Source organism: Petaurus breviceps, unplaced genomic scaffold, assembly GCF_028583685.1.
Source record: "Petaurus breviceps papuanus isolate PSGF00001 unplaced genomic scaffold, PetGlider_PUasm1.0 90842, whole genome shotgun sequence".
In the NCBI taxonomy this organism is placed as follows: domain Eukaryota; kingdom Metazoa; phylum Chordata; class Mammalia; order Diprotodontia; family Petauridae; genus Petaurus; species Petaurus breviceps.
Window position 1 is genome coordinate 5,937,310 of NW_027187358.1, and position 208,703 is coordinate 6,146,012.

The window sequence follows — 208,703 nt, forward strand, 5'->3', positions numbered from 1 at the left end:
AGAGAGAGAGAGAGAGAGAGAGAGAGAGAGAGAGAGATGGACTGGCAGGCTTTGGAAACTGCAAACATTTTGAGGAAGCTAATTGTTCAACATGTTCCTGATTTCTAGCTTGCCTCCCTAAAGACTTCAGGGAATAAGGGAAGAGCCTTGCTCTGAGAGTTGATGGTGAACACACAGACAAACTGTAGATGGTTCCAGTCTGAAAACTACTTTGTGAAGAAGTAGGCTATTGGTTGGCACACAGCAAGAAACGGGTGCATTCAAAAGACTTGTCAGCCAAAGCCTGTCCCTTGGTCTGTTTTTTTTTCTTCCTGGATTGTTTAAGTGAGAAAGCAAAAACTAAACCCCCAATGCAGAGAAGCCTCCTTGGTGCCACCCATCAGCATTGTTTTTGTCACATCTATTCTTATTCCTTTTAGGTGAAGGAGATTGGAAATGTCCATGTCTTGGTGAACTTCAGAAGGTTGGGAGAGTGAACCATGAGGAAATTTAGGAGCAAAATCTATGTTAGAGGGGGCGGCTAGGTAGTGCAGTGAATAGAGCACTGGCCCTGGAGTCAAGAGAACCTGAGTTCAAATCTGGCCTCAGACACTTAACACTTACTAGCCATGTGACCTTGGGCAAGTCACTTAATCCCAAGGTCTGCCCTGTCTTCCCCTTCCAAAAAGCAAAAAAAATCTATGCTAGGTTTTGTAGCTAATCAGTAGAGGATCAAATCCCGACCTTGCCCAAGGATAAGTTCCCCCAAGTCTTCCTCAAAATAACTTCTAAATAAATAAATATATTCCTCTAAATAACTTCTAAAATGTTCCAGGCCACCTATCTCTGTTTCTCTTTTTGTTCCTCTCTGTCTTTATCTCTGTATTTATTTATCTCTGTCTCTCTCCAGTACAGCATTCTCTCTCTCTGTCTCTCCTCTCCTCTCCTCTCCTCTCCTCTTCTCTCTTCTCCTCTTCTCTCTCTCCCCTCTCTTTGTCTCTCTCTCTCCAACCCCTCCATGTCTGGAGTTGATTTGGTCATGGAGAAAGCCTGAAACTGCCACATATCTCTCAAAGGAAGGATATCTCTTCTCTGAAGATCTTATACCAGCTCGACTCTTCATGTAGGAAAGAAGTCTTAGATCAGTATTGTCTCTGCCAATCCAGGGTCATGACAAAGGGGAGGGGATAGTTCAGACTTAGTTGGAAATTTGGGTTACCCATATGAACAGATGTAGAGAAGAGAAAGCAGAAACAACAGAACAATATAAACAGTAACCAAAATAATGCAAAGGAAAACACTACTAAAAGACATTAAAATTCAGTTTAATATAAGAACACTTAATGAACTTTGTAGAGAGGTGGTATATTATGGGTGCAGAATGATGATGTACACAGTCCTTCATAGTTAATGGACTGATTTGTTTTATTTAATTATTTTTTTATAATGAAGTGAAGGTCCTGTGGTGAGGGTATTAGTGTAAAATGCATGTTGTTGTTTTTGAAGCATCAATATGTATTCTTTTAAGTAAATAATAATAGGTAGCATTTATATAGTTCTACAGGGTTTGAAAAGTTCTTTACATGTATTATCTCAGTTGAAACTCACAACAATCCTGTAAGGTAGGTGCTATTATTATCTCCAGGAAGAAAACTGAGGCTGAGAAAGTAAAGAAATAAAGGAGACTAGTAATTCAGAATAATGAAAGTTGCAGAAGGAAGATGAGTGCCAAAGGATCCTTAGATTTGGCTAAAAAAAAAAAAAGAATTTGGTTCTTCTTGTAAACAGGCAGCATGACATAATAGAGAGTTGGGTTTGGTGCCAGGAAGGACTGGATTCAAATCTCACCTCTGATAATAGCTGTGCCTGTAACCCTGGACAAGTCGCTGAATGCGACTAGATAGTGCCCTAGGCAAGTCTCTAAGATTGCAAATAGTAGAAAAGGTCCTGACTTGCATTGGTAGAGTGCTCCTCAGGTCCAATTTCTTTTCTTATAAATAATTAATTTTATTAGTTAAATATCATCAACAAGATCTACAACTGAGAGCTAGGCCTAGCGTTAGGAAGACCTGAATTCAAATCCAGTCTCAGACACCTACTAGTGTGTGACCTTGGGAAAGTCACTTAACCTCTGTTTGCCTTAATCCACTGGAGAAAGAAGTGGCAAACCACTCCAGCTTCTTTGCCAAGAAAATCCGATGGACAGTATGGTCCAGACATGAAAAGTCAGACATGACTGAACAATAATAACAAAAAAATCTACAACAGTATATACTAATCATACCTCTAAATTTAAACAATTATGTGACTTATTAAAAGTTTGAACAATCATTAATGAATATAAAAGGAGAATTCTGTCAGTTCAAAGGACTACCAAATGAATCAGGTTAAGTGAAGTTGTTTGAATATTTGGTTTCTGATGTCATGGAAAAAGGTTAGAAAAAAGAATTCACAGTTTTCAGTAGCAAGGCCTGAAATTATGTGAGATCAGCTATGGAACAAGTTTTAGATGTCTTTTGGGATCAAGAAAATGGAATTTCTGGTATCAAAATAATGACTCATTATTCTTAGTGAAATGAAGAAAAACAACAGTACTTCAAATTCCAATGAAGTACCTAAGAAAGTATATATACACAGTCTATTTTACATGGTCTTTTATCATATTTCTTGAATATTTTCAGACTATTAAAAATATGCACCAAGTCTGGTGAATTCAAGTGAATTATGAACACTTAGACTGAACAATAATATAGTTCTTTAGAAAAGATATACAGTGACTGAGAAAGACTCACCAGTTTATAGAATCACAAGTATTTGTAATCCATCATTGCCTCCAGCAATGGGACAAAGAAATTAGAGCAAGAATTGAGCTCTTCAATTTTGTTTGGCTTTCCACATATATATTCCACCGTCCCTTCACTATTTGTCTAACTTTTTTTTTTTTGTAAGTAGGAGAGAACTGGAATTTGCAGGACTTTGAGAAAGGAAGACCTCGATTCAAACCCTCCCTCTCATCCTTTACTAGGTGTTTGACTATGGATAAATCACTTAATCTCTCTGTGAGCCTCAGTTTAAAAAACGAGAAAATGATACTCCACAGGATTATCACATCCACACAAGGCTCAAATGCACGTAAAATGCTTTGTATTTGTTTTTATAAAGAACACAAATTACTCTTTTTTCCCAATTTTTAAAACATATTTATTTAAAGTTTTGAGTTCCAAATTCTATTGCTTCTTTCTTCCCTGTCCTATCCCTGAGATGGTAAGCAATCATATACATGTTATACATATGCAATCATGTAAAACATTTATATATGTTATTTTGTACAAGAAGAGTCTACTAAAAGAAAAAATGAAAGAAAAAAGTGAAAAATAGCATCTTTCAGTCTGTATTCAATCAATATCAGTTCTTTCTCTGAAGGCAGATCATATGCTTCATCATTAGTCTTTTGGAATTGTCTTATATCATGATTTTGCTGAGAATAGCTAAGTCATTCACCACTCTTCATTGAACAATATTGCTGCAACTATGTGCAACATTCTCCTGGTTCTGTTCACTTCACTGTGCATCAGTTCATGTAAGTCTTTCCAAGTTTTTTTGAAATCATCATACTTATCATCTCTTATACCACAACAATATTCCATTACAATAATAAACCATAGCTTGATCCCAAACGACATCTAAAAGCTCACTTGTTCTATAGCTGATCTCATATAGTACGATAATATTCCATGACAATCATATACCCCAGGTTTATCCATTCTCCAATTGATGGGCATCCCTTTGATTTTGCAATTCTTAGCCACCACAAAAAGAGCTGCTATAAATATTTTTTGTACAAATTGATCCTTTCCCTTTTTTTTGGATGTCTTTGGGAAATAGACCTAGCAATGGTATTGCTGGATCAATGGGTATGCAATTTTATAGCCCTTTGGGAATAGTTCCAAATTGTTTTCCAGAAGGGTTGGATCATTTTACAACTCCACCAACAGTGTATCAATGTCCTAGTTTTCCCACATTCCCTACAACATGCAACATTTTCCTTTTTTATCATACTAGCCACTCTGATAGGTGTGACTTGGTACCTCAAAGTTGTTTTAATTTTCATATCTCTGATTGATAGTGATTTTAGAGCATTTTTTTCATATGACTACAGATAACTTTGATTTCTTTATCTGACAACTGCCTGTTCATATCCTTTAACCACTTATGAACTGGGGAATGATTTGTAGTTTTATAAATTTGATTAAATTCTCTATAAATTTGAGAAGTAATACCTTTATCAAAGATATTTGCTGTGAAACATTTTCCTCTTTTTTTGCTTTCCTTATAATTTTGATTGCATAACACAAATTATTCTAAATTCATTATTTTGTTTTCTTTCAGTAATATAGACAATAAATAAAGACAGATATTTAAGTAGAGAGAAAAAATTTGTAAACAGCATTAACACACTCTACATTTAATTAATGAGAAGAAGTTAGCTCTCTGAGGGCAGGGATTGTTTAGTTTTGTTTTTGTATACCCAGTGTATAGCACAGTTCCTTCCCATATGACATCTCCTAGTTCTGGATATTTTCACTAGCTGCCTTCTTCCTACTGTGCCTAGAATTCTCTCCCTCCTTATCTCTACTTCCATAGTTTCCTTCAGGTCCCAGCTAAAATCCCACCTTATACAAGAAGCCTTTCTTGGGGTCTTCCTTTTGTTAATGACCTCATTTTCATATTTATTTATCCATCCATCCATCCATCCATCCATCCATCCATCCATCCATCCATCCACCTATCTATCTGTCTGTCTGTCTGTCTATCTTGTTCAGAGTTGTTTGTATATTATCTCCCCCATTAGAATGTGAGCTTCTTGAGAGCAAGGACTATCTTTTACCTTTCTTTGTACCACCAGTGCTTAGCACAATGCCTGGCACACAGTAGGAGATTAATAAATGTTTATTGACTGACACACTAGATGCTTAATAGATGTGTTGAACTTAATGGAATCAATTGATATCTATTAATTAACAAATACTTATTAATTGGCTCCAATGTACCCAATACCATCCTGGATCCTTTGGGGGGATATAGCAATAGTGACTGCCTCTAAGAGTTTGTAAATTTGGGAAAGCATTTAGGGAAATAAATGTGCAAGCCGTCTAACCTTACACAGTTTTCTGTCAGCTACCCTATTATCTACTTTGTATGTTCTCTCTAACTGCACCTCATTCTCTCAATACTGCACCTTTATTACTTGCATCTCTATAGATGCCCCATATTTATTTTTTATTTTGTATATGCACACCTACCATAGGAATATATATATGTATATATATAAAAGTTAGTTCCCTCAAAAGAAGATCCTTAAATGTAGAGATTATTTTGTTTTTTGTCTCCATATCCCTAGAGCCTAGCACAGTGCCTGGCATATACAGTAGTAGGTGATTAATAGGTACTTGTTTAATTGATTTTTCTTTAAATGATTCATAAAAGCTCTTAATATACATTAAATAAAATACAGTCGGGTAATAGTTCACTTAGCTCCCTTGTCCCTCTATTCCTTTCCAGTGGTGTCAAACTCTAATAGAAAGGGATCCCTGCTGCCCCATGTTGACTTAGACAACCACAAATTAACATTATCTATATTGTATTGTATTTTTACTTATTTTGTTCAACATTTCCCAGATGCATTTTAATGGGGGTGGGAGAGGTTGACCTCTGTAGGCCACCTGTTGGGAGCTTGACACCTCTGCTCTAAACTTTGAAGCTAAGACCACTTAACTCAGAGGTTCAGAATTGAACCCAAACAACAGTGACCAACATTGCCCTTAGGCATTGAAGGGACTCTAAGTTAGTAGTTTATTGACTCAAAGTCAAACCAACCTTGCTTCTGGCCTTATTCTAAACATATTGTCCCAGTTCCAGTGAACCAGAGCTCTTTTCTCTTGTGATCAAGCTCTTAACTAGTCATCTCTCTCTTCCTTTCTCTCAATCCCTGTAAGGACCTCAGTAGCCTCCCTGTTGTGTTTCAGTCATGTCCAACCCTTTCTGACCCCATTTGGGGTTTTCTTGGCAAAGAAACAGGCATGGTTTGCCATTTCCTTTTCCAGCTCATTTTACAGAAGAAGAAACTGAGGCAAACAGGGTTAAGTGACTTAACCAGGGTCACTAGTAAGTTATCTGAGGGCAGATTTGAACTCAGGTCTTCCTGACTCTAAATTCAGTATTCTATCCACTGTGTCACCTAGCTACCCTCCCCTGCTTAAAGAAAATCATGTCCCTTGGACCCTTTGTCAAATTGGCTTCCCTTCTTCATTAGAAGTGTGACTCATCAATAAAGTCGACTTGTTTAATTGCTTTGTTGTATATGCCACCTTTCCTTGTACTGAAGTATTACTATCCCGAGACTTATCTCTCCCTTTCCTCCTACCCCCTCATCCACTCTAACTTTTGCCCCAGTTTTCATATTCATTCCATCCTGACACTGCTCTGGTTTAGCACTTCATTCCTTGTTACAGAGACTGTTACAACAGGCTGCTAATTAATCTGGAAGCCTTCATTCTCTTTTCAGCTCTAATTCATCCTATACATAGAAACCAAATTAAATTTCCTGGTATATCTTCGATCATTTCATTCTTTTAAATAAACACACACACACACACACCACACACATGGAAAAAAAAACCCAAACTCAACAACCAACTACACACAAGACCACTTTCACCAGTTCTTTGTTGCTTACTTCATTTACTCATTCATTTATTCAACAAATATTTATTGAGCATTTGTTATATAATATATAATTCTTTATTTTTTCAAATGCTTTATTAACTTCTGATTTACATCATTAATTTCCACCAGATTTTGAGTTACAAAATTTCTCCCCGTTTTTCCCCTGCCTACCACCCCAAAATAACAATCCCATGGGATATCCCCTCCTCCAATCTGCTCTCTCCCATACCCCCTTCAACTTTTCCAGTAGGGCATGGTGGATCTCTATGCCCCTGTGCCTGTACATCTTATTTCCCAATTACATGTAAAATAGTATTAATAATATGTATATATATACATACATATATATATATAATTTTAAACATTTGTTTTAAAACTTTGAATTCTAGATTCATTCCCTTCCTCCCTTGTCACCCACCCTTACTGGGAAGATAAGCAGTTCAGTATGGGTTGTACATGTGTAGCTAATGCAAAACATTAACATAGTAGATATATTGTAAAAGACTGACTATATTTCCCTCTCTCCTATCCCATCACCCACTTGTTCTATTCTCTACTTTGATCCTGGTCCTTTTCAAAAGTAGATGCTTCCAACTTCCCCCCCACCACAGCCTGCCCTCTCTTCCATCATTCCCCCTCTTATCCCCTTCCTCCCTACTCTCCTGTAGGGTGAGATACCCTATTTAGTGTGTATGTCATTCCCTCCCTAAGCCAAATTAAATGAGAATAAGGTTGACCCATTCCCTTTTTCCTTCCTATTCTTCCCCTCCATTGTAACCATTTTCCCTTGCCTCTTGTATATGAGATAGTTTACCCCATTCTGTCTCTCTCCATCTCCTCTCATTATATTCCTCTCTCACCTCTTAATTTCACCTTTTAAGTATTATCCCTTCCTATTAAATTAGTCCTGACCCCTCTATCTATGTATACCTGTAAACATGTATACACACATTCACATACGTATTCATACACCCGTATACCCTCTGATATAGACATATATATATACACACACATATATATTTCTATTCCCTTCAACTATTTTCATACTGAGAAAAGTTTTATCAGTTAAAATTATCATTTTCCCATGTATTAATGTTAATAGTTCAACTTTGATAAGAGGCTTATGATTTCTTTTCCCTGTTTACCTTCTCAAGCTTCTCTTGCTTCTTGTATCTGAATGTCAAATTTTCTATTCAACTCTGGTTTTTTCATCAAGAATTCTTGAAAGTCCCCTATTCCTCTGAATGACCATATTTTCCCCTAAAACATGATACTCAGTTTTGCTGGGTAGGTGATTCTTGATTTTAATCCCAGCTCCTCTGCCCTCCAGAACATCATATTCCAAGCCCTTCTATCCCTCAGTGTAGAAGCTGCCAGATCCTGTATTATCCTGATTGTGTTTCCACAATATTAAAAATGTTTCTTCCTGGCTGCTCATAATATTCTCTCCTTAATCTGGGAATTCCGCAATCTGGCTATATTATTCCTAGGAGTTTTCTTTTTGGGATCTTTTTCAGGAGGTGATCAGTGGATTCTTTCAACCTCTATTTTGCCTTCTGGTTCTAAAACTTCAGGGCAATTTTCCTTGAGAATTTCTTGGAGGATAATTTCTAGGTTCTTTCTTTGGTCATGGCTTTCAGGTAGTCCAAAAAATTTTAAATTATCTCTCCTGGATCTATTTTCTAGGTCAGTGGTTTTTCCCATGAGATATTTTACATTGCCTTCTATTCTTTCATTTGTTTGGATCTGTTTAACAGCATCTTGATTTCTCATAAAGTCACTAGCTTCCATTTGCTCCATTCTAAATCTGAAGGAATGATTCTCCTCATTGAGCTTTTGAGATTCTTTCTCCATCTGGCAAATTTGGCTTTTTAAGGCATTCCTCTCCTTATGGCCTTTTTGAGCCTCTTTTGACAACTGAGTCTATTTTTTAAGGTGTAATTTTCCTCAGTCAGGCTGTTGACTCTCATTTCATAATTTTCTTGCATTGTTCTCATTTCTCATCCCAATTTTTCCTCCTCTTCTCTTATCTCCTTCTTAAGGTCCTCTATGGCCTGTAAACCAGCTCATATTTTCCTTTGAAGCTTTTGGTGCAGGAGTTCTGACTTCACTGTCTTCCTCCTGTTCCATGCTTTGCTCCTTTTTGTCCCCAAAATAGGAGTCTAATGTTGGGTTCTTCTGTTTGTTTTGCTTCCTTTGCCTGTGCTTTTTGCCACAGTAGGACTCTGCTACCAGACAGGGGAGCTTTCGTCCCAAACGCTGGGGTTTTCTCAGCTGTGGGAGGTATTAGTTGGGTGCCCTCTCTGAAGCCTCCACACATTCTGGCAAGCTGGTCACACACCCTAGGACCTCCACCCTAGACTGCAATCCAGATCCAAGCAGGTTAAAGCAAGAATGATTACCACTCAGACTGATTGCTTGGTCCCCCTACAGTCTGTGGGCCAGGAGCTGAAGCTGCAACATGGCCCCAGCTGAGCCAAGGCATCTCAGAGGCTTTTTGCCCTGTGGGCAAAAACTCACTCATTCTCAACTACTTGTCACAAAGTCCACACTGCCCTGACCTCTCACTTTGTCCTTTGCATCTATGTGTTGATAAATCTGGAAACGGCCACAGCTGCTGCTGATCTGGAGTCCCTCCAGCCGGCAGCTGGTCAGGACTGTTCAGGGGCTAAAACCTCTGGCTCACAGGGCATGGGCTTGTCTCCCAGAGCGCTGGGCTGGCCAATTCCTGCCGGCCTGCTGGGCTGTCCTCAGTGGGAAGTGAGCTTCTCTGTGTCATTTTGTGGGTTCTGTAGCTCCAAAGTTTGTTCAGAGTACCCTTTTACATGGATTGGGGAAGGTGGAAGCTGGAGCCCCACAGAGGTCATGTTTCTACCCCTCCATCTTGATCCCACCCCTGTAATATATAATTCTATGAAGTTCTTTATAAGATTCTCTAAAATATATCAATATATACACTGTGTCTGTCAAGCACCTAAGAACATTAGAAAAAATTAAATTGAGGATGTCTTAAAATATAGGAAATGAAAGATTGGTTTTCAATAGAAAACTCCTTTCTGATCAACTGCATATATGTAGTCACATCATTGACTAGTTCAAGAAAAAGTCACAGTAAATACTAGATATCAAAAAAGGATAAAATTATTTTTAAAGATAGTGTAGTTATAGGAGCTTCAGTCCAACCTGTATAAACAAGATTTTGACTGAAAAAATAGGAAATAGTTGAAAGGAAAGCCATTCAACATTTCCATTGCCTAGAAATGTTGAACGGATACAAAATCATCACTAAAAAAAGAATGTCAAAAGATCTATCAAATCATGTCAGTCAGTAGATACTTGATCTCTTTATCAATCAGAGGGATGTGAAGCCAAGAATAGCATCTATTTAGAGTGTAAGCTCTTTTGCCAAACATTACTGTGGAAGGGACAGAAGAACAATATTTCCTCAAAAAACAGCAAAAAGATGTTGAAGAAACAGGCCTACAAAGAACCTGCTGAGATCCATCCAAACCAGTTCCACCCAAAATCCTTTGTAGAGGCAACCAGAAGAACAAAACAATCAACCAACAACAACAACAATGAAAAATGAAATTATCTGTTGGTGTTCCTATAGTGATGTTGTCTCTGGAAATGATAATGAACTACCCATAAACACAGGATCTATATAGCCCTAGTCTCTCTCCTGAGCTCCAGTCCCACATCACCAAATGTCTACTGGACATTTTAAATTAGATGCCCTTGGGACATCTCAAACTTAACATAGCCAAAACTAAATTCATTATCTTTTCCCCATAATCCACCCTTCTAAATGGAGTAGGGGCTAATACTGGTTCAGACCCTTATTGCCTCTTACCTGGTCTCTTGTAACAGCCTCCCAAATTGTCTTCTTATCTCAAGTCTCTCCTCACTTCAATTCATCCTTCACACAACTGCTTAAACAATTTTCCTAAAACAGGATTTTGACAATGATAACCCACTACTCAATAAACTCCAGGGGCTTTTGCTCTAGGATTATATATGTAACCTCTGTCCCAAAGCCCATTGGTATGGAACTCTCTCCTCAATAAGGTAGAGATGAAGGCATGAAGGGTGGGGTGGAGTTGGGAAGATTGGGACAGTTCCAGCATTCTTCTGTCTTTTTCAGGAGTCTTGAGTCCCTTAGCACACTTTTGGCTTCCATCTTCAAGAAGGAAGGAGGAAGAAGCCAATCCCACCTCAGGCTGCTAAAGGAAAAGACTTTGAGAAGACAGAAGAGGAGCTAACAGTCTTCATTATGTCTCTGTTCTTAGTTTGCTACAGTAGAGATTTTGCAGAGTTTCCCCCAGGTGAGATCTAGAACTCTCTCTCTCTCCCTTGGTTAGGCTGTGTTGCTCCCAATTGGAGAGTTCCTTCATTCTGTGTTATCTGGTATATATTTTCTATGTATGTCCTCTTTGATTTCTGTTTCGCCACCATTTCAGATAAATGGGTTTTCTTTGATAATTGCTCATTTGAAGTTCTAATATTTGGTGGGAAAGAGGTCAACCTTCTGATCTAAAGCTGGGGGTCCTGCTTTCCCCCAATAATGGCACAGTGATCAGAAGTTATATCCAAATCAATCATATCCCCTAGACTAATCATTTTTCAGGAGCCAGGCAGATAAAATTCTAGCCAAGTATCCCTTCTCTCTGAGAAAAGCAGAGTGGTCACTGGCCTCAACTTCCTGCTTCCTCTACTGGCAGGAGTTAAAATTTCCCTTAGAGAAGGACGGGGGAAAAGAGGCTAGAGATGTCTACTCTGCCTCCCTTCAAACTCATGCTACATATTGGGGGATTGTCCTTCTCTGCACATGGGGACACTCCTTAAAAATGTAAACTCTTTTAACATTTAAAGTTCTTCAGAACCTAACCCCAAACTACCTTTTCAGTCTTATTATACATTACTCAATCCCCTTCTGTCAAATTCTCCTTATTGCTATACCTCACACTAGTTGCTAAGTGTCCCATCTCCATGCCTTGGTGCTGTCTTTTCCTGGTTTCTAGAATGCACTTATTTTCACTGATGCCTCTGGGAATCTCTGGTTTCCTTCAAGTCTCAGCTCACATGCTACTTTCAGCGTGAGGCCTTTCTTGGTTCCCAGCTTCTGGTTAACTCTGTGGTTAACATGTATCTCTTTTGTCTGAGAAATACCTATATGTGTCTATGATGTATCACCCATTGGATTGCAAGCTTCCTGAGGGCAAAGATTCTTTTGCTTTTATCTTTGTATCCTCTAAAATGAGTATAGTGCTGGAAACATAAAGCCAGGGATAAAATAGGACCTATGATTCCTTTCTATATCGGAAGTTCCTGGATGAAGAAATGCCTTTTACCAATGCAGGTCAGGATCTTTTCTGCAACTTAACATTTTTAGAGGCTTGCATAGATGGATGGATGGATAGCTAGCTACATAGATAGATAGATAGATGATTGATAGGTAGATGGGTAAATGGGTGGATAGATAGATGAATGGATAGATAAAATATCTATTTCCAATCACTATGCTAAGTGCTAGAGATATACTTCAAGCAAACAAGATAGTCCTTATCTTCAAGAAGTTTATATTCTAATTGAGGAAGACAACATATGAAGTGTAGCCAGAAGAGGCACAAGGAGGCAATACAGAGACATTTTGGCATTGTATGGAGATGGATAATGAACCTTGGGAACTAAGCTAGAGGTTAAGTGACTTGCCTAGGAGTCACCTATCTGATATGTATCAATAGAGGGATTTGAGCTTGGGTCTCCCTCAGACCAGCTCTATGCTCTACTACTATTAATGTGAGGCATAGAAGATCCTTTGGCAGCTAGGTGGTATAATAGATGTAGTTCTGGTCCTAGAGTCAGGAAGACTCATTGTCCTGAGTTCAAATCTGGTCTCAGATACCTGCTAGCTGTGTGACCCTGGACAAGTCACTTCACTCTGTTTGCCTCAGTTTCCTCATCTGTGAAATAAGCTGGAGAAGGAAATGGCAAACTACTCCTATATCTTTGCCAAGAAAACCCCAACTGGGGTCATGAAGGGTTGGACACAACTGAGCAACAAATAAAAGACCCTTAATAAATGCTGGTTTTTTAATCTTTTGATTGATACCCACTACATTTGTATTCTATCATACCAGGCTATCTGTGTACTCATCCTCATGCTCATCTCCTTTCTACTCTCAACCTGGGGCCCTGAGCTCTCCATGCCACTTTGCACACCCACACATACTTTCTAGCTCCCCTTCATGTGTTATCTTCCCCAAAAGAATGTCAACTCCTTGACATTAGGGATCACCTTGCTTACTTGTGTTTGTACTCTTCCCCTTCCCTGGCATAGAAGTGCATAAGCATTTAATATACCTATATATACCTATCTATCTATCTATCTATCTATCTATCTATCTATCTATCTATCTATCTATATCTATCTATCTCTCCCTCCATCTCTTTCTCTCTTGTTTTTTTTTCTATTTCTCTCTTGTTTCTCTCTCTCTCTCTCTCTGAGTGTCAATAGCACTTTTAAAAGATGGAATTAGGAAGAAAGCTCAGGGCGGAGCCAAGATGGCGGAGTAGAAGCAAGACCTTCCCGCGGCTCTGGCTTCCACCCCCCCTCCCCAATCCATGTAAAAAGGGGACTCTAAACAAACTTTGGAGCTGCAGAACCCACAAAATGACACAGAGAAGTTAACCTCCCGCTGAGGACAGCCCGGCAGGCCGGCAGGAATCGGCCAGCGCAGCGCTCTGGGAGCCGAGCCCAGCCCCACACCGAGGCTTTAGCCCCAGGGCGGGCCTTACCAGCCGCCAGCCAGAGGGACTCCAGATCAGCAGCAGCTGTGGCCGTTTCCAGATTTATCAATACATAGATGCGAAAGACAAGGTGAGAGGCCTGTGCAGTCTGAACTTTGGGACCCAGGAAGTGGGAGTGGGTGGCTTTTACCCCCAGAGCGAGAAACCACTGAGACGCCAGCACAGCCTGCCAGCACCTCGTGGCGGCTTCAGCTCCTGGCCTGCAGAGGGTAGGGGAACCAAGCACCAGTCTGAGGGGTCATCGCTCTTGCTTTAACCTGCTTGGATCTGGATTGCAGTCTAGGGTGGAGGTCCTGGGGTGTGTGTCCAGCTTGCCAGAGCGTGTGGAGACCTCAGAGAGGGCACCCATCTAATACCTCCGGCAGCTGAGAAAACCCCAGCGTTTGGGACGAAAACTCCCCTGTCTGGTGGCAGAGTCCTACTGTGGCAAAAAGCCCAAAAGTCAAATCATTGAGTGGCAAAATGAGCAGGTAAAGGAAACAAAGCAGACAGAAGATTCCAACATTACACTCCTATTTTGGGGATAAGAAGGAGCAAGGCATGGAACAGGAGGCAAACAGTGAAGTCAGAACTCCTGCACCAAAAGCTTCAAAGGAAAATACAAGCTGGTTACAGGCCATAGAGAACCTTAAGAAGCAGATAAGAGAAGTGGAGGAAAAATTGGGAAGAGAAATGAGAACAATGCAAGAAAATTATAAAATGAGAGTCAACAGCCTGACTGAAGAAAAGAATACCTTAAAAAACAGACTGACTCAAATGGCAAAGGAGGCTCAAAAAGGCAATGAGGAGAAGAATGCCTTAAAAAGTCGAATTTGCCAGATGGAAAAAGAATCTCAAAAGCTCACTGAGGAGAATCATTGCTTCAGAATTAGATTGGAGCAAATAGAAGCTAATGACTTTATGAGAAATCAAGATGCTGTTAAACAGATCCAAACAAATGAAAGAATAGAAGGCAATGTGAAATATCTCATGGGAAAAACCACTGACCTGGAAAATAGATCCAGGAGAGATAATTTAAAAATTATTGTACTGCCTGAGAGCCATGAACAAAGTAAGAGCCTGGAAAGCATCCTCCAGGAAGTTCTCCAAGAAAACTGCCCTGATGTTTTAGAACCAGAGGGCAAAATAGAGGTTGAAAGAATCCACCGATCACCTCCTGAAAAAGATCCCCAAAAGAAAACTCCTAGAAATATTATAGCCAGGTTCCAGAATTCCCAGATTAAGGAGAGAATATTACAAGCAGCCAGGAAGAAACAATTTGAATATTGTGGAAACACAATCAGGATAACCCAGGATCTGGCAGCTTCTACACTGAGGGATTGAAGGGCCTGGAATGTGATAATCCAGAGGTCAAGGGAGCTGGGATTAAAACCAAGAGTCACCTACCCAGCAAAACTGAGTATCATGTTTCAGGGGAAAATATGGTCATTCAGTGGAATACAGGACTTTCAAGCATTCTTGCTGAAAAAAACAGAGTTGAATAGAAAATTTGACATTCAGATACAAGAAGCAAGAGAAGCATGAGAAGAAGGTAAACAGGGAAAAGAAATCATAAGGAACTTATCAAAGTTGAACTATTTTTTTTTAAACAATCGGGGTTGAGTGGCTTGTTTGCGGTTGCATGGCCAGTTGTTGTTTCTGGGTGTGGGGCTGAGTGTCTGGGCCCGGATTTGATCTGGGTCATCCCGGCACTGGAGCGGGTGCTCTTGCTCGCTGAGCCACCTGGCCAAAGTTGAACTATTAACATTCCTACATGGAAAAACAATAATTGTAACCTATGAAACTTTTCTCAGTAGTTGAAGGGATTTTATATATATGTCTTTATATGAGGGTATGCGGGCATATGAATACATATATGAATGTGTGTATATATGTTTACAGGTATACATATATAGAGGGCACAGGACCAATTTAACAGGAAGGGATGATACTTAAAAGGTGAAATTAAGAGGTGAGAAGAATATAATGAGAGGAGATGGGGAGAGACAGAGTGGGGCAAACTATCTCATACAGAAGAGGCAAGGGAAAATGGTTACAATGGAGGGGAAGAATAGGAAGGCAAAAGGGAATAGGTCAACCTTATTCCTATTGAATCTGGCTTGAGAAGGGAGGGAAATACGCACTAAATAGGGGATCTCACCCTCCAGGAGAATAGGGGGGGAAGGGGATGTGAGGGGGGATGATGGAAGGGAGGGCAGGCTGGGGGGGAGGGAAGTTGGAAGCACCCACTTTTGAAAAGGGACAGGATCAAAGTAGAGAATAGAACAAGTGGGAGGTGGGATAGGAGGGAGGGGAAAAATAGTCAGTCTTTTACAATACATCTACTATGTTATTGTTTTGCATTAGCCACACATGTACAACCTATACTGAACTGCTTGTCCCCCCAGTGGGGGTGGGTGGCAGGGGGGGGGAAGGGAATGAATCTGGAATTGAAAGTTTTAAAATCAAATATTCAAATATATATATATATGTGAAAAAAATAAAAAAAAATAAAAGATGGAATTAGGGAGGTGGAGGCAAGATGGTAGAGTGACTGCAAGGATTCTCCTAAAGAAGACAGGGCTCTCTTTGCTAGTATGGAGGCAGGACTCTGTTGCTTTGCCCATACTCGGATCTGGGTCAAAGTCTTGGGTGGCAGTCCCGGGACAAAGAGGAGTACTAGCATGCTAGAGCTGCCAGCCCACAGTGAAACTGAGATCCTCATCACAGTTCCAGGGCAGAAAAGAGTGCTTGTGGCCACTCACAGGCCAGAGCACAGTCCAGGAGAGGAGTAAACATCTGTCTTTAGATTATACCACCTTGGAAGAACTGAAAACTTCTAGATCCCTAGATGTGTCTCCAAAAACAGCTCCAAAAACCCCTGTAGTTTGGGACAATGCACCTTCCATCCTGGAAGGAGAGCCCTACTCTAACAAAGAGTTAAAAGTCAAGTAATGGGCTGGAAAAATGAGCAAATGACTGAAAAAATTATAATCATAGGAAGTTATTTTAGTGACAAGGAAGATCAAAACACATTCAGAAGAAGATAACAAAGTCAAAACTCTAACATCCAAAGTCTCCAAGAAAAACATGAATTGGTCTTAGGCCATGGAAGAGTTCAAAAAGAATATTCAAAATCAAGCAAGAGGGGCGGCTAGGTGACGCAGTGAGTAAAAGTGCTGGCCCCAGAGATAGGAGGACCTGAGTTTGGATCTGGCCTTAGACACTTAACACAAAAAACCTAGCCATGTAACCTTGGACAAGTTACTTAACTCCAATTGTCCTCCAAAAGGCAAAAAAAAAAAAAAAATCAAGTAAGAGAAGTAGAGGAAAAATTGGGAAGAGAAATGAGAAGGATGTAAGGTAATCATGAAAAACAAGTCAATAGCTTGGTAAAGGAGACACCAAAAAATACTGAAGTAAATAACACCTTATAAAACACACTAGGCCAAATGGTAAAAGAGTCTAAAAAGCCAATGAGGAGAAGAATGCCTTAAAAAGCAGAATAGGTCAAATGGAAAAAAGAGGTACAAAAATTCACTGAAGAAAATAATTCCTTAAAAATTAGAATTGAGCAAATGGAAGTTAATGAATTTATGAGAAGTCAAGAAACAATAAAACAAAAGCAAAAGAATGAAAAAAACAGAAGACAATGTGAAATATCTCACTGAAAAAACAACTAACCTAAAAAACAGATCAAAGATAAATAATCTGAAAATTGTTGGACTACCTGAAAATCATGATCAAAAAAAGAGCCTAGAAATCATCTTTCAAGAAAGACAGACAAAAAGAAAGAGAGACAGAATGGGGCAAACTATCTCATATAGAAGAGGCAAAGGATAATGGTTATAATGGAAGGGAAGAACAGAAAGGCAAAAGGGAATGGGTCAACCTTATTCTCATTGAATTTGGCTTAGGGAGGGAATGACATACACACTAAATAGGGTATCTCACCCTACAGGAAAGTAGTGGGGAAGGGGATGAGAAGGGGTGCGATGGAAGGGAGGGCAGGCTGGGGGGGAGGGAAGTTGGAAGCATCTACTTTTGAAAAAGGACAGGATCAAAGTAGAGAATAGAACAAGTGGGAGGTGGGATAAGAAGGAGGGAAATATAGTCAGTCTTTTACAATATATCCACTATGGAAATGTTTTGCATAGCTACACATGTATAACCTATACTGAATTGCTTATCTTCCCTGTAAGGGTGGGTGACAAGGGAGGAAGGGAATGAATTTGGAATTCAAAGTTTTAAAATCAAATGTTTAAAATATATACATACTATTATTAATATTATTTTACATGTAACTGGGAAATAAGACATACAGGTATGGGGCATAGAGATCCACTGTTCCCTACTGGAAAGTTGGAGGGGATATGGTAAGGCAGATTGGAGGAGGGGATATCCAGTGGGATCTCTATTTTGAGGTCATGGGTAGGGGAAAAACAGGGAGAAAATTTGTAACTCAAAATCTTGCAGAAATGAATGTTGTAAACTAGAAGTTAATAAAGCATTTGATTAAAAAAAAGAAATAGAAAGAATCCACTGTTCACCTCTTGAAAGATATCCCAAAATGAAAACTCCCAGGAATATTATCATCAAATTGCAGAGCTCCCAGGTCAAGGAGAAACTATTGCAAGCAGCCATAAAGAAAAATTCAAGTATCCTGGAGCCACAGTTAGGATAACACAAGATTTAGTAGCTTCTATATTAAAGGATCAGAGGTCTTCGACTATGATATTTCAGAAGGCAAAGGAGTTAGGATTACAAGCAAGAATCGCTTACCCAGCAAAACTGGGTATAATACTTCAACGGAAAAATGGATATTCAAATGAGATAGAGGACTCAAGCATTCTTGATGAAATGACCAGAGCTGAATAGAAAATTTTACTTTCAAATACAAGACTCAAGAGAAGCATAAAAAGGTAAACAGGAAAGAGAAATCATAAGGGATTTAATAAGGTTAAACTATTTACATTCCTACATGGGAAGGTGAGACTAGAGAGAGAGAGAGAGAGAGAGAGAGCACACAGGTATAAGTTGAATATGAAGGGATGATATCTAAAAAAAAATAAAATTAAGAGGTAAGAGAGGAATGTACTGGGAGAAAGGGAAAGGGAGAGGTAGAATGGGATAAATTATCTGACATAAAAGAGGCAGGAAAAAGCCTTTACAATGGAGGGGAAGATGGGGGAGGTAAGGGAGAGTGAGTGAACCTAACTCTCATCAGAATTGACTCAAAGAGGAAATAACATACACACTCAATTGGGTATAGAAATCCATCCTACCCTACAGGAAAATAGAAGGGGAATAGGTTAAGACAATGGGGGGGGAGGGTGCAGATGGGGGAGGTAGTCAGAAACAATACACTTTTGAACAGTGACAGGGTGCAAGGAGAGAGAGAATAGAATAAACAGCACGGAATAAGATGGAGGGAAATAGAGCTAACAATAGTAAATGTGAAAAAAATTTTGAAGCAAGTTTCTTTGATAAAATCCCCATTTCTTAAACATATAGAGAATTGAGTCAAATTTATAAAAATAAGATCCATTCCCCAATTGATAGATGATTAAAAAGATAAGAACTGTTTTTAGATGAAGCAATCAAAGCTATCTATAGCCATATTAAAAAATTGTTCTAACTCACTATTGATTGGAGAAGTAAAATTGAAACAATTCTGAAGTACTACCTTATACCTATTAGATTGGCTAATAGGACAGAAAAGGAAAATGAGAAATCGGTGGAGAAGATGTGGGAAAAATGAGACATTAATGCATTGTTTGTGGCATCAATGAAGTAATTCAACAATCTGCAGAACAATTTGGAATTATGCCCAAAGGGCTATTAAACCATGCACACCTTTTGACCTAGCAATACAACTACTAGGTCTCTATCCCAAAAGAGATAAAAAAAAAAAAAACAGAAAGGAAAAGGACTATATGTACAAAAATATTCATAGCACCTTTTTGGGGGGGCAAAGAATTGGAAATTGAGGGGATGCCCATCAATTGGTAAATGACTGAACAAATTGTGGTATATGATTATGATTATGATGAAATAGTATTGTGCTAAAAGAAATGATGAGTAGGATGCTCTCAGAAAAACCTGGAAAGACTTATATGAGCTGATGTAAAGTGAAATACATTGTGTACAAAGTAAAGACAGTATTGTAAAATGATCAGCTGTGAATGACTTAGAATGACAATGATCCAAGACAACTCTGAAGGACTTATAATAAAAAATACTATCCATCCCCAGAGGAAGAACTGATAGTGTCTAAATATAGATTGAAGCATACTTTTTAAACTTTATTTTTCTTGAGGTGGTTTTTTTTGGGGGGTCTATGTTTTCTTTTACAATGTGACTATTATGGAAATGTTTTACATGACTATGTATGTATAACCTATATGGAATTGCTTGCCTTCTCATTGGGGGTGGGGAAGGGTGGGAAGGGAAAAGGGAGAGAATTTGGAATTCACAGTTTTAAAAACAATTGTTAAAAACTTTTTTTACATGTAACTTGGAAAAAATAAAATAATAAATAATTTTTTTAAAAGATGAAATTAGAAAATATACCTGGGGGGGGGGGGCAAGTAGGTGGTGTGCAGTGAACCGAGCACTGGTCCTGAAGTCAGAAGGACCTGAGTTCAAATCTGGCCTCAGACACTTAACATTTACTAGCTGTGTGACCTTAGGCAAGTCACTTACCCCAATTGCCCTGCCTTCCCCTCTTTAAAAAGACAAAAGAAAAAGAGAGAGAGAGAGAGAGAGAGAGAGAGAGAGAGAAAGGAAGGAAGGAAGGAAGGAAGGAAGGAAGAGACAAAGAAAACATGCCTGGAAGTGAACACAAACATAAAAAAGAAATCTGTGCTGGAGTCATCATAATTTTAAACATACTCATGAATCACTTTTCAAGATATCTCTGAAGGGGATAGATTTTAAAAGAATGGAAAAAATCACAGAAGTTGCTTTTATCAAGAAGAAAAAGAAGACATCTGTAACTGCTGACCCAAATACCTACTTTTTCTCTCTTTTTACAATCTTTGCACACAACTGAAAAGTGTCAGGATAGGATTCTATTATGTCTTATCATTTGTCAGTTTTTTTAAAAAGTATCTTCCTCAGTATAACAAAATATTGCTTTAAAGACTCTTTTCAAACAAGGTCACAGGTTTATAAGTTTAGAACTGGAAGAGATACTGGAAGCCTATTAGTCTGACTCCCTCATTTTATTGAACAGGAGCTTGAGGCTTCTTGCCATGCTACTCCTATGATCTTGAGGGACTTACTTGGGTTCAAACAAGTTGGAAGTGGTAAAGGCAATACTTGAATCCAGATTCTCTAATGCCAAATCCAACATTCTTTATACTCTACTATGTCAATGTCATCCAAACAAAATAATGCAAGAATCTGTGACAAATGTGACTATGGATCACATGGCATAGTCAAATGACATAGTCATGATTATGGACTTGATTTAATGACCTGTAACGTATTAACATCCAACAAGACATAAAAAAGGAAGACATTTGTTCATTTATGCTGTTGGCCAGTGTCACAGAGATGCTTTTTTCAGAGTCAAATAGAAGACATATACCTCATCAATGGCAAAGTTCCCCAAATGCTTCCATTCACAGATGACCTGGTAATAATTATATTGAATCCTCAAATCCTACAAAACCTCCTCAATAACCAAGGTTATTTGAAAAAAAATCTAACCATACACAGCAGAAAAAAAAAAAGGAACACAAAATAGCACATGGCAATGGTAGGCAGCAAAAGCTTGCCCAGGTGACCCAAGACAGAAAGTTCTTGGAGCCTGAACTCTTGCCTGCCGACTTTTGTCTTTCTATTTCCTTTTCTGAATACAGGTCACACATTACTGATTTTAAGAAAGGATGTTTCCAGTCCTGGGGTTGTCTCATGGATAATCTTGAATTCCTGAGCTTCTGAGTTCAAGAGTCAAGCACTAGCTGCCCAGAGGGAGAGATTTCCTTAACAACATTCTTCTCAGATGAGGAAAATAACCCGTAGCAGGATTGCCCTGCAAGTGAAAGACTAAAATCATGCCACGAGGGGTCAGGAGAGCTAGACCTTGCCAACCTCTCATGCTATTGCTATGAGTTGTTCAGATAGGGTAGGTCTGAGGCTAACAGGGAGTATTTTTTGTTCAGTGTAAAATGTTTTGTTTTGTTTTTATCTTTCAGGGAGATATAGTACAACTGCATACTTGAGTATTTTATATTTCCTGTATTTGTTTATGTCAATTAAGAAGCATTTTTAAGTGCCAGGCATTGTGCTAAGTCCTGAGGATATAATAAAGGGTAAAAAAAGACACACACAGAGTCCCTGCTCTCAAGGAGCTCGTGGTCTGATGGGGGAGACAAGATGCAAATAATTACGTGCAAACAAGATAAATATAGGATAAACTGGACATAATCAAGAGAAGGAAGACACTAGAATTAAGGGATATCAAGAAAGCCTTCTTGTAGAAGGTGGGATTTTGGTTGGGATTTGTGTTATTGTTGGTTTTTTGCTTTTTAAGGGGACCAGTGACATTGAGGGATGATGCCTTGACTTGTGAGTGAATTGGAGTTAAGTGAGGCAGAGTTGCACAAAGTTATCAGCTTTACTCACTTCCAGAGTCACGGAAACCCAATGGTAACACAAACATCAAGATGACCAGTGATGGCCCAGATGCAACAGATGACCTTCGTGTCTGATGTCTGACCAACCTCTAAGTGTTCTACAGTTTCTACCTCAGCTGCCATCATGACCATTGGAACTTGAAGTATACCAGGAGACAGAGATGAGTAGGGAGAGAATTCTAGGAATGAGGGACCGTCAATGAAAATGCCTAGAGGTGGGAGATGAATTGTCTTGTTTGAAGAACAGCAAGGAAGTCAAAGTCCCTGGAACAAAGAAATATGGGGAGAGATGAGGGCAGAAGAAGGTGTAAAAAGATTGGAAAGGTAGAAGAGGGCCAAATTATGAAGGACTTTAAAAGCCAAGATTTTTATATTTGATTCTGAAGGTAAGGGTCACTGGAATTTATTGAATGGAGGAGGGCAGGTGAGCTAACATGGTCCTGTGAACTCTTTATGTCTTATAAATTTTATGAAGTAAAAGAAAAAAAAGTTGCCCTGTTCCTGAAACCATATTGTACATTGAATTCCTTTGCAGGTGAAACATGAGCCATACCTACGCTTTATTCAGATATTTCCCTGGAGTTTTATTCCAATGTAGGGGCATTAATGATCTACCTATCTTGAAACTAATCCCTCTTGCATCAGGTTCTGAGGATAAAATCAGTCTGTTAGAGCCTAGAAGCCTTTGGGGTGGAGCTACTAGCCAGAGGTGATTATTATCCTCATTTTCCAGTTGAGGTTAAATGACTTGTCCAGGGCCATTCATCTAGTAAGTGTCAGAGGCAGGATTTGGAATCAAGTCTCTCTTGATTCTGATTCCACTGGGGAAATTGGAATTCTCCAAGAGTCTCTTCAATCAGTATTTTTCCAGTGACATTATATGACTATAAATTTGTTAACACTATGATGAAAAATCAAAATTTCAGATGATCCAAATAGCATAGTGATAGATTCACAGTGGGTGAAAATGGGCTGCAATATATTGCTGACAATGACTTGTGGGCAAAAAGGGGAATAAAAGACTTATGATTGGGTGTGGGGGGGGGAGCATTTCCTTTGAAAGAATAAATATTTATTCAGCACCTACTACATTCCAGGCAGTGTATTAGGTGATGGGGAAATAAATACTAAAGTGAAACAGTCTCTGCCTTTGAGGAGTTTCCTTTTTTTTTTCTTTTTTGGTGAGACAGAATTGAGTGACTTGCCCAGGGTCACACAGCTAAGTGTCAAGGGTCTGAGGCCAGATTTGAGCTCAGATCCTCCTGAGTCCAGGCCGGGTGCCCTATCCACTGTGCCACATAGCTGCCCTGGGAGTTTACTTTCTAATGGGGGAGACAACACACATAAAGACTGGTAGCCAAGGAAGGGAGTTTTTGTTAAAGAAAAAGGTGTAGCCTCAGGGCAATCAGTAGTAGTCTGTTTTTAGAAGCAATGGCAGTATTTCTTTGATTACTGCTTCCAGAGAAGGAATTAGAAAGTGAGGGTGGAGGTTGAGAGGAGGCAGGGGGTCTTACAGGCCATGCAGAAGGGCAGATAGCAAGATGTGCAGAGTAGATAAGTGTATGATCTGGAGCCAGACACAGATTGGAGACAGGGATAGTCTCTGGATTCTAGCCCTAACCATGCTGTTCCGCTTGAGATGAGTAAGTACAACAGTGGGGTAGATGATAGGATATCTGAGGTGGATGATGTTACAAGGGTTCACTGTGTGGAGAAGAGAATAATGTGACACGATTGAGCATAAAAAATTAATATTAAAACTTAAAAAAAGACACTATCAAGGAAATATATGTGGGAAAGGAAGATGGGCCAGTTATATATAAAGGGAGACAAAATATGGAAAGTTCCACATTAGTTCATATAATTCACCACAGGAACAAGAAGAAAGGTCTCTAGTACATTGGCAGTGGATTTTTTGTTTGTTTTGTGGGGGTTTTTTGCTCTTTGGAGGGGGGAAGGTAGGGCAATTGGGGTTAAGTGACTTGCCCAGGGTCATACAGCTAGTTTTGTATTAAGTATCTGAGGTCAAATTTGAACTCAGGTACTCCTGTCTCCAGGGCTGGTGCTCTATTCACTGTGCCACCTAGCCACCCCAGCAGTATTCTTTATGTATCAAAAGATGCAGAGGATGAGAATTTCACAGGGGATGACAGTCACAGAATTTGAGAGTTGGAAGGGATCTCAGCCATGATCTGGTCCAACTTTTGCACCAAAGTATAAATGGATTGCTGTCTATACCCATGGAGCAAGTAGCTACATTAGTGAGGTCCTAGATTAATGATATAGATTATAGAGTTTATATGTTATATTACATATAATATATATTATACATATTATTAAAGAAATGGATTAAAGTACTGAATGAAATCTATGCACAGGGCACTGTGCTAGAGCAGTGTGGTGGGAAAGTGTGTGTTGGACTAGGCATCAAAAAGACTTAATTTTTAATATGAGTTCCACTCATTACTAACTGTATGACTTTGGACAAGTCACTTAATCTCTGTGAAGCCTCATTTTCCTCATCCTAAAATGAAGGATTAGAATATCCAGTCTTTCAAGGTCCCTTCCACCTTAAATCTAGGCTCCTACAGGATACCTAAACTGCTGTTTCTTCTTGGGAAAAAATCTAGTTATTACCAAAGTTAATAATTCACCACAATAGTAGTTTCTCTTCCCCAGTGTTTTTATATCTAGTTTTACTTGGGGGGGGGGGGGAAACCCATCTGCTATCCTATGTTGGAGAGATACCCAGTGAGTATAATTCATCTGCAATCTATTAGCCATGATGACTTGGGCAGGATGTGATGTAGCTCCTGTAAGAGGGATTTATGGCAGTCAATGGACAGGAATTTCAGAGGATGAGAAGGTGTGGATGGGTTGGGATTTGCACCGATGGTGGAATGCCCACAGGAATGAATTCGGGCAGCCAGGATCCTGTCTTCTTTCATCATCGTTCTAATTAAAGAGGTTTTTTTTTTTAAGTAATATTAAACAGCTGACAGATTTTGGATCTGCTGCTGCAAAAACGTAAAATTCACTTTGTGTTAGGGCTGGCACAGCCAGACCTCATGCAACAGCCCCTTACACTGGACTTTAACAGTCAGAAAAAAAAATTTTTGGGTATTTTTCCCCCAGAAGTTAAGTAAACCGATCCTGGATCTTGAGGTGATAAATGACGTGCTTTAAAAGCTTTCCAACTCACTTAATCCACAGCCCTTTAGGGTTTACGTCTCCAAAATGGAAGCGGTTTTACTGTATGTACGTAAGGATTTTCTTTCGTGCTTGGTCGTTACTGACCTAGTAACTTGGTGTAAGTTACTTAAACTCTGTTTATTTAACTCCTGCCTGCTCTATAAAACCGGGCCAGGAGGGCTTGCTTGTTTGGTGAGGCAACTTGGAGACAGTATGGCATGTGCTGTGCATCAGCAGCTCCCACAAAAGGCAGGAAGAATTTAATGTGTGGGGGTTGCATGGATCTGGTTCAAAATTAGTGCTCATCTGGAAGAAATATGAACGCCCGATACCGGCTTGCTGGTCTTTTCCTAGTAGTAACAGTTTGCCTTTCCTTGGAGGCACTCATTTTTTCGCAATATTTTATCTTCTTCGGGCTTGCAGTGCGCAGTTGAAACAAAACAAACTCAGAAATCCCCCGCATAAGGGAAAACTCTGTTATTCCCATTTGCCAGCTGTGTAAACTGAGCGAAGTGGCTTGTCTGACCTAGTGGCTCGGGTCCGGTTTATCAATAGGATTGAAAGCCACTGTCCAGAATTGGGACCCAGGACTGCAGCAAAGAGAAGAGGAATCTTTGAAAGGGCTGGGAAATCCAGGCCACTAGAATGGGGGGCTTGGGACCATGGGTGGAATGGGGGAGGTGGGTAGGGTCGTCTTGGCCACGCCCCTCCAATGACGCAAAGGGACCTGCCCCACTCTCTCATTGGCCTCCACGGGCGTCGGTCAGAGTAGTGGCGGTGACCCGCCCCCGCCTGACTCTCCCGGTGGGTGGGTTGGAAGAGAAGGGGGCGCGGACAGCCCAGTGAGCCCGGGGACTAGCGGCAGCCGGGGACTCCTCCGAAACCGCTGCCGCTGCCGCTGCCTCTTCCTCCTCCGTCCCTGGAACAGCAGCACAGGTAGGTCGGTGGCAAAGTCCGAAACCCCCTAACTTCTCTGCGCCCCCTTGGGTCCCCAATCTGACCAGGAGAGTCCCCTCTCCAAGTTCGAGCGCCAGACAGTCCTCCTGGGAGACAGGCTGCAGCTCCACTATGGGCAGGGAAGGGGGGGTAGAGGGGAAAAGGAGCCCCCAGGAGGCCCTGGGCCAGGACATGAAACGGGACTCGGCCTCCGTTCCCGGTACCCCCATCCCCATCCTCTTCCCACGTTGTGCCTTTATTTCCCCGATGCCAACCGGCCCAAAGGGGCACTGATTCGTGCGAGCGCGTCTTGGTTCCCGGCCAAGGGGATTGGCTCCGGGACTGCGATCGCCTCTTTCCATGCTTTTCTTGGTTTGATGAATTAAAATAATTTGACCCCAGTCTCTCCCTTCTCCTCCCCTGCCTCCCAAGTGGGCACAAGGCGCTTTATGTAGCTGGTGGGTCTCCTGCCTACACTGACGCCCTATGACTTTTCCTTACTCCCCAATCTCATGTGGGTGTGTGCGGGGATGGGGAAGGGGGAGACTGGGTGAGGGGAGAGGGGCCTTTGGGGGACTGTCAGGTGACTGAAACTTTCCCGGAGGGAAGAGATAGGCAATTTATACTTTTCATAGCAAACGTGTGCATTTTAAAAGTTCGCCCTTGCTTGTAAAGTTAACCACGAAGAACCTAGCGCTTATGTCACTCTGTGTTTCTTGTTCCACCCACTGAGATTTCAGGGGTAAAAATGTTAAAACTTTAAGAAAACATTAACTGAAACTGCTACAAACTGTGTAATTTTAAGCTTACCAGTTCTCTCCCAATGCTGAACTGTCACATAAATGACAGTGCAAAATACTTTCCCCAGAAATACTATGAACTATTAAAATAACAGCATATTTTATAGATCACAAAAGAAATATCTCTATGTGTCTATATATATATACATATATAGACACAAATATCTAAAACAAAGTAGTAACCAAAGTATATTAAAAGAAAAATAAATGTAATAAGCTAGTCAATATTTTTGACTAGTCCCATCCTATTCCCCATCCACTTCAAATTAAAACTGTAATAGGTGGTAGACATAGGAAAGATTTCTTTAAACAAGACAGTCAAAACTGATATCTCTTCTATTTTAGGGGGAAAATAGAGAGTTTGCTGGCTACGTAGAGAGCAGAGCTACACAGACAGACTGCAAATTTAGATAGCCAGAGTGAGCTTCAGTAGATGAACTTTCTATTTTTCTTTCCCTTTTCCTTTTGGGGAATTTGGGAGAGAAACAGGAAGTAGAGTTTGAAAGGAAAAAAAAAATCATTCACTCCACAATTGTAAACAATTTATTTTGTGTCAGTAAATATTTCCAAAGGTCCCTGGGGATGTTTGGAAAATTTGAAGCTAAGTAGTATCAATCACTGGCACTCCACCATAAAGTTATTTTCAAATTTAAGATGTTTTGAAGTATTTATATAGCAAATGGTCACAGCAGTTAGAGTTGGGTAGTATAATAATGGAGGCCAAAAAGAAGAGTACTATCATTCAATCTTGACTCCTTATGATTACTTCTTAGAGTTATAATAGGGGCAGCTAGGTGACATGGTAGATAGAGTGCCAGACCTGGAGTCAGGAAGACTCATCTTTGTGAGTTCAAATCTGGCTTCAGATACTTACCAGCTGTATGACCCTGGGCAAGTCACTTCACCCTGTTCTGTCTCAGGTTCCTCATCTGTAAAATGAGCTGTAGTAGGGAATGGCAAATCACACCATTATCTCCGCCAAGAAAACCACAAATGGGGTCCTGAAGAGTAAGACGTGACTGAACAAAGCAAGAGTTGTAATGATCTCTACATCATAGGTATTCTATAACTAATCAACCAGTATCACATTAGGACAAATAATGGCGAAATCAGGTAACCAAGCTGCCATATTGCCTATGGTTACAATTGGATGGCTATCCACCCAATTTTCTAAGTGTTGAAATATTGGTAATATGCCACTCCTGTCCCCAGAGTGTCATAATCTAGCAAAGGCAGGCTTTTTTTTTCTTTCAGTTGGTGTGTGCCTGTGTTCCAATATGCACAGCCCCAGATTTGTTAAAAGTATCTGCCAAATGTTGTGTGCTTTAATTTAAATTGACCCTGAATGGAAAGAGAATGTGTCTCACTGTCTTCAAATAAGTGTTTTCCTTTTCCTCCTGACATAGTTACAGACTGTCTCATGCCTTCTTCCACAAAGTCTTTTTACCTTTCTCTGATTTCCTTTCAACCTCTGCTAAAATCCTACCACCTGCAAGAAGCATTGCCTGATTCCCTGTCATTGGCTCTAATTTATCCTGTTCATATCTTGTTTACCAATAGTTGTTTTTTGGGTTTTTTATTTTTATTTTTTTGCTTTTTTGGAGGGGTGAGGTAGGGCAATTGGGGTTAAGTGACTTGTCCAAAGTCACATGGCTAGTTTTTGTGTTAAGTGTCTGAGGCTGAATTTGAACTCAGGTCCTCTTGACTCCAGGGCCAGCGCTCTATTCACTGTTTCACCTAGCCTCCCCCAGTAGTTGCTTTTATTTTGCCTCTCCAGTTAGACTGGGAGTTCCTTGAGAGCAGGGATTGGAATTTTACTTTCTCTGTATCCCTAGCACTTAGCACAATGTTACTGATAAATTAATATATATTTGTTCACTTACTGATAGTCAGCAGAATCCAGCCATATGGTAATGTTTTATGTGCTTGAAATTTAGTTTGGTTTCTCATTTTATCCTATATTTCATTATTACTCATGAGTGGGAAATTTTTTTTTCTTATTTTCCTTGAATCCTAAAGTAATTTAAAATAAATTATTTGGAGATTTTCAAAATTGCTTATTTTTTATCAAGTTAAAATGAGCATATTAGCAAACATGTTTTTTGGGAAAAGCACTGAGGAGAGGAGATCAGTTATACACAAAGGCATTATTCAAAATAGTATGAGGAAGTGCTATGAGTGTTTAGGGGAAGATGAGATCACTTCTGACTGGGCAGATCAGAGGAAGATTCATGAAAGAGATGGCCTTTGAACTGGTCTTTGAAGGATGGGTAAGCTTTTCAACAGGAGGAGATAAAAATGAAGGAAAGGGTCTTTTGAGCTTAATGAAAGGTATGAGTAAAGGAGTAGAGGCAGGAAATCATGAGCCATGTTAGGGAATGGGCAGGTTTTCTAGTGGAGTAATACATTAATATAATGAGTTAAGGCTCAAAGACTAGACTGAGTCTAGTTAAAAGAGGGCCTTGAATGCTAGGCTGAAGATCATAGGGTCATATATTAGACATAGAAGGGAATTTAGATACCATCAAGTCCAACCCCTTCATTTTACAGATGAGGAAACCGAGGCAGAGTTTAAGTTACTTGCCCAATATCTGAGACAGGACTGAATTCCAGGTTTCCTAACTCCAAGCCTAACATTCTGTCTACCACCACATAGCTGGAGTTGTGACTATTCCATAAACAATGGGGAACTATTAAGATTCTTTGAGTAGGAGAGTAGTATGATCACAGCTGTTCAGGAGTATTAATTTTATCGTGGTATATAAGATAGATTACTTGAAGGAGGGGAGATGCTTGAAATGAGGAGATAGGAGGCCATTACACTTTTCTAAGCAAGAGGTAACAAGAATCTGCACTAAGGCGGTGGCAAGGGAATAGAAAATAGAAAGGAGGCTGGTGTGAGAAAAGTTGCCCAAGGAGAGTTTAGCAAATGATTAAACTATCAGGAGCAAGGCCTGGTGGGTTTAATGGACTGCTAAATATATGAGTCAGCGGTGTGATAGCTGAAAAAGCTGATGTGAACTGACCCTGAATTAAGAGACATAGAGTGCTCCTGATGAAAAAGAGGATAGTCACCGAAGAGTGATTAGAACAGAACAGGTAGAATGTCTTTGGCTCACTGTGCTCCTTGACACTTAGAAATGTCCTGGAGTGGAATGTGCTCCCTTGGGAGGGTACATCTTTGACCTCTCTGGAGGTGTTTGGGCAAAGGCTGGATGACTTCTTCCTAGGAATGTTGGAGAGGGGACTTGTCATGTACAGGTTCGACTACCTGGTCTCAGAGATGCCTCCTAACCATGAGATTCTGTGAAAAAATACTTGAAAGTTTCAGGTATGAGTGATTAGGAAAATGGCGGATGTTATTAACAGAAATAGAGACCGCAAGGAGGAGAAGCAGTCTTTTCTTGAGGAGGAAGAAAATTAATAGTGTCTTGAACATTCCCTAGAGGGTGAGCAAGGAGAGTCATCTAGAAATGAGGATATGGAGGTCACTAGAGAGGTCAGGGACAGAAATCTGGAAGTTTTCAAACCATAGATTATGGTTGGAGTTGTAGGAGTGAAGATGATCAAGGGAGAGAGTATATAGAGAAAAAAGAGACAAGGACTAAACTTTGGTGGAAACCCTTACATTTAGGAGTTGAGAGAAGAAGAGGGAACAAATAAAATAAAAGGAATAGAGCATCATAGATGATGACAAAGGTGGAAAAAAAATCACTTCAATTGCGTAAGTATTTATTTGTCAACTACTGTGTGCTGTGGTAAGCACTGGGGATATACAGACAAAAAGGAAGAGTCCCTACCCTCAAGGAGCTTATACTCTATGGAGCATAACACATTCACAGCTAAGTAAATCCATACAAAATAAGCTAAGTAAATTCGTGTGTGTGTGTGTGTGAGTGTGTGTGCATGCACACGTATACAAAACATACACAATTATTTCAGGTAAGGTAAGGAAAGAACTAACAACTGGTGAGATCAGGATAGGGCTCATTTGGAGGTAGGATGGGAGCTGAGCTTTGAATATAACTTGGCAGTCTAAGAAGTAAATGTGAAGAGGAAGAACATTCCAGGCAAGGTGGGCAGCCTGTGCAAAGAGGCCCGGAGGCAGCAGACAGAGAAGGAATTTTGTATATGAGGTACAACAATGGGCCAAGTTTGCTGTAATGTAGAGTTCAGAGTACATGAAGGGGAACAGTGGAAAGTAAGTCTAGAAAAATAGGTTGGGGCCAGATTATGAATAGATTTAAATGTTGAGGCAAAAAGAAGGCACTGACACATTTTGAGACCAGGAGTGACATGGTGAGACCTGGAGTGACATGGTGAGACCTGTGCTTTACCAATATACATTAAGCAGCTATGTGGAGGATGGATTGGATAGGGAAGAAAATGAAGGCAGGGAGTACACTTAGATAGCTATAGAAGTAGTCCAGGTTAGAATTGACAAGGGGCTGAACTAGGATGATGACCGTAAGTGGAGTGAAAGGACTGGAAAGATTCTCATTAAAATCAGTTAGTTGACAAGTGATCGGATATGTGAATTTAGGAAATGGGAAGAGTTTACATGACAGATTCCAAACCTGGTTGACTAGAAAGGTGCCCTCCACAGAAATAAAGAAGTTAGGGGTGGGTTTAGAGGCAAAGATAATCAGTTTTATTTTAGACATGCCAATTTTAAGATACTTATGGGACATCTAGGTAGAGATAACCCATAGACGGTGATTTGGGACTGAAGTTCAGGAGAGCTATGAAGGCTAGATGTATAGAATCAGGCAATATCTGTATAAGGAGGATCCTTAAACCCTTGGAAGTTAATGAGATCCTGGAGAGAGAATTAAAGAGAGAAAAGAAGAGAGCCTCAGATAGAGCCCTGTGTGCACCAGTGCTTAGTGGGCAGACTGGGAATGACAATCCCACAAAGGAGAAGCAGTCAGACAGATAAGAGGAGAACCATGAAGAGCATTGTTATCAAAACCCAAGAAGGAAAGAATGTACAGAAATGAAGTCAATAGGCATTTATTAAATGCTTTACTATGTGCCAGGAACTATATGAAGTATACAAATGAATGCAGGAATAGTTCCTGGCCTCAAGGAGCAAACATTCTAATGGAGGAAAAACACAACTATATACACACAAGATAGGTATAGATATGTGTGTGTGTGTGTGTGTGTATATATATATATATATATATATATATATATAGGTGTGTGTGTATGGAGAGAGAGAGAGAGAGAGAGAGAGAGAGAGAGAGAGAGAGAGAGAGAAAGAGAGAGAGAGAAATGTTAATGGAATATAAGATCTTCCCTACCCATTAATAGGACTCACAAGAAGCCCATTAAGGGAAGCTTGCTTAGGTGGGCTTGCTTGTAGGAAGGCTTTCACACCTTTTGTTAATTTCTAATAAGGCACTGAGTCATGAGGATTATGATGCCCTCTGGCTCTTAAAGGGGTATATATACTCTGAGGTTAGCATCTTGCTTCGGGGATTACTCATTGGAAGAGGGTTCTTGTGATTTGAGCAGATAAGACTCTGGGTAGCTGTTAAGGAGCCCCCCAACTTTGAAAAGCCCAAACGTTGGTACTTCTCTCTCTTGTAACTATCTATGTATTGCCTTGGTCAGACAATTGGATCTGTCTGTTGATCTGTGTTAATTTCTCAGACAGTTAGAAGCCTCTGTCTGTTGGTCTTTATTTCTTTGCTTGTATTTTCTGTTTGGATTTTCTCTGAAATTCAGAGTGCTGACTTTTCCCCTGAACTTATGAATGTAATTAATAAAATAATAATGATGATGATGACCCCTCGAACAGCTCTCTTTCCTAGTAACGTAGATCTAAGAACCTGTGCTGGCAGTCATCCTGGGTATACCAGTGGGTTTACCACAACAGGGGGAAGGAGGGAGGGAGGAAGGGAAGGAGAAAGAGAGAGAGAGAGAGAGAGAGAGAGAGAGAGAGAATATGAATATTAAAGGCAATCTCAGAGGGAAGGGACTGCATCAAGGGAGAACAGGTGAGGTTTCTTATAGAAAGTAGGATTTGAGTTAAGATTTGAAGGAAGCCAGAGAAGCCGAGAAGAAGTAGAGGTAAGTAGGGAAGTCATTCCAGGCATGGAGAGCAGTTAGTGAGGAAACCTACTGTCCTGAGAAGAATCTTTGTGTACTAGGAAGAGCTAGTAAGTCAGTGTTTGGGGATTATAAAATATATGAAAGGGAATAAAGCATAAGAAGACTGAAATAGGGAAGGATGTTAACAGCCAAACAGTGGATTTTATATTTTATCCTATAGGTAACTGGGAACCGTTTGGAGTTTACTAAGTGAGAGGGTGATGTGGACAGACATGAACTTTAAGAAGATCCCTCTAGAAGCAGAAGGAGGAAGGAAAGGAAGAAAGCATTTGTGAAGCACCTACTATGTGCTAAGCACTTTACAAATATTATTCAGCTGAATGGAGAATGAACTGGAGTGGGGAAAGTCTCACTGCCCAATGACCAACCAAGAGACTTACAATAGTCCAAGTGTGAGATAATAAGGGTCTGAATTAGGATGGTGTCAGTGTCATAAGAGAGAAAAGGATATATACAAGAGATGTCATGAAGGGAGAATGGACAGAGCTGGCAACAAATCGGACTTGGTGGTGGTGGGGCAGTGAGTGAGAATGAGGAACTGAGGGTATCACCTATATTATGAGCCCGGGAGACTGGGAAAATGGTAGTGGCCCCAACAGTAACAGGGAAGTTAGGAAGAGGGGAGGGTTTGGAGGAAAGATAATGAGCTCAGTTTTAGACATAATGAATTTAAGGTCTCTATAGGATGATGCATTACAGATGTCCTATACATAGTTGTAGATGCAAGACTAGAGGAGAAAAAGGTGGACATCGGGTCAAACACTGTAGAGAAGTTAAGAAGGAGGAGGACTGAGACATGGAGAGAGCAAGAAATCCTTTAGTGACATTGGAAAACAATCTAATTTCATTCTAGATTATGAAGAATTAAGAAGTGAGTGAGAGGTGAGGAAGTGGGGCCAACCAGTGTAGGCAGCTTATTCTAAGAATTTGGCTCATAAAGGGTGAGATGTAACATGATTGCCTGAGAGAATGACAGGGCCAAGAGAGTTTTGTTTATTTTATTTTTGGAGGGGTACAGGGAGCAGTAGAGAAGGAGCTAGTGGATAAAGTAAAACTGAAGATTAGACAGAGGGCATATAAAAGAGGCAGGCTCTAAGTATAGTTTGGGAAGGGTGGGATTATGAACTAAAGTTGCAGAGCTGGCCTTCGTGAGGAGCAGGGTCAACAATTCTTATGGGATCACAGCAAAGGAAAAGAGAATGGATTATCAAATGGAGGGGGGTGGTGCTAAATATGTTAGCAGTCTTCTGTCACCTTAATATATATAATCAATCAATAGCAAATATTTATGCAGACCAACTGCTAATGGGCAAGTAAACCTGACAGATCCCAGAATGATAGTGCCTCCCAGACCACCAGCCCTGCTACCAGACATCATCAAGGGGGCCACCTTTGTGTACATTCCACCTGTCAACTGCCTTATTCTTCCTTTCTCCTCTACCCTTCCTCAGTAACCAAAGAAGACCCAGACAAGAAACTTCTCATACCAAAGCCCTTGGCATTGTCAACTTGCATTTACTATAGAAATAAATGTAGTTTTATTAATGGAGATGACATTAAGAAAGATACATTAGGATCTTCTTTTTCTTTGTACCCTATAGACTCCTGGGTCTTTTCATCTGACTTGTAATTCAAAATTTCTGTATGTGCCATCTTTCACTACTAGCAAATAAGTTCCTTGAAAGCAGAGACTTACTTTAAAATATATAAATACACACATATATTTATATATACATATTCATATATATACATGTATACATATTCATATATACACATGTATTTACACATATCCATATATGTGTACTTAACTTATATTGTGTGCATAATATATAATAATAACTAGATATTTCAATGCAAGGTAATTTGGAAAGGAAGCCACTAGGTTTTGGAGAGATCAGAAATGACTTACAGGAAAAGGTGTTACTTAAGCTGCATATTGAAGGAAGAGAGGGATCTAAGTTTCTAAACTTATTTATCATCTCACCATATATCATATATCATAACTTATAGTAAGTGACTTGGGTAAGATAAAAAGTATTTCATTTTCATTACCCTTTTCTAAGATTCATGGTTAAAGGTTAACAACGGAATTCTCCAAGCTAGCAGGGGAAAACACCAGTATAGATGACCCCACTGAATAGATAAAGATGTGTAGAATTTATTAAAACTTCAATATAAACTAATTGTTTATTCTGATGTTGTAATAACTTACTTTTGCAATTGTGCAACCCAGTGCCACAATTATTGAACCACAGAAAAATTCCCCAATGTGAAAGAGACACTTCTTTTTGCCTAAAGGCTAGAAGTGTACTCTAATATTAAGCTGCTATGGAATGGCTGATTTAAGGCTTAAGTTTACCTGTTTTCCAAATTAATGAAGATATTTCATCAGTGCTATCCTACCCTGCATGCTTTGGAAATAATAAGAAACAAAGTAGTTGGCAGATGAAGTAATGGATAATTGACTATAGCTATGATATAATCTACACCTTAATTAATGAGAGTTGCTTCTGATATGGATAATGGATAATAACATGGAAAAAGATCTGTGTTATGGATAAGATCTGGAAAAATGACTGGGAAAAGAATAGATAATAGGAAGGAATGGGGACTAGGAAGAGAGAACAAAAGAGGACAATATCCAATTACATATGCCATCATAATCATGTTCCCTTTAATTATGATGAGATTTTAGATGTATTTTGGTGGGTCCATTGACAGATTCCTAATTTTTGTCTTCATGATTGTTGTAGAAGCTCACTTAATAATGGTGTAGTAGATAGAATTCTAAATGTTGAATTTGGAGACCAAGATTCCAATCCTGGCTCCCACACTTATGGTGTGACCATGGGAAAACCATGTATTCTATATAAATTTCAATTTCCTCAACTTTAAGATTTGGATTACAATTAGTTGTACTACTTGCCTCTCAGAATTGTTGAGAGGAAGGCATTTCATATACTTCAAAACACTATACAGATTTGGGTTATTGCTATTGTTAATGATAATACAATTATAACCTTTGAGAAATGGTTCTTTGTGATATATTATAAAAGAGCCTATTAACGTATGTATTATCAAATAAGCAGTTAACAGAAGCTTGTTTAATTAAATATTGCATGATTATGATATAATATTAACATAAGAACTGAGTTGTGCACAAATAACATGCCAGGAAATCAGATTGTTATTGTTGTTAATAGGTCTTTGAGTGAATAGATAATTAAAAGGAAAAATTAAAATAGAGATTAGTCAAGAGGATAAACTGAGATTCTTTTAATAATTTTGTTATTTTTTTTATTCTGAACTTAATTAACACCAATAAAATAAGATTCCATATTTGAAATAGAACAGAAAAGGGGTGGCCAGGTAGCACGGTGAGTAACAGCACCGGCCCCACTGTCGGGATGACCTGGGGATCAAATCCGGGCTCAGACACTTAGCACCCACCCAGAAACACCTGGCCACGTGACCTTGAGCAAGTTACTTAACCCCAATTGCTTAAAAAAAAAGAAATAGAACAGAAAAAAATATGCATGAAAATGTGAATTTCTGTCATATAGAGTTTGATTTTTGTTTTACACATGTAATAAATTCATCATGTGACATTCAAAACTGTTCAGTTTGTGTTTCCTTCTGGCCATCATTTTGTTCTCTTCTATGCTTTTTAAAAGAAATGTTTTAATGAGCCTTTCTTTTCTTTTTGATGACTCTATTACTAACTTTTAAACTCCTTTTCCCTTAAAAACCCCCAAACCAAAATTCTTGCAACAAATATGCATCTTCATAACTTGGCATCTTCCCACCTTTCTAGTCTTCTTACATCTTATTACCCCTCACATATTCTGCAATTCAGTCATGAATGTCATTCTTGCTGTTTCTCAAACCAAATGCTCCATCTCTCTACTCCGAACTTTCACTGGCCTAGATCTCTCTCCTTCCTTATTTCCACCTACTGGCTTCCTTCAAGTCTTAGCTAAAATCCCATCTTCTGCAAGAAGCCTTTCCTGATCCCTAATGTGCCGATGTCTTTCCTCCGTTGGCTGACTCCAGGTTACCCGATGTGTATTTTGTTTGTGTGCAGGGGTTTGCATATTATCTCTGTCATTAGACAGTGAGCTAGTTTCTTGTGAGCAGGCACTATTTTCGCCTCTCTTTGTATCCTCGGCATTTAGCACAGTGCCTGGCATATAGTAGGCACTTAAATGCTTGTCAGCTGATTGACTAGACAAATAAAACCAAAGCCCACATTGGCCATGTCTAATGCTAGACGTGTATCTTTCATTCTGCACTTTGAGTCCATCACCTTCCTGAGGGGACATGGGTAACATGGCATCATCAGTCCTCTGTAATCATGGCTAGTCATTGCATTGATCGAGGCTCTTAGGTCTTTCAAAGTGTTTTTTTTAACTATATTGTTGAAGTTGGAGAAATTGATCCTATATTGGTATTGGTTCTGTTCACTTTATTCTGCATCAGTTCATAGAAGACCTCCCAGGTTTTCCCAGCATTTCTTATCATAGACCATGGTTTGTTCAACCATTCACCAATTGATAGGTATCCCTTTAATTTCCAATTATTTACCACTCCTAAAAGAGCTACTATAAATGTTTTATATCTTTGAGACCTTTTCCCTTTTCTTTGATCTCTTTTGACTATAGGCCTTTTAGTTATATTGCCGGGTCAAAGGATATACACAGGTTAGTGACTTTGGAGGCATAATAACAAATGACTTTACAAGATGGCTGGACCAGTCCATAGCTCTCCTAACAGCACATTAGTGTGTCTGTTTTTCCATAGCCCCTACAACAATGGCCATTTTTCCTTAGTGTTATCTTTGCCAACGCATTAGGTCAAACTTCAGAGTGGTTTCAATTTGTGTCTCCCTAATTTATTAGTAATTTGGAGTATTTTTTATGCTTATAGATATCTTTCATTTCTCCCTTTTGAGAACTGTCTGTTCATAGACTTTGATTGTTTATCCTTTGGGTAATGGGTAAGCTTTGTTGAACAAGAGTATTGGGAGTATAAAAGTGGCAAAGAATGTTATGAGGGATAGGAGATAGAAATTTTTAGAAAAGATTATTTTCCCATTATTTCTTTTTTAAAGCATATATTATGTTATATTTCTAATTAAAATTATATCTTAGGGATCTAAAATATTTGTGCTTGTGATTTGGACTTCTTTAAGGGTCTAGGTTCTTCAAGGAATTATACTCTTCATATTTATGATTATCAATTTAAAGTTAGTACTGTGTAAGAATATAATTTACATTTACATAATAATAAAATCTCCTGTTTCTGTAGCATTATAAAGTTTACTAAATACTTTCTTAGCAACTGCACATTGAGGCAGGTAAGGCAAGGATAATTATCCCCAATTTGATAGAAGGGAAAATGTGTTGATAGCAACATATAGCTTCATAAAAACAAATTGAAAGTATGTAAGTAGACTCTAAGTTCTGTGAGAGCAGTGACTGACTTTTTTCTTTGAATTTCCAGCACCTAACACAGGGCTGTGTATACAGTAGGCACTTAATATTAAAAAGGATGAAAACAAAAAGCATCTTATTTATTTATTTGTCTTTTTGGAGGAAGGAAGACAGGGAAATTGGGGTTGTGACTTGTCCAAGGTCACACAGCAAGTAAGTGTTAAGTTTCTGAGGCTGAATTTGAACTCAAGTCCTCCTGACTCCAAGGCCAGTGCCACCTAACTGCCCCCAATAAAAAGCATTTTAAAGAATTATTTCTGACTCTTATGCCCTGTGCTCTGTCCACTGAGCCACCCAGCTGCCTCATCTTTAAGGACCTCAAAACCATTTGGTGAGATGCCAGTTGTTTAGTCTCAGACTGTCATCCCTATAGTGTACCTCCCAACATTTGAACTATATTGAGTAGAACAGTTAATTTTACAGTCTGGATTTTGGAAATGTTCATGATCCCAAGTTTAATATAGCTGGGCAAAGTCATGATAAGGTGTTAGTAATTGCACCAGTCATAAATATTTGAATATACTTGGAGGCTTAGGGCTTGTAAGCGTTAGGCTATGCCTAACTAAATGAAGAATATGGGCAAGAAAAAAATCTTAATTTAAACCTAAACCTTGACCCTCAGCACAAATACAGTCCTGCTTTGTGTTATTGTTGCCCACTGAAACTAGAACTGTCTCTCTGACTATAATACTAGAAGATCTTAGAGAAACTAGTTGAAGTCTAGGTGGCAAAAAAAGATAGGCTGATTTTTATAGATGGATGGCGAATAAAGACTAAGCTAAAATAATATCTAGCATCCAAGTGTGTTTCTTATGCTTTCCAAAGTGTTTTCAAATACATGGTCTGACTTGTTTGTGACAACCCTATGATATAACTAAGGTAGTTGGATGGCATAGTGGATAGAGTCCTGGGCCTGGAGTCAGGAAGACTCATCTTCCTTAGTTCAAATCTGGCCTCAGACACTTACTAGTTGTATGACCCTGGGCAAGTCACTTAACCCTGCTTGCCTCAATTTCCTCATCTATCAATGAACTGGGGAAGGAAATGGCAAACCACTCCAGTATGTTTGCCAAGAAAACCTCAAATGGGTCACAAAGAGCTAGATATGATTGAACAAGACCAGCATGATATAGATAAATAAAGCTTTCTTTCCATTTTGAAACGGTGAGGCTGGAACTCAGTGATGTTAAGTGATTTGGTTAAGATCACCAAAAGAGTGATGGAGCTAGGACTGAAACTGGAATCTCTTCCACTCATTTCTATTTGAACAGAATCGACCATAAAATATGTTTCAGCACTCAAAACCTTAATGTTTTAATTCATGAAATGACCCAGTACCTCATTCCATAATGACTAGAATGTGTGTATGTATATTGCATAAGTCCATCTATTAAGGTAATGCCTTTATTTATTGAATGTCAGTCGATTACCCATTACTTCTGTAATGACTAGGTACCGAAACAAATTTTCCCGAATCTTGAAAGGTGTTTACTGTCTGTCTGAATCCTTCTTCCTTTCTAGGATAAAGATGGCAGAACACTTGGAGCCAGAACGAACCGTAGATTGGAAGGAAAGGTGCATAGCCTTGGAATCCCAACTCATGAAATTTAGACTCCAGGCAAGCAAGATCAGAGAGCTTTTAGCAGAGAAGGTAAGTTTTTCCACCCCACCTTAAAGCATCTATTTAAATATAGAAATGAAGTGATTTGTCTTTTTAAATCCAAATGCAACTGATAAAAACACAAGTCTGACCATGTCCTTGTCCCTATTCATTAAAATCCAGTAACTCTTTGTTACTTTTTTTTGCTCTATTTGGCACTTAAAACTCTCTACAACCTTACTCCATCCTACCTTTCGAGCCTTATTACATGTCACTCTCCTTCGTATGTTGCACAATGAAGCCACACTGGCCTTCTTGTCTTTCCTCACACAAAGCTCTCTCTGGACCTCTTCACAAGCCGAGGCTCATGTATTGAATGTACTCCTTCACCTGTACCTCCTGCTTCCTGAATTATGACTCAGCTCAGCAGCCACCTTCTCTAGGAAGCTTTCTTGGTTCCTCTTAGATGCTATACATCCTCTTCCCAGACTTCCCATCACCCCATTACCACTTTTTGTAGCTATATATGTCCATGTTTTCCCTTGTTTCCTCCCTTAGAATCTAAGCTTTCTGAGGGCAGGAGCTAATTTGCTTTCTTTGGGGGAAAGGGGAATGCCTTTATTTATCCAGTGCCCAGTACACAACCTACCACATAGTAGGTACTTAGTAAATACTTGATTGATGAACTAATATTCTAATTATTTTATTATTAGTAGTAGTATTTTACATTAAAATTCTGATTATTCAGGTTAAGCTCTTTTAAATAATAAGAACAACTGATACCTGTCAGTTCTTTAAACAATATATGGCAAGGTTTAGAGTATTAAGATGAAAAACATGTCTTTGTAATTACAAGTAGAATATGTATGAATTGAAAGTAGGTAATGAATGATTAATGGATGACAAAATAGATACTTTGATTTTTCCAAGATGAATGTTTTTAGTTTGACAGATTTTAGATTGATTAAATATTTTGGAAAATAAGGTCAAAGTGGCTTTAGAATAAAGTATACTGACAGAGAAGCAGCTAGATGGTTCAGTGGATAGAGTGCTGGGTCTACAGTCAGGAAGACCTGAGTTCAAAATGTGGCCTCAGATACTTAATAACACTTAACCCTGTTTGCCTTAGTATTCTCATCTGTAAAATGAGCTGGAGAAGGAAATGGCAAACTACTCCATTATCTCTGCCAAGAAAACCCCAAATGGAGTTAGGAAGAGTCGGACCCAACTGAAATGACTGAACAAAGATACAAAATTGTAGGTTGATGAGGCAGCTAGTTGGTGCCCTGATTAGAGCACTGGGCTTGGAGTCAGGAAGACTCCTCTTCCTGAGTTCAAATGTGACCTCAGACACTTCTTAGCTGTGTGACCCTGGGCAAGTCCCTTAACCTTGTTTGCCTCAATTTCCTCACCTATAAAATGAGTTGGAACAGAAAATAACAAATCTCTCTAGTATCTTTGCCAAGAAAACCCCAAATCAGGTCACAAAGAGATGGACAAGGCTGAAAAACTCAATAACAGCAACACCTGACAGCAAATGCTTTTCATCTATTTTAGACTTGATGTTCAATGTTCAATTAGACTTGATGTTCAATCTGCCAGGGATATATGTGTGCATATGTTTGTGTTAACTCTGTAGTAATTATATTTATTACCAAAGTGACAGCAGGATGGCTCAGTGAATAGAGTGCTGAGTCTAGAGTCAGGAAGACCTGAGTTCAAGCTCTTACTAGCTACATGACACTGGGCAAGTCACTTAACTACTCTGCCTCAGTTTCCTCAACTGTAAAATGGGGACAACGTAGGTTTTCTATTAATGTTTATTCCCTTTCTTATTATTATTATCATGTTAACGAAAACCAGATTTAGTACAATGATTTTCTACAATGTTCATTTAGTACAATGAGACCCCTACCCAGGCATCACAATATTCATTTTACGGTAGGAATTTCCTGCAAAATCAATGTTTGAAATTCGTGGAACAATCATATTAAAACCTGACCTAATTACCTTATACTGATATGGAAAATTGGTCAGAAGAGATTATAGCCAATTTCTCAGTCTTTACTACTTAATATAATATTAGGAACTAACATTTCTATACATAGTGCTTTCAAGTTTGCAAAGAACCTTACAGTCATTATCAGATTTGATTCTCAAAACAACCTTGTGGTATTGTCATAATGACTATCATAACAAAGTTATAGACTGTTTCTTAATTGACATCAAGTCCCATTCCAGTTGCTGACCAAGAGCTTGTTTCTCTGTCATTAATTTGAACCCAAGACAGTGAGGATTTTGAGGCCTAATAAGATGGTACTCAGCTTAGATGTCAGAAGTGGCCTATAACTTTGTTTTCCATTTTGTTGCTGGAGGAACTAAAATTAAGTGACTTATCTTGAGGCAAATGGTAACCAGATGTTGGTGATATATTTTGGGGGGGTGGGGAGGGCAGTTGGGGTTAAGTGACTTGCCCAAGGTCACATGACTAGTTTTTGTGTTAAGTGTCTGAGGCTGAATTTGAACTCAGGTCCTCCTGACGCCAGGGCCAGTGCTCTATTCACTGCACCACCTGGCCGCCCCTGGTGATATATTTTTAAATGATAAATCTCCAGTTTCAGATTATTATTTTATAATTTACCTCTTTGTGATTAAAATAAGCATGTAATCCCTTTTTCTTTCTACCTTCTCCACCCTCCCAACCACTTCACAGCCCGTGCAGCCTGGATCCATGAAGCCAAAACTGTTGTCCTGCTGTTCAAATGGTCCTAGATGGTTCCTTGTTCCAATCATGTTCCATTTCCTATTCTCCTTGTGGAGATGTTATTTAAATAATTCCTTGAGGGCAGGCAGGAACTGCATAATTTTTCATTTTTGTTTACCTATGTGTGCAATGTCTTGTGTCTAGTGGATGTTTTGCAAATAAATATCTGTTGAATTGAAATTAATTGTAATTTGGAGCTTCCATAGATCTGTTACCTTAATGAAGGATGTGAATATTCCCTTCATTGATGAAGATCAGAACCCATTGGAGCCTGCCTCTCCTGGGTGGGAGGCTTGTTCATATCTTCCCACCATTCTGCCACAAGGAGGTGCTGGCAGTGAGAGAGGTGGTGGAAATAGAACTGACAGATTCTGAATCTGACTGATTCAACTAACTGAACATGGAGGGTGAGAGAGAGAGGGGGGAAGAGTGAAATGTCTTAAGCCCGGGTAATTAGATGGAGAGTAGTGCCATCAGTAGATGTAGGAAAGTTGGAAGGGGTAGTAGCGGGTCTGGTCGGGGAAGATAAATTCCATTTTCAACATGCTGAATTTGATGTTCTGGGAAAACATGCAGGTTGAGATGTCAAACAGGCAACTAGAGATGTAAGACCTGAGGTAGGGGCTGGAGGGAGAGATCTGAGACTTTCCTGTGTAGACATGATAACTGAACCCAAAGTAGATAATATATAAAGAGAAGTGACTGGGGATCGAGACCTTGGGAATCAGAAAGATCATGAAGAACCAGCAAAGACCAAGAAGCCATAGATAGATTTTTTTTTTCCTCCTAAGTAGACCTGTGATTCATCTGTGTGGAAGCTCAGAGGGAAGACCTTGTTCTCTCAGTGCAGATCAGCACTTTCTTTGTAACTTACAGTTTACATAGTTTCATGGGTTACTGAGAAGTGAAACATCTTGTTCACAATCACACAGCTAGTATCAAAGGTGGCACTTGAAACCAGATCTTACTGACTTGGAGACAAGGTCTCTATCCACTACACTGCATTAGAGGGAATACAAGACAAATATCATTCAAGTTTTATAGAAAATTGAGTTTAGGTGCTACTGGCTTGTCTGTGACTAAAGGAAAGTATACACTTTTTTTACCATAGTAACTAAAACTAGAAAGGCAACATAGCATAGTGGTTAGAGATCTTGCCTAGATATTGGGAAGGTCTGGTTTCAAATTCTACCTCTGAAATAAAATGACTATGCTATTTTAATTTCGGCATTTAAAATCTCAGTGGCCCAAGTAACTACATAAGACCACAGAGATGTTTTTGATCTGTATTGGTACAGGTGATTTTTTCATTTGGAATTCCCTACACTAATGAAATCACAAATTTAGGGGAAAAAAACCAGCACCCTAGAACTGCACAAATTAATTTTTACTACTAATCATTAAGTGATCAGATAGTTTGGTACTAAACTTTGCCCATGTAATGGGAGCAATGTAAAACAAATATTTCCATTTCTATGACCTTACTCTTTTGACAGATCTAAGAAACGGAATTATTCATGTGTTTTGCATATTGGAAACTAGATAATTTTGCCATGTTACTCATGGTTTCCTAGTGAATAATTATACTTCCAAAATGGGAATATGGCTTTACACAATATTTTCCATCAAACATACTCCATTCCAAGATCACATTTTTCTATAGTTCTCTTCTTTGCTTATTGACTCTTTGCTACCCACTCACTCACTCCCCCATCCATATTCCTTCTTCTCTCTAGCATATCCCTACTTTTCTATCTACCTACATTTTATCTACCTAACTCTGCTGTCCACCTGGTTTGTGTTTGCATATAATTGTGTCTGTGTGCAATAATAATATCACACATTTGGATAGTGCTCTATATTTTTTCAAGGAATGAGTGATCTCACTGCTTTTGAAAGTGTATGGTCCAAAGTCAGATATCGCATTCCCAAGGCCAGCCAGGTCCCGCCTAAAACTTTTGGTTTTGAGTTAGAATCATCTGGCCTAGGGCTTCTATACTGATTCTGTTCATGTGGAAGCAGTGCCTGGGAATCTGAACTGACTTCAGCTTATCCTCGGTCCTGAAGGTGGTTTGAGGAGCTGGGCTGGTTCTGGTCTTTCTAACCAGAATTCTGGAGGCCTCCCACCTTTATAGTAGCATTTATTTCCAGTTTGCTTCTTCTCCTCCTTTCCCATCTATGGTAATGCTACCTTGGACCCTAATCAGACAGAATTTCACTTTTGTCCTCTAGACAGAATCATATAGAATCTTATTATCATCCTTAGAAATCATGGGTACCATAGTTCCCCATCAGGCCCCATTTTTTTTTCAGCATTCTCCCCATTCTACTCCTTTTTTTTGTGACTAAGCATAACAATTATACACAGAAAGACAACTTGGAGTAATTATAAATCAATGCAAAAAGACATCTTTTTATCTTTAGCAGGAAATTTGAAATCTCTAGGTGCTGAATGAAAGATGATATTCATGTCTGCCCTGCATTTCTGGAGATTTCAGAGATGTAAAGAGCAGACTGCACAGCATTTAAAAATATATTTGTTGAGTGTATTTTTTGAGGAACCATCAGTATTACTAAGCATACTGAAACTTGTGAAGAAAGAAGCCTTGTTGAAGTCTTAAGCAGAAGCGACTTCTATAAGTGGGAGAGGTCTTTACAGGAATTTAAGGAATGGTGTTGGAAATGCCCCTCATATGCTAACTACAGGCTCACAGGGAAGCTGAGGCCTAAGTGGATGTTTTCCTGCTACGCTATGTATTAAGCTCAGCTAATTTTTTGAGCCAGAGGGGAAAGGACACATTTGTTTTTAAAAACTAAGGTGAAATGTTATTTCCTATGGGTTCAATTTCCAGTGAAAAAGCCAGGTTGAAGAATATGAAGAATTTTCCTTTTTTGGCACCATTGTAACTCACCTAACCTGCTGCTATAAATGTGGTTAGAACAGCATCGTTTTACTGTGCAGCAGAGAATGCCTTTATTTCTCTTGGGGTACACAGAATTATCCTACCCAAGGATCTTCTTCCAGCATATGTGATTTGCCAGAGGTTGAAATAAAGCTACACAGTAGGAATGAAGACTACCAAGAATGAATATTTTCCATGACTGGGCTATCTAGGATGATTCTGTATTCTGACCCAAAAGGAATTTGTCCTTAATTGGGGAAGCAATTTTGATGAATTGGAAGGACTAGTGGAGAGATTCTTAATGTTTTTATGTGTCTTGATGACAGTCATGGCAACAGTCTTCTGAAATCTATGGACCTCTTCTCAGAATAATGTTTTTAAATGCAAAAAATAAAATACACAGAACTGAAAAGTACATCAATCATATTGAAATATAATTGTATTTATATTTAAATTTTAATTTATTTCTTAAATTTTATTTATATTTACATTTAATTTAAATCTATTAATTTAAATAACATTTAAATTAATGAATTTAAATAATTAAAAACTTTTTTTAAAGGTTCACAGACCCCAGATTGAGAACCACTGTTTAGTGAAACCTCGTCTAAGTACAGCAGCAGAATTCACTGTGTAAATCTGTCACAGAAGTGACTTTTGCAGTTTACAGATGACTTTATCTGAGTTGGAATTAGTTACAATTGTGCCATGGGGTAAATTCATGTATGGGCTTTTGGGGCATGCAGTCCTGGCTCAGTGCATAGTTTTATCTTGGGCGAAGCTCACCCATTACCCGGAAAGTCAGACTCTTGCACTTGTGGTATTTAGGGAAAAGATGGTCCTGGGGAGGGGGACCACAGTGACAGACCTGGGGGTTATAGACCAGAGGAAGTTGTGGGAAGGTAGAGGAGGGAATACAGTGGTCATTGTGGGAGGAAGCAAATACAATGTTTATCCCATGTGTGAAAGGAGGATGTTTGTATTGAGTCATTTTATTTGTGTAAGATGCTTCTAGCTTGGTATATTACTTTTTCCTTTGCTCAGAGAGAATTTTTTAAAAATAGCAAAACCCTTCACTTTTTAGTCTAGTAAGATCTAAAGCAGTTTCTTCTAGTAATTCCCTAAAAGGATTGGTTGTGGAACCAATCCAAGTGTTACATTGTAGGGCAAACAATGAAGGTTAGAATTTACAGGAATGTTTCCTGTATTGCTTCCTTGAGGGCTTTGAAATGTTATTTTTCAATTTTGAAGGATAATGAAGGAAGTATTGTCTTTCATACTAACCTTGTTACTGAGACTAATTGTCAGAAATTATTATAAATTCAATAGCCTTCAACAAAAATAATAAAGAAAATGAGGAATAGACTTACATAAAATCCTTAGCATTCAAGCAAATAAATTAAAAACTAACAAACATGTATTTATTCTGTGCTGCTTTCTAAGTTCCATAGACTGAATTTTTTTACTTTAATAGATAATTTTCATTAAAAATAATGAAAGTTGTGACTTTCATTTAAAATAATAAAAGTTGCAGCAAATATGCATTGTTTTTGATGTTCTATGTTTTGCAAAAAATAAAATTGTTTTCTTTTGACAGAGATTTTCTTGGTTTTAAAGTAATATCTTGGAAAAAATATTATCCATTCCTTAAGATCATAGGATTTAGAACAGAAAGGAACTTTAGAAATAATTTAGTCCATTTCCCTTAATTTTACATGTAATTATCTGAGGCAGGATTTGAATTCAGGTCTTTCTGATTCCATATAAGGAAACTAAATCCCAAAGAAGTTAACACACAGTAAACATTAGAAACAGGATTTGAACTGATCTCCTCATTTCAAATCCATTTCATTATAATTTTAAAAACATGGTATCCCCATAGTCTATATCAAGTAATTTTTCAGTTTCCTCATCTGTAAAATGTTCTCTAAATTCTAATTCTAAGTCATTAATAGCCCAATTCTCTGATCTTAAGTAATAGTTCTATTTGTGATTCAAAGATTGGGTACCAGACCTCTTTAGAACTAATAGTTTGGAATCTAGATGACTATAGAAAGTTTGGACTTTGCAAGAGGGATTTTGGTAGGCAGAGAGAACAAAAGAGTTTGGAAAAATAGGCCCTTAGCTTAAGAAAGTTAAAGGTTTGTTGGGGGTACAATGAGTTGGTTAATCAGACCAGTGTCAGGAGCGATGAGTAGTAAATCCAGAAAATTAGACTGGGGCTTGTTTGTAGACCATATTAAGGGATTAAGACTATTTGATATATAATAGGCAGCCATTGAAAGTTTCACACAGCAATGGTAATAATTTGTTGTTGTTATTGAGTCTTTTTTTCAGATGCTTTATGACCCTATTTAGGATTTTCTTGGCAAAGATCCTGGAATGGTTTGTCATTTCCTTCTCCAGCTCATTTGACAGATGAGGAAACTGAGGCAAACAGGATTAAGTGACTTGTCTAGGGTCACACAAGTAGTGAGTATCTGAGGTCAGATTTGAATTCAGGAAGATAAGTCTTTCTAACTCCAAGACCAGCACTCTATCCACTGTACCACCTAACTGTAATAACAGCTATAATACCTGGTATTTATATAGTACTTTAAGATTTGCAAAGGTTAATACATGTGATCTCACTTGATAACAAAAAATATATATAATTTGGGAAGATTAGGAATATTAGTCTGGATATAGAGAGGGGTTGTATTGGAAGGGAAGACAGTATTAATGTGATAGAAAGCCAAGAGACATATTATCCAAGGAGGTCAAGGGAAGAAGAAAGGTCCCTTACGTGTCAGTGGGCATGCCCTGGGTTCACATGCTCTGGGCTTAAGTAGACTGGGCTTGTATGTAGGAGCAGCTCCCCAACATAACTCTTGGACTTGTTTTCCTCCTATCAATCCATCAATATAATTTATTAAGTACTTATTATGTGCCAGGCACTGTGTTAAGTGAGGAGGATACAAAAAGAGACAAAAGATGGTTCCTGCCCTCAAGGGGCTTACAATCAAATGGGGGAGACAACATGAAAACAAATCTATATATAAGCCAGAGGGGAAGCACTGGAATTAAGAGGGATTGGGGAAGGCTTCCTATAGAAGGTAGGATTTTAGTTAAGACTTAAAGGAAGCCAAGGAGGAGGAGGAGGAGATAGTAGTAAGAGCAGAGGAGGGAGAGTATTCCAAGCACAAGGGACAGACAGCCAGTAAAAATGTCCAGAGCCCAGAGTTTCTCTTGGGAGAAACCTCAGAATACAGCCTCCACATAGCTTGTGTATAGATCTTCACAGATGTGGGTAAAAAGGTTCTCAGATTCTGTGCAAATGTTTAAGGAAACACTGAATCTCAGGGACAGGACTGCCTTTATTTCTCCCCCTTCCTCTATGAAGAACACATAGAAAGAACTCAAAGGAGTGCATAGACAGTCAATAGAGTTTTCCCTCTCTAATGAATCCCACCTTTCCCCCAGGGCTCTACACAGTTCTCCAGACTCATATTACCACCCTATGGGAAGGGAAACAAATTCGGGGTTGCCAGAGAAATGTTCCTTTTCCCCTCTGCCTTGTACTGCCTGAAAAATATTAGTATGAAAATGGTCCTAGAGGGGCGAAGTCCAAACATTCTCTCCTCCATATCATGTCTTAGTCCCTTTCTGTTCTTCTAATTATAGGATCATGTGAATGCTGCTTTTCTCCTTAAGAGGTTATAGCTGCTCAAGAGGGAAAGGGAAGGGAATAAGCACGTCTACAGCACCTACTATGTGCCAGACACTGTGCTAAGTGCTTTTTTACAAATATTATTTCATTTGATCCTCACAACATCCCTGTTAGGTAGTTGCTATTATTATCCCCATTTTGAGAAAACTGAGGCAAAGAGAGGTTAAGTGACTTTTGTCCAGGTGTCTGAGGTCAGATTTTACTGAGTGTGCCACCAGCTGCCTATAAGAACTCTTCCTTCTCTCCCTCTATGGATAGATTCTGTGGTCCTTTTCTCTCTAAGATGCTAGAGCTATCTAGACATTCCCCCTTTTCAGAAGTATGAGTCGCAGAAACTTCAAACTTGGGGCTGTTATATAGGGAACCGCAAGGTTTGTGCTGTTCAGAAACTCCTTCTCTAAACTCTAAAAGATTGGAGTTCAGGAATGCTTCCTGTTTGCCTACTTGGTTGAGGGTATGTGCAACCACAACGAATGGTACAGTGCTAGGCCTAGAGTCAAGAAGACCTGAATTCAAATTTGACCTCAGATAGAATCTTCCCTAGTCTAGGAACAACAGAATCCTATATCACAGAACGACACTCCATATTATAATGCTCATAAGACACTTTTTGTTGCACCAAAAGACTGGGAACAAAATGAGTTTCCATCAACTGTGGTAAATGAATGGAGCAGGATATTGCATCATGAGAAACAACAAATCTGAGGAATTCAGAGAAGCATGGGAAAACTTGTATGAATGGATGCAGAGTCAAGAAAGCACAACCAAGAAAGGAATCTATTCAATGACTCCCCCCAAAAACATGACAGCTGATCTCAGAATGAATGAACTAACCAATGTTGGTCTCAAAAGAGAGGAAAAGAAATACATTTCTTTTTTCTTAGTTGAGAAGTGTAAGGCAATGAATATGTAACACCCCATATGCCACTGGATGCAGTAGTTGTGATGGTCTGTTTTGCATCATTGCTTTCTTTCGTTATAAAGGATAGAAAAGGGGTGGTATATTGGAAATGACTTTGTTATGGGGGAAAGACATCAATAAGAATTTTTTTAAAATAACACTGGTACCAGTCAGAAGATTTGTATTCCAGTCCTGACTCTGTTACTTCCTAGCTGTGTGATGACCTTGTTCATGTCGCCTCACCTTTGTCAGCCTCAGATTCTTCATCTGAAAGTCTTGAATTAATGATGTCCCCATTCTTTATTCTGTAACCTCTTGCTGCAGAAGGCACAAAGATAAATAAGACATAGCTTCTGCCCTCAGGGAATTTACAGCAGAATAAAACATATAGAGAGATGTAACACATTAAATATATTTAAATTTGAATATCATAAATAAGAATAAAATCCTATGAAATCAGGTGAAACTAGAGCTTGAGGTAAGCTAATTGATTTCACAGTATGTTTTAGCTACTGTCAGGATTGCTTTTGAAAAGACTTCTGGAGAAAAATAGTTTGTATAATTCAAACTCCCCAACACCTCTACTCCCTTCCTACCCTTTGGTATAGGCACAAAGGGTCTGCCTTTGCAAACTTCTGAAGCTTGAGTCCCAAAGTAGTTGCTGGGAATTGCCTTCTCTGATACACGTAGCTAATAACAATAGCTAACATGTACATGTTCCTTACTGTGTGCCAGGCACTGTACTTTATAATTATTATCTCACAACAACCTTGGGAAGCAGGTGCTATTATTATTATGCCCATTTTACAGATGAGGAAACTGAGGCAAGCAGAGGTTGAGTGACTTGCCTAGGGCCACTCAGCTAGCAAGTATCTGAGGCCGGATTTGAACACAAGTCTTCTTGACTCCAGACCCAATGCTCTATCCACTGCACCATCAGCTACCAAAATCTAGGTCCAAAAGTACGTCTGATTCAGTCAATACCAACATATTTTGACCTGTTTAATCTAGTGGTTCAAAGTGCTTCATTCAAGGGGTGGCTAGGTGGTGCAGTGAATAGAGCACCGGCCCTGGAGTCAGGAGTTCCTGAGTTCAAATTCAGCCTCAGACACTTAACATACACACAAAAAAAAACTAGCCGTGTGACCTTGGGCAAGTCACTTAACCCCAATTGCCTTCCAAAAAGCCAAAAAATAAAAGTACTTTATTCCCCAAACCTAGTTTACTACTTTCTTTGACTGATTCAGGGGAGGTGTCTAGGATTTATTTTGTTGTTCAGTTGTTATTCGGTCATGTCCTATCATCATGTCCCCATTTGGGGTTTACTTATCAAAGATCCTGGAGTGGTTTGCCATTTACTTCTCTAGCTCATTTTATAGATGAGGAAAATGAGGTTTGGTGAGCAAATAAGGTTAAGTGACTTGCCCAGGGTCACACAGCTACAAGTTTCTGAGGTCACATTTGAACTCAGATCTTCCTAAGTCCTGGTCCAGGGTGCTTTATCCACTATACCACCTACCTTCCCTAGGCCTTGTTAGTCCCTGGTTTATACCTTTGATAGATTGGTTCTGTAATTCAATCAATCGAAGAGGCATTCTCACCTGATCGATGAATCCAAGTATAGAGCATCTCTTTAGTTGTATTAATTGGGGTTTGGGGTCAGGGACACCCTTCTTATATGTGGGGGTTGGTCTGGATGTCCTCTACTTGCCCTTCTTGATCTAAATTTACGATTCTGTGATATAATAATAATAGTAATAGCATGTATGTAGCACTTTAATGTTCACAAAGCACTTTACATGTCATTTCATTTGATCCTCACTACAACTCACTCCCTTTTACAGATGAGGAAGTTTAGGTAAAGACGGAGTAAGTGACTTGCCCAGGATCACACTTGCCCAGTGTCTGTGTGAATCTTGTATCTTCTTCCAGCAACACTGATTACAGGGGCAATTTTTCATTTTTACCACTGTATCCCCAACCCAATGTCATAAATTTAGTAAGCACTCAATAAATGCTTATTGAAATGAATTGAATCTAGAAATACAATCCAAACTACTCTAATGGGAAGTTTCAAATCTCTAGGAAAGTAAGAGATACATCCCAATTATGAGTCAAATTACTAAAAAAAAATGAGAGGAGCAGAATTTATCATTTAAGTCACTTCTTTATATTATTATAGTAGAGAATATGACTAATCCTTGCCTGATAAGTTATGTTTTGTCAAAATCACATAACTAGTTGCTAACAGAACAGAGATTAGAACCCAGGACTCCCCAATGTCCAGCTCAATACTATTTCTACTACACATTAATCCATGTAGCAATGAGAACCATGCCAGGGTTATACTATACTTACAGTGGCATTATTAATTTCTATAATCATTATATATATAATATGGGTACATTATATATGTATAATTATATAATTCACTTGATTTACATGGTACTAATGAGGCCCAAGTGGAAGGTACAGATCTTGAAGAGCTAGTCAATTAATTAGCTTTATTCTCTCTGTTGTATGGCCACAGAATGACCTTTTAGCTCCAGGACTCTCAGCTCATCTTACATATTCATGTCATCATAAATCACTAGTTGAGAAAATGTGGATAGATTAGCATATTGTTTTACCCCCACTTTACACAATGCAAAACATTCTCCTTCCTGCCACAATTCATTCATTCATTCATTCATTCTCTCTCTCTTTTCTTTCCCTCTCTTCTCTCTCTTTTCTCTTTCCTCTTCCTCCCATTCATATTTCTCTCTTCTCTCCCCCTTCTGTCTCTCTATCTCTCTCAAAAACAGAGAGAGTATTCTATCAATATCAGATCAAAATCACTATCAAATCAGTAGATATTTATTAAGCATCTACTACGTTCCAGGTACTGTGCTATGCATAACTGTCAAAGTAGTCTTCCTAAAGTATAGATCTGACCATGTCACCCCTTACCCCCTCAATCAACTCCAGTGGCTTCTTATCACCTCTAGGAACAAACATCAAATGCTCTGCTTGCCTTCAGAGCCCTTTATAACCTGCCCTGCCTCCACCTTTCCAGTCTTCTTACACCTCACACTAACTCAGCCCCTACCCCTTCATACTCTTCTGACCTTACTGTTCCTCAATCAAGACAGTTCATCTCCCAACTCCAGGCATCTTCAATGGCTGTACCTCATGCCTGGAATTCTCTCCCTCCTGACTTTTGACCTCCTGACTTCCTTTAAGTCCCAGATAAAATCCCACCTTCAACACAAATCCTTTCTCAATCCCTTTAATTCTAGGTAGGGCCTTCCCTCTATTACTTCCAGTGCATCTTTTATACAGTTTGTCTGTACGTAGTTGTCTCTCTGTTGTTTCCCCCATTGGACTAGGGGTCTATTGAAAGTCAAAACAGTCTTTTATGTTTCTTTGTATCCTCAGCACTTAGTAGTGTTTATCGAATAATAGAGGACAAATATGAGACATGGGAAGTCAATATGCTGCAGTAGAAAGATTTCTGGGATTTGGAGCTGAAGGACCTCGGTTCAAATCCCAATTTAGGGACATTAGGTCATCTCTGAGGGCTTCACTTTCCTCATTTATGAAACAAAGAGGCTGACCTAGATAATGTCTATGGCCCCTTTCTACCCCAAGCCTAAAATTCTAAGGAAGAAAACACCTGGGTGGGGAAAACAAAGATTTGTGATTTAACCACCTAAGTAGATTCAGTGGATGGTTAAAATACAATATTCTGTGGCCTCGTGGTCTGCCTAAGTTGAATGTTAGAGTCTGTTTTCTTTTAGGAAGAAAGGCTAACCTGAAACACAGTACTAATTGCTTGTTACTTCTTTGAAAGATTTCTGTGGAACACTGACTTTGCCAAGACTATTTCAGACCAGCCAGCATCAGTTTTAGCAGCAGAAGTTTGAGGCATTAGAAATAAAAATCCTAACATGAAATGATGAAGGATTAGCCGCCATGTTCCAAATTCGGGACAGGAAACATTTCATTAGAGCATAATTTAAACCAAAAATGTCAATAGACAATCAAATAATTTGTTTTTTAAAAAAGAAGATTAAATCCAAATTAACAAAATGAAAAGTAAGAAGTTATCAATAAGAGAGAAAATTTTTTAAATTATCAGATATTATTGTACCAAATTATATTAAAATGATAGCTAGCATTTATGTAGCACTTTAAGGTTTGCAAAGCACCTTTAAAAATCTCTTTTTTCTCCTTCACAACAACCCTAGGTAATAGGTGCTATTATTATCTCCATTTTACAGATGAGAAAACTGAGGCTAAGAGATGTCAAATGATTTACCTAGGGTCACAGAGTTAGTAATTGTGTGAGATCAGATTTATATATGGCAACAAAAGCAAAAAATTGGATATGTACAAAAATATAAAATGCCAACATTAACAAAAGAGGAAATAACCTAATTAGAATTCAGAAAGAGAGATTTAATAAGCCATAGATAATCTCACATTGGAAAAATATCTGCCATGTCCATGGAGATTTACAAATTAATTCTATCAGGTATCTTATTTATCTATCTATCTATCTATCTATCTATCTATCTATCTATCTGTCTGTCTGTCTGTCTGTCTGTCTGTCTGTCTGTCTGTCTGGCTGGCTGGCTGGCTTTTCTCTCTCTCTCTCTCTCTCTCTCTCTCTCTCTCTCTCTCTCTCTCTCTCTCTCTCTCTCTCTCTCTCTCTCTCTCTCTTTCTCAATTGTTCTCAAAAATAGAGAAGGCATTCTATCAAACATCAAATCAAAATCAAGAGACATGTATTAAGCACCTACTATGTGTCCATAAGGGTTACCATATCCCCTTTAAAGTGACCCAGGAAACTTAGTGTTTGTTGAATTGAATTCTACCAAATACAAAAATGCATAAATCATCCAGACAGCAAATGGTGAGAGGGGATTCAGGAAGGGAAAGGTTTCAAACAATAATATTCAGATGATCTTTTCATTTAGGTATGTTTGATCACTGTAGTTCTTCAGAAGAATCACTTATTTTTGCATTCAAATATTATATTTACATTCAGTAATCAAGTGACTCTTTGTGACACTATAATTGTATATATACATACAATTATGAGGACTAAGAGCTTAAATGGAAGTTAAAGAGTCAATCATTGTACTTAGTAGTGTCAAAGAGCAGTGTATTAGTGAATATTTAACAACTGGCTCTCCAAAAGTAAAAATGAAAAAAGTATGACACACTTTTAACTTTAATCGTATTTATTTATTTATTTTTCAAATGCTTTACACACTTCTGATTTACATCATTCATTTCTGCCAGATTTTGAGTTACTAATTTTCTCCCCATTTTCCCCCTACCCACTACCCCAAAATAGCAGTCCCACAGGATATCCTCTCCTCCAATATGCTCTCTCCCATATTTTCTCCTATACCCGTTTTTGACTTTTCCAGTAGGGCATGGTGGATCTCTATGCCCCAGTACCTGTATAACTTATTTCCCAATTACATGTAAAATAGTAGTAATAATAGTGTGTATATATATACATATATATGTATATATATATGTTTAAACATTTGGTTTTAAAACTTTGAATTCCAGATTCATTCCCTGCCTCCCTTGTCACCCACCCTTACTGGGAAGATAAGCAGTTTAGTATAGGTTGTACATGTGTGGCTAATGCAAAACAATAACATAGTAAATATATTGTAAAGGACTGACTATATTTCCCTCCCTCCTATACCACCTCCCACTTGTTCTATTCTCTACTTTGATCCCGTCCCTTTTCAAAAGTGGGTGCTTCCAACTTCCCTCCCCCCACCCTGCCCTCCCTTCCATCATCGCCCCTCTCTCATCCCCTTTCCCCATACTCTCCTGTAGGGTGAGATACCCTATTTAGTGTGTATGTCATTCCCTCTCTAAGCCAAATTCAATGAAATTCAATGAGAATAAGGTTGACCCATTCCCTTTTGCCTTCTTATTCTTCCCCTCCATTGTAACCATTTTCCCTTGCCTCTTCTATATGAGATAGTTTACCCCATTCTGTCTCTCTCCATCTCCTCTCATTATATTCCTCTCTCACCTCTTAATTTCACCTTTTAAGTATCATCCCTTCCTGTTAAATTGGTCCTGTGCCCTCTATCTATGTATACCTGTAAACATATATACACACATTCACATATGTATTCATATGCCCATATACTCTCATATATGGACATATATATATATTTCTATTCCCTTCAACTACTGAGAAAAGTTTCATAAGTTACAATTATTGTTTTTCCAAGTAGGAATGTTAATAGTTCAACTTTGATAAGTTCCTTATGATTTCTTTTCCCTGTTTACCTTCTCATGCTTCTCTTGCTTCTTGTATCTGAATGTCAAATTTTCTGTTCAACTCTGGTTTTTTCAGCAAGAATGCTTGAAAGTCCTCTATTCCATTCCTGCCTGGGCTCGGCTTCCAGAGCACTGGGCTGGCCAATTCTTGCTGGCCTGCTGGGCTGTCCTCAGAGGGAGGTTAGCTTCTCTGTGTCATTTTGTGGGTTCTCGTAGCTCCAAAGTTTGTTGAGTCCCCTTTTTACATTGTTTGGGGAAGGTGGAAGCCGGAGCCTCTCAGAGGTCCTGCTTCTACTCCGCCATCTTGACTCTGCCTCTTTAATCTTTATTCTTAACGTTTTCTCCATTCTTTTATTAAGTCTTGAGAATCAACAGAACAATAATCATGTCCTAATTTGCAGTAAGGTATATAAATGCTGCCACTGAAAATTGAACAGTCAACTCTCTTCAGTTTGTATGAGCTGGTTCCAGCATACTCCTACTTCTGTCCCTTGTGCTTTGTGGCCTCCAAGCTGCTAACTTTGGACATCTGACTGCTCTGGGAAGCAGATAGAAGTTCAAGCATATCTCTTATTCTGATTTTGAGAGAGAGGACTATTTTCCTGAACTATAATTTTAGGAAAGCCCCAGCTATGATTCATCAACTCTCTGGCTCTCTCTTCCATAGCTTTGCCAACTGACTTGCTGCATCTTATTTACCTTTTCCTCCCCTCCCTGTTCAGTTCTGAAACCATGAACCATGATCAAACCAACTCTGTTCCAATTCCTGGATGGGGTGTGTCAATAGGCACTCCTATGACCCTAGTTACCATCCCCTGTAGCTTTCTAGAGCAAAGCTTTCTTTTCTAGTCACTATTCCTCTATGTGTGTTGTCTTGTTTATTAGAAAGTAAGTTCCTGAGGCAGCTAGGTGGCACAGTGAATAGAGCACCAGCCCTGAAGTCAGGAGGATCTAAGTTCAAATACAGCCTTAGACACTTAACACTTATTAGTCATATGACCTTGGGCAAGTCACTTAACCCCAAGTGCCCTGCCCTCCCCCGTCCAAAAAAAAAAGGCTAGAAAGTAAGCTCCTTCAGGGCAGGGGCTGGCTTGATTAGACATAAGTTTGCCTGAAAAAGATAGGGGGATGGAAGTCAAGATACTGGACTATAAAATCAACATATAAGCCTAATAAATGCTTTTTCATTCATTTATATGACTCAACAATATGATATGGTAGTAATAATAACATGTATATAGTGTTTACTATGGGTCAAGCACTGTACTGAGTGCATTGAAATTGTTATCTCATTTAATCCTCACAATAACCCTAGGAGTTATTATATATTATTATTATCCCCATTTTACAGATGAGTGAACTGAGACAGAGATTAAATCATTTGCCCAGGATCACATAGCTAGCAGGTGGTTGAGGCCAAATTTGAAATCAGATATTCCTGATTCTAGGCCTAGTGCTCTATTGACTATGCTATCCAGCTGCCTCATAATATTATCATTGTAATAACAGTAATAATAACTGTATTTACATAGCTTTAAGATCTGTGAAGCCCTTCACATGTATCTGATCCTCACAATAACCCTGGGAAGATGCTATTTTTACCCCAATTTTACAGATGATGAAGCTGAGATAGGGAGATTAGATGATTTGCCCAAGCTAAAAAATATCCTAGAAAGGATTTGAATCCAGTTCTTGCTGATTCCAAGTCCCACACCATCCCACCTTGCTTCCTGTTTCTAAATAAGCTATGTCATACTGAGAGGCAGAGTTTCCAGGACTAAGTTGGCTGTATTCCTATTCTACTTTGTTCTGGTAAGACCATATCTAGAGGGCCGTGTTCTGTGCTGGGCAACATATTTTAGGAACATTGATAAGCAGAGGGACAGGCAGAGGAAGGCAATCATAAAGCTGAATGGCCTTAACAACATGTCATATGAGCCCTAGAGGAAGTGGGAATGTTTAGGCTAGAGAGGAAAAGTGATTTTCTGGCATTTCAAGGGCTCTTATGTGGAAGAGGCAGGGCAGAACTAGGGGGAAGGGGTTGTCTTGAGAAGTAGTAATTCTCCCTTGGTGGAGGTCTCCAAGCAAAGGCTGGATGCTTCTGTGTTGACAGCTTCGTAATAGCAGATACATTGACTGATGGCCATGGAGAGGCCTCCCAACTCTTTGATACTATGAGGTGAGATGAGTTAGAAAGTAAAACATCTTCACAAAAGTACCTGGACCTTTTAATCAGGAGGCAATACCTGACACGAGAGTTATATGGTATAATTCACTTATATTTAGTATTAGTTGTCAGTCATCACAGTAAGTTTTTAAATGGCCTACTTTAAAAAAATAATTACATTGTAATTTTTCAATGATCAATTCTCTCTCCCACCTTCCTCATTCCATACTAGGGAAAAGAAAGAAATAAGGAAAAGAAGGAAGAAAGAAAAGAAAAGGAAGGAAGGAAATAACAATGGAACACAGGAAAAGAAGGAAGAGAGAAAAAAATCCTAGGCACAAATTTGCATAGTCAAGCAAAACAAATCCCTGTATTAAGATGTTCTCCTCCACATTCCCCCTCCCTTTTGGTGTTTGGAACTTTAAACAAAAATAATGACCTTTTATGTGGTTACTGCTAAATACCAAAAATGTGAATTTCCAATTAATTGTGAGTTAGAGCTTCATTATTCTTTTGCGTAACTCCAGACAATTTGGACATTTCTCAAGTGTATTCAGAAGCTCTTAAGTAAACTTTGTAGGCTAATATGAGAGGAATTCTTGTAATCATATCTCTTTTTTGCTGGAACAAAAAGTTTATATCAGAAAATATTACTTAAGGCTTCTATTCCTGGACCTTTAGGCCTATTCATTGTTGTGGGATTTGAGTTTAATTAGGTTTCTGTGAGAGAGAAAACATTTAGTATTGGGTCATTTCTCTGGCTTTACTTTGGGGACAATATTTCAGATGAACCATTTTGATTAGTAGCTGAACAAGCATTTCTCTTTTCTTCTCTAGATTTTATATGGTTATATTTTTTCTCTTTGTGACTATTTAACATTATACACATCAGCTTATTTGTTGGTAAGAGGACAATAACTTGCATATGCATAGAATCATAAGATCAAAAAGTTGGTTGAGGCCTTGGAAGTGGTCTTGGAGAACATGCCCTTCAATACAGGCCCCAAGGAAAAATCTTGCTCAAATAAACAAAACAGGTGATCAGGATGGCAAGGATACTGCCAATAGGATTGGGTATCCTTCAAATTCCATACCTAGCTCCTATGTAAGCCACGAGTTCTTTCTGTAAAGATACCCCTTGCCCACCAATAGTCATCCAAGTGCCTCTTGAAGATTTAAATAATAGGTAATTACTTAAAGCTTTCAGGGGCCAAGAATAATGAGGCAAATCCTTTTTTCATAAGACAACCTTTCAAATATTTGAGAAATAAAATATTTGATTCCTTGGTCAGCAAAATATTTCATAACTTACATGAACAAATAAATGAACCAGAAAACTTATGAAGTACTTTTTATATGCTTGCTCTGTCCTCAGTACTAGGAAAAGCAAAGCCATCCCCTGCCCTCAAGGAGCTTACTTTTTAATAATAAAGAAGACAACACACATAGGGGAGTAGTGACTAGAAAAGAAAATTTCGCTCTAAAAAGCTACAGTGGTGGTAACTAGGACCGTAGGAATTACTATTGACACACCCCATCCAGGAACTGCAACAGAGTTGGTTTGAGCATGGTTCATGGTTTTAGAACTGGATGGAAGGGGGAGAAATTAATTAAGAAATTCCTCTCCCTAATATCCTCAGCTGATGGTTTCAGTAGAAGTTAACCAGGTAACTGTAGTGCCTCCTCTGGGTTCAGTCCCCCAAATGGACACTTGTACTCCCAGGTTGGGTTCCCAAAGGACGGTTGACTACTATCACCGCCACATGGGTTTGAGAAGAATTCCCAGAGCTGAATCTTTTGAGGAAATAGAGCTTAAGAATCTATTCTTTCATCTACTACTGGACAGAATGGATTGGAGGAAAAGCTGTACTACTGGGCAGGGTGGTTTGGAGAGAAAAGATTTTACTTTCACCTTTCTTTGCCTTGCTGTCCACTGCCTGAGAAGTCGAAACTTCAAAGCTCAGCTTGGATGTGGGAAAATTTTGCAGGTCCCTGGTTGAGAGTTCTGTTTTGCTGAATGAACTCAACACTACCTCAGGAGCACAGAAGAACAGTGGTGGGTAGAACCCAGCCGAGGAGCTGTCTTTTCCAGTAGGAGAATAGAGCTTGAGAAAAGGAGTAACTATACCTATGTACAATCGTTGTTTAGACTGTTCCTGAATGGGACAATAAACGTCAAGACTCACGGCCCACTTGTGAGTTGCATTGTGAATATGTATTCCCTTCTCATGTAATGGTTTTATAATTTTATGCCCATTTTTCCTCATGGTCACTGTGAGCGTTGGTGGGAGAGTTTATCCTACATTTATTTCTGGAATATTATGTTTTAATTATTCTTGCACTGCCCTCTGTTTAGTAAATGGTTCTAATTAAGAGTTAATGGTGTCAACTTGACTGATTTGTTAAATGAGAAACATACTGATGGGGGCTCAGGAGCTACATTTGTGAAGAGAAGAAATATACTCCCCAAAGCTCTTCCTCATCAGGATTATCCAGTGTGAAATCAGGAAAGACTCAAGTTCAAGTCCTGCTTCTGTCACTAACTACGGTATGTGACCATGGGCAAATCATTTAGACTCTCTGAGCCTCAGTTTTCTCATTTGTAAAATGGGGATAATGCCTTATAGCACCCAGCTTGCAGGATTGTTGTTAGAATCATGTGAAAAAATGTATTTAAAGATTTGTGAGTCTTAAAAATGTTAGGCATTATTATTGCTAAATATTAATTTTAAAAATTTGTTCATAATAATTTAACTGTGTATTCATTTAAAACTTTTTGGAATACAGAAATAATCTTAAATAAATTTATTTTAGACCTTTTAACATATGATTAATCACATTACATACTTCTAAGTCAATTTATGACATGGTTGGAACTTAAGGAATTTTTTAGCCCATTTCTAGAAGAGGATTGGGAATTTAATGTTTGATTTCTCCTCCCTTGACCTATAGATGCAGCAGTTGGAGAGACAAGTTATTGATTCAAACCGTCAAGCAGAAAGAGCTTTTCAACAGGTACAGTTTAAATATTTTAAAATGTTTAATTACTACTACTATTAATAATTAAAATGTAAAAAATCATTCATATGAAATGATGAGGCTGATTCTCATCTCTCTTTTATACCCTGTGCATCTCTACTATTTGTAAAAATTTGATTCTATATTATAACAACATAAATTTAATAAGGGCAAAGGGATTTTAAATTTTTTTATTTTGAACTTAAACATAAAATAAAATGGGTGTTTGTATATACATAGTAGAATAGAAAAAGTGAGTTCTATAGGAAACTGGAAATCTTTCTTATGTATAGCTTGCTTTTCTTTTAAAGTATCTTTTTTTTTTTTTTTTTTTTTTGCTTTTTGGAGGAGGGAAGGCAGGGCAATTGAGGTTAAGTGACTTGCCCAAGGCCACACGGCTAGTTTTGTGTTAAGTGTCTGAGGTCATATTTGAACTCAGGTTCTCCTGACTCCAGGGCCAGTGCTCTATTCACTACACCACCTAGCTGCCGCAGTTTTCAATTCTTTATACAAAAAGAACTGCTATCCACATTTTTGTATCATTGGGTTGTTTAGAGAAATTTAAAAAAAAAAGACAAACCAGTAAATAGGAACTTTAATAGTTCTTGATACTTCTTTGTCCCAGAAAGATAAAATGTGAACTTAACTAAAGGATATAGTAAACAGATGGATCTTAAACTTTCTCTTACACATATTTTTATTTGTAAGACATTCAAGCAGAAGTGAGAAACCTAGAGAACCACATGTGACCCTGAGGCTGCAGATTCCCCACCCCTGGATTCTAGGATAGTGTCTCATGGGGGGAAAACAGAAACCTAAGAGAGTTTGGTGAGATTTCACTTTAGGAACTATAGCACCTCCCTCATGCTGCTAGAGGATGAAGCCTACCATACCAGAATAATTTCTACAAGGACAACATTATAAAGAAAAATAACTTTGAAAGGCATAGGAACTCCAAACAATGCTGTGACAAGCCACAGGGACTTAATTATTCTTACTAAGTAGGTCCTGTGCTCTTTCCACACTGATGAAAGAGTGAAAGTCAAGATGTAAATGTAACAAAAATTTTAAATGGCACAATCGTTTAAAATAATCATTTTATGTTTGTGTGTGTCTTAAAATTACAGAGAACACAGGGGTGGCTAGGTGGCAAAGTGAATAGAGCACCGGCCCTGAAGTCAGGAGGACTTGAGTTCAAATCCAGCCACAGACACTTAACACGTACTAGACATGTGACCTTGGGCAAGTCACTTAACCCTAATTGCCCTGCCTCCAAATCCCCCTCCAAAAAAAAAAAAAGCAAAAAAAAATTACAGAAAACATGATTGGTTCCATGGCACAGATATAAAAAGACACCTCCCTCACTTCTCTGCAGAGGCACCCAAGGATGTGGGGGTGAAACATTGTGTATAATGTCAGATATTTTCAATGTATGGACCAGTTCTGATGAATTTTTTCTTGTCTTGTCTTTTTTTTTTAAGTGTTTATAAGTTATGGAACTTTGGAAGGCAGGGGAGAGAGGTATAGGGGAATCTAGGCAATGTAAAAAAGCTATGAATAAAAATATATTAAACGTTTTTTGTGCCTTATACATTTAGATGTTCCAGGGAAAAAACTCCAGCTTTCCCATCCTAGTTATTATTCTGCTTTTGATTCCTGTTTTTCTCTGATTGTCTCTGTCCGTCTCTTCCCCATTCTTTCCCTGCTTCTTAATTCTTTTCTCACTTTTTACAACCCACACTAAAAGTCAAAAGACTTTTTTTAATCATGTTAATTTAAGAATTTTTTGTTCCATGTTTTTAATTTCAAATGTAGCTCACAATTGCTTCTTTCTCTAAAACATAAGAAGATTCAATTAAGTTATTTTTTTTTGCTTACCTACCTCAATTTTTTTTTCCTGTTCTTCAGCGGATTTTATTGAAAGGCATCCCTAACTTCACACCAAGGGAAACCAACTTCAATAGTTAAAAACGGCCTGCCACTCCTTCCCTTGAAAAGTTCATGCAGTGAGAACTTGTCAGCTAAAGCTTAACCTTTAGGTGTCAAATGTAAAGTTTTTCTCTGCAACCCAGCCTCAAATTCCTTGTGCTTCATTTCTGAGCAACAATTCCCTAGCACTGGTGGTTTCAAATACATAGCCCTAATGAAAACTTTTTTCTCAAAGCTATGTCAGAGATCGAAAAACTTCTTTGCAATAACTTCTCTTCAAACAACATTTGAATAAGCAAAGTTATGTACTAGCAGGGATTCTTTTCCTTCATTGCCCTAAATGGAATTTTAAAGCTAACAGGAAATACAAAGTATGAGCTGTTTCAGGTTATTGGCCTTTGCAGCACTGAATAAATGTTAATGATTTATAGTGACTGAACATTTTGCTGTATCTTTAACAGTGCCCGTGGGACTGGGGCCTATCTGTTACTCAAATTCATCTTGTCCTTTCTCAGTGACCCACATCTGAAATTTGAACAACTTTATTTATGTGAACAATGGAGGAATGTTTCAAGGCTTAAAACAGTGGACAGCTAAAACTGGTTTGGCCCCATTCTGGCTTTTTATGTTTTCCCCATGTTTATTAATAAGCACACTCTCTCCAAGTGCTCCATAGGCATAGAAGATCATATGTTTTGCCAGTGAGATTTTAATGATTCAAATTCAACAAACATTTATAAAGTTCTATACACAAATCTCTGCTCTGGGAGCTAAGGCAACTCCAGAAATGCATAAGAAGTGTCCTCCCCTAAAGGAATTTGTAATTAAGATAGCAACACAAATAAGAATGATAACAATAATGATATACACTTACATAGCATTTTAAAGTTTGCAAAGCAGTCAGTATATTTTTTTAAAGCTCCTACTAAATGCCAGATAGTGATACAAAGAAAGGCAGAAAGTTGGGCTTGTTCTCCAGGAGCTTAAGTTCCAATGGAAATACAAACCAAAGTGCCAAGGACTCCCACCCCCAGAGGGAACAGAGAAGGCTTCATGGAAGAGGTGGTCTTTGTACTAAATCTTCAGGGACTCAAAGGATTTCAGCAGATGCCAAACACTCCAGACACAGAGAATAATATGAGCAAAGTGAAAGATGTGTTCAAGAAACAGTGATAAGGTCAGTCTTTATCACCATGCAGGACTGCTGTTCACCAACGTTAACAGGAGGGTTAAGAGAAACACAGAGGATGTAATGAGAAACTTACACTGGAGTGACTGAAGCCCTGGGAGCACCTTAAGCTTCCTAAGGATAGAGCACATACCCTTTGATTGATCTGATACCAGGCAAGATTAATCCTAGGCAAACTATCAAGTGGGTGATGCTTTTTCATTATTATTTCAGGGCTACTCATCTCCCAGGTACACCTTGGCTGTCCTTATTGCTTTGGGCTTCCTCCTTCCTGTCAGCCACCTAGAACCTGTCTGGGGCTACTTCCCCCCCTCTCCTTTTTCTTTTTTCCCATTCAGTTTTTCTTTTTCCTTTTATCTCAGCTTCTCCTTTCCCTTCCTATAGTCACTGATGATACACAATAAGAGTTTTAAGAGCCCTGTGACCCAGAATACCATATTACTTTAGCATATTCTATCTCATATTTTATGGAAACCTGTTTTATATAACACTTGATTCTTTTATCCCCTAACTGAGAAGTATCCTGGTCTCCTCCTTGTATAAATCCTAGAGTAATTTGCACAAAAAAAAATAGTGATCAAAATGTGATTGGAATGGGTCATGAGCTTTCAGTAATTCTTAAATAGAAAATAATCTAGAGTTGAAAACTCGATTAAATGCAGTTTACATGTTGAGATAATTATAAGTCTTTATATTCATATTTTTTTGCTATTTGCACATAGGGTATGCCTTATCACCATTTGCTTGAAAAATATAGTGAATTTTTGATTATGCATGTTAATCCATAAGGAGAGTAGGGATAACCCTAACCCTAATTCTCTGTTTCCTTCATTAGTACAGCCTCCAGAGGGAAAATAGAACTATGATCATGGTAGACCTTGAAACCTGCTTAGAAAACTCTAGGAAAGGGAGTAGCAACAAGGTGTTCTAGGGTCAGCTAAACAGTGAAGGCCTATGTTGAGAGCTCAATGCCTGGCATGATAGACATTTAAACAGCTTGTTAATTGGTTGAATGAAAGGATAGATGCAACTGTTACCTGAGCTAGCTGTAGAAGAGTAGAAGGCAACAGGAGGCAAAGGGCTTATACTCCCTGCCCAAAGGGTCTTTCCTGACTGGGAAATGATTTAACTTACAATTTGGATTTTACTTTATACAAGTTCTGAATCATTTAGAAAACTATGCAATTCAGGCCCAGCAAAAATTAATCGAACTGAGTTTTCTTTGCTTGCTGTAATTCTGATAGCATATCCAAAAATGCTTCCCCCTCCCCCTGGCCAATTTCTCAGAATGCCCTGATATCCAGACTTTTTGGAACATGGAATGGTATGGAACTCTGTAAGAGGCAGGCCTGGTGATCTGTAACCCATGGCCTCTTCCTCTTCTTGAGAAAGTAAGAGCCATTCTTATAGAGGATTTTCTTTGCTCCAGGCAATGGTATGAAAGATTGTTTATGTCTCTGAAGGCTTTGGTCTGGCCTGAAAAATATGTGTGAAGAAGACTTCATTTGTAGCCTTGTCTGGAACAGAAACCACATACTTCATAACCAGCTTATCAAAAGTTGGGATTCCTAATTTATTCTTATCCCTAATAGATAGATACAGATACAGATACAGATATAGATATCTATCTATCCCTCTCAATAACAGCTTATATACATCTGGAGTGGTTATTTCTAAGGGCAAATCTTGCAGTGTCACAGACTGGGTAATTTTACATGGCAACCCGATTTCTTCATGTCAAGCATTAAATGTGATTCTATTCACTCTGTACCCATTTACTTCAGGTTTTTCTGCTACTGTTTATCCTTAAGGCTTTGAGCGAATTCCTCTTGCTTTACCACCATAGCTGGAGAATACCCTAGATGGGGCTGGCTTCGTCATCTTAGACCTTACTTTGGTTTTCATAGGCTAAGAGAAGATTGTGTTTCATCTCCCATTGTCTTAAGTCACACTGGCAGAAAGTAGCTAACTAAAAGTGGTTGACTTTAGTGCTGCTGAACTCACAACATGGGCATTGTGACATAGCACACAGAGCTTTGAATTTGGATTTAAAAGACCTGGTTTCAGATCATAGTTCTCCCATTTACTTTTGTGACATTTGTTAAATCACTTTCTCTCTCTACACCTGGGCTTTCTTATCTGGACAGTGAAAGGATTGGACAAAATGATATTCAACCCAGGATTAACAGTTGAAATCTTAAGAGTATCGATATTGGAATATGTTTTTCTCTTAGTTTCCTTTTCCTTCATTCTTTTATTATGAAAGTTATACAGCCTTATGGGTAGGCATTTCAATAGAACCTTTTTCTTTGGCTTGTGAGATGAATTCACATTTGCAGAGAGCCCATGGATGAAAGGTGGCATTCATGCTGTAAAACTAAAATAACCCAAGTTCCCTGTCTCGTGTAAGCCTCAGGAAGCCAATTGCCAAACATTTTTTGAACCTTGAGTAGGGACATCTTTCATTTTATTTTCCACAGGTAGTTTTTTATTGCTTTTTTTTGAGGTTCTTTGCTTTTACTCTCTACCATGCCTCTTCTTTCCCCAGGGTAGTTTATATTTTCTCTTCCCTCTACATTTCAGTCCCCTAAACTTCAAACATCATATTCCCATATCACTTTACAGATAAACATCTAAGGGCAACTCTTTCCTCTCTGTTTTAGTTTACTCTCCTATATTTGTCAGTTTCTTACTTGTATTCTTTTGAGATCATTTATAGTATTTGGAATCTTTCTCCATTTCCCCTTCCCAATTCCCAAGGCTTTGATTTTTCCCATTATTTGGTGTTAGAGGAAGATGAAGTTTATTATCTTAGAAATGCTGAAAAGGAAGTGAGAAACAAAAGGGATAGAAATTGTAACATTTTAATTTTAAAATTACTTGCAGAATGATTGTTCCCGCATGTAGCAAGTGCTTAATAAATACTTGTGGAATTCAATTGATGTCTTGGCTGTGTGAATCTGGGCACATTACTAAAGTTCTCAGTCCTTCAGGTAGCTCGCAAAGACTCTAAGTCATTGGTAGAGGGAGTTTTCTCACTGGGACTCATCTTCAGCCCATAAAAATCATAGGTTAGGAGAAGGACAGAGGGCACACATACATGACCACAAAACCACACAATATGAGTAGGCACAAATCATAAGCAAATAGATACATGGTCTTCCCAGGTATTCAATGTAATCAGATAGGACACTGGGGGAAAATCTAGATGGAATCTACAATCTTTGATACCTTCACTAAGGCCAAAACTATACTTTGATTTGGGCTTTATCTCCTTCCTTTTTACCTTATGTTTCTTTCATGTTTGACTTTTTAGCTTCTTTCCTTTTATTTCCTCTGTTTTGTTTGTATAATCTTCCTGCTGTTGAACAGATCTAGCCACTTATTTTATTAATTCAACTAATGAATTAACAATCTTGTCTTTCCCCCAAACTATTCATTGTTTAACTTTTTTCTATTTTCTATTTTTTATCCTTTAAAATGGTGAATAAATTAGGACAATGCTCAGAAAACATCATTTTTGTCTTTCCAGAATGTTTAGGGGAAAAAGTTATGTGTATTTTCGGTGCCACGGTAATCATGAGAATTCTGTAAGACAGAAGTCTACTTCAAGATATGCTCTTACATAGTGCAAAAATAATTTCATTTTGTAAAGATTTTAGTAGTAGGGTTAAGTATATAGAAGTTCACCAAGTTCTTTTTTGTTATGATTGTCCCTTTATGTATGACTGGAAAAGCACATGGGCCAGTCACGGAGAGACAGAGAGATCCCAAGAGCTTTACTGGCACCCTTTAAAATAGGGAAAGAACCAGAGGAAGGTCCTCCAGTCCTTTGAATGCATATTCTGTAGAAGATTTATGAAGGGATATGGATAAGAATTGTAGATGAGAAAGTATAGAATGATTGTGATCTATACCCACATGGAAGTCATGTATCTTTGAAGTACTTTTTGGGAACCATTAGGTGTTACAGTGGATAGAGTGTGGGACTTGGAATCAGGAAGACCTGAGTTCATATCCTACCACAGACATTTATTTATACATGTAGTTCTGGGCAAGTCACTTACCCTCTATGTATCTCAGTTTCTTTCATCTGTGAAATAGGAATAATAATATATAATAATAATATCTATCCCATAGGGATCTTTTGAGGATCCAATGAGTTATCTTAGGTAAAGTGCTTTGCAAACTTTAAAGTGCTAGAGAAATGATAGCCTTTATTACTATTTTTGTTATTATTAACCATTTGCATGTCAGAGCAAGATTAAAAGTGTAATGCAATAGGGACCTTTATTGTAATCATATGTATAATATATTAACATAATTATAATATATAATTATATTATATATTAATATAATGATCATATATATTATATATATATCATCTTATATACATATGGGTGTTAAGTCCAAGTAAAATCTTTCGTGTTTCACCTTAATTAGGTACAGGCTATGGAGGAGAAATTAAAAGCAGCTAATATTCAAACGAGTGAAGCTGAAACCAGATTATATAAAAAGTGTCAAGATCTGGAGACTCTGCTCCAGGAAAAGGATGATGTCATACAGAACTTGGAACTCCAACTTGAAGAACAGGTTAGCAATCAAAATTCTATCATCCAAATGTCTGGTATAGATGAATGAATTTCTTTATACACAGTCACCAAGAACGGGAAAGAAGAAACCTGTGTGCCTTTTTACATGCTGGTGAGAAAACTGGGATTAGAAATGATGGGTCTGATTTCAGCCAGTGAAAGTTTAGCAAATATGATTAAAAACAGCATTTTAAGGAAAATGGGATTTTCTTGTTCTTAAGTTTGGGGCAGCCTGAAGATAATACCAAACACACATTGAATGCAGAGAAACTTCATAAGTTTGAGGGTTTCTGATTGTGTTTTTTTTCTAAAAGAAGAAAAAAAATTTAAAGAAGAAAACATTTATTATTATAGACCTTTTTTATAGAAATGTTTGTTTCTGAAACAAACTTTTGTTTTGGATTTTCACTTCTAAATTATAGTACCAAAGTGCTACTTCATGGAAACATTTTGTAAAGAATGAGGGATTTGTATTCAGAGAACCTGGGTTCTCTGCCACTTGCTACCTGTGTGAGTCCCTTGGGTAAGTCCCTTCACTTTCTCTGGGCCACAGATTCCCCATAAGAAAAATGGTGGGGAGTGGGGAATTTGTGGGGGCTATTAGATGATTTCTTACAGCATGCCAAAGGATTTCGGGCAGCCTTTGAAGTATGTAGAGGAAGACATCCTCTACATTTTTCATTAAAGCCCAAAATCCTTTGGCATGCCTACTGTCCGCAGACTACAGGTTGTTCAGGCCTGTTATATAGCTATGGTCTTATGGCCCCATGTCCTTTGAGACCCCTTCCATCTTGAAATCTGTGATCCATTAAGAAATTGGAAAGGTAACAGAACATGTTCTTCATTACTTATGTTTGTAGTGAACATCTGTTATGTTGATATTGGTTTTGTTTGCTTGTGTTTGCATTTAAAGAAAATCACATTAAAGATTGATATCGTTTGGATGATAATTTTTTTCAGTTCACTGACTTTAAAATTTTATTACCTAAAAGAATAAAGTTGCTCCTTTTCTGTATTACTTTTTGAATATTTCTCAAAACTAGTCTTTCTTTAAGGAACTTCCAAAATGGTTTACTTTTCTTTCAAATGTGGTAGTTTCATTTCTGAATTTGTGGTGAGAGTAGTTCTTATTGTATCTAGAAATAGTTATGTATGTTTTTATTTCCGATTTGTTTCTTGACTACCTCTTCTCACTTTTTTGCCTTTCTTGGCAATATGGAGGCAGTAAAGGGATTAGTTTGAAAATAGACTTGACATTCAGTTTTTTTGTTTTGTTTTTAGCCTTTGTGGTGCTACAGATTCCCATTTTTCTTTTACCAGAAAACCCCAGACCTTGGCTCACTTCTGCTTCCTCTCCCCCTTATATGGGTTTCCTAAGCTTCCAAGCTTTGCCTGTAGGTGAGGACACAAGAATTTTCTTCTGCTCTGTGCCCTGAAAACAGCATACAATCCTCACTTGTGTTGTGAGAGTTTTACTACTAAGCACTTCAGGGAAACATGCTGTGGGTTAAAATAATAAACAAAGAAGAAAGTTTGCAGAAGTCTGAAAACCCATCCTACTCCCTTGTTCAAAAATGTGGGCTTTCGACCTTAGTATTTCTTAGTTCTCCCTCTCTTGAATCTTTTCTTCCAAGTCTCTCTCTCTCTGTCACACACACAAACACACACACACACACACACAGACACACACACACACACCTAGAGAAGGAGATAGAACAAGGGAAGAGGGGAGGCAGTGTGTGCTTACATATGTGTCCGTATGCCTCAGCTCTGTCTGGATGTGATGAGATGCTGCATCATTCTCTGGATGTCTAGCCTTTGGTCTTTAGTTTTAGTTCTAGATTGCTAGATGTTTCAGTTCTAGAACCTACTTACCCAGTTAAAGTCCCAGACTTGAAGTGAATGCTTTTTTTCTGGCTGTCCCCCCTAACATCCTGAGGGAACTCATTTCATCTTTGGGGAGAGCTCTAATTGTTAAAAAATAAAAAAGAGGATTTTTCCCCCCTAAATTAAAAATAAATCTGCCTTTCTGTAACTCCCACTCATTGCTCCTAGCTCTACTTTCCAGGTTAATCCCTTTTCCACATGACAAGTCTGCAAATACTTTTAATGCAGATATCATGACCCACCCCCCCTCCCCGTCTTTTCCAGAATAAAATTTCTTCAGTTGATGGCATGCTCTGTTGTCCCTTTAGCACACCAATTAATGTACTCTGGATTTTCCTGTTTATCAATGCTCTCCCCCAAAATGTGGCACCTAGAACCTAAATTTCCCACTGACTTTGGTGGGTTATCAGTTTAGCAGGTAGCAGTTACATTAATCATGCCCATAGATTTAGGAATGAAAGGGACCTCAGAGGCCATCTAATCAAACTTTCTCATTCTACAGATGAGGAATTTGAGGCCCAGGAAGGTCAGTGACTTGCTTCAGGGTCATATAGGTAGGTAGTATCAAAAGTGGGATCTGAACCCAAGCAAAAAAGAAAAATGAAGCTAAGACCTCAAGATAGTCTAGGAAGCACATAGTCTTCCATGTCAGTCATTTAGTCAATAAAGTGCCCACTATGTGCCAGGCTGCTTAGTGCTGGGGATATGAAAAAATGGAAAAAGGGAGTCTGTTCTGAGGGAGCTCACAGTCTATTGGAGGAGACAACATGAAAATAACTATGTACAAACAAGACATAGACAGGATAAATAGGAAATAATTAACAGAGGAAAGGTATCAGCATTAAGAGGGATCAAGAATGGCTTCCTTAAGGGGAGGCCAGGTGGCTCAGCGAGTAAGAGCACTGGCTCCAGTGTTGGGATGACCTGGAGATCGAATCCTGGACTCAGATACTTAGCACCACACCCAGAAATAACTGGCCGTGTAACCTTGAGCAAGTTACTTAACCCTGATTGCTTAAAAAAAAAAAAAAAGAATGGCTTCCTTGGGGCGGCTAGGTGGTAAACTGAGTAGAGCACTGGCCCTGGAGTCAGGAGGACCTGAGTTCAAATCCAGCCTCAGACACTTGACACACTTACTAGCCGTGTGACCTTGGGCAAGTCACTTAACCCCAATTGCCCTCCAAAAAGCAAAAAAAAAAAAAAAAAAGGCTTCCTAAGGAAGATAGGGTTTTAGCTGGGACTTGAAGGGAGCCAGAGAAGCCAGGAGGCAGAAATAAGGAGGGAGGGCATTTCATGGACTTGTAGCTGCCCATTGCTGCTGGGGAAAAGGAAATGAGAGAAATTCCCTTCTCTTCACCCCCCTCCCCCAAGCCCTCTGCTGTAAATAAAGGGGAGTGGCCTGTTTGTCCTCAGTTCCTCCTGACTCTATGATCAATCATCTTTGACGCCATCATCCATCACTTGTGACCAATTAGGAACTGCTGTGTCATTTCAACAAGGCCCTTTAGTAAAGGATCAGAACAGGTCCTACCTACATAAAGGAACCAGAGCCCATTCCCCATCCAGTGGGAGGTACCTCTATCCAGCAAATCAGGAAATTCCCCACATCACCCTCATTACATATATACGTACATACATATACACGTGTACATGAATATACATGTGTATATTCACATCTATCTTATCATATCTACATACCTATATATGTATATTATGTAGATCAATATGATATATTCATATATTCACACTTATACATATATCCATCTATCTATATCACACACATCTATATGAACATGTATATGTGTGATATAGAAAGGTATTTTTATATGTATATATGTAAATGTAGGTATGTATGTATATACATGCATACACAAGACAAAAGGAAATAGGTTAAAATGACTGATAAAAAACATTTTGCAAATCAATCTACCAGAAATTATTGTGAATGTATTATTAACATTCTCCATTCTCCAAAAAATATATAATTGCTCTATCACCAGTAAAGAGAGGATCAAAGTACACCGCTTATGATATGAATAAAAACTATTCACATTTTGTGGTTTATCATGCATTCTCCCATAACAATCCTGTGAAGGTAGGTACTACAAATATTATTCCCATTTTATAGATTAAGAAACTGAGACTCTGAGAGGTTGGATGACTCATCCAGAGTCTACCAGCTAAATAGTGACAGAATTGGAAATCCAAACCAAGGCTCCTCAGTCTAATTTTTTCTATTACTTCCTAGATTGGAACATTTGTGTTTTCATCTCATTGATGAATTGCTAATGTGATTTCAGAAACAAATCAGAATACAAGAAGCCAGGATAATAGAAGAGAAAGCAGCCAAGATTAAAGAATGGGTGACAGTCAAACTACAAGAGGTATTTAGCTTTCATTTTTGCTTCTTTTGAAGAGATAAGTCACAGAAAAAAATGGGATGATTCTGAATGAAATATAAAATTCTGGTCAGTTGGTGGTGCTGCTGTCTTTTGGTAAATTTGTGAAGGCAAGACTAAATTTCATTGGCTTCTCCTGAATTAAAAAATAATAATATCGAACGTATATATATGACAAGTTGTCATTAGAAATTTCAAAATCCTAATGAGTTAATTATAAATAAAATTTACAAGAATTATGGAACTTTTAAGTATATAATATGATATTGATGTTTTACACATCTAAATATCAGAAAATGTTTAGCTTATATGATAAATTAAGTGGTAAAAATCCTTTCAGTACTATTTGGAGTAATTTTAAAATGTCCATGTTCATAGAGGTACAGTCAAGTGGAGAGGAAGGGCAATTATCTGGATCATGGAGATAAATCTACTTGAGGGGGGAATAAATTAAATAAATTATCTGAGGCCATAATTTTCTAAGTTGACAGTCTGTGCTGATCAATTTCACCTGATAAATTGGTTGGCTTTCATTTTTTGCCTTTGCTTACTTTGATCTAGGCTAAGAGTAATGAGGCACCTATGTTATCTAAGTATGTAATCTACAAGTTCATTTTAGAAATGTTACCCGATTAGAACTGAATTACATTGTGTACTTTTAGCTGGAATTGGAAAATCAGAACCTTCGTTTGATCAACCAAAACCAAATTGAAGAAATAAGAACAATACAAGCAAAACTGCAAGGTACATGGCTTTTTTTTAAGTAAGGTAGTTGAGTTTGGGTGTATGTGGGTATAAAGAATTCTTGTTTTCATTCTTATGCACCTTTTAGACAAAATGAACACTGAATGAAATATAACCATCAAATATGAGAATAAACTTTTTGAAAAAAAATGAACCCAAGCTCTTGCATTGAACTGAATATTGCTTTTCAATGTAGTTGTTTAGAGAGTCTCTACCCATGCTCCAAAGATACCACCACTTGTTCAAAACACTTCTCGAGATTTTCTTTTGGAATTGCCTTCACACTAATTTGTGAGCCATGTAAGAAAATTGCTTTTATTCCTTTATAGCAGCACCTCAGTTTTGGATGGAAAATTATCCTGCTTGAGCACTTGCCTCATATACCAGACTTGCCTCTCAGTGACTTTTGGCTATTTCTTAAAATTAAATCCATCACTAAGGAGGGAGGAAGATTTACTACCATCAATCAATCCTACTACTACAATCAATTCAACAGAACCAGTATTTACTCATCTTCTCTTGGCCTCCATGACATTGCTCTCTCTTGGCTTTCCTTCTGCCTTTCTGACCATTCTTCAGGCTCTTTGCTTGTTTATCCTCCTCTTCTTCTTCCTCCTCCTCCTCCTTTTTTTCCTCTTCCTCCTCCTTTTTGTCCTTCTCTTCCTCTTCCTCCTCTCCTTTCCTTCCATCCAGTTAAAATGGGTATCTCTCAAGGTCTTATACGGAGCTCTCTTCTATCTCTTCTATACTCTCTCCCTTCCTAAATTGTTGTCTCCCATGGGTCTCTGGGGTGGGGAACCTGCTGCCTCAAAGCCGCATGTGGTCCTGAAACTAGGTCCTCAAGCATGGCCTGACAGAATCCAAAGGGCCACTCTTGAGGACCTAGAGGGTCATATGTGGCCTTGAGGCCACAGATTCCCCACCACTGGTCTAGAGATAGTTTCTGGCTAGAAGACTCCCACAACCCCATATCTACCTCTAATGTCTCTCCTCAACCCTAGTCCCATATTACTTAGAAAACCTCCACATGGATATCCCATAGGTATCTGTAGCAGCAAGCACCCCAAGCACGTCCTCAGGGTTTGCTGCCCATATAGGTTCTTGGATCTGCTTTGTTAAAGGAAAGCAACTCAAAATGGGTTAACAAGCTTACTTTAATCAGTCAGACATATATCGTTTACCTTGTTCAGGGGAAAAAGGTCAGCACCCCAAACTTCAAAATATACAGACAGAATTATCAAGACATTAAAGATCAAGTAGACAGCTTTCCAAACTGTCCAACCATTACATCCATACCCAGTCAACATCTGGGTTTCCACATCTGGGTTTTTTCAAAGCCGGGGGACTCTCAACAATGGCTTCCCAGAATTCAGATCAAATCACAGAACACTTCTCAAAGTGAGTCCCAAAACAAAGCTACACATCAGGGCTTATATAGCCTTCTCCTGGCTCAGAGAATGTAACAACCTTATTGACTCACTGGCCAATCAAGAAGTATCTACTGAAAAACAAGTCTCCCTCCCCAGGCTTCAGGTGCATTCTAGCCTAGGGGCAGGGAAGATCTTCCAAATTTGCATTCCCATTACAGTATCCCAAATTGAGTAAGTCTGAAACAAAGCTCATTATATTTCTACCAAAACTCCTCCTTCTTCTAAACCTACCCAGACTTGTTGGTGATAACATTATCCTTCTAGTAAACCAGATTTGCAATCTCGAAGTCATCCTGGAGCCTTCCCTTTCCCATATCCAGCCAGTTGTCAAGTCTTGACTATTCTGCTTCTATAACATCTAGCAACACCATGCCCTTATACAGGTAGTTTCCTCTACTTCCCTGCTTTTCAACTCCCTTTTATGTCATTCTCCCCCCACCCCCAACTAAAATATAAGCTTCTTGAGGCTGGCACTATCTTTTTGTTTGTATTTGTAACTCAAGCACTTAGCACAGTGATTGATACATAGCAAATGCTTTGTTGTTCAGTCGTTTTTAGTCATGTCCAACTCTTCATGATCTCTTTTGAGGTTTTCTTGGTAAAGGTATTGGAGTGTTTTGCTATTTCCTTCTCCAGCTCATTTTACAGATGAGGAAACTGAGGCAAATGGAGTTAAGTGACTTGCCCAGGGTCATACAGCTAGTAAGTGTCTGAGACCAGATTTGAACATGAATCTTCCTGACTCCAGACCTGGAACTCTGTCCACTTAGTTGACAGAATATTCCTGCATCTATTTTCTCCTCTCTCCAATCTATTCTTCACTCAGTTGAGTAGTTATTCATAAAACATAGGTTTGACCATCTCCCTCTGAAAATCCTCAGTGGATTTTTAATTAATTAATTTTTAATTAATCCATTGATTCTAAGATAAAAATTAGAATTTAGATAGTAACTAGCATTTATATAGTGCTTTAAGGTCTGAAAAGCATTTTATGTTATTTCATTTGATCCTCACAACAGATACAATTTTCATCCACATTTTATAGATGAGGAAACTGAGTTTGAGATGGTGGGAATAACTTGCCTAAGGCCACAATACAGCTAGAAAGTATCTGACATTCAATCCGAACTCCTATCTTCCTGACCTTAAGTCCAACTCTCTCTCTCTCTCTCTCTCTCTCTCTCTCTCTCTCTCTCTCTCTCTCTCTCTCTCTCTCTCTCTCTCTCTCTCTCTCTCCCCCTCTCTGTCTCTCTCTGTCTCTGTCTCTGTCTCTCCCTCTCTCTCCATAGATAGATAGAGATAGATAGAGCTATTCTATAGATATAGACATAGATATATGAAATCTTCAACCTGTCATCCCCCTCCTACCTGCTCTCTTTCCCCTTTCCACATAAAATTTCACTTTCACTTACCTTTGCCACCTTATTTCAGGTTATTCCTCTCTAGCTACTCTCTTCCAGTCATACTGATTTCCTAGCTTTTCCCCATACATAACATTCCAAGTCCTTCCTTTGTACCTTTTCTACTCATGTCTGCAATGTCTGGAATACACTCTTGCCTCATTTCTGCCTTGTGGAATCTTTAGCTTCGTTCAAAATCCTCCTCCTTTTAAATGATACCTTTCCTAATAAACCAAGTTATTAGCAGTTTCTTCCATGAGATGACCTTGTATTAATTAAGATATTTTTATTGTATACATGTTGTGTGTCTGTTCTATGTATAATAGAATGTAGATTCCTTGTGCCAGGATTATTTCATTTTTTCATTGTATTTTCAGTATCTAGCAAGATGCCTTGCCACCTAGTACTTAGTGAGCATTTGTTTAATGAACGAATGAATGAATGTGCTGAGCTAGATACCATATGGGATTCAAAGAATGAGAAGATATGGTGCCCTTTGCTGGGTACAAATTATGGATGACCTTGAATGCCAGATAGAGGAATTTATGCTTTATTCAGTGATTAATGAGTAGCCACTGAAGGTTTTTCAGTAAGGTATAATATAATTAGAGTTCCACTGTAAGAAGCTTAATCTGGCAACAGTGTGTAGGATGTATTGGAGGAAGGCAGAAACTGTAGATAAGGAGACCAATTAGAAGCTATTGCAATAGTTCAGGAAAGGTGGTTGCAGTGGAAATGGAGAAAAAAGAATGAATGTGGGGCTGAGGGAGAGACAGAAGTAAAAAATGACTCAGAATTTTCTAACTTTGGTGACTAAGATGATGCTGATTCCATTGATAGAAATAGGAAAGTCAGGAAGGACTAAGTAAAATGTTGAGTTTGGTTTCAGACATGATGAAATTAGGTGGAAAGCATTGCAAACAGGTTTTCAGCAATGCAGAACTGTGGACAGGGTATGTATAGGTAATTGAGCAAATCACTGATTTGGATATATGAGTTCTAGTATGATGAGCACATAGGAAGACATATACATACACATACATATACATACATGTACCCAGATATGTATGCATGTGTGTATATATTTTCCTCCTGCCCTTTTATGGGCTAGCTCCTCCCCACCCTCAGGGCAGGAGCTGACATTTTCTTTGTATTTGTTCCAGTACTTAGTACAGTGTCAAACCCATAATAAGTGCTTAATAAACACTCTGTTTATCTATTGGTCTTTATATTCTACCCACATGATGGAAAGCATTTGATCCAATGTTTGGCTTAAGATTCCAGGGTTAAATTTCAAGGGGTGAATATGCCATTTGCTATTACTTAAATGAACTAGATTTGATAGAGATGCTCTTAAATGCTGATTATTTCATTCTAAGATGTTTTACTTCCATTTCTGGTAGTTATCCACCAGGTAACATTGGTAGCTATTAAAAATTTAGACCCCGTTTGGTCTAAAGTACCCTTCCTTTACAAATATTAACTTATTTTGAGAACATTCACTAATTCAGTCCTTTTTTTCATTCTCAAGATGCAACTTCAGTGTAAAATGCAAGTATTACACAACCACACATCTTTTTCATTCTCATCACTTTTTTTAAAATTTTCTTTTTGACATCATTTTTACATATTACATTTATTTCTGAATATATGTGTTCCCCCTCTCACTTACCTAGCAAGCTATCCCCTATAATAGAGTGAAAAACAAATAAAAAATATTTGAGCAAAATCAATCAATACACTGACCATGTCTGATAGTATATGCAGTATTCTACTTAAAGTACCCTTCCTAAACGCAAGGAAGACAGGATAGAACTCCTGATCCAGTCAATATTGTGTTTTTTTAAAGCAAAAGCTATAGTCTTTGTTACAATACACACACATATATATGTATACGTGTGTTTGTGTGTGTAAGAACTATCTCTATGAAGGCATGTGGAACAATGGAAAGGGTCTTGGATTTCATGGCTCCAGCACTTACTACCTGTGTGACCTTGGCCAAGCTCCTTGATCATTCTTTGCCTCAGTTTCTACAACTGTAAAATGAGGAGTTGGGCTAGGTGACATAGAAGGCCCTTTCCAGCTCTAAATCTATGATTCTTTGATGATTTAAATAATCACAATTAAAATATCTACATGACTTGTGGTACCATCTTGACTACATTAAGTTATTACCAATGTATGTTTAAGTTAATCAGACTTCTGGGGGTTCTCCCAGAGCAAAGATATAAATTAATTGGAAACTTTTCTTATAAAGACCGATAGATAAATAGAGCATTTATTAATCACTTACTATGGGTCTGACACTGTGCTAAGTACTGGAAAACACATATAAAGAAAAAGACGGTTCCTACCCTCAAGGCGCTTCCATTCTAATGGGGGAAGATAGCCCATAAAAGGGAGCTACCTAGGGTAGGGGGAGAAGTATCCCTATGCGGACAAGGTGGAAAAGTAATTTAAATGCTTAACCAGCTATGGTGTGCTGTCTGCCTTTGCTGTTGAGTCAAGCTCATAATCCTAATCATGAGATCATAGATTTAGTGGGACCCCAGGGGCCAATGAGGTCATTCCTTTCATTTTAGAGATGAGGGTTGAAGCAAAGAGAAGGGGGGCGCAGTGACTTGTCCAGAATCACATAGCTAAATTCTTGATGCAGGATTTAAAGCCTGATGTTTCTAACTCCAAGTCCAACAGGAGAAAGCTTATCTTGTTCTCTGCCTCCCCTACTTTCTGTAGAGAGGCAGCTTAGAGCATGTCTTCATGGACAGAATAAACCAGGGTGGGTTTATCTGCCTTCTTCACAGGATTTAGAAGTACAAAACATGGTATCTACCTGTGCACTCTATATTTTCCCACAATACTCTGGTACTTCAAACATCTATTGGTTTCCTCCACTAATAGAGCTCATAATCTCACTTTGGCATATCAGTTTCTAAGAGTAAAAAAATAAACCATCATACAATTAACTTGCCTTCTTCTGTTGAGCTGGGCTTGGTTGGGCCTGCTAGAATTTGTACTTTATTGGCATAGATTTGAGAATCTGGATTTACCTCCATGCCACAATGAGGGGCATTGGATTAGGACTTTAGTCGAAGATTCTGCTTCCACTTTGAATCCGGGTCTCCCCAGGTTACCTTGGCAACCAAAATGTCAGTCACTCCCTTAGCCTGTGCTCTTCTACCCTCAGATGGTTACATCATTGAGTAAGCAGGTTTCACTTATGCTTTGGTTTAAGCTTATACTGGCAGGTTCTAAACTACTTTTATGTCAGGGATGACATTTTATAAAAGGGTCACATTCTTTACCTCTAAACTTTCAAAAAACATATTTTTGAACTTATGACAATTTTAAAATATAGCATTTTCTCATAGGCTATTTGATTCGTAGGTGGTCTTTGACATAAAGGAGTCTTCTGGGATAAGGAATGAAATTTTAACTTTTTTTCTTGCATGGGGAAGAGAGTTATCCAAATATTTGTATGCCTTGGACTCATGTGCAATCCATTAGAGGGACATATGGTAATTCTCAATTACTTTATTGCAGAAGTTCAAGGGAAGAAACTATCCACCACCTCCCCACCAAAGCCTTCAGAAGGCCAACGCCTAAGCAGTTTGACTTTTGGATGCTTTTTATCCAGAGCAAAGAGTCCTCAGCAAGTAATTAAATCAGATGAAGTAAGCAAGATATCATCTAAAGAACCTGAGTTCCCAGAAAGAAATCATGTAGAAGGTATTTACCACCTGGTGTTATTTATTTTTAAACTTATGCATGTATTTTTAATCTCTCACTGGCTTATCTTCTGTATGAAAGCTTTCTTTTGCAATACTGCCCATGGCAGTTCTCCTATGTGATTGGAGGTGATGTTTTCTTTAAAAGTCATGATTTACAAGCTTATGTAAAAAAGAATAACCAAGTTTAATTTAGAGTGACTATGTTTGTACCAAATTGGTAGTTATTGAAGAGTAGTTATATAAAAAAATCACAAATAAACAAGCTTATTTAAAGCATCTTGCCAAGTTGATCTTTCCTTTTCTAGAAATGGACATCCCAGAAACTTCCCTTGGTGCCCAAGTGCAAGAACACAACAAAGGTCAGAGGTCTTTGCAGCAAAACTCCTGTAGCTTGGAACAGAATGGGGCAATAAAGGCAAGTTACACTCTACAAGGTGGAGATGGCCTCAAAGACACATCAAAGAATTCCTGTGTCACAGTAAGTGACTGGAGTTCTGATGAGGAAGAACAAAGCAAAGAAAGGTCAAAATCCAGGTGTGACTCTACGTTTTCTAGTCATACTTCAGAGGAGAGTACCAGGTACAGCAGAATGGGAAGTGAAATGTATTTGACAGCATCTGATGACAGCAGTTCTTTATTTGAGGAAGAGAGTTTCGGCATTAAGAGAACAGAACACAAGAAGTTATATTCCTGGCAACAGGAAGCACAATGGAAGGCTCAGAACAGTACAGGTGGAAAAGGAAATTGTGAATCACGGAGTAAAAGAGGGAAAGATGGTTTTTCAGATGAACTGAACAAGAAATTTCAGTGCCAGAGACTGGACTATTCATCTTCATCTAGTGAAGCCAACACCCCAAGTCCTATTTTAACCCCAGCTTTAGCACCCAAAAATCCTAGCCTGTTGCCCGCAGAAGGACGTCAGCATTTGATGCCATTCCATCCTTCCTCAAATCTGCCCCCCACAAAGTTAAGGATTCCTAATGTTTTCAGTATAAGTGTTGCTTTGGCCAAAAGACACTTGAGTCAGCCCCAGTTAAGTTCTGATCGGATGTTTGGCAGAAACAGAAATGCTATAAGCATGATCCGACCCCTCAAACCTCAGGAAACAGACATTGATCTAGTGGATGGAGACAGCACAGAGATTGTAGAAAATATGGATGTTGGGTATGATGATGGAGTGTTTTCCTATGACTCCCTTGAAGCACCTTGTTCAGAAGATTCAGAAATATGTGATTCAGCTGCAAAGAAAGCAGCTGGAGGCAAACCTCCAACTCCTCCACTTCACCGGTTTCCTTCCTGGGTAATTACTACACTATGCATGTCTCCCCCACAGTGACCTTTCCTTCTCAGGTGTATTGTCAGTCTAGTTGTCAGCTTTAATTTTATTTATTTTTCTGTCTTTTCTTAAAACTTCATTTACTCTGGCATTTCTGGAACAATGTAGTAGGAAGTTAGAATATAATGCCTGGGTACCTGATGCTCTTTGGTAAGTTTTGAATGACAATACTATAGGTATTTTTTTTTAGAGAGCAACTGGGGTTAAGTGACTTGCCCAAGGTCACACAGCTAGTTTTTTGTGTTAAGTGTCTGAGGCCGGATTTGAACTCAGTCCTCCTGACTCCAGGGCCGGTGCTCTATTCATTGTGCCACCTAGCCACCCCAATACTATAGGTATTTAGATAAAATCTTTGATCTGTTTTTTTTTTTAGTTTTCAACATTCACTTTTATAAGATTTTGAGTTCAAAATTTTTTTCTCCTTCCCTTCATCTCTTTCCCACTCCCGAAATTGGCAAGTAATCTGATATAGGCTATTTGTGTACCATATGATCTATCTATGATAGATAACTCTATCATCTATTATACAATAGTTCTATAAAATATCTATTATCTTTTATAGATGATAAATTTATAGATTAATAATTTCATATGTATTATCCATCTATGAATATCTATGTCTGCTCATAGATATCTATCTCTAGGTTTCTGTCTATTTATAGATATCCATCATACATTAATAATCTAATCTATGTCTATAATATAGATGTATAATTTATATCTATTATAATGCCTATAATCACTATAGGTATTTCCCTCCACCAATACAGATTGTAAGCAGCACCCCCTCCATATCTTCTTATCTTGGAGATTCCTGTCAGTCAGTCAATAAATTTAATGAATATTAAATAAAGTGCCTCCTGTGTACTAGCCACTGTGCTAAGTGCTGGGGATGAAAATAGAGGCAAAAAATAATTCTGCTCTCAAGGGGATTGCTCATAGTCTACTGGGGGAGATGAGATGTAAACAACCATGTAAAAACTAGGTCCTGTATAGACAGGATAAATTATAAATAATCAACAGAGGGGAAGGGACTAGAATTCCTATGTCTTTCTCTAAATGAAAGTACTGTATGGTACTTACTGTGTTCCCAATGAGTAGACCTAGAGAATCTCTCTCCAAGGCATTGGAGGACCTTGTTGGTTGGGTTGTCCATCATTTGTTCTTGTTGTGCAATCAATTCACTTTCTTTTCCATTCATCCATATTCTTTATGGTGACTCTGATGTCCACTTTCATGGAGAAGTCATCATTGGTAACATGTTATCATATATTGTTGGTGCTGGTGCTCAGTAGTGGTCTGACTCTTCGTGACCCCATGTGGGGTTTTCTTGGCAAAGATACTGGAGTGGTTTGTCATAACCTTTCCCAGTTCATTTTATAAATGAGAAACTGGGGCAAACAGGATTAAGCTGCCCAGGGTCAAACAGCTTGTAAGTGTCTGAGGTCAGATTTGAACTCATGAGGATGAGTCTTCCTGATGCCAAGCCCAGTGTTCTATCTGTTGCACTACCCAACTGCCCTGTTGGTAATCTGTTCAGCCTATTTAAGCTTACCATGCACGTTTCCATTTTCCTTGGGCTCATTTGAAGTGATGGTTCTTCTGACATCATGGTATTCCATGATTTGTAGCCATATAGCTTTACTGGGAGAATATGGGTATTATAGAAGATGAGCTTAGAAGCAGTTTGGCATAGAGCTAGGATCTTTTTTGTGTCTTTGGGAATCTGGTGAAGCCTATGGACCCCTTCTCAGAATAATATTGGATTTTTTTATTCATAATTGAAAGAAATGCCAAATTTCAGCTTGTGAAAATAAAGATGTATTTTTTCTATCCGAGTTCATAGACTCTTCCCTGCCCTGATATTTATCCACAGACCAAATCCACAGTTAAGTCCCAGTCAAGAACCCTCTGACACAGAGGATAGTGAGCTAGTCTTGGAGTCGGGATAACCTGGGTTTAAGTCCCATCTCTGAGACATAGGGGCTAGGTGACTCTGACCAAGTCACACTCATTGCCTCTAGGCAACTCCATAAATTAAAAAATATTTGCTATTCTGTGCTGGCAGAAGGAATTTGCCTATATTGATAAAGGTTGGTTTTTGTAGTAGAGGGGATCATTTTGGATCATTTTTTAAAAAATGTTTTAAAAATATGATCCAATTCAATTACTCCTGACTACTCATTGGGAACACATTAAGTACCATGCAATACTTTCACTAAAATCAGTCCTATAAATGGTATATGAGCTTTGTTGGATTTTTAAGGAGGACTTTGTTAAATTTTTAGATAAAGTGGGGGTTTCATTCATCTTTAAGTTCTTTAAAAGAACATTATTTCCTTAGTATAAACACAACACATTCATAGAGAAATAGAAGGTCATCCACTCTTGTTTTGAATTGAGCCTTTAATTTCTTTCTTTCTTTCTTTTTTTGCTTTTTTTTTTGGAAGGGGAAGGGTAGGGCAATTGGGGTTAAGTGACTTGCCCAAGGTCACAGGCTAGTTTTTTGTATTAAGTGTCTGAGGTTAGATTTGAACTCAGGTCCTCCTGACTCCAGGGTAGATGCTCTATTCACTGCACCACCTAGCTTCCCTGAGCCTTTAATTTCAATGTATTTTGTGTCCAGACCACCATGAATCCACCCACAATATAGTATTAAATGCTGGATAGCACAAGGAAACATGTTTGAATATGACACTGATTCCAATTATCTATCTTCTGTGCAATGTTCCTCCATAGTTCTGTGTCTTTTAACTATAGATACTTTCCCAAGAAGTAAGATGAGACTAGAATTCATTGTGTTAAACTATTTTTTCTGCTCCTGTTTCCTTATTGCCTTTCATCTCGCTCTTCTTTCTTTGAGTCCACTTGACCCTGGAGAAGTAATCCTGCTTTTCAAGTGTCTCTTAGCAGTCTAAGTTTTGAAAATGGAATTTTCTATAAGAAAAGAAAAGCAAAATAAAACTACCAACTTACCTTCATACTAAGAGCATGGTTTAGAGCTTCCCCCCCCCCCTTTTTTTCCATAAGAGAAGGAAAGCAAAATAAAAATACCAACTTACCTTTAGACTAAGAGCATAAGGTTAGAACTGGGAGGAAACTTGGAACTCCTATCACTTTATAGGTTAGCAAACTGAGTCTCAGAGAGGCTAATGTGAGTTGTCTAAGGTCACACAGGTAATACGTGTTGCCAAGATTAAAACCCAGCTCTTCTGATGTCAAACTCAATACTCTTTCCCCTGTAACCTTTGCCTCACTCTTTCTAAACTTATTCTTCATTCTTAACACAACCCAAAGCACCTCCATGTTATTCCAGGTACCCACCTCGCTCTGGCCTCTGTACATTTTTTTGCAAATCTCAAATCAGATCTTTAGTTTGCCTCCCCCCACCACTTTTACTCAGATAGAATGAAGAATAATGAATCTCTTGGTATTTAAAGATCTTCACAATCTCACCCATTCCTACCTCTCTGGTCATCTTACACTTATTCACCTGTCTGCATTCTAAAGTTAAGCCTTGTGGACTGCCTTATGGTCCCTGACACCAACATTCCATCTTCTCTCTGCATCTTTACACTGGATGGGGCCTCCATGACTGAGATGCTCTTTCTCTGTGCCTCTGCCCCTTGGAATCCCAAGTTTCCTTTAAAAGTCAACTCATATTCCACCTTCTTCATGAAGCCTTTGTAGTCCCACCAGATGCTAGTGTCTTCCCATCCAAAGTTAGTTACTTTTTGTTTGCTTTGTATATGTCTGTATCTACATACATGCAGCCAGACATACAAATATATACACATATATATAGTATACCCCATTAGAATGGAAGCTTTAATGTCTTTGTACCCTCAGGACATATCACATTTAAGGAAGAGATTAAACACAATTTTCTCCCCATTCCCTACCAGTTATACTGCTTTGGGATGTTTGTGAACCTTGCGATGCTTTCTTTCCCTAGAAACTCATCATTGGACAATCACATTATCCTGAAAGATTGAATCTGCCTGGGTACTCATATCTCATCAAGTATACTCTACCCCTCTGATTGGAGATCATGAGCTCCTGGGCCTCTATTTAAGGAGGGGACTCAGTCTAGCCTTCTCCCCATTTGGACCTCTCCTTCATGGTCCTGAATTAGGTGCCTCCCCCACCTCTTTTCAGCTTTCTTTTGTGTATTGTCTTCCTCCATTAGATTGTAAGCTCCTTGAAGGCAAGGACTGTCTTTGGTTTTATTTGCATCCCCAGCCTATCTCTTGCCACAGTGCTTGGCACATAGTAGGCACAATAAATATGTGTTGACTGACATAGTAAATGCTTGTTAATTGACTGATTGAAATAGCCTCCTGATTATTCTTTGGCTCTAACTTTTCACTTCACATTATATCACTTCATTTTTCTTTTTATCTTATGAGGGTTGTAGAGATTCTAGGAAGATTAGTAACTATAAATGCCTTCTATAAGTTTTTCTGTCCCTTAAAATATTGGTCAGAAATCAGAAAATAGAATGCAATATTCATTAAATAACTGACAAATGAAAATGCTTTCATGTGTACCCCTCAAAGAGTGTATTTTATTTAGCATTGACAATAGTATTACAATAATATCATAGAACGATAAATTAAGAGGAGTTTGAGCATAAAAAGTGACTGGGTAACCTAATTGAAACTTCTGTCCTTAAACTAGGAAAGCAGGATTTATGCTGTGGCCAAATCAGGCATTCGAATGTCTGAAGTCTTCAGTACAGATAATATTAATAAAAGTAAGTGATTTGGTTTGTACACCTTGTGTGATTGGCTGGGGGATTGTGGGTTATCTAAGACAGAGCACTGCTCCTGGAATAAACAACAGAAGGGCTTAAACTTCCAGAAAATTATCTTGTATTATTGTCTTTTTTAAAGTACATGCTAAACTTCATCATTTCCAATTTAAAGCTGTATATTCCATATATATATTCTATATATAAAGCTTTGAATTCCAACACAAGATTCACTCTAATTAGTTGTCTTTCCTGCTGTAATTGTGAAGAAGATGGAGATTATATATGAGTTACAAAATAATTTAATTAGGAGGATTCAAATAGGTTGAGTGGCCATCTTGACTGTACCCAAAGAGTTGGCATTAATGGTTCCACATCCATTCAGAAGGGAGGCTTCAGTGGAGTACCTCTGTGCTGTTGAACATTTTTAATCAATGACTTGGATAAAGGTATAAATATCAAGAATATCAGATGTGCAGATGGCATAAAACTGGGAGGGTTGTTTACCATATTAGGTGACAAAAGTTTCAAAAGGATCTTGACAAGCCAGAACATTGGACTGAATCAAATAAGATGAAACTTAATGGGGATAAATGTAGAGTCCTGAGCGTGGGTTAAAAGAAAATCACAAGGACAGTTTGAGGAGGCATAGTCAGACATTATTGAAAAAAATCTGAGAATTATAATGAGCTACAAAGTTAAAACTAGTTAATAGTACAATATAGCAACCAAAAAAGTTAGCGTGATCTTTTGTTGTTTTTCAGTCATTTTCAGTCTTGTCCAACTTTTCATGACCCCGGTTGGGGTTTTCTTGGCAAAGGTACTGTAGTGGTTTGCCATTTCCTTCTCCAGCTCATTTTACAGATGAGGAAACTGAGGCAAACAGAGTTAAGTGACTTGTTCAGGGTCACATATCTAATAAGTGTATGAAGCCAGATTTGAACTCAGAGATGAGTCTTCCTGACTCCAGGTCCAGCACTCTCTCTATTGTGCCACCTAGCTGCCCCTGTAAGTTACAGACACACTTCTATAGGTATGACTTGCTCAGGGTCACAAAACCAGGATGTGTCTGATGAGGGACTTGAACCCAGGCCTTCCTAACTCAGAGGTCACTTCTCTACCCATCACAGTATACTGCTTTTCAGGTAGGTATTGCAGGTATGATTATTTGTACTTTACATAAGAAAAATTAAGCCCCAGAGAGGAGATTTGAGTCTTCCTGATTCCAGACCTGGCACTCTATCCACTGTGCCACCTAGCTACCCTAGGCTCATTAAAAAGGGCATAGTGTCCAGGGTTTAGGAAGGTTATAATTACCCGATACTCTTGGTCTGGTCTGACCGCATTTGTTTGGTATTGTGTTTGTGTTTTGGTATTGTGTTTGGTTTTAGTATTGTGTTTGTTTTTAGGTGTATAATTCTAGAACAGACATTGATAAGCTGAAAGCATGTAGAGGAGAGATACTAAGATGTTAAAGGACTTTGAATTCATGCCATATGAAGATCATCTGAAGGAACCAGGGATGCTTAGCTTGGAGAAGAGATGACATGAACAGACACTGTCTTCAAGTGTTTCAAGGCCTGCCTTGTAGAAAAGGATTCATCTTGGTCTGTTGGTTCCCAGAAAGTGGGAGTTGAATCTCAGTGGCTTAGAAGTTAAAAAGAGGCAAATTTAGGCACAATTTAAGGGGAAGTTTCCAGCAATTAAGGATGTCCAAAGTGGAACAGGCTAGGGTTCCAGTCTTCTGTAAGAGGGCCTCATGAAAAGTAGAGAGGAGTATCGCTCTCTTACTTTTACTCCGGCAGAGATCTAAAATAAGCTCCAGCTTGACTGGTAACTAAGAAAAAAGAAAAAAGAAAAACTTCAATTAACTTTTTATCTTTTAAAAAATTCTTTATTATAAGGAATGAATCTCTGGAAGCAGGAAGGGGTAAGGATATAGGTGATCTAAAACAAAAGATGTCAGTAAAAATCTATTTTAAAAAAGAAATGAAACAAGGAAGTTAAGGTTATAGAGGAAAGATTTAGAAGGAGAATTAATGGCTTAGAATAGAATGTGGTAAAAATTAATCCAAGATACAGACTTTCTGAAAATTAGAATGCACCAAATAAAAATTAATGGCTCCATGAAACAATTCAAGATATTGGAATAAATCAAAAGATGGAAAAAGAGAAGAAAATGTTTTATAATTACCTGAAAACCATGATCCCCTAAAAATTCTAGGTACTGTATTTTGATAGATCATAAATAAAAGCTACCCAGATTGATTAGAACCAGAGGGCAAAGTGAAAACAGAAAGAATACACCAATCACTTCCAGAAAGAAACCTCAAAATGACAACTCCCAGGAATGTTACAGCCAAAATCAAAAAATAAATTACCTAACAGAGGAGAAATAGAATAAAGGACTATTAAGCGTTCTTGTTGAAAGACCAGGGCTCAACAGAAGCTATGAAATATAAATACAGGGATCAAGAATAAATAAGAAAGGTAAATATATCTGAGTACTTGGAAGGTGCTGGATGGCAATGAAAGTGATTACAATCTAAGAGGAGAAGAAACAAGTATACCTTGAGAACCCTAATGTTTCAAGAGTCATAGAAGACGTTAAATGACAAACAGATGGACAGGCGGTGGTTTGGCTCTGTTTTTGTGGTCTTAATAAAAGAAAGAAAATAGAAAATGGGAATGTACAAAGGAAGAAAGGAGTAGGAAGGGGAAAGAACTATTTCACATAATTGGGCTGTGAAAGATCAAGAATACACAAACTTGGATCATGGGGTGGGGGGCAGAGGCATCATGAGAACCTCACTTTGAACTGAACCAGACAGAGAAGGGTTGAGTGCCCACAAATGCATGGTGTGGAAATGCAGTAAGCTTCACAGAGAAATAGAAAGGGACAGGAAGAGGAGAGTGTGATTTTAGAGGAAAGGTAAATAATTAAAGCAAACTCCAATATTCAAGAGTGGATTGTCATGGGGGAATTTAAAAGAAAGAGTAGGAACGTGTGACTGGGAAACTGAGTGAAGGGCAGGGGAAAGAATTTATTGTTGTTTGGTCATGTCTCTCTTCGTGACCCCATTTGGGTTTTTTTTTTTTGCAAAGATACTGGAGTGCTTTGCCATTTCCTTCTCCAGCTCATTTTACAGGTAAGGAAACCGACACAAACAGTGTTGAGTGACTTGCTCAGGGTCACATAGCTAGAAAGTTATCTGAGGCCAGATTTGAACTCAGGAAGAGGAATCTTCCTGATTCCAAACCCTGTACTCTATCCACTTTGCCACCTAGCTGCCCTGGGATGATAGTGGGGTGGGGTATGGGGGGTAGGGGAGAACTAGATCCCTGCAATTATAAATCACTAATATAATGCATGGGGCAGCTAAGTGGCACAATGGATAGAATTCTGGGCCTGGAATAAGGAAGACTCATCTTTCTGTGTGACCCTGGGCAAGTCATTTAACCCTGTTTCCCTTAGTTTCCTCATTTTTAAAATGAACCAGAAAATGGCAAACCACCACAGTGTCTTTGCCAAGAAAACCCCAAATGGAATCACAAAGATTTAGACACAACTGAAAATGACTGAACAACAAAATATAAAGTATACTTTCTCTTTGATCACCTTCTTTGTTAAGAGGGAGTCAATGTGATGGACAGAGAAGAAAAAGCATGAGATGAAAGTGGGAGTGGATGGACACACAATTAATCATAACCATGATTTCATTAAGGCAGAATGGATTACAAAGCAGAATTCAATGATCTATCCTTTACAAGAAACTTTTGAAACATAAATATTCACAGAGTTAAAATAAGGGGTTGGTACAAAATCTATTTTGCTTCAGGTGAAAAGTAGAAAGGGCTGTCTCAGGAGCTAGTAGAATCCTTTATATTAGACAGAGTGCTCTAACTGAATTTAGGAAGACCTGAGTTCAAATGTGACTTCAAATACTTCCTAGCCGTGTGACCCTGGGCAAGTCATTTAAACTCTGCCTTCATTTTCACATCTATAAAATGGAAATCAGAATAGCACCTAATACACAGGGTTATTGCCAGGATCAAATGGAATGATATTTGTAAAGCACTTTGTAAACCTCAAAGTACAATGTAAGGGCTAGATATTATTATTAATTATCATCATTGTTATTCTCATTGAGGCTGCATGACCATTTGTTGGATATTTCATAGAGAAGATTCTTTTCTAGATTGTGGAAGAATTTGGACTAGATGGATACTCAGGTCATTTCTAGCTCTGACATTCTGTGATTCTGTGAATTCTTTACCTGAAGAAGGTATTTCTCGTGTGGGATGTTCACATTGTGAATCTCTAGAAATAGGTAGTAGCAGATGACTTTTTGAGGACAAACCCCTTTTTTTTTTTAAGCAATTGGGGTAAAATAACTTGCTCAAGGTTACATGGCCAGTTATTTCTGGGTGTGGTGTGGTGCTAAGTATCTGAGCCCAGATTCGATCCCCAGGTCATCCCAACACTGGGGCCGGTGCTCTTACTCTCTGTGCTACCTGGCTGCCCCTAAACCCCTTCTTAATAGTAGGGAGAGTATCATCCTGGAAATTTCCTCTTGTCCCAATGGCCTCTTCTCCTTTTCCCATGTGTATGGTCTAGATTTTTCACCGAATGCTCACAGAAAAGGTGACTGATAGCAGAACTCCATGGAAGTAATGTAATCAGAAGGTGCTTGCATGAAGTGGTCATTCATATAGGAAAGATCAGCAAACAAACAAATATTTATTGATCACCTGTATACCTAGGGTTGTACCAAGTATTTACTGTCAGGAACATAGAAGAGTAAAACATGATCGCTATTACCCTCAAGTAATTTACAATCTAAATGGGAAAAATGATTAATATGGACCACCTCTCAATCCTTTAGCTGAGCCTATTGATATGAAAAACACTGAATAATACTCTAATGTACAGTTAAGCCTGAAAGTGTTTGCTACAGTTTGTAAGTGCTGTGGTTCATACTGTAAAAATCTTAGTGAAGAGCCACTTGCATTAATATCCTTTCCAAATTATTGTCACATTTAGAAGATATTCCACTACCCCATCCCACTGGCATTTCAATACATAATTATCATTCATTCTGTTCTTGATTTCAGATTCTTTGTTGATGCCTTCTTACTCTACATCAGGACTGTATACATCTCTGATTTACAAAGATATGACAACACCAGTGTATACAACTTTGAAAGGGGTAACTTTATCATCATTATTAAACAGATGATTGTGGTTGTGAAAATTCTGGACAATCTCCTTTTTTCAGGCTCTGGGTTCCAAACTTGATATTTTTCCTTGGTAGGACTTTGAAAAGCATATAAGAAGTTCACATTTGTGAATATAAGAGTAATGGAAAATGTCTGGAAAAGATATTGCCTACTACCAAGCCTGAATTGGTTTCTATTGTTCTCATGTAGATTTTTTCCCATTATTCATTGTTTAAAAGAACCCTATTAGTAATGATGTAGTAATTAAAGTTCTAATTTAGAAAGATCTTTATATCCATGCCAGGTTTGTTTTCCCCCCTAAATAACCTGAAATATGCTTGAAATTAAAATGATTTTGTTCAGATGTTGACAATACTCATATTTTTAAAGGCCTTTTATGTCTACAGAGTCCTCTATTAATTAGAATTGGGTGGGCTTTATAAAAATACAACTTAAAAGATTGCAAAATTAATGAGTTTTCCATGATTTGAATTTATAAAACATTATCTTGTATGTGTTTGCTTTCTGTGTTAAGTATATGTATATATGCACTCATATATAGTATATGTATGTGTATATATGTGTATATAGTATATATATATGTATATATATGCTTATGTATACTATAGAAAGATACCTAACTATGCAGATTCATATTTGTGAGATTGTTGTGCTACTTTTCTTTAGAAGGCAACCCAAATAAGCAACAGCCCATTCTTAGATGACTCATCAGGATCTGAGGAGGAAGACAGCTCCAGGTCCAGCTCGCGGACATCTGAGTCAGATTCTCGAAGCCGAAGCAGACCAGGGAGCCCTCGAGCCATGAAACGAGGTAAGGAGAAGCTCCCAAACAGAGGAGACACCTCAATTCTACATAAACACCAAATGATTTGCAAAACATATTGGGAATATAGTCTCCATAGTATGAGAGTTCTTTATCAATATGCCTGCTTTATAGCATCAACTCCAATGGTTCTGTGATCCCATCAGTTTAGGTATTCCCTCCAGTGCTAATATGACTCATCCATGCTCGATACCCTTATAGGAGTGATGTCCAACTTAACTAGAAACAGGGGACACTAAATGGTGTGTAAAGTTATCTGTGGGCTGCATGCTGACTTAGAAAACCACATATTAACATCATCTATGTTCTTTTGTATTTTTATTCTTTTGTAAAATATTTTCCAATTATATTGTAATCTGATTTGGGCCTGCACTCAGGGGTGTTTAGGTTATATTGCGACATGTTTGCTACCTCTTCTCTAGTATAATAGAAAAAAACCTTTCAGAGTCACGAGACTGGAATTATCATGATGATTAAACCAATTATATGACCTTCATTCAGAAAGTCATTGACCTTTCTATATCTGTTTATTCAGCTGTAGAACAGAAAAATGATAACTGCCCTACTTTCGTCATAGGGTTATTATAGTTGGAAAATAAGGTAACTGACCTCATGAAAAATGATTGCTCTTTTGACTTGATTGCTTGGCATTCGTTTTATCACTTGATTATTCTCTGATAATTTCCAGAGTATGATATACTACTTAAAGTCAGAAAAACATCTCCAAAGCTATTTTCATCCAATATTCTTTCTCTTAACAAAATGGCAGCCATTACAGGTTTGAAATGGATATGAATTCTGTAATTGTTAATGAATTTCAATGAAATGTGGTACATAGATAGATGTTACAGTGAAATGTTATTACATAGATGAGGATCTATAGGTCATAAAACCATCGAGATACATGAAAGCACTATTCAAAAGCTAGTTGTTATTTTAGCAATTGTGAATTTATATCAAAGAAGAAACAGTAACGGTGTGTATGATTGACATAGCAAGTTACAACATGACTTTGGAATGTTGGCAGACAATTGGTATCAGCTCCTGCTAAGATGATGGATAAGTATCCCAGGTTTTTATTTTAGTGCATAGGTCCAAAGTTAAGCCAACATGCAGCCCACAGATAACTTTATATACCATTTAGTGTCCCCTCTTTCTAGTTGAGTTGGACACCACTGCTAGAGGATATCAAGCATGGATGGGTTGTGGTAGCACTACAGGGAATACCCAAATATAAGCTTAAAAATATATAACATATTTCATCACAATGGGGAGAATTTTTTTTAAATTTAGTGATTCAGCACATGTGGCTTACTAGCTGGAAGTAGATTTTCCTAAAGGAAGTGAATCAGTGTGGAAGTGACTTTTTAAACTCCAAGTTATAAGAGGAGAAGAAAATAACACTGGATCATACTTTTAAATGACTTACTATTTTAAAAAAGCATCACATATTTAAAAAGTGAGTGGGCTGAAGTATATGGCAGGATAAGATCTCTAAGACATCCCATCAACAATAAAACCATGAACAGCTCTTTCCAGATATCAAAATAACTGGATAAAAATGTTTGCCTAGAGGGACTTTTTAATAATGAGAAGACACACTTTAACTTGTGTTGAGAACCTGAGCCAGATATGAAGTATTATGACAGGAAGAGTTATGAAGTGACATCACTTAAAGTGATAGGAAGTGATGTCACCGAAAGAGACAGCATGTTATAATGGGAAAGTGATAGATGTTGAGTCAGGAGAAATAAGGGTTTGAATGCTTTCTCTGACACTAACTCTGTGACCCTAAGCTAAGTACCTTCTCTCTGGGGCTTAGTTCTTATGTAAAGGGCAAATAATCATACCTATAGGGGGCAGAGAGGTGACCTCTGAGTTAGGAAGGTCTGGATTCGAGTCCCACCTCAGACACACCCTGGCTTTGTGACCCTGGGCAAGTATATATAGATGGTATATATAGATGTGACTATAACTTATAGGAGAAGCTAGGTGGCACAATGGATAGAGGGCTGGGCCTGGAGTCAGGAAGACTCATCTCTGTGAGTTCAAATCTGGCTTTATATAATTACTAGATATATGACTCTGGATAAGTCACTTAACCCTTTTTGCCTCACTTCTTCATCTGTAAACTGAAGTGGAGAAGGAAATGGCAAACCACCAAAGTATCTTTGCCAAGAAAATCCAAAATGGGGTCACAGAGTCAGATGTGACTGAAAATTATCGACCAACAAAATAACTTGGGAAACAAGTGCTAATCTTCATTCATACCTAATATGAAGAAGTCAAGCTTCAAAGAAACCCCTAAAACCCAGTTGTTTCAGTAGACAGGATGCCCACATGAATGGAGTCATGAATTTTGTAAAGCAGTGAGAAAAGAAAAATCTATGCTAAATGTAGACTTGAAGATATGTTATCCATGTAAAATAGACATACTTGTATACACCCCCAAATCTCTTTATTTCATGTCCTTCCTTGGCCTCCAAAGAAACTTCCCTGGCTAACACTACCAATTCCTTTCCTTTTTCTTCTGACCTGTGTTCTACACAGCCAAATCAAGTGTACATCTAAAGGTAAATCCATGGTGATTTAGGGGCTTAACCACTAACATCTCTTAGGGCTCTAGACGCTGGTATCTAAAGGGCCCTCAAGGCCATCTTGTTCAAAATGCTTATCGTATAGATGAGGAAACAGAACCCCAGGAAGAGGTGCCTTGCCCAAGACCAGACCAGTAGTGATTGTCTGAGGCACAGTTTGAACTTAGGTTCTCTGATTCCAAAGCCAGTGAGTGTTTTTTCCACTGTGCCATTGGCCATATGTTGAGATAGCTTGGTATATAACATGAATACACTTTTTTTTTTTAAAGGTGTGTCTTTATCCTCTGTAACTTCCGAAAGTGATTATGCTATTCCTCCTGATGCCTACTCAACGGATACAGAATATTCCGAACCAGAGCAGAAGCTTCCCAAAACTTGCTCCTCTTCCAGTGATAATGGGAAAAATGTAAGGACAGTAATATTTTTTCATATCAATAGTGTCCTTAGGAGGGTCCAACAGTTGACACATTTATGAAATTTTTCTTCTTCTTTTCAAAATTAGGAACCCCTGGAAAAATCTGGCTATTTGTTAAAAATGGGTGGTAAAGTAAAGACCTGGAAACGGAGGTGGTTTGTTCTTAAAGGTGGTGAATTACTTTATTACAAATCTCCGGTGAGTATGAGACACTAATTGTTTACTATGGTATCCTACAGACTATAACTCGAACTCCTGATTCCTTTTCATCCAGAGAACAGCAATAATGATAACAAAGCATTTTTTAAAATCATTGTATATTTGAAGGGAATAACAAATTGTACATAGTAGTTTTGCAGTTTCATGTACAAATCATCTTTTTTTATTGTGCTAGGTTATGAAAATGTTTGTTTTATTCTATAAATTAAAAATAATTTTTAAAATTGCATTGTGGATTATCACACTAAATTTGGTTTTCTTTCTTTTAAACAGAGTGATGTAATTAGAAAGCCCCAGGGCCATATTGAACTTAGTATGTCCAGTCATATCGTTAGAGGAGATAATAAACAAACAGTTCAGGTAATTGTCTTAAGTATTTTTCTGTCCTACATAACCAACTCTCAGTTATCCATGTGAAAGGAAAAGTAGGAACGTGAATTTATGTTCATTGTGCTCTCCTAGGAGAATATAAGTTCTCTGAGGACCTGGATTCAAATGTAGCCTCTGCTAGGACATTGGACCAGTCAGGAAGACCTAGATTCAAATCCAGTCTCTGATGTTGTTGTTTGTCCTTCATTCTCAAAGAGGTCTAGTGACATCAGGAGGGTGATGTCTTGACTTGCAAGTGAATTGAATTTAAGTGAGGCAGAGCTGTGCAAAGTTACCAGCCTCACTCTCCTCCAGAGTCATAGGAGTCTAGTGGCAAGACATAGGTCAAGACAACTGGGGATGGTCTGGATGCAGTGGGAGACCTTCCAGTCTGATATTTAGTAGTTATAAGACCCTGGGACAATCACTTAACCTTTCTAAACCCTAGTTTCTTCATTTGTAAAATTAGTAGGGTGGATTTGACATCCAAAACCCCTTTTAGCTCTAAATCTGTGATCCTCTGGTCATTTGATTTTGTCTTTGTTTCCCCAGCACCCAGCACAGAGCATTGAACTAGCAGGCATCTTCATAAATGTGTGTTGAATTGTTGTTTGAAGGAGTGATCCAATACAATCAGATTCCATACAATCAGAACAGCTTTGAAGTCCTGGAGTCCCAGATAAAAATCATAAAATGGACAGTTTAGCTTTTGATGGGCCCTACATCCCCATTCTTCACTTTTATTTTCTCCTCTGCCCTCATCTCCAATGTCCTCAGGCTCTCATGTAAATTAGATATCTGATTAATTCACATTAAGGTATTAGTGCTTTAATATGCTACCCATCCTTGGAATATTTATATTTGAAGAGAAAAAGTCTGGAAAAAGTAATTAATAACACAAAGGAATAAGTCTTTAGTGGTATAGTTTAGCAGTGTGATCAGGACAGGGGAGATGTTTTTATGTAGGATGACCCTGACAGATATCCCTTTCCTAGGATGGGATCATGCTACTAACCTTGTGATTTCATGAGTATAGAGAACTCTCATTGAGGAAACTCTCTTTACCAATATACATTGGCACCTTTTCTGCCATCTGAGAGTTGACAAGAGACATTGAGAGGATGAGTGATTTCCCTAGGGTCTCATGATTCAGAAGCAGGACTTGCTGCCTTGACTCCAAAGCTAGCTCTCTGTCTGCTGTTCCAGGGGTTCTTAACTTTTTTTGCCATGATCCCTTTGACAGTCTGGTAAAACCTATGGACCCCATTCTCAGAATATTTTAAAGTTAATAAAATAGATAGATTTAAAAGAAGACCAATTATATTGAAATAGAATCATCAAAAAACATTTTAAGTTCACAAATTATTCTATCAACAAGCATTTATTAAGAGCCTACTATGTGCAAGGTAAATCCCAAGTTAAGAACCCTTGCCCCATGCTATATTGCCTTCATAGACATGGCCCTCAGATATATACACTAAAACACCTGTGTCATGTTCAAGAACACAAGCCTTGCCAGAAGGAAGGTTTGGCACTAGAAAGATAGTCTTCTATAAGCATCTGAAGGAGGAAGTTTTAAATTCAGATACTTCTTTCTGAAATACCTATAATGTTTGCTCACTGTTGTTCTAAAAATAAGGCTGAGAAGGCAAGCATAATCTTCTTGATTGGCAAACAATAAAGGAGCAGTAGAAATTACCTACAAGAACATAAAAAGAACACAGCAACGGGGGAGGCTTGACCATGCTGAAAGAGCATGGTGGGTGGATGAAGTAATGAAGTGTGTGGGAAATCCTTATTGTGGATAAGCCAAGTGTGAAAAGTTGACAGTTGATTAATCTTGTTATATATTAGCTGCAACCATGTATAGGATGCAGAAACTTTCTCCCTATGTTTGAAAGTGTATTGTGCCCATAAAATTTTACTTGTTTTAGAGATTTACATTTCTGTAATTAGCGACCCTTTCTCCTACCTAAAGAGATATACATCAGGGAATTTGTTACTTCATTAAATTCTTTGGGAAGAAATGTCTTCTTTTTTTGTCTTTATTAATTTGCTTGTTTAGTTTTAGTTTACAAGATTCAGTTCCACAATCCTTTGAGTTTCAAATTTTCTGCCCCTCCTTCTCCTCTCCACTCCCCCTCCCCCCCACCATGGCTTTCACATTAGACATTAGTCAGGTTATAAAGAAGGATTGTTAACTGATGGAATGAACAATGGGAAAGAGGAAACAAAACCAAACAAGAAAAAGAAAGAGAGTAGGTAGTTTGCTTCAATCTGCATTCAAACTCTGTTCTTTCTAGTTCTTTCTCTGAAAATAGACATCTCTTTCCATCATGAGTCTTTTGGAGTTGTCTTATAACTTTGCATTGATGAGAAGAGTCCAGTCTATCAGAGTTGGTTGTCACATATACGTTGTGTCTGTAATTATGTACAAATTTTTCCTGGTTCTGCTCTTCTCACTCAGCATCGTTTATATAAGTGATATATAAGTTTATATAAGCATCTCACTCACCAGTTTATATAAGCCTCTCCAGGTAAATATGAAGTCAATCTGCTGCTCATTTCTTATAGCACAATAGTATTCCATTACATGCATATACCACAACTTGTTTAGCCATTCCCCAATTGATGGGCATCCCCTTAATTTTCAATTCTTTGCCACCACAAAAAGAGCTGCTATAAATATTTTTGTACATGTGGATCTTCCTCCCACTTCTATGATCTCTTTGGGATATAACCCTAGAAGTGGCATTGCTGGGTATGCAATTATTTATAGCCTTTTGGGCATAGTTCCAGATTGCTTTCCAGAATGGCTGAATCAGTTCACAACTCCACCAACAATGCATTAGTGTTCCAAGTTTTCCACATCCTCTCCAACAATTTGTCATTTTCCTGTTTTGTCATCTTATCCAATCTGACCGGTGAGATGTGGTACCTCAAAGTTGTTTTGATTTGCATTTCTCTAATCAATAGTGATTTAGAGCATTTTTTCACATGCTTATAGATATCTTTCATTTCTTCCTCTGAAAACTGCCTGTTCATATCCTTTGACCATTTATCAATTGGGGAATGGCTTATATTCTTATAAAATTGACTCAGTTCTCTGTATATTTTAGAAATGAGGCCTTTATCAGAGATACTGGTTGTAAAAATTCTTTCCCAATTTTCCACTTCCCTCTTAATCTTGGTTACAGTGGCTTTGTTTGTACAGAAACTTTTCGATTTAATGTAGTCAAAATTATCCATTTTGCATTTTATAATGCTCTCTAATTCTTGTTTGATCATAAAATCTTCCCTTCTCCATAAATCTGACAGGTAAACTATTCCTTGCTTTCCCAGATTACTTATAGTATCAGCCTTTATACCTAAACTGTGTACCCATTTAGACTTGATTTTGATATACAGTGTTAGATAAAGGTCTGTGCCCAGTTTCTACCATACCAAATTCCAGTTTTCCCAGCAGTTTTTGTCAAATTGTGAGTTCTTATCTCAGAAACTGGGGTCTTTGGGTTTATCAAACAGTAGATTATTATAGTCATTGACTGCTGAGTCTCTTGTACCCAATCTATTCCATTGATCCACTACTCTATTCCTCAGCCAGTACCAAGTGGTTTTGATGACTGCTGCTTTATAATACAGATTAAAATCTGGTATGGCTAGGCCACCTTCCCTAGCATTCCTTTTATTTATTTCCTTGTTATTCTGGACCTCTAATTCTTCCAAATGAATTTTGTTACTATTTTTTCTAGCTCTATAAATTAATTTTTGGTAGATTGATTTGGTTGATTGATTGGCACTAAATATGTAATGTAATTTAGGTAAAATTTTCATTTTTATTATATTAGCTCAACCCAGCCATGAGCAATTGATGTTTTTCCAATTAGTTAGATCTGACTTTGTGTGAAAAGTGTTTTGTAGTTGTGTTCATATAGGTCCTGGGTTGAAATGTCTTCTAATATTACTCCTGCTCCAAAATTTCAATCATATGAAGCCTAGAAACATCCCCAAGATTCCAGGTACTGATGTAATACAAGGACAAATTAGTGAATTCTATACCCAATGATTTTCTTTTACCATTGAAAGTGTCTGTTCTTAAAATTAAAATAACCTGGTTTTACATTGAACAAAAATTTAGTTATTGTAGTTTTCACCAGATGGTCACAATGTGGAAAGTAAGAATACATTGATAAGTCAATCAAAAAAACATTTATTAAGCACTTAGTAGGTGCTAAGCCCTTTCCTAGGTACTGGAGATACAAATACAAAGTTAGATCATTCCTGCTCTTGATGGGTTCACACTCTATTCCTCAGGAGGCAAAATGCTCACCCGGATGTAAATTACACCTATGATTGAATTGGTATAGAAAACCCGCTATACCAATGCAGGTTACTACCTTCTCCGCAATTTGTGGTCCTAGAGAGCTGTCAGGGGCTGAGAAGTCAAGTGATTTGCCCAGGATCAATTTATACTTGTGTCAGAGGCCAGTGCCCTATCCAGTGAAACACACTGATTTTCAAAATGTTCACAGATCATTGAATACAAATTCTATTTTTTAAAGCACACCATGATTAGGGATAGAGAGAGGGAGAATTGACACCTGGGCAAATCAGTAAAAGTCATTTTTGCATATGACTCGGCTTCAAAGGCAAGGCATAGAGAAGCATGTTTGCTTCCATGTTAAGTGGTTGTGTTTAAAGAATGGGCTTAGAAAGAAAGAAATCCTATAGTGTTTCTCAAGACTACTTTATTCTTCCATTCTAGTTGACTACTGAGAAACGCACCTACTACCTAACTGCAGATTCTCCCAATATATTAGAGGAATGGATTAAAGTCTTACAGAACGTCCTTCGAGTACAAGCTGCCAATCCTCTATTCCTCCAACCTGATGGAAAACCAACAGTCAAGGGGTTGCTTACCAAGGTAGGATCTTAGAACATTGAACTTCTTAGGAATGATCATTACACAAAAAAGTGTGCCATGCCTTCCCTCTGTTCTTGTCTCCACTTTATCCTATAAGTTGCTTGCTTGTCCATAGTTGTTTGAGCTGTTGTTGTGGTGGTTTGTCCTTTCTTTTTGAAGGACTTTTATGAACACATCAGATGAGAAATATGCTCAATTATTAATATAGAATTTGGTAAAGTATTTATATATAATATATAATAAATATATTATAAAATAATAGTAACCTTGGCAATGTGTAATAAATAATAAATATTATTTAGAGTATTCTCTTCCTTATGTTCACAAGAGGACTTTTTACTATTCTAGCAAAAAAAAAGTACTATGCATATTTTTAAAGGTTTGTGCTACAGGTATGTTTAAAGCAATGTTTGTGCTGCAGGTATTTTTAAAGCAATGTTTGGAATTAATATTAAATGTTTTGGAATATGTGCCTTAGTCAAACAGGGTAATCTTAGATTCCCTAGCTATACATTTAAAATTAGAGTAGGGAAGATGTACTTTGAGGTATCAGATCTCTGAAATTAATTTTCAGTTCTTTATAATATAATTACAGGTAAAGCATGGCTACTCTAAGAGAGTTTGGTGTACACTCATAGGAAAAACATTGTATTATTTTCGTAGTCAAGAAGATAAGGTATGTATGTATTCTTAACCAATAGACTAATTAGAGCCATTTTTAAAAATTATAACTAACATTTTTCTTTTACTATGTTATTAATAGTTTTATTAATGGTTTTATCTTTTAACTTTGAATTAAAGTTTTGTTTCAAACAATATAGATTTTCAAGTGTTACACAGAGATCTTGATTCTTTTTACCTTAAGAATGTCTAAAAATTCATCTTAGCCCAGAAGAAAGAGGCTTCTTGTACCACCTATCACCTTTCTGTGTTCTCCCCAGGGTCCAGCAACCTCTAAACCATGTTAAAGATCTGCTGAGAAACATAGTAATAATAATAGGTAGCATTTATATAGTGCTTACTATATGTCAGGCATGTGTTAAGTGCTTTACAATTATTCTCATCTGATCAACCCTGGGAAGAAGGTGCTATTATTATCCCCATTTTACAGATGAAGGTAGACAGAGTTGTATGGAGGGTCAGGGATGGGATTCTGATATGGTCTGATAGGATGGAGTCCGAAGGGTCTAATATGGTCTATTGAAAGGTATTAAAGGTATAAGAAATGGCAGATTACATGTTGGGAAAAGTTCCAGAACCCTTGCATGTCAGTATTACGGTCATAAGATAAAAGATCTCCAAGATGATACATGTATCCAGTTACCATTTATGCGCACTTTGTGTCACCTCTGGATCCAAAAATGATTTGGACCTAGTGGCCTTTTAAAAATCTGTGATGTAGTATCCTTAGAGGATACCCAGTCTGTGGCTGGGTAGTCCTTACTCTGTTCTATGACTCTGCAGTGGACCTCTAACTCTCATGGATCATGAGAAGAATCAGGCAATGAAGACTGTATGGTTTTATTAGCACATTGCTTTTGGAAAAAAAAATTTAAAGAGCATTCAGATTAAACAAGTATTTGTTGAATGTCTACTACATTCAAGGCAATGGATAAACAATGATGAAAATTTACTGATTATAGCCCCACTTATAGGTCAGAGAATTTGTAACCCAGTAGGGAGGATAAGGCATAGTAGAGTGAAAAGAGCATAAGGTCTGGCATCAGAAGACTTGGGTTTGAATTCTGCCTCTGATGCTTAAAAACCTGTATGACCTTGGGCAGCCTGCCTGATCTTTGGCCTCAGTTTCCTTATCTATAAAATGAGGAGTATGGACAAGATGACCTCTGAGGTCCTTTCCAGATCTAGATCTATGATCTGTGATCTTAAGACAAGTACACAAATAACTAACATAAGTTAGAAAATTATTAAATGGAGAGGTCATATCAAACAAAAAGGGAGGAGTCATTTCTAGGTGGGGGATTCAAAGAAAATTTTATGAATAAGGTGACACTTGTCTTAGGCACTGGAGGAAGAGAGTGATGGAATTCAATGTCAAGCATAGGAAGGGAAAAAGATGCACGAAACTAAGGTGAGAGTAGAAGATGAGACTGAGAAATAGTGAATAATCCACTTTAGCCAACACCAAGAGAAACACTATGGCATAAAAGAAAAAGATAGGTTAGGGTCAGATTGTAGAGATCCAGATAGTAGGGAATACTAAGGTGAGAAGTTTATATTTTATTTTGTAGGATACAGGTAGCTACAGGACATTTATGATTAGGGAATTCTGTGATCAGACCTTTACATTATAAAGATTATTTTGGCAGTGGCACAAAGGGTAGATTACAGAGAGGAATGATCAGAGGAAAGGAGAGTATTAATTATAATATTTAAATTTAATCATATAATTGTTACATAATTGTAATATAACAAAATAGATATAATATATAGAATATCTGATATCTAAAATAATAATTAATAGCTAATTACAACAAAAGGAGAGTATTATACAATAATTCAGACTAAACATGTTGAAGGCCTGAACTAGAGTGGTGAGAGTTAAAAGGAAAAGGTTGATGAAAAAGATATTTCAGAGACTGATATATTTACATATAAAGACTTATATGTAAAGATGGAAAGTCATGCCTTTATGATGGCGAACTAGTATTAAGGTACCGCATTTTATGTAATAAATATGTTCAATTGGATTATTATGATTATTATTCATTTTTTGTTTTTAGAACTGGCACAAAGACCTAACTCTGTCCTCATTAATGAATCTCCTCCATTTTCTTTCAAGAGCAGAGAGTTATGTATTGGCTAGCCAACTTGGGAAAATATGTAAAACATATTCCCAGGAAGTCAGAGTATTTTGTGTATGTGGATACATGTATGTATATGTGTGTGTGCAATGCACACATGTACATGTGTATACCCATAAATATGTGTATCATACACTTATATATGTTTGTTTGCAGATACACATGTCTATGTATACACTCATATTTGTGTATATGCGAATATATGAGATGATTCCCATCTCTGTAAACCCAGATCCAGGTTGTCTCTTGAGCACCAGTCCCCCATCATCAGCTTCCTCCTGGACATTTCAAACCGAATGTCCAGAGATGGTTCAAACTCAACATATCCAAAACAGACCCTGTTAGCTTTTTCCAAAACCCACTTCTCTAATGAACTTAGCTTTTTTGTCAAGGGCATCACATCCTTCCAGTCTTCCCAGATCATAACCTAAGCATTATCATAATCTGCTCCTATCTCCATCACCACAGAGCCAATCTATGTCTTATTTCTATTTCCACAGTCTAGTGAGTCAGACTATGTTTTTATTAATTTATTTTTTAATTTTATAGATGCCTTTTTCTGTGTCATTTCCTTCTTCCTCTCTCCACAAGCCCTCACTAATAAAGAAAAGCAGTTAAACAAAACCAACTAACAGTGACCATAACTGACACATATGCCACATTCTATAAGAGCCCCCATCCCCTCTCTGTAAGAAGACAGACTTGCCATTAAAATTAATAATTATTTGGTACTTTTTTAGTGTGATTTTTGTTTATATTATTTGTAGACACTGTTCTCTGGTTCTGATCATTTTGCTCAACATGTTCATACAAATCTTCTCCTATTCTTCCAAATTCCCTATATGCATCGTTACTTACAGTACAACAGTATTCATGGAAATATCAGTTTGCTCAACATTTCTCAATCAATAGATAATACATGTTCCCAGTTTTTTGCTACCACAAAGAATATTTCTATGGGTATGTTGGCATACATCAGGCCTTTCTTTCTCAGAATGATCATTTAGAAAATTCCTAGTATTAAGTTCTATTTCTTACTACCTATATAAAAATGAAATGGTTGCATAATGGGTAGAGTGTTGGGCCTGGAGTCAGGAAGACTAAGTTCATATCCAGCCTCTGTCACGAACTAGCTCTGTTACCCTGGGCAAGTTGCTTCCCCTTCTCTGCCTCAGTTTCGTCAACTGTAAATGGGGATCATAATAGCACCTACATCCCGATTGTGAGGATCAGATGAGATAACATTTGTAAAGCATTTAGCACAGTGCCTGGCACACAGTAGGTGTTTAATAAATGCTTGTTCCCCTCACCCTCTTCTGTTTCCCTTCTCCTTTAAGGAGCTCAAGAAATCCTCTACTTTGTTGAGGTCAGTGAACCCTGAGGGTTTGGTCTGAAATTTTCAAGCAGGAAAATAATTTAGAAAGTGACTTTCTCACCATTACTGATGTTTGCTTCAGTTTCCTTTGGGCCAGATCAAACTTTGGGAGGCTAAAGTTGAAGAAGTTGACAGATCTTGTGATTCTGATGAAGATTATGAGGCCAGTGGTCGCAGTCTATTATCTACACATTATACCATCGTCATCCATCCCAAAGAGCAAGGACCAAGCTACCTTCTGATTGGATCCAAGCATGAGAAGGTGACAAGGAAAATTTTTTTCTAGCAAATTGATTTAGACAGAGGCTTATTCACTATTATTAACAATTTTCCAAAGAATTCCCAGGTAAATAAGAAAAGGAACAGTTGTTTTTACTTATTTTCAGCTCATTTTTTTAAAGAAATATTTTCCCCCTACTTGGATATAGGCCCATGGCTTTTACTAGATCTGTCATTTTCCAGTCCTGTTGCCAAATGTTCCCAGAGGCTGAATTTAGAAGAGAAAGATGCTCAAAAGCCCTCACATTGAAACTATTCAGTGGCTATGAGATGTCACTTCTCTCACAAGGAAAGATTTCTAGAGAGAAAACTAAAGGTTTTTGTCACATCCCTGCTATGTTCAGTGACCTAGTAAAAGTTTTTGTCTAATATAATTGAAAATGAACTATTTTCATTTATTTCAGTCTCTTAGAGACAGCTTCCACCTACCATCTTGATGCACTCCATAATTTGGTCATGCTTTGCTAAGAAATTTCTATAGAAGATAAAGATGTCATCAGTCAGGATTTAGGCACATGGGCACAATCCAGACTCAGCCTAACTGAAACGACTCCATGATTTTGAAAATGCAAGAGTTTTCCAGCCCAAAGTCTTAATTTGTTCACATAAAATTAGATTTTTCTCCAATAATTGAAAAATTATTCTTATGATCTGTTTTTAAGGACACTTGGCTTTATCATCTAACGGTTGCAGCTGGAAGCACCAATGTAAATGTCGGATCTGAATTTGAGCAGCTGGTTTGCAAACTGCTTAATATAGAAGGGGAACCCAGTAAGTGTTTCTTCATTTGCTAACCAGGGTTCACCAATTACGGGAAGTAGAAATGTATTCCTCAAGAGTTATAGTCAACTTTTCATAATCTCTTTCTGTACCAGAGTTCTAATTATAGCATTAAGAAATTCAGCAAATATGTATGTGGATACATGGAAATGGAGATTTGTTAAATAAATATTTGCTCAGTGCTTACTATATATAAGATATTGTGTAGTGTGCTATTGGTGATAGTAAGATAAATGAGGCCTGGTCCCTGCCCTCAAGGAGGTTATAGTCTAGGAATAGATATAAAACGCGTACTTAAATAACTACAGTACGAAATAGACTGTGGTAATCATTTAAAAGAGGCACAAAATATTGCAAGATTTACAAGAAAAGAATGATTATTTATGGGAGGAAAAGGAAGGTCAGAGAAGGCATTTGAACTACAGCTGGAAGGACAGAGGTAGGATTTCAGCTGGTAAAGATAAATATACGGTACAGCAGAAGACCTTCCAGGTAATCCACAAATGCACAGAGGTAGTTTTCCAAATGTTTATCTGATGTCGACTTTATTAATTTAATATTTAATTTAATATGGGCAGCCAGGTGGTACTGGGTCTGGAGTCAGGAAGACTCATCTTCCTGAGTTCAAATCTGACCTCAGACACTTACTAGGCAAGTCACTTAATCCTGTCTGCCTCAATTTCTTCATCTGTAAAATGAGCCAGAGAAGGAAATCACTCCAGTATCTTTGCCAAGAAAATCCCAAATAGGGTCACGAAAAGTTTGACATGACTGAAATGACTGAACAAAAGTATATCTAAAGCCCTGTCCTAGGCACTTAGTTACTGAGACCAGCTGTAAAAAATTCAAAAAATTTATGTGTCCCTGAAATCTGATTAGTTTTATACCTTATACTTAGATCCATTTATCCCTACTTTACTAAAAAATACAAACAAACAAGCAAACAAAAAAAAACAGTCACTCTTTTCCTACCTCAAATTTTTCTTGATTTGTTCCACTTGATAGGGTAGGCATGGCTTGAATGAACCAAACCTCTTTGAAGGGTTGATTTAACCAAAAGTAAAATCAGTGAGTTCTTGTTTTATTTAAGTGCTTTATTCTGTGGTCAGCTTCTCAGATATGGAGACACCCTGCTCTGTGTCATAGCAAAGAAGGAATCAGTTCTCCTCTGACAACACTGCCTTCTGAAGCTCTGCAGACTGAAGCTATTAAGTTATTTAAGGTAAAATCCTACACCCCACCCAGGGGTGGGTGGGGTGGGAGATAAGGACAGTGAGTATTGTTCGAACAAACAAAACAAAAAAGTCTAAATCAGTAAAGAAATAGCATACCAGATATATGTTATTATCAATGAGACCTGGTTACTTATATATAAAAGCTCTGTCCTTTTCTGGATTTTATATAACTTGAGAGGCATGAAAACCACAAAAAATAAGTTCAAAGACATGACTTAACAATTGGAAAAAAAAAAAACCTTTGGGAAAATGTCCCTGGATAAAACTGAAGGGTGGCTTTAATGAGCCTTTAAGTATTTAAAATGCTCAGGGACAGACCATATTACTCTTCCCTGCTGAGGACAGAGCAAAAGAAATTACTTAAACTCCAGAATGAGGGATTTACATTAGCTATAAGGAAGAATTTTGTATCAGAGATATTAAACATTGCACTGGGTTACCAGAGGAGACCTTAGTTCCTAGACATATCTTAACACAATAAAGATATTTCTCTTTCCTATTCTCCCCTTACATTTCAAAAATGTCTATTATTTTCCCAACATAGTAATGGTTTTTTTTTTTCCCTATGATAGTCTAGTATAGCCCTGTCTGAAAACACATGATTGGAATAGAGCTCTCAAGAAACTTTCCATCTCAATTTAATTTACATTAGCACTTTCAGCTATTCATAAGTATACTGAGTGATTTACAAAATCATTGTCATGTTGTATTTTATGCTTTTAAATTATGAAAATAATATGATAGAAATATTTATACTGAAAGGACTTAAGATTGAAGTTACAGTGAGTTGAAATGAAAAGGTCTCAAACAAACTACTTAATCACTCCATTGCCTCCCCTTTTCCTTGGGCATAATGGTTATTTTGACAAAAAAAAAATTGCTATCAAGACCTAAGTCAAATTAATGTCATTACTGGAGAATGTCATTTATTTCATACTTCAAATAAAAAGTCCTTGCTTTTCTTCATATACAGACATGCCAACTCTTTATAAATGCTGCTGTTGACTCACCTGCCATCGATTACCACATATCATTGGCCCAGAGTGCTTTGCAGATCTGCCTTACACACCCTGAACTGCAGAATGAAATTTGTTGTCAACTCATTAAACAGACAAGACGAAGACAAATACAAAATCAATCTGGACCATTGCAGGTACCTCTGATTCTTTTAGTTTTGTGACATAAAAAAGTAATTAGAACCACAAAATAGCTTTCTTAATTAAGCAGCGTTGTTTTTTTTCCTTTTTTCTTTTTGAGGGGGGAAGGCAAGGCATTTGGGGTTAAGTGACTTGCCCAAGGTCACACAGCTAATAAGTATGTCAAGTGTCTGAGGCCAGATTTGAACTCAGGTCCTTCTGACTTCAGGGCTGGTGCTCTGTTCACTGTGCCATCTAGCTACCCTGAAGAAAGCAGGCTCCTTGAGGATAGGGATCTTTCTCTTCTTTTCTTTTCTCTTCTTTTCTTTTCTTTTCCTTTCTTTTCTTTTCTTTTCTTCTTTTCTTTTCTTTTCTCTTCTCTCCTCTCCTCTTCTCTTCTCTTCTTTTCTTTTTCAGAGAGGTAAGGCAGGGCAATTGGGGTCAAGACACTTGCCCAAGGTCACATCGCAAGTAAGTGTTAGGTGTCTGAGGCTGTATTTGAACTCAGGTCCTTCTGTCTCCAGGGCTGGTGCTCTATTCACTGTGTCACCTAGCTGCCCCTAGCATCATTGTTTTTAATACTATCCAATAAAATGCTAGGTATGATAAGCTGTTCATTTTTTTTATGATACTGAACAATATTTCCTTTTTCTCAGGCTTAATATTATATCTAAAACTCTAAAATCCTTCTGGACTCTCATTCCCTCTTTCAGTTTCTAGGACACTAATTTGTAAATACTCCCTTTTGTCTTCTATCACCAAAGTGACCAAATGGCAAATTGACTCATTCTGTCTAGAAGGACAGACAAGGTGAATGCAAAATCCTTATATACTTTTGAAAATTACTTAACTGCCATTTATGACACCCTCATAATGAAAACAATAACATGCATCAACGTAAGAAAGGACTGAAGTTCAAGTATATTATATAGAATAAATATTTATATTTATAAAGTCAAAAGACCTAGTTTCCAAGCCTTTCTGAACCTTGACCTCAGTTTCCTCCTTTATAAAGTAAAAGGGTCACATTATATAATCTCTAAGGTTTCTACCAATTCGAAGATCCAGTTATCTAAATAGGTACAGAGGAATATTTGACTCAGCCCTCACACTTAGCATCTCTATTTTAATCCAGTATTCAAAGGCTGTAATTTGCAGTTATATTAGATTTTTTTGCTGTTTGCTAAAAGGTTTTTTTTAAACCTGAGATTTCTGAGAATTCCTTCTTCTCAGAGAAGAATCCTACAACATATCATTTTTCATAGGAATTATTGATTCATTCTACAATGAACAGGAGAAAAAATCAACTCTTAATAGCAAAAGAAAATTTACAGTCCAAGATAATATTCTAAATTACTTTACCCATAATCAAAAAATATTATTAACCTTTTAAAAGACAAAAACAAAACCTAGAGGTCAACCTTCGATAAAACAGGTTGATTCCCTGTGAAAGATCTATGGCAGAATACGGAGAAAAAGCACAGTGAGTGAGAAGGCAAGAATGAATGCATTGTACTGTATACTCATGAAGGGGGCATCAGTGAGATCACAGATCCATTGGAGAGTTTTAACCCTAAAAATTAAACACCTCTCTTAACTTCCTTTTACTGATTCCACATAACTCCTCACATATAATTTATATTTTGCCAACCATGGTTGTCCTTTGAAAAAAAATTTTAATGAAACTTGCTATTAAATTTCTTTTAACTTCTAAGTAGTCTTTTTAATCTTATCTAAAGACATGTTGTACTCTATTTTTTAGGAATATTGGTTCCTTTCAGGAAATTTGTCAGAGCAAAGTGCAGTATGCTGATGGGCATATCACTCAACATATAGATCAACCTAAGTTTTAAAATGTAGCTAGGGACTGAATAGAGCATGCACAGGGAGCTGGCCTTCCTGCTTCCACCTGCCCATGTGTGATGACTCAATGCTGAAGGGGATTGGTGACCATTGAAATTTATTCTTATCTGAACTGTTCAAAGGAGAGAAGAACACACACACACACACACACACACACACACATACACACACACAAATCCGTTTTAACAGGGAAACAGGAAAGAAAGGAGAGAAGAAAGGTCCCCAAGTGGTCTGCCTACTGACCTCACTTGCTTCCTTTAAGTCCCAACTAAAATCCCATCTTTTGCTAGAAGCCTTCTTTAACCTCAATTAATTCTAGTGCCTTCTCTCTGTTAATTATTTTCTATTTACCTCATATATAGCTTGCTTTGTATCTATTTGTTGGGCCATAGTTGATCATCTTTCTGATAAGCTTTCATTTATAAGCTCCTTTAGGGCAAGGACTGTCTTTTGCTTCATTTTGTAATTGCCCAGCACTTATAGCACGATACTTGGCACATAGTAGGCTCTTAATAAATATTGATTGGTTGATTGAATTTGAGGAAGGGCCGATTCAAGGAGTGATTATTCCTAAGCAAAATAAGCTCTAGTGATGTACAAAAGTATTTATAGCATTCTTTTTTTTTCCAGTGATAAAGAACTGGAAATTGAGAAGGTGCTCCCAAATAAGGAATGGCTATATAACATATGATCTATAAATGTAATGGAATCCTATTGTGCTATAAGAAATAATGAAAGGGATGGTTTCAGAGAAACATGGGAAGAGTTGTATGAACTGATACAGAGTGAAATAAGCAGAATCAGGAGAACAATCTATACCAGGGGTGGGAAACCACATGTGGCCTCGAGACTGCAGGTTTCCTACCCCTGATATATACAATGACAACCATATTATAAACAACTTTGAAAGACTTGGGAACTGAGCAGTGTGATAACCAGCCTAGATTCCAGAGTTTATGATGAATCCTGCTGCCCATCTCCTGATAGAGTGGTCAAGGACTTAGAGTGCAGAATGAGACTTTGGGGAGGGGGGTAGAACCAGTGTAGAAATTTGTTTTGATTATCCATATGTAATATTAAAATCTATAGTCTTTCTTGCTTGGGAAGAATGCGAGGAAGAGAGAAGGTAGATTTTTGCTGATTGGAAAAAAAATTTTTTTTTAAATGAAGTGAGTGTCCATAGTTCTGCCTTCTGTTGACCTTCCAGGTAGCATCACATAACTCTGATATTTCCCATAAGGAGTGTGAAGGAAGAGGCCCTCTCCTCTCCTCCTCACTCTAAAAACTTCTCAGTAGTGAAAACATGGCAGCTAAAGTCTCATGCCCTGCCAAGGTGAACTTGGTCTTGGGTTTGGGGTTACCTTTTCTGTATTTGTTCTTTCATGATATTGGGGAAACAAATATTGATTCTCAGAGGAAGACCATATAGAACTGGGAAAAAATGTAAAATGCCTAATCCACAATCTTTCAAACCTCTTCATACTGGGTACCTTTAAATATCAGCATCCCAGTAGGGTATGACAATAGTTATACTTAATTGGTTCATGTTTGTTGTTGCTGCCCCTGGGTGTTTATGTTTCATGTTCAGCATTTCTTATGTGTGTAGGAAATAGACAACTATTCCTGATTCACACTGTACATCGACTACTTTCCTATTATCTCCTTTGGGGCAGACACGAACCCAAACCTAAACTTTAAGCAGATCATCCTTGTGGGTGCCTAGGATAGTGATAGAAAGATCCAAAGAGTGAAATAAAAGGATTTGATACAACTCATGGGGTTGATTCTTAAAATCCTCTAAACTTGAAGCAGATTGTAGGACTGCAGGTTAGACATTTTTCATTTCTCCTTGGTTCTGCACTGTCTTCCTCAAAGTTCATGTCTTCTGGCAAGCCAGGTCATGCATTGGGTGTACGGTATCATCCAGCTAGAGGTCATCTTTTCTTCCATAGTCCTGAAGTAGTTTGCCAGGGACTCCTTCCAAAGTTCATTCAGCACCAAACTGAAGAACCAGTATCTCCAAACCTCTCAAGCTGACAAAGTGACCTCTAAGCCTGGACACATCCATATCAGATCAATATTTGTCCACTTAAGATCAGGAAAGAAGAGGCGGCTAGGTGGCGCATTGAAAAGAGCACCAGCCCTGGAGTCAGGAGGATCTGAGTTCAAATCCGACCTCAGACACTTAACACAAAAAATAGCTGTGTGACCTTGGGCAAGTCACTTAACCCCAATTGTCCTCCAAAAAAGCAAAAAAAACCCCAAAAAACAAAAGATCAGGAAAGAAGAAACACAGAAGAGGTAGACCAGAACTTCTATTTTTAAAGATCCACTGAGTCATCTCCCTGACCTACTCAGCAGCTGATAAGGTCTGATTATCTCAAAGCAGGAATCCGCTTCAGGGCTGAGTCATGCACATGTGTGTGGCAGGGAGCAGAAAGGGCCCTTCTGTACATGCTCTATTCAATCTCATTACATAAAGATTCCTTTTATCCTATCAGATATGCATTACTGAGTTGAATGAACCCTAATCTGACCCAGTATATTGTTTCCTATGTTCTGATTTGTTATTAATGTTTTACAAACCTGAGCCTGAGCACATCAAGACCATCTTTCTCCAGTGATGATCTTTTTTTTTTTGGTCTAGGGTTGGCAGCTCTTGGCTCTCTGCGTTGGACTTTTTCTTCCCCAACATCCATTCCTTTGGCTCCTGAAGCTTCACCTGAAGAGGAACGCCGATTCAAAGTATGCATCGAGTCAATAAAATGGCGAGCCTTTAATGCCAGCCCTGAACTCTTAGTTTTGAACTCAAGGGTTACCCAAAATAAGATTATTCTCTCTCCCTCAAGATAGTCCTTGAAATTCTTGAAAAGTTAGCAGAAGTCTTCTTTTCTGTAGGTAGAATGTCCTTGTGCTGTAAATTAACTGACCCTGATGATACAGTTCCCAAAGTTTACTGGGAGGGGGGAGCTATTTTCTGGTTTTTTTCCTAATTTCCTTGGTACTGAGTTATTTTCTTATTAAAAAAAAGTCTTACAATTAAGAACACACTCAATCAACACATTAATGTCCAAGTAAAAGAACTTGAAAGTTTAGTTAAGGTGGTATTCTAGGCCTCAAATGAGAATGTAGACCTTATGTTGCTCATGATATTTGGAGAAAAAAACAACTTTCTTACAATTTGTTATTGAGGCTTTCAGTCATGTCCAACTCTTCATGGCCCACATTTAGGGTTCTCTTGGCAAAAAGACTGGAGTGGTTTGCTATTTCTTTCTCCAGCTCATTTGACAGATGAGGAAACTAGGGCAAAAAGGATGAAGTGACTTGCCCAGGGTCACATGGCTAGTAAGTGTTAAGTGTCTGAGGCCAGATTTGAACTCTGGATGATGAGTCTCCCTGACTTCAGGCCTGACACCCAGCTATCCAAAAGTGGAAGGACATGCCTGAAAAGGTCTAGGGATTATTATAATTGCTGTTTTAAATGGTTGATGATCTCCCTCCTTACTAACAATCTTCAGGCAAAGACTGGATGACCACTTATTGGGAATATTGTAGAGGAGGACTTTTTTTTATCATTCCCCCATTGGATTTGATGACTTTGAAAATCCCTTCCAACTCTGAGAATCTCTGATTTGTGGCAAATAATAATTTGACTTGGGGGAGCCCCAGCACAGGTAGGGATTACCCAGGAGGCCTTGGGATCCATGTCCACAATTCCCTACCCTGTATGGAGGGCATCAATGAATCTTTGGGCATAGATTGATAGATTAGATCTTAAATTTGACTTTGAGTTTGCATTCTTTTAAAAACGAGATAGTAAGATCAGTATCCAGAATCTAGCTTGACTTAGCATTTGGTTAATTAGAAGTCACAAAAACAGTAATCAATCACCTTTGCATAGTGTTTTAGTTTACAAACACATCCCCTCATGTGAAGGAGATTATTATTATTATTACTAATCTTGTTTTACAAATGGTGAAACTGAGGCCCTAAAAGAAGTGACTTTTTTTGATACAAAGTTAGTGGTAGAACTGACATTCAAGCCCAACTCTCTTGATTTCAGATTCAGTGCCTTTTCTATTATCCCACACTGCTGTTCTTCATGGTATTCTCCACTAAAATTGAATATTCCTAATATTATTGTGATTATTTACTTTTTATTTGTTTATATAATGGAATTTATGTAATTTCTTAAAATAGCTATTAAAGTCCGTTATCTCTAAAAGTAAAATAATAGAGATAAAGGAAGCAAGTTTGCTAAAGATTTTCCCACCCAAAACAACTATATACATGCACATATACTGTTTGGGGTGGGGATGGAGAGTGGTAATGATACTGAAATAGTGAGGTGGCTAGGTGGCACAGTGGATAGAATGCCAGTCCTACAGTCATCTTCCTGAGTTCAAATGTGGCCTCAGACACTTACTAGCAGTGTGACCCTGGACAAGTCATTTAACCCTGTTTGCTTTAGTTCCTCATCTATAAAATGATCTGGAGAAGGAAATGGCAAACAACTCCAGTTTCTTTGCCAAGAAAACCCCAAATGAGGTTAAGAGTGGGATATGACTGAAAATGACCAAACAACAAAATGATAGTGAGAAGGGACCTATATTTGAGAGCATTACATTACTTAAAATGTTAAAAAGAGAGAGTTTGGTGAATGCTATCTTAGTTTACTGGAATTTACATTATTCAAAATGAAAACATCCATAAAAAAGCATAGAAAGTTTTAAGATGGCTTAGATCTAAGGAAAGATTCCTCAATGTTTGATATACAAATTAAAGCCAATGTAATCTAGAGACTCTTGAGAGTGACCAACGTGCTTCTAGGGGGTTCCTGAGGTCAAAACTACTCTTATACTGGTACTAAAATGTTTTCATTTCTAATTAAATATCAATAAATATAACCCACACAAATAAAAGCTTTTTGGGAGATAATTTTTAAGAGTGTAAAGGGATCGTGAGACAAAAAAAAATTGAGAACCATTAGGTGATCTTACTTAAATTTGGCCTTAGACCATTTCCTTTTCTTAGATTGTTTTTCTTTTATTTTTTTTTCCTATACATGTTACAGGACAGAATTTGGGAAATATGCTATTTACTGTCAGCGATGTGTAGAGAGAACTCAACAAAATGGAGACAGAGAAGCAAGACCCTCAAGAATGGAGATTCTTTCAACCCTTCTTCGAAATCCTTACCATCATTCTTTGCCCTTTAGTATCCCAGTACATTTCATGAATGGAATATATCAGGTAGGTCAGTTCAGTATTTCCAACATCGTTCATGTACCATAATTGAGGCATCATGGAATAAGTATTCACAAAGGGCTGGAGGAAGTGAAGCAATTTAAATACATAAAAACTAATAGCTGGCAATGATGATGGTACAAAAGTAAATCTTTGCTCAAAACAGGAGATATAAAACAGACCCATCAAAAGTGACATGCATAAAAAGAGCAGAGGGCAGGATTAATTTTGTAATTAAATTTTCTTTTTTTGTTATGGATTTAAGAATCATCAGCAAATGCAAGCATTTCATTATACAAAGAAGAAAGAGAATTACAGGCATACCTCATTTTATTGCACTTTGCTTAATTGCTTGAAGGTTTGTGGCAACCCTGCATTGAGCAAGTCTATTGGTACCATTTTCCCAACAGCAGACTTTTATGGAGTCTGTTATTTGCTCTCCTTCCAATGGTTTTCTGTTGTTTATAACCATATATCATTACTAGAGATAAAGCATCAAATTCTAAAGTACTGAATAACTTATGGTTTCTCAGATATTAAACCTATTTTCCTCCAATGCTGAGAACAGTGCCTGTCACATAGTAAGCACTTTGTAAATATTCGTTGACTTACTCAGTTTGGGACCCAGATCAAAGTCCAATTAGCAATGAGTGTTTTTTATCCACTTTGTTTTTCCAGTGTGGCTTCTTAACATCTTTTCACTGTTTTTTGAGACATTCACTCATTTTTATATTATCTTTGTCTATATTATTTTGTAAATGAGCTATGTCTCTAACTGGATATTGCATTTGATTATCTCTCTACTTGAAAAGTACTCTGATATTCCTATAAATAGGCTTTTAAATAAGGATCAAATAAGGTGATATTTGCAAAACACTCAGCACAGTGCCTGAAACATAGCAGGTACTTAATAAATGTTGTTCCCTTTACTATCATGTCCAGCAACAACAATAATGTATAGCTAGTTTATTTTTATATTAATTTTAATTTTTTCCTGTATCTTAAATTAGGGCAAGTAGGTGGTACAGTGAATAGGGTACTTAGTCCTGGAATCAGGAAGACTCATCTCCCTCAATTCAAATCCAACCTCAGAGACATACAAGCTGTGTGACCCTGGGCAAGTCACTTAATCCTATTTGTCTTACTTCCTCATATGTAAAATGAGCTGGAAAAGGAATGGCAAACCACTCCAGTATCTTTACCAAGAAAATCCCAAATGGGTTTGGACATGAAGAGTTGGACACTTATTGAAATGACTCAAAATCAACAAAAACAAAAATCTTAAATTGCATGAATTGATTGTTATTTCTGTTCAGGTAGTTGGATTTGACACTTCTACCACAGTGGAAGAATTTTTGAATACCCTAAACCAAGAGACTGGAATGAGAAAGCCTGCCCAGTCTGGATTTGCACTCTTTACGGATGACCCCTCCGGAAAAGATTTAGAGCACTGTCTTCAAGGAAACATCAAGGTAAAGTCAAGGCATTAGGGAAGCAGATTCATTAAGCAATAAAAAAAATGTAATTTTTAACAATTTGAGAGCTTCCTTGAAAATCCTCAAGCTAAATTTTTTAAGTCACATAATTTCTATTTCCATACTTCAAGGATCCATGGATTTTTTTTTTCCACTCCCCTTTCACCAAGGCAAATTCGTATCTCTCTAGGTTTTAGTGAGCAGTTTTGAATAATAATACTAACAATAATAACTAAGATTTATGTAACACTTTAAAGATTGCAAAGTACTTTACAAATATTATTTAGATTTTATTTGGAACCGTTCATCATTTCATGGCTTTCTGGTAAAAAGAGCCTGTTTGAATTTAACTAGACTGGTCCTCAGATGACAAATTTGCAGTCTATTAACTGGGCCTATGTCTGAAACCTTTCTGTCTTAGTAGAACTTAGAGCTTTCGTTCAGCTGCTTAGAAAAACTCCTAAGTGAGAAAAAGGAAAACTTTACAGTAGAAATACATAGCTTTATATGTTAAAAGAAATTGTGCCACTTTGATCAAGTCGTGAAATATTTTGCTAACATGTATTAGGCAAATGACAATAAAGCAAACTGTATGTCAGTTTGTATTTTTCCTTTTTACATTATTCTTTTTTCATAAAATAAATTTTCTACTTATAGGTAGTAATATTTAAAATTTTAGAATATTGAGTCAGAAAGGATATTAGAGATAACCTAGCCTGACACACTTACCTTACAGATCAGGGAATGGAGGCCCAGAAGGATGCGACTTGTCCAAGTCACATAAGTCATTTATGGGAGAGCCTAGACTAGAATACAGGCCTCTTGATTCCCATGCTAGTGTCTCTCACTCTTGGCATGGGCCTTGGCTGTACTTGGGAGCAAGCATTCTACTGAAGATTAAAATGAGAATGCAATTCAGAAGTAGAAGGAAAGAAAATTGGACTCAAAGATACTGAAAAGACAATGCAATATGTGGAAAGAAGGTTAGGTTTGGAGTCAAATGACCTGGGTTCAAATCCTGGGTAACTAGGAAAATCACTGAACTTCTCTAGGCCTCAGTTTCTTTATCTGTAAAATGAGGGTACTGGACTAACTGACCCCAAAAGTTCCTTCCAAGTCTGTATCTTTTATCCTATTATCATACAAACTGTAGGTATAAGGAAAAAATGTCTAGTAATTTGACAAAAACACCTTAAGTTGCAATATACTTTATTAAGTTTCTTTTGAAAGCGTAAGCTCTACAGTATGTCCTTCAATAATTCAAGCAGTTTTCTTTTTTTTAGAATACAAAGATAGGCAGCAATGTAGCACAGTGGTAAGATTGCTGACCTTAGACTAGGTCTCACATCTGGCATGTCCTGGCTCTATGACCCTGGGCAGGTCCCCAGGCAGCACTAAAATCATAAGTCTCCAAGTGGGTGGCAGTCTGCATTGGGGGAGGGAGTTCCTTGTCGGGAGCTCCCTAAACAGATGAAATCACAGTTCTAATCCAAAAATAAAAAATAAAAAAATGAATTCAGTCCTGCACTGAATTCCTCCTTTGACCACTTGTCACAGCATGAAAGTGACATAGTCTCAAAGGTGGTACCAGGGTACTGTGAACGCTGCCTTTCCTCCCAAGTTCAGTGGAAAGTGCCAGACTTGGAGTCAGGAGTTTCTGAATTTGAATCCTGCCTCAGATACTGACTGGAGCTCGTCTGGCCTCAGACATTTTATCAGCTGTGTGACTCTGAGCAAGTCATGTCCCTTCTTGTCTGCCCAAGTTTCCTCATTTGTAAAATGGAGATAATAAATGAGTGACTTACCTCGCAGGGTTTATTGTGAGGATAAAAATGAGATAGTATTTGTAAAGCGCTTTGTAAACCTTAAAGCACTGTATAAATATTAGCTCTTATTGTTGTTATTGTTATTATTAATAATTTCTTCCAAGATGGAAGGGAGCTAGGTGGTACAGTAGAGAGAGTTTTGGACACCTATTAACTATGTGACCTTGGGCAAGTCGCTTTATTTCTATCAGATTCAGTCTCCTGGTGTGTAAAATGGGGACCGATAATACCATCTACATTCTAAGGTTTTTTTCAAGGATCAAATTAAATAACATATGTAAAGCACTTTGCAGGCCTCAAAATACTATATAAAATTAGCTATTATCATTATTATCATTAGCCGAATGAAAAAGATGTTTCTGTCCTCTGAGAATCAATCAAACTGGGTTAGGATTACATGGTAATGATTTTTTTGTGGCCACAGTAACTCTCAGATGGTCTACCACGTCCTTGAGTGACTGGCACTATCTTTGGTGGAGAGAATACTCACACCTATAAAATATATAGTTCATTATGTTTAGATCATCAGGAGTATTTGGTTGCCTTTCATATTTGTTTTTCCTTTCCTGAATCCCATCATGAACCTACAGATAATCCAATAACATTATTCCTTTTCTCCTAGACCCATCCTATTCTTTTCTGCCTTAGAACCTAGAAGGGCAAGTCTTGGCAATAAAACTTGGAACCAGGGTGCTAATATTTAGCCAATATAGTTTATTTATTTGGCTGAATGGAGTCAAGTAAACACTAGTTGCTTTGTTATCTACTCCTTCTATACCTTTTTAAAATGTCTACTAGTGGCCCTGTAAAAATGATTGTTTTCCTTCAGGCCTTTTCTTAGGGTTTTAAAGATCTTTTTATTCTTTTCTTTAGTTAGAGGATTTTAGAATATATTGTTTACATTTCAACACCTCTTTGGAAAATACCTTAATCTCAGTCTAAAGCTGAAGTTGAAAATGGTCCTTCTTTATAGTTATATATGAGGCAGCTACATGGTCCAGTGGATAGAAAACTGAGCCTGAGGCTTGAATTAAAAACTGGACTCAGTGAGGCCCAGGCAGGGCAAGTCTTCCTCAGTTTTCCCATCTATAAAACAAAAATAATAATAGTACCTACTTCCCAGGATTATTTTGAGGATAAAATGACTTAATATTAATAGAGTATTTTGAAAATCTTTACACACTCTATGTAAATGGTTATTATTAGTAGTAGTAGTATTTGATGATCTATGCACAAATAAATTCCAGGAATCTTTATATTACTAATTCCATGGAAGAGATCATGCATTAAGATTCTTTTTCTTTTTAAATAAAAATCAATGACCACAGCCCAAAGTTTGTGTGTGTGTGTGTGTGTGTGTGTGTGTGTGTGTGTGTGTGTGAAAGGGCAAGTGGATCAAAAATCAGCTTGTAATTAAAATCCTAAACTGAAAGCTTTAACATATCCATTTTCACAAGTTTAAATAAACTTCAGTACATTCGGCTTAGTCATTGTCACTGAAGATTTTCATTATAAACATACACTTTTCTTCTAAAAATTCTAATTTGGTAAAATGCCATAACTGCCAGCTCTACATTTTCCTTCTAGATCTGTGACATTATTTCTAAATGGGAACAGGCTTCCAAAGAACAGCAACCTGGGAAATGTGAAGGTACGAGAACCGTGCGCCTAACTTATAAAAACAGGTGTGTAATAATGACTAGAACTCCCAGACTATGAGTGTATGGTTGGTTGTGTTTATTGTATGAAGGCTGTTCTTCAAAGATTTCCACTGAATATCCTCTTTCCCTTTATTCATTCTTTTTCTTTTAATTAATATTTTCATTTTGCCCAATTACATGTTAAAAGTTTTTAACATGTTTTTATAAGTTTTGAGTTCCCAGAGTCTATCCTTCTCTCCTCTCCTCACTCCTGAAGTGGTAAGCAATCTGATATAGGTTATACATGTGCAATCATGTAAAACATTTCTATATTAGTCATTTTGTACAAGAAGACTTGAACAAAAAAAGGAAAGAAAGAAAGGAAGGGTGGGAAGAAGGAAGGAAGGAAGGAAGGAAGGAAGGAAAAAAGAAAGAGGAAAGGAAGAAGGAAGGAAAGTGAAAAATAATATGCTTTCATCTGTATTCAGACTACCTTTATGCATTATTTTTTTTTCTGCTTTTTGGAGGGCAGTTGAGGTTAAGTGACTTGCCCAGGGTCACATGGCTAGTAAGTGTTAAGTGTCTGAGGCCGGATTTGAACTCAGGTCCTCCTGACTTCAGGGCTGGTGCTCTATTCACTGCGCCACCTAGCCACCCCCCTCTATGCATTCTTTAAGCAAAAAACCCTCACCATAAATCTGTATTCCTTATTGTGGCCTCTTAAGAAAGTATAGAAGATGTGATATAATAGGTCTTGCCCAATGAGTCAAAGTTTATCCTCTAATTGATTTATTTAGGATATTCTAGGGCAGATCTCCATTTATAAAGAGACTGTGATTGGGAGAAGGAGGAAGAAAGGTTACATGGTATGGTTGTGAATAAGGCCCAGAACTTGAAGTCAGGCAGACCAGGTTTAAATCCGACCACAGACATGTACTAGCTGTCACTGAACCTTTCAGTGACTCAGTTTTCTTCTCTGTAAAATGAAGGGGGTTGAACTCAGTCTCTTAAGGTCTCTTAAAACTCTCCAGCCATGATCCTATAGCCTAACAAGATTAAGCATGCAGTGTGAGATCTTTGTTCTGACTTTGAAGGCATCTTCATACATAGTTCTGAGATGAAGATGAGGAAAGAGAGGGGGGAAAGTGATCAAAGGTCAGGGTCCTAAAGGAAGGGGCAAGATCAAGAAAACAAATGGAGAGGTTGATGTTAGCAAGGAAAAGTGCCACCTCTTTAGCAGAGATTAGAGCAAAGGAAGAGAGAAAACTTTAAAAAGTAAAGCTATTCAAAATTGGAATTATCAGTATTTATGAATCACCTTTTATTCTTCTAGGCATTGGGGTTTTTATAACCAAAAACAAAACAATGCTTATCTTTATGGTGCCTACATTCTCTCTCTCTCTTTTTTTTTTTAAGTAATTGGGGTTAAGTAACTTGCCCAAGGTTACATGGCCCCTCTTTTTGTGTGGGTGTTAAGTATCTGAGCCAGAACCAATCCTGGGTCCTCCCCACTCTGGGGCCGGTACTCTTGCTCACTGCGCCACCTAGCCCCCCGCCTACATTCTCTTGAAGGAAAAAAAATCATGTCAGTCAGTGAGGTTGAAGTCAAATAGATCCCTGGGGCTTGCATACTGACCCAGAAAACCACATACTACATGTTCTTTTTTATTTTGTTAAATATCTCCCAGTTATATTTTAATCTGATTTGGGATTCACTGGGAGTGTTGGATATGTTTGATGCTTCTGTTGTAAACATATAAATACATATAAATAAAATATATGCAAAGAATCTATAATTTACATGATGGGAAGGGTGTATGTATGTGGGAAAATACTTACAGCTGGTGGTCTGGAAAGACCTCATAGACAGTGAGTTAAAGACCTAATTAATAAAATAGTATTCCTTTAGGTGATGGCCAAGACAAATTGATAAGCATTTATCAAAGATCTATTATGTACCAGGAACTATGCTAAACACTGGGGAGATTATTCATATGTACACACATGTACACACACACACACACAGTAAATTAGAGATCATCTCAAAGGGAAGGCATTAGTGATGAGGAGGACCCAGAAAGGCTTCACGTAGGAGGTGGGACTTTAGCTGGTGCTTCAAGGAAGCAAGGGAAGGCAGCAGGTGGAGATGAGGAGTAAGAGAATTCCAGGCATGGGGGAACAATCTGTGAAAATGCATGGAATCAGGAGGTAGAATAGCCTTTGCTAAGAACTACAAAGGGGGACAATGGGACTGGAGAAAAGGGGGTAGAAGGTGAATAAGGTATAAGGAGACTGCAAAGGTAGGAAGGGAGGGAGTAAGTTATGAAGGACTTTAAAAGCCGTATTTGGTCCTAGAGGCACTGGAGTTAATTGAATAAGGGGGGGAGCAGCATGCATTATATGGTCAGATCTTCAATTTTAAGATCAGTCTGCTGAGTGGAGGATGGATGAATTGAAGGGAGAGACTTATGTCAGGAAGGCCAACCAAAAGGCCGTTGCAGTAGTCGGGAAGTGATGTGATTAGGGTCTACATTAGGGTGATGGTCATAGGGGAAAAGGGGGTGTATATGAGTGAGGTTTCATAGGTGAAAAACAGGACTTGACATGATTTGGATTTGGGGATGAGAGAAAGTGAGGAGTCAAGAATGGTACCTAGGTGACTGGGGGAAAGATGGCACCCTCAAAAGTAACTGGGAAATTAGGAAAAAGGGAAGGTTTCAGGGGAATAATAATGAGTTTGGTTTTAGATGGTACTTTTTCATTCTTTGGAGATAGAGATGCACTTGTTGCTTTTTCCTAAGATATTACTTTCTATGTACCTTGGGCACACCTCTACACATTGTAAGTTCACAGAAGACTGAATTTAAGGAGAGAAGGGACCTTAAAAGTTCACAAGATCTAGAGTTAGAAGGCACCACAGAGGCTATGTTATTGAACCCCTTCACTTTGCAGATGAGGAAACCGAGACCTAGGGAGGTCTTGACTTGCCCAGATCCTCTGACTCCAAATCCAGTCCTCTTTCTTTTGCCTCTCTTTGTTTTAGGCTGCCTTTAAATTTACCAGGTGAGGGTTTTGCATTGTTCATTTTATGCAGCTAGGATGAGATCTGCTCATCCATCCCTGTTGGGATGTCTTCCAGAAAAGGTTGGATGACCATTCATTGAGTATGTTGAGCAGAGGGTTGTTTTTAAGGTAAGGGCTGGACTAGATAACCTCCCAGGTCCATTCCAACTCTGAAATGCTGTGATTCTGACAGTCTGGGAGCCAAGCAGAGGGTTAGCCAGGACCAGGATTTGGCCTCACTCCAGGAATCTTGAAAGATCTTCCTCCTGCAAGTTTCTATTACTATTACTTCTGTTTTCTTTGATGAGAGGGGGATAACCTGGAAGACCTGGGCTCTTTTACAAGGGAGTTCCAGCCCCTTAGCTAGGTCACTTGCCACAGTGCCAGTCTTTTGACCTTTGATCCTGCTAGCTGACCTTCTCTTTCCAACACTCCTCCCCTCCCCACCAAGCTGGCATGCATGTGTGTATTTTTAAGTGGATGCATTTCAAGTAATTTCATTTATACTGGGGGGGGGGGAAGGGAGGGAGAGGGGATGAGATCATCTGGTTTTGTTTCAAGTCAAGTAGAATAACTTCCATGTATAGTAATGTAATGAGTGCTCTGTGCTGGGTCATGGGATGATGGCAGTTTAATCAAAGAAGACGGAAGACTTTTCTAAATGAGATGGCGCTGGAAATAGACTTGGACAAAAGGATGGGGGCCTGACATAGAGAAGGGTGATGTCTCATACCTTAGAGGATCCTGGGAAAAAACACAATGAAAATGCTGCCATGTTAAAAATCCCCAAGGGTCTTTAAACTTCATGTCTGACACCACGAATGGAAATTATAGCATTGATTTTTTTTAATAGAAAAGTTGACATGATTATATAAGCTACAACTGTGATAAAGTACAGTTTCCAACGGCAGTCTCACCTTGTTTACGAGGGTCCCCAACTCATGAGCCCAAGCTTCCATTGACACAAAACTAGGTACCTCCTGCACCATATGATGTAGCCAAATGCTTGAGTCTTTATCTGTCAAATTATTCCTGTTATTAGCCAAACTCACTCTTTATTGTACTGTTAGGAAATTTCATTTATTTACATTCAGTGAGTTAGAGAACTAATTAGTGGGTGTTGTAACCAGATATACCCTCATCTGTAACCATTTTGAAACTAGCCCTTAAATTCCATTCATATTCAAGTTGCCATTTGGTTTGGTTTCTCACTATGTATTTGAAAATTATAAAAGTCAAGGCATGTTTCTCACAAAACAAAACTGGAAAGAGGTCTGCCCTGAAGGGATCATTTCCCTCCCTTAAACAAAAGGATTATTTTCAATAATCCTTTGTTGTTTGTTTTTTTCCAGGGAGTGTAATTTTCATATGCTTTCAGTCTTTGGCTTTCAGTTAGGGCTCCTAGAATCGCGCCTTGAAAGATCATTTTATTTATTCCACCACCCTCACCCTCCATTTCAGGTAGAGTCATAATAAAACATTTCTATACAGATGAAACCCTGTCTTTGTTGCATTTGTAAAGAACTTTCTTAGTAAATAATTTCAGTATTTATCGCCTTCATTGCCAGAAGAATCTTCTTTAGACTTAGACTTAACCTTACTTTTTCATTGCTAAGGTTTAAGTCTACCTCATTCTTTTATATGGGGCAGCTAGCTAGCTAGTGGATAGGGCACCAGACCCTGGAGTAAGGACCCTGAATTCAAATCTGGTCTCATATGCTTAGCTGTGTGATCCCTAGGCAAGTCACTTAACCCTGTTTGATTCAGTTTACTCATCTGTAAAATGAGTTGGAGAAGGAAGTAGCAAGCTACTCCGGTATTTTTGCCAAGAAAACCCCAAATGAGGTCACAAGTTGGACACGAATGAACAACAAATTCTTTTATTTCTTGGCTGTTTCATAACTGGGGAATGTTTAACAAAATAAATAAAAATACAATGCAATATAGATAATGTTTATTTGTGGTTTTCTAAGTCAATATATAGCCCTCAGGCATCTATTTATACTTGAGTTTGCTGGTGGTCTAGAGCAAGGCTCAGCAAACTGACAGATGTCTGATTTTGTTCAATTTGGGAGCTAAGAATGGATTTTATATTTGCAAGTAAAGTTTTATTGTATTTAAAAAATGCAAATGTTAGTCCATGGATGGTACAAAAACAGGTACCAGAGCCATTTGGGCTGGGGGGGGGTGCAGTTATTTGCCAACCCTTGCACTGAAGTCTTCTCTTATTCTGTCCCTTGAGATCTGATTTGTAACAACTCCTGGCAGCCTGGTATAATGCAAAGAGCCCTGACATTGAGTCAGAGGACCCAGGTTCAAATCCTCCCTTATGTAACCTTAGACAAATCATTTAATCCTTTAGCATCCCGGTTTCCTTTCTCTCAGATGAGGGAGTTGGACGAGATCACCCCTGAAGTTTCTGTGACTTATGCTTTATCAGTCATCTTCGTACCTTTCTTTAACTCTCATCCATGTTCTCTTTTAGTTGTAGAGTGCAAGACTGAGCAGCAATAGTTGTCTGAGCAAGATTGGTAATACCAATAGCTAACACTTATATAATGCTTGCTGTGTGCCAGGAACTATGCTAAACACTCTCTGATTATTCTCGCTCTATCCTCAGAAAGACCCTGGGAAGTTGGTGCTATTATTATTACTATCATTTTATAGATGAGTAAACTAAGGCGGGCAGGCTAAGTGACTTGCCCAGGGTCATACAGCTAGTAAGTATCTGAGGTTGAACTCAGGTCTTCCTGACTCCAGGCCTGGCCAGCACTCTATCCGCTGAGCTACCAGATGCCTCATGATTTCCAAGCATTTCATTCCAATGTAGGTATCTCTGGATCCCTTTCCTTTTGCTGCTTTGTTTTTGTCTCCCTGTAATTTTCTTAATCATTATGAAAGAGGATCAATTATGACCAAGTCTGCCCAGAGGCATTATGGCATGTCTGCATTTGCTGACTTTTTTCCTCTTCCCTAGCTGGTTTAGCCTTTTAAAATTTTACTTTGTGTATTTTAAGCCACTTTTCTAATTTACTGAAGTCATTTTGCATTTGATTCTGGCTTCTAGAGTGCCAGTGAGCATTCCCCTCTTGCTTCGCTGTTATCCACAAATTTAATGAGCCTTCTCTTTAATGCACTCAAACACATAAAAGTCTTAGACACCAGCAGAGCCTGAGGCCGACTGAACACCACTGGTTATGTCTCTCTGAGTTGACATTGCTTCATCCCGCATCAGCCTCTGCATGTGAAGGACCCCCTAGCCATTTGTGCACACACCTAAGTCATGGGATCTAGACCACCGTTTCCTTGCCAGTATGTCAGGACACTTTGGCTCGTCTTGAATATGTCCTGGGTGTGTCAGAATCTGCTGAGTCTCCTTGGCTCAAGCAATAATTTACCTGCTACATTGTCAAGGCTCCTCATGCTGACTGTGACCAGCTACCAGCGTTTGTCCTACAGCCAGAAGCATAGAAATGCCGTTAGCAGACGATGTAGGACCATTAATAGAAGGTAGATCATTTAGGCAGAGACACAAATAGACCTTTGCTACTGCCTCATGAGTACCAGAAGTCCTACATCAGCAAGAACCAAAAGCCTTTGTCATTGAGGCTTCAGAGCCCCCAGAGACCTGGAAGCAAAGCGTGTCCCAAGGTGGGGTAACTTCTGATTGTGTCTTATTCTTCACCACCTTGGAAGGAAGATATGGACTTGGTGCCAAGTCTGTGTTCCATCCAGTTGCAGACACAATCACCTGATCTCTATCAACCCAAATACCCAATTTGATTTCCTTCCTGGCTCTACCCCTTTTATTTCTAGGATTTGGAGAGAAAACAAGCTATATACATTTTCATGTAAAGTAATGTAGTGAATTCTCCATACTGTACCATGTGGATGCCCAATAAGTATTAAATATTCCTCCATATGATAGTGGTGATTCAATCAAAGAAGCCTGAAGACTTTTCAGCTAAAATGATACTAAAAATAGACTTGAACTAAAGGAAGGGAGGCAAATATGGAGGACAGTATTCTGCAGCCACAAACCCTGGTGGGTTGAGCACTTCCACCATCCTATGGCTAGCATACATTCAGTTCATCCTGTAATCCATATAATTTAGAACTTCTGACTACCAGGTCAGAAAGCTCTTTGCCTTCTACTACTGCTGTTCACTCATCTATACCTGGCCCAGTTCTGCCATGCCTTCTCCTGCTGTGCCCTCCTCTTCCATTCTGCCCTCTGAAACCCATTCTGTTGTTAACAAGTGTCCCCCTTGTCTCAGACTTTTTTCTCACCCTCCTTCCATCTTCTTGTGTGGAAACTGACTCCGTCCAGAAGTCCCTGAATCTCTGACCCCCTTCTTTAGTAAAGAGTATACCTTCATTCATTTACTTTACACTGGGCCAGTGAGAAGGCATGATCCTTGCTCTTTACCGTCACTTTGGGAATCTTCCCTTTGATGCCCTCACTCAGCAACCTCTCTGCACCATCCTGTATAAATCCTTATTTAGATTTAATAAGATAGAAATAGAAAAAAATGCCAGTTTGCAGGTGGTTCTTTCTCCTTCCTCAAGAAATCTCCAGCTTGAAGCCTTGCTCTCCAATAGAGCCCATGGCCTCACATACAGGGGCTAAATCCCACCCAGCTAAAGCCCATCCATATACACATGGATATTCCCTCAGACACCCAGACCTTACCTTGATGGTGTAATATGTAGAGCATTGGACCTGGAATCAGGAAAACCTGAGTTAAAATCTGGCTCTGGGCAAGTGATAACTTCTATCTGCCTCAATTTCTTTAACCATAAAAACGGGAATAATAGCACCTATCTCCTAGGGTTGTTATGATGCTCAAATGAGATAGTATTTGTAAAGCTCTTGGCATAGTGCCTGGCATATAGTAGGTGCTTAATAAATGCATATTCCTTCCTCCCTCCAAACCCTCCCCCCATACAACTGGACTACTATACCTCTTCACACTACCCAAGCCACTCACAGATGGTCATACCCTGGAATTCAACTGCTACCGCCATGATTAAGAACGCTTAACTTCTCCTCTGATCAGAACCTCCTATCCATCTTTTCCTCTGCTTCATTCCCTACCATGCCCTCAAAGTACCATCTTGTATCTCCTCTCCATTTTAAATTATTATTTTTTTGCTTTTTGGAGGGCAATTAGGGTTAAGTGACTTGCCCAAGATCACATGGCTAGTTTTTGTTTAAGTGTCTGAGACCAGATTTGAACTCAGGCCCTCCTGACTCCAGGGCCAGTGCTCTATTCACTGCACCACCTAGCTGCCCCCTCCTCTCCATTTTATAGCCAAAGTAAAAACAATGGTTGTTTTTACTCACTGTTTCCTTCCACCTCACACTCACATCTCATTACCTTGTAAACTTACCACTTGACTAAAATGGTTTTCTCCAAGGTTAGTGAGACTCTCTTGCCTAATAAATCATGCAGCTTTTGACAATTTTTATACCCCGTTCACTTATGTAATTCTTGGATGTTGCTCTCTCTTTGCATTGTTCCTACTGGTCTTTACCATTCCTTGTCAGTCTCTTTTGCTGGATCCATTTCCCATAAGGATCTACAAAGATTTTGTTTTGATCTGCTCTCTCTCTCTCTCTCTCTCTCTCTCTCTCTCTCTCTCTCTCTCTCTTTCTCCCTTTCTCTCCCTCCTTATACATACATACATATGTGTGTGCATTCATACTGAATTTTAAATTTGTAAGGGACTTTGGTGCCTATCTTATCTAATCCATATCTGAGAAAGAATCTCTTCTAAAACACCCAACAAGTGGACATTCTAGCCTTTATGAGAAGACCTTTAATGAATGGGAACTGACCACTTCTCCAGTCAGTTTACTTTTTACTTTCTCCAATCATTGGGAAATTTCTCCTTACTTTATCAAATCTAAATTTGCCTCTTTCCACCTAGTTCTTCCCTCTGGGTCCCTCAAAAACCAAGATGATTCCCTCTTCTGTGTGATAATCCTTCAAATAACTTGAAGATGGAGATCATGTCCCTCTTAGGTTTTCTCTAGCCTGAGCATCCCTAATTCCTTCAACTTCTCCTCATCTAACATGATCTTGAGGTCTTTTTTTATTCTGGTTACCCTCCTCTACATACTCCGTAGCTTTTCAAAATCCTCCTTAAAATGTGGTGCCCATAACGGAATGCAATACTTAGGATGTGGTCTGACGAAAGCAAAGCCCCCATTGAGACCATATTTACACACACACATATACATCTATATGTAATGTACATGTTTGTGTATATATTGTTATCTTATTAGGTTCACCCCAATGTTGTAGATTGTCATGACCTTTTTGGATCCTGACTGTTATGTAGTGTATTAGCAATCCCTCCCATCTTTGTGTCATCTACAAATTGACAAGGAATCCATCCATGCCTTTATCCAAGTCATTAATAAAATTGCCAAATAGCACATGACCAAGAACAGATTCTTGGACACTCCAACAGAGACCTCCTTCTAAACTGGCATTGAACCAGTAATGATTAGATTTTGGGCCCTGCTATTCAACCAATTCCAAATCCTGCAAATGGTCATTTCGACTTCAATGCCCATCTCTGTGCATGTTATCCATAAGAGTAGCATGAACTCCTTCATCAAACTTTTGGCTAAACTCTAGATAAATGTTTAGATATATAGATAGAGATATAGTCAATGTCTCTTTGCCTCATTTTCCTAATCTATAAAATAGGGATAATAATAGCACCTAGTTTACAGGGTTGTTGTGAGACTCAAATATCAAGTATGGAAAGCACTTTCAAATATTAGAGCTCTGTATAGATTAGCTGTTATTGTTCACCAATGATAAGTTCATCTCAGTGACTAGAAATCTTCAAAGGTAATGTTTTTTCTATCTCACTTATTTTGGGTATCAATTTGCCTATTAGCCATTTCTGTTCTTTTCAGTTAAACATGCACATTATTCTTTAAAGAGAAAATAGCAGCAAAATCAGAATTGGGAAGCTCTGCTTTCTCCTTGTCGTCAATTCTTATGCCATTCACCCTAAGCAATGCCCCTTACACTTTCTTTGGTTCAATTCTTTTCCTTGGCATAGCTAAAAAAAGAAAAACCTCCAGAACATGATTTTTATTATTCTTAGCTTTCCAGTCACACAGTTGACTGAAAGGTACGGAGAATGCCATAAACCCTGCGCTGCTAGCTTGACAACTGCAAAAAATCATTTGATTCAGAAAAGCAAAATCCTACTATAAAGGTTCTCTTCTGACAAGATGTCTATCATGCATATGTCAAAGTCATATAATAAAAAAATAGCAACAAAGAACTTTCTTCATCAATCCTCCAATTTTTACTATCACCTGAGGAATAAAATGGAGAGATAGCTGCTTCCTAAACATGCTTACTACTTCATAGATGTGCTGTACATAGTAGAAATGGAAAAAAGGGATTCCTTTATAGATATTAAGGTCCTCCAGTTGCTTGCTGTTTGTATAATGTTGATTGTATCAGGCACTGGAGCATTACATCTTAAATCTATAGTCACTCAAAATTGAGTTCAGGCTAATGCACACATGAAAGACTGACTAGATTGAAGAATGCTTATTTTCTAGATTTTGATACGCAGTTAGATGACCAGATTATAGACCTGGACCATCAGTACCTTTACCCTGGACAAACCCTGCAGATGGAGAGTGAAGTGGACTTGTCATCAAATAGAAAAAGGAGGAGAACTAGCTGGATTGCATTTGAGAAATGGCACAGGGCTTTTTATGACCAGAAACTTTTCCCTGAAATGCTAGGCTATTAGTATTACTATCCTAGAAGTAACACGATGTACCTCCAAGTCACAGAAAGCCACAGTCTCTGAAGAACTAAGGTTGATAGTCATACAAATGGAAATGGAAGCCGATGGTGAACATGAGCAAGTTGTAATATATTACCAAGAAAAAAAATGTACAGGAAAAGCTACATAAAGGCTATCAACAGAGAGGCAAGAAAGAAAAAGGAGGTGGGCTACAAGAGTGAGGAATAATCAATGAACAAATAGCCTGGGCTCTCCATTGGTACTGAGAAAATGTCACGAGTTTTAGACACAGGCTAGGTGTCTATGAGTTAGGACAGTGGAAAAGTACAGACTGTCTATTATTGCATATGTTTCTAGTCTTTAGAACCAATTAGCCAAAGTGACTTCAGATTGGAATCCTAACACCTAAGCTATGACATCACACAATATATTTTAAAACTCACAATTATTATGCCCCAGGTATAAGTGTTCTCTCCTGACACATTTTTTCCAAAGCATTTTCAAACTTTCCTTTGCGTTTACACCATTCTAGCTTGTACCATATGTATTTGCCTACGTTTCTTAGACTTTCTTCCCTCTTAAACTGCAAGCTCCTTGAGAGCAGACTATTTTTTTTTAATCTTTATACTCTCAGTGCCTAGTAAGTGTTCAATAACTATTTGATGAATTGAATTAAATACAGGCTTTGGTCCAGTGTGGTCTTTCTTGTTAGCAGGCATTTTCTTTCTTTTTCAAAGTTATTATTTAATGCACGTCTTCCTCATTTTACAGGCTTTACTTCTCAGTGCAAGTCCGTGGGGAGAGTGAAAGAGAAAAGCTCCTATTAATGTATCAGACAAATGATCAGATAGTAAATGGACTCTTTCCTCTGAACAAGGAACTAGCAGTGGAAATGGCTGCTCTTTTAGCTCAGGTAACTTCTACGTTCAAGGGCCCCTTTGCAAAGATCAGATAATAATTGATATTCTGGATTAAGTATAGTAAAACAGTGTACCTTCAGCAGTTCTTGAACTTCATTTTGCCATGATTAACACCTTAAAAATTACAGGCCCAGTAATTACAGTTTGACTCCAAATTACTGACACTCTGTAGAGATGATACAGTATTCCATAAAGATAGTATTCCATAAAGAGAATCTAGGTTCTTAATTATCCTGAAATTAAGCCACGAGGCTTTGAATTTAATAAAGGAGCATGAGTGTAGAAGTGTGGGGCTGAGAATGCCAGGGTAACATATTTGGATTACATCCTATTCTTTAAACAATGTAATATGTATGAATCAGAGTTTAGGAGGATTAGAATATTTTCTCTTCCTAAGAAACCATTAAGTGGTTCGACACAGATAAATTAAGATTGTATTTTAAAGCATTTATCTAACTTTCAGTTTAGATGTGAGTTTTGTAATCATTTTATTAATCTTCACAACAATTTCCTAGAAATCTCCAATAATCAAAAGTTGTATCTTATAAATAAATATAATAATGTATAAAAATATAATAATAAATAAATGCACATTTTACAAGGAACAAAGAGCTGAGGCAAAAAGCAATGAATGTCACACAATGCATCCAGTGAGAGAAGATTTGAAGTCATATTCCTTTCACAGAATCACAGAATTTCAAGACAAGAAAGGGAACTTGACAGCCATCTTGTCCACCCTATACCTGAAACAGAACCCCAGACTATAATACACCCACCTGGTCATCCAGTCCTTGCCTGAAGACCTGTGGGGAGAGGCAACTCACTACCACTAGAACATGGCTTCTGAACCTCTTTGGTATCATGGACCCTTTGGTGGATCATCTGGTGAAGCCTATGGGCCCCATTTCAGAATCGTTTTCAAATAATCAAAGGAAATACCAAGTTTCAATGTGAAATTAGTGAAAATAAAAATGTAATTTTTCTTCCCATCCAAGTTTACAGTCTCCCTGAAAGCTATCCACAGGTAACCTTTGGGGTTCATGGACCCCAGGTTAAGAACCCCTGCTCTAAAGGTTCTAGAGGCAGTATGTTCTCTTTTTGGATATTTTTAATTGTCAGTAAAATTTTCCTGACATCAAGACCAAGTTTGTCTCTTTGTCGTACCCACCAATTACTCCCATTTATCCCCTCTGAGGTCAAATACAATCTGGTTAATCTTTCTTCCATGTAACCTTTCTGGTACCATACCACTACTCAGGCTAGGTATAAATGCAGGTAATACATACTACATGATTACAATGATAAATGTCCAAGTTGGTACTTTAGTGCTACTTAAAAGTTAGTATCACTTTTAAGAGAATTAAAATAGTTGGAACATAGAGTTTTTATTTTGGTGGCATTTTAAAAAGTAGAATTCAAACTATAATATTCAGTGAGGTGGTAAGGTGACCCACTGGGTGGAATTCTGAGCTTGGAATTAGGAAGACTGGCTCAGATCTAGCTTCAGAAACTGTGTGACCCTGGGCAAGCCACTTAACTTCTGTTTGCCTCAGTTTCCTCATATGTAAAATGGAGATAATTATAGCACCTACCTCTTAGGGTTATTGTGAAGATCAAATGAGATTATATTTGTAAAGTGCTTAGCAAACTGACTGACATATAGCAGGCACTTAGCAAATGTGTGCTTTGTTCTTCCTCATTTGTAAAAACAGGAGGTTGGACTCAATGACATCCAAGATCCCTTCCAGTTCTCAATCTATAACCCAATGATTCTACAACATCAATGAACATGCATTCTTTAAATTCTATAGTCACATGATCAAGACAAATAAATAGTATACTCTGTACATAACAACAGTAACTTTGTTCTCAATTTATTTTAAAAGTCAAAACTTTCTGTGACATCCCACAGTTTCTATTTCTTAATTTTCCAACTAGGTGGAGATTGGAGATTTTGAGAGACCTTTCTCAACTCCAGCAGAGCAAGTGACCTGTCAATACAAGGCAAACCAAACACTAAAACAAGTCATAGAGAAATTTTATCCTAAAAGGTATAAAGATGGCTGTTCTGAAGAACAATTAAGGTAAGAAAAAAACAAGTTCCTGAGTATTTTATGCCTAACGATGTATGTGTGCATCATCTGAAGTTTAGAGTAAGGGCTCTTAAGTTGGGACCCATGAGCTTTTTGATAACTCTATTTTGATATAATTGGCATCCTCTGTAATTCTATTTATTTTTTTTATGCATTTAAGAACATGATTCTGAGACAAGGTCCAGAAGTTTCACTCCACTGTTGCCAAAGGGGTCCAAGCCACAAAAAAGATTAAGAACCTCTGGTTTAAAGAATATATCCTCATAGGAAAGTCCAGAGAGATTTTATTGGTGGTGATTTTCATTTTCAAGACTAGTTTCTTATCCACATCAAGGCTATAGAAACACAAAAATGTACTGGTTTGTGTGAAAATGGAAATAAATCAATATAAGGCAAAGAGGATAAAAATGCTTATTACTAGTTAATTGATTCTGCTTTTCATGTGGTTTTAATTACTTCATATTCAAACTAAGCATGCCTACATATTAGAATCTTGGCTCAACCCCCTTCAAGATCTGAATTCACATGGTCTAGGTTCAAGAACTGAGTGTTATTTCCAAAATCACTTTCCATTCAGCTCAGATTACCCACACATAGAGTAACTTTCAGCAAAGTTCAGACTTCAACTCAAACTAATATCTAGGTTTCTGCAGAGACATCCCCACCCCCAGCCATTATATCCTCCAGCTGTGGGAGTAAAGCACATGATACCTTCAGCCTCAAAAGGCAGGTACTGCAAGTCTCTTCCATATTTGTAATGAGGTTTTTTTTTTCTTTTCCTCAATGGGGGTGTTGGTGGGAGGGAGAAAAAAATAGATTTTTGTTATTGAAAAACCAAAATTTGATTTAAAAAAGTGAAAAAACAAAACAAAGACAGCCCATTCCACCTTTGGGTAATTCTAATTTTAATAAAGATTTCCTATAAATTGAAAAAAAAAGAAATTCCTGGTGTCTTGCTGGGAAATTATCTTCTGAGACTCCTAAACTTGAGGCTGTTAGAGTATGACAACCCCTAAAATTGGTGCTGGCCAACCGGGAAGTATCCCTAATAACTATGTACCTTTTTCCCCCTAAAAAGTTCTATCAAATATCTTTTATTGTTTATATCACCTCAACTTCTGAATATATCCCTCCCTCCCTACCCAATGAGCTATCTGCTTGTAACAAGAAAAAGAGAAGGAAAAAAAAAAAGAAAGCAGTTTAGTAAAACTAACCAATGGATTGACTAAATCTGACTTGTATGTAGCATTATATACCCATAGTCTCCCACCTTTCCAATACAGGATAGTAGGTGCATTTTCTCATCTCTCTTTAGATAGTGCCTGGTCATTCTCATTACACAGCATTCCAAGTTTTGTCTGTGTGTTGTTTATTGTTTTCCTGCATCTATTTACTTCCCTTTTTATCAGTTCAAGTAAACCTTATACTACTTCTTTGAATTCCTTATTTCATCTTTTCCTTTTTATTTAGCATCATTTGTTTAGTAATTCCTCTGAAGGCCTTTTTTAAAAATGCAGATACTCCTAGAGCCCATTAGACTAATTTACCTTAATATATTGCCTTTCCTGCCTGGATGGTTGTAGGGGTAGCCTCAGAGCACGGGGCTATGTCTGAACCTCAGGAAGCAGGAACACTCAAAATGAGAAACAGAGAATTCAGGAGGGAAGAGCGTAGAAAAGGATTGTGGGAGTCGCTAAAGACAAATGTTGTTCTACTTTTTTATTGTGCCTAGGCTCAGCTGGGGAAAAGTTCTACATCACAGTCTTGGGGTTTGTAAATGTTCGTGGGAAACAAAATGCTGATTTGTACTCTAGATTACAGATTTTTCCTCTTTTTTTTTTTAAAGACAACTTTGTCAACGATTGTCAACTAGATGGATGGCCCTCCGTGGACACAGTGCTGCTGACTGTATGCGCATTTATCTGACTGTAGCCAGAAAGTGGTCATTCTTTGGTGCAAAGTTGTTTTTTGCAAAAGTAAGAAATTTGTGGGAAAGGGGTTTTTAGATTGCATCTTTGTGTATATACTACTCTTGCTGCAACCCAGTGAATCAAGGTAGGGTTACAAGTCATCAACAGTGTGCAGTAATCTAAACATATTTTATATTTAGCTTTAAAATGTATTTTAAAATAGGAATTGTTGCTTTTCTTTCAGAGGGCAATTGGGGTCACACAGCTAGCAAGTGTCAAGTGTCTAAGGTCAGATTTGAACTCAGGTCCTCCTGACTCCAGGGTCAGTGCTCTATTCACTGAACCACCTAGCCGCCCCTAAAATAGGAATTGTTGAATGCAGACATCAGAAGGGGCTACCTGTCTTTGATCCTAACTGATGTCATGATTGAAGCAGATCCAAATCAGTTTCCCAGTTGCTGTACCTCAAGCACAAGCCCAAACAGATGTTACCCCTGTTCTCACCCCCAGCCTCCCCCAGACTTCTCTACAGATTTTTCATTTTTATGCAAAAACAACTTATATAACAGATTCCCAAGGCTGTGCCTTCCTATTGTTACTTAAACTCGCCTCTTCTGCCTGCCTCGAGCATTCCAGTACTTGGTGCTGTGCAGCACCTGGTTTTGCAATTCCCTTGCTTTGATTAAAAGACCCTAGTTTTTGCTGTTTTGGCAGCCTTCTTCATTTCATTTTGAGAGAACATAATACCAGACTCTGGGAATTCTGAACAATGTAAACAAAATAATGAAAGGACACATTGAATGAAAGGGCTAGACAAAAATACCCAATTCCCTCTCTTTTTCTCAAACCCTATTTTATGCTGGTAGTATTCATGACAGCCTGAACTCTGTTTCCCTTTCTACAAAAACTACTTAGCTCACATCTTTCCAGGAGTAGAGTAGAAGGCAATATATGCTTAAATACCTTTCTTGGTGACTATATGTCAACAATGAGATGAGAAAGCCAGCCTTAGAAATGTGCTGAAAATAAGGGGCCATGTGGTACAGTAGAAGAGGTTTTAAGTCCCCATTATGCTCCTCACTCCCTGTCTTAAGTTGAACTGGTCATTTAATATTTGGGCCCCCCAGTAGGTCTCTTCCCATACTCTGCTTGCAGGTCTTAGTGATTAACATTTATGTAGTTCTGGGGGGGGGGGAAGTGCTGCAAAGCACTTTGATATACATTTTTAGTTGATTCTCATAAGAGCCCTGTGAGCAAACACTACAAATATTAGCCCCGTTTCATTGAAGGGAAAATTGAAGCTTAAAAGTGGTGATGATGATGATGATGAAGATGATGATGATGGTGATGATGATGATGATAATGATGGTGATGGTGATGATGATGATGGTGATGGTGATGATGGTGATGGTGATGGTGATGATGAGAATGATGATGGTGGTAATAATCTGCTGCTCTGCCTTGTTTCAGTTCCCAAGGAACAAGATGCCCCTCTCAAGTTAATCTCATCACCTCTAATCTCATCACCATGCAGCTAACTCAACTCTTGACAGACCCCACCTCCCTCAGTCTCCTCCCTATTCTGATTGGAAGGGTAGGGGTTAGCAGTACCAAACCCCCTCCAAACTCTTCCTTTATAGAGGGCAGAAACTGGCCTTTGAAGGCTTCACTCTACTTTTCATCTTCTGCTTTGCCTGGTTTCAACTCCATGAGAACAAAGTGTCCCCTGGAGGTCTTCCTGCCTCTTTTTGTGTGTGGTCCCCCTCATTAGATTGTAAGCTTCTTGATGTCAGAGACTGCCTTTCTTTTTCTTAGATGAATCCCTAGAGCTGAGCACACAGTAGGTCCTTAGTAAATATTTACCAGATTGATCATGATGATGATAGCTAAAATTTTTATGGTGCTTTAAGACATTTTATAAATATTATCTCATTTTATCCTCACAACAATCCTGAGAGGTGGATGCTGTTATCATTGTCCCCATTTTACAGATGAGAAAAACTGAGGCAGACAAAAGTCAAGTGTCTTCCTCCAGTCCGCACAGCTAGTAAGTGTCTAAGGCAGGATTGGAACTCTCATCTTCCTGACTCCAGGCTCTATCCACTGTACCATCCAGCTGCCTTAGGTGACTTGTCTTTGATAGCACAGCCAGTTTCAGAGAAAGGTTTTGTTAAACTCCATAGATGAAAAAAAATTACCAAGCAGCTTGTTACCATAAATTTTTTAAGGGGATGGGGACTGAACCTGTGATTTCATTGGTACTGAGGAAGGCCTAAGTGAGAAAACTCCCAACTCAGGTCAGCACATTCTCTGACACTCATAGAATTAATTTTCTAGAGCCCAGAGCAGTGAAATGACTTCTTGAGATCCCAGGCCATTAGTGACAGAGGCAGAAGGTAGAGATTCTCCTCATTTCCAGCCCAGCTCTCTGTCCACTGTGCCAAGGGATAACAGAGGTGGGAGTTTCATGTTCCATGAACCGCATCTAGTTATTCTTGTCCCCCATACCCTCAGTTAGCAAGGCTTCCTCATTCTTGTGAGTGCCAGCCTCCCCGGACTCCCAGATTTATACCTAATGAACATTATGAGAATCTGCTGGTTTTCTATACTTGTAGTTTTTGAAAGCTTTCAGTACATTTGACCTACACAGGATTTGTCCTAACTTCTCATGTTTATTTGGACACATTAAAAAAAAATCCTTCCAGGGTGGCTAGGTGGTGCAGTGTATAGATCATTAGCCCTGGAGTCAGGAGGATCTCAGTTCAAATCCAGCCTCAGACACTTAACACTTACTAGCCATGTGACCTTGGGCAAGTCACTTAACCCCAATTATTCTGCCTTCCCTCCTCCAAAAAGCAAAAAAAAAAATCCTTCCAAAATAAAATGAATGTTTAACAAATCATACTTTTTAAATTAATGTTAACCAAGTAGCTTAAATCCTAGCTAGAATTTTGGTACCTCACAAGTCTGAAAAAAATAAGTAAGTAATTACAGAATACTAAAAATTACTATATTTTTTAAAAATATCAAGTGTTATTTTTTTTCCTAATTGCGGGACAAAATTTGAGGAAATTCAGAATAGTTCTGACTAAATATCCAATTCAGTATTCTTTGATGTAATGACAAAATGTCAGATGTTTTCCACTGACAAATGTTCCTATCTTTTAATGTGACATTTATAATAAGCAGGGTTCTTTATCCCTCCTATTTCACAGCCAGTAACTCCATCAACATTGGGAAATACTTTCATATGGTTAGCTGTCCATGAAGATGGAATTAGCATCTTGGAATATAACTCCATGGTAAGAATAAGTCACAAAACTTTTTTGATGTTAGTAATGCTATATTTAGCATTTGAGTTGGCTACGTTCCATTGAGCTACAAGGCCTGTCATAAAAAGATAGGCTAAAAACAAAAGGAGAAAATTACAATCATGATTGTATTAGGATTCTTGAAATGGCAGTTTGCACAGTATATTACATTAGGAGGACATTTTCTGTGTATGAGACAAATTATATTGCAGTATCATTAAAATAGAAATTTTAATTGCATAGGTCAAAAAATTCAGTATCATTGAGTTTTCTCCAAAATGGTTCTTGTAATACCTCTAATTCTTCACTTTGCACATATGCAAATTATTATAATAGGGCTTTCCCACGATCAAAGAAAATGACATTAATAATTTGAAAGACTGTGTACCCCTCCAGATATATGAAATTTAAATTATTTTTCTTACCTTTTCTTTGCAAGCTAAATTAGCTAATATAATTTTATGATCAAGTGAACAAACATTGCTTTAATACAGATGTTGACTGGTATAATTAAAGGTTATCCCCTCTTAAGATCTTAATCTAAACCTGACTTTTATCTATATTTTAATATCTTTTTTTGTTTGTTTTTAAAAACTGAAAAGGAATGGAAATCATATTAGTGCATATCAAAAATCTAATGATTAATTTGCCAGAATCAGTGTTGGTTCTATATATACAGTAGTCTATGGTCATCAAGAACATCAAAAGAGGTAATACTTTTCTGTGCAATAATACAGTGATTCTCTCTTCAATTGCCCCTTCTGAGATGTGTTTTACAGGGAATTTAAATCTTCTGAATAGCTTCAGAGTCACGAATGACTATCTTGAGTGTAGATTACTAGACTCTACTAGACAGTTTCAAAGAATATTAAAGCTTAACTAAACATATTTGTTACAAAGGTTTTGTTTATTTTTTTCCCTAGGGGAGGTAGGTTGGGTAAGTGAAGGGGGAAAGAAAATAAATGCTTGTTAATTTTTAAAAAATAAAATATAAGGGGTGTGGCTAGGTGGCTCAGTGAATAGAGCATAGGCACTGGAGTCAGGAGGACCTGAGTTCAAATCCAGCCTCAGATACTTAACATAACTAGTCGTGTGACCTTGGGCAAGTCACTTAATCCCAATTGCCCTCCAAAAAGCAAAAAATAAAATTTAAATTAAAAAAATAAAATTAAATATAAAATAAAATTTTTAAAAATTTATGCCCACTGGCAAATAAATACAGAATCACAAAATACCGAACCACATTTTCTCATTATGTTTTTTTTTGTCTTAGCATCTTTGGGTATTGCAGAAATAAAGGCCATAATGGTAACATTCAGCAAATCACTGCTCCAGAGTAGTGTCATCTGCTATCCTGAAAATGTCCTTTGCCATCAAACATCTACTGTCCAAATAATATAAGTGACAAAGCAGAATACTAAAACAAGGCAGAGTAAGAGCTTAAATATTCCCTGTGTTCTGTAGATTGTTCTCTTTGTTTTTATCTTGTGAATTCAATCATGTGTGCATTTGTGAAATTATTTCAGAAACTAGCAAAGGCTCCAATGAAAACTTATAAATGGTTAAAAGGTATTGATCAATTTAGCCTTTATATTATCAGTTGGGTTGATTAATTTTACATACTTCTTTGCTGGTATAAAACATAACTTGGCTTTCTTCTGTTTTAAGAGGTTAATAGTGACATATATGTACAAAACCCTTATGACCTTTGGAGGTTATCAAGATGACTTTATGGTGGTTGTTAACAGTGCACATTCCAAGGACAAGCCAACAGATAAACTCCTTTTTACCATGGCAAAGCCTAAGGTAAGTGGGAAGACTTCTGCCAAGTTCAGCAGCCAAAAAAACCAGTTTTTTTAATTTGTTGTTATTGAAGTAAACATTGAATGAATGAATGAAAAACCATTTATTAAGTATTTACTATGTGCCAGGTACTGTGCTAAGTGTTGAGGATATAAATACCAAAAAGATGACACAGTCTGTACCCTCAGGGTGCTTGCAGTCTCATAGGGGGAGACAACACATAATAGCAATGGCCAGGGAGGTCTGTTTTGGTTAGGAAAAGCCACAGGGATGGTGATTGTAGTCAAAAGGTAATAATAGATTGACACATCTTTGTCAGGAATAGTAGTGTTTATCATGGGTGGAGGGAAAAGAGTATATTTGAAATCATGGCATGAAGATGGTCTAGGAGCACATTAGTGGATCTGCTTAGATGTTAGATATGGTTTGTCATTATTATTCAGTCATTTCAGTTATGTCTAACTCTCCGTGACCCCATTTTGGGTTTTTTTTGGCAGAGATACTGGAGTGGTTTACCATTTCCTTCTCTAGCTTATTTTACAGATGAAGAACTAAGGTAAAGAAGGTTAAGTTACTTGCCCAGGGTCACACAGCTAGTAAGTGTCTGAGACCAGATTTGAACTAATGAAGAGTCATCCTGATTCTAAGCCTGTTGCTCTATCTACTGAGCCATCTAGCTGGCCCCTGTTAGATATGGTAAACACTCACTAATCAGGAGCCCAGAGCCTCAGAGTAAGAATTGGAGTGCTAGAGGACAAGAATGTGGAGATGTGAAACTGGGTAGGGAGAAAATGATGCCTACTTTGAGTTTGGAATGATTAGTATTATAGGATAATATTGTAGGAAAATAAAAGTTGAAATACAACAAATCATATAATTGGGATGATTGCTTTTACTCTTCCCATGAACTTTCTGTGAAGTCTTAGGATAAGGATAAGAACTGGAAATTTTATTTAATTGATACAGTGAACTCCCAAGTGAAGAAACTCCCCATAGCAATGTAGGTCAGCATCTTCTCTGTGTCTTGGAAACTTAAGGAGTTCCCTAGACAAATGAGAAAAAAATCTTTGAAGTAAGTTTCTCTGATAAAGGTCTCATTTCTAAGATACATAGAGAATCAATTTAAAAACTTAAGAATAAAAGCGTGATTGAACAATGGTCAAAGGATATGAATAGACAGTTTTTAGAGGAAGAAATCTAAGCTATCAATAGCCATATGGGAAAATGCTCTGAAGTACTAATAATTAGAGAAATGTAAATTAAAACAACTCTAAAGTTCCACCACATTCCCACAAAATTGGTGAAATTTGCAAAAAAGGGAAATAACAAATGCTGGAGGGGCTATGAGAAAATAGATATATTAATGCATTGTTGATGGAACTGTGGATTGGTCAGGTCATTCTTGAAAGCAACGTGGAACTATGCCACAAAAAAAACTTGTAAACAGTACATGTATCTTTTGACCAATGAATATCACTGCTAAGTCTCTACCTCAAAGAGATCTAAGAAAGAGGACAAAGACACATACATACAGAAAATATTTATAGCAGCTCTTTTTGTTGTGGTAAAGATTTGGAAATTGAGGGAGTGCCCATCAATTGGAGAATTAACTGAACAAGTGATTATATATGAGTGTAATGGAATACTATTGTGCTATAAGAAATGATGAAGGGAATAGTTTCAGAGAATCCTGAGATGACTTCTATAAACCAATGCAAAGCAGTGAACAGAACCAGTACAACGATTTATACAATAACAACAATATTATAAAGACAAAATCTTTGAAAGACTTGGGGACGCTAATTAACGCAATGGCCAATCATAATTTTAGAGGACTCCTGATGAAACATGCTACCTACCTGATAGATATTAAGAATACAGAATGAGGAGAGGATTCTGGGAAGATGGCAGAGTAGGTCAGAAAATTCCAACCTTTCATGATTTTCTCCCACAAAAGAGTTAAAATAACACCTTAGGGTGAAAAGTGTGGATGGATATAAATAAGAACAGGGGCATAACCTGGGTCCTCCTGAGACAATTTGAAAAGATCAGAAGAAGAATCCCAGGATGAAGTTTTGTCCCTGTGAAGAGTAAACCACCTCCAGGTTAAGTTTTGTTTTAACAGCCACAAGCCTCTTAAACATGTGGCAAGCCCTGGGGTTAGTTGGTTAGAGAGGCTGCCTCAGGGCCAGCCACCAGAACTGTGAGGGGATAGTGAGAGGAGATGGGTGTCTGAGTCTGGGAAGATCAGGAAGATTGAGGGAATTTCTGCTGACAAGGAATACCAGACCCAGTTGTGCTGTGAAGAGCAGTGGGGTGAGAAGGAACCCAGCACACACACGGTGAGTGTAGAAGCAGTGGGGCAGAAAGCCCCTGGCTGTGGGTGCTTACAGGAGGTTGGAGGTTTGACTTTGGTTTTAGGCTAGAAGAAAGAATTGAAGATCTGGGGCAAGAGGCACCATTTCCCATAGCCCAGGGCTAGAGGTGATTACAAATAATTAAGCTATTACCACAAAAAAATGCACAGGCAAAGGAGAAAGAATCCAGCCATAGAAAACTATTATGGGGATAGAGATGACCGGAGTTCATCTTCAGAGGAGGATACTGAAGTAAAGAAATCCCCACGGAGTAATGTCAAATGGATACCTGCCCAAAAAGAATTCATAGAAGATCTTAAAAAAAGACTTCAAAAATCAAATGACAGAGATAGAAGAGAAACTAAAAAAGAAAATAATAATAATCCAAGAAAAACAAGAACAGTATGAAAGGAAAGTTAACCAATTAGAAAAGGAGATCCAGAATCTTAAGGAAGAAAAAATGATACCTTGAAAATTAGAGTTGGGCAAAGTGAAGCCAGTGAAATTATAAGAGATCAAGAAATGATTAAACAAAATATGAATAATGAAAAAATTGAAAAGAAAAGGAAACATAAGAAAAACAACAGATTTGGAGAATAGATCAAGAAGAGAAAATATAAAAGCAATTGGACTGACTGAAAGTTACAATAAAAAAAAAGAATCTTGATACAATAATACAAGAAATAATCAAAGAAAATTGTCCTGAAGCATTAGAACAAGGGGGAAAGTAGAAATGGGAAAAATCCATCAATTGCCACTTAAAAGAGATCCTATGAGGAAAACTCATAGGAATATCATAGTCGAATTCCAAAACCCCTAGTTCAAGGAAAAAATATTAAAAGCATCAAGAGTAAAACAATTTAAATATGATGATGCCACAATTAGAATCACACAAGACCTAGCATCAGAGACATTAAAGAACTGCAGGTCTTGGAACACAACATATCAAAAAGCAAAAGAACTAGGGCTCTGGCCAAAAATATCATACCCTGCAAAGTTAAATATTATCCTGAATGAAAAAGAAATGGACATTTGATAAACTCTCAGACTTTCAAGACTTTGTTAAAAAAAAAATCCTGAACTTAATAGAAGATTCAACATATAAGAACCAAGAGAAATATTAGCACATAACAAAGACTGATTATAAGGGATCCATAAGGACGCACTGTTTACTTTTTGTGTATGTAAAATGTATGTCTAAGATTCTTATAAAAATTGGATAGTTTATAAGAAAGATTGGGGTAAACCTGAGAATGATATGGATTTAAAAATTAAAACCATTTAGGAACATCTTAAAAGCATAACTATTTGAGGTGCAAAAGGAAGAATTGGTATAAAGGAATTAGATGGGGAAGGAGAGCTAGCAGTTCTGGTAACCTGCTTTCATCAGGAATGGGTTAAAGAGGGAACAAAGCATATATATTTAGAAGAGTATAAAAGTCTTCTAAATTCAGAAGAAATAAAACAGTAGGGGCATAGGGAAGGGGGAGAGGACAAGGGAGGGATTTTTAAAGGGGAGGGTGAGGGAATAAGTAAAATAGGAGTATAAAATGGTGTTTAAATTTATGGGAATGGGAGGATAGGGGAGGGATCCTTGGAGGGGGTTAGGCAAATTATAGGAGGGCAAGGTAGTGGGTAGAAGTAAAGTAGAGGAGGCAGGAGGGATAGGAAATAAGAGATATAATCATACATAAAAAAACAGGAGTAGAATAGGTTTGGGAAAGTATATGTCTATATATGGATTATATATATATATATATATTTATATATATATATATATATATATAAATGTGTATGCATATTTCTATAGCTATAGAGAAACATACCTAAACTTTATTGTAGCCTTCTGGGAGGAGGTTGGGGGTAGGGGTGGGGGAGGAGAAAGTTAAAAAGTGCACAGCAGAGAACAAAAGAAAACTCACAAGTAAACAAAGTAAAAATCAACAATTCTCAACACAAATATTATTCATCATATAGACTTTCTTGAAATGAAAATCTATTGTTACATATTTTGAATCCTCTCTTATGTTCTGCTATGCACATGACATGCTTTTTTTTTCTTTTTAACTTTGTATTTAAGTTCCAATACTTAAGTCTATGATCTGTTTTTGTTTCTTTTCTCTATTCTGTTTTTGTGTTCTGGAGTTTGAATCTAAAATAAAATTTTTGGGGAAAAAAAAGAATGCAGAATGAGACTTTTTTTTAACATGATGTAAGGAGGTGAATTTTGTTATAATTTTCTTTTATAATAAGTTCTAGAATAGTCTCAAGGATCCTAGATAGTAATTCCTAGAATCATAGTGACAGACAGTCCTATTGCGACTGCACCATGATATATGGGGGTGACATAATTGATATTTGCTACACTGGCACCGAATAAGCATATCGCTAAAGTTAACTTATGAGTTTAATTGTTGGCAAAATGCCTCTTTGTTACCCTACAAATTAGGTAAGCACTGGCTAAGGAGTGCGGGTGTCCTTCGTCACTTCCTCCTTGCTAGCTGCTGCTTGGAGTAATAAACTGGTATGAATTCCCTATCTGTTGCTCCTTTGTCTTTCTTTGGTTTGGCTGAATCTGATGTGAAGATGCACGTGACCTATATGGGAATTTGTTTTGCTCGTTTATACATGTTTGTAACAGGGGTTTTGTTTTTGTTTTTCTTGCTTTTAATGGCAGCAGTAAGGATGTGGGAAGGAGATAGGTGAGAGGAAGAAAAGACAAATCTTGAAAATAAAATTTAATTGAAATGTGGGTGGGAGATGAATTGCCTAGAACAGTGACTTGCCCAGTGTCCTACAGCCAACACGAGTCAGAGACAGAACTTGAACTCAAGTTTTCCTGGCCTCAGAGCTGGCTATCTCCTGAGCCAGGCTGCCTCATATAACTCAGTGAATACTTGTCCAGTTGTTTTCCATACATGGAACAAGGGGAAGCGGTGAAATCATAGGCATATCTAAGTGGAGTTAGCTCACAGTTCAGCTCTCTTGTCCCTTTGGAAATGACAAGAATAAGAGACATTCTTATTTTTCTTTTTTCTAGATTCTTGAAATAACTCTTTTGGTTGCCAGCTATATTAACAACTTCCATCAGCAAAAAGCAACTCTTCACCACCTCTCAGCTCCTGCGCTACTGTCTTCTCGAAAAGGAGGGCCCAAAAACAAGGAGACGGGGAGCCAGCCATTCCTGTTAAAAAACAGACCAACTAAAGGCCCAACTTTACTGTGAAATTGCAGAAGCTAGTAACACTGTAAAGTAGCTGAATGTCTGGGAACGTTACTGGGTGTGCTCAGAGGTGTTTGCATTCAAGAGCGTGACACAGCCATCAATATTTCAAAACCAAAAAGATATGAAACATTGCTACTCCTTTATACATGACTATTTAAAATATAAATGAACACTTTGTTATAGTAGAACAAAATAAAAATGTTTACAAACACTAAGGTTTAATCATACAATCAGGACTTTGAAAAGCCCTTCAAAGATCAAATTGTCCAATCCTCTGCCAGTATTTAGTTGAGTATTTGTTATATTGGTGAAAATCTTGAAAAAGAAGTTGTATAACCTCCCTTTGTAATCTGGTCCAGTGTTCACCTACCTTTGTTACTCAGAAGTTACTAATTAAGTAAAAACTGAAGTTACCTTTAATGAAAGTATAATTGGAAAAGTATAGAATAGAAAGTTCAAGGAAACCATTGCAAGTGTTTTAAACGGTACGTTAGATCTGCTAGATTTGTGTGTGATAAAATAGAAAACTTCCTATAATACTTATAAACTATGCCCCTTCACATTTCCAGTTCACTGACATAAAATGCTATTGCCCTGAAATTTAAAAAAGTAAAGTGATTGCCAATTTGCCTTGGCTTTCAGTTGCTCTACAAAATTTGCTGAAAATTTGACAGCTTTCTTCTCTCTTGGTTCCCTATGCTTTTCACTGTCCTTAGTTGAATAGAATAGTATTTGAGGACATACATTCCTTCCCACCCCTACCCCCCAATACAATCAGCAATTGTCTTCTGAGTTTTTATTGTCTTAAAGGTTAGTAGCGAATTGTAAAAACAGAATACATTAAACTTAACCTGTGCATTTTTAACATAGGATTATAAATCATGGGGTGGTTCTTCAAAGTTTAAAAAAAATAGTGTCCTTTTGTTATTAAATTTTTCAATTCCAGGGTAATTTATTATTCCTGAAAGGAAGTTGTAATTGTGTAAATGACTTAAATACAAATAATGGCAGTTTCCAAGAAGGAATCTTCCCAACAATGTTGTACTTCTGAACAGCTTTCATTAACCATGTATAGCCATTAAATAACCACCCACTGTGTGGAAATCTTTCTGTGGAACCAACTGGAGACTAGACAAATCTATGAGTTAATCCAGGTCATCCATGCCCACCCATCTTCTGGGATGCTGGTCAGTGTCCTGTAAACCTTCCACTGAGAGCCTCCCTCTTCATCCCTTGACATTTAGAGGATACCACATTTTATGGAGCCCATGGGCTATTTATTTAAACATTTTAAAGATGATTTATTTTTTAAAAGCAGCTTTTGCTGTTACCTCATGCTGTTACTCAAGGAGGTAAAGACTTGGTTTTTGGAAGCAGGAAGCTTGTTAAATTACTGGGCAATGCAGTATAGAGTTCCTGTCAAAATAAAATGTTTAACATAAATTCCTGCTAGAGATTGGAATTATGGTGGCTGGGGTGGGGGAAGGGAATGAAATTTTAAGCATTGTAGTCCTGATCATTAGTTAGTAGTTACTCACAGTTTTAATTTATGTGGAGAATATTTGTATTTATTCTTTTGGACATATATTTATCGTTTTTCACGAGGTATTTTTGTATGAATTAAAAGCAAATTCCAAAATTATTAGGTGTTAAGGTAAGGAGTAAAAAGTGTGGAGGAGTGAAAAGAATGCTGGCTTTGGAATCAAATCACACCTTTTCCACTTAACTGCCTGTGTGACCTCTAGCAATTCACAACCTTTCTGTGCCTCAGTTTATGCATTTGTAAAATGAGGGGATTGGACTAAATTACCTTGTGGCTCTAAATCTCTGATCATTCCTAAATGTAATCATTTGCTGGTATTGTCCTTTACTTTGTTATATCTTTTTGTTGCCCCTTTCTCATTCTGACCATGCACTGATCTCACTTTAAATCTTTTTCACAGGCATTCTACTTGTAGTTAGTAAAACTTTCTGTAAAAACTTAAGAATATCTGCTGACCTCAGAAAAGCATTCCGCTCCCACATATGGAAAAAGGGAATTACCAACAAGCCTGTGACTATAATTATAATCCTTCTTTAATACTTTGTAAAAACCCATTTGTGGGGGTGGTTAGGTGTCACAGTGAATAGAGCACCTGCCCTGGAGTCAAGAGGACTTGAGTTCAAATCCGGCCTCACACACTTCACACTTATTAGCCATGTGACATTGGGGCAAGTCACTTAACCCCAATTGCCCGGCCTCCCCCCCTCCAAAAAGCAAAACACAAACATAAAAATCCCCATTGATGTTCACAGCACAGTGTACCTGGTACATAGTAATTGCATATTAAATGTTTCTAGGTTGGTTGATTGCTAGAAGAGTGCCCTCCACCAGTGCCTCTTCTGATAGGCCTTCGTAAATGACTGTCATGCATTGCTGTAGCCAAAAAAAGTGATAACCCACCTCCTTCCTGGTGGTGAGTGAGCTCCTCCCATTTTCTGGGATGTCACTCCTATAAGGTAGAACTTGATGCCTTGTTTGACCTGTCAGAGTTTATTCTCTATAGACATTGCCTTCAAGTATCCAGTGTCACTTTCATCCCATAATGAGGTGTCAGAGAAAGCTGTGAATTAGATAGAGAATAATGTTTATTTACTAGTTTGGTAACTATTCAAAGAAAAGCCCTTTCTCCTGCCCTTCCCCCAACAAGCAAACACAAATCATTTTCACTTAAAAGTTCCTGATTCTTCATTCTGAGTATTGCTACTCCACCTAACTACATCATACTTCTAATATAAGGTGAAACTCCCTACCCATTGTCTTCTGCTCCAGCTTTGTGGAGGATATAGATTCTTTTTTTAGATTTCCCAAAGCAAGTAAATGATATCTTCAAAGTTCATTAGAATAGGTCCAGCCCCTCACTGTAATATTTAGTCTCTCTTATTCCTCGTTAACCAATTAGAGTTGATTTCTACCCTCTGGAACACCCACTTTTCCAAGGTCATATAAAGCTTGAGCCTCCCTTCATGAGGGTCTTTGGCATTTGAGAATGCCATTGACTTCTTTTATTAAAATGCCAGTGTTATTAATGAAAGGATTAATTACCTGGGGAAAAAAAGTTCTCAAGCAAATTTATTTATAAGAATAAACTACCATGCCTCTGATTAAGACCTGGGTTTCAGTCCCACCATTGGCACATCCTGACTAATATGACCTAGGAGAAGTCATTTAACGGCTCAATTTCCACTGAAACTATTTGTTGAGCACCAATTGCTAATGGAATTTCCTTGCTGGGATTTCTCTATGCCAACAAAATCACAGGACCAGATTAAAAAGAAGAAACTGGTCACCTTTTGGTGCAATTAAAGTAACTTTAGTCTAAGACCAAGTGAAGTTTCCAAATTCCCAGAGTGTGGGGTGGCTAGGTGGTGCAGTGAATAGAGCACTAGCCCTGGAATCAGGAGGACCTGAGTTCAAATTTGGCCTCAGATACAACACAAAAACTAGCCATGTGACCTTGGGCAAGTCACTTAACCCCCTACCTTGCCCCCTCCAAAAAGCAAAAAATCCCCCCAAACCCCAAATTACCAGAGCATTACTTAATTATTATACAATAAGCCAAAGGCTTTGGCAGAGCTATTCACATAAAAGCATTATTCCCAGGCAATACTTTGCTCACCATAGAACAAAACCTAAAAAGCTTTTAGTTTAAAGGAAAAATTGTGATGTCTTAGCTTAGTCTATAAAACCATATAATTGACACTTATTTTTTGATAATTTTTTAAAAAGACAATGTGACAGAAAGAAATTAACTTTTGTAATTGATGATGTTGAAAAACTGATTTTATTTTCTGAAAAAAATGACAACTTTTACACTGCTGTTTTAAAAATCCAAAGCTTATTGTTGTGATCAGTTACTAGAGAATAATATTATATGTTAATTTTTATATTTGAATTGTGATGTCTCCTATCATTTTCCTGCCTTTCAATCATAATAAATGATTTATAAATCCATTTTGAGCATTATCTTTTGAATACAGTTTTAGGCTTCAAGAGATATGTAATTTTTCCATTGTCAAAACTAAGGTGGTCTGCCATGAAAGTGGTAGTTAGTACCTCCTTGTCTTGCATTCATGCCTTCAGCTGTGTTTTAATTTCATACATATATAGCTTGCTTCACTCTGGTGGCCTCAATTTTTCTTCCACAAATAAGCCCCAATGTTTGACTTGTTTATTTCCCCTATTGCCTTCCACCCTCACTACTAATATTTATTCGCAACAGGGGTTTCTCACTACTTTAGTATATTTTCCTTCCTCCCTTGCCACTCTATCCCTAAATTCAGTAAACAATCCTTATCTAGGTGGTTTTTTTTAATTTTTAAGAGTTTTTTTTTGCTAGAGTTATCAATATGGCTGCAAGACATGGACCACAACAGATCCTAAAGAACAGAAAAATAAGTATCAGGCAGAGGGTAATGGAAAAGAATATGGGTATGAACATGCTGCCCTGTATATAGCTCAACTAAGGAAATTCAGAGAACGAGTAAAGGTACCATCAAGGAAATTTTTAATCAAACAATTTTGCTTGATGGTACTTACTTGTTAAAAGGAAATATGTTAGGTAAACCTGTCCACCATTTTAGAAGAGAATGCCAGTGTGCTAGATATACAAGTATCCTCTAAGTACTTGATGGATGTATCTGTGCATCAGCCTTATCTCCTAACTACACTGTAGCCCAACTACATTACCAGTGATCTGAATCACCAGGCCTTACCTACATCTGCCATGCTAGTATACCCTAAAGAACATTAGGTCTTTCAAAATGCTCTGCAGCTGAACTCTCATAGAGATAGTAATTAAATCCATGGGAGCTGCTGAAATCATCAACTGTAATGTTAATGGGATATAAGATCTTTCCCTGCCCATTAATAGACCTCACTGGAGCCCAATAAGGGAAATTTGCTTAAGGGAGGCTTTCACACCTTTTGTTAATTTCTAATTAGGCACTGAGTCATGAGGGTTGTGATGCCCTCTGGCTCTAAAAAGGGTATATATACTCTGAGGTTAGCATTTTTCTTTGGGGCTCACTCACTAGAAGAGTGTTCTTGTGATTTGACCAGATGAAACTCTGGGTAGCTGTTAAGGGGCCCCCCAGCTTTGAAAAAAAAACCCAGATGTTGGCGCCTCTCTCTCTGGTAACTATGTATGTATTGCCTTGGTCAGACAGTTGGATCTGTATGTTGATCTGTGCTAATTTCTCAGACAGTTAGAAGCCATGGCTGTTGGTCTTCATTTCTCTACTTGTATTTTCTCTATTTTATTTGTTTGAATTTTCTCTAAAGTTCAAGGTCCTGACTTTTCCCCTGAACTAATGAAGGTAATTAAAAAGATTGTTGACCCCTTGAACAGTTATCTTTCCTAGTAAAGCAGATACGAGAACCAGTGCTAGCAGCCATCCTGGGTATGCCAGTGTGGTTGCTGCTACATCAACTGAAATAGAAGGTGAAGAGAAGAGGGCCAGGACAGAACCCTGTAGGTCATCTATGGTTGGAGTGTGTGATCTGGTTGAGGATTCAGTAATGGAGACTGAGAAGGGGTAGTCAGAATGGTAGGAGAACCAGGAGAGAGCTGTGACCTAGAAAGTAGAGTGTTTCAAAGAAAAGAAGGTGATCAACAGTGTCAAAGGCTACAGAATGACCAAGGAGAATGATTATTGAGAAGAGGTCATTGAATTTGGCAGTTAAGAGATGACTAGTAACTTTGGAGAGCAGTTTTGGTTGAACAATGAGGTTGTGAGGTTTAAGAATTAGAGGTACCTGTTGTTAGAAAGTCTTTTCAAGGAGTTTAGCCACAAAGGGCAGAAAAGATAAACAACAATAGTTACTGGGGATGGAAGGACCAAATGAAAGTTCTTTTAAGGTCCAGGGAGACAGGGGTATGTTTGTAGGCAATAGGAAAAGGGCCGGTAGACAGAGAGAGATTGAAAATGAGTTACAGACTGGGATGACAGAAGACAGCTATAGTTAAAGCTAGCTAGCATTTCCTTGTTAAGTCTTCCCTTCTCCAGGCTGCACTCCCCACTCCCCCACCAACTTTCTTCAACCATTCCTCATTCTGACATGTTCTCTAGCTTTTTCATCCTCCTGGTTGCCTATTTTTTTTATAGAATTCAGCTTGTTGGTGTCTTTCCTAAAGCATGGCCCTCACTGCAAATGGGAAATATTTCTCCAGATGTGGTCTGACTGAGATGGATTATAGCAGAACCAATATCTCCTTTGTTCTAGACATGATACTTCTCATTGGAGCATAGAATAGCATTAGCTATTTTCATTGCTGTCATGATAGAAAGTAAATTAGCCTTGCCGGCTACAAAATTTTGTTGTTGTTCAGTTGTTTCAGAAACGTCTGACTCTTTGTTAACCCATTTGGGGTTTTCTTGGCAAAGATACTGGAGTGGTTTGCTATTTTCTTTTCCAACTCGTTTTATAGATGAGGAGACTGAGGCAACCAGGGTTAAGTGACTTGCTCAGGTCACACAGCTAATAAGTGTCTGAGGTCAGACTTGAACTCAGGAAGATAAGTCTTCCTGACTTTAGGCCTGGTGCTCTATCCACTATGCCACCTAGTTACAAATCAAATATCTCTAAAGCGTTATGAAGGACAGCTAGGTGGAACAGTGAATAGAGTATGTGACTTGGAGTTATGAAATGTGACCTCAGACATTTCCTAGCTGTATGATCTTGGGCAAGTCACTTAACCCTCTTTGACTCAGTTTCCTCATCTGTAAAATGAGTTGGAGGAGGCAATGACAAATTACTCTAGTATCTTTGCCAAGAAAACCCCAAATAGGGTCAAGAGTCAAAAACTATTGAAATGACTGAACAACAATAAAAAGAGTCATGAGTTAGTGTAACAAGCAAACAACTATTTTGCGGGAGGAGACAGCAGGCAGAGAAATATGTACAAACCAATTATATACAGGATAAATTGGAAATATTATTAAAAAAATAAAATGGGGATAATAATAGCATTTACCTCCCAGGGTTGTTGTGAGGATCAAATGAGATGATTGTAAAATGCTTAGCACAATTTTTGGCACATGGTGGCTTCTGGGGTTTCTAAGGAAGTAGGGATATAACATCTGAAGAGGTAATTTCCAGGTTAGACCTAAACAAGGGTTGGTTCCCTGGATGATGGCTGCAGGGGTAAGCTTGAAATAGGGCTGGTATTGGTGTCTACTGGGATAGTTGGCTCCTCCTCCATAGAAATTACTCCCTTGGATGATGGCTAGGACTAGGGTTGGGGAGAGGTTCTCCCAAGGTAGCTTGGGAGGTGCTGTACTTCCCTAGGGCTCTTGGGTAAAGGATCCTGGGTTGTCTCCACTGAGATCTGAGGGAATTCTAGTGAGATAATCGCAAAGATTTGACCCTCCTGGCACATACTGCCTCCTATTTCTTCCTTAGGGTGTTTTGCAATGTCACCTAGACTAGATTTCCCACTGTGATGGTGCCCACTACAGAAATAAGGAGTAAAGGTAGGTTTAAGGAGGAGGAGGTTCCTAGAAATATATTGACTTTGAGAGAGAGTTCCAACAGCTGATGCAGTACCTGAGCTCAAGGAAGAGGTTAGAACAAGAGATACAAAAGTGGAGAGTTATCTGTAAAGAGATAACTGAAGACACAGAAGTTTATAGAGTCACCAGGACAGAGGACACAAGAGAAGAGGGCCCAGAACCTCCACTTCTATGCATTTACAATGAGCTATGGCCCAACAATGGAGACCAAGAAGGCAGAGAATTATTTTAAGAGAACAGTGTCAGAAAAACTGAGAAGAGAGTTTCCAGGAAGAGAAGGATCAAGTGTCAAAAGCTGCAGAGGGTCAAGAAAGATGATTTAGAAAGGGCCATTGGAACAAGCAATTAATGACCAGTGATAACCTTGGAGAGAGCAGCGGAAGGCAAGGGAGTTCAGAAGGGAATAGGAAGCAAAGGTTCAAGGGGGACAGATCCTGACTTGGAGCTCTAGGAAAATTTGAGGAACATGTTATAATATTCAATTTATCATACATATCATTTCATGTCAGGTCTCCTAATGGCCCCCATGTATATGTTTTACAATGATTATTCAAGGACTTGACCTAAGATGTCATTGAGACAGGGTTAGAGAACTGACCTAGGTGAGAGCATTTTGTTATTTGTTGATTGGAACCATCATACACCATGAGCTCTGTTCTCAATTTATCACACCAGAGGCCTGATAATGGCCCATTTGCCTGGAATATAATGATTACTAAGGGATAGGGTGAAGGGCTTGACCACTGATGGTACTGGTATAGGGTTAGGGACTTGATTTCAGGAGGAGTACCAAGGAGGGTCAATCCCTTCTCTGAGACTTAGGGCACAGAAAAGTGATTTGCCCCAAATCATATAACCAGAATGTGTCCATGAGGAACTTGAACTCAAACCTTCCTGGCCATGAGTCCAGCTTTCCATCCATCCGCACGCGGCCTCTGACCACGACTTAGAGACCGTGTTAACATGTATCCCTTCTCCAGGTCTAGCCTAGTCCCTCCCTCCAACCCAGCCTCATCCCTGAAGTTGTAAGGTTTGGACACTAGGGAACGGGCAGGAGAAGCCCAAGAACTACATTTCCCATGATCCCGCTTTTCTCCACGGTTTCTGCCTTGGCAGCGTCGTTGCCACGGCAACCAGGAAGTCCATCCCTTCCAGGTTCCCAGGCGGTATTCTGGGTTTCGCTCCCGCGCCTCTGGGGAGGCCAAGATGCCCAGGTATCCCGGCCCAAGTCAGCCTGGGGAGGGTGAGGGATGGGAGGTTCAGATATATGGGGGTAGGGAGGGAGGAGGGAGCGGGAGAGGCCCCCTCGGAAGCTCCCATGGATCCCGCTTAGATGTAAAGGTCATCCCGGGAAGGGGCTGAGAAGCTCAGCTAATGCAGGGTCCCTTCCATACAGTAAGCACTTAATCAGTGCTTGTTGCCTCCCTGCTTGCTAGGAGGAGAGGTTATATTTATTTGGTTCTCTTTCTCTCTAGAGTTCTCTCTTCCTCCCCTCTAACTCTCCCAGAGAAGTGAGAATCCCTCGCGTGAGAGTGGAAAACAAAAAAGAGGGGAAACCACTGTAAATCTCTCTCAGACTGTCTGTCCAGACCGTGCTCAATGCAGATAGCAACCACTTGTACCCAAACCCGCTGTCAAGGTGCCCCCAGACTGATGCTCCCCCAGGCCTTATCTGATTTTACAGATCTCTAGTTGTCTCTCTGGATTAGGGTCAAATCGCATCTTCTTAAAGCCGGGAGGGACCTTAGCAATCACCTGGTCCGGCATTTCTCAGACTGTGGTCTCGGGACCCCTTTGCACTCTTTAAGAATTTCGAGGGCCTCTCCAAAGAGCCATTTTTTAAAATGAAGGTTGTATTTATAGCAATTTACTCTATTAAAAATTAAAGCATCTTAGTATCATTACAAAAATAATTTTGGCCTCCCAGATCCCTGTTTAAAAGGTTCTTTAGGGCACGCAGAGGTCCCTGGACCACACTTTGAAAATCGCTGATCTAGACCAAGGCTCTCGTTTTCCAGATGGAGAGATTGGGTCCCCAGCTGCTTAATGGCATTCAAGCTGCAGTACTTTGGATTGATCAGAGACAGAGCGTGCACATTTTATTAAGCGCTTACATTTTGCTAGAGACTGTGCCAAGTCCTGTGGATACAATTACAAATGAACAAGACAGCCCCTGCATTCCAGTTGTTTACCTTCAAATGATAGAAAACAACGGATAAAGAAGAACTGGAAAACAAGGTTGGGGGAGAGGGGCACCCCTGTGGCACCATGGTTTGGAGTTGATGGATAGGAAGTTAGAGGCAACTTTCCCCTACACTTCACCATTAGTAGCCTCTTCTGAGCTACGTTTTGTCTTTGTGTCCCTGAATCAAATCCACATTTTTTAAACCTGTTTTTGCTAATGGAATAGAGAAATATATACTGTACTGTACCAACCCAAATGGCATTCCATTTCCTCCCTCTGAACCTTTGCCTAGGCTGTGCATGCCTGGAATGTCCCCCCTCCTTAACTCTACAACCTTTGAATTTATAACCTCCTTTGAGGATCAGCTTATATGCCACCTCCTTTGGAAAGCTTTTCTCATTTCCCTTTTATTTGTACACTCCCTCTTCAAATTATGGTGTATAGGTGTACCTGTTTATATGTTGTATCCCTCAAAGAGAATATGAGTTCTTCTAGTCCTTTGATGACTGTCTTTTCTTTCATTTTGTCTTTGTATTTCTGGGATCTATCACAAAATAGGTCTTTCATAAGTACTTGTTAGTTTGGATTGTATATACCATAAGGGTTTGTATAGTCCAGATTATATGGAGAGAATCATAGGCTTTCTGAGTTATACTGCTTTTTATAGATTTTCCATCATGTTAATTGTCTTAATTAACTTATTGATCATCAGAACACTAAATCTGAAGTAAATACTTGAAAAGATTTCTTTTTCCTGACATTTGGCTTTCTAACACACAGTGATACACTATGGGAAATTGCAAAAGCTGAAGTGGAGAAGAAAGAAATTTCTGAAAATGGTGGAGGTGGAATAGTTTGTGAAAAATCTGTATTCTTCATTGGCAGTAAAAATGGGGTAATATTTATGGCTTCCTGTTGTACTTTCAGTTGTTGTTTTATATGAAAATCTCTTAAAATTCTTTAGGTTTGGTAGAAGTTTTGTCACTAAAACTTCTTATGTAATTTGATGAATGAAATTATTTTGTTTAAAGATTACTTCTAAAATTGAAATAATTACTTAAATAATACTTCAGTGTATCTGTAATATCATTGATCTGGGTACTCCTTTCACTGCTGCAGATTGCAATCTATCCAGGCCTTCTCAAACAAGCTAGAGACTTTCCTCCAACTCTTTTTGTATCATGCAGGGATAGGTGTAGCCTTTGGGCTTTCCATCTGTTGTCCACTCTAGCTATACAGCAGGCCCATCTCTTTCTCTGATAATTCATTTCAGGGATGTTATCTTTTATGCCTTTTTTTTTCTTTTTTGGAGAGGGGAAGGTAGGGCAATTGGGATTAAGTGACTTGCCCAAGGTCACATGGCTAGTTTTGTGTTAAGTGTCTGATGCTGGATTTGAACTCAGGTCCTCCTCACTCCAGGGCCAGTGCTCTATTCACTGCGCCACCTAGCGGCCCTATGCCATTTTTTGCACACACGTTTTTGGTGTTAGGATGCAGCCGACTTGTGCTTACCAAACCATATTCCACGGCCTTTTTTTTCTTTTTTTTTTTCTTACAGCAGTAATTTTTTCACATTGATTTTTATTTTATTTTTTCTCAATTACATGTAAACCAAAACTTTAATATTCTTTTTTAAAATTTTGAGTTCAAGCTAAAAAAATTTTAATGAATATTTAAAATTATTTTTACATGTAACTTAGAAAAATAAAATGTTAAAAATTTTTTTTGATTCCTGAATTTTCTCCTTCCCTTTCCTTCCTTCCCCCTTCCTTGAGAGGGCAAGAAATTTGCTATAGATTATACATATGCAGTCATGCAAAACATTTCTGTATTAGCTATATTGCAAAAGAAAATGCAGACCAAACAAGAACAATAAAGTTTTTAAAAAGTCTGTTTCAATCTGTATTCAGACACCCTCAATTCTTTCTCTGGAGGTGGTTAACATTTTTCATCATAAGTCCTTCAGAATTTTCTTGGATCATTGTATTGCTGAAAAAACTGTCATTCACAGTTGATCATTGTACAATATTATTTTTACTGTGTATGGTGTTCTCTTGGTTCTGCTCATTTCACTTTGCATCAGTTCACGTAAGTCTTCCTAGGCCTTTCTGAAAGCATCCTGCTTATCATTTCTTATAGCACAATAGTATTCCGTTACAGTCATATGCAACTTGTTCTGCCATTCCCCAATGGAAGCATTGCCCTTTTTTCACTCCTAGTTTTGAACTGACCCATCAGCCTGTATGTCTTAAATAATAAATCAGAGAACACTTACTAAGCACTTGTTGTGTGCCACACACTTCACCAATAGTACAGACTGGTAGCAAGCCAAGCCTAGGTGAATAGGAGGAAGGCAGGCATGATTGAGTTTGGGAAATTGTGCAGTACATTCAGTGATCCTAAGCAGCTTCCTGAAACAAAAGTGAGAGAAGCAGCATAAAGTGGTGTGTTGAGAGCTGGCCTTAGAGTTAGGACGAGCCAAGTTCTAGGCCTGCCTTGGATACCTCGTGGCTCTGTGACCATGGGCGTGCCTCTATCTCTTGACATGGGAGGACCTCTCTCCCACTTTGACTTGTAGGACAGTTCAGGAGACATGTGTATCCACGTAGGGCATTTCCTCCATCTCGTGAAGATTGACAGCTGTTCTGCCCCTCACTTTCTTAGAGAATTGTCTGAGAGCTTGGGAAATGACTTGCTAGGATCTGGCCCAGGGCCAGAATGGGTTGGAGCAGGGCTTGAGCCCAGGCTTTTCTTATTCTGGGACTGCCTCTCTAGGAGTTCAGTGCCTAGAAAAGGGGAATCCCTTAGATTGTCATGTGAAGCCTATGATCCTCTTCTCAGAATATTTTCAAATGCATTAAACAATAATACTTAGGATTTCAAAGGAAATCAATTGCATTGAAATAAAGTTATTTATTGAAATTTTTAAGCAAATTCACAAAACATAGGTTTGTGAAATCACAAGTTAAGTCCTCCTCTTTCCCATCTCCTCCTACCCTCACCCCCACCATTCTTACAGTCCTGTTGGGAATCAGAGAATTCCACAATCCCTCAAAACACAAAATTCCTGGTAACCCAAAGAACGGTGGAGAGTCTTTGTAGATAGCAGAAGATTTTAAATTTTAGTGCTTTAACTTGGTGCTGCTTGGCTTGAACGCCTCTTGAATACTGTCTGAAGAATTTGCAAATTCCTGTCTCCAGCCTCAGTTCTTCTTCAAAGCTCTAGACTTGTTTCTGTCTCCTGTTGGCACCACTAATGCCTCAATCTCAACTTCTCATCCTTCCTCAAAGCCTGCTCTTCCTTCTTCCTTCTCTTCTCACCAGTGCTACTTCCCATCCCTATAGACCTGAAAGCTTAGAACTGGCTTTGATCCCTTCTGCCTCATTTTCCACATCTAGTCAGTCCCAACATCTGCCATTTCTACCTCTGTCAGCTTGCTTTCACCCACTTTTCTAGCCCTGTCCCTGACTACTTCTCTTCTCACATTATCCTGTAGCCAAACTGTTGTACTTGCCTTTCCCTAAACACGCCCTTCTTTTCACCTTCCTCTAGAGTGCCTTGTCCCTGTCCTATCCTCCTATTAAAATCCCAACCCCATTTGCTCAGGCATAGTTGAAATATGCTCCCTTCTCTGGGAATCTGTTCCCAAGTTTCCTATCTCCAAGGAATGTCTCCCATGTCATTCTGTGCTTCTGTCTTTTTTTTTTTTTTTTTGTAACTTGCTGCATTCTGTCTTATGTCCTAGCGATCTGTGTGTGTGTGATCATAAATTCTTTGAGGATGAGGACTAACATTGTGTTCTTCTTTATGTCCCCTAAAAGTACTGAGAACCATGTCTTGTGCATGGTAAGAGCTCAATAAATATTTAATGAAAACTGAACATATTTTAGCCATCTGCTGGGATATAGAAATAGCTTATTTATACAGAAAGCTTTTTCTAATAGTGTTTTATGAATTGGGATCTTATTTGATCCATAAGATTGCAAATTCTTCATTCAAATTCAATGTGTTTGTCTAGGACTATGACTAATTCCTATCAGAAATTGAGAGCACTTGGGGCGGCCAGGTAGCACAGCGAGTAAGAGCGCCGGCTCCAGTGTCGGGATGACCTGGGGATCGAATCCGGGCTCAGATACTCAGCACCCACCCAGAAATACCTGGCTGTGTAACCTTGAGCAAGTTACTTAACCCCAATTGCTTAAAAAAAAAAAAGAAATTGAGAGCACTAAGCAGAATAGCATTGTATTGTAATATTGTACACAAGACAATCTTTTGTGAACTGTGAATGATTTGAACTACCATTTCAAAGTTTTGGGAATTTGGATTTTATCCTTTGCTCACGGGTAAAATGTTAAACATATTAACATTAATGTCAACTTTTAGAAACAATTTTTGGTAGAAGTTTTGGATATATTCAAGTGACAAGATTCAAGGGAATGATTAAATTATTTTATTTAAATTTTGTTCCTAGGAATTTCTGATGAATTAGTTATGAATGATGCCTCTCTTTTTCATAGGAATAATAACTGGCTATTAGGCCACCCAGAATTCAATCTCTAACTCTTCTCTTTCTCTCTAGCCACAAGTGTGAGCAAAGAGTATATCTTATTTTTAAACTATAAACTATTTATGCTGTACTTTATTTTTAAACTATAATTAAAATCTTAAATGGTAGGAAGGTCAGATGTATTTACTATTATATATTTTGATAGTAACCATGAAATTGACTTATCTGAATATTTCTGACTTAAAAGCCTTACTTAGGGGCAGCTGCGTGGTGCAAGTAGATAAAGCACCAGCCTTGGAGTCAGGAGAACTTAAGTTCAAATCTGTCCTTAGATACTTGACACTTATGAGCTGTGTGACCCTGGGCAAATCACTTAACCCCAGTTGCCTCACAAAACACACACATACACAAGCCTTACTTAGAAGTCATATGATAACCAAAAGTTTCTTGATTATTTCTTCATTTAGCATTCAGTATATTAATTCATTTAACAATGCTTTATTGAATATATATCATATACAAGGAGCTACTAGATATTTGTAGACACAAAGGTGATCGAGATAACAGATAATTCCTGCTCTTGTAGGCCTTCCAATCTACATTTGGAACTCAGATCCGTACTATATAATATCCCCATCAAGTGCACATTGACCCTCTACTTAATGACCTTCAATGGCGGGGAGTCCATTCCCAAGGCAGCTTGGGATCCCTTTTGGACAACACAAGTTGTTCAAAAGTTTTTCCTTAACTCAAAAGAAAATCTACCGCTCTATGACTTCTATCTGCTCACTGTTCTTAGGTCTGCCTTCTGGGGTCTGGCAGAACAAATCCTTCTACACAGGGTGGTCCTTCAGATATTTAAAGACATGTATCATGTCCTTCATCTTCTCTTCTTTAGGATTAACAAGTCTAATTCTTTCAACCAATTGGTGTTCTCTAATTCTCTCATCTTTCAGGTGAGCCTTTTCTGGATATACTCCAGCTTAACTGTCTTTTTAAAAGTATGGTGCTTAGGGGATGGCCAGGTAGCACAGTGAGTAAGAGCACTGGCTCCAGTTTCGGGATGACCTGGGGATCGAATCCGGGCTCAGACACTTAGCACCCACCGAGAAACACCTGGCCGTGTAACCTTGAGCAAGTTATTTAATACCAATTGCTTAGGGGTGGCCAGGTGGCTCAGCAAGTAAGAGCACCAGCCCCGGGATGACCTGGGGATCAAATCTGGGCTCAGATACTTAGCACCACACCCAGAAATAACTGTCTGTGTAACCTTGAGCAAGTTACTTAACCCTGATTGCTTTAAAAAAAAAAAAGTATGGTGCTTAAGACTGAATACACTATTATCAATGTATCCCAACAAGGTCCAGATATGGTGAGACTAAGCCTTTCTAACTGCAACTGATTACCTTTTTTAGCTGCCATGGTGATTGGTGATTCATTGAACTTACAGTCCATTAAAACCCCCAAAATTTTCTCAGAGACTATTACCTAGCCATGTTTTCTCTATTCTGTAATTGTGAAATAGATTTTTTGAACACATGCATAAGGCTTTGCATTAATTTCTATATATTCTTTCTTATATGATTTAGCCCATTCTTTTACCCTATTGAGATCTTAATGGATCTAGACTCTCTCAGCCTGTGTGTAGACAGAAACAGACAGACAGATAGAGTCAGAGAGAGAGAGAGAGATTGATTTTATTAAGAGCTTTTATATTAAACTCTTACTATGTGCCAGGCACTATGCTAAGAGCTCAGGATACAGATAAAAGCATGCCTACTCTCAGAACGCTTGCATTCTAATGAGAGAAGACAATACAAAAAGGAAAACTGGAAAGGTGGGGTGGGAACTGCCTTGTGATGGTATGGCTGGAGATATCTGGGGTGTGTTATAGAAATCTAGAACCCAGAAAATTAAGGCCAAAGCTGACCAATCAAAGTCCAGGGACCTCCTAGGGGACGAGTTAAATTTCCCAATGGGGAAGGAGTGCAAGTTATAGCCCAAGTGAAGATATAGAGCTGGAGCATAATTTATCACTCTTACCATAATTCTTTTTTTCTTTTTTTGCTTTTTGGAGGGCAATTTTGGGGTTAAGTGACTTGCCCAAGATCACATGGCTAGTTTTTATGTTAAGTGTCTGAGGCCGGATTTGAACTCAGGTCCTCCTGACTCCAGGGCTGGTGCTCTATTCACTGTCACATAGCCACCCCTTTCTGCTTTTTTTTTTCTTACCATAATTCTTACAGAATAATTAAACACTTTTGTATTCATTCTCTGTTGGTTTTCCTTCTGTTTATCATCTCTTGTTTTTTTTAATTCTGAACTAAAACACAAAATCATATGAGCATTTCTGAATACATAATAGAAGAGAAGGAGGCAGTTTCAGTCCTTCATGTCAACACATGAGTTTCCATTAGATCCACACTGGTCTTCTTTAGGCAGCTCCTCTTTTCTTTCACAACCATCTTTGCTTGTGTATTCAGAATTTCATTCTTGGGTTTCCCATCCTTCCTGGTCTGACTTCCCCTAAAAACAATTTGCTCGCTAGATTTGACCTATCCTTTTTTCTGAACGCTTTAAAATTTGCTATCCTTAAATCTAAGGTAAGTGTCAGACTGTGCCCAGTTTTTCTTTTCTCTATTTATGATTTAGTGGTCACTTGCCATTAATGTCTCTATCATTACTACTTATGCAACCAATTTCTCCTTGTTGGGCAGAATCAAGTCGAGAATAACCAGTTTCCCTCTATTATTTGAAGTATGAAATGAGTATTAGGGCAAGTCATAATTTTATCTCTGGCAGACAGGGTTCTAGATGTCCAGAGAGTTGAAATCTCCTATTTTCATGCTGCAGTGTTCACAGAAGCAAATGATTTTGCATTTGGGAAAAATGGCCCTGGAGAATAGAACCAAATCTAGAAAACAAATATCTTTAGACAAATACCAGATTGAGTATTAGTGAGAAAAAGGGGGGAGGCTGATGGCAGGGGAGGATGTAGAAACATTCCACTGCAGTAATGGAATGATGTAGTAGGAAGAATGATGGATGTGGGGTCAGAAGAGGCCCTGGTGGCATATCCTGCCACTGGTCCTTAGGACCATCATTTCTTGGAGCCTCAATTCATTCATGTCTAACATGGGAATGATACCTCACAGGATTTTTGTAAAGCTCAAATGTGATGATGCATATCAAGTGCTTTGTAAATATTATTTAATGTAACATTATTATCAAAATTGTATTATTAGTGATAATATAGATTGAGGACTTATTGAATGGCCAGAGAATAATCATCAGTGGGTTGTCAGGTTGCCAAGGTCTCCAGTGGTGCCCCAGGGAGCTATGGTCGCCCTTTTGCTGCTTACCATTTTTATTATTGACTTGGACAAAAGCACAGATGGCATGCTTATCAAATTTGCAGTTGATACAAAACTAAGAGTAATAACTGAGGCAATGGATAACTAACCAAGGTGCAGAGAGATCCTGATAGGCTAGAAGCTGAATGGGGATAAATGTAAAGTCTTCCACGTGGATTCTTAAAAAATCACCCTGACAAGTAAAAAATGGTGGTGATATAGCTTAATGGCAGTTTTTCTGAAAAAGATCTGGGGATTTTATTGGACTGAAAGATTGAGTATGAGGGGAAGCTAGGTGGCCCAGTGACTAGAGCACCAGCCCTGGAGTCAGGAGGACCTGAGTTCAAATCCGGCCTCAGACACTTAACACTTACTAGCTGTGTGACCTTGGGCAAGTCACTTAACCCCAATTGCCCTGCCTTCCTCCCTCAAAAAGAAAAAAAGATGAGAATGAGTCTCCAGTTTGGTATGGCAGCCAAGAAAGTTAATCACAGAGGCATGGCTGCCAGGAAGAAGGAGGCGACAGTCCCGCACTGCTGTCTGCTCTGGGCACACCATTTCTAGAGAGTTGTGTTTAGGGATGGGGTCTGCATTTTAGGAAGGAGCTTAAAAAGTGAGAGAATCTCTAGAGGATGGTAAAGGGCCTCAGTGACATACCATGTGAAAATCACTTGAAGGAACTGGACATTTTTACCCTAGTAGAACCCTTTTCCAAAATATAGGGCACATGTCAGACTAGTTGGCTTACTTCTCTGTCACACACTCCTAAAATAGATTGATTACTCACCACCAAGCTTCCCAGAATTTCTACTCCAGCAGCCAATTTCTGCTTGTAGATAATAAATAGAATTTCCCCTTGTTTCCTATACCTTTTGTAAAATGAAATTATCATCTAAACAAATCAAGAAAGTATTAGCTCCTTATGGCCTTTGGTGGCATAAGAGATGATTCTGTTTCCCAAACTGTAAATCTTCTCTATTTTTGTTTAGATGGTCTATATCAGAGGCCACATGTGGCCCTCTAGGTCCTCAAATGCAGCCCTTTGACTGAATCCAAACTTCACACGAGTGGCCTCGGGGCCTCACGTTCCCCACCTCTGGTCTATATTATATTTCCTGCTACTTTGTTTCTGGCTTCAACCTTTTCCAACATGCTTCCCTACTCTGATTCCTGGATTTCTTCACATGGATTTATCTACTGAATATACAAAGTTATTCCACACCTCCTTTTTACTTATAATGCTCCTTTTGAAGATGATCAACCATTCATGGATCTTATCCCACCAAGTCAATAATAACAGTGCTAACCAGCACAAAGCCGGGCTTGGATGGCTTCCTGAGACTCTACCCTGGAGACTTTCTTTGGGTTTCATGACAGGCTCTTTTCTTGCATTTGGTTTCCTGTCAACTCCTGACCATTGCAACTGCTACTGTTCTCTAGGCCCTTAACTTGGTAGATGTGAGTGGGAAGTTTTCTCTCCTTTCTCTTTGGGTTGAAAGGCCATTTTATTGTATTTACGAGACACCAAATAAATAAATTCTTCAGACTCAGTGTTCCTGACTCCTAACCAAGCTCTGGGAAAGCCACTATAACTTTTAACTAAGAGAATTTCATAGCACAACTTGGGAAAGTTTCATTTATCATCAATGTGTGAGATCACTGGGAAGAAAATGATAACCTGAAAAGAAATATGAAAATCATTTAATCTGTCTGGACCACAGTCTCTTCATCTGTCCAAGGTAGTGGTTAAGCACTTCAGATCTGAAATTCTCTTGTTTTAAGCCTTTCTGCAATTTCTTTGTTCATTTAGACCTTGAAAGATAGTATCCATTTTTAAATATGGGCATAATTTGGCAAAATATTTAGGTACTCAACTTAGATCTCATGGTAACATGTAGATGGCCCTGGGCTCTCTAAGGTCTGACAGAAATTCTAGCATAGCCCTGAAACAGAGCCTGCATTCTCTTGTCTGACAACCAACTTTCCACCTACGTTTGGGGAAGTCCATCACCTAAGCAGTTGGCCACAAGGGGTGGGTTTTTTTTTTCAATAAAAATAACTCATAAATATTACTTACTAAGGTTTATGATCTTCTGTAGTTGTAAATTATAAAAAGGTGCCAACCTTCATTGGCAGAGGGAATTTCTTCATCTGGGAGAACTGATGTCTATGCAACGAAATCACAAGTTCAATCCCTCTCAATGGTCCTGTGCATGTAGGAGTATCACCTAGATCGTTAAATATTAAAATAGGATTTGACATTTTTCATAGTGTCATCATATGTTTGGAGTAAAATTCCAGTTATGTTTTTTTAGGTCAGGTTGAATTCATTTTAAAAATTCAAAATTCATTTTTAATTGAAAAGTCAGATGAATTCATGTTTCAGAACTGAAAGAGGCCTAGACAAGTATTCCATTCAGTTACATATGAGAAAGCTGAGCCCCAAAGATGAAGTCACTTGCCTGTCCATGCATATAGCCCTGGCTGTCGGCAGAGCCTGGCCAAGAGCTCACCTCTCATTCTCAGCCCAGGACCACACACTGTCATTGTAAGAGAGAAAGAAATGAAAAATGGGTATTGTGCTAGAACTAAGAGTGGAAGATTTGACCATGCTCCAGTGTTTGGAACCTACTCATTTGGAACATACTTGCAGTTTTTGCCTTGTTATTATTTTATACTTTCTCTTTATTTCCATTTCAGTAACTGCGATCAGAATTTTTTAGAATACAGTCATCATTAGCTTTGCCAGTAATTAGCACTGCTGAAAAGAAAGGAAGTATAAGACAGCTGTCAGGTTGACCACTAATATAATGTGAGATTTGCTATTATTTGTTATCTTCAGGACTTTATCGCTAATATAGTGATAAAGTGGTGGATAAAATAGTGGTGTAGTTGTACTCTGATGGAAAGTCAACAGTTAACTTTTCCTACTTAGAAGACTAAAGAACAATTATAAAAGTTTCCGGGGAAACTTTATCTTTTTCATTATTAAATATCTGGGGCCAAAGATGTGAACAACTATATGAACTTTGCTTTGGGATGATATTAAACATATTCTTTTTTTTCCTTAATTTCTAGGGCAAGACAACTATTATTCTAAGATGTCTTGACAGGTATGTCTTAACTTTTCGTAAAGTATTATTATATAGGTCAGTTTCAGTTCTAAAAGACATGACATAAGTCTACTACTGATGCACATATATAAATACCCTTTCCATAGTTTTTTTTTTACAACAACCCTTGAAAGCCCTTGGAAAGATATATTAGCCAGCAGCCCTGGCATGTGGCCTGTTTTCTTGCCCTGTTTTTTGTCTCCAAGGAAGTTTTCCATCCTCATTGCAAAGGCTCCTCTGTTTAGAAGAATAGTCACATGTCTTCTGATTACATGAATATACTATTGAAGTGGCCCATGTTTGCCATGGTATGTTGAAATAATTTTTATTCTGTGTTTTTCATGATTATCAAAATGTTTATTGTGCATAACTTATCATTTGTTATATTTTGAAGCAAATCATTGCTTCTCTAATTTCAGTCATACATTTGCTATCTAATGATTTTAGTGAGAGCTTGGACTTTGGAGCTGTAATTTCATCAGTGTGAGAAATTCCCACTGTACTAGGTCTTTTCACCAAATCTAGCCTGGCAACTTGTCTGCAGTTTAGTCTTAGAGAATTATTTGGGGGCACCTGTGCTCATAAGCTAGTATGTGTCAGAGGCAGAACTTGAATTCAGGTTTTCCAATCTGCAAGATGGGCCCAGTCTCAATGGCACTTCCTACTGTCTGCTGCCCATCTGTACAAGAGCAGATGATTTGAAATTATGATTGCCTTTTTTAATCTGCTACAATAGTGACCAATATTGGGGTGGTTAGGTGGCGTAGTGAATAGAGCACTGGCCTTGGAGTCAGGAGGACCAGAGTTCAAATCCATGCTCAGACACTTGACATACTTACTAGCTGTGTGACCTTGTGTAAGTCACTTAACCCCAATTGCCTTGCCCTCCCCCCTCTAAAAAAAAATAGTGACTAATATTTTGCTAGTATTAGCATATGTTTATATATCTTTTAAATTTCAGTATCTCTTTTTTCAAGAAATGTTACAGTGGGCAGCATTTAGTCTTGGGCATCCAAGGTTGAACAATACTGTTCATTTAAAAAATATTTTTGAAATTTGCATGTAGTAAAATCTTGCCCTGGTATGAGTCCTTTTCACCCTAAGACTATTTGCTTGGAAAGAATCATGTGAAGTAGCATTTGCCTTATCTTTCAAATAATATTAAGTATGACTCTCTTCTATGCAAATATGACATGTATATATTTTTTTTATTTTAGACAGTCAGCATAATTACTTTTCTATCATCTAAAGTGACATTGTCTTAAGAACTATGACTTTCTACAAAATACTTGAAGAACTGAAAATCCTTCATATAGAAATTCTTTAAGACGGAGTTTTAAAATCTCATTTATAAATTATGTATTTTAATTATATTTTAATTAATTTTTAGACAGGCTATATGGGATAGTGTAATAAAGGGCCATCCTTGGAGACAGGAACATCTGGGTTCAAGTCCTGTGACTGAAACAATAGTAGCTGTATGGCTTTGAGAAAGTCCCTTAAACTTATATGGAGTTGCCTGGGGCACCAAGATGATTAGTTAATATATAATTTGCTGGTCTGCATTATTGGAAGAAGTTTCTATGATAGGAATTCCCTAGACCGATAAAATCACAGGTCTAGACAAAAAAAAATTTGTATATGATACATATATGCTATATGTGTATATACATATATACACATACACACAGATATATGTGTGTATTTATATACATATATATACATATACACACAGACATATGTGTGTATTTATTTATATATATTGCCTCATCTGTAAAATTAACTAGGGCTGGCAAACCATTCCAGTATCTTTGCTAAGAAAACCCCAAATGGAGTCAAAGAGTCGGCCCCAACTGAAACAACTGAATAACAACTACACCACACACACACACACACACACACACACACGTGCACACACACACACGTGCACACACACACACGTGCACACGCTATCCTTATCTGTATAACACAAGCTTTGCTTTCCTTACTGTTGATTAAAACTTCCAGAAAAACATGGTAAAAACTAAAATGGTTACGTTAGAATCTGATTCCCATCAATGAGGTGTAACCCAACCTGTCTTTGTTGAACAGAGATGAGCCACCAAAGCCAACCTTAGCTTTGGAGTATACTTATGGAAGAAGAGCAAAGGGGCATAACACAGTAAGTGTCCTTAAAAATGACTCGGTTTGTCCGTTGACACAGCACTGACCCTGGTAACTTTGTTTTTCCAGGGTCGTTCCTATTGTCAGTCTGTTGTGTGAAGAGTGCTGATTTTACATTCTAGTGCTCTCTTGGTACATATGTTGTGTTGGCTTCTATTACACCCCGGCTGGGAAGCAGCCATAGGAGGCCAGAGAAATAGTTTAGTTATTGTGTCTTGACTGGGAGGATCGAATTCATTTGGTAATTTGATCTTGTATTTTTCTGGCATATAAAAGATGTCATTGGTCTAGTGTGACTCCCACAAATGAGAAAATTATTGTGAATTATCATCTGTCTCCCAGAGGAACTGCTAAAGATGTTCATGTGAGTTGTGTTATATTTATAAAAATGTGCTGCATACATAAAAATATAACCATTTGCATTTCAAGTATCAGATGCCAAAGTCAGTAATAAAGCTCTCACTATATGTAGAGATCTTTTGTTTTTCCTTGTTTCCCTTAATCTGTGTTAGGTGATAAAGAGCTAGGAATAACTCAGGATCAGGGCAAAAAAATCACCTGGAGTAAAAAGCTAAGAAAAAATATACAGATGGGGGAGGGTATAGAGTGGGGAAGGAATCTGAATTGTATAACTCACAAGATTCATCAGGTCATCTTTTTGTCCTGAATCTCTTAGCCTTAAATCATATATTCAAGTATAGAAAAGAATTTTAAGATTTCATATAGCAAATAGTAAATTAAAAGGGATGTTTTCCAGTGGGGAAAAAGAAAGAAATCCTTTTTCAGTCTGTAATCAGATACCAAGATTGGAATGATTTAATAGGTGAGGGGTTGTTGGCAAAGAATTGGGGTGGAGGTGGGAGGTGGGCAGGGAAGAACATTGGCAATGCAAATGCTTCATAATAAAATGGCATAAGTAACCATCAGTCTTCACCCAAAGTGTTAGTTGACTCATAAAGGCCTGTATCGATTGTTCTTATCTAACTTCTCTGGGCTGGAGAGAGGGGCAGAGAAGCTGGTACAGATTACTAGGGGCAGACAGGCCTACAGTGTTGCATACATTTTTTGTCTTTCTTGGTAGTAGCATTATTAATTAATTAATTTATTTATTTATTATTATTATTAACTGGTGAATTTCAAAGAAAATAATGATATATAAAATTCTGTCAGTTATCACTCTAGTCAACTAAAGAACTACTTACTAAGAACAGACTATATTTTAATATAATTCTTAACAAAATAAAATTTTATTTCATGTTCAGTGCTTGTACAATTGTGAATAATGGTTTGTGAACTTGTGCCATGAACTGAGAATTTCCAAGTCTTTTTCATTTTACATGGATATTTCCTTCCTATTTTTTGATGGTGTGGCAGGCAGATTCATCTGATGGTCTGCAGTCACAATTTCCCTGCACTGGTTGTTTATAAAATGTTTCTTTTTTAGGAATAAAGTTGCAATTTGGAAATTTGGGTATAAATTTTTGGTATTATGGTAAAGGTTATATTTAAAATTACTTATTCTTTAATTACAAAAGGTGAAAATGACCAACATATAGATTTTTACTGAAGACATAATTTAACTATATTTTTTTCTTAGTTCTCAAGTAAAGTATCATGTCAAAATTATTTTAAAAATTTAGAATTTCTTTGAAAAACAAAAATCAGTTGCATCTTGCAAGTGGTTCATCTGCTCCTCTCCCCTCCGTAGCTTTTTTGGCTCTTTCTCTTCTCCCTTCACTCTCTGGGGAGCTCCTCAATTCTCCCCTTGACTGAATCTCCTCTCTACAGCCCTATTCCTTCCAAATCTTTGTATACTATATAACAATAATTAATAATAGCAACAACAACAGCAACATTTATATGGCACCTGCTGTGTGCCAAGCACTGCACAAAGTACTTTACAGATACCTCCTTTGATCCTCACAACTACCCTGGGAAGTAGGTACTGTTACTATCCTCATTTTACAGTCTTGAGGAAATTGAGGCAAATACAGGTCATGTGTCTTGCCCAGACAAAACTAGTAAGTGCCTAAGGTCAGAGTTGAGCTCAGGTCTTTTGGACCCCAGGCCCTATCCACTGTGCTAGCCAGTGGCAAAAAGCTTTGCTCATTTTTTTCCTCATGATAACCCCTGAGGTAGGTGCTCCCATGTCATGTTCTGCACTCTGAAACCCACCATGCCAAGTTCTTGTCCTCTGCTCTCCTGCTTCTTGGGCGTTTTGTCTGCCAGCGCCCCAGCACCGCTGGAGACAGCCTGAAGAGACCGAGAGCTCCTCAGCTTGAGGCCATCGAGAGAGAGGGTGGAGAGGGTGTCCGCTGACAGTTGAGAGACTTTCAGCTAGTGGGGAATGCTTCAAGCCACATGGCTGCTGCTTCTGTATCATTTGAGGCAGCCCCATGGGGAAACAGAAGCAGATCTTTGTCCCTTCCATTGTGCCCAGGCCAACATTGGCTGATGGCAGTCAACACCCTCAAATGCCTCCTGAGCCTGGACAGCTGAACATCTAATTACAGGTTCACTTAGGCACTCCTGGATCATTATTCATTATTTCTGGCCTGTCTGTGTTGGTTCCTTGCCTGTAAATCTAGTGGAGATTGCAAACTTCAAGTCTTGGTCACATTGATAGCTATGTAGCAAGTACCAACTACATTCTCAGGAAGATTGTCTTTACGCACATGTAGAAATCCCGAGGGAGAAGGTACAAGGGGACCTGGGCAGGGAAAACCTTGGGAACAGGGCTCTGCAGAGTGGCAGCCTATTCATCCATCCCCTTCTGTATTCTTCCTCACCCTCACCCCCATTTGGTTATTATTCCTACCTAAATCTTTCTGTTTCCCCATGTATGTTTCTGAATGTTGTCACAAAGATAAATCAGTCAGCTCATTTTTAAGTAGAATTTCAGGCACTGATATTTCTTGAATCACTATCCTGTCCTAGGCATTTATGTGCATATGTGTAGTATTTAATTTTCTTTTCTTTTTTTGGCTATGTAATCATTCTATTCACAAGAATGATGCTTTTTCTTAAGATTTAAAAGAACTTCACAAACACCTGAATAGCTCTTGGGATATGAATATTGCTCATTCACGTTTTAAAAAAGGAGGATGCGGCATGGGATTAGTTACCTTAAACCCATGGAGATCTTTCCCCAGACTTGAACTAGGGGACAATTTTATAGTAATTCATTTTCATTCTTACTCTATAAATTCACCATAATAACAGTGCTTTGGTGTTTTTGAGATTAAAACAAAGGGGATCCTAGAAAAGATAGAGGAGCCAGAGTTTGTCCCCAGAAAAGTATTTATTTTGTTGTTTTCTATATGTAATTGTTACTGGTTAGTGTGCCATTAAGTGTTGAAAACATCTCTGTATTTCTGAGAAATGAAAGTTGAGTGATATGAAGGAAATTTCCCCCTTTTTCCAGCCTAAAGACATTGCTCATTTTTGGGAACTTGGTGGAGGAACCTCTTTATTGGACTTAATCAGCATCCCAATAACAAATGAGACTTTGAGGTAAGTGAGGCATGTATATGACCCAGGGATTGTTCTGAAAGAGCTAACAGTCCATAAATCCTTAGGGCTCACAGAGTGCACATCAGTATACCTTTATAAGCAACTTTCACTATAATATGTATTTTGTGTTTGCTGCATGTTGGTACTTCCTTGTTGAATGTGTGTGTTGAACGAATCTGTTCAAAACGGCCAACATTGCTTTGGCCTTGGCGATCTGGGATAACGGCATTCCTGCTGTGCATAAGTAAGCCCTTGAAACAGAACAACACATCAAGCCACACATAGGGGGAATTTTACAAATTAATTCAGACGGCATCTCTTTTTCCAAGTCTTAACCCATGGTGAACCAACTCAGCCCTTTGGGCTTTGTCTTTAGCTGGAGTTTGAAGACCTCTGGCTTTTAAATGATCACAGCTGGGACAAAAGCAGTTTCGAACAAGAGAAGGCAGTCACTGGGGGGTTGGGGGCTGAGTAGAGGTTTCTTATTTATTTGCTGACAGTGAGCAAACAGGATTTTAAAACAAAACTCTCAAAACCCACTGATGATTGTGGTTGCGTTCCCTGAAAATCATTGCCACATGTTGGTCAAATGAGATGTGACATTTCTCAGTGTCTTTGGGAACTCGTCCTAGCCAACAAAAACAAGTTTTCAAAAACTGCGTTATCATCATCTTGTCAGAGCTCAATATAAACTGTTGCTACCATCATGAGCTGTGTATCTGCACAAACACAGCAATGGAATTTGGGCAGTTGTCTAGTGATTTTGGCCATGTGGACATCCAGATTGCTCAAATCATCTAATTTTGACCCAGTTAAGTGTTCTGTATGCTACCAGTTTCCAGGACAGTTGGAAATCTTACCTTTTTATTTGTATGTAGCCAGAGGTGTTCCTGCTCTGCCCCCCCTAGGTCAGATCCTCATCACCTCATACCTGGACTACTGCAATAGCAGGTCTCCAGCCTCAAGTCTCTCCCACTCTGATCTATCCTCCAGGTAGCCACCAATCTTGACTACCCTCCCCTCTAATTCAATAAATTCCAGTAGCTTCCTGTTCCTCAAAGATCAAATGTAGATTCTTCTACTTGGGATTTAAAGCTCTTTGAAACCTTGCTTCTTCCTATCTTTCTCTGATTCTTACACTTTACTCCCTTTCCTGTATCTTATGGTGTAGCCATAGTGGCCTAGTGGTTGTTCCTCACACACAGACTCCCTCCTATTTACACGCCTTTGTTCCAGCTGTATCCTGGGGTCTGGAATGTTCTCCTTACTCACCCCTCCCTCTTAGAATCTCTGGCCCTACCTCCTAGAAGAGACTTTTCCCAATCTGCCCTGGTGGTAGAGCCTTACCCTCAAAGGCTATCTTTCGTCTACTCTGAGGCAGTTTGTATGGATTAGTGCGTGTGTGTGTGTGTGAATGTAGGAATGTAGGTGGCACAGTGGATAGAGTGCTGGACCTGGAGTCATGTAAGTCTTTCCAGGTTTTTATGAAAGTGTCCTACTCATCATTTCTTATGGCATTCCATGATAATCATTTGCTGCAACTTGTTCAGTCATTCACCAATTGATGGGTATCCCCTCAATTTCCAATTCTTTGCCACCACAAAAAGAGCTTCTTTAAATGTTTTGTACATATTAGTCCTTTTCCTTTTTCTTTGATCTCTTTGGGGTACAGATATAGTAATGGTATTGCTAAGTCAAAGGGTATGCACAGATTTATAGCCCTTTGGACATAGTTCCAAATTGCTCTCCTGAATAGTTGGGTCAGATCACAACTCCACCAAGATTAGTGTTCCAGTTTTCCCACATTCCTTCCATTGCTTCCTTGTTTTAATACTTTTATCATTTTATGACCCTGAACCATACCATTTGGTGCAAAAGGTTAAGAAATTTATCCAAGAAATGAAGATGGACATGGTTCAAATGCCCTGGGAATGTACCTCCCCATTAAAACCTGGGAGCTAGACTTAGTAAATTGAACAATTTGCTAAAATTATGCTTAATGTTTAATGTTACAGAAATATGATTTCACAATGAAGAATTAAAGAATATACATCAAAATCTTATGAACTCAAAGCCAGTTATGTGACAAACGGACATATTGCATATTGAAAGTTTTTTGAAGACATTAAAAAATAAAATTGGTCATTTTAATGTGTTGAAAACATCTGTCATTCAAGAAATATTTTCACTAGGTTCCTTTTTTGTTTATTTATAATAAAATTATTCACATGTACGCAATTAATCCTCCACTGAAGACCACCTGTTCTGGGGTCATGATTTCTCCATGTGGGGGTGACCTTGGGTTCTCTAAGACTTTAGCAGTAAAGTATAAGCTTGGGCAGCTCATGCCAGATTGTTTGTCTCTTGTCTGAATGCCAACTGGCCTGTCTCAGGCTCCTTGCTGTATTGGCTATAGCTTGATGGATTTTTTTTTAGCCTCAACACCTCTTAAGAAAGTAAAAAGAAATTTTAAAAGTCTTGTTTCCATCTTTTGTTTTTATATCACCTGCATTCCCCAGGGTCTCCCTCCATCCTCCCCTTCCATGAGGTCCTGAGATACACTGGTGCACTCTCCTTTCCCCTTATAATAACAGAGAAGGGGAAAAGGACAGCAGAGCTAACCAACATCACGAAACCTGATGTAGTATGTAACATTTCCACACCCATCATGCCCACCTCTACAAAATCATCAGGCATGAATCTTCACAGAGCTTTTCTTTGGTACCCAGGCTTGGTCACTGCACTCTCATAGCATTTAATTCTGATTGTCTTGTTGTTCCTTCCATTTATAATGTAGTCATTGTGTGTGTTCTTTCTGTGGTCCTGCTTTACTTCCCTTGGAGTAAGCTCATATAACTCTTCATGTGCTTCTCTGTAGTCATCATATTCATAATTTCTTATGGAGTGGTAGTATTCCATTAAATTTGTGTGCCACACCATATCTAGCCTTTCCCCAGTCAGCTGACATTTACTCCATTACCAGTTCTTTTCTACTGCAAAAGTACACTGTAGGGATGACTAGGAGGCACAGTGAATAGAGCACTGACCCTGGAGTCAGGAGGACCTGAGTTCAAATGTGGCCTCAGACACTTAACACAAAAACTAGCTGTGTGATCTTGGGCAAGTCACTTAACCCCAATTGCCCTCCCCCAAAAAAGATAATATTAAAAAAAATTTTTAAGTGCACTATAAATGTTTCTATAGAAAGAAACCTTTTTTTGATCATTGAACTCTTTGGGGTATAAGCTTAATGGTGGAACCAGCAGCTCTTAATGACCCCTTACTAAGTAATAGAGAGATTTGACCTGTGTTATTGGTGGGCATAATACCCTGATCAGTGAAATTACCAATGAAATCCTTGACTTATTTAAGGATGAAACTGATGCCTAATAATTTGTGGTCAGAAAAAATCTTTGGGAGCTTATAGGATGACATATTTTGCCATATTTCTTTTTTTTTTTTTTTTAAGCAATCGGGGTTAAGTAACTTGCTCAAGGTTACATGGCCAGTTATTATTTCTGGGTGTGGTGCTGAGTGTCTGAGCCCAGGATTAGATCTCCAGGTCGTCCCAACACTGAAGCCGGTGCTCTTACTCGCTGAGCCACCTGGCTGCCCCTAAGCAATTGGGGTTAAGTAACTTGCTCAAGGTTACACGGCCAGGTGTTTCTGGGTGGGTGCTAAGTGTCTGAGCCCGAGATTCGATCTCCAGGTCGTTCTGACACTGGAGCCGGTGCTCTTACTCGCTGTGCTACCTGGCCACCCCTATTTTGCCATATTTCAATTCAGTTCAACATTTGTTGAGTGCTTGCTAGGTAAAAACACTTTAACCTGGCCATTTGAAGCCCTTTCTGTTCCAGCCCTGTGCTGGATGATCCTACTATTTCTTGGAAGAGGGGAAGCTCGGATGGTTTCTTGTATTTTAAAATTTGTAATTATAGTAAAAATATGCTTTTTCAAATTTTACCCCCTGCTTGCTTCTCACTCCTGCCAGACAAGAAAACATCAAGCTGTCAGATCCAGAAGGCATCCCCGGGTTGTGCTGCTCTTTCAAGTCTTCCAAATTCATTTGTAGAGCTTGACCTAGTTCATCTAATGGCATATTGATGGACCTTGGAATTGTTCCATATTCAAAACTTCCCATGTCTCCCTAACATCAATTAGCAGACTGGATTTGGAATGCAACACATTTTAAAGTTCTTTGTAGGTGACACTCTTAGAAGCAGCAGTACAGAAATGATGGCAGACTCCCTCTGAAGATCTCAACCCTGCATGGCTGCTGACCTGGGCACTGCCTCTGCTCCTAGGCCCCAGAGAACAGCTACCATAGTGCAGGCCATGGGAGGCTCCCAGAACCCCAAGGTCCTGGAGTACTCTACAGCAGGAGCATTCCTAGAGGGCCATGGCCCACCTCCAACACCTGGGCTCCATATCTATTGGTCTAGTGATGAAAAGAATGGTATTGCTGGACTGCCTTGAGACCCACACCTTTGGTTAAAGCAGTGAGGAAGCAGATTTGGGAGGTGGGGTGGGGGGACTGAACCCATAGTAAGAGAACAAAAGCAACCAATATCTAGAAACTCCCCACTTACGGATACTCTACTCCTCATTTTCTTCCTCCTCAAATTTTGCTGCAGTAATTTGCTCTCTTCCTTGCTCTTTCAACTTTTATGTATGTCTAGCTGTGTGTGTCACTAGCATAGGGCCTAATACATAGCAATCGCTTAATAGCTGTTTGTTGAATTGAATTAATGAGGTAGTGAAAAGAGGACAGGAGGAGGCCAAGAAGGAGTGTGTATTGTATTGTTGGTTCTTGTGGTTTAAGCCCTAAAACTAGGACAATTGCAACTTGTAAAGCTTTACTCCTTTTTAACTTCATATTTCCAGTTCCTACCTTGTCTGTTTTCCTTATGGTGCTTAGTAAATCTTAAAACACCTAAGAAGCATGTTGCCTTCAGTGATTATCTATAGAGAAAGGGAAAGGAGCCATTGTCCATCCTCATACCCATCTAGGAATGAAAAATTTCAGGAAAAAGAAGGCAGGGAATGGTGCCCAAGACCCAGGAGATGCTTCAAGAGGAGAAATACTGTAAAGCATCTGTTGTCTACAATCACTCAAAAAGTAGCGTTATTTTAATAATAGTGTAGAAAAATTTTGGAACAAATAGGGACAAAAAGCAATTAAATCTCTACCACCCTCTCTCAACCCGAGCCTTCCCCAAGTGGAGTTTTATTGTAACTGGAATAATTCTATGGTTTCCTCTCCCACAGCTTCTCCCCTCCCCACCCCCCTTCCCTGCCTCTTGTGTTATAGTCTCTTGCATATTTTAAGGGAATATTTCAACATGGTCAGTTCTGGAAATGGGAATTGTCTTGGGACTTAAAAAAATTAAACATCTTTTGCTCTTTTAGGACATTTTCTTTAGTTCTCGTTTTGGATCTTTCAAAACCCAATGACCTTTGGCCGACCATGGAAAGTCTGTTGCAAGTCACAAAAACTCATGTAGATAAACTCATAGTGAAACTGGGCAAGACCAGTGCTAAAGCAGCTTCTGAAATGAGACAAAAGATGTGGAGTAATATGCAGAAGGACCATCCAGTAAGTTTTCTCTAGGGGATTTTCCTGGAATCCCTTGATCCGGGCATAGTTAAAGATAATAGTTGTGAACTTCACAAGCAAATTCTTTAAATTTTTATGCATCACTTGAAATCCTTTTGATGCAGATGAATCTGCCCACTGGAAAATTATATCAGCTTAATAAAATCTCAGTCGAGAAAAACAAGATAAAAAAGAATTCTTATGTCTTCTTGTTAGACATCTACTGTGATTGTTATGGCATGTTACACCAGTCAAAAGAAATCTGGTTTTAAAGTAGTGGTTTGATATTGATTTTATAATCTCTTTAAAATGAAGATAAAAACTAGACTGTATAAAAGTCATCTGGCAAGAGACTAGATGAAGGTACAAATTTAAGCAAGGAGTGGAGTTATAACAGCCTTCACCTCCACTATATATTTTACATTCATTCAGATGTCTGTCACAAATTCACTGTCTTTTGATAGTCTGACAACTAATTAAATTATAAAGTTGCAGTGATGGTAATACAAGTCCTTTAAATGCAATTGTGAATGTAATCTTTTGGAAAATTTAAGAGTGCCCATATCTGCTGCAAATATGTGTTATATGTGTTTTACATATTTAATAAGGTACATATCCACAGAGCACAAATTTTACTATAACAACAATAGCTGTTGCAAAATGGAACCATCAAGAAATGTTTCATAGGAAAAAGTGGAGAATGAGAGAAAAATATAGATGGATCAGTAATGTAGGAATGAGGACAAAGTAGATTTTTGAGATCACAGTTAAAGTCAATTTTTCCTATTTTAACCTCAGAAATATATGACAATAAGCAAATATTGGTATGAACTCTATTACAGGGAAACAATGTTAGGCTTGAAGAGTCCAGTTCTATATTCTTTCTAATGAGCAAAGCATAATTTAAAAGTAAATGGAAATTAATGTTCTTACAGTTTCTCTGGTATTAGAAAGATTGTTTTTGTTTCTGAGAATATAGTAGATACTCCATAAATACATGACAGGCTGAATTGAATTCTACAAAATTTATTTATTAATAGGATCGTGAATTAATTGACCCATTTCCTATTCCTCTGGTAATAATCGGAAGTAAATATGATATTTTTCAAGTAAGTAATTCACTTTTTGATTTCCAGATTTGTTTTTTCTATGCATGTTTGTCTGTGTAGAATACCATAAGAGTAACTATGAAATAAGAAAAGACCCTGGTATAGTGATAGATTATGAATCCAGAGCCAAAGAAGGCCCAGTAGAGAGCCATAAAAATAGCAGGAATGGTGGGAATGAGGTGGGGCAAATTACTTTGGGAGAAGACTATAAAATTGAGATTTTTCATACAATCAGTGGGACTTCCCAGGTTTTATTTTTTAAAGTTGAAAATTAGATTCATCTACTCTTTTTTTTTTTTAAGCACTTGGGATCCTGGAAATGTATGCTTGTGTATAAATTGTCTTTAGCTGAGAGCCTGAGAGAACAAATATAAGAGAGCTGTTGCTAATGCCTTGTTAAAAATAATTAGAGCAGGAGTGTGCTTGGCAAGAAGGCTGAGGCAATAGGGAGCTCAGAAGACAGCAAAGAAGGAGACATAATGGGCTTCTCTACTCAAATCATTGGCATCTTCCTGATGAGGGTGGGGGTGATAGGTGTTTCAGGGGCTCCAATAACCAGAGTCCCTGCTGGGCAGTCTGGAAGGAATTCACAGGACCCAAGCAATCTTTTAAGCCAGGATTGTAAAAGTTTATTATTGTTACGCTTTACAGTGGGCAAGAGTTCTTAGGGAACCTGCAACCTTAAAGAAGTCATAGGTATAGTTTATAAAGAGTTACAATAGTAAATCAGATGTCAATTATGCTAACTAGGTGAGTAAGGGTGGAATTAGGGAGGAGTTAAGGAGTGGTTAGTGCTTAAAGGAACATGCACTTTTAATATAAACTGCGCAGGCATATTGCCCATAATTCACTGGGAAATAGCTCAAGGTGGGGCTACCTGTAGTTGTGGTTTTAGGCTTGAAACATCACTAAGTCAGCTAGTGGTCAGGGCTGACTAAGAAGTGCCCGGTCTGCTACCCATCAGTGTCTTGTTTGACAAGATGGATGTTGGGAACCAAAGCTAATGGGGATTCAGGATGTGCCTAATTGGCTGAGGAGTTAACTTACAGTTAGTGCATTGAAGGATTCATAGGTGCAGCTGGCCATTATACTGGGGGGAGATAAACAGCTCATGCATAGTTGCTAGGCAGAGTGCTGGCAGGGGGAAGGGGCAGAGTTGATGCTCTGAGGCTGGGGGGAGGGGGAGAATGTGATTTTACAAACTGATGTTACAAACATAGACACCCCAAGCACCCCATCATTCCTTTTCTTTGTATCGGATCCTTATCATTTTTTTCTCTTTATGAATCTATGTTCCTTTAGGATTTTGACTCTGAGAAGAGAAAAATAATCTGCAAGACGCTTCGGTTTGTTTCCCATTATTATGGAGCTTCGTTGATGGTTAGTATAGTCTCAGTTCTGGTTGGGAGAATGGGCTAAACCCAAATTCTGAAAGACAGGAAGTTTGTTGCAGTTATATAAACTACCCTTGTATACTTGCTATCATTTATTTCTTAATGCAAGTTTCATGCATCCTTAATATCTGGCCCTGAAGGCAGGAGATAGACCAGGATGTTTAAAGGCTGTTTATTTAGAAATTCATTCAAAATAGACAATATTAAAAACACATTTTAAAAGCCCCTAGAATCACCTCCTTCCCCCCCCCAAAGAATGTTGTGTCACCCATTCCCCCATCCCATTATAACAATAATAGTGATAATAGCTAGCTAGCTTTTATGTAGCGCATTGGAGGTTTGCAAAGCACTTTGCAAGATGAATGTAAAGTGCTCTGTAAACCTGAGAGTGTTTGTTATGTGAGTTTTAGGTGTCATTGTTTAGGATAATGGAAGGACTGCTGGATCCAAGTCAGGAGGCCAGGATTCAAGCTCCAGCTCTTATCACTTAAACTCTCTCTGAGCCTCAGTTTTCTCATACATAAAATAGGAATGATATTTTCATTTCCTATTTCCCAGGAATTGTGAGGGTATGTGAAAGTATCAACTGTAAAGCACTATGTAAATCTGAGCTATTAGTCTTAAAACATAATTTTTTTTTGAAGTTTCAAGTAGACTTTGAAACATTAAAAAAATATTGGTAAGTGTGTCATTGTTTTTTCCTGCTAAATGTTTTGCCATATTGGAAATTTTCCTAAAACATTTTAGTGCAGAAAAATCTGGTAGTGTTCTGTAGGGGGGCAAGTAATGTGTTCTTTAAGTGTATTTTTAATATTTTTATCTTTTGAATGAATGTTTTAAATAATTGGTCTTTTAACATCCTGTCCTAATCCCTATCTTCAGGACTGGGTAATATTTAAAATATTACTAACAATAAAATCAACTTCACTTGTTTTTTACTTTATTTTTTCCTAAGTATTATCTGTTTCCTTAAAGATCACATTTATTTTTTTAGCTACAATTTGCAATTTTACTTTACATATGAGGTTAACAGGATGCTTTATATGCATCTTTCCATGAAATACCCTTGAAACTGAGAGATAGGTGAATGTTACCCAAGAAAAGGTAACAAGAATCGTTACCAAGGCGAGGACCTCAAATCCTCTGGCTCTTGGTTTCTGCTGCTAGATGCTGCTGCTAGCTTAGTTCCAGTCCAAAGATAACTCTCATCCTTTTCCAGAACTGGGAATGGATGCTATACCTATCCTATGGGAGACATGACCGTGTCTTCGCAAAATGACTGTTTTTCAGTGGATCTGTGACCTTATCAACACAAGGAGGCCTTGTAGGAATGCCAGTCAATACCCGCCCTTTTCTGCTTGCATGATTCTTGTTCGTGCCCTCCCATAAATCCTCCAGAGGAGGCCCACCCACCCTACTAGAAGCCTTCCTCTCTATTCTTTAATATTATGTAGGCACATGTGCATAATTTGGGCTCTCTCTGTTGATGCTCTTCCTAGTTGTACAACTGGCTTCATTTCCTAAACGTACATTTCATGGATAGTATCTTTTATTCCATTTCTCGAATGCAAATTTTTGTTGGTAATATGCTTCAGCGTACGTATGTTCTTTTTGGCTCATCAACAGTTTTGACTTCACCCTTACAGCTGGTTCATCAGTCACACATCCTGGATGAACGTTGCACATAGACTAGGAGCCACCCCAGAGTTGAATATAAGGAAGAGTTTGCTTTTGGGGAATTGTGCAATGTTCCCTTGGGAAAATAACAACATAAAATTTTAGCTCATTTGCATTTGCCTTTTTTTTAATGGCCAAGGAATTCATCAATCAATGACTGACCTACTCATGATGAGACATCATTTTTTAGTTGAATGGAACCTGGGCAACAGGCCTAGCCTCTTGTCAAGACCATATTTGGAGTCTCTCTGTTTGGTAGAAGCTGACAGGGCCTGTGATCCATTGGCATGGTCTGAAAATCCAGTGTTGGATGGTGTGAGGAGGGTGGGGCTGACCATGGGCTTAGGGGAACTAGAAGTTGCAGTGGCCAGAGCTCTTAGATGAGGCCAAGTGATTCCCACACTCTGCAGATGCAGATGTTGTATCTTTTGTGCTGAGGGGTCACCAGCCCTCTCAGTGTCTACTGTTACTTACCTCCTCCCATTGTGTTTGGTGGTTAGGGAGAAGGAGGTGACTTGTAATTGTTTATACATAAATAAGAGTTGATACTGAATTTCATTGATACTTCTGTCTTACCATGATTTTTGCTACTTGGATCATGTTTATTCCAACTACCAAAATAAAAAGAGAGAGAGAGAGAATCTAGGGTTGTCCTTATAATATGATGAAGCCTCAAATTAGAACATTTTAGGTACACAATGACCTTTATTCTCATTCCTCCCCACAAAAAATGCATAGGACTAACTGGAACTCATAAATAGACAACAAAAATCTCATTTTTCAGAGAGTCCCAATTTCCCAAGGGTCCCCAGATCCTTCAAACCTAGGGCACTGTCTTGTGATTTGGACTTCCTTTGCCAGGGAAGCAAAACTGTTTGCAAGTGGGAAAACTCCATGACATTTTAATGGAACTCTCTTTCACTTCTGAGACCCATTTATATAGAAGAGCCAGCCTTATATATTGTCTTGAAGGTGTGGATTCTTCAGGGAGGAAAACGTGATTGGGGTTGTTAGATAGGCAACTAGCCCCCTTCCCATCAGACTTGCACTGTCCAAATGACTGTGGTTAGTAAGAGGCCAGAATCTGAGTAGCTTATGTTGTCATGGCTATAGTGCCTTATAGCTGTTCCTACATGGGAGGGAGAAGGGAAGGGAGAAGGATTGTAGAGAGTGGAAGGGAGGCACACATGGTTGTCCTCTTTTCCCAAGAGGATCCAGGCTGTACTCTGGTTCTCTTGAACTTAAGCCTGCTAGAGAGGTAATATTGAAGGCTCCCATTGTTTAGGCTCAGAGGCTAGGTCTTGGCATCACCATGCACTGGAACTCCCATTCTTCAATCCAGGATGGTAGGGCTCTAGAATGCTCATTGCTGTCCCCGTGGTTCCATTATCTGTGGCTGCTCTCTCATGGGCAAAGGGATCAGGTTACTGTCTCTCCTAGCCCACGGCTGGGAAGCATCTCTCAGTGAGCCTAGCCCTGCTCCCGTCTCAGAATTTTAGGATTATAGGTTTAGATCTGGAAGGGAGCTCTTTAGCGGTACCTCTAGTCTTACCCTCCCTATGTTGCAGGAGAGGAAATTCAGGCTCCTGGAAGTGAGGTGACTTGCCCAAGGAGACACATTAAGTTAAAAACACAGTTCCTCTCCTTCCAAATTTAGCACCCTTTCCAAGGTTCCACAGCCAACCTTGCAGAGACAGTGCAAAGAAGAACAGTTTTGTGGAGGTTGCAGAATGCAGATAATCTAAATAGGAAATACACACACCCACTTGTTTTTTAAATGGATCTAAAAGCAGCAAAGTTTGTCTGTTTCAGAGTTAAGTTTTTTTTTTTTTTAAAGCAATCGGGGTTAAGTAACTTGCTCAAGGTTGCACGGCCAGTTATTCCTGGGTGTGGTGCTAAGTATCTGAGCCCAGATTTGATCCCCAGGTCATCCCGACACTGGAGCCCGTGCTCTTACTCGCTGAGCCACCTGGCCACCTCCAGAGTTAGGGTTTTAAAACATTTTCTTTGTAGTCTAACACTCGAGATGTTGTTATCTGTATATATATATATGCCTTGAGTTAAGATATGAAGACTAGCTATGATGTAAAGTCATTTGCACAAACACACTGGAGCTTTCCCATCCACGTGGAAGTTAACATTTGACTCGGCCACTTAAGGCGGCTCTAAACTTGTTATTGTGGCACTATTATTGTTCAAAACACTCCTAGAACTTTCATTTTTGGAACTGCTTTCAGAACCAGTTTACAAGTCACACAAGAAAGTGTCTCATTACTTTATCAAATTTTAATGCTCTGCCCTGTCTGGCATCCAGACTCCCTCTCTAAGCTTACTCCATGTTTCCTTAGTTCACATTCTCCTTCATGCATTGTGTTCCATGTAGACTGGCCTGTTTTTCTTTCCCATGTATGACAAGGCATCTCATGCTTTTGAACAGGGTTGTCTACCTGGAATTCAGTCTCTTCTCAGCTCTAAATCTCTTAGATGCCTCCAAAGCTTAGCTTAGGTGCCATCTCCTAAAGGACCTACCCTATACCTTGTGTACATCTTATTCCTATCCTCACTACTCCTGCCTCAAATAAAATAGGAGAGGAGCTGTGTTCTTAGTTTAACGTGTCTCCTTGGGCAAGTCACCTCACTTCAAGGGACCTGAATTTCCTCTTCTGTAAATGACTTTGAAGGCAGACACTGTATCCTTTTTCTTTGAATCCCCAGTGTTTAGCACAGTGACTGGCAGAATGTTGATACTTAATAAATTGAACAACTAGTCACAAAACTTGATTTTCAACTCAAAGTGTTGTTACTAGGCCTGATTAGACACTATCTTCACCAGAGTTGTCTCCAGGACACTATCTTCACCAGAGTTGTCTCCAGGTGAATTTTGGCTGTTTCCAAAACTCAGATCCACTTAGGATGTTTCTAATACTGAGAATTTTCAAATGGATTACCAGAAGTAACTCTCAAGGAGTTCCAAGAATATTACACCTTCTACTCTTTGAGTTTGGACTAGGTCTGTATGAAAGTTTACTAATCAGTTTGGGTTTGGGAAAATATCCTTGTGGGGACCATTGCTGGTGTGTGTGTATGTGATCAGTAAATGTTTATTGAGCACCTAACATGTTCTAGACACTGTGCTTAGCATTGGGGATACAAATACAAAAAAAGGAAGGAAGGAAGAAAGGAAGGAAGGTCAGTCCCTGCCCTGCCCTTCTAATGAAAGAAGATAATGCACAAAAGGAAGCTGAAGGGGGAGGAAGGGGAATCAATGAGAGGACATGGTTAAGAAGTCAGAGAAGTTCCAGAGTTGTACAGCCAGGTGAGAAATGAAGATTCGTGTGAGCTAAGCTAAGAGTTCTTGGAGAGCATGGTACCACCCTCTGATCAGAGGGACAGAAGGTGGTGATGAGGTGGAATATCAAGGTATGTGTGTGTGTGGGGGAGGGGTATACACACATATGCAGATATATGTATGTACATGTATATACGTGTATATATATGTATATATACACAAACACACACATATCTCTTTTTTTTAAATGATGCTTATAGGGATCATATCATGATCCATGTGTTTGGGAGTGGCAGAAATGACAATTCAAATGTGGTAGATTCTTCCATGTCATGTATGTACTCAAGAAGTTTGGTTCAGAAGAATATCAAATCTTTTTTCTTCCATTTCTTCATCTTAGGGAGGTTTTGCTTTATTTGAAAAGACATAACTAGTTTTTAGGCAAATTGTGATTCTCCCATTAAAATGTTTTTATTTTATCTGTTTCTATGATGAAAAGGTACAACATATCATTTACTCTCTTGATTTCTTTAGTTTGCCAGTAAATCAGAAGCTCTCCTACTGAAAATACGTGGAGTTATCAATCAGTTAGCATTTGGCATTGAAAAAAGGTAATATAATAAAAGACCATTAAGATTTTCTCCTCGTGTGATTGCTACTATTAGCCATTTTCTGTTTCTTGAATTTTCATGAAAAGGAAAAATGTCCCAGATAGGTACTCAAGAGATCATTTCATTTACTTTTTTATATTTGTATTTAGTAGTTTATAGATTTTTACAGATAAAGTGTTATTGTTTATTTTTCATTGAAAGAGTAAAATAGTGTTCATATATTAATTTTCTTGGTTTCCTTCCCACACACACACACATTTTACAAATATCTGTAATCTTTGCTTGCATAGTCAATGTCTTACATTGATTTTCAAGATGCAGATATTATATTTAATATTCACTTTTCTTAGTCCCAATCCAGTACTATAGCAGAAATAATAAGTAAGTTTGATCTCTTTTTTTCCCTGGAAAATTTCTTTTCAAAGAAATACTTTTAATATTTGGGTTTATTTGAGTTAATAGTCATTTGAGAACAGTAGAACCTTTCACCAGGTTCTACAATCTCTCTATATAAAACTTAGCTCTAGCCTTTATGATGAGGACATTTATGGCAGGAGTTTTGATTGCTAAAATAAATTGGATTCTTTTTCCTTCTTATCTATGTAGCAAATCCATGTCTGTGGACCAGAATAAACCACTGTTTATCCCAGCAGGATTGGATTCTTTAAGTCAAATAGGTTGGTGAACTTAAGATTGTTCAATATTTTTTTAATTGCTTATTGATTTTAACCTGGTCCATGTTCATATAAATTCCAACACCAACATTTTATAGGTTTTCATTATCATTGTTACAGTAATTTCACAAGTATTAATGTTATACATACCATATTGATGTAACATGTAGCATATTGATGTTTTGAAGAGGGACCATCACATAGCAAACACATTCTTACTTCTAAGTCACATTCCACTGTAACTGTTTGCATACTCTTCCCTTCTCCTAATCCAGCCTGACTGTCTCTTCTAGAGCCCCAGGATACTAGAAAAGATGTTTTGAATTATTTCGGATTTTCCATCTTCTGAGTGGTGACAGTCATTTCTACCTCAGCCATTCTTTCTCCCCTTCCATCCCCAAAGACTTGGCTTTGAATGAAAAGTTTTTGCTAGTGACTCAGAAGATGTTGAAGGAGAGGAAGGATGTAGCTTAGCAGATTTGGTGACTGAAAAGGAAGAATTTTACAGGTTTTAGTATTGAGAATAAACAATTGGGTGAGGTTTTATTTGTTAAACATTGTTATAACATGCAATTTTCTAGTATACTTTTATGTAAGTTAAACTTTACTCATTAGGGTCTCCTCCTATACCTGAGAATGACATTGGAAAGCTTCATGCACAAACCCCAATGGAGCTGTGGAAAAAAGTATATGAAAAAGTTTTTCCACCAAAGGTATGATTTTTTTTTTATTCTCTGAAACCCAGAGAGTTGGCACTATTAGAGAATGGGATTTTTTAGATTTTTCTTTTTGCTTTTTGGAGGGGGGAATGTAGGGCAATTGGGATTAAGTGACTTGCTCAAGGTCGTGTGGCTAGTTTTGTGTTAAGTGTCTGAGGCCGGATTTGAACTCAGGTCCTCCTGACTCCAGGGCCGGTGCTTTATGCACTGCACTGCCCCTAGAGAATGGTTTTGATATATTAGTGTGGTCTTGTTTTAAGCATCCTTTTACTTCTTCTGTGTAAAATGTTTTCATTTCAGAGTGCCAGTATATCCAAAGAGACCAGAGACCCAGCCCGAGACCCCCAGTATGCAGAAAGTGAAGTTGATGAGATGCGAGCACAGAAAGACCAGGTACCATCCTGTCCATTTGCTTTATTTCACAATAACTTTATACCAAAACAGTGGCTCCAGAATTCACCAGGCTTTTAGAATCCATTTATTATTAGAGTTTGGTAGTGAATTCTTATCTCTCTACTTAAGAAACAAAATTAAGATCATCTCAGGCAAGGTAGCTTAGGGAATTCACATGCATTCACATGTATTCGGAATTCCTCCTGGCTCCTTTGTGGCCCTCAAGACTCCTCCATAAAATCTTCTACTTAGAGAATGAAAGATGTCACAGAACCCATTTTGTGGTGCCATATAATGCTCAGTAAGTGTCAGTGTTATTAAATATCAGAACTTGTATGTGGTAAAGTTAGTGGAGGCTCAAGATTTTGCTAGTTTGAAATGACTGAGATGTGATATTAAACGTGAAATACAGGTGACATGGTGAGCACTTTATGACAGTACTTTTGGCCTTTTATGACAACTCATATTTTCTTAGGTACCTTATCAGTTTAATGAAAATACCAGACTAAGGGGCGGCCAGGTGGCTCAGCAAGTAAGAGCACCGGCTCCAGTGTCAGGATGACCTGGAGATCAAATATGGGCTCAGAAACATCACCACACCCAGAAGTAACTGGCTGTGTAACCTTGAGCAAGTTACTTAACCCCGATTGCTTTAAAAAAGCCAAACAAACCAAAACAGGAACATCACCTTGCTATCAAGGTCAAAGCTATAGTTTTGGGTGGCCAGGTAGCACAGCGAGTTAGAGCACTGGCTCCAGTGTTGGGATGACCTGGGGATCGAATCCGGGCTCAGACACTTAGCACCCACCCAGAAACACCTAACTGTGTAATCTTGAGCAAGTTGCTTAACCCCGATTGCTTAAAAAAAAAAAAAAGAAAGAAAGAAAATACCAGACTGAATTTTTCAGTGTGCAGGTGATCATGCAGGTAACCATTCTAAATCCTAGGCAAGTAATTACTTATTATTCACCTAAACAGAGCCAGGCAAAGCAAAGAATTACTCTTCCAAGATTTACTTGAAGGCAGTTGTATACTGACCTGTTACCAGAGAACCTTTTCCCAATATTATCTAAATATCTTCGAGGACCCATGGAACAGGGCAATTTTAGGTAGAATTAAACAAGATCATTTAGATGATATTAAAAGCATTCTATCCATATGTAGAAATTTTCGTATTGAGATTTCTTTAGATAAACCAAGGTGAAAGTCAATATTGGGAAAATAGTGCAGGTGACTTTAAATAACCCCAAGAACTCCAGTTATCTGTCTCTGTTACTTGGCTCTAGAGACTAGCTGAGTTGGAAGTTATCTTAGATTTAATGTTTATCTAGTAGTCAATAATAAACTACTTATCTATATGAGCATCTGATTATGTTACACAATCATTAGTGTCTTCGTATTTTTTTATATATAATTTAACTGTCACCAAAGGACAAAAGGTTTTCTAATCATTGTGATTTATATGAGACCGTTTAATTTTAAACATAATATCCAGCTACTCTAAGGAAATCAATTTAAGCTAACCAAATCAGGCTGCAGGCAATTAGGGATTTCAGCCAAGATGGAAAAAGCAAAGACTCCAGCACTGGTGCTATCCTTCAGGCTTATCATTATCACTGCAAGAAGAAGTAACAACATCAGTTGGAATAACATAAACTGGAGAGCATTTTTCCAAGCAGTGACAGATTTTTTTAACCTGCCTCAAAAGTAAAAATTTCCTCTCAAAGACTATTTCATAGAGACCGACCTGTAGCTATATTCCATGAGTCACATGTTTTAAATATTCAGATACCTCTTCAGTCTAATCTTTTATTTCTGCTTTAAAAATACTTTAAAGATAACAAGTGGTTATTTATTTATTTGGTTTAAAGATAAGATTTATCCCAAACATATTCATACACTTTTTTATTCTCTTGCAGTAGTAGCTTCATATCCTTGGCTTCAAGGATTGATTGATGTTGAAAGGATTTTGATATATAAAAATATGTTATGGATTTTTGCACCATAGATAAGTTCTTAAAATGATTTTCTAATGGTTGCTTGTTATTTTTTTTTAAATGTCTTGGGAAAAACACATTTCCACTTTTATGGGTTTTTGTAGACTGGGCTGTGTTCTTTATGCACAGTGCATAACGAATTCATTGACATAGATGTGAATTTTTAGCTGGAAAAAATATACCTAGTTATTAGCACATATTTCCTCAGAGTGCTTTTCTAAGTTTATTTATTGCTTGATTATTGCTACACATACCATCTTCATTAAAAATAACATTTTTTATTTGATCTAAAAAGCACTATGATAAGATTCACCTGGAAGAAAACAATTCTCTAGCTACATTCAACTTTAAAACGTCGAAAATTTTCCATAATTACCTGAAAGTGGTTCTTTTTAAATGCTTAGAGAAGCCCATTTTTCCTTCTTTTAAATACTGATAACTCCACCGATTAGATGTATGTCTCTTAAAATACATCATGTGCCTCATGTTAAAAACTGTGGAATATTGCACTTTGATTTCTAACACACCTTACAAACTTGGTGTTGATTTAGTTTCATATGACAGGGCTTTATCTGATTCCCTGGGCTTTGTAAGAGAAGAGGTAGTGATTTTAGAGGACTCCTTCCCCACTCTGAAATAAGGGCTTCACATAGAGCAAGACTGTTACTAAGAACCTTTCTGCATTCTCATCTGCTGGTGGATGGACCTAATTCTCTCCCTCGTTCTTATTTTCTCAGTCTCATTATTTTGCTGGCTTTACTCTGGACTCTCTCCAGAGTTTCTCTGCCATCAGCCTTTACTTGGGCTCTTAGAAAGGGCCTGGCCAGTGGTCTAGTGTTTTTCAACTTTTTTTTTTCAATTTTAAAGGTTAAAGTAATTCTTGACTTTAAAAGAATGTTAGTGCTTAAGGCATTTAGTTTGGGCCACCCAACTAATTTATTTCCTCTATTTTTGGTATCAAAGGAATCTTTTGAAGCAGTTTTAAAGTCTGAAGAAAGCATTCTAAAGCATGTGTTCATCGGGGTTATTTTGCCAAAGATGAATGAGCCTCGTGTGTCTTCCTAAATCCCTGAATTAAAAAAAAAAAACAACTCATTTATAGTTTCTTTGTTTCTAGGGCACTTTGCTTTTAGAAACATACTTGGGGAAGAATATTCATAATAGCCATTAGTGAATCTCAACTCATTATTTCTGACTAAATTTGAAGCAAGAATCTGTTTCTGTATCCTTTGTAAAATAAATGGACTTGAATTCAACAAATATTTCTTATTGTATCTACTTTGTGCAAGGCACTACCCTGGGCTCTGGGGATGCCAAGATAAAAGCAAAAGATTCTTGCCCTCTATTAGCTTACATTCTGCTAGGGCACAGCCCTGCCTCACTTAAGTAACCCCCAAGTCAAGGCATCACCCTTGTGATGTCATTTGATCTGCTTCGAAAACAAAGCATGAACAACAGGATACATCAGTATCCAAGATTAAAACTCAACACTTCTCTTACTGTCTTTGGGCTTTTCTTAGTTACTACAAAGTAGCTCTCACAAAACTTGTATCTGTAGCATTAAGTGTAGCTGGAAGCAAGACAACCTTCCTACCTCCTAGGCCTTTTAAAATAGAACCGAAATTTACTGAGTTAACCCAATAGAATTTTCAGCATCTGATGGTTCATTGATGCAGCTATTAACATTAATGGAAAATACAATAAGAGGAATTTAAATAGGACCCCAGAGAGTCTTCCTTTCCTTCTTAGAATGACTTAACTTCCTGGAGGATCAATTATTAATTGTTTGTTTGGGGGTTTTTTGTCTTAATCTCAGTTGACAATTGATGGAATATTCTAATAAGAAAATATCTCAAAATATTTCTGTGTTTTTAGTAAAACACTGAAAGCTTAGTTTTTGTAAGGCCAAAATTTCTAGTTATTGTTTACACTTTGTGAACTTGGTCTTTGAAATGGCAAACAGCAGATATCCGATGACCTAAAGCTACCTGATTTAATTACCTAAAGCCATAAGAGACTTTGAAATTTATTACTTTACAAGATCTCTACAAAGTTCTCATACAGCTTTTAAACTTTAACTTAGGTCATGGGTATGACAGAAATCATCTGTAATTGTCCGGTAGCAAGAAACTGAATATTCTTCTAATAGAGGATGTGAACTTGAATTCTGATAGTCAATTTGTGTTCTTTCCTACGGGGGTCATTTTTTTTTTAGTTTGTCTGAGGATCTAAAATGAGAACACTTGTGTATAATTTATTTCGAAGTGCTACTTGTAAATTGTACCTACCTAACCTGTACCAACCCTAAACCTAAATCCATCCTATAACCTAATTTATCAAAGTTTAAAGGGGACAAAAGAGCTTTGTGAAACCAGTCCATTAATGGAAAACAAAACCTTAGGATTATTGCCAAAAATTTATGACAATAAATGTTAATGATACTCAGGATCCAGTGTTTGATTACAGTCTAAAGTGGGAGAGGTATGATTTTTTTTAAGTGCTCAGTGTAAAGAATTTGGAAAGTTATTTATAAATTTTTTTATGTTTTAGGAACTGGAACAATATAAAAAAAATTCTTCTAAATCCTGGAAACAAATTGAGTTTGATTCCTGAACCTAATATAAGTGAACACAGGCATCAGTAGGTTTGTATTTCTTCTCTCTGAAACATGAGTAAGATTAAAAATTTTTTCATCCCTTGTGATAATATAGAAAATATTTTCATGTAAAATGTGTAACTACTATGAAAGAAAGACAATTTAATACTATAACTCTTCAAGTAACCAGAAAATGTTTTTAAAAGAAAAAAAGTAAAATCAAATGCTAATATTTGAAAAAGATGAAAAAAATCTTGTTACCAATGCCTCTAAGAATGAGATAATAATTGCATTTAAATAAGGTTCTCCATCATATACATTTGTATGTTTTCTGTTTCTATAGTTTTATAGACTATACAAACTCATGTTTGAAATAGTTACGAATGAAGAATTATTCTCTATTATAAAAATTTCCTTTATGGAATGGTTCCTCTGGAAGTAAGGTACTTTTTTTTTTTAAAGCAATTGGGGTTAAGTAACTTGCTCAAGGTGACACGGCCAGTTTTTGTGTGTGGGTGGGTGGGTGTTAAGTATCTGAGGCCAGAACTGATCCCGGGTCTTCCTAGCTCCGGGGCCAGTGCTCTTACTCACTGTGCCACCTAGCCGCCCTGCAATTAAGGTACTGATAACCTAGGGTGTGATGTAGAAGGATACCCTTGAATTGAAACTTCATCAGAGATACCTCATGGTAGTTATCTCATTCCATCCTCTTATAACCAATCTCATGAAATTTGTATCTGATAGCCTGGGTCAAGATGTTTGCTGAAGGGGCTGTTGACATAACCAAAGTCTGAGTGACTCTAGAGATGCAAGAACTAAGCTCCAGTTTCATTAGGCCAACCATTCTTGATAAAAAAAATTCAGATCCCCTAACAGCATGTTTATGTGTTTGCCAGCCAACTTAAATGTGTAGAAACCTACCAGCCTGAAGGCACAGATCAAAGTCTTTTCAGTTGACAGATACTGAACTATATTATTGATCTGTCTGAAATTAAAAGCTAGCTCTCAACTTTTGGGAAAAAATATAATGAACATGAATTTTCAAAAAAATTTGGAATAATTTAAATACTATGTTCTTCATGTATTCATATAAATATTTCCATTTTCTGGTGTGTAATGGGTAGAGAGGGTCAAGGAGCCTGTTTTATTTAAAGTTCTACTACTGAGTGGAAAAAATCATTTATTCTATATCTCAGCAAAATATAGATTATACTTGGGTTGCTTTATTTTTATTTTGCTTAGTGTGAATTGTATAAATATGATTCATATCTGCATCTGAAATTTTTTTTAGATTTTGATATGAACTTAGATGTCTTTGCTGTATTAAAAAAATCCAAATATAAAGTAAATTACTATGAAACCTCTTTAGAAAAACACTTAGGGACAGGAATCAAATGTTGGGCAATATTTTTTGAGTTTTTTATATTATGGGGTTGTTTATAACCAAATCCAAGTAATGACTAGATATGTAATTTTTCTGTACCTGCTTATTTGTAAAGAATTCATGATCACAAAAAAGCTATTTTAAATATATTTCATTGATGGATTAATGCTAATAAATGTTGATTTTAGCATTAAAAAGAAGTATTACTTAAAGTCTTAAACTTTATTCTCTATGCTTCTAAGACAATTTAGCCTTTATGTGCCAAACATAGATAAGAATAAAAATAACACTTTAGTCCTTCTCAACCCTCCTCTCTTTTAGGTCAGTGCTCATGCAGTTAGAGGTCTGGAACTGGGAGGGTCCTCATTTTACAGATGAGGAAACTGAGGCCCTAGGGATTCAATATTCAGAAATGAGAGTGATCTTTTTTTTCAAACTACCACTCTCATTTCTGAATACTGTGTCTTCAGTAATTTGTATATATGTATACATGACTGTGATTTTAAGATGCAATGTGTCAGCAATAGCTTGAGAAGGGAAGAATTAGGCTGTATTGTATAGGAGGGAAGGAAGGAAAGAAAGAAAGATGGAAGGGAGGAAGGAAACGAACATTTGTACTGAGCTAAGGGCTTTACAAATATCTCATTTTGTCCTCACAACAGCCCTAGGAGGTAGGTACTATTATTATCTTCATCTTACAGTTGAGGATACTAACAAAGATAAATGATTTGCTTAGGGTCATACAACTAATAAGTGTCTAAGGCCAGATTTGAACTGAGGTCTTCCTAACTCCAGGCCTAGAACACTCTCCACTGTGCCACCCAGCTGGGTGTAACATAAAAAGCTTAAGAGACATAATTTCTGAGTAATTAATTATTTTTTTAATCATGCTAGCAGATAATTAATAAGAGGTCAGCGGCACTCTCGAATAGCAAAAACTTTTCATGGAACCCACTCAACACTATATGCCTTTGGAAGAGTGGTGTTTCTGAGGGTGGCGACCAGCTTGGATTGTTTAACAATGAGAAGGAAGAATATTAGAATAAGAGGTGGGCTTATGGGGAGGCTAGGTAGCGCAGTGAATAGAGCACTGGCCCTGGATTCAGGAGGACCTGAGTTCAAATCTGGCCTCAGACACTTAACACAAAAGCTAGCCATGTGACCTTGGGCAAGTCACTTAACCCCAATTGCCCTAAAAAAAAAAAAAGAGGTGGGCTTATTCCAATGAGGGACTGGGGGATGTGACTCTAATTACTCAGTCTTGGACAAAGAGACTTATTTCTTTGTTATCCAGCCTATCCCCTCCTGGGCCAATCTAGAAAAAAGAGGCTCCACCTCTACTCAGACCTGGCTGAGTGGGCCAGAATTCACCTTAGATTAAATTGTAAGTTTTTCTAGTTGGGTGCCATCTTCCATCCAGGATCAAAAAGCATATACCCTGGGGAATTTGGGCAATCTCATCCATCATCAACGTCCTTCAGAGACTGAACAACCTATAGGCTTCTGAAAAAACCTGGTCCTAATTCAATAATCTGTTATTAATGTAAGAGAGAAATAATCATTCCTCTCACAGATCAATGTTTTATCAGCCCAGTTCTAGTATTTTCCAAGTTATTTGCTCAAATATCCAATCCAAACAGTTGTAACTTTGCAAAGAGTAACTAATGCCAGCTAATTGTTATATCTACCAGCAAAAAAACCCCAAACAAACCCAAGCCTCACCTAATTTCTCTTTCCCTAGTATTAGCCAGCAGTAATCCGAAAAGAAAAAGCATGCTGAAATGTTTCTTTTTTTTGGGGGGGGGGGGGAGAAGGCAAAGCAATTGGGGTTAAGTGATGTGCCAGAGGTCACACAGCTAGGTAAGTGTCTACTGTCTGAGGCTGGATTTGAACTCAGGTCCTCCTGACTTCAGGGCCGGTGCTCTCTTCACTGCTCCACCTAGCTGCCCCATTTCAAATATGATTATTGTCACTATCATGAATAATAATGTATAACACTTAGTAATTCACAAAGTACTTTTCTTACGGCAGCTCTCGGAAGTAAAACAAGTTTTGTAGGCTTGGGGTGGGGGTGGAGGTGAGGGCAGTGCAAATGATGTATGTCAGTTGGGCCAGATGTGAACTTAAAAGTTCATCAAGTCTTCTTTTTGGTTATGTTGTGACCATGTGACGTGAAGTGATGAGATGAGGAAAGTGCTTTGTGAGGCTTGAAGTGCTCTGAAAATGTGACATCTCATTACAGTGCAGAACAGAGCCTTGGAAAGCAAAGATTAGAATGAAGGCAGAGGCGAAGGAAGCAGCTGGCTGTTGTGGTCCAAGTGCGGCCTTACCATGGTGTAAGAAAATAAATCCACCAAAATTTGTTTATACCAGATGAACAAGGAGATGTGAGGATGGACAGATATCCCCATGAACTTTTTCTCATCGTGTGTAGTGCCACGGGAATGCTACCTTAATATGAACTTCAGCCAGAGGTGTTGAAGTTGGCATCAGGAATTTCTAGGGCCTCTCTCTAGGTTAAGGCTTTCAACACCAACCTGACACATTCAATCTTTGTACATCACTCCCCTTCACACACTGTTGTTCAGCCATACTGGCCCTCTCCTCATTCCTCATACACGATGGCTCTGTCTTTTTTCTCCCTGCTTCTGCCTTGGCTCTGAATGCACTTCTTCCGCCTCTTCTTCTCTTAGAAAGCCTAGTTTTCTCCAAAGCTCAGCTCACCTTCTGCATGAAGCCTTTCCTGATCCTCCTAGCGCCTTCCAACCCAAATTACCTTGTATTTATTATGTACACACTTAGGCAAGCACACACATTGTCTCTCAATGTAAACACCTTGAGGATCGGGGCTGTTTTGTTTTTGTCTTTGTATCTGCGGTGCATTGTGTGTGCATACACATACCACAGTGTGTGGGTACATAAAGGAGTTTAATAAATGCTTCTTGTTTGCATGAAGAAACAAAAGTACAAAGGAAGAAATCTCTTATGCTTTATTTGCTGTCTTTATGAAAACATGTACCATCAATGGGCCTGGGTTCTAGTAGCTTCTAAGCTACTAGTTGATCCAGAAGGTATACCAGTAATCTGAATTGATTTAGTTGTACCATAACATACAGAAAACCATCTACCTTATATCTCCATTGCTACCAGAGTGAAGTAAGGCTTGCCTTCTACATTAGGAGATTTAACCCCAGTATGCCTGAGAACAGAATGCTCATTATACTCCAAGCATCCTGAGTCCCAGGGAAGAGTCTGGTCCCTGCTTTTGTTCTGGAGGGAAAGAGCTCTATTCATTCTAATTCTGAGCATTTCAGTTTTGTAATATCACAAAGTCAGGCAGACTTCATTTCAAAAGGAATCAAGTTTTTTTTTAATAGTTTATAACTTTTGTCATCCAGTTCAACATTTATTAAGGGCCTTCTGTACAAAGCACTTTGCTAGGTACTAGGGAGACAGATTAAATAATCCCAATTCCCAAGCATTTTATATTCTACTGGAGGGGTTGGGGCAGGATACAACATGTTAACAAGTAGGTAATAGAGAATTTGAGAAGGGACTGAGCAGTAGTGACTAGAAGGACCAGGAAGGTCTTCTTGGAGGTAGAAGAGGAGTGTGATTTCTCATTACTGACACTCTTTGGCCAGGGGGACAGATTGTCACTGGCGATGTTTAAATGGCCTGTGGGAAGCCATTATCTTTTCCTAGGGAGGTATCACTAACATTTCACAGATTGAATTCACATACTATGTCAATTTTCCAAATGCTAACAAGCTAGAATGAAATATAATCTGCATATGAATAGAAGGGAAATGTCTCCACGTATATTATAGACTAATACTATGGTAAGTTGAAATCATTGGTTTCAAAAGAGGTTCCTGTGGGACTCTCTTTGAACTACTTAACAGATCAACTCTAGAAGTATCTATAACAGGTTTGACATATAAAATCTGTAAAGCATCACATAACTATTATATAATAATCATCAGTGTCAGGGACCTTTTGTTGAAGATGACAATAGTATTCTGGTAATTTTCCAATGTCTCCAAATCCTTAAATACCCTTCCAAGAATCAGGGTTTTACTGTGATTTCCTTAATGAACAATTTTTCCTTTAATACAAGATGCTTCAAATGCTATGGTGTTTTATCATTCTTTAGAAGCTAGGTAACAGTTGCTAAACAAGTCATGTAATCACCAAGACATATTCTTCAGAGTTACTATGGAAACACCACCAAAGTAAATATACCAATTGCATATTTTCATTTCTGATTTGTGAAGTTAATCACTTAAAATCAGTCATAAAGATATTCAGTGGCTTAGCTGAGATAGAAAAAAATAACTTTTAATAGTCTCTTTTACAAGCTAGTTGTTTACCTAAAAACAGAAAAGGTAGATGCTTGTTTTATACAGATTTGTATATCACACCATATACCAAGATAAGGCCAAAATGGGTACGTGATTTAGGCATAAAAGGTGACACCATAAGCAAATTAGATCAAGGAATAGTCTAACTGTGAGATAATATGGAGAAGGGAAAAATTCATGACAAAACAAGAGATAGTGATCATTAATGAAATGTAAAATAGATACTTTTGATTATATTAAGTTAAAAAGTCTTTGCACAAACAAAACCAATGCAGCCAAGGTTAGAAAGAAAGCAGAAAGCTGGAAAATGATCTTTACAGCAAATGTCTCTGATAAAGGCCTCGTTTCTCAAATACATAGAGAATTGAGTCAAATTTATAAGAATGCAAGCCATTCTCCAACTGATAAATGGTCAAAGGATGTGAACAGGCAGTTTTCAGATGAAGAAACCAAAGCTATCTATAGTCTAGCTATCTATATGAAGAAATGCTCTAAATCACTTTTGATTAGAGAAGTACAAATTAAAACAACTCTGAGGTATCACTTCACACCTATTAGATTGCCTAATATGACAAAAAAAAAAGAAAATGATAAATGTTGGAGAGGATGTGGAAAAATTGGGACACTGTTGATGGAGTTGTGATTGATCCAACCATTCTGGAGAGCAGTTTGAAACTATGCCCAAAGTTCTATGAAACTGTGTGTACCCCTTGATCCAGCAATATCACTACTAGGTCTCTATCCCAGAGATCAAAGAAAAGGGAAAAGGACTTATTTGTATAAAAATATTTATAGCAGCTCTTTTTGTGATGGAAAAATATTGGAAATTGAGGGGATGCCCATCAACTAGGGAATGAATGGCTGAACAAGTTGTAGAATATGAATGTAATGGAATTCTATTGTGCAATAAGAAATGATGAGCAGGCAGGTTTCAGAAAAACCTAGAAAGACTTGTATGAATTGATGCAAAGTGAAACAAACAAAATCAGGAAAACATCGTACACAGGAACAGCAACATTGTGTGATGGTCAATTCTGAATGACTTAGCTCTTTTTAGCAATGGTTCAAGACAGTTATAAAAGCTTTATGATGGAAAATGCTTTCTACATCCAGATAAAGAATTGATGGGCTCAATGTGGATCAAAACATACTTTTTTCATTTGCTTTATTTTTTTGCATGTGTTTTTTTTTCCTTTTTGGTCTGTATCTTCTTTCACAACTGTGAATAATATGCAAATGTTTTATATAATTGTACATATATAATCTATATCAACATTTTAGGAAGAGGGGAAGGGAAAAGAGAAGGGAGAAAAGTTTGGAACTCAAAATTTTGTAAAAAATGAATGCTAAAAATCGTCTTGACATATAATTGGGAAAAAATAAAATAAAGAAACTCCTACCTTCTTGATTGTCCAATAGCTGCCCTTCCCCCAAGTATCAACTTTTTCTCTCAAATACATTTTTAAGAAGCAACATCTCTATATACAAAACAATAATCAAAACTAATAATGAAAACTTGAAAATTAATCCTAACAGATCATGATATATTTGACTGATAAGTGATGTCTCTCTTAAGTTATTCATTTGTGAGAACTAAATGAAGGATACTTCCACCAGACCAGTAGCTTTGTTTAGAAAGCCTAGTAGATGAGGCAGCTAGATGGTAGGTCACTGGATAGAACACTGGGCCTAGAGTCAGGGAGACCTAAGTTCAAATCTCTGTGGCCTTGGGCAAGTCATTAACCTCTGTTTGTTTTAATCTTCTGGAGAAGGAAATGGCAAACCACTCCAATAGGTTGCCAAGAAAACCCCATTGAACAGTGCTGGCACGCTGTCATCCATGGGATCACAAAGAGGAAGGAATGACTGAACAACAGCTAGGTATACTTGGATGTGACTGTGGAAGGTCAAACTTCATTAAGTTGGTAGAAGCATGGTGATTTTTCTCAACCCTGGCAATTTTTTGAAGACCAGCTAAGTTGTAGTGAATATATGTTTCAGTGGGAAGAAGCACACTGATGAAATCATGAATCTTTAAGAAAGTGAAGTAAGAATCATGCAGTCTTTTTTGTACTTTTGTAAAGTTTATTTTTAGTTTTCAACATTCACTTCCATAAGTTTTAATCTTCTCCCCTTCCCTACCTTCCCCCCTCCCCAATATGGCATACAATCTGATACAGGTTCTATGTATACATTCCTATTAAACATATTTTCACATTAGTCATGTTGTATAGAAGAATTAGAGCAAATGGGAGGAACCATGAGAAAGAAAAAAAAACAAAACAAACAACAAGAAAAGAAAATTGCTTTGTTCTGTATTCAGGCTCCATAGTTCTTTCTCTGGATATGGATGGCATTTTCCATCATGAGTCCTTTGGAATTGTTTTAGGTCCTTGCATTGCTGAGAAGGGCTAAGTCTATCAAAATCAGTCATCCAATACTGTGGCTGTTACTGTGTACAGTGTTCCCCTGGTTCTGCTCACTTCACTCAGCATCAGTTCATATAAGTCTTTCCAGGTTTTCCTGAAGTCTGCCTGTTCCTTATTTCTTATAACACAATAGTATTCCATTACACTCATATACTACAACTTGTTCAGCCCTTCCCCAATTAATGGGCATCCCCTCAATTTCCAGTTCTTGGCCACCACAAAAAAAGTGCTGCTATAAATATTTTTGTACATGTGGGTCCTTTTCCCATTTTTATGATCTCTTTGGGATACAGCCCTAGAAGTGGTATTACTTAGTCAAAGGGGGTATGCACATTGCATAGTTCCAAATTGCTCTCAAGAATGGTTGGATGAGCTCACAACTCCACCAACAATGAATTAGTGTTCCAACTTTCCCACAGAATAACGCAATCTTGCCTAATTCCACAGTATTTTCCAACTCACAGTTTCCCCACATGACTGTATAATCATTCAGACCATTTCTTTTCACAGATAGCTTTGTCGAAGAGTAAATGTGATAAGTATTACTGTTCTTTTTCTCTCTTACAGAACAAGGAAGATAAGCTTAAAATGCCATCTCAGTATGAACTATTATCATTGACATTTCTTGGAATAGCTGATATACATACTGATTCCACACACAGCAAACTCACAGGGGTAGAATAATGGCAACCAGGAATTCTTTGTCCCAACAGTCCACATAACTATAGTTGTATCACATTCTCCAGGATCTTGATGGCATCAAAAATGAAAGCCATGGAATTCTTACTTCCAAAATGTTTAGATTATATTTATCTTGCAGATTTTTAGGCTTTGGGTTTTAAAGCACTCTTGCTTATCTAAAAGAAGGATTTCCATTTTTTTTTTTTTAGCATCAGCATTTACCACTATCTGCTAATAAGGTAATCTCTTATTTTGAATATGATTATTCCTAAAAAGATAAGAACAGGGATAAATGCATATAAAATGAGAAAGTTAGCTGTGAATCTCGATGTTGCACCCGGACAGGTTTTTTCAATGAATATATTTCCTTGAGTGTAGAGACAGAGTGGATTTCCTACTGATCCATTTGAACCACCTGCCAGAGAAAAGATTGATAGGATCAGGTGTGGCATACACCAGGGTAATTCAGTCAGTAAGCATTTGTCAAATGTCCGCCATGGCCCATCAGCACAGTACTAGGGGCTCTACTTTGTCTGTCTAATTTATCAGACGCTCCGGACAGTTCAGATAGCCGGGAAGTCAAGCTTTGTTAGATCAAATCATGATGTAAAAAAAACAAAACAAAACCATTTTTGGTGCCTTTGGTTCAAAGTGAAGAAGCTTGGGCTGCTTTGTTTTGAAATGACCAGTCATGCCTCCAGTGCCTTGATAAGAATCAAAGGCAAGAGGTGCTGAGGACCTTGTAAAACCATTGATGATTTAACTGTGAATATTCAGAATAACCACTGAATATGACGCCATCCATAACCATGCTGCCCCAAGTGACTTTATTGTCTCTAATGATTTCTGCCAATAGTTGTTCAACTTTGTTTTATAAAGTTTTTGGTATAAGAAAAACAATGAATGCTAAATTGAATACCCCTGGGAAAAGCAGATTGCTTCGAGTGAGCAAAGATGAAGCAGTTGGGCTGTATTTGGGTAATATGTTTGAGACTTGGATGCTTAGTGTTACCATTTGCCCGAAAATAAGAGGGCTTGGTAGTTCCCCCTAGTTACAGGCTTCATTAAGACATGGCCTCCACTGAGCCATTTGGTAAGGTCATGATCTAACATAGGTTTTCAAAGCACATAAATTAATAGAAATTCCCAGAAGTCAGAAAATCACTGATAGAGATCAGATTACATAAAATTTCTTTTGTGGTAAACTATTGAGCTATTAAGGGTACTAATAAACTATTGAGCTATTAAAGGCATTAGGTGGTGCAGTGACTAGAGCACCAGGCCTGGAGTCAGGAAGACTCATTTTCCTAAATTCAAATCTGGCCTCAGGCACTTACTAGCTGTGTGATCCTGGTCAAGTCACTTAACCTTGTTTGCCTCAGTTTCCTCATCTGTAAAAATGAGCTGGAGAAGGAAATGGCAAACTACTCCAGCATCTCTGCCAAGAAAACCCCAATTGGGGTCACAAAGAGTTCGACATGGCTGAAAAACAACTACACAACAAAATTGAGTTATTCCTGATAGAATGTAAAGAAACTCCTTCAACACCTACATGATTATCTCATTCAAATAAAGAAAAGAGAAACTTGCAACAAAGATTTGGGCATGCTCCTTATCCCTAAGGATCATGGAGTTTTTCAGGCTTGATTTCCTCCAGAAAACAGGTGGTCAGAGTTCACTACAGCCCTACCATGGCACTTAAATGTTTCCAATTTGTCTTGTGTCCATTGAACAACCCTAAAGCATCCTGGAATTTCTAGCTATTAGTCTTTGTCCTGGGGTAAACTAAAAGAAACATGAGGCAATTGGCAAACAAGTCTTTTATTCCTAAAAATGGTATGGTAGGCAATAACTTAAAACTAATTTTTCCCATTGGTTGAACAGAATAAAATACCTGAACAATGTACTATTATAAAAGACTTACCACAAGTGAAATTCAGTCCGTTAAACTCATTGACTATTAGAATCTCAGAACAATATTTTTGAAATGTAATGTAACCAAGAATTTGTAAAGGAAAAGGCATTTCATTTATGTTCCTTAAGAAATAGAAGAAAAAAGAGATAAGGTTAACATGCATTGTATTCTTAGCAAATGAAAAGTACATACTTAGCATTGGATAAATGGATAGAAAGTTTAGTTTCATTTTATGGTACAGGTGACTACTGTTGTTCATAATTTTCAAAGAGGATCATTGACATTGGGGGTGATGACTTGATTTGTGCATGAATTGGATTTAAATGAGGCAGAGCTGTGCAATGTTTCCAGCCTCACTTCCTGAGTCATCAAAGTTCAGTGGAAAAACAAAAGTCAAGACAACTGACAATGCCCTAGGATGCAGTGGATAACCTTGGTATCTTTGATACATACATACCTGCACACATACATTTAGATCCCTTGGAATATATACATTTTTGGAAAATAATGTCTACCCAACACCTGTTCAACTCATATTTTGGGATTATATAGTGTTATTTATATCTAATTATTCATGCTATTCTGATGCTCCTGTTTGCAAGTGATGGTAACATTAATTGCATCAAATCATGGACTACAACAGAACCTTTTGAATGAGTTCCATAACTACTCAGAGGACTTTAACCTAACTATCCACATAAGAAAAAAAAACACTCATGAAAAATGACTTGTGGGGTGGCCAGGTAGCACAGCAAGTAAGAACACCGGCTCCAGTGTCAGGATGACCTAGAGATCGAATCCCGGGCTCAGACACTTAGCACCCACCCAGAAACACCTGGCCATGTAACCTTGAGCAAATTAATTAAACCCCAATTTTTTAAAAAAAAAAAAAAAAAAAAAAAGAAAAGAAAAATGACTTGTCAGAGTTGGGTATGCAGTTGGATGAACAGCTTTGCAGAACTTTTCCACCAGCATATGTATATTGGATAATATTGAAAATAGACTTTGAATTTGATTTTGGTGAATTACAAAAAAAAAGACAAAAATTTTTTTTAAGCAATTGGAGTTAAGTGACTTGCCCAGGGTCACACAACTAGTAAGTTTCAACTGTCTAAGGCTAAATTTGAACTCAAGTCCTCTTGACTCTGGGGCTGGTACTCTATCCAATGTACCACCTAACTGTTCCCCAAGTTATTTTTAACAATCCCCAACTGGTCCCAGAAGAATATGGGATGTGTGACTAAACATGGCCTTGGAGTTTGTAAAGACTTGCCTACAAGGACAGGGAGGGTGAATAGTTGATTGAAAGTGGAGACAGAAGTAGTGGAAAGAGCAGTAGTTTGGAAGTCAGGTGACCCAGCTGAACAATCCGCTTCTTGTGACATGAGCAAGTCCGCATCTGTGGACATCGGCCTCATCATCTGCAAAATGAGAGGGCTGAACTGGACGGTCACCAAGGGCCCCTGTATCTCAGAACCACATGGGGCAAGATTGTAGAGAGATTTTAGCGACAGACTCGTTCATTTGCATTTTAAGGTGGGAAATCATGAAAGGTTCTTGGACTTTGATATTCAGATCATTCAAAGAATCTGTCACCCGTGGTGGTGGTACACCTTTCAGCAGCGTAGATTTCAACCCATTCTTGCCTTCCCATCCCATGTGGCTTTTGTTCACATTCTCCCATAAATGCTATTTATGGGGCAGGAGGCGCACCTCATGTGTGCCTTCCTCTAGTTATCTTGACATTGTTGGATACCAAAGGAACCCACAGACCACCCATCAGTTCTTCATCACTCTTGCTTATTTCCTTGATCTGTCTTTTTTTTTTTTTTTGGTCATACAGCAATCTGGTGACATCTTAAAAATAATTATTTAGGAAGAATAATCAGGCAGGCTATATAGTCTATCTTATACAGACAAGTCTACATAGAATAGACTCAAGTAGGAAAATAATAGGGCATCAGTTGGACGGCTAGTGCGGTGGTTCAGGCGTTCGGTGATAAGGTCCCAGTGGGAATGGAGGAGCAGTTCTGGATCTAGACTCTCTAGCTAGACTTCTCTTTGAAAGCTGGGCCCTTTTCTAATATTTTCTCTACATAAAATCTAGTCTTCTATGTCTATTTTTAAAACCTGTTTTTGTATCTTCTTCCTAGGTAGCTAACAGGAGTAGTGGATAGAACACTGAATTTGGAGTCAGAATTACCCGAGCTTGAATCCTGCCTCAGACACTCCCTGGCTGTGTGATCCTGGGCAAATCCCTGCCTCAGTTTCCTAATTTTAAAACAGGGATAATAAAAGCACCTACCTCACAGGGTTGTTGTGACAATCAAAAAAGGTTATCTATGTTAAGCACCTTCCAAATCTTAATACTCTATATAAATGTTAGCTATTACTCTTCTCAAACCCAAGGTTGAATCCCATAATGATTACCTAACAAATTCTTGTTAATTGAGAAGCAACAGAGGCAAGAATTGTTGATACTTATGTCTTTGTATTTCTAGAACAGGGCTTTACACATAGTAAGCAATAATTGAATGTTTGTTGAGTGCTGAGAACAGTTGTCAGAGCATTTGATGATAGATTAGATATAGTGAACAAGGAAGACGTTCAAGATATCTATTAAATACTTACTATGTACAGAGCACTAGCTTAGCTTTGTAGGGAAAGAGGAAGGTAAGTAAGGAATGGTCTCTACCCTCAAAAATGTACAGGTATGCCATTGGGTTTCTATATAAAAGGGTATGCCTCAGGGGTGGCCAGGTGGCGCAGTGAGTAAGAGCGCCGGCCCCGGAGTCGGGAGACCTGGGATCAGTTCCAGCCTCAGATACTTAACGCCCACACAAAATAACTGGCCGTGTAACCTTGAGCAAGTTACTTAACCCCAATTACTTTAGTAAAAAAAAAAAGGGGGGTATGCCTTAGAATACAAGGTAGTATGTGATAATTAGTAAGCACTTATCAAGTGCCAATATGGACTAGAGTAAGCCCCAGAGATACAGAGGGAAAATGAAACATCCCCTGTCTTTGAGGAGCTTGCACTCTATCAAGGGAGACAGCAAGTACTTGTATAAATAAGCATATGCAAAATATAGGATCATTTAGGGTGGAAGAGGAGGCACTAAGAGCTAAATGAATAAGTAAAGGTCTCATGACGGAGATGGCATTTGGGCTGAGCTCCGAAGGAAACTGGGAATTCGAAGAGGTGGATATAAAGAAGGAGTAAGTGTCAAGGTATGGGGGAGAGTCATACAAAGACCCAAAATGAGAATTGAAGGTGAAGGAAAGGAGGGAGGGGGGGAGGGAGGGG

General features: G+C 38.1%; 3 protein-coding genes across 9 annotated transcripts in view; 2 read left to right on the forward strand and 1 right to left on the reverse strand.

Annotated features, from left to right (window-relative positions):
* The first annotated feature begins 26,102 nt into the window (after positions 1-26,102).
* PLEKHH2 (pleckstrin homology, MyTH4 and FERM domain containing H2) lies at positions 26,103-152,173 on the forward strand. Of its 3 annotated transcripts, XM_069071598.1 has the most exons (30): positions 26,103-26,267; positions 40,201-40,330; positions 61,979-62,041; positions 69,606-69,755; positions 73,942-74,025; positions 74,703-74,784; positions 81,158-81,343; positions 81,651-82,645; positions 87,362-87,437; positions 92,550-92,644; positions 93,342-93,486; positions 96,365-96,501; positions 96,598-96,708; positions 97,003-97,089; positions 101,864-102,022; positions 102,618-102,698; positions 106,305-106,484; positions 107,164-107,272; positions 108,391-108,503; positions 109,490-109,669; positions 114,163-114,260; positions 116,590-116,767; positions 118,078-118,233; positions 121,650-121,747; positions 133,331-133,472; positions 135,418-135,563; positions 137,419-137,548; positions 140,698-140,784; positions 142,462-142,599; positions 147,994-152,173. In XM_069071598.1, the coding sequence occupies exons 2-30, from the start codon at positions 40,208-40,210 to the stop codon at positions 148,177-148,179; spliced, it is 4,515 nt and encodes a 1,504-aa protein (XP_068927699.1). In that variant the 5' UTR covers positions 26,103-26,267; positions 40,201-40,207; the 3' UTR covers positions 148,180-152,173. The 3 variants fall into 3 exon arrangements, with proteins under 3 accessions (XP_068927699.1, XP_068927701.1, XP_068927700.1); XM_069071599.1 differs by lacking the exons at positions 26,103-26,267; positions 40,201-40,330; positions 61,979-62,041; positions 69,606-69,755 and adding an exon at positions 69,762-69,866; XM_069071600.1 differs by lacking the exons at positions 26,103-26,267; positions 40,201-40,330; positions 61,979-62,041; positions 73,942-74,025; positions 74,703-74,784 and having other exon boundaries at positions 69,617-69,755.
* Positions 152,174-156,838: 4,665 nt separating this feature from the next.
* On the forward strand, positions 156,839-207,705 carry DYNC2LI1 (dynein cytoplasmic 2 light intermediate chain 1). 5 transcript variants are annotated; one of them, XM_069071603.1, is made up of 14 exons: positions 156,839-156,947; positions 158,699-158,813; positions 168,858-168,892; positions 170,984-171,053; positions 174,480-174,568; positions 179,978-180,164; positions 181,205-181,273; positions 182,576-182,653; positions 188,168-188,244; positions 188,851-188,921; positions 189,534-189,631; positions 189,938-190,030; positions 194,578-194,671; positions 207,550-207,705. In XM_069071603.1, exons 1-13 carry the CDS (start codon positions 156,940-156,942, stop codon positions 194,638-194,640), a joined length of 1,053 nt encoding a protein of 350 aa, XP_068927704.1. In that variant the 5' UTR covers positions 156,839-156,939; the 3' UTR covers positions 194,641-194,671; positions 207,550-207,705. The 5 variants fall into 5 exon arrangements, with proteins under 5 accessions (XP_068927704.1, XP_068927706.1, XP_068927703.1 ...); XM_069071605.1 differs by having other exon boundaries at positions 194,578-194,667; XM_069071602.1 differs by lacking the exon at positions 207,550-207,705 and adding an exon at positions 198,250-198,986.
* Positions 203,706-208,703, reverse strand: part of ABCG5 (ATP binding cassette subfamily G member 5) — a 33,498-nt gene continuing 28,500 nt past the window's right edge. Inside the window, 2 exon segments of the mRNA XM_069071601.1 lie at positions 203,706-203,896; positions 205,406-205,518. Of these exon segments, the coding sequence (XP_068927702.1) occupies positions 203,706-203,896; positions 205,406-205,518 (304 nt within the window).

Excerpts from the sequence above, each read along its gene's own strand:
- DYNC2LI1 (XM_069071603.1), top strand. Across the intron at positions 171,054-174,479 it reads GAGCAAAGGGGCATAACACA|CCTAAAGACATTGCTCATTT; the intron begins GTAAGTGTCCTT and ends CCCTTTTTCCAG. Across the intron at positions 180,165-181,204 it reads ATATGCAGAAGGACCATCCA|GATCGTGAATTAATTGACCC; the intron begins GTAAGTTTTCTC and ends ATTTATTAATAG.
- PLEKHH2 (XM_069071598.1), top strand. The coding sequence starts at position 40,208 with ATGGCAGAACACTTGGAGCCAGAACGAACCGTAGATTGGAAGGAAAGG. Across the intron at positions 96,502-96,597 it reads CCAGTGATAATGGGAAAAAT|GAACCCCTGGAAAAATCTGG; the intron begins GTAAGGACAGTA and ends TTTCAAAATTAG. Across the intron at positions 108,504-109,489 it reads AAGCTATTAAGTTATTTAAG|ACATGCCAACTCTTTATAAA; the intron begins GTAAAATCCTAC and ends CTTCATATACAG.